The sequence below is a fragment of the Trematomus bernacchii genome, unplaced genomic scaffold (assembly GCF_902827165.1).
Source record: "Trematomus bernacchii unplaced genomic scaffold, fTreBer1.1, whole genome shotgun sequence".
Classification (NCBI taxonomy): domain Eukaryota; kingdom Metazoa; phylum Chordata; class Actinopteri; order Perciformes; family Nototheniidae; genus Trematomus; species Trematomus bernacchii.
In genome coordinates this window covers 19,179,148-19,467,505 of record NW_022987720.1, presented here as the reverse complement: position 1 = coordinate 19,467,505, position 288,358 = coordinate 19,179,148, and the positions used below count along the sequence as shown (strand labels likewise).

At 41.0% G+C, this 288,358-nt stretch overlaps 14 protein-coding genes and 3 pseudogenes across 20 annotated transcripts; 14 read left to right on the top strand and 3 right to left on the bottom strand.

The window, feature by feature from the left end:
- Window positions 1-3,025: 3,025 nt before the first annotated feature.
- On the top strand, window positions 3,026-6,194 carry LOC117492767 (zinc finger MYM-type protein 1-like). The gene is made up of 3 exons (XM_034143156.1): window positions 3,026-4,365; window positions 4,618-4,717; window positions 5,270-6,194. Exons 1-3 carry the CDS (start codon window positions 3,125-3,127, stop codon window positions 5,795-5,797), a joined length of 1,869 nt encoding a protein of 622 aa, XP_033999047.1. The 5' UTR covers window positions 3,026-3,124; the 3' UTR covers window positions 5,798-6,194.
- A 1,865-nt stretch (window positions 6,195-8,059) lies between these two features.
- LOC117492768 (cytochrome P450 2K1-like) lies at window positions 8,060-17,413 on the top strand. Its single transcript, XM_034143157.1, has 10 exons — window positions 8,060-8,464; window positions 12,412-12,574; window positions 12,750-12,899; window positions 13,060-13,220; window positions 13,661-13,840; window positions 13,921-14,062; window positions 14,729-14,913; window positions 15,021-15,162; window positions 15,246-15,544; window positions 16,795-17,413. Exons 1-9 carry the CDS (start codon window positions 8,255-8,257, stop codon window positions 15,431-15,433), a joined length of 1,521 nt encoding a protein of 506 aa, XP_033999048.1. The 5' UTR covers window positions 8,060-8,254; the 3' UTR covers window positions 15,434-15,544; window positions 16,795-17,413.
- Window positions 17,414-23,005: 5,592 nt separating this feature from the next.
- LOC117493347 lies at window positions 23,006-24,923 on the bottom strand. The gene is made up of 3 exons (XM_034143857.1): window positions 24,778-24,923; window positions 24,525-24,657; window positions 23,006-24,303 (listed from the first exon to the last, which is right to left on the bottom strand). Exons 1-3 carry the CDS (start codon window positions 24,921-24,923, stop codon window positions 23,776-23,778), a joined length of 807 nt encoding a protein of 268 aa, XP_033999748.1. The 3' UTR covers window positions 23,006-23,775.
- A 5,257-nt stretch (window positions 24,924-30,180) lies between these two features.
- On the top strand, window positions 30,181-47,083 carry LOC117493345 (annotated as a pseudogene).
- A 1,016-nt stretch (window positions 47,084-48,099) lies between these two features.
- Window positions 48,100-60,005, top strand: LOC117492307 (cytochrome P450 2K1-like). Of its 2 annotated transcripts, XM_034142481.1 has the most exons (10): window positions 48,100-48,432; window positions 48,606-48,785; window positions 55,683-55,794; window positions 56,729-56,878; window positions 57,039-57,199; window positions 57,643-57,822; window positions 57,903-58,044; window positions 58,706-58,890; window positions 58,998-59,139; window positions 59,223-60,005. In XM_034142481.1, the coding sequence occupies exons 4-10, from the start codon at window positions 56,803-56,805 to the stop codon at window positions 59,408-59,410; spliced, it is 1,074 nt and encodes a 357-aa protein (XP_033998372.1). In that variant the 5' UTR covers window positions 48,100-48,432; window positions 48,606-48,785; window positions 55,683-55,794; window positions 56,729-56,802; the 3' UTR covers window positions 59,411-60,005. The 2 variants fall into 2 exon arrangements, with proteins under 2 accessions (XP_033998372.1, XP_033998371.1); XM_034142480.1 differs by lacking the exons at window positions 48,100-48,432; window positions 48,606-48,785 and adding an exon at window positions 56,387-56,549 and having other exon boundaries at window positions 55,501-55,794.
- LOC117492312 (ATP-binding cassette sub-family A member 3-like) lies at window positions 54,536-55,012 on the top strand. Its single transcript, XM_034142485.1, has 2 exons — window positions 54,536-54,614; window positions 54,720-55,012. The coding sequence occupies exons 1-2, from the start codon at window positions 54,567-54,569 to the stop codon at window positions 54,939-54,941; spliced, it is 270 nt and encodes an 89-aa protein (XP_033998376.1). The 5' UTR covers window positions 54,536-54,566; the 3' UTR covers window positions 54,942-55,012.
- A 7,454-nt stretch (window positions 60,006-67,459) lies between the features above and the next one.
- On the top strand, window positions 67,460-67,880 carry LOC117492311 (ATP-binding cassette sub-family A member 3-like). Its single transcript, XM_034142484.1, has 2 exons — window positions 67,460-67,538; window positions 67,644-67,880. The coding sequence occupies exons 1-2, from the start codon at window positions 67,491-67,493 to the stop codon at window positions 67,863-67,865; spliced, it is 270 nt and encodes an 89-aa protein (XP_033998375.1). The 5' UTR covers window positions 67,460-67,490; the 3' UTR covers window positions 67,866-67,880.
- A 641-nt stretch (window positions 67,881-68,521) lies between these two features.
- On the top strand, window positions 68,522-86,757 carry LOC117492309 (cytochrome P450 2K1-like). The gene is made up of 10 exons (XM_034142483.1): window positions 68,522-68,812; window positions 69,407-69,569; window positions 69,749-69,898; window positions 70,059-70,219; window positions 70,666-70,845; window positions 70,926-71,067; window positions 74,439-74,623; window positions 74,731-74,872; window positions 74,956-75,247; window positions 86,256-86,757. The coding sequence occupies exons 1-9, from the start codon at window positions 68,603-68,605 to the stop codon at window positions 75,141-75,143; spliced, it is 1,521 nt and encodes a 506-aa protein (XP_033998374.1). The 5' UTR covers window positions 68,522-68,602; the 3' UTR covers window positions 75,144-75,247; window positions 86,256-86,757.
- On the top strand, window positions 78,173-80,931 carry LOC117492310 (annotated as a pseudogene).
- LOC117492308 (cytochrome P450 2K1-like) lies at window positions 82,175-86,755 on the top strand. The gene is made up of 9 exons (XM_034142482.1): window positions 82,175-82,544; window positions 83,129-83,291; window positions 83,470-83,619; window positions 83,781-83,941; window positions 84,385-84,564; window positions 84,645-84,786; window positions 85,450-85,634; window positions 85,742-85,883; window positions 85,967-86,755. The coding sequence occupies exons 1-9, from the start codon at window positions 82,335-82,337 to the stop codon at window positions 86,152-86,154; spliced, it is 1,521 nt and encodes a 506-aa protein (XP_033998373.1). The 5' UTR covers window positions 82,175-82,334; the 3' UTR covers window positions 86,155-86,755.
- Window positions 86,758-92,675: 5,918 nt separating the features above from the next.
- Window positions 92,676-98,976, top strand: LOC117493340 (annotated as a pseudogene).
- A 2,482-nt stretch (window positions 98,977-101,458) lies between these two features.
- On the top strand, window positions 101,459-110,970 carry LOC117492552 (cytochrome P450 2K1-like). Its single transcript, XM_034142856.1, has 9 exons — window positions 101,459-102,277; window positions 102,433-102,595; window positions 102,679-102,828; window positions 102,913-103,073; window positions 103,239-103,418; window positions 109,272-109,413; window positions 109,525-109,709; window positions 109,806-109,947; window positions 110,057-110,970. The coding sequence occupies exons 1-9, from the start codon at window positions 102,080-102,082 to the stop codon at window positions 110,242-110,244; spliced, it is 1,509 nt and encodes a 502-aa protein (XP_033998747.1). The 5' UTR covers window positions 101,459-102,079; the 3' UTR covers window positions 110,245-110,970.
- On the bottom strand, window positions 110,698-113,689 carry LOC117492551. Of its 3 annotated transcripts, none has more exons than XM_034142853.1 (4): window positions 113,554-113,689; window positions 112,394-113,062; window positions 112,215-112,316; window positions 110,698-112,021 (listed from the first exon to the last, which is right to left on the bottom strand). In XM_034142853.1, the coding sequence occupies exons 2-4, from the start codon at window positions 113,030-113,032 to the stop codon at window positions 111,074-111,076; spliced, it is 1,689 nt and encodes a 562-aa protein (XP_033998744.1). In that variant the 5' UTR covers window positions 113,033-113,062; window positions 113,554-113,689; the 3' UTR covers window positions 110,698-111,073. The 3 variants fall into 3 exon arrangements, with proteins under 3 accessions (XP_033998744.1, XP_033998746.1, XP_033998743.1); XM_034142855.1 differs by having other exon boundaries at window positions 112,400-113,062; XM_034142852.1 differs by having other exon boundaries at window positions 112,215-112,328; window positions 113,554-113,688.
- A 3-nt stretch (window positions 113,690-113,692) lies between these two features.
- Window positions 113,693-117,437, top strand: LOC117492553 (RNA-binding protein with serine-rich domain 1-like). The gene is made up of 7 exons (XM_034142857.1): window positions 113,693-113,790; window positions 114,822-114,965; window positions 115,064-115,249; window positions 115,370-115,475; window positions 115,794-115,947; window positions 116,042-116,183; window positions 116,992-117,437. Coding segments are annotated over exons 1-7 (840 nt in total). The 5' UTR covers window positions 113,693-113,788; the 3' UTR covers window positions 117,098-117,437.
- A 666-nt stretch (window positions 117,438-118,103) lies between these two features.
- On the top strand, window positions 118,104-132,344 carry LOC117492336 (arf-GAP with dual PH domain-containing protein 1-like). The gene is made up of 11 exons (XM_034142522.1): window positions 118,104-118,445; window positions 121,992-122,122; window positions 122,944-123,035; window positions 123,861-123,943; window positions 128,345-128,457; window positions 128,626-128,772; window positions 129,187-129,270; window positions 129,637-129,699; window positions 129,841-129,912; window positions 130,164-130,392; window positions 130,487-132,344. Exons 1-11 carry the CDS (start codon window positions 118,355-118,357, stop codon window positions 130,513-130,515), a joined length of 1,134 nt encoding a protein of 377 aa, XP_033998413.1. The 5' UTR covers window positions 118,104-118,354; the 3' UTR covers window positions 130,516-132,344.
- LOC117492337 (ras-related protein Rab-26-like) lies at window positions 131,581-230,922 on the bottom strand. Of its 4 annotated transcripts, XM_034142525.1 has the most exons (10): window positions 184,840-185,001; window positions 184,531-184,701; window positions 182,398-182,508; window positions 162,216-162,257; window positions 160,584-160,650; window positions 154,134-154,186; window positions 138,769-138,834; window positions 138,023-138,079; window positions 133,700-133,776; window positions 131,581-133,166 (listed from the first exon to the last, which is right to left on the bottom strand). In XM_034142525.1, the coding sequence occupies exons 2-10, from the start codon at window positions 184,600-184,602 to the stop codon at window positions 133,067-133,069; spliced, it is 645 nt and encodes a 214-aa protein (XP_033998416.1). In that variant the 5' UTR covers window positions 184,603-184,701; window positions 184,840-185,001; the 3' UTR covers window positions 131,581-133,066. The 4 variants fall into 4 exon arrangements, with proteins under 4 accessions (XP_033998416.1, XP_033998417.1, XP_033998414.1 ...); XM_034142526.1 differs by lacking the exons at window positions 184,531-184,701; window positions 184,840-185,001 and adding an exon at window positions 230,863-230,922; XM_034142523.1 differs by having other exon boundaries at window positions 184,531-185,001.
- A 1,094-nt stretch (window positions 230,923-232,016) lies between these two features.
- On the top strand, window positions 232,017-235,778 carry LOC117492335 (transcription factor Sox-8). The gene is made up of 3 exons (XM_034142521.1): window positions 232,017-232,675; window positions 233,066-233,298; window positions 233,468-235,778. Exons 1-3 carry the CDS (start codon window positions 232,260-232,262, stop codon window positions 234,211-234,213), a joined length of 1,395 nt encoding a protein of 464 aa, XP_033998412.1. The 5' UTR covers window positions 232,017-232,259; the 3' UTR covers window positions 234,214-235,778.
- The last annotated feature ends 52,580 nt before the right edge of the window (window positions 235,779-288,358 follow it).

The following is a 288,358-nucleotide window of genomic DNA, read 5'->3' as shown; positions in this document are numbered from 1 at the left end:
ATAACAGTGGATGAATAGCGCATTGGGGCAGTGTGCTTTCACTAAAGCCTGAACGCCACCGTGCTGTCCACTCATGCAGCTTGCTCCGTCATAAGTCTGACAAATCAGTTTGTTTGTTGGACTGTAGTTCCCGATGGCTCTCATGACAACTGATGTTATAGCTTTTGCGTCTCTTTCTAAGCTGACATCAAAAAACCCGAGAAAACGTTCACACACACTGCCTTTTTCATTCACATATCTGATGATGACAGTGAGTTGGCACTTATTGGAAATGTCTGATGTGTCATCCACTTGTACAGCAATGAAAGGAGAAATGTGTATTTCTTTATCTGTCTCTTCCTGGATAGAACGAGCTATGCTTTCAATGATGTCATTTTGTATGGTGTTTGACATACCGCTGAAGACTGTTGACGATCCCAAGTGCTCCGCAAGTGCAGTGTCAAACTCTGCAAATGCACGTACCAGCTCCACGAAATTGCCCCTGTTAGAGCTGCCAGCGGCCTCATTGTGTCCCCTGAATGCTTGTTCTTGACGCGCAAGATACAGGGCAGCAATGATGAGTTTCCTCAGAATATCCCGGTTCTTTTTTACTTGTTCATTGTGCTTCTTTGTGCTAATGGTTCTTGCTATATCCAGAGCCTCGTCAATCCTGACGCGTCCAAAAAGCTTTAATTTCACAGCACAATCTATGTGATTTTTGGATTTACCGTGCCTCTCAATTGCCCGTGACAGGTTGGCAAGGTCGATGAATCCTGAAGTTGCCCAAGGATTGTTCAGGGAGCACGAATCCTTGTCAAAAAGAAGACATGGCCAGCAAAATAGACGCTGAAGTTGAGCGCTTCCAGTTAGCCACTCCGTGCGGACATAATTGTCCTCATTGAACGTCCGATTCGCTCCCTTTTTCCTCTGTGTACACAGCTCGAGTGTGGGCATTGGCCTGTCATCTGATTTAATTTTTAGTTGCTGCTGTAGCGGAAGTTTAGAAAAGTTATGTTTGATTAAGTACGCCAAATCTCCACCCTCCATAACGGACCGTCCACACAGCAGCGTTAAAAAATCTTGGAACGCTTCTGCCCATTCACTTTGAATGGGGTGAAGTCACTTTGCCTCACTTTTATCCGAACTGCAGTGCATTGTGGATTTTCATTGTGATTTTCAGGATTTACAGGATTTGATTCAAAGTTTAAAACCTGTTTGGGGAGTTTATATCAGTTTACTTAACTTCGGGCCTCTGAAGGGAAGCTAGAGACGGCTGGCTTCCCTTGGCATGGCCCTGACCAATCACAGGTTGGCAGGGGCATCACGTGGGCCTCATCTGATTGGTCAATCCCTCACCAAGGGAAGCCAGATTCCGCTAGCCTCCTCTCGCAACAGTGAATGCAATCTACTGTTTCACCATAACATCTAGAGAGGGGCGCTGTTTGTTTCACTCTTTCTTTGTAAAATACTCAATGAGAGTGGGGGAGAGACGGGCCGGCAGCAACAGCAAAGGAGAATTATCGAAACAAAACAAAGTGTTTTTATTTATTTATTTAAATTATAACTACAATCCGAAAAAACAGGGGAAGCCTGGCTTCCCTTGGCCTCCGGGAGAAAACGCCACTGGCTTCAGGTAGATCTCAAGAGACTCGACCACTCTCTTGTTGATGTGAGAACTGTTTTGTTTGTCTTAAGCTATAAGGTATTTTCATTGCTTTAATATGAGACAAATAAAACTGTATTTTAACATTGTTAATTCAATTAGAATTCCTACAGAGGAGAGTCTGTAGACAGTCAGTCTCACTATTTATTGCTCCATCTTTTTAGCTGTCCAAAAAATATGGACCAGTGTTCACAGTCTACTTAGGAATGCAGAAGGTGGTGGTCCTGGCAGGATACAAGACAGTCAAACAGGCTCTGGTCAACCATGCTGAGGAGTTTGGAGAACGAGAAGTCACTCCAATATTCGATGATTTCAACAAAGGACACGGTAAAGAAATGTTTCTTTGCTTTGTTTTACTAGCCTGATTTTTTCCTTGTCTAAACATGTAAAAAAACTCTTCTATCAAGGCATACAGCTGGGGCTTGAGATCTCATGGCTGTCATAATTGTTACATTAAGTCCTAAAACAATGAATGTGTTTGGTATTCTGCTGTATTACAGATATACAACGCGTTTCCTTGGCTGGGACCTTGTATTAAAAACTGGAGGGATTTGATGAAACTGGTGGAGGACAGCATCAAGGAAACAAAGAGCATGATAGCTGACCTGAAGGAGACTCTGAACCCTGACATGTGCCGATGCTTTGTGGATGCATTCCAGACCCGTAAACTGAGTCTTGAGCAGTGGCGGCCGGTCCATAGGGGCGCTAGGGGCGCCGCCCCACCTCTTCCCATATTGAAAAAAAAAAAAAATAATAATAATTAAAATTAAAATTAAAAAAAAAATATATGTTTAAAAAAATATATGTTTTTATTTTTATTTTTAATGAACAAGGTAAATATTATATAATTGGTATCAGTAAAATGTATAATCTACAATAAAATCTCGTTTAAAATTGTGTTACGATGTCTAAAGTTACTGATAAGTCACATGTTTCCTGCCTGGCCTTGCCCATGCACCTTCTCTCGTCTGGGCGCTAAGAGAGGAGCCTTCAACCAGTGCAGCAGCAGCCACCAGCAGCTGACTGTTGCTATCTGTAACGTGTAAACTATGCCGCGAAAATATAATTTCAGCCAATCAGCGTCGTCAAAGATGACGGTCACCGGGCGCCAATGTCAGCGCCCAGTGCAGTCTGGGAGTAGTTTGGACAGTGACTCGTATCCGGTTGACGCAGTAGTTGATGAGGATGGCTTCGTGTGCAGGTGGAGTCTCCGGACCTCGGTCCTCGCCTAATTCTGTTCAAGAGCTAATCTCCAATCCTTTCGAAAGGAGAAGTTTGGCAGATAAATTGTTGCTTAAAGACCTTGGACCGGATCAACCCGATTTGAATATATCGCAGCAATCTCGTGAAAAAGACAAAATTTATACACGAGGCTTCACAAGTAGCTGGTACACAAGAAAGGCTTGGCTAGCTGGATGCAAACAGGTAAATGCTGTCTTTTGTTTCCCATGCTTGCTCTTCAAACAGCCGGGGACAGATACAATGTGCCCGTGGACTGTGATAGGAGTAAACGATATGAAGCATTTGTCCAACAAAATTAAAAAGCACGAGTGCACTAAGGCACACATGACAAACACCTTTAAGCTAGCCATGCTAGGCAAAGCTAACATAGCCGCACAGCTAGATCAAGGGTACAAGATCTCGGTGAAAAAGCACAATGAAGAAGTGGACAAGAATAGGCACGTCTTGTCTAAAATAATTGATTGTGTGAAATTTTGTGGGGGCTTTGACCTGGCTTTGCGTGGCCACGACGAGGCTGACACATCCGACAACCCCGGCGTTTTTCTGGGTTTAGTTAATCTACTGGCCTCGTTAGATAGCGTGTTGGAGGATCACCTTAAAACGGCTACGGTTTTCAAAGGCACCTCAAAGACGGTGCAAAATGAACTTTTGGACTGCATGTTATCAGTTTGTAAAGACTACATTCTGGAGGAAGTAAAAAATGCCAGTTATTTAGCTATTCAGGCGGATGAGACAACTGACATTTCCACCCACTGCCAGTTAGTGCTTGTGCTACGCTACATCGACCCGCATAACAACGTCCAGGAGCGTTTTTTTGAGTTCATTCCTCTTCAGAATGCGAATGCTGACACAGTTGCCACCGCGCTGATGGAGAGGCTGGGCACTATCCTCCCCGATGGACAACAGGGCAAACTAATCGCCCAAGCCTATGACGGTGCAGCGGTGATGAGGGGAGCTAAAGGTGGAGTTCAGCGGAAAGTGAAGGATGTGTACAGTAGTGCGCACTACATCCACTGCTATGCGCATCAGCTGAACCTAATTATGCAGCAGGCAACATCCCACATCCCCAAGATAAGAACATTTTTTTCAGACCTTGGTGGATTTGCTGCATTTTTCTCCAGGTCATTCAAGCGAACTGCGATCCTGGATCAAGTGGTGGCACACAGACTTCCTGGCACTTCCACAACAAGATGGAACTTTCACAGTCGTGCTGTTAACACTGTATATGAGCACAAGGAGAACATCCTGAGGTGTTTCCAGACGATCAGAGACTCAGGTGACTTTGATCCCATAACAGTGAGAGAAGCCGGGGGCTTTGTGCGAATGATGGAAGATGAAGTTTTTTGCTTTTTCCTGACATTGTTCCACAAGATCATGCCACATGTAGACATGCTGTTTAGCCAACTGCAGAAGAGGAACATCGACTCTGTCTACATCACAGGACTCATCAAGAGGTTCACCAGCAGCATACAAACAATCAGGTAAATCATTATTTACAATGGCTGAGATGTGCTTATTATAGGAAATCTGTGAAACCTAAATGTGATTTAGCTGAACACAATAGACCAACTCACACATACTTGTTTAAATATCTTAAACAGGCTTACTGGAAATGTATATATTATATAACGTTTATAAGGTGTATCTCTGACTACTATTTCAAATAGTCAAGTTAATTTGTCAATTCTTGCCACAATGAGTAATTGTACATGGTTACTTGTGGTTTGGATCAGGGACTCCATTCCTTCTGGTGAAAGCAGTGGATCTCAGCAGCTGCCCACAAAGAAACGGAGGGGACTTGGACATGAAGAGCAACAGCTGTTGGCTAGAGAGGTAAGCAGTAATAGGAACGTGTTCTATGACTAAAAGCTCCTTTCATAATATAGGTCATTTCATATCACAATAATGATACATTTCACAAGAAAGCCCATTTTCTGTAAATTAAATAAATAGGTAGGCTAGTTAAAATATCTACATGGAAAGGCCTATTGCTTATTACATTCTGAATTGTATACACTTAACAAGGCCTAAACTGCAAAAAGTGTCCCACAGTCTCTACATTTCAAAGGGGATCAAGACAGATCAGAAAAGGTTTAGGCTTCCAGAAGCAACCACAGTGGACAGAAAGGGCCCAACAATAAATGAATGAAGTGTAAACATAGTCATTAAATGTATATATTGTAGTGACTTAATTTTAAACAGTAATATTGTTCTGTTGATGCTCAGATAGATGTCCTGTTATTCTGATAGGTTCCATTCACAAGAAAGCTCTTTGTTTGTTACACATCTTATAGGGGACACTAATGACATTATGACTGATAGATGTGAAAAGGTGATTCTGTTATTTATTATGTCTTGATTTTTTCATTGTGCATTATTTCATAGGTATGTGATACCATACTGAGTCACGCAAAGGAGAGATTTTCCTTCACCAAACACCTCATCAGCTCCACCCTCCTGCAAGGAGACCTGTTCCAGCAGCACAGCCGAACATTCCCTGAAGCAGCGCTGGAAACAACTGTGGAGGCCTACCCTCTACTGGACAAGGCAAAGCTCAAGACGGAACTGTCCCTCGTCTATGACAATGACCAGTTCAGGGCTTGCAGTGGTGCTGTTACTCTGCTCCAGTTCTTCCTTGACAATAATCTGCAGGAGACATTTACAGAGACTGTCAGTCTTCTGAAGGTTCTTGTAACCACACCCATGGCTACGGCTGAGGCAGAGAGGTGCTTTTCCACTCTGAAAAGGATAAAGACTTTCTTGAGGAACAGCATGACACAGGATCGCCTGAATGCTCTGGCTATGCTGTCAATTGAGAAAAAACTCATTAGGAGCATTCCTGACTTCAACACCAGAGTCATTGAGAGGTTTGCCACTCAGAAGGAGAGAAGGGCAAAATTCCTCTACAAATAGACACACACACACACACACACACACACACACACACAAGCTCTCGCAGCAAACACAGATGGCCGACCCTTAAAAAAATGCGTTTCATTAGAGAGACAATTAATGTTAATGCATAATTAATGCAGAATGTTGTGAAGTTACTTTTGGATACCTAAGATGTTTTGTTCAACCACAAAGTCCAGGAACATGAGTACTGTTTGGAAACCTGTTGCGTTCGACTCATTTTCCCCAGAGGAACAGTTGTTTCTTGTTTCCTTTTGTCTTTTTTCTGCCTGTTGCACATTTTGTTATTCAAAGCAGTAAAAAAGGTGCTATAGGCCAATAAGCTGGATATCACTTTATATGTAGAGAGTAGGTTTCCCATGGTTGTTAGAAGTTTATTAATAAGTGGGCATTTATCACAGAAGTGATTGTTCTGTCTCCACGTTTGTTGCATTGTCTGTGATGTATTTTCCAACGGTTATAGCTCCTGTCCCAGCAACACTACACGGTTTGCAGCTCCACCACATCTTTGGTTTATCTTCGGTGTCGCTTAAAATCTGCTTCCCATCGGACTAAAACCTCCACGTAATCTGAAGACAGATACTTGAAGTTATTTAAACCTTTTGCAAACTTTATGTTCTTTCTTGCTCTAGCCTTGCCAGTTACATTGTACATAACACATATATTATCATTATGCTAACTGGTTGTTCGTGTTAGACGATGTAGCTTTTTCATTTCTGAGTTATTGCTATATGTAAATAAACCTGTTTGTAAATAATCCTCAGAGAAACAAAGAAAAAACACAATTTATGACATTTTGTGCTGTGGTTATTTTTTTTAAATTGCATTTATTCACAGTTCAGTTTGAAATGCTGTAGTGACTTGTATTGAACCACTTAAATATTTATAATTAATGCTACTGAAAATATGCTATTAATTTTATATCCCACATGCAGTTCACTGTAAAGCCACTTGGTGGAGGTGTTGGTTCATAAAACATGAACAGTTTTAAGAAAGAAAAATGCGGACCAGTTCTGAGAATACAAATTCCTGGTAAAGTATTAGATGTTCAGGTTGATAAATAATATTTTCCACACTGAAGATTATGGAGGTATTGATCAGTCTTCTCATATTTTTAAGCCTCGATTTCTCCTTTCCCCCCCCCCTCTAACATCACCAGAAGTCATAATTTAAGGGGTCATTTCTCGAATTTTTTTTTCGGGGGGGTAAACCCCCCGGACCCCCCCGGTAGGTCACTTCCGGCAGGTCACTTCCGGTACGTCAAGAGCCCCACCAAAATAAAAGACCACCAGCCGCCACTGGTCTTGAGGTAATATGTCTAACTCCAGTGAAACCACCCCGGTTGATGATACTGATCACTGATTAATTTGCCTGTGGCCCTGAGAGATCCTCACACTGCAAATTAAGGAAACACATGCAAAAAGACACAACAGGGTAAAGAGGTTAACCTATTGCAAGATATCCTCACTCTACCCTGCCATGCATTGGTAAACAGACCTATGTTTATATGACTTTTTACAGACCAGTCAAACCGCTCCTTAAGTCTTCAGCCTCCAAAACATTAATCTCCAAACCCTCCTGTTATATTCGTTTTTTGTAACAGCAATAATATTCGTGGGTCAATTTGACCCAGTGCATGTTTAATTATCCAAAAATGGTCAGAAGCCCCAAAATCCAGATATTTTTTTGTACATAGTTTGTACCTTTTATTACTATCAATGAAATCAATATTTAGTGCAATTGTGTTATTCACCTCTCACAGATCATGGTTCCATTAGAATAAGTCACTTGTTTTTCACAAAACATATACATTCAAACACATTTTTCTATTTTCTTTTTTACATTGGAAAAACCTTGATATAAAATACATTAGTTTTGCATAACATAACATTTTTAAAATTACTTTTAAAATGTTCCAACTTGTTTTCCAATTGGTTGATGTTGATACATAGAGACGAGACACCTCTTCTGTTCAGGGTCAAATTGACCCGTTCACTTAGAATCAAGCCAAATGAATCATAAGGATTTGTATTGAAAGTATTTTATATAACAGCAATTAAGTGTGTGTGTGTGTGTGTGTGGTGTGTGTGTGTGTGTGTGTGTGTGTGTGTGTGTGGTGTGTGTGTGTGTGTGTGTGGTGTGTGTGTGTGTGTGTGTGTGTGTGTGTGTGTGTGTGTGTGTGTGTGTGTGTGTGTGTGTGTGTGTGTTTTCGTAGATTTTCAAACTTTCCAACGGGTCAATTTGACCCTGAATGTAACAGGAGGGTTAAAGTCCTTCTGCTTTGACTGCCAGGATTGGATCTGTGTCACAAACACCGTCCTCGTGGGCGGGGACCAGCCCATAATGCTCCTTTACCTAAAGCTCAGTCAACAACATTCCATATTATTTGTGCTTGCATGAGGAGCGTGAACACCACGGTGTTATCTGCAGGGCTAAGCACTGTCAACAGCAGAACAAATGTCTCTTTGGCACGATTTTGTTCTCATCTTTTTCTCTAATCCCACCACTTTGTTGGGGTTGGTGGCTCTCCTGCTCATCCTCTATCTTGTATCCAGTAGTTTAATCACCAAGGAAATAGGGAAGGGGCCCCCAGGACCGAGGCCTCTTCCCCTGCTTGGTAACCTGTTGCAGCTTGATCTCAAGAGACCCTACAAAACCCTCTATGAGGTGAGCTATCCTAAAGCAAATCCATTTTGATACAGTTGTTGTTGTTGGAGCTATATATCTCTTTATATTATGTAATACTTAAACATTTATGTTCTTGCTGTTTATAGTGTTTATTGTAAATGTAGCCTATTCCTAGTTATTGTCGTAAGTTAAAGTAGTTTCTATGCTTTTATTTTGAAGGCATGTTTGGGCACTGGGTGATTAGAGCACCTGGTGTAATTGTATATATTGGAGACAGGTGGTGGTGGGAGCCAGAGCACTAGTAGGCAAACGGTTTTTTTACCAGGGTTTTCCAGCCACAAGAAAGGAAAGCCATAGGAAAGGCTTAAGGAACAAACCATAGGAAACCTGTTGAATGATATTGGATCATAATAAAATGCACAAACGGATACTCTTGTCTAGACCTGGATCATTGCCCTCCGTAAGTTCCGCTAACTAGTGCCTCAGCGGCAGTGTTATTTTAAAGGGGACCTATCATGCAAAATGCACTTTTGTACGTCTTTTATACATGAATATGTGTCCCCGGTGTTCCAGGGAATGCACGTGTCAGAAAACACAACCCTCTCTATTTTCCTCCATACCCAAATCTCTAAAAAAGGGGCTGCAACGGATCTGATAAAAACTGATCCACATTTGAACACTTTACTGACGTCAGGAAAGTGGCGCTACGGCTATTGGGCCAACTCTCCACCTATCAGGGGAATGTGGGGTTGGGCCACGGCCGGCCATTACCGCTCAAAAGCGCTGGAGACGCTGTAGTACATATGCCAGGCCTGTAAGTGGCGCTGTAGTCTGCCACAAAAGCAACGAAGAAGACTTCCCGTGCATGGTTACCATGGTTACCCTTCTGTTTATTCTCCGCTGTGGCTTTTTTTCTTCCTCCCCGAGGCAAGCGTTTGCTCCTTCTGCTGCTTTAATTCAATGCAATCCCTCCCCGTCGAGGCAAGCACTGTAATTCTCTCCGGTTAGTCCACCAGCAGATGATAAACACCCACCTCTCCGCCTCTTCCAAGGAACAAGGGGACCGTGCGGCAGAGTTTCAGTTTCTTTCGCCGGTCAAGATGTCCGTTAAAGTTTAAATCTTCCGGACAAAATTAGAAAAGTGCCGGTCAAAGGTCTTCTTTGTTATTTATTGAGCTTTAAAGCTCCCATGTCATGCTTTTCCGGTTATTACCCGTCCCCTTGTGTGTTATGAAGGTTTTTATGCATGTAAACGGTGTGCAGAGTCAAAACCCTCAAAGTACACCCTGTAGCGAGTAAAACTCTAACACAGAAAATACCTCCCCAAAACGCCTCGTTGGAGATACGTCACTGCCCATTTGATTCTTCCGGGTACCGCCTGATGTCATGCGGTACCCGGAACGAAATGGACCAATCCCGAAGAGCTATGGCCACACCAGCAGCGTCGTGTTCCTCCTCCAGAGGTTCGAAGAACCGGCATTTCACAGACGAAAGCTTCCAAAACATTGCCCAGTTTGAGGCCGGATATGCACAGCTTGTTTGGACCGTTTGGAGCAGGGGAAGATCTGGGTATACAACCTGTAAGTTTGCATTGTTATTTGTGTATTTATCAAACAAGACTGTTTAAATGTGTAAACTGTGTTGGACTGCTAAGCCATTGACACAGTGCTAACTAAGTTGCTAGAGTTTCCATATATCAACTCTAATATCAGCAGATGGCCTTGCATACATGTATCTCATAGCAGGAGAATGTCTGCATTCACACACAAAATACCTATTGACAGTATACTCCGGGTGATTTGCCGGTCAGTCGCGAAACGTAATTACATTATAGCTGGCGTAGCGATCTAACACACGGAGCTAGAGCTAGTTTCGGTCAGAAAAACATTTTTGTGATGCTACGTTGCTAGCGTTTAAATATATCAACTACAATGTCAGCAGATGGCCTTACATGTTTGTCATGGCAGGAGAATGTCTGCATTCACACACAAAATACCTATTGACAGTATACTCCGGGTGATTTGCCGGTCAGTCGCGAAACGTAATTACATTATAGCTGGCGTAGCGATCTAACACACGGAGCTAGAGCTAGTTTCGGTCAGAAAAACATTTTTGTGATGCTACGTTGCTAGCGTTTAAATATATCAACTACAATGTCAGCAGATGGCCTTACATGTTTGTCATGGCAGGAGAATGTCTGCAGTCACACACACGGAATACTCATACAGTATACTGTACTGTGATTTACCGTACATTGTGACCGTACATATACTGCATGTAGCTAACGAGGCTAGCTGTATGCTAGCGCAAAACAATGTATTCATGCAAGTTACATTGTATGACCGAACGTAGCAGAATACCCGTATACGATTGCAATTATAAACACGTTATTGCTAGCCTAATATGAACCACTAGCTTTTGTTCATAGTAGTTTTATTACACTGCATTATAGTTGCCTTTCCTCCAAGCTAACGTTCATATCGTGTTAGCTACCAAGGTAAACAAAGCTAGGTTAGCATATTAGCAGGCAAGCTGTTCATTACACAACTACTACTAACGAATCTAAAACAACTAAGTTTCTCTAATATTTTATGATTTGCATTTGATTTCGTCCAGCCAGATCCTGGCGGACAATCCATGACGGGGAAGGGATTCTACTACTACTGAGGGTGCTAAAAGGCACCGCACCGACTGTGCGCAGGCAAGATGCGAGGAGGAGGAATGAATGATATACCGTGTGTATATATGTATATTTATGTTCATTTTGTACATTTCTAAAAATAAAGTTTAATGGAAATACTTAGTAGGCCTATCCTTTCTTCCCTGAATTCATATATAGCAAACCATGATTTGATTTCTCATCAAACAGTAGTAGTTTATAACGGGTAAAAATAACTTACTCTTTGTTATGAGAGTAGCTCGTAGGCCACAACGGAAAGACAAGGAGACATACACGAGTTTACAAAACCACGGCACATTTATTGTAGTAAATGCAGAGACAGGTGGTCGAGGGGAGAGGGTCGCTCAGTTCGTCCTTCTGCAGCCGCTTTGGAGAGAGACTCCGGGCCGCTGGGATTAATAGCACCGGCTACGGAGGTGTCCGTGATCGCGCTGATTACCCTCTTCAGCTCCACCCCACCGTAAGACAAAGGCCCTGAGGCCGTCACACTCTTCTATAACAACAGTTAAAAATATATATGTATATAAAATATACCGCTGTACCGACGCCATGATAAGACTGATGTTACGCTGAGAGCAGCCGGGAAAAGCACTGACATGGGCGCAGCCTCTCTGGTGGTTGACTAATCAGAACGAGTGGCCGAGCTGACCAATCGGAGCACACTAGGCTCACAGGGAGGGGGGGGCAAGAGCTCCAACGAGTCGTTTAGTGGAGAAAGTGAATACTGCTGAATACACATGCTTGACAGAGATGCTGTATGCGAAACCAATGTGAGTTTGGAAAATTGCACAGTATAAATCTATTTTAGTATACCTCAACAATGTAATTATGATCAGTGGAAATGGCCATGACATGGGCCCTTTAAAACAAATGAATAACGACTCTATATAATAATAGGCTATAATAAAACACGGAAGACAGAGATCTATTTTTCTCCCCCTCTTCTGACAGCCCAGCAGCTGTTCAGAGCGCGCTCCCCTCTCCTGTAGGGGGGCGTGGTCAGCTGCAGCTCACAGAATCAGCCCCGTGCAAAAACAGTGCTGGAGAACAGCAAATAGAGCGAAATGAGGCATGGCTTAAAATCATGATCTGTTTGGTATTTTGAAAACAGAAACGTATAAATATACCTTATATAGGTATGGCCCTACAATATATCATTTAAATATAGCATGATAGGTCCACTTTAAGTTAATTATCAGTTTTATTTCTATATGATTTTGGCCGCTACAGTTGTAGTGATTCAATTGCAGGTCATGCAAAAAAATGTTTACTTACGCCATCTCTAATTTTTTACATCTTTTAACAGCTTTCAAAGACATATGGGTCTGTGTTTACGGTATACTTTGGAACCAATAAAGTGGTGGTGCTGGCTGGATACAAGTCAGTAAAGGATGCTCTGGTCAGCAATGCAGAAGCGTTTGGAGAAAGAGAAATCTCCCCTATTTTTTATGACATGAATGAAGGTCACGGTAGGATTTACCTTTTCATAATCTTTAATATACAGTATCTTTCAAATAGAAAAAACATTGTAGTGATAATACCTACCATTTATTTGTGTGAGTCAAATTACACTTGAATATTGTGTTGAATAATACAGACATGACTACTACAGATTATATTTAACATGCATGTCATGTTTAAAAGGAATCCTGTTTGCAAATGGAGAATCATGGAAAGAGCTGAGACGTTTTGCCCTCAGCACCCTGAGAGACTTTGGCATGGGCAAAAGAATAGCGGAGCAAAAAATCCTAGAGGAATGCCACCATCTGACCCAAATGTTTGAAGATCACAAAGGTATGGAGTAAAAAGCATTTTTTTATTCATCACCCATGTTTTACAGTTTTGTTGTAGCAAAGGTAAATCATGGTGAGGTTCATTTTAATATTAAAAGGCTGCCCTCTTTGTTTTCTTCTGAAATCCTAATAATATCAGTATTCTCAATGCCATTTTACAGGGAAACCATTTGATACAGCGCGCCTGTTGAATTATGCAGCATCCAATATCATCTCCTCTATCGTGTATGGCAGCAGATTCGAATACAATGACCCCAGATTCAAGGAAATGGTCAGAAGAGCCAACCAGTCCATATGCATTGTTGGATCTGCACAAATCCAGGTAGGCCTCATACTGCTTCGGTTGAAAAATACATGATTTAGGGACAACATGAAAGCTTTTGTTCAATATTTTTGCAAATGGTCAACACCATAAGCTTTTAGCAGAAAGTCCAATGGAAGGTTTAGTACTGTCTTCAGGTCTTTTATACAGATTTGGGCTGGTTGGTGTAAGAAATGTGTGTGTTGTTGTATGTTTGGGTAAACATCCATTATCTCTTTAAAGGTGCTGGTGGAGCATCATTCTAGTATCAGCTTAAATAGTTGCTTTAGGGTAACATTTAACTGACAAAACAATAAAAGAATGATTGAAACTAAAGTATGGAGATGGGAAACGTTTATTTTACTGTATCAAATTACTGATCAGGTGTGTCTTAACATTGAATACACTGTACAGTATATATGTTGGGTGTGCATTTTCTTCATTAATCTTTGTTTTCACAGCTCTACAACATGTTTCCCAGGCTGGTCAGTTGGATAAATAACCGTCAGCTGATTTTACGAAATGTTGAGATGACCATAAGAGATGTCAAGGCTTTAGTCAAGAATCTGAAAGAGACTCTGAACCCTAGCGTCTGCAGAGGGCTTGTCGACCGTTTTCTGATTCGGAAGGAGAAAGAAGAAGTAAGACAACCTCACTGCATATGCATCAAACAAAGAGAACATTGTATTTTATAACAATATGTGGGTGCTCTTTCTCTCAGGACTCTTGTGTGAAGGACACTCACTACAACGAGAAGAATTTGATATTTACAATAACCAACCTGTTTTCTGCTGGTACCGACACTACAGCAACTACACTGAGATGGGGTTTGCTGCTTATGGCTAAATATCCGCATGTACAAGGTAAAAGAAAGATGAGGCTTGTAGGCGTGCATTTATATTTGCACCTGTGGATGCCCATCAAATAAATCAAGTTTCGATAGATTAAAATGTGGTTGTTTTTATATAAGTTCAAATATATATATATATTACGATAAACCATATATGCTGGAAACCACTTAAAGGGAAAGTAGCAGGCATTGAAATAAAGCTAAGTAAGTAACCTTCGGGAGATAACAAGAGTACAGTAGTTTTAGTCCTCCCTCTTAAGTCACTACCCTTTTGAAACCTTTTTTTTGCTTTTACCTTTTTTTCTATTTTTTACAGATTGTGTTTTTATGCAGGCTTTATTTTCAAGCTAATTTCAGGGAATACCAGTCTTACTTAAACTATATTACAGAAACATTTTCTTCTGTAGATTTCGAAGGCAGAGGAAATGTAACGCAAATTACATTCCCATCAGCCTCAGCTGCACTTTGCGTTTAGTGATTATAAACCATTATGGTAAACATGGTAAACGATACATCTGATATCATCGTCATTTTGAACAGGTTAGCATACTGACTTTAGCATTTTACCCCCAAAAGTACAGCTTCGCAAAGCCATTGGCAGGGATGTGAACTCTTAGTCAAGATACAAATAACTTATGAATATACATATTTTTAACAGTTATTGATTTTGTGTGTTCAGACCAGGTCCAGGAGGAGATGAGCAGAGTGATAGGAAGCCGTCAGGCAGGGGTCGAAGACCGGAAGAACCTGCCGTACACTGATGCTGTCATCCATGAGATACAGAGACTGGCCAACATTCTCCCCATGGCCATTCCTCATAAAACCAGCCGAGATGTCACCTTCCAAGGATACTTCATCAAAGAGGTCAGGTGTTAAGGTGTTTCAATACTTAGCCACAACAAAATATGCCGGAGATTCTCATTCTCTCCATACTTGTTATGATACACCTTGCTCTCCGCTTTTTCCTACAGGGGACTACTGTGCTTCCTCTTCTTACTTCTGTCCTGTATGATGAGAGTGAATGGGAAACACCACACACTTTCAACCCTTCCCACTTCCTGGATAAGGAGGGTAACTTTTTCAGGAGAGATGCCTTCATGCCATTTTCTGCAGGTACAAACTTTGTATTTAAATATATTACCATTCTAAAGATGCGATCCAGTTTAACTACATGCAAATCAATTTTTCTCTCAAAGGTCGCAGGGTGTGTCTGGGGGAGAGTCTGGCCAAGATGGAGCTGTTCCTCTTCTTCACCTTCCTCCTCCAGCGCTTTCGTTACACTCCTCCACCTGGAGTTACAGAGGATGAACTGGATCTCACTCCAGCTGTGGGCTTCACCCTCAGCCCGTCACCTCATGAGCTGTGTGCCGTTAGACGCCAATGAGTAATGGAGCTAGGGCACTGCATTATAACTGCTTGTAAAAATGAATTGTGTTTAACTGTTATTAATCAGCTAGCATTTGTCCTATTCTCATGAAGTTGTCTGAAATTGTATTTTAGTGGGAATGCTGACACAGCATTCCAACTATCTGTTATGCTACGCACAAAATTCTTTATTATTCCGCCGGGTTATTTTGCGCCATTTCTCCTCCCACATTGAACATCGCAGAAACTCCGTTCAAACATCAAAACGTTCAGCTCGGTCGGGAATCAATAGCTATTACTTTTATCATTCATAACTTTCATAATTCCAGAGATACATCCCATAATACATCCCATTTTTAACATGGAAGTCAATGGAGAAACTCTTCAGACTTCAACAATCTTCATGCAAATTCAACTGCTAACTGCTCCTTCAACTGCTAACTGCTCCTTCATAATGAATGTTACACATCTTTCTGACATTATTCGTGTAACACAACTTTTAAATCTGATTCTTACTTTTAGAGATATTAAACATTGTTCAGACCTTGGTAAAGAGGCCTTCTTCAGATTTTAGAGTGTGTGATGTCACAGCTAGAGTGGAGGACAGATTTAATTTTGCCTTCATATTTTCTTTTAAACCTGCCATAATTTCCAAACCCTACATTCCTGAGACATAATTTTTCATGACAAACGTAGGAAAACATCTCGTAGCTTGAAAGATAAAAAAAATTAAGCAAAATAATTAAAGAAAATGCCTCTTGAGGGCATGAAGTGACAAAAACGTTCAACATGTCTCCATTAAAACCCATTGTAAGTTCAGCCTCACCTTTCCCCACCACAGCAGCCGCACACCTTTTAGTTAATCTGCCAAAAAGGCCACATTATTAATCCGAAAGTACACAAAAAGTACACTTCAGATGCTCAAGTTCCTTGACATGCTTCACGCTTTGAAATTTCGTCAAATCTGACATCTTCTTACCATATGCCGTTTCCATGGAAACGCATCCCTCGCCATAAAACGGTGGCGGTTTTCTCATAACTTCAGTGAAAATGCTCCAAACGGACCAAAACTTCACAGGTTTGGTAACGATGCAGCCATCAACGCATCTAAGCGTATTATGGGATGTCATCAAATGCTGTTGGCATGGCGACAGATCATTCGCCATCAAGTTAGTTCAAAAGTTTGCAGTTCAAATATTCTGCTGCTTTTCCAAGCCTTTTTACTTTCTTTTCTTCTCTCATCACACATTCAAGCCCCCAGTGTTCATGTATAATTTCAATTTAAATTCTTCACTTTACATTTCAGCACAGCAGTTTAGCGTCAGCTTTTCAGCTTAAAGCATTCCCACTAGCAATTTCTTCAGGAATTGCATTCTCTAGTTTAGAAATAATGTTATGTTACTATAACATTTTTAGAACTGCCTCTTCATACAGCTGATACCTCATGTTTATCTTCAATGTACAATCAAGTGCATTTATTTACCAATCTTATATTTTTGTCACCATTTTTTACCTTGAAAATAAATACTTGGGTGGGGTAGGTAAGTTTGAGAAACCTGATTGAGATACTGAGCCGGTTAAGAGCATTCCATGGAATATAACAAAAAGTGTATCTCGAGCCGGTTTCTCAAACTTACCTACCCCACCTTTAATAATTAAAAGAAAATTCTGGATTCAAGCGTTGTGCTTCTGCTTGCTAACTTGCTAAAAAGTACACACAGGTCCTTGATCAGTTGATCATTCATTGCTGCCCATTGTAGGCCTACTTCTCTAGAAATAAAAGGACTATTTTGTTTGCATACAGTAAGCACAGTGTAGGTTGATTTAAATAGGTTTATTTTGTGCCGTTGAGATGGTGGTGAAGAACTTAAGATAGCTCTCAGCCTAAAAGCATCCAAGAACTTTGAGTGAATTGAGAAATGCTGTTTGTTTGTTTGTAACAAATGCTTAACTAGCCAAATAGTCCCACCAAATAAACACTAAGATTTTTGTGACCAGCTTTTGTTTATTTCAGTTTTTTATCTTCATATTTGTTTTTCCTTTTTGCCGTGGGGGGACAAAAATCCTCCTTGGGTTTCTTGAAATGCGCTATATAAATCCAAATTATTTGTATTATTATTTAGGCTTCTTCTAAAGTTATGAGTCATTGAACTCATAAAATGCTCACTTTGTGTTAACAAACCTTAACTGTGTCTTACTTTCCACACGCATATGTGCAGCTTTGTGTTTTTTATTTAAGTTGTGAAATGTGGTTTCAGGTTCTTGTCAAGGTTGGGGAAAATCAGGACCCAAATGCAGGATGAGTAGAAGCGGGTTTTAAACAAAAAGTGAGCTTTATTTAACAAAAAAACTGTTGACCATGAAGAAACAAGAATAAATCCAAAAACTGGTAGCATCTAGACAAAAACTGACAGGAACAAACAGAGGTGCAAGGAGGACATGAAAGAAGAAGATCAGACAAGGGCAACGGGTGAACACAAATGAGGCACAATCAGACACAGGAGGGCAAACACAGGAAGACCAGACACAGGGAGAACAGGATTTCAAAATAAACCCATTACTAAACACACAAAACTAAAATCATGACAGTTCTAGGCTTTTACATATACTGGTTCTATCCATGGCTCAAAACAATTTAGCATATTCTTGTTTTTCTCAATCTACTCTTTGAATATCCTGCCTGTATTCACCAGATCTTGCATTTGAATTGCTTAATCATGCCTGGCAGATTGATTAGATCTGTGATGGGCTTACTGACCTGCTCATTCACACCTAAACAAGTAGCCTTTGCAAAAGGAGGTGAGGACTTTGTGGTCCAAAGCCCCATAAGAGAGGAAGAGAAAGGCTACATCTTGACAGAAACTTGAGGAAAAACTAGAAGACCTGTATGGGACAATCAAGCATTTATTTCTTCCCTGAACACTGAAAACAGCTGTTCGACGACAATATTTTCTAAAGGAAGTCAAGTCCCGGTGACAACAGGATCATGTTCTTAAAGTCCTAATTATTATACAAACATGTTCAAAGGAGTACACGTTACAAGGCCGTGCGGGGGGAGCTGCCAGACCCAGATGTCCTCAAAGTCAGCGAGGTATACAAGGATCTCAGCAGACATCGCACCTCTGATCACCACCATGGCTATAAGTGTGGACGTGCCACTGGTTAGCTCCACCTTTGGAAAAGTTCAGGAAGGTAGCCCTATCTCATACCAGCATCCACTACCCCTTAGCCGGGTTATAGTGCGTCACCCAGATGCCCCTCCACCACCACCTCTACCTGTGGATGGCTATAGGCTGGAGCCTACCACCTGTGAGTTTGTGTGCAGTCACCAACAGCACCTCCATCTACTTGCGACAACATTGCTCATGGCAAGGAAAATCGAGGTGGCCACAAGGGAGCAGAGCGACAGTGTGGAATGGCACCGTGTTAGGAGGCCAAGAATAACTTCTTCCCGTTTCAGGGAAGTATGCCATGTTCGAGGTCAGAGTTCGGCTGAAAACTTGGCACAACGGATTCGGAAGGGAGTGGCGCAAACGGCGTCAATGAAGAGGGGACTGGCACTGGAACCGGTTGCCATCCAGGATTACTGCCGGATTAAAAACACCAATTATTGGCCGTGTGGGTTTGTCATTCACCCAGATGCCCCCTGGTTAGGGTCATCTCCTGACGGTCTGGTGTTTGACCCAACTGAGAGCCCACCTTTTGGACTTGTTGAAATAAAATGCCCAAATGCAAAAAGTTATGTGGACTGTAGCTACTTAAAAATGCAAAGTGGCACATTAAAACTGAAGCAGTCTCATAGCTACTATTGGCAGGTGCAAGGCCAGCTCCTACTCCCAGGGATGGAGTGGTGCGATTTCGTAGTTTTTGCAGAGGAGGATATCCTTATACAGCGTATCTGCAGAGACTGCGAGGTGGCTACAACCATTAGGGAGAAGGGAGATTATTTTTATTTTTATTTTTACATGGACTGATATGCACTACACCAGGGGTTCCCAACCCCCGGTCCGCGGACCGGTACCGGGCCGCGGAGGTGTTACTGCCGGGCCGCGAAATAGCTGTGAGTTTATCGTAATATTTGCAGAATTATAAATATATAAAATATTTTTTTCAAAAAGTGTTTAATTTTCGCACCTATGCCACCGGTCATATTATTTCATCCAGTAGCTAGTTAATCTTTCACCAGAAAACGGTTGAAAATGGCTTTTATGATGTTCCGAGGGATTCGGCGACTCAGCCTAAGGTCTCAGCCTCTTGTGCGCACAAGAATGTTACCGGTGCGCCAAGTAGGAAGAGGAGCGCACAGGAGACAACCGTTTGATTGCAGACTGTTATGTTTATGTGGGGAAATGGTGGTGCATACATTATTTGAGATATATTTCAAACTCTGACTTCATTTTAAGGACATGTCGGCCAGGGGTGTAAAGCTATTTGTTTAAGCACCGGATTGGCAAAACAGGAGAGTAAACCAGTCTGCCTTGATCTATGAATTAATGTCCGAGACTCTCACGATCTGCTGCCCGCAGCTGTTTTATAGAAGGAAACCCTCCTTCATGAAATGGCTGCAGCATCAGGAGGCAGCGGGACGTATACTCGGTAAACAGTGGCGTTTTTATATGTACAAAAGTGGTGGGGCACAAAAAACTTAGATGTCTAGCTTCTGCAGTGACGTGCAGTGAGGTTCATGGCTGGTGAGGCACTGGCACTGACTCTTCAGGTTTACAAATATTATATTTTGACCTAAACCAAAATATAATATTATTTTCAAAAGCTTTTTTTGTCTGATGCTTCGATTAATTTTAAACAGACAGTTCAACAAAAGGATACCCAAAAAATTTAATTTTATCATTTAAATATTGAATTGTTCTCTCTTAGTAAGATCCCATTTTCAATAAAATTGCGGTCTTACCTTGACTTGAAGATGAAGTCCATTTGCCTATCCTTCTGGACAAAAATTTCTATAACTTTTTTGTAAAAGTCCTCCTTATCTTCTTGTAGTTTCAAACGTCTATCATAAATCTAATCGATAGATTTATGATAAAAAAATTATAAAAGTAGGGTAGACATGTGGATGTTATCCGGCTGAACAAAACGTGCATTTTTGTTCAGCCGGTACGTTTCCCACAGATCTTATTTCGAGCTATTTTCTAAAATCCTATGGAGAAACCTCATTGCTTTTTTGCAGCTTACTTCCTGGTTTTAGGACGCGTCACTGCAGCTCTCTCATCTCCTCTTCACACAGCACACTTTTCGCGGTACACGTACTTACAGCCAATCAGCTCTGAATGATGTGAGATGACGTATGGTGGGGATGGCAGCTCTGTGCCCCTAAGGACTTTTTTTTTTTGCCACACACATTACATTGAAAAATACTCTGAGCATGCGCAGTATAGTTTTTACAGTCACCGTTCACTTTGACAGTGAGAGGGTGGGGCATGGTCAGGTTTTGTCCCACATGGCTCAAAACGGCACTGTAGACACTAATTAGAACACAGACTAAAACAGCAATGTACAGACGAATCAGATGATTAAACATGACCTTAAAATATATTTTATATATTTTTTTATTTCTTTTTTTGCATCTCTTTGCATTTTTTGTAATCATTATGTGTAATACTTTCTGATGACACTAGGTGGGGCTGTGCCCCACCTGCCCCTAATGACCAGTCGCCACTGTCGGTAAAGAGCTGTGCCTTTTTACGCACCGCCTTCGCTGTGTTTAACTTAATCAGAACAGCTTAAGAGTGACTGCAGGCTGCTACGTGTTAACCACACACACCTCTACCATGGATGTATAATAAGAACTGGATACAGCGTGGGAGGCGGGGCCTCATTAATTCCTATGAGAGTTGCTCATTCGCGCATGATGATAAAATGGCCCAACTTTTGAGAGAGCGAAACGTCACAGATTACCCGGCATGCCTGAGAAGTACCCGTATGTGCGCTCATAGCGCATGCGCAACTTTAACCATGCCCCCCAAAATGCTCGTTCACATCAAGCACGTCAATTTGCGTACACGTAACAGCACCGCACGTTCATGACAGCATGGTAATGTTTGTTATGATAGATTTGATATTAACGAGGCGGCAGTTAGCAGCTAGCGGTTAGCTAGTAATTATGCTAATTTACACATCAATCGTTATGTACTTTTATATTACGCTGTAACAGGATCTAGTGATATCCAAGCAACAGAGCTTCATTTAGCAGGAAAGAATTATTGCTGTGTATATATATATATATATACACAGTGCAATAAGCTTCTTAGTGCAATAAGAAGCTACAGGGACGTTAATCTACGTCGGTAATATTAACTTTATTTAATACAACATTTACGGTACAAGATTTAATCATACAGCCCATGTAGTATAATATTTTACAAATGATGAATTACAGCAAACATGTGCAATATATCCATTATTACAGCTCTGTGGGCTGGCAGTAAGGCGATATGGGTCCGTTCTTATTGTGCATCCATGGGTAAAGATAAACGCATGTAGTGCTGAACACGTAACATGAACGTGCCGGGCGGCGCGGTCCCGTGGGTTAGATGCGCGTTCATAATGCAGAGGGAAATAACTCTCAGAATAACGTTATTAGCACATTTTACAACTTGAGGAACGAATGTTTTTAATAAGGGCTATACAAGTGTTCATACTGGGTAGTTTATTTAGTTTAAAAAAAATTATCCAACGATTTACAGACCACTCTTTCCCCATGTAAGTCAATGGGAAAAAGTGTTTCCGGGCCTGGCAACCAAAAGGAAGTGTAGTACCGCCGTTTGGCCAGCACGAATATTTTCATCAGAGTCCGGCGCACTTCCTGGGGGCTTGACCTCTACACACATCTCTACACACATTGAACTGCCCGATTACTCCCCCTTTTATTAGTTTTATGAAGGAGATGTCCAGTCAGTCACCAAGGCGCATGATGTGTGTGTGTATGTGCTCTGCTCAGCTCAGCTCTGTGTGTTCGGTGTGTTTGTGTCTGTCCGACACCGGCATATATGCGGCTGTTCCCAAAATAAATTAGTTTAATCTTAATCTCGATGTAGTGCTAAATGCTGTCGGGAGTGCACCGGAACGAACGACACTATCATAATATCTTCTGAAAACAAATGCCAGTGTCACACACACACACACACACACACACACACACACACACACACACACACACACACACACACACACACACACACACACACACACCCTGGCGACCGGACATCTCCTTCATAATGCGCCTTCTCCTCGTTTTCCCAGCATTCACTGGATTATCCGTAAATCATACAAACAAAACCAAAACGTTGATTTATCTGTTTTCCCGTTTTGGTTTAAAAACTGAATAACGTCGGTTTTTTGGTTTTCCGAAAAACCAAAAAACAACACCGGTTCTTTTTTAAACTTTGTTAATATGTTTTGGATGCATATTGTTCTAGTATTTGTTCAGGCTGTTACATACAATTAGCCTCTGTTGCTACCTGCTGGTGGTGAGTAAATATTAAAATCAGTTAAAATTGACAACCGGTCCGCGATTTTTTTTTAATGTATCTACCGGTCCTTGGCACAATAAAGGTTGGGAACCCCTGCACTACACTACATTAGTGTACCACACTACATCACACTACATTACTGATCTAACATGAATATTTTCCTGTATATAGTTCTTTCAATTGCTAAAACCAGAACCAAGTGTGTTCTATAAGTCAAAAAGATCCTTTAGTCAAAGGACCTATGTGAGGAAGAAAGGGGTGTTTATTGGCAGACATTTAATGTCATATGACGTTATTCATTAACAAAAGTTGTGGATGCTAACTAACTTATCTTGCATTGATCTGTTCATCTGTTACATAAACTAGCATTACTTAAATATGCAGAGACTAATTGAAATGTTTAAATATGTATTTTTTTCCCCCCGATATAACATCAACCTATGTTTTGTAAAAGTGTATTAAATGAATCTGTAAAATGTTATCATATTGTGGATTTATTATATTATGTATTGTCCTATGTTATTTTTGTGTGCATTTGTTTTGAGGTTATAATTCATTAGTACCTAAACATAGTATGGTATGACTGCTTTTTGTAATGACCACAATGAAATACACAATTGGTTTGGGAGCAAGAAATCTTTTAATCATTGCTGCCCAGGCTTGCCCATGCTTTCACCAGTGGTCCGTTCTGGTAGTTGACCAGGAAGCAAGCCACATTGAAAAGCTCCTCAATGCTTCCACACACAGACAGTGGTATGGCTTTGTCAAAGAGTTTGTTCTCTTTGACCCTTCTGATGCACCTCTCCACATGGACCCTCAGACGTGCAATGGATTGAGTCTGCCTGACATCCTCCCTGCTCATTTGGGGTTTTTTTTACAGAAAGGCAGGCCGGTAAACTTTGCACTCAACCAGATTGTCCACAAGGAACCCTTTGTCGACCATTATTGCCATGTCTGGTGTGAGCAGGCTCACGATGCCAGACAGCTTGAAAATCTCCCGGTCACTCATAGATCCTGCATACAGGCCAGACACAAATGTAATGGCACCATGTGGTGCCATGCCGATCATGGCCTTGAATGTAGCATGCGACTTGTATGTTGAAAACACCTCACTCTGCAGCAGGAGAGATGATGGAGTCTGGCAGAATACTTCAGTGCAGTCAAGCACCACTTGTGTGTCAGGGAAAGCTGAAAACTCTGGTGGAAGGTGAGCTCTGACAACTTCGCGTGGGATCCACAGACGTTGGCTTCCAAGCAGTTGGTATAGGAAGTGTGTCCAGGTGGAAATAATTCTGCTGACTGTGGTGCGGTGAATGCCAAACCGTTCTGCTAGATCCCTCAGATGTAGGCCCACTGACAGGTGCATGAGGAACAGCAGCAGCTCATCTATGGGTGGAAGTTTCTGTGAAAACAAATAAGTGTTAGGCATACTGTAGATACTGTTATAGGGAGACCGGGTACAGTTGTAACACATTTTCCGTGTGTGTGGCATGTGTGTGTGTGTGGCATGTGTGTGTGGCATGTGTGTGTGTTGTGTGAGTGATGTGATGCACTTGTTAAACGGTGGTATAGTGCGCAGCGTGCATAATTATTAATATACATCCATGCTTGTATGCTGCATACCGTTGTTGTTGGTTGAGAGGAATCCGAGCTGCTGGCAGAGGATGCCTTGGCGTTGGTGATCCGCACCATCTTGGTGTTGGCTGCTGGCTCCACCAATTTCCAAAAGGCAAGGAAATGCTTGTATGTGGCAAATCTAAGAATGTAATATTGTTCATGTTAGACATTGTTTTGTTTCTTAAATTAGCTTCCCCAAATGAAAGGTATTTTTCAAACTAGTGGCCATAACAACATCCTGATAGCCTTATAAACAAACCTGGTGTAGAAACGAATGTCCTCGTCCGACCCTGCCAGGCGTTGTATCCCGAAACGAGATCGCAGTTGTAACACTTCCAGCTGGTGTTGGAGCTCCCTAATCTGACTTTTCAAGGCTTCGTTCTCGTCGGCCACCTCATTTGCCATCACTGCCGTCGCTGGATTTAAACAGTACTCATGATCAGGCAGCGCAACTGTTTCCACCTCGTACTCAGCTGTCAAGTCCGGGGTGGGGCTCTCTGCCCTCGGCCGACGCTCCCAAACATTTCGCCTTGGTGTAGGTAGCTCGTAATTATTCCATGAAAAGAGAACCGGTGTAGCTCCTTTCTGTACTCTGTGCAGTCCTCCAGCTGTGACCAATAAGTCTCCTGGTCGAAAATGCCTACTGCACACACGGGTATTTTTTGTGGGGCTGAAATTGTCCCTACGGACCTTGATCAGCCACTGAGCCTTTACCTCAGCATCAATGGGAAATGCATGGAAACTTATCTCCCAATTATAACGGGCCGAATTCGTACACAGTGGCACACAGCAATGTAGTGCCGACTTTCTTACCCGCTGGAAGGCCAATCGCTTTTCTTTACCCCGAAATCCGCTCATTCTTGCTCTTGGTGTGTCATAACAAACTGTCAAACTGTCAAACTGTCAAGCTGTAAAAACTCTGTACTCAAACCGGAAGTACTCGCCCCACACCCACCCGCCGGAAGTTGATAGACGCCATCTTGTGCACAGAGCCTATAGAGTGGCGAAGTCCCTCCCCTTCCGGTGGACCTCCATGGGACCTTATTTCGGAAAAATTATGTATTGAAGTCAATGGAGAGAGAAAGATTATCTTTCGATCCCGTTTGAATTGTGCCACGAATTACACATATGTTGTTTGTCAATTTAAAAGATAATTTTGCAAGTCAAAAAAAAAAAAAATGTGTCGTAAAACTGTGAAGTAACACATTTGTTTGTGTGAAACGCTCAATGAACTACATCTCTGGTCAACAACACACGTCACCAAGATGGCCGTCACCACTGTCTTGTCAACACAACGATTGACTACCCTCACTATCACCACAATGAAACACGTCCTGAAGAATGTCATGCAAAGCTGCCTGCCTGCCTTCCTTTGATTCTCTCTGAACTGCCTGGTCGTTTTAATGTTTAATGTCAACCATTTGTGCAGATAGCATGAAGTAGAGAAGATCGCTAGCGTTAGCGTTAGCATTTCTCCCCCGGGCTTAAATTGTGTATTATAGAATGATCACACCGGTGACAGTACTCTTCAAAGGGTTCACGAAATATGACTACTACTCTTACTGTTTAACATTGTGGGTTACTTAATGTTACTTCATGTTAAGGCTAATAAAAATGACAAGGCTGTAATGCTAACTAACGTGCTAGCTACTAGCTAGCTTGATCCAGAGTACTCCTGGTCCTTTCATCAGACGGGAAGCGAAAGAATGAGCAAGACCCATTGCTCAGTGGCGAGCCGTCAGGGCCCTCTAGGCCCTCTGTGAGGGCCTAAGATATTCCAAAAAATAATATTTAAAAACATTAAAAAAAATATATATTTTTTTAATATTATTTTTGTTATATTTTTCATTAGTTTTACCGAAAAAAAACTTGATTTAATAAAATAACATTTCCAAATAAATAAATCCTTCGAATCTGCCTGTTCAGTCTCTGTTTGAATGTGGGTTACATGAAAGAAGCTCACCTGGCCCTCTCTGCGATTCACAGAGGGCCCGCTATAGTAACTGAACGAGAGAGTAATGTCAAATGACAGTACAATTGACCAATCATATCTTCCCTCTAAATGGGTGGGTTTTATTATCGCGGACTAGATGACAAGTTCCGCCCGCTGTGAAATTTTTCTTGTTTCCATAGCAACAACAACTTCCTGTCAACAGCGTGAACTCGCCTTCAAAATAAAAGCATGCCAAATTACACTTAAGACATACAACTGCAACGAAAGTAACAAACACAATGCAATATCATTTTCAATGTCAAAGAACACAAATTGGGTTCACAGGTGTTGTTTTGTGTGGTAGAGGGTCGCTGTCATTGATGCGTTTTGCACCCTGGGCCGTTGTTTTGATATTCCGCTGAAGTATACGCTGTGACGTAATAACTATTTTTTTTTTTTTTTTCGAGGGAAGGGGTGGGGGTCAGAGGGCCTAGGTATAAAGCTCACGGCTCGCCACTGCCATTGCTGGTATAATAACAACCTGGTACTAAGCACACAGGCATCTTGTTAAAGTTATCTTATCTTAGCCAGCGCCGTATAGATAGATTATATCTATATGGCGCTGATCTTAGATCTTAGTGGAGGAAAACAATTGTGACATCACTTACGCGACTCTGGGATTTGTAGTCTTTCTAGTTACGTATTTTTCATAATCTTATATTTCAACAGTTTTACGACAAACTGTGACTTTTTTGACATGGAAATTATTTTTTAAGATTGACAAACATCATATGTGTAATTCATGGCACAATTCAAACGGGATCGAAAGATAAGTTTTCTCTCCCCATTGACTTCAATGCATAATTTTTCCGAAATAAGGTCCCATTACCCGGAAGTAAGTGGGCGTGACTTCGCCACTCTATAGTATGAAGCTGCAGCGTCGGAGGCTGCACTCTCAGGACAGCACTCTCAGGACCGCACTCCCAGGACCCTAGTGGTTTTGCAACATCGCCACCTAGCGGATTGGATGACCGCAAAAGTAGACATTGTAATGCTTGTTATTAACCATCTAAAAATGCATGAAAATCGCAAAAGTAGACATTTACAAGCATGAAAATATGTTTTTATTATTATTATTATATTTATTATTGTTTATTTAATAAAAAATGTACAACAACAATTTGTTGTTAATATCAAATGTATTTTGTATGTCAGATGTAAAAAGATAGTCTTTTATATTTGTCTTATCAAATTTGACATACAACGTAAATATATATATATTGTAGTAATAATGATATCATCTATTTATAATTGTAAATGTATATTGTATGTAGACATACATTTATTATATATATTTTTTTATTGTATTACACGTTCAAAATAAATCAAATCAAATGTGTCTTTGAAGAGGTGCTAGATTACTGAAAAACAACTGTTAGTGTGTTTATGCACCAGGCTGCAAAAGATAAACATGCAATTTGACCGAGAGGCATTTCAGTGCAGAATACATTTATTGGGCACAATTTCCACACTGGATTCTTCAATCTGCTGTTGGTCTGCTGTTGACCACCTTCTCCTGGGAGATATCCATTCTGGCACTCTGTCGTGGCACTCTGAACACTGGCTGAAGGGTTCCCTCGAGCAAGCTTCTGGCCTCCAGAGTCCAGAAGGCAAACCTTTGGCCATGCCTTTGAAACAATAAGAACAAGATGTAATCTAAAGTATTGCATAGGGAAAGGCTAAGGCATTGGTGCACAATTGATATGCATTAATAATCTCAACAGATATTGCCATCCAGAGTCTTACAGCTCTTGTTACTGATGGTCTACTGATCTGTAGATGGTTAACCTAATATAACTAACAGATGTTCTATTGACATGCTACTGAGTTTGTTGAGAGATTGTAGATAATCTACAAGTGACCCTTAAAATAAAGTGTTACTGAAATTAAAACACACATATTGTTAAGGGCTTTCATACCCTTGTATTTGAAAACGCTCCATGAGAATAATAATAACTGACTAAAACACCTCATGCAATATTGCAAAACATGTCAAAATGATGAGACTGTCTGATAAACAGTAAACAGGCACAGTTAAGATTATTTACAATGAATTCAAATAGTAATACAATGACTATTAAAGAAGCATTTACACTGAAGACAGAAGGCTTAGGCTACTGCTGATTTAATGTAGCGGACAGACAGATCATATTGACATGCTTTTGTTATCCTTTGAAGTTTAATTAATTAGCTGACTATAATTAATGATCAGAGTTGGGAAGTTTACTTTTTTTAAATGTAGTAGGTTACAGATGACTAATTACCCTGTTAAAAATGTAATAAGTAATGTAACTGACTATGTAACTATTTGAATTGATATTCTAATGTTAATTATGGTTATTTTATGTTTTTTGTGAGTCACTTTGGATAAAAGCCTCTGCTAAATAACATAACCATAACATACGGTTTCATTAAACAAATAAACAAAAAGGCTAACAGTTGGTTTTGCAGCGAGTCATCATAGGCTAAGAGATGACATTTAGCACGTGTTGCTTGTATTGCTGTCCAATTGAATACACCAGAATAGTTGTTAACTTTAAACAAACAACATGATTCACATTACTCACACTCTTACTGTAATTAGTGATTAAATCAACAATTAATGTAGGACACCTAGTTGGGCTTGCCAAAATCATGCTACAGTTTCATTAAACAAATAATCAAATATGCTAACGAAACTAATGCTTTTGCTAATAATGCTTTTACCGAAAGCTATAGCTAACGAATAATTGTTTTTAGTGCCTTTAATACTGTTAGAAGCTATCATAAGCTAACAGATGTTTGTTTGTATTGCCTTAAGACTATCATAGTTAATGTTAGCTAATCACAATTAATTTCAAGACACCGGAATTGTTATTAATGTTAAACAAATAAAACTTTAAAAGCACTTCACATTACTCACACTCTCTGCGTTGTCATTCATATTCAGGTCTCCTGCTCGCTAGGTGGCAGTGTCACGAAAAACGAGGGTCCTGGGAGTGCGTGTGTGTGTGTGTGTGTGTGTGTGTGTGTGTGTGTGTGTGTGTGTGTGTGTGTGTGTGTGTCCTTGAAAGTATTTTTTTCGTAGATTTTCAAACTTTCAAACGGGTCAATTTGACCCTGAATGTAACAGGAGGGTTAAAGTCCTTCTGCTTTGACTGCCAGGATTGGATCTGTGTCACAAACACCGTCCTCGTGGGCGGGGACCAGCCCATAATGCTCCTTTACCTAAAGCTCAGTCAACAACATTCCATATTATTTGTGCTTGCATGAGGAGCGTGAACACCACGGTGTTATCTGCAGGGCTAAGCACTGTCAACAGCAGAACAAATGTCTCTTTGGCACGATTTTGTTATATAAAAAAGCTATATATCTCTTTATATTATGTAATACTTAAACATTTATGTTCTTGCTGTTTATAGTGTTTATTGTAAATGTAGCCTATTCCTAGTTATTGTCGTAAGTTAAAGTAGTTTCTATGCTTTTATTTTGAAGGCATGTTTGGGCACTGGGTGATTAGAGCACCTGGTGTAATTGTATATATTGGAGACAGGTGGTGGTGGGAGCCAGAGCACTAGTAGGCAAACAGTTTTTTACCAGGGTTTTCCTGCCACAAGAAAGGAAAGCCATAGGAAAGGCTTAAGGAACAAACCATAGGAAACCTGTTGAATGATATTGGATCATAATAAAATGCACAAACGGATACTCTTGTCTAGACGTGGATCATTGCCCTCCGTAAGTTCCGCTAACTAGTGCCTCAGCGGCAGTGTTATTTTAAAGGGGACCTATCATGCAAAATGCACTTTTGTACGTATTTTATACATGAATATGTGTCCCCGGTGTTCCAGGGAATGCACATGTCAGAAAACACAACCCTCTCTATTTTCCTCCATACCCAAATCTCTAAAAAAGGGGCTGCAACGGATCTGATAAAAACTGATCCACATTTGAACACTTTACTGACGTAAGGAAAGTAGCGCTACGGCTATTGGGCCAACTCTCCACCTATCAGGGGAATGTGGGGTTGGGCCACGGCCGGCCATTGCCGCTCAAAAGCGCTGGAGACGCTGTAGTACATATGCCAGGCCTGTAAGTGGCGCTGTAGTCTGCCACAAAAGCAACGAAGAAGACTTCCCGCGCATGGTTACTGTTAAGGAATAATTCTTCTAGATATCTAACCTTTTGCTCTGTGACCGGTCAACTTGACTGGCACGAAGGGTAATTGTTGTGGGAACACTGAGGCACTTCTTTATCGGTGTTTGTGGGCTCTAGGATGTGAAATCCTTGAGGCCATGAGCGTCGGACGCAGGTGGCTCAGTGTTTAGTCTACTCCTTCAGAGATGTGGATTTCTCTCTGTGAACCAGTTAAAAGGTCTAGCATAGAGAGAGGTTCTTCAGAATTGACGTGGCAACTCTACCGTGTAGTCAGACCCTCTGACTCTTTGATTTGTGATGTGAATCCTCCGGCCGAATACTCTGAATAAACCCATCAGTGTTTGACATCAAAGCTCCAACTCTCACCGTGTCTCCTTCCTGAGTCGGTGACTCCATGCATTGCTACACAGAAGTTTCCTCCACAAATTGGCGTTGTCGGCAGGATACCAACAGATCTTCAGAGACTGGTAAGTGTGATTTCAAATCTACATTTGGACATTGCCTTACCAGAATCTGTGATTGACGGTATCCTAAAATTATCTGTGAAGCTGAGCGGCTGTGTTTCATTTTGGTTAATGAACATTTGGGGCTATTAACCCCAGGGGATCATCCAGGGACGCTGACCTGGCTGATTTCCTCTGTGTGTGCTGCTCGGGGCATGTGTGCCGCACAGGCAGTCGCAGAGATGTTTAAAAGTACCTTAATGAGGGCATCTGTAAAGTGGAACTTCTGTGTGAAAGCAAAATAGAGATTTGTAGTGAACAAATCGCCGAAATTCTGGGGGTTTCAGCGGCCAATACTAGCAGTTAACATAAGCAGCCAGAGATATTACCCCTATCGCCTCTAAAAAAAACACGGCTCCAGCTGCGGCTCCGGGTGTGTGTGTCCTCTGTGTGTGCTGCTCGGGACATGTGTGCCGCATAGGCAGCCGTTTTGCTGCTCGGGGCATGTGTGCCGCATAGGCAGTCGCAGGGATGCAAAATACCTCCCCGTATCTGCATGGGCTGGTGAAGTGAACTCAGAGGGAGAAAATCACAGCTTTTGTCTATAGCTTTAACTCACACCACCGCCGTCTCTATTAAAAACGAGACGGTTTAAAAGCACTCTCGTGGCTTGTGGCCGTTTACGACGTGCGGGCAAGTGCGAGGTGCGTGCATTACCTGATGCACCACAGCTCCCTACATTGCTGGAGGAGCTGGTGCCGGTCCGGGGTGCATACATAAAATGATAGGCTAATTGATCACGGGTGGGCAGTGGCATGCAAGTGTAGAACAAAACTGTGTTTCATCGTTGGGATGAACACGATAGCCTGTGTATAGGCTGGTCGAGTAGGACTACAGTTAACTGTGCAGTTTTGGATAGAAAGGGTAGCGGGAAAAAAAGTCTATGCGCTCCTGATCGGGGGGGCATAGCACCACTAGAGCAGAGTAGTGGGGTCGCAAGAGGATAAGCTAGTTATTGTTCTTGGACAGCTGCCAGGCACCGATCTAAGACTTGTATACAAGGGTGGGAGCGCGAGTCAAGGCGCCCCACTGAGAGATAATTCCCTACCCCCTCTGAGACCTCTTGAATTCGGACTAAATTGAGCTGGATGAGCTGTTGCTGACGCACTGGTGTTTATTATGAGTTCATGTTTGTTCGTCTAATTGCAGTGTGGTTTTTCTTGTACTAACTGCCGTCTTGTGCATGTTTTGTAACAACTAATAATGAATCAGTCCATAGCCAGGGTAAAATAAACTAAGCTTTAGTTAACTCACCAAAAGTAAATGATTTGAGAAAAATAAATAATATATAGTGTTTTGCAAAATTCTGGTAGTATAGATGTGCTGCAAAATGAAAATAAATAGCAAAAGAGTGTTTTTATGTCCTGCATCTGAGTGTACAGAGGAAATGTAAACAAGAAGCACACTGTTCAGGGTGTGCGCTGTAGGTGTAAGAAGAAAATAAGATTATATTATTTTAAGAATACATTTTAAATTGTATTGCTGTTATGTTAAGATATGTTTGTGACCTTTTATAAACCCTATGCCTCGTCCTGCACCCCGAGACCCTCAGAGGCATCACTGCTGGTCGTAAAAAACCTGCCTGAGGAGGTCAGGGTTGCAAAATCTGTCTGCTGTTTTAGGTCAATGTTGTATTATTTGTTTCATTTATTCTTAAATCTATGTATTGTATGGTAATAATGAAAAAAAACGTAATGTATTGAACACATTCCGAAACAAAGCTGATAAGACAGAACTAGACTCAGACATAATACAAATTATTGTTGAAACCTTTTGCGCTGTTGCTGCAAAATGGAAACTTTGTTGATTATCTATTCCAACTGGCCACTGGAATCAGATAATTAATATAAGTTGAAGTTTTAATTACAGTTTTAAATATAGTTTAACATTCTTTATTAAACTGCTTCAAATGATTTCTCGTATCAACCAATTGGTCTCCATAGACATTACTACAATTCTAATAGTTGTTAAACTACTGACAAGTTTTCTGAAACCGAGCTTATGAACAAAAGAGTAAAGGTCGCTGGTTAACCTGTTTCACGCCTTCCCCCCGGTACCGGGCGGATAAACGCGTCATTTGCAGGAAACAACGTCTAAGGAATCTTAATATTGAATAAAACTATGAATGTGTTATATCCATGTAACGGGAAGAAACTCAGCTAACTGATCTTTTTAATTTTTTTTTTCAAAAAAAACCCACAATGCTAGCACTCAGCCTCTGAATTAGCCTCGATCGAAAAAACGGGACCGACAAAGACACATAAACTCACTCAGAACTCCCTTATTACTTATCCTAGATGCACAACCAAACACTATTTTTTGGTGTCCTGGAGACACTGAATCTAACGGTGCCCACCTCAACACTCAGTGATAAACATTCGCGACGCTATCAACGAAAGCGTACATCATCACATGTGGAGCTAAGAAGCTAAACACGTAAATATATCTTACCTTGGTCAAAAGTGGTCTTCAATGGCATTAAAACGATAAAAAAACGATGCTGCAGTTAATCCATAGGTTCATCCTATGTGTCTGTGCCTTCTTTGAAATTATTTCTGATAATCCATAAGCAATACAACTGCGTTTTAGTTTCCAAACTCCAGAAGGAGACATTTCTCCAGTTTAGTTTCGCTTTCCACACGCGAAGCGGCAACATTTTTTCTTTACAATGTGTGTCTATGTAAGTATCCTCCTTCGATTCTATTGGCTCTAACGGTCACAAGGGTATGTCAACCAACCAGATCGAGCAAGGGGGGCCAGAGATAGGTCAAATCCACCCAAATGACCCCAGATGGCCCAGTTTTTGGCTAAATCTCTCTAAAAAGGTCAAATTTCACTTGTTTTGCATCAATCTTGATACAGGGTACTTATTATATGTTGTACTTTGGATTCCTAAAGCTTTTAGTCTACTAACCCATCATCCAAGGGTAGTTTTCACTATCTGTAAAAAATAATTTTTGGACGGACACTATAATTTACAGTTTTTTACTATGTAAAATCTGAATTTTCTTTAAAATAAAAAACATTTATATTGATTCTGACACTTCTACATCCAAGTCACAGGTTTATCATTACTTTGAGAAAAGATTATTAATTTAACCCTTTTAGAAGGGAAGATATGGTCATTTGTTCTGGGAATGTCATTTTCGAGCCTGAGACCTGAAAAACAGGCTCAGAGTGGAACAGGTTAAGCCAGGATTAATATATTTGTTGACGTTTTCATTACAGTGTGCATAATAAATGTGTTAAATGAATTGAGCAATTCTTTAAAAAGTATAATGTTGCAATCTCTTTACAATAAGTAATTACAGTTAAAAAAAGTAGATGTTGTTTTCCAAGGGCCTCTCCTTCATAGCCCTACACTTTAAATCATGAGACTTTCAAATCATAACAGACAGAGATCGGTATCACTTTGTGTTGCAAGCCAAATCCATGTAAAGGTTCTACTTGAGCCCAATTTAAATACCATAAAGAAAGTATTGAACCCAGCTCAAGCTAAATGTCAAATGTATTTAATTAAGGTGCAAGTGTTTTGATTTATTTAAAATGTTCTAATCTCAGCTTCTTTCGAGTTCTGTTACGGTTTTGTATTTATGTTTTCATTTTCCACCTTTTGTTTTGAAATGTTTTCCTCCTTGTGTCTTCTCTGTTCCTTCTTCCTGTGTTTGCCTTCCTGTCATTAGTTCCCCTGGTGTGTCTGATTGTGTTCACCTGTTGCCCTTGTGTTTCTGCCTCTCTTACCCCAGCTGTGTCTTGTCTTGTCTTGTGATTACCCCTCCCTGTATTTAGTCTTGTCTCTTCCTGTGTTCCCCTGTCGGTTCATTGTTGGTTTTTCCTGTCTTCCTCCATGTCAGTCACGGTTGTCTCTCCTGTCTCCCTCCATGTGGGTCACGGTCAGTTTTTTGTACAACCCATTTGTTTCATGCCTTGTTTTGATCAGCTTTTAAAATAAAGCTCGCTTTTTGTTACGAGACCTGTTACCTTTTTGATAGTCTGCATTTGGGTCCTACCCTTCCACGCCATCCTAACAGAATGAACCGACCAGCTTTGGACTCAGCAGACTCGGATCGTTTTGCTCTACAGGCAGAATGTCTTGGGTACTCTCTGGAGTACATTTTTTATACCTGGAATGGCGCCTCTTCTAGACGTGGTAGAGAGGCTGCGTTGAAGGAGGCACGTCAGGAGGTTGCTCGCCAGCCCTGGCTTAGGAGCATGTTGCCTGAGTGGCTACAACTTTTCACAAGTAGTCCTGAGGACTTGTCCGAAGCCTCTAACCCTTTCCTGGGGTATGACCAGGCCTGGGGAGGCCCACAGATCCTCCAAAGAATCTCTAGGAGACGCAAGACCAAGATTCCAGCCCGTGCTCCAGTGGTTCCAGCTCCATTCTCTGGCCCTTTTTTGGGATCCCGCCTGGCGTTTGGAGGTCCACGGAGCCTCCAGGGGGCCTCGGAGAAACGCAAGGTCGGGAGGCCGGCTCGTGGTCCAGTACCGGCCCACACAGCCATGGATCTGTGCACCAGTACCGGCCCACACAGCCATGCTTCCGTGCTCCATTACCTGGCTCACACAGCCAGGGTCCAGGCTTCTGTTCCGTGCCCAGCAGCCATAGTCACTGCTCCAGAACCGGACCTTACAGTCATGTTTCCGTGTTCCAGTGCCGGTCCACACAGTCATGGTACCGTGCTCCAGTACCATCCCACACAGCCATGGTTCCGTGTTCCGGTTCCGTGCCCAGCAGCCATGGTGCCTGCTCTAGTACCGGCCCACATAGCCATGGTTCCGGCTCCAGAACCGGCCCATACAGCCATGGTTCCAGCCCCAGTTCTGGCCCCAGCAGCCATGGTTCCGGCCCCAGTTCTGGCCCCAGCAGCCATGGTTCCGGCCCCTGTTCCGGCCCCAGCAGCCATGGTTCCGGCCCCTGTTCCGGTCCCAGCAGCCATGGTCCCGACTTCAGTTTCGGCTCCAGTATTGGCTCCCCGGCCGACGCCAGCCCCCCGTGTCCTGTCGGTGGTCCGGCCGACTCCAGCACCTCGTGTCCTGTCGGTGGTCCGGCCGACTCCAGCACCTCGTGTCCTGTCGGTGGTCCGGCCGACTCCAGCACCCCGTGTCCTGTCGGTGGTCCGGCCGACTCCAGCACCTCGTGTCCTGTCGGTGGTCCGGCCGACTCCAGCACCTCGTGTCCTGTCGGTGGTCCGGCCGACTCCAGCACCTCGTGTCCTGTCGGTGGTCCGGCCGACTCCGGCCCCCCGTGTTTTGTCAGTGGTTCGGCCCACTCCAGCCCCTCGTGTTCTGTCGGTGGTCCGGCCGACTCCAGCACCCCGTGTCCTGTTGGCTCTATGGCCGACGCCTACCCCATGTCCTGTGATGTTGGAGGTCCCGCCGACTACTCTTCTGCCGGGGGTCCTGCCAACCCTATGTCCTGTGCCGTTGGAGGTCCCGCCGACTACTCTTCTGCCGGGGGTCTTGCCAATCCTATGTCCTGTCCCGTTGGGGGTCCCGCCGACTACTCTTCTGCCGGGGGTCCTGCCAACCCTATGTCCTGTGCTGTTGGAGGTCCCACCGACTACTCTCCTGCCGGGAGTCTTGCCAACTCCATGTCCTGTCCCATTGGGGGTCCCGCCGACTACTCTTCTGCCGGGGGTCTTGCCAATCCTATGTCCTGTCCCGTTGGGGGTCCCGCCGACTACTCTTCTGCCGGGGGTCCTGCCAACCCTATGTCCTGTGCCGTTGGAGGTCCCGCCGACTACTCTTCTGCCGGGGGTCTTGCCAATCCTATGTCCTGTCCCGTTGGGGGTCCCGCCGACTACTCTTCTGCCGGGGGTCCTGCCAACCCTATGTCCTGTCCCATTGGGGGTCCCGCCGACTACTCTTCTGCCGGGGGTCTTGCCAACCCTGTGTCATGTGCCGTTGGGGGTTCAGCTGTGGGTCCTGCCAACCCCATGTCCTGTCCCGTTGGGGGTCCCGCCGACTACTGCTCCGCCAGGTTTCCTGCCAACACCAGATCCTGTCCTGTTGGGGGTCCCGCCGACACCTGCTCCACCAGATTTCTTGCCTACACCATGTCCTGTCCTGTTGGGGGTCCCGCCGACACCTGTCCCGCCGGGGGTCCTGCCAGCTCCATGTTCTGTTCTGTTGGGGGTCCCGCCGACACCTGTCCCGCCGGGGGTCCTGCCAACTCTGTGTCCTGTCCTGTTGGAGGTCCCGCCGACACCTGTTCCACCGGGGGTCCTGCCAACTCTGTGTCCTGTTCCGTTGGAGGTCCACTCGACACCAGCCCTTGCTCCATCCGGGGTCCCATTGACACCAGTCCATGTCATGTCCAGGATCCCGTCTACGCCTGTTCCGTCGGCTCCGGTTCCTGTCTGGCCGACAACGGGTCCTGCCCGGCCTCCGGAGCTGTCCCGTCAGCGCCTTCCTGCCCGTCCTCCGGAGTTGTCCCGTCAGCACCTTCCTGCCCGGCCTCCGGAGCTGTCCCGTCGACGCCTTCTTGTTCGCCCTCGAGCCCGGCCCCCTGAGTGCCGGGGCCTTCGCCCTCGAGCTCGGCCCCCTGATTTCCCCAGCCGTGGCCTTCGCCCTCGAGCCCGGCCTCCTGACGCTTTCAGCCGCTGCCTTTGCTCTCATGCCCGGCCCCCCTGAGTTCGCCCGCTGTGGTCTTCGCCCTTTTTTGAACTCTGCCTTGCCCCCGGGCCGTCCGCCCGAGACCCCCTCCTTGATCTCTGCCTTGCCCCCGGGCCGTCCGCCCGAGACCCCTTCCGGGTCCTCCGCTGTGCCCCTGTGCTGTCAGCCCAAACCCGTCCTCCAGACCCCCTCCACCCACCCTGCTGGAATTTTTTGGACTTTTGGGGGTTTTCTTGGGACGTCTGGAATCCGTCCCTTGAGGGGGGGGTTCTGTTACGGTTTTGTATTTATGTTTTCATTTTCCACCTTTTGTTTTGAAATGTTTTCCTCCTTGTGTCTTCTCTGTTCCTTCTTCCTGTGTTTGCCTTCCTGTCATTAGTTCCCCTGGTGTGTCTGATTGTGTTCACCTGTTGCCCTTGTGTTTCTGCCTCTCTTACCCCAGCTGTGTCTTGTCTTGTCTTGTGATTACCCCTCCCTGTATTTAGTCTTGTCTCTTCCTGTGTTCCCCTGTCGGTTCATTGTTGGTTTTTCCTGTCTTCCTCCATGTCAGTCACGGTTGTCTCTCCTGTCTCCCTCCATGTGGGTCACGGTCAGTTTTTTGTACAACCCATTTGTTTCATGCCTTGTTTTGATCAGCTTTTAAAATAAAGCTCGCTTTTTGTTACGAGACCTGTTACCTTTTTGATAGTCTGCATTTGGGTCCTACCCTTCCACGCCATTCTAACAAGTTCAGTCTAAGCAACAAATTGTTTCTCATAACATTCTCACTGCTGTCCCAAATGTTTTAACCTTGGGCAGACAAGCTGTTCACACACACACACACACCCACACACACCCACACACACACACACACACTTTGGATAAGTATTCACCTTATCCACAGTGTAAATTGTTGCCTTCTTTAAAGTTATTAGTAATTTAAGATTAATTATTAAATTAAATGTGGTACATAAGATAAAATAAATAAAATAACTTTGACTTGATCATTTTGTTCACAACATTAGACCTCTCCTCTAATCTCTACTAGAATAAGATAAGTGTGCATGTTTGGATGTTTTAACACTCCTGTAATGTACCTAATCTTGATATCCTTTTCATTACAGAGCTGGGAAAATGGTGTATTGATTAGATGCTGATCCGTGCACGTCCAACTTTGACTGACTTTAGTTCTAATGTTAATGTTAATTTGACTTCAACTCATAAGTAATTATTTAAATGAACTCTAAATTTCACATGATGATGGATTAGTGTTCCACATTTCTTCCACTAATTTGTTTTACAATCAGGCCAAAGGTAAAGAGAGACATTGATGACCTTGTCTCCCTTTTGTTAGTACGTGGTTCCATTTTGTCTGTGGCCTTGGACGGCTTCACTAAAAGTCACCCAGTTCTGCCCTGCTGCAGTCTGGCTGAGTGCAGTCACAGAGATGCTATGGCTGCTCTACATGACATTAATGGTCTGATCCGAGAATGGACACCATTTCCTGCTCCCAGAGAGAATGACACTCCTCAAACTGAACATTACAGCCGTTGATACTGTCTCACATGGGTCTGCTCCCCCCACCGAGCCATGAACTGAAAGCATGACATCTGCTATGAACACTTGGAAGCCTCCCTGTCACACCAGCACCAACCCTTGGGTCAGTCAGATGAGACTAACGGCTTCACTTAGGGCATTTGGTTCGGATACATGACTCTCGTTACCGCAGAGTGGGTTGTTTTTAAGGCTATTCATACTGCTATGCAGAGGATGCCTGTAAGTTGGCGAGCTGGTAAAAGCCCCTACTATTGTTCAAATAGGCCTAATGTCAGGGGTCTCTTAATGTCTATTTCTACATGTATTCACATTATAGAGACAATGTTTCCACCTGGTAAAACTAAAGGCTGCACAAAACTCAGGCTACAATACAACCATTCTGTTCCGCTCTAACAATTCAATATATAGATTCTACATCAAAACAATTAGCTTTTATTGTTTCCAATGTTAACGTCACCTTAAGTGGAGGAATGCAAACCTGTTTTCAAATGTAAGGTTTTGATTTTGTTTGACATTTCTCAGTAATGACACCCTCAGACACCCAATATCATTCCTGCTATGCCTTCAGTAATAACTCAGATGTTAAAGGGATGAAACTTTTCCTCCCAAATCAGATATGCTTTGTTTTTCAACAAATGTATCAATTTCCTGCATAATATATGTTTATCACAATGTTTTTTTGTAAGCTGCACACAGGTGATACTGAGTCTTCTCGATTAATAGATTATAAACTATACCATGCTTAAATAGACTCCTAAGTTATTATTTCATATGTACCATATGTAAGAAAAGGGAGGGAAGAGTCAATTATATTGAGTAATTTATTATATTTCTGATAAACTAATATGTTATCAAAAGGTAAATGGTGAATTAATATACATTTAGAATCATTGAGAAGGGGTTATATCCACAGGGACAAGCTCACCTTTAACTTACAATAACATGTCTCTGCTATGGACTGATGAGTATATGATTCTTGCATGTTAAATGACTAACACAAACCTTCAAAATGATAATGTGCATGTGTCAGGAAGGCTCCCAAATAATTCTGAGGGGCCTATTTTTGTAATTAAATGATAATGTGCTAATCCATTACTTTGAGTTGTCTTCACTCAGAAAAACATCCCTATCAGGTGTTAACCCAATAACTAGGACAGCTCTCAAGGCCAAGGGTCAGAGAGAGAGGGTCACACTCTCCGGGTGCAGAGAGCACCCCCAGCCACGTACAAGGAAGCACGAGGTCGTTCGAGATGGGATGCCTCTCTTCACCTTTCTGATAAGAGGGGGTTCTTCTCTTCATCTTTCTGCTCGGTGGGCTCTAGCAGACAACCCTGCAGGACGAGTGAGGGCTTCAGAGGTTTCTATAATACAAGGTTCCATGTTTCTTGGAGGAGTTTGATGTCTTCCTAACCTCTCCCATCACGGGGGGGACACCTGGATGCATCAGGAATACGCAGTTGCTCTCAAGCAGATAGCAGAAGGAATACAGGCAGATGAGCCTTCGTTTCACTGGGGGATCAACTACAGGGCTCACTGAATGAGCCACACAAAAGCAGAGCAATTGGGGGGTTGAAATATGGCGCTCTGATGAAGAAGAGTTTGAGCCAATCAGCACCTCAGTGCTAATCTACAGTATCAGGATGCCTTTACACACCAGACACTCGGTGTCATAAAGGGAGTAGGAGAACGAGTCAGGAAGCCTGACGGACATGTTCTCCCAGCTCTCGTACAAAGATGAACTTTGAATTGAATGTCCAGATGTTTAAAGATGTACAATTAATGATTGTTTTTTATATTTCCAATGACCAGACATGTGTTAAATAGTGGTGATAAATATATTTAGTCAGATCAGATTACACTTTCACACTAAACAAAATTAATAAATAAATATTTTCAGATTATAAGGTATTGAATAATAAGATATTTCTAATATTATCACAGATAATGTTAATATCCTTAATCATCCAGCAATCAGGTTTAACAACACTACTCTTTAATGTATTATCCATGCACAGACAGACCTACAATGATGTTTCAAGTACTGGATTAATTTCAGTTTTGGCCCAAAACAAATATTTATAATAATTCATATAACAATTATGTAGCATATTTGATCCTCAAATTAGAGAAGCATAATTTAAAGAAATTGATATTCTATATTCAACATTAGATAAACACAGAAGAACCCTTTCCAAGTACCATAAGTAGATGTTCAGGTAAATATGGCTAATAAGAATAATTGATAGACTTAATTTGGTACAGATCAGTTGTAGCATTTACAAATGTATGAATTAAAGTTTTAAGAATGTTTAATCTTTCCTTTCCAGGTTTTTACAAAAGTCTTTGAATATTTGCCTAACTTTTCCTTTTCAGATTTTGAACAATGTACTTGACTAAAATGAATGTATTGATTTTTCTAAGACTAAGTGCCTTACTCTTGGCTAAAGCGTAATGAAGTAAACGTAAAGTAATCCTAAAATTGAGGACACTGCAACTTTGTGGATTACAGATTGATCAAATCACCACTGTGAATTTTATGCCTTAGCTGGATATCTTATGATCCTAAGTTTTAAATGCTTTTGACTAGTGATTGCCTTAAAGCAAATCTTTAAGCTGTTTCTGGTTTTGATTTTATAGTTTGATAAATGACATTAACTAATGTTTTAAATGATAAAAGATATTAGTTTAAAACAAATATTTTTGCTATTATGTATCTGTGTTTTATGTGTGTTCATTATTGTGCTTATTGACAAAAGATGCTCCAAACACTGATGAGAGATAATTTTTCCTATTATGATTGCCTGTATCAATCATTGTGATTGAATGTTTCAATCTTATTCTACTTTGTGATGTAATTGAATGTAAGGTGAGACCACACTCGAATCTGAAGACGCCTATTGATTTAAGTATTGACCAGAATTATTATTAGACTAATGTTTTAAGGTTATCAAAAATGATAAAAAGAGAGGAACTGTTAAGGAATAATTCTTCTAGATATCTAACCTTTTGCTCTGTGACCGGTCAACTTGACTGGCACGAAGGGTAATTGTTGTGGGAACACTGAGGCACTTCTTTATCGGTGTTTGTGGGCTCTAGGATGTGAAATCCTTGAGGCCATGAGCGTCGGACGCAGGTGGCTCAGTGTTTAGTCTACTCCTTCAGAGATGTGGATTTCTCTCTGTGAAACAGTTAAAAGGTCTAGCATAGAGAGAGGTTCTTCAGAATTGACGTGGCAACTCTACCGTGTAGTCAGACCCTCTGACTCTTTGATTTGTGATGTGAATCCTCCGGCCGAATACTCTGAATAAACCCATCAGTGTTTGACATCAAAGCTCCAACTCTCACCGTGTCTCCTTCCTGAGTCGGTGACTCCATGCATTGCTACACAGAAGTTTCCTCCACAGTTACCCTTCTGTTTATTCTCCGCTGTGGCTTTTTTTCTCCCTCCCCGAGGCAAGCGTTTGCTCCTTCTGCTGCTTTAATTCAATGCAATCCCTCCCCGTCGAGGCAAGCACTGTAATTCTCTCCGGTTAGTCCACCAGCAGATGACAAACACCCACCTCTCCGCCTCTTCCAAGGAACGAGGGGACCGTGCGGCAGAGTTTCAGTTTCAGTTTCTTTCGCCAGTCAAGATGTCCGTTAAAGTTGAAATCTTCCGGACAAAATTAGAAAAGTGCCGGTCAAAGGTCTTCTTTGTTATTTATTGAGCTTTAAAACAAATGAATAACGACTCTATATAATAATAGGCTATAATAAAACACGGAAGACGGAGATCTATTTTTCTCCCCCTCTTCTGACAGCCCAGCAGCTGTTCAGAGCGCGCTCCCCTCTCCTGCAGGGGGGCGTGGTCAGCTGCAGCTCACAGAATCAGCCCCGTGCAAAAACAGTGCTGGAGAACAGCAAATAGAGCGAAATGAGGCATGGCTTAAAATCATGATCTGTTTGGTATTTTGAAAACAGAAACGTATAAATATACCTTATATAGGTATGGCCCTACAATATATCATTTAAATATAGCATGATAGGTCCACTTTAAGTTAATTATCAGTTTTATTTCTATATGATTTTGGCCGCTACAGTTGTAGTGATTCACTTGCAGGTCATGCAAAAAAATGTTTACTTACGCCATCTCTAATTTTTTACATCTTTTAACAGCTTTCAAAGACATATGGGTCTGTGTTTACGGTATACTTTGGAACCAATAAAGTGGTGGTGCTGGCTGGATACAAGTCAGTAAAGGATGCTCTGGTCAGCAATGCAGAAGCGTTTGGAGAAAGAGAAATCTCCCCTATTTTTTATGACATGAATGAAGGTCACGGTAGGGTTTACCTTTACATAATCTTTAATATACAGTATCTTTCAAATAGAAAAAACATTGTAGTGATAATACCTACCATTTATTTGTGTGAGTCAAATTACACTTGAATATTGTGTTGAATAATACAGACATGACTACTACAGATTATATTTAACATGCATGTCATGTTTAAAAGGAATCCTGTTTGCAAATGGAGAATCATGGAAAGAGCTGAGACGTTTTGCCCTCAGCACCCTGAGAGACTTTGGCATGGGCAAAAGAATAGCGGAGCAACAAATCCTAGAGGAATGCCACCATCTGACCCAAATGTTTGAAGATCACAAAGGTATGGAGTAAAAAGCATTTTTTTATTCATCACCCATGTTTTACAGTTTTGTTGTAGCAAAGGTAAATCATGGTGAGGTTCATTTTAATATTAAAAGGCTGCCCTCTTTGTTTTGTTCTGAAATCCTAATAATATCAGTATTCTCAATGCCATTTTACAGGGAAACCATTTGATACAGCGCGCCTGTTGAATTATGCAGCATCCAATATCATCTCCTCTATCGTGTATGGCAGCAGATTCGAATACAATGACCCCAGATTCAAGGAAATGGTCAGAAGAGCCAACCAGTCCATATGCATTGTTGGATCTGCACAAATCCAGGTAGGCCTCATACTGCTTCGGTTGAAAAATACATGATTTAGGGACAACATGAAAGCTTTTGTTGAATATTTTTGCAAATGGTCAACACCATAAGCTTTTAGCAGAAAGTCCAATGGAAGGTTTAGTACTGTCTTCAGGTCTTTTATACAGATTTGGGCTGGTTGGTGTAAGAAATGTGTGTGTTGTTGTATGTTTGGGTAAACATCCATTATCTCTTTAAAGGTGCTGGTGGAGCATCATTCTAGTATCAGCTTAAATAGTTGCTTTAGGGTAACATTTAACTGACAAAACAATAAAAGAATGATTGAAACTAAAGTATGGAGATGGGAAACGTTTATTTTACTGTATCAAATTACTGATCAGGTGTGTCTTAACATTGAATACACTGTACAGTATATATATGTTGGGTGTGGATTTTCTTCATTAATCTTTGTTTTCACAGCTCTACAACATGTTTCCCAGGCTGGCCAGTTGGATAAATAACCGTCAGCTGCTTTTACGAAATGTTGAGATGACCATAAGAGATGTCAAGGCTTTAGTCAAGAATCTGAAAGAGACTCTGAACCCTAGCGTCTGCAGAGGGCTTGTCGACTGTTTTCTGATTCGGAAGGAGAAAGAAGAAGTAAGACAACCTCACTGCATATGCATCAAACAAAGAGAACATTGTATTTTATAACAATATGTGGGTGCTCTTTCTCTCAGGACTCTTGTGTGAAGGACACTCACTACAACGAGAAGAATTTGATATTTACAATAACCAACCTGTTTTCTGCTGGTACCGACACCACAGCAACTACACTGAGATGGGGTTTGCTGCTTATGGCTAAATATCCGCATGTACAAGGTAAAAGAAAGATGAGGCTTGTAGGCGTGCATTTATATTTGCACCTGTGGATGCCCATCAAATAAATCAAGTTTAGATAGATTAAAATGTGGTTGTTATTATATAAGTTCAAATATATATATTACGATAAACCATATATGCTGGAAACCACTTAAAGGGAAAGTAGCAGGCATTGAAATAAAGCTAAGTAAGTAACCTTCGGGAGATAACAAGAGTACAGTAGTTTTAGTCCTCCCTCTTAAGTCACTACCCTTTTGAAACCTTTTTTTTTGCTTTTACCTTTTTTTCTATTTTTTACAGATTGTGTTTTTATGCAGGCTTTATTTTCAAGCTAATTTCAGGGAACACCAGTCTTACTTAAACTATATTACAGAAACATTTTCTTCTGTAGATTTCGAAGGCAGAGGAAATGTAACGCAAATTACATTCCCATCAGCCTCAGCTGCACTTTGCGTTTAGTGATTATAAACCATTATGGTAAACATGGTAAACGATACATCTGATAGCATCGTCATTTTGAACAGGTTAGCATACTGACTTTAGCATTTTACCCCCAAAAGTACAGCTTCACAAAGCCATTGGCAGGGATGTGAACTCTTAGTCAAGATACAAATAACTTATGAATATACATATTTTTAACAGTTATTGATTTTGTGTTTTCAGACCAGGTCCAGGAGGAGATGAGCAGAGTGATAGGAAGCCGTCAGGCAGGGGTCGATGACCGGAAGAACCTGGCGTACACTGATGCTGTCATCCATGAGATACAGAGACTGGCCAACATTGTCCCCATGGCCATTCCTCATAAAACCAGCCGAGATGTCACCTTCCAACATCTTCCTTGTCTACTTCATCAAAGAGGTCAGGTGTTAAGGTGTTTCAATACTTAGCCACAACAAAATATGCCGGAGATTCTCATTCTCTCCATACTTGTTATGATACACCTTGCCCTCCGCTTTTTCCTACAGGGGACTACTGTGCTTCCTCTTCTTACTTCTGTCCTGTATGATGAGAGTGAATGGGAAACACCACACACTTTCAACCCTTCCCACTTCCTGGATAAGGAGGGTGCATTTTTCAGGAGGGACGCCTTCATGCCATTTTCTGCAGGTACCAACTTTGTATTTAAATATATTACCATTCTAAAGATGCGATCCAGTTTACCAACATGCAAATCAATTTTTCTCTCAAAGGTCGCAGGGTGTGTCTGGGGGAGAGTCTGGCCAAGATGGGGCTGTTCCTCTTCTTCACCTTCCTCCTCCAGCGCTTTCGTTACACTCCTCCACCTGGAGTTACAGAGGATGAACTGGATCTCACTCCAGCTGTGGGCTTCACCCTCAGCCCGTCACCTCATGAGCTGTGTGCCGTTAGACGCCAATGAGTAATGGAGCTAGGGCACTGCATTATAACTGCTTGTAAAAATGAATTGTGTTTAACTCTTAATCAGCTAGCATTTGTCCTATTCTCATGAAGTTGTCTGAAATTGTATTTTAGAAATAATGTTATATTACTATAACATTTTTAGAACTGCCTCTTCATACAGCTGATACCTCATGTTTATCTTCAATGTACAATCAATTGCATTTATTTACCAATCTTATATTTTTGTCACCATTTTTTACCTTGAAAATAAATACTTAATAATTCAAAGAAAATTCTGGATTCAAGCGTTGTGCTTCTGCTTGCTAACTTGCTAAAAAGTACACACAGGTCCTTGATCATTCATTGCTGCCCATTGTAGGCCTACTTCTCTAGAAATAAAAGGACTATTTTGTTTGCATACAGTAAGCACAGTGTAGGTCGATTTAAATAGGTTTCTTTTGTGCCGTTGAGATGGTGGTGAAGAACTTAAGATAGCTCTCAGCCTAAAAGCATTCAAGAACTTTGAGTGAATTGAGAAATGCTGTTTGTTTGTAACAAATGCTTAACTAGCCAAATAGTCCCACCAAATAAACACTAAGATTTTTGTGACCAGCTTTTGTTTATTTCAGTTTTTTATCTTCATATTTGTTTTTCCTTTTTGCCGTGGGGGGACAAAAATCCTCCTTGGGTTTCTTGAAATGCGCTATATAAATCCAAATGATTTGTATTATTATTTAGGCTTCTTCTAAAGTTATAAGTCATTGAACTCATAAAATGCTCACTTTGTGTTAACAAACCTTAACTGTGTCTTACTTTCCACACGCATATGTGCAGCTTTGTGTTTTTTATTTAAGTTGTAAAATGTGGTTTCAGGTTCTTGTCAAGGTTGGGGAAAATCAGGACCCAAATGCAGGATGAGTAGAAGCGGGTTTTAAACAAAAAGCGAGCTTTATTTAACAAAAAAGCTGTTGACCATGAAACAAGAATAAATCCCAAAACTGGTAGCATCTAGACAAAAACTGACAGGAACAAACAGAGGTGCAAGGAGGACAGGCTTTTACATATACTGGTTCTATCCATGGCTCAAACAATTTAGCATATTCTTGTTTTTCTCAATCTACTCTTTGAATATCCTGCCTGTATTCACCAGATCTTGCATTTGAATTGCTTAATCATGCCTGGCAGATTGATTAGATCTGTGATGGGCTGGCTGACCTGCTCATTCACACCTAAACAAGTAGCCTTTACAAAAGGAGGTGAGGACTTTGTGGTCCAAAGCCCCATTAAGAGAGGAATAGAAAGGCTACATCTTGACAGAAACTTGAGGAAAAACTAGAAGACCTGTATGGGACAATCAAGCATTTATTTCTTCCTTGAACACTGAAAACAGCTGTTCGACGACAATATTTTCTAAAGGAAGTCAAGTCCCGGTGACAGCAGGATCATGTTAGAGGATCTTTTCCAGTCTAGCACTTCAGTCTTTTTGTCTGTGGCCATTGTGGGTCTGCTTGTCCTCCATCTTGTTTACTCAAGCTTCAGCTCCAAAAGCAGGAAGAGGGAGCCACCGGGGCCTAGACCATTTCCCCTGCTTGAAAACTTGCTTCAGGTAGATCTCAAGAGACTCGACCACTCTCTTGTTGATGTGAGAACTGTTTTGTTTGTCTTAAGCTATAAGGTATTTTCATTGCTTTAATATGAGACAAATAAAACTGTATTTTAACATTGTTAATTCAATTAGAATTCCTACAGAGGAGAGTCTGTAGACAGTCAGTCTCACTATTTATTGCTCCATCTTTTTAGCTGTCCAAAAAATATGGACCAGTGTTCACAGTCTACTTAGGAATGCAGAAGGTGGTGGTCCTGGCAGGATACAAGACAGTCAAACAGGCTCTGGTCAACCATGCTGAGGAGTTTGGAGAACGAGAAGTCACTCCAATATTCGATGATTTCAACAAAGGACACGGTAAAGAAATGTTTCTTTGCTTTGTTTTACTAGCCTGATTTTGTCCTTGTCTAAACATGTAAAAAAACTCTTCTATCAAGGCATACAGCTGGGGCTTGAGATCTCATGGCTGTCATAATTGTTACATTAAGTCCTAAAACAATGAATGTGTTTGGTATTCTGCTGTATTACAGATATACAACGCGTTTCCTTGGCTGGGACCTTGTATTAAAAACTGGAGGGATTTGATGAAACTGGTGGAGGACAGCATAAAGGAAACAAAGAGCATGATAGCTGACCTGAAGGAGACTCTGAACCCTGACATGTGCCGATGCTTTGTGGATGCATTCCAGACCCGTAAACTGAGTCTTGAGGTAATATGTCTAACTCCAGTGAAACCACCCCGGTTGATGATACTGATCACTGATTAATTTGCCTGTGGCCCTGAGAGATCCTCACACTGCAAATTAAGGAAACACATGCAAAAAGACACAACAGGGTAAGGCAAGGCAAGGCAAGGCAAGTTTATTTATATAGCACCTTTCAACACAAGGTAATTCAAAGTGCTTTACAAAAATGGAAGACATTTTAAAAATGGCATTTAAAATCAGTCATTAAAAAGGAAAGATAATAAAATAAACATTAAAAGAAAAAATACATGGATAAAAGTTAAAAGTTACAGTGCAGTTTAAGATGTGAATAGTTCAATTAAAAGCAGCGGCAAAAAGAAAAGTCTTCAGCCTGGATTTAAAAGTAGTAAGAGTTGCAGCGGACCTGCAGGTTTCTGGGAGTTTGTTCCAGATATTCGGAGCATAATAACTGAATGCTGCTTTACCATGTTTAGTTCTGACTCTGGGGACCGAAAGCTGACCAGTCCCTGAAGACCTGAGGGTTCTGGATGGTTCATAATTTAGCAGTAGGTCAGACATGTATTTTGGGCCTAAACCATTCAAAGCTTTATAAACCAGCAACAATATTTTGAAATCTATTCTTTGACACACAGGAAGCCAGTGTAAAGACTTCAGAACAGGAGTGATGTGATCCACTTTCTTAGTGTTAGTGAGGACTCGAGCAGCGGCGTTCTGAATTAGCTGCAGCTTTCTAATAGATTTTTTAGTGAGGCCTGTAAAGACACCATTGCAGTAGTCGAGTCTACTGAAGAGAAAAGCATGGACAAGTTTTTCCAAATCCTGCTGTGACATTAGTCCTTTAATCCTAGATATGTTCTTTAGGTGATAGTAGGCTGATTTAGTAACTGTTTTAATGTGACTGTTGAAACTCAGGTCAGAGTCCATGACTACACCTAGATTTCTGGCTTTATCTGTTGTTTTGAACATTGCAGACTGAAGCTCAGCGCTAACTTTTATACGTTCTGCCTTGGCTCCAAAAACCATTACCTCAGTTTTATCTTTGTTTAATTGGAGAAAGTTCTGACACATCCAGTCATTGATTTGTTCAATGCACTTACTCAGTGTTTGAATTGGAGCATAATCTCCTGGTGAAATTGTTACGTAAATTTGTGTGTCATCCGCATAGCTATGGTAACTTATTTTGTTGTTTTTCATTATCTGAGCCAGTGGTAGCATGTAGATGTTAAAGAGAAGAGGCCCCAAGATGGAGCCTTGAGGTACCCCACATGTCATATTTGTCAACTCAGATGTGTATTTACCTATAGAAACAAAGTTTTTTCTGTCCTTTAAGTAGGACTCAAACCAATTTAGAACTGTTGCCGAAAGTCCCACCCAGTTTTCTAGTCGGTCTAGTAATATGTTGTGGTCAACAGTGTCAAATGCAGCACTGAGATCTAATAATACTAACACTGAAGTTCTGCCACTGTCTGTGTTTAAGTGGATGTCATTGAAGACCTTTACAAGAGCAGTCTCAGTGCTGTGGTTTGGACGAAATCCTGACTGGAACACATCCAAACAGTTATTTAAATGCAAGAAGTTACTCAACTGTTGAAATACTACTTTTTCAATGATTTTACCTAGAAATGGCAGGTTTGATATTGGCCTGTAATTGTTCATTACTGAGGCATCTAGATTATTCTTTTTTAAGAGCGGTTTAATGACTGCAGTTTTCAGGGCCTCTGGAAAAATACCTGAGTGAAGAGATGTGTTTACTATATGAAGTAGATCTGAGGCCATGCAAGGAAAAACATCTTTGAAAAATCCTGTTGGAATAATATCAAGGCAGCAGGAGGAGGATTTCAGAAGTTGAATAATGTCCTCTAAGTTTTTACCATTAATCTGATGGAATTGTGTCATGGTGTTTGAATTGATATTAGGTGGACATAGGGACAAAACATTTGCTGTACCTGATGTAGAGGCACTGACTGCTTGTCTAATTTTCTGAATTTTGTCAGTGAAGAAGGAGGCAAAATCATTGCACGCCCTGGTGGATAGAAATTCAGAGGCTACTGACACTGGGGGGTTAGTTAGTCTGTCGACGGTAGCAAACAAGGCACGTGCGTTGTTTTTGTTTTTGGTAATGATGTCAGAGAAGAAAGACTGTCGTGCGTTTTTCAATTCCAAATTATAAAGGCCAAGTCTCTCTTTATAGATTTCAAAGTGAACCTGGAGATTTGTTTTTCGCCACCTACGTTCAGCTTTTCGACACTCTCTTTTTTCTGTTCTCACGGTCATGGCCTTTCTCCATGGAGATATTTTCTTGCTAATCACTTCCTTTACCTTAGTTGGAGCAATGGTATCTATAACATTTTTAATTTTTGAATTAAAATGATCTACTAGCTCATTTACTGAGATGTTAGCAGGGGCAAGTGTGGATGAGAAATTATGAGTAAACATTTCCCTAGTATTTTCAGTTAAATATCGCTTTGTGGTTACCTCTTTCTGAACATTTTTGTGAACAGAAATAGAGCTCTCAAAGAAAACACAGGAATGATCAGAGAGTGCAACATCAGTCACCACAACCTTTGAGATATTCAGACCCTTTGAGATAATTAAGTCCAGAGTGTGCCCCTTATTGTGCGTGGGCTCCGCCACATGCTGAGTCAGTCCATAGTTATCAAGAACACAAAACAGTTCTTTAGCCCCTCTGTCCTGGGGGTTGTCAACATGGATGTTAAAATCACCAACAATGACTAAACGGTCAAAGTCAATACACACTATAGACAGCAGTTCAGTAAAATCATCAAAAAAGCTTGCACAGTATTTGGGTGGTCTATAGATATTTAGGAACAGAGCTCGAGAGGAGCATTTCAGCTGAAGGGCCACATATTCAAAAGAAGCAAAGTCCCCATAAGATGTCTTCCTGCATTGAATGGAATCATTGAACAAAATAGCAACTCCACCCCCTTTCTTATGCATTCTTTCCTGACTCATAAAACTAAAGTTGGGAGGGGTTGATTCGATAAGAACAGCTGCACTGTTATTTTGTTCAATCCAAGTTTCCGTTAAAAACATAAAATCGAGATTGTGCTCAGTGATAAAATCATTGATTAAAAATGTTTTTCCTGCCAAAGACCTGACATTTAATAAAGCTAGTTTAAGTTTGTTAAATACACTATCAGTAAAACATTTTGTGGCAAGCTGTGGCTGACATGGAATCACTGCTAAATTTGATAACCTCACACAAACGTTTGAGCACTTCCTGTTTCTAAGCTGATTTACCGCTCTTAATCTATTACCTATCAACACAGATATCGGCAAAGCTACTGGCAGGCAGGGCCCCGGCATGTGCTGGAAAGAGTTGAGAGTGCCATATGCCCTTGAGCCTGGACCCAGCACATATCAGTAAAAGTTTGTTGCGTTTTGTACACACACATCCTTATCAGGCTTCGGAGACTGCAGATGCTTTCTTGAAGGGATGGGAGGTGGTTGACATAGGCACAGTGATGAAGACGGGGGAGATGGTGCGCGTCTCTGCTTCGGTGATTTTGGTGGGCGTCGTTGAGGGGCGGGGGTAAAGGACATGCTGCCAACCCTGCATCTCGCCTTCATGCGGTCATCGAACTCCAGGGGGGAGGGCGAGGGTGAAAGGGTGAGCGGAGAGTAGAGAGAGCTGGGAGATGAATGAAGAGTATCCTCCAAGGCGTTGACAGGGGGGGTGACGGGCAGTGGAGACTCCTCCATTTGTGTCATAGGTCTCCCATAATCAGAACATTCCTCAGGCGGGTGCAGTGATACTTCTTCAGGGTTTTCTGCACAATGTGTTGTGTCTTTCTCCTGTTTTGATTCCTCTTGCCGCTTGTCCTTGGCAGAGGGAACAGATTGCTGACGCAGGCAGTTGAATATGTTAGAGATAAACAATTTCACTCCTGACTTGTTCAGGCAAACTCCATCTGCCTTAAAAAGATGTCTGCGATCCCAGAAAAAGTTAAAATTGTCAATAAAATGGACAGAATGGTCAGTGCAGGCAGCTGAAAGCCACATGTTCAATGCAAACAGTCTGCTGAATCTCTCCACTCCTCTTCTGACTGGCGGTAGAGGGCCACTGATGAACACCTCCGCATTTAGAGAGCTGACAGTTTCCAACAGACATTTAAAGTCTTCTTTCAGCGCTTCTGACTGTTGTTTCACAACATCATTTAAAGAGGGTAAAGAGGTTAACCTATTGCAAGATATCCTCACTCTACCCTGCCATGCATTGGTAAACAGACCTATGTTTATATGACTTTTTACAGACCAGTCAAACCGCTCCTTAAGTCTTCAGCCTCCAAAACATTAATCTCCAAATCCTCCTGTTATATTCGTTTTTTGTAACAGCAATAATATTCGTGGGTCAATTTGACCCAGTGCATGTTTAATTATCCAAAAATGGTCAGAAGCCCCAAAATCCAGATATTTTTTTGTACATAGTTTGTACCTTTTATTACTATCAATGAAATCAATATTTAGTGCAATTGTGTTATTCACCTCTCACAGATCATGGTTCCATTAGAATAAGTCACTCGTTTTTCACAAAACATATACATTCAAACACATTTTTCTATTTTCTTTTTTACATTGGAAAAACCTTGATATAAAATACATTAGTTTTGCATAACATAACATTTTTAAAATTACTTTTAAAATGTTCCAACTTGTTTTCCAATTGGTTGATGTTGATACATAGAGACGAGACACCTCTTCTGTTCAGGGTCAAATTGACCCGTTCACTTAGAATCAAGCCAAATGAGTCATAAGGATTTGTATTGAAAGTATTTTATATAACAGCAATTAAGAATGTGTGTGTGTGTGTGTGTGTGTGTGTGTGTATGTGTGTGTGTGTGTGTGTGTGTGTGTGTGTGTGTGTGTGTGTGTGTGTGTGTGTGTGTGTGTGTGTGTGTGTGTATGTGTGTATGTGTGTGTGTGTGTGTGTGTGTGTGCGCAGGACTGTATCCTCCCACCAGCGGCAGAGCCTATATCAACGGCTACGACATCTGCCAGGACATGGCTCTGATCCGCCGCAGCCTCGGACTCTGTCCCCAGCATGACGTCCTGTTTGATAACCTCACCGTCAGTGAGCACCTGCTCTTCTACGCACAGGTACTCACACAATCATGTACTAGTACACACTTAACCCAGCAGTGGCTCAGTCGGTAGGGGCTTGGACTGTGAGCCGTAAGGTTGTCGGTTCAAGTCCACGAACATACCTAAATATGGAGTATGGACTGCTACTTGGAGAGGTACCAGTTCACCTCCTGGGCCCTGCCGTGGTGCCCTTGAGCAAGGCACCGGACAACCCCCTTCCCCCCCACTCCCATTGCTACCCGGGCGCTGTGCAGAGAACACATTTCACTGTGTGTGCTGTGTGCTCTGCATTTGTGACCATTACAGAGGGTTTCATCCTCCAATGCTATCTTCTATCTATTATACAAAAAGAAAACTGCAAATACACATTAGTTTATTGTTATCCTGCTCGTTCATTGTTGGTAGAGAAACTTATTGTGCTGTGTTCTCTTTATGTCTTTAGGTACACCTGTACAAACGTATACATTAGCTCATCCATAAAAGCAACTTTCACAAAGTTTACAATTGCTTGTTTTTGTTTTCTAGAGGTCAACTTTATTTTATAATTGGTGTTTTAATCTTCTCAATATCCAGCTGAAAGGCTTCTCCAGAGACAAGATTCCAGACGAGGTAGACCGCACCATCCGTATCCTGAACCTCGAAGATAAGTGCCACGCTCGCTCAAAGACCCTCTCCGGTGGCATGAAGAGAAAGCTCTCCATTGGTATTGCCCTCATTGGAGACTCCAAGGTGAAGAATGTCATGAGCATTATTCACATTCCTTCCTATTTATCCAATCCTTCCTTCATATTGAACATGTCTCATCCCTTTATTTTCAATCTTATCTATCTTCAGGTGGTCATGTTGGATGAGCCCACATCAGGTATGGATCCGTCAGCTCGACGTGCCACCTGGGACCTCCTGCAGGGGGAGAAGAGGGGTCGCACCATCCTGCTCACCACACCCTTCATGGACGAGGCTGACCTGCTCGGCGACCGCATCGCCATCATGGCAGGAGGAGAGCTGCAGTGCTGCGGGTCACCACTATTCCTTAAGAACAAATATGGTAAGAGTTGAGTGGAAATACTGTTGCAGCAGGAAGTCACTGGCAGTAAGTAACCCAATGGATTGTAGGATTGTTCAAATACATCCATCCTTTTTTATTTAACTGTTATTATTTCTGTTTCAGCAACTTATATAATCATGCTTACAATAGTGTTTGTTTTTCTCCTTTTTTTTGCTCTTTTATTTACAGTTTATAGATTATTAAACCAACAATAAAATATCACCTTCACTTTAAGCATTAATTGTGATAGTTATGGTAAGATGCAAATGAGAATAAAAAGTAATAATTGTAACACAATGGGAAAGGAATAGAGTTCACTAAAGGGAATTGTGTATGTGTGTGTGTGTGTGTGTGTGTGTGTGTGTGTGTGTGTGTGTGTGTGTGTGTGTGTGTGTGTGTGTGTGTGTGTGTGTGTCCTTGAAAGTATTTTTCGTAGATTTGACCCTGAATGTAACAGGAGGGTTAATGTCCTTCTGCTTTGACTGCCAGGATTGGATCTGTGTCACAAACACCGTCCTCGTGGGCGGGGACCAGCCCATAATGCTCCTTTACCTAAAGCTCAGTCAACAACATTCCATATTATTTGGGCTTGCATGAGGAGCGTGAACACCACGGTGTTATCTGCAGGGCTAAGCACTGTCAACAGCAGAACAAATGTCTCTTTGGCACGATTTTGTTCTCATCTTTTTCTCTAATCCCACCACTTTGTTGGGGTTGGTGGCTCTCCTGCTCATTCTCTATCTTGTATCCAGTAGTTTAATCACCAAGGAAATAGGGAAGGGGCCCCCAGGACCGAGGCCTCTTCCCCTGCTTGGTAACCTGTTGCAGCTTGATCTCAAGAGACCCTACAAAACCCTCTATGAGGTGAGCTATCCTAAAGCAAATCCATTTTGATACAGTTGTTGTTGTTGGAGCTATATATCTCTTTATATTATGTAATACTTAAACATTTATGTTCTTGCTGTTTATAGTGTTTATTGTAAATGTAGCCTATTCCTAGTTATTGTCGTAAGTTAAAGTAGTTTCTATGCTTTTATTTTGAAGGCATGTTTGGGCACTGGGTGATTAGAGCACCTGGTGTAATTGTATATATTGGAGACAGGTGGTGGTGGGAGCCAGAGCACTAGTAGGCAAACGGTTTTTTACCAGGGTTTTCCAGGCACAAGAAAGGAAAGCCATAGGAAAGGCTTAAGGAACAAACCATAGGAAACCTGTTGAATGATATTGGATCATAATAAAATGCACAAACGGATACTCTTGTCTAGACCTGTCTAGACCTGGATCATTGCCCTCCGTAAGTTCCGCTAACTAGTGCCTCAGCGGCAGTGTTATTTTAAGTTAATTATCAGTCTTATTTCTATATGATTTTGGCCGCTACAGTTGTAGTGATTCACTTGCAGGTCATGCAAAAAAATGTTTACTTACGCCATCTCTAATTTTTTACATCTTTTAACAGCTTTCAAAGACATATGGGTCTGTGTTTACGGTATACTTTGGAACCAAAAAAGTGGTGGTGCTGGCTGGATACAAGTCAGTAAAGGATGCTCTGGTCAGCAATGCAGAAGAGTTTGGAGAAAGAGAAATCTCCCCTATTTTTTATGACATGCATGAAGGTCACGGTAGGATTTACCTTTACATAATCTTTAATATACAGTATCTTTCAAACAATAGAAAAAACATTGTAGTGATAATACCTACCATTTATTTGTTGTGAGTCAAATTACACTTGAATATTGTGTTGAATAATACAGACATGACTACTACAGATTATATTTAACATGCATGTCATGTTTAAAAGGAATCCTGTTTGCAAATGGAGAATCATGGAAAGAGCTGAGACGTTTTGCCCTCAGCACCCTGAGAGACTTTGGCATGGGCAAAAGAATAGCGGAGCAAAAAATCCTAGAGGAATGCCACCATCTGACCCAAATGTTTGAAGATCACAAAGGTATGGAGTAAAAAGCATTTTTTTATTCATCACCCATGTTTTACAGTTTTGTTGTAGCAAAGGCAAATCATGGTGAGGTTCATTTTAATATTAAAAGGCTGCCCTCTTTGTTTTCTTCTGAAATCCTAATAATATCAGTATTCTCAATGCCATTTTACAGGGAAACCATTTGATACAGCGCGTCCGTTGAATTATGCAACATCCAATATCATCTCCTCTATCGTGTATGGCAGCAGATTCGAATACAATGACCCCAGATTCAAGGAAATGGTCAGAAGAGCCAACCAGGCCATATGCATTGTTGGATCTGCACAAATCCAGGTAGGCCTCATACTGCTTCGGTTGAAAAATACATGATTTAGGGACAACATGAAAGCTTTTGTTGAATATTTTTGCAAATGGTCAACACTATAAGCTTTTAGCAGAAAGTCCAATGGAAGGTTTAGTACTGTCTTCAGGTCTTTTATACAGATTTGGGCTGGTTGGTGTAAGAAATGTGTGTGTTGTTGTATGTTTGGGTAAACATCCATTATCTCTTTACACAAGGTGCTGGTGGAGCATCATTCTAGTATCAGCTTAAATAGTTGCTTTAGGGTAACATTTAACTGACAAAACAATAAAAGAATGATTGAAACTAAAGTATGGAGATGGGAAACGTTTATTTTACTGTATCAAATTACTGATCAGGTGTGTCTTAACATTGAATACACTGTACAGTATATATGTTGGGTGTGCATTTTCTTCATTAATCTTTGTTTTCACAGCTCTACAACATGTTTCCCAGGCTGGCCAGTTGGATAAAGAACCGTCAGCTGCTTTTACGAAATGTTGAGATGACCATAAGAGATGTCAAGGCTTTAGTCAAGAATCTGAAAGAGACTCTGAACCCTAGCGTCTGCAGAGGGCTTGTCGACTGTTTTCTGATTCGGAAGGAGAAAGAAGAAGTAAGACAACCTCACTGCATATGCATCAAACAAAGAGAACATTGTATTTTATAACAATATGTGGGTGCTCTTTCTCTCAGGACTCTTGTGTGAAGGACACTCACTACAACGAGAAGAATTTGATATTTACAATAACCAACCTGTTTTCTGCTGGTACCGACACCACAGCAGCTACACTGAGATGGGGTTTGCTGCTTATGGCTAAATATCCGCATGTACAAGGTAAAAGAAAGATGAGGCTTGTAGGCGTGCATTTATATTTGCACCTGTGGATGCCCATCAAATAAATCAAGTTTAGATAGATTAAAATGTGGTTGTTATTATATAAGTTCAAATATATATATATTACGATAAACCATTATGCTGGAAACCACTTAAAGGGAAAGTAGCAGGCATTGAAATAAAGCTAAGTAAGTAACCTTCGGGAGATAACAAGTACAGTAGTTTTAGTCCTCCCTCTTAAGTCACTACCCTTTTGAAACCTTTTTTTTGCTTTTACCTTTTTTTCTATTTTTTACAGATTGTGTTTTTATGCAGGCTTTATTTTCAAGCTCATTTCAGGGAATACCAGTCTTACTTAAACTATATTACAGAAACATTTTCTTCTGTAGATTTCGAAGGCAGAGGAAATGTAACGCAAATTACATTCCCATCAGCCTCAGCTGCACTTTGCTTTTAGTGATTATAAACCATTATGGTAAACATGGTAAACGATACATCTGATAGCATCGTCATTTTGAACAGGTTAGCATACTGACTTTAGCATTTTACCCCCAAAAGTACAGCTTCACAAAGCCACTGGCAGGGATGTGAACTCTTAGTCAAGATACAAATAACTTATTAATATACATATTATTAACAGTTATTGATTTTCTGTGTTCAGACCAGGTCCAGGAGGAGATGAGCAGAGTGATAGGAAGCCGTCAGGCAGGGGTCGATGACCGGAAGAACCTGCCGTACACTGATGCTGTCATCCATGAGATACAGAGACTGGCCAACATTGTCCCCATGGCCATTCCTCATAAAACCAGCCGAGATGTCACCTTCCAAGGATACTTCATCAAAGAGGTCAGGTGTTAAGGTGTTTCAATACTTAGCCACAACAAAATATGCCGGAGATTCTCATTCTCTCCATACTTGTTATGATACACCTTGCCCTCCGCTTTTTCCTACAGGGGACTACTGTGCTTCCTCTTCTTACTTCTGTCCTGTATGATGAGAGTGAATGGGAAACACCACACACTTTCAACCCTTCCCACTTCCTGGATAAGGAGGGTACATTTTTCAGGAGGGACGCCTTCATGCCATTTTCTGCAGGTACCAACTTTGTATTTAAATATATTACCATTCTAAAGATGCGATCCAGTTTACCAACATGCAAATCAATTTTTCTCTCAAAGGTCGCAGGGTGTGTCTGGGGGAGAGTCTGGCCAAGATGGAGCTGTTCCTCTTCTTCACCTTCCTCCTCCAGCGCTTTCGTTACACTCCTCAACCTGGAGTTACAGAGGATGAACTGGATCTCACTCCAGCTGTGGGCTTCACCCTCAGCCCGTCACCTCATGAGCTGTGTGCCGTTAGACGCCAATGAGTAATGGAGCTAGGGCACTGCATTATAACTGCTTGTAAAAATGAATTGTGTTTAACTCTTAATCAGCTAGCATTTGTCCTATTCTCATGAAGTTGTCTGAAATTGTATTTTAGAAATAATGTTATATTACTATAACATTTTTAGAACTGCCTCTTCATACAGCTGATACCTCATGTTTATCTTCAATGTACAATCAATTGCATTTATTTACCAATCTTATATTTTTGTCACCATTTTTTACCTTGAAAATAAATACTTAATAATTCAAAGAAAATTCTGGATTCAAGCGTTGTGCTTCTGCTTGCTAACATGCTAAAAAGTACACACAGGTCCTTGATCATTCATTGCTGCCCATTGTAGGCCTACTTCTCTAGAAATAAAAGGACTATTTTGTTTGCATACAGTAAGCACAGTGTAGGTCGATTTAAATAGGTTTCTTTTGTGCCGTTGAGATGGTGGTGAAGAACTTAAGATAGCTCTCAGCCTAAAAGCATTCAAGAACTTTGAGTGAATTGAGAAATGCTGTTTGTTTGTAACAAATGCTTAACTAGCCAAATAGTCCCACCAAATAAACACTAAGATTTTTGTGACCAGCTTTTGTTTATTTCAGTTTTTTATCTTCATATTTGTTTTTCCTTTTTGCCGTGGGGGGACAAAAATCCTCCTTGGGTTTCTTGAAATGCGCTATATAAATCCAAATGATTTGTATTATTATTTAGGCTTCTTCTAAAGTTATAAGTCATTGAACTCATAAAATGCTCACTTTGTGTTAACAAACCTTAACTGTGTCTTACTTTCCACACGCATATGTGCAGCTTTGTGTTTTTTATTTAAGTTGTAAAATGTGGTTTCAGGTTCTTGTCAAGGTTGGGGAAAATCAGGACCCAAATGCAGGATGAGTAGAAGCGGGTTTTAAACAAAAAGCTAGCTTTATTTAACAAAAAAGCTGTTGACCATGAAACAAGAATAAATCCCAAAACTGGTAGCATCTAGACAAAAACTGACAGGAACAAACAGAGGTGCAAGGAGGACAGGCTTTTACATATACTGGTTCTATCCATGGCTCAAAACAATTTAGCATATTCTTGTTTTTCTCAATCTACTCTTTGAATATCCTGCCTGTATTCACCAGATCTTGCATTTGAATTGCTTAATCATGCCTGGCAGATTGATTAGATCTGTGATGGGCTGGCTGACCTGCTCATTCACACCTAAACAAGTAGCCTTTACAAAAGGAGGTGAGGACTTTGTGGTCCAAAGCCCCATTAAGAGAGGAATAGAAAGGCTACATCTTGACAGAAACTTGAGGAAAAACTAGAAGACCTGTATGGGACAATCAAGCATTTATTTCTTCCTTGAACACTGAAAACAGCTGTTCGACGACAATATTTTCTAAAGGAAGTCAAGTCCCGGTGACAGCAGGATCATGTTAGAGGATCTTTTCCAGTCTAGCACTTCAGTCTTTTTGTCTGTGGCCATTGTGGGTCTGCTTGTCCTCCATCTTGTTTACTCAAGCTTCAGCTCCAAAAGCAGGAAGAGGGAGCCACCGGGGCCTAGACCATTTCCCCTGCTTGAAAACTTGCTTCAGGTAGATCTCAAGAGACTCGACCACTCTCTTGTTGATGTGAGAACTGTTTTGTTTGTCTTAAGCTATAAGGTATTTTCATTGCTTTAATATGAGACAAATAAAACTGTATTTTAACATTGTTAATTCAATTAGAATTCCTACAGAGGAGAGTCTGTAGACAGTCAGTCTCACTATTTATTGCTCCATCTTTTTAGCTGTCCAAAAAATATGGACCAGTGTTCACAGTCTACTTAGGAATGCAGAAGGTGGTGGTCCTGGCAGGATACAAGACAGTCAAACAGGCTCTGGTCAACCATGCTGAGGAGTTTGGAGAACGAGAAGTCACTCCAATATTCGATGATTTCAACAAAGGACACGGTAAAGAAATGTTTCTTTGCTTTGTTTTACTAGCCTGATTTTGTCCTTGTCTAAACATGTAAAAAAACTCTTCTATCAAGGCATACAGCTGGGGCTTGAGATCTCATGGCTGTCATAATTGTTACATTAAGTCCTAAAACAATGAATGTGTTTGGTATTCTGCTGTATTACAGATATACAACGCGTTTCCTTGGCTGGGACCTTGTATTAAAAACTGGAGGGATTTGATGAAACTGGTGGAGGACAGCATAAAGGAAACAAAGAGCATGATAGCTGACCTGAAGGAGACTCTGAACCCTGACATGTGCCGATGCTTTGTGGATGCATTCCAGACCCGTAAACTGAGTCTTGAGGTAATATGTCTAACTCCAGTGAAACCACCCCGGTTGATGATACTGATCACTGATTAATTTGCCTGTGGCCCTGAGAGATCCTCACACTGCAAATTAAGGAAACACATGCAAAAAGACACAACAGGGTAAGGCAAGGCAAGGCAAGGCAAGTTTATTTATATAGCACCTTTCAACACAAGGTAATTCAAAGTGCTTTACAAAAATGGAAGACATTTTAAAAATGGCATTTAAAATCAGTCATTAAAAAGGAAAGATAATAAAATAAACATTAAAAGAAAAAATACATGGATAAAAGTTAAAAGTTACAGTGCAGTTTAAGATGTGAATAGTTCAATTAAAAGCAGCGGCAAAAAGAAAAGTCTTCAGCCTGGATTTAAAAGTAGTAAGAGTTGCAGCGGACCTGCAGGTTTCTGGGAGTTTGTTCCAGATATTCGGAGCATAATAACTGAATGCTGCTTTACCATGTTTAGTTCTGACTCTGGGGACCGAAAGCTGACCAGTCCCTGAAGACCTGAGGGTTCTGGATGGTTCATAATTTAGCAGTAGGTCAGACATGTATTTTGGGCCTAAACCATTCAAAGCTTTATAAACCAGCAACAATATTTTGAAATCTATTCTTTGACACACAGGAAGCCAGTGTAAAGACTTCAGAACAGGAGTGATGTGATCCACTTTCTTAGTGTTAGTGAGGACTCGAGCAGCGGCGTTCTGAATTAGCTGCAGCTTTCTAATAGATTTGTTAGTGAGGCCTGTAAAGACACCATTGCAGTAGTCGAGTCTACTGAAGAGAAAAGCATGGACAAGTTTTTCCAAATCCTGCTGTGACATTAGTCCTTTAATCCTAGATATGTTCTTTAGGTGATAGTAGGCTGATTTAGTAACTGTTTTAATGTGACTGTTGAAACTCAGGTCAGAGTCCATGACTACACCTAGATTTCTGGTTTTATCTGTTGTTTTGAACATTGCAGACTGAAGCTCAGCGCTAACTTTTATACGTTCTGCCTTGGCTCCAAAAACCATTACCTCAGTTTTATCTTTGTTTAATTGGAGAAAGTTCTGACACATCCAGTCATTGATTTGTTCAATGCACTTACTCAGTGTTTGAATTGGAGCATAATCTCCTGGTGAAATTGTTACGTAAATTTGTGTGTCATCCGCATAGCTATGGTAACTTATTTTGTTGTTTTTCATTATCTGAGCCAGTGGTAGCATGTAGATGTTAAAGAGAAGAGGCCCCAAGATGGAGCCTTGAGGTACCCCACATGTCATATTTGTCAACTCAGATGTGTATTTACCTATAGAAACAAAGTTTTTTCTGTCCTTTAAGTAGGACTCAAACCAATTTAGAACTGTTGCCGAAAGTCCCACCCAGTTTTCTAGTCGGTCTAGTAATATGTTGTGGTCAACAGTGTCAAATGCAGCACTGAGATCTAATAATACTAACACTGAAGTTCTGCCACTGTCTGTGTTTAAGTGGATGTCATTGAAGACCTTTACAAGAGCAGTCTCAGTGCTGTGGTTTGGACGAAATCCTGACTGGAACACATCCAAACAGTTATTTAAATGCAAGAAGTTACTCAACTGTTGAAATACTACTTTTTCAATGATTTTACCTAGAAATGGCAGGTTTGATATTGGCCTGTAATTGTTCATTACTGAGGCATCTAGATTATTCTTTTTTAAGAGCGGTTTAATGACTGCAGTTTTCAGGGCCTCTGGAAAAATACCTGAGTGAAGAGATGTGTTTACTATATGAAGTAGATCTGAGGCCATGCAAGGAAAAACATCTTTGAAAAATCCTGTTGGAATAATATCAAGGCAGCAGGAGGAGGATTTCAGAAGTTGAATAATGTCCTCTAAGTTTTTACCATTAATCTGATGGAATTGTGTCATGGTGTTTGAATTGATATTAGGTGGACATAGGGACAAAACATTTGCTGTACCTGATGTAGAGGCACTGACTGCTTGTCTAATTTTCTGAATTTTGTCAGTGAAGAAGGAGGCAAAATCATTGCACGCCCTGGTGGATAGAAATTCAGAGGCTACTGACACTGGGGGGTTAGTTAGTCTGTCGACGGTAGCAAACAAGGCACGTGCGTTGTTTTTGTTTTTGGTAATGATGTCAGAGAAGAAAGACTGTCGTGCGTTTTTCAATTCCAAATTATAAAGGCCAAGTCTCTCTTTATAGATTTCAAAGTGAACCTGGAGATTTGTTTTTCGCCACCTACGTTCAGCTTTTCGACACTCTCTTTTTTCTGTTCTCACGGTCATGGCCTTTCTCCATGGAGATATTTTCTTGCTAATCACTTCCTTTACCTTAGTTGGAGCAATGGTATCTATAACATTTTTAATTTTTGAATTAAAATGATCTACTAGCTCATTTACTGAGATGTTAGCAGGGGCAAGTGTGGATGAGAAATTATGAGTAAACATTTCCCTAGTATTTTCAGTTAAATATCGCTTTGTGGTTACCTCTTTCTGAACATTTTTGTGAACAGAAATAGAGCTCTCAAAGAAAACACAGGAATGATCAGAGAGTGCAACATCAGTCACCACAACCTTTGAGATATTCAGACCCTTTGAGATAATTAAGTCCAGAGTGTGCCCCTTATTGTGCGTGGGCTCCGCCACATGCTGAGTCAGTCCATAGTTATCAAGAACACAAAACAGTTCTTTAGCCCCTCTGTCCTGGGGGTTGTCAACATGGATGTTAAAATCACCAACAATGACTAAACGGTCAAAGTCAATACACACTATAGACAGCAGTTCAGTAAAATCATCAAAAAAGCTTGCACAGTATTTGGGTGGTCTATAGATATTTAGGAACAGAGCTCGAGAGGAGCATTTCAGCTGAAGGGCCACATATTCAAAAGAAGCAAAGTCCCCATAAGATGTCTTCCTGCATTGAATGGAATCATTGAACAAAATAGCAACTCCACCCCCTTTCTTATGCATTCTTTCCTGACTCATAAAACTAAAGTTGGGAGGGGTTGATTCGATAAGAACAGCTGCACTGTTATTTTGTTCAATCCAAGTTTCCGTTAAAAACATAAAATCGAGATTGTGCTCAGTGATAAAATCATTGATTAAAAATGTTTTTCCTGCCAAAGACCTGACATTTAATAAAGCTAGTTTAAGTTTGTTAAATACACTATCAGTAAAACATTTTGTGGCAAGCTGTGGCTGACATGGAATCACTGCTAAATTTGATAACCTCACACAAACGTTTGAGCACTTCCTGTTTCTAAGCTGATTTACCGCTCTTAATCTATTACCTATCAACACAGATATCGGCAAAGCTACTGGCAGGCAGGGCCCCGGCATGTGCTGGAAAGAGTTGAGAGTGCCATATGCCCTTGAGCCTGGACCCAGCACATATCAGTAAAAGTTTGTTGCGTTTTGTACACACACATCCTTATCAGGCTTCGGAGACTGCAGATGCTTTCTTGAAGGGATGGGAGGTGGTTGACATAGGCACAGTGATGAAGACGGGGGAGATGGTGCGCGTCTCTGCTTCAGTGATTTTGGTGGGCGTCGTTGAGGGGCGGGGGTAAAGGACATGCTGCCAACCCTGCATCTCGCCTTCATGCGGTCATCGAACTCCAGGGGGGAGGGCGAGGGTGAAAGGGTGAGCGGAGAGTAGAGAGAGCTGGGAGATGAATGAAGAGTATCCTCCAAGGCGTTGACAGGGGGGGTGACGGGCAGTGGAGACTCCTCCATTTGTGTCATAGGTCTCCCATAATCAGAACATTCCTCAGGCGGGTGCAGTGATACTTCTTCAGGGTTTTCTGCACAATGTGTTGTGTCTTTCTCCTGTTTTGATTCCTCTTGCCGCTTGTCCTTGGCAGAGGGAACAGATTGCTGACGCAGGCAGTTGAATATGTTAGAGATAAACAATTTCACTCCTGACTTGTTCAGGCAAACTCCATCTGCCTTAAAAAGATGTCTGCGATCCCAGAAAAAGTTAAAATTGTCAATAAAATGGACAGAATGGTCAGTGCAGGCAGCTGAAAGCCACATGTTCAATGCAAACAGTCTGCTGAATCTCTCCACTCCTCTTCTGACTGGCGGTAGAGGGCCACTGATGAACACCTCCGCATTTAGAGAGCTGACAGTTTCCAACAGACATTTAAAGTCTTCTTTCAGCGCTTCTGACTGTTGTTTCACAACATCATTTAAAGAGGGTAAAGAGGTTAACCTATTGCAAGATATCCTCACTCTACCCTGCCATGCATTGGTAAACAGACCTATGTTTATATGACTTTTTACAGACCAGTCAAACCGCTCCTTAAGTCTTCAGCCTCCAAAACATTAATCTCCAAATCCTCCTGTTATATTCGTTTTTTGTAACAGCAATAATATTCGTGGGTCAATTTGACCCAGTGCATGTTTAATTATCCAAAAATGGTCAGAAGCCCCAAAATCCAGATATTTTTTTGTACATAGTTTGTACCTTTTATTACTATCAATGAAATCAATATTTAGTGCAATTGTGTTATTCACCTCTCACAGATCATGGTTCCATTAGAATAAGTCACTCGTTTTTCACAAAACATATACATTCAAACACATTTTTCTATTTTCTTTTTTACATTGGAAAAACCTTGATATAAAATACATTAGTTTTGCATAACATAACATTTTTAAAATTACTTTTAAAATGTTCCAACTTGTTTTCCAATTGGTTGATGTTGATACATAGAGACGAGACACCTCTTCTGTTCAGGGTCAAATTGACCCGTTCACTTAGAATCAAGCCAAATGAGTCATAAGGATTTGTATTGAAAGTATTTTATATAACAGCAATTAAGAATGTGTGTGTGTGTGTGTGTGTGTGTGTGTGTGTGTGTGTGTGTGTGTGTGGTGTGTGTGTGTGTGTGTGTGTGTGTGTGTGTGTGTGTGTGTGTGTGTGTGTGTGTGTGTATGTGTGTATGTGTGTGTGTGTGTGTGTGTGTGCGCAGGACTGTATCCTCCCACCAGCGGCAGAGCCTATATCAACGGCTACGACATCTGCCAGGACATGGCTCTGATCCGCCGCAGCCTCGGACTCTGTCCCCAGCATGACGTCCTGTTTGATAACCTCACCGTCAGTGAGCACCTGCTCTTCTACGCACAGGTACTCACACAATCATGTACTAGTACACACTTAACCCAGCAGTGGCTCAGTCGGTAGGGGCTTGGACTGTGAGCCGTAAGGTTGTCGGTTCAAGTCCACGAACATACCTAAATATGGAGTATGGACTGCTACTTGGAGAGGTACCAGTTCACCTCCTGGGCCCTGCCGTGGTGCCCTTGAGCAAGGCACCGGACAACCCCCTTCCCCCCCACTCCCATTGCTACCCGGGCGCTGTGCAGAGAACACATTTCACTGTGTGTGCTGTGTGCTCTGCATTTGTTACCATTACAGAGGGTTTCATCCTCCAATGCTATCTTCTATCTATTATACAAAAAGAAAACTGCAAATACACATTAGTTTATTGTTATCCTGCTCGTTCATTGTTGGTAGAGAAACTTATTGTGCTGTGTTCTCTTTATGTCTTTAGGTACACCTGTACAAACGTATACATTAGCTCATCCATAAAAGCAACTTTCACAAAGTTTACAATTGCTTGTTTTTGTTTTCTAGAGGTCAACTTTATTTTATAATTGGTGTTTTAATCTTCTCAATATCCAGCTGAAAGGCTTCTCCAGAGACAAGATTCCAGACGAGGTAGACCGCACCATCCGTATCCTGAACCTCGAAGATAAGTGCCACGCTCGCTCAAAGACCCTCTCCGGTGGCATGAAGAGAAAGCTCTCCATTGGTATTGCCCTCATTGGAGACTCCAAGGTGAAGAATGTCATGAGCATTATTCACATTCCTTCCTATTTATCCAATCCTTCCTTCATATTGAACATGTCTCATCCCTTTATTTTCAATCTTATCTATCTTCAGGTGGTCATGTTGGATGAGCCCACATCAGGTATGGATCCGTCAGCTCGACGTGCCACCTGGGACCTCCTGCAGGGGGAGAAGAGGGGTCGCACCATCCTGCTCACCACACACTTCATGGACGAGGCTGACCTGCTCGGCGACCGCATCGCCATCATGGCAGGAGGAGAGCTGCAGTGCTGCGGGTCACCACTATTCCTTAAGAACAAATATGGTAAGAGTTGAGTGGAAATACTGTTGCAGCAGGAAGTCACTGGCAGTAAGTAACCCAATGGATTGTAGGATTGTTCAAATACATCCATCCTTTTTTATTTAACTGTTATTATTTCTGTTTCAGCAACTTATATAATCATGCTTACAATAGTGTTTGTTTTTCTCCTTTTTTTTGCTCTTTTATTTACAGTTTATAGATTATTAAACCAAAAATAAAATATCACCTTCACTTTAAGCATTAATTGTGATAGTTATGGTAAGATGCAAATGAGAATAAAAAGTAATAATTGTAACACAATGGGAAAGGAATAGAGTTCACTAAAGGGAATTGTGTATGTGTGTGTGTGTGTGTGTGTGTGTGTGTGTGTGTGTGTGTGTGTGTGTGTGTGTGTGTGTGTGTGTGTGTGTGTGTGTGTGTGTGTGTGTGTGTGTGTGTGTGTGTGTGTGTGTGTGTGTGTGTGTGTGTGTGTGTGTGTGTGTGTGTGTGTGTGTGTGTGTGTGTGTGTGTGTCCTTGAAAGTATTTTTCGTAGATTTGACCCTGAATGTAACAGGAGGGTTAATGTCCTTCTGCTTTGACTGCCAGGATTGGATCTGTGTCACAAACACCATCCTCGTGGGCGGGGACCAGCCCATAATGCTCCTTTACCTAAAGCTCAGTCAACAACATTCCATATTATTTGGGCTTGCATGAGGAGCGTGAACACCACGGTGTTATCTGCAGGGCTAAGCACTGTCAACAGCAGAACAAATGTCTCTTTGGCACGATTTTGTTCTCATCTTTTTCTCTAATCCCACCACTTTGTTGGGGTTGGTGGCTCTCCTGCTCATTCTCTATCTTGTATCCAGTAGTTTAATCACCAAGGAAATAGGGAAGGGGCCCCCAGGACCGAGGCCTCTTCCCCTGCTTGGTAACCTGTTGCAGCTTGATCTCAAGAGACCCTACAAAACCCTCTATGAGGTGAGCTATCCTAAAGCAAATCCATTTTGATACAGTTGTTGTTGTTGGAGCTATATATCTCTTTATATTATGTAATACTTAAACATTTATGTTCTTGCTGTTTATAGTGTTTATTGTAAATGTAGCCTATTCCTAGTTATTGTCGTAAGTTAAAGTAGTTTCTATGCTTTTATTTTGAAGGCATGTTTGGGCACTGGGTGATTAGAGCACCTGGTGTAATTGTATATATTGGAGACAGGTGGTGGTGGGAGCCAGAGCACTAGTAGGCAAACGGTTTTTTTACCAGGGTTTTCCAGCCACAAGAAAGGAAAGCCATAGGAAAGGCTTAAGGAACAAACCATAGGAAACCTGTTGAATGATATTGGATCATAATAAAATGCACAAACGGATACTCTTGTCTAGACCTGTCTAGACCTGGATCATTGCCCTCCGTAAGTTCCGCTAACTAGTGCCTCAGCGGCAGTGTTATTTTAAGTTAATTATCAGTCTTATTTCTATATGATTTTGGCCGCTACAGTTGTAGTGATTCACTTGCAGGTCATGCAAAAAAATGTTTACTTACGCCATCTCTAATTTTTTTACATCTTTTAACAGCTTTCAAAGACATATGGGTCTGTGTTTACGGTATACTTTGGAACCAAAAAAGTGGTGGTGCTGGCTGGATACAAGTCAGTAAAGGATGCTCTGGTCAGCAATGCAGAAGAGTTTGGAGAAAGAGAAATCTCCCCTATTTTTTATGACATGCATGAAGGTCACGGTAGGATTTACCTTTACATAATCTTTAATATACAGTATCTTTCAAACAATAGAAAAAACATTGTAGTGATAATACCTACCATTTATTTGTTGTGAGTCAAATTACACTTGAATATTGTGTTGAATAATACAGACATGACTAATACAGATTATATTTAACATGCATGTCATGTTTAAAAGGAATCCTGTTTGCAAATGGAGAATCATGGAAAGAGCTGAGACGTTTTGCCCTCAGCACCCTGAGAGACTTTGGCATGGGCAAAAGAATAGCGGAGCAAAAAATCCTAGAGGAATGCCACCATCTGACCCAAATGTTTGAAGATCACAAAGGTATGGAGTAAAAAGCATTTTTTTATTCATCACCCATGTTTTACAGTTTTGTTGTAGCAAAGGCAAATCATGGTGAGGTTCATTTTAATATTAAAAGGCTGCCCTCTTTGTTTTGTTCTGAAATCCTAATAATATCAGTATTCTCAATGCCATTTTACAGGGAAACCATTTGATACAGCGCGTCCGTTGAATTATGCAACATCCAATATCATCTCCTCTATCGTGTATGGCAGCAGATTCGAATACAATGACCCCAGATTCAAGGAAATGGTCAGAAGAGCCAACCAGGCCATATGCATTGTTGGATCTGCACAAATCCAGGTAGGCCTCATACTGCTTCGGTTGAAAAATACATGATTTAGGGACAACATGAAAGCTTTTGTTGAATATTTTTGCAAATGGTCAACACCTATAAGCTTTTAGCAGAAAGTCCAATAGGAAGGTTTAGTACTGTCTTCAGGTCTTTTATACAGATTTGGGCTGGTTGGTGTAAGAAATGTGTGTGTTGTTGTATGTTTGGGTAAACATCCATTATCTCTTTACACAAGGTGCTGGTGGAGCATCATTCTAGTATCAGCTTAAATAGTTGCTTTAGGGTAACATTTAACTGACAAAACAATAAAAGAATGATTGAAACTAAAGGTATGGAGATGGGAAACGTTTATTTTACTGTATCAAATTACTGATCAGGTGTGTCTTAACATTGAATACACTGTACAGTATATATGTTGGGTGTGCATTTTCTTCATTAATCTTTGTTTTCACAGCTCTACAACATGTTTCCCAGGCTGGCCAGTTGGATAAAGAACCGTCAGCTGCTTTTACGAAATGTTGAGATGACCATAAGAGATGTCAAGGCTTTAGTCAAGAATCTGAAAGAGACTCTGAACCCTAGCGTCTGCAGAGGGCTTGTCGACTGTTTTCTGATTCGGAAGGAGAAAGAAGAAGTAAGACAACCTCACTGCATATGCATCAAACAAAGAGAACATTGTATTTTATAACAATATGTGGGTGCTCTTTCTCTCAGGACTCTTGTGTGAAGGACACTCACTACAACGAGAAGAATTTGATATTTACAATAACCAACCTGTTTGCTGCTGGTACCGACACCACAGCAGCTACACTGAGATGGGGTTTGCTGCTTATGGCTAAATATCCGCATGTACAAGGTAAAAGAAAGATGAGGCTTGTAGGCGTGCATTTATATTTGCACCTGTGGATGCCCATCAAATAAATCAAGTTTAGATAGATTAAAATGTGGCTGTTATTATATAAGTTCAAATATATATATTACGATAAACCATTATGCTGGAAACCACTTAAAGGGATAGTAGCAGGCATTGAAATAAAGCTAAGTAATGCGGCTTTCACACCAGCGCTTTTCCCTTTCTAGCTCCTAGCGAGAGCTTTTCTGGTTCAGCTCCGGTTTCCCTTTTCAGCTCCCGCTCTGTTCACACCGCCCAGCTGCCGCTGCTGCGTCATGACGTCACCGTTTACATAGCTGATTTTCTCCCCAACGGAGCTCAGAACAACAACAACAACGGGGGGGGGGGGGACTGGGGACTGCGTCGGGTCGATGATCGTGTTGCTTTTAATCATACGAAGCTAGATTAAATTAAATAACGACTTCTCCAACCTTATAGTGAATGTGTGTCAGTCTGAATTGACGCTGTTTGGCATCACAACGCTGTTATGAAAGTTTCTCTGGTATAACATGGGTGATGTTAGCATAGCAACCGAAGCTAAACTGACTACTTGCTAAGCCGTTTTCTACAGGCACATTTTACCGGCGTATTTTTCATTATGAAAAATACTTGTGATAGTCGGACATGACAACCTGTGCAGCCCATGTATTGATTCCATCCGATAGCTGCTATAATAACAAACAAAACGTCTGCCTGCTCTCCACAATAATCAATAACAGCGAACGGATGGTCAAAGTAAGGTACAAATAAACAGAATCACACGAAGCCTGGTTAGTGTTGCCTGACTTTATAAAGTGTTTTTTTTTTTATAAGTGTGTGGTTGCCTTCTAGTCACTTTGCTCAGCGCTACTGCTTGTAGGCAGGCATGACGAGACTCTTCAGTCGACCCATGTTCAGGGGAGGTGGGTTTAGTTTCCTGCACGCCTCGACGTAAGAGAGACGTAAGCGACGCCGCGTCATAGCTCCGAAGCTCTTGCCTCTAGACCAAGCCCCCAGGAAGTGCGCCGGACTCAGATGAAAATATTCGTGCTGGCCAAACGGCGGTACTACACTTCCTTTTGGTTGCCAGGCCCGGAAACACTTTTTCCCATTGACTTACATGGGGAAAGAGTGGTCTGTAAATCGTTGGATATTTTTTTTTTTAAACTAAACTACCCAGTATGAACACTTGTATAGCCCTTATTAAAAACATTCGTTCCTCAAGTTGTAAAAATGTGCTAATAACGTTATTCTGCAAGTTATTTCCCTCTGCATTATGAATGCGCATCTAACCCACGGGACCGCGCCGCCCGGCACGTTCATGTTACGTGTTCAGCACTACATGCGTTTATCTTTACCCATGGATGCACAATAAGACCCATATCGCCTTACTGCCAGCCCACGGAGCTGTAATAATGGATATATTGCACATGTTTGCTGTAATTCATCATTTGTAAAATATTATACTACATGGGCTGTATGATTACATCTTGTACCGTAAATGTTGTATTAAATAAAGTTAATATTACCGACGTAGATTAACGTCCCTGTAGCTTCTTATTGCACTAAGAAGCTTATTGCACTGTGTGTATATATATATATATATATATATATATATATATATATATATATATATATATATATATACATACAGTGCAATAATTCTTTCATGCTAAATGAAGCTCTGTTGCTTGGATATCACTAGATCCTGTTACAGCGTAATATAAAAGTACATAACGATTGATGTGTAAATTAGCATAATTACTAGCTAACCGCTAGCTGCTAACTGCCGCCTCGTTAATATCAAATCTATCATAACAAACCATTACCATGCTGTCATGAACGTGCGGTGCTGTTACGTGTACGCAAATTCACGTGCTTGATGTGAACGAGCATTTTGGGGGGCATGGTTAAAGTTGCGCATGCGCTATGAGCGCACATACGGGTACTTCTCAGGCATGCCGGGTAATCTGTGACGTTTCGCTCTCTCAAAAGTTGGGCCATTTTATCATCATGCGCAAATGAGCAACTCTCATAGGAATGAATGAGGCCCCGCCTCCAACGCTGTATCCAGTTCTTATTATACATCCATGCTCTAGACCAGGGGTCGGCAACCTTTTTGATATGAAGTGCCATTTCAAAAAAGAATTGTGATCAGTATGCCGACTATCGTGAACTGTCAACAGGGGGGGGGGGAGCCTCGCTGTGGACCTTTTTCACCTGTCAGCGCAACTTACATGATGCGGTTTAAACAAATTTAAATAATTGGTTTAAACGGCATAATAATAATGATGACCGTCCGTTCTGTGATTCTCCAGAACACACAGATGGCCAGTCCGCCCCTGTGTAGCATATTATTTTCGATGAGAGATGAGCAGATCGCCACTGGGCTTTCAACTAAAGACACAGCCACGCAAAAACTGTGGCATTTGTACAGCTCCTTATGGGTAGCCTACTGCAATTTGTGAAGTGCGGGCGCTCTCCGGCAGCACTTCACCCCTGATCGTTTCACCACGGAGGAAAGCAGCAGAAAGTCGCCTGGAGTTAAAGAGAGCGGGGCTGCGTTGCGTGCATGGCTTCCTTCTGCAGGTAACAGGGAGACGCGCTCTGGCGGCGGTCTCGTTCAGGATCCGAAAATAAAATGTAAATATTTTTGCACACTTATTCCTAGTGTGCCACTAGTTATGGTGCCGCGTGCCAATGGTGGCACGCGTGCCAGGGGTTGCCGACCCCTGCTCTAGACCGACAATTTTTTGGAGCTGGAAGTGAACCGCATTCCGGAGCTATGACGCGGCGCTGCTGCGGTGTGAACAGGAAAAACCGGCGCTTTTCCAGCTCCAGCTCCGAGCCGGAGCTGGAAAAGCGCCGGTGTGAAAGGGGCATAAGTAACCTTCGGGAGATAACAAGAGTACAGTAGTTTTAGTCCTCCCTCTTAAGTCACTACCCTTTTGAAACCTTTTTTTTGCTTTTACCTTTTTTTCTATTTTTTACAGATTGTGTTTTTATGCAGGCTTTATTTTCAAGCTAATTTCAGGGAATACCAGTCTTACTTAAACTATATTACAGACATTTTTTCTTCTGTAGATTTCGAAGGCAGAGGAAATGTAACGCAAATTACATTCCCATCAGCCTCAGCTGCACTTTGCGTTTAGTGATTATAAACCATTATGGTAAACATGGTAAACGATACATCTGATAGCATTGTCCTTTTGAACAGGTTAGCATACTGACTTTAGCATTTTCCCCCCAAAAGTACAGCTTCACAAAGCCATTGGCAGGGATGTGAACTCTTAGTCAAGATACAAATAACTTATGAATATACATATTTTTAACAGTTATTCATTTTGTGTGTTCAGACCAGGTCCAGGAGGAGATGAGCAGAGTGATAGGAAGCCGTCAGGCAGGGGTCGAAGACCGGAAGAACCTGCCGTACACTGATGCTGTCATCCATGAGATACAGAGACTGGCCAACATTGTCCCCATGGCCATTCCTCATAAAACCAGCCGAGATGTCACCTTCCAAGGATACTTCATCAAAGAGGTCAGGTGTTAAGGTGTTTCAATACTTAGCCACAACAAAATATGCTGGAGATTCTCATTCTCTCCATACTTGTTATGATACACCTTGCTCTCTGCTTTTTCCTACAGGGGACTACTGTGCTTCCTCTTCTTACTTCTGTCCTGTATGATGAGAGTGAATGGGAAACACCACACACTTTCAACCCTTCCCACTTCCTGGATAAGGAGGGTCACTTTTTCAGGAGAGAGGCCTTCATGCCATTTTCTGCAGGTACCAACTTTGTATTTAAATATATTACCATTCTAAAGATGCGATCCAGTTTAACTACATGCAAATCTATTTTTCTCTCAAAGGTCGCAGGGTGTGTCTGGGGGAGAGTCTGGCCAAGATGGAGCTGTTCCTCTTCTTCACCTTCCTCCTCCAGCGCTTTCGTTACACTCCTCCACCTGGAGTTACAGAGGATGAACTGGATCTCACTCCAGCTGTGGGCTTCACCCTCAGCCCGTCACCTCATGAGCTGTGTGCCGTTAGACGCCAATGAGTAATGGAGCTAGGGCACTGCATTATAACTGCTTGTAAAAATGAATTGTGTTTAACTGTTATTAATCAGCTAGCATTTGTCCTATTCTCATGAAGTTGTCTGAAATTGTATTTTAGTGGGAATGCTGACACAGCATTCCCACTGAAATTGTATTTTAGTGGGAATGCTGACACAGCATTCCAACTATCTGTTATGCTACGCACAAAATTCTTTATTATTCCGCCGGGTTATTTTGCGCCATTTCTCCTCCCACATTGAACATCGCAGAAACTCCGTTCAAACATCAAAACGTTCAGCTCGGTCGGGAATCAATAGCTATTACTTTTATCATTCATAACTTTCATAATTCCAGAGATACATCCCATAATACATCCCATTTTTAACATGGAAGTCAATGGAGAAACTCTTCAGACTTCAACAATCTTCATGCAACTTCAACTGCTAACTGCTCCTTCTTCAACTGCTAACTGCTCCTTCATAATGAATGTTACACATCTTTCTGACATTATTCGTGTAACACAACTTTTAAATCTGATTCTTACTTTTAGAGATATTAAACATTGTTCAGACCTTGGTAAAGAGGCCTTCTTCAGATTTTAGAGTGTGTGTGATGTCACAGCTAGAGTGGAGGACAGATTTCATTTTGCCTTCATATTTTCTTTTAAACCTGCCATAATTCCCAAACCCTACATTCCTGAGACATAATTTTTCATGACAAACGTAGGAAAACATCTCGTAGCTTGAAAGATAAAAAAAAAATTAAGCAAAATAATTAAAGAAAATGCCTCTTGGGGGCATGAAGTGACAAAAACGTTCAACATGTCTCCATTAAAACCCATTGTAAGTTCAGCCTCACCTTTCCCCACCACAGCAGCCGCACACCTTTTAGTTAATCTGCCAAAAAGGCCACATTATTAATCCGAAAGTACACAAAAAGTACACTTCAGATGCTCAAGTTCCTTGACATGCTTCACGCTTTGAAATTTCGTCAAATCTGACATCTTCTTACCATATGCCGTTTCCATGGAAACGCATCCCTCGCCATAAAACGGTGGCGGTTTTCTCATAACTTCAGTGAAAATGCTCCAAACGGACCAAAACTTCACAGGTTTGGTAACGATGCAGCCATCAACGCATCTAAGCGTATTATGGGATGTCATCAAATGCCGTTGGCATGGCGACAGATCATTCGCCATCAAGTTAGTTCAAAAGTTTGCAGTTCAAATATTCTGCTGCTTTTCCAAGCCTTTTTACTTTCTTTTCTTCTCTCATCACACATTAAAGCCCCCAGTGTTCATGTATCATTTCAATTTAAATTCTTCACTTTCTTCTTACACATTACATTTCAGCACAGCAGTTTAGCGTCAGCTTTTCAGCTTAAAGCATTCCCACTAGCAATTTCTTCAGGAATTGCATTCTCTAGTTTAGAAATAATGTTATGTTACTATAACATTTTTAGAACTGCCTCTTCATACAGCTGATACCTCATGTTTATCTTCAATGTACAATCAAGTGCATTTATTTACCAATCTTATATTTTTGTCACCATTTTTTACCTTGAAAATAAATACTTGGGTGGGGTAGGTAAGTTTGAGAAACCTGATTGAGATACTGAGCCGGTTAAGAGCATTCCATGGAATATAACAAAAAGTGTATCTCGAGCCGGTTTCTCAAACTTACCTACCCCACCTTTAATAATTAAAAGAAAATTCTGGATTCAAGCGTTGTGCTTCTGCTTGCTAACTTGCTAAAAAGTACACACAGGTCCTTGATCAGTTGATCATTCATTGCTGCCCATTGTAGGCCTACTTCTCTAGAAATAAAAGGACTATTTTGTTTGCATACAGTAAGCACAGTATAGGTCGATTTAAATAGGTTTCTTTTGTGCCGTTGAGATGGTGGTGAAGAACTTAAGATAGCTCTCAGCCTAAAAGCATCCAAGAACTTTGAGTGAATTGAGAAATGCTGTTTGTTTGTTTGTAACAAATGCTTATAGCCAAATAGTCCCACCAAATAAACACTAAGATTTTTGTGACCAGCTTTTGTTTATTTCAGTTTTTTATCTTCATATTTGTTTTTCCTTTTTGCCGTGGGGGGACAAAAATCCTCCTTGGGTTTCTTGAAATGCGCTATATAAATCCAAATTATTTTTATTATTATTTAGGCTCCTTCTAAAGTTATAAGTCATTGAACTCATAAAATGCTCACTTTGTGTTAACAAACCTTAACTGTGTCTTACTTTCCACACGCATATGTGCAGCTTAGTGTTTTTTATTTAAGTTGTAAAATGTGGTTTCAGGTTCTTGTCAAGGTTGGGGAAAATCAGGACCCAAATGCAGGATGAGTAGAAGCGGGTTTTAAACAAAAAGCTAGCTTTATTTAACAAAAAAGCTGTTGACCATGAAGAAACAAGAATACATCCAAAAACTGGTAGCATCTAGACAAAAACTGACAGGAACAAACAGAGGTGCAAGGAGGACATGAAAGAAGAAGATCAGACAAGGGCAACGGGTGAACACAAATGAGGCACAATCAGACACAGGAGGGCAAACACAGAAAGACCAGACACAGGGAGAACAGAATTTCAAAAATAAACCCATAACTAAACACACAAAACTAAAATCATGACAGTTCTAGGCTTTTACATATACTGGTTCTATCCATGGCTCAAAACAATTTAGCATATTCTTGTTTTTCTCAATCTACTCTTTGAATATCCTGCCTGTATTCACCAGATCTTGCATTTGAATTGCTTAATCATGCCTGGCAGATTGATTAGATCTGTGATGGGCTGGCTGACCTGCTCATTCACACCTAAACAAGTAGCCTTTACAAAAGGAGGTGAGGACTTTGTGGTCCAAAGCCCCATTAAGAGAGGAATAGAAAGGCTACATCTTGACAGAAACTTGAGGAAAAACTAGAAGACCTGTATGGGACAATCAAGCATTTATTTCTTCCTTGAACACTGAAAACAGCTGTTCGACGACAATATTTTCTAAAGGAAGTCAAGTCCCGGTGACAGCAGGATCATGTTAGAGGATCTTTTCCAGTCTAGCACTTCAGTCTTTTTGTCTGTGGCCATTGTGGGTCTGCTTGTCCTCCATCTTGTTTACTCAAGCTTCAGCTCCAAAAGCAGGAAGAGGGAGCCACCGGGGCCTAGACCATTTCCCCTGCTTGAAAACTTGCTTCAGGTGGATCTCAAGAGACTCGACCACTCTCTTGTTGATGTGACAACTGTTTTGTTTGTCTTAAGCTATAAGGTATTTTCATTGCTTTAATATGAGACAAATAAAACTGTATTTTAACATTGTTAATTCAATTAGAATTCCTACAGAGGAGAGTCTGTGGACAGTCAGTCTCACTATTTATTGCTCCATCTTTTTAGCTGTCCAAAAAATATGGACCAGTGTTCACAGTCTACTTAGGAATGCAGAAGGTGGTGGTCCTGGCAGGATACAAGACAGTCAAACAGGCTCTGGTCAACCATGCTGAGGAGTTTGGAGAACGAGAAGTCACTCCAATATTCGATGATTTCAACAAAGGACACGGTAAAGAAATGTTTCTTTGTTTTGTTTTACTAGCCTGATTTTGTCCTTGTCTAAACATGTAAAAAAAACTCTTCTATCAAGGCATACTGTTTTCCAATGGCGAAGTGTGGAAAGAAACGCTGAAAGATTTTGGGATGGGCAAAAGGATAACTGAAGGGAAAATAATTGAAGAATGTGGCTACCTGATTGAAGAATTTCAACAGCATGAAGGTAACATTATCTCCACTTAAACACAACATGGGTTTATACAGCAACATTGAATAAATTACTCGCGTGCTCTATTTTTCTTAGGTAAAACCTTCGATAACACCAAGACAATTAATTACGCAGCTTCCAATATTATATCCTCTCTCGTGTTTGGAAAGAGATTTGAATAGGATAGGACCCTGACATCCAAGCTATGTTGGAAAGAGACCATGAAACCATCCGTCTTAGGGGAACAGCATCCATTCTGGTACTACAGACTGATTTCAGATTGACTAACTTGTGATGAAGAAAAACCTAACACTTAAGAGCTACTAATTAAAATGGCTAAGTTGTAAATGTTTAATCAAACAAAAACATTATTCTAATATTACTAGCTGGGGCTTGAGATCTCATGGCTGTCATAATTGTTACATTAAGTCCTAAAACAATGAATGTGTTTGGTATTCTGCTGTATTACAGATATACAACGCGTTTCCTTGGCTGGGACCTTGTATTAAAAACTGGAGGGATTTGATGAAACTGGTGGAGGACAGCATAAAGGAAACAAAGAGCATGATAGCGGAGAAGGGGACTCTGAACCCTGACATGTGCCGATGCTTTGTGGATGCATTCCTGACCCGTAAACTGAGTCTTGAGGTAATATGTCTAACTCCAGTGAAACCACCCCGGTTGATGATACTGATCACTGATTAATTTGCCTGTGGCCCTGAGAGATCCTCACACTGCACATTGACACAACAGGGTAAAATCTTTACCACACAACGGAAACTGTTTCTGGATGACACATAAAGTGATCCACGCGCAATAATCATGTTGTCATGGATTCAGGACTATAATGTTTTGAATCTCATTTGGTTACATGTTGCGGCAGTTGTAATGCCATAATAAAATGGTCTGTAGATATTATATCTGAATCATGTGATCACAATAATAGAGAGCCGATTTCATAAGCAATAACTTCTTCAGCCATAAAAACAGCAAGCTGTTACAGCCATGTGCTTCACTTTTAAGTTTCCCCTGGAAACAGTTTCCATTGTGTTGTGAGCTTTTTGCTGTGCTTGTCTAATGGTGAAGATATTCCTTCATTTGCATGTGTTATCCTTCATGGTCACTATAGTCTTTTATTTATGTTTTTATTAGGAGACCAATATCAAAGATTCACACTACAATGATGAGAACCTGGTCTACAGTGTGATAAACCTGTTTGCTGCTGGGACTGATACTACATCAAATACACTTCGGTGGAGTTTTTCAAGGTGAAATATTCAGTTTACAGTGTTTCCTCTTGAAGACCATTTATTTGTATTTCGATATTGATCCAACTTAATCTTGATGTTATCTGAGTCCAGACAAGGTCCAGGAGGAGCTGAGCAGGGTGTTAGGAGGCCGTCAGGCCAGAGTTGAGGACCGGAAGAACCTGCCGTACACTGATGCTGTCATCCATGAGACACAGAGACTGGCCAACATTGTCCCCATGGCCGTTCCCCACAGAACTAGCCAATACATTACCTTCCAGGGATACTTCATCAAAGAGGTCAATTACCTAAATACATTTGCTTTTAGTTAGATATTGTGTGCTTTGGTTCCAACATTTTTAAATTAAACCACCTTGCTCTCTGCTTTTTCCTACAGGGGACTTGTGTGCTTCCTCTTCTTACTTCTGTCCTGTATGATGAGAGTGAATGGGGAAACCCCACACACTTTCAACCCTTCCCACTTCCTGGATAAGGAGGGTACATTTATCAGGAGAGATGCCTTCATGCCATTTTCTGCAGGTATAAAAACCTTTTATAGATATAATACATACATACTTGTAGAAATGTCATCCAGTTAACTTGCTGAAACTCTTGGTTCTCAAAGGTCGCAGGATGTGTCCTGGAGAGAGTCTGGCCAGAATGGAGCTGTTCCTCTTCTTCACCTTTTGTTTCACTCCTCCACCTGGAGTTACAGAGGATGAACTGGATCTCACTCCAGTTGTGGACTTCACCCTGACCCCTTCCCCTCATGAGCTGTGTGCTGTCAGTCGCTACTGAGGACGGGAGCCGGTGACTTGTCACTTGTGGTCACTCAGTGGGCCACGATGTGGGAGGGGATGTTGCGTGAGAATGCTGCATTGACATTTTACCGGTTGGCTAAAAATCTAAGGAACCCTGATGGTATACAACCGGAGCAATTATTTTAATCGATTATATTGAAGGGTGACAAAAAAGTAGAAAATAATAGGGGGAAACAAATCATGTTCATACTTGGATTTAAATTGCAACAGGTATCACTGCCTTTGTCTGTCACCCCAAACCAACAGGAGGAGGTGTGCTTGCTGTACATTCCACACTATTCATTCCTTTAAACTACTACCAGGCCACTCAAAAGGGACCTCATTAAGCATACATGTTTTCATCCTTTTTAGATGTTTTCTTCCCTGTTGGCAGACGACTGTCATCTCCAATTAATCAATCTTCTTATCACTCGGTAGCCAGCCGTCTCTCACTGCTCCAGTATGAGCTGCTCCGTTTAAATACATCTTTATTTGATAATGCAGCAGAAATGACACATATAAATAATTAAAATGTTTTTACTAACCTCCCCTCCCCCCTTCATTACTATTCCCTCCCCCATCTTATGCTTAGTTATTTATATTAGTATTTTGGTTTTGGTAAAATATGCTAACATACATTTTAAATGTTGCCATACCTTTTCTTGTTCAGTTTAATTGTGGTAGTTCTGGTTAAAGATTAAAATACTGCTCTTGCATGCCAATCCTCCAGTGCAGGTCATTAGATGAATTGCACCTTTTAGAAATGCAAGTGTATTCATAAAAACAAGTAAACCGTGCAGTATACTTAGAATATGTTTGCTTCTCATACATGTAAACGGGAAAGTGATTTGTTTTATAATACTCTTTATCAGTTAGCAAAGAGATATGAAAACTAACAGGGCATGATTCTAGTTGTTGTGATACAAAATAAGGAAGATTTTATATATTTTTTAATCTGCCTACTATGGTCAAGATGGCACATAAACATATTTTTCCTAAAGCCTTGCATTCTATTGCTGTTTTTGTTCTCTTTAAATGTACGTTTGGTAATAAAATAAATCAAAATAGGAAATGCTACAGCATATGTTTACATGAAGGCTACTAAGGTCCTTCCACTTTTAAAATATTGACTTGCTGATTGTATAAAACTCCCCCATTACTTGGACTATTCCTCGCACCCCCTAACATAGGCCCGAATGGTTTCATTAAAACAAGTCCTTCTGCTTTGACTGCCAGGATTGGATCTGTGTCACAAACACCGTCCTCGTGGGCGGGGACCAGCCCATAATGCTCCTTTACCTAAAGCTCAGTCAACAACATTCCATATTATTTGTGCTTGCATGAGGAGCGTGAACACCACGGTGTTATCTGCAGGGCTAAGCACTGTCAACAGCAGAACAAATGTCTCTTTGGCACGATTTTGTTCTCATCTTTTTCTCTAATCCCACCACTTTGTTGGGGTTGGTGGCTCTCCTGCTCATTCTCTATCTTGTATCCAGTAGTTTAATCACCAAGGAAATAGGGAAGGGGCCCCCAGGACCGAGGCCTCTTCCCCTGCTTGGTAACCTGTTGCAGCTTGATCTCAAGAGACCCTACAAAACCCTCTATGAGGTGAGCTATCCTAAAGCAAATCCATTTTGATACAGTTGTTGTTGTTGGAGCTATATATCTCTTTATATTATGTAATACTTAAACATTTATGTTCTTGCTGTTTATAGTGTTTATTGTAAATGTAGCCTATTCCTAGTTATTGTCGTAAGTTAAAGTAGTTTCTATGCTTTTATTTTTAAGGCATGTTTGGGCACTGGGTGATTAGAGCACCTGGTGTAATTGTATATATTGGAGACAGGTGGTGGTGGGAGCCAGAGCACTAGTAGGCAAACGGTTTTTTTTACCAGGGTTTTCCAGCCACAAGAAAGGAAAGCCATAGGAAAGGCTTAAGGAACAAACCATAGGAAACCTGTTGAATGATATTGGATCATAATAAAATGCACAAACGGATACTCTTGTCTAGACCTGGATCATTGCCCTCCGTAAGTTCCGCTAACTAGTGCCTCAGCGGCAGTGTTATTTTAAGTTAATTATCAGTTTTATTTCTATATGATTTTGGCCGCTACAGTTGTAGTGATTCACTTGCAGGTCATGCAAAAACATGTTTACTTACGCCATCTCTAATTTTTTACATTTTTTAACAGCTTTCAAAGAAATATGGGTCTGTGTTTACGGTATACTTTGGAACCAATAAAGTGGTGGTGCTGGCTGGATACAAGTCGGTAAAGGATGCTCTGGTCAGCAATGCAGAAGCGTTTGGAGAAAGAGAAATCTCCCCTATTTTTTATGACATGAATGAAGGTCACGGTAGGATTTACCTTTACATAATCTTTAATATACAGTATCTTTCAAACAATAGAAAAAACATTGTAGTGATAATACCTACCATTTATTTGTGTGAGTCAAATTACACTTGAATATTGTGTTGAATAATACAGACATGACTACTACAGATTATATTTAACATGCATGTCATGTTTAAAAGGAATCCTGTTTGCAAATGGAGAATCATGGAAAGAGCTGAGACGTTTTGCCCTCAGCACCCTGAGAGACTTTGGCATGGGCAAAAGAATAGCGGAGCAAAAAATCCTAGAGGAATGCCACCATCTGACCCAAATGTTTGAAGATCACAAAGGTATGGAGTAAAAAGCATTTTTTTATTCATCACCCATGTTTTACAGTTTTGTTGTAGCAAAGGCAAATCATGGTGAGGTTCATTTTAATATTAAAAGGCTTGCCCTCTTTGTTTTCTTCTGAAATCCTAATAATATCAGTATTCTCAATGCCATTTTACAGGGAAACCATTTGATACAGCGCGTCCGTTGAATTATGCAACATCCAATATCATCTCCTCTATCGTGTATGGCAGCAGATTCGAATACAATGACCCCAGATTCAAGGAAATGGTCAGAAGAGCCAACCAGTCCATATGCATTGTTGGATCTGCACAAATCCAGGTAGGCCTCATACTGCTTCGGTTGAAAAATACATGATTTAGGGACAACATGAAAGCTTTTGTTGAATATTTTTGCAAATGGTCAACACCATAAGCTTTTAGCAGAAAGTCCAATGGAAGGTTTAGTACTGTCTTCAGGTCTTTTATACAGATTTGGGCTGGTTGGTGTAAGAAATGTGTGTGTTGTTGTATGTTTGGGTAAACATCCATTATCTCTTTAAAGGTGCTGGTGGAGCATCATTCTAGTATCAGCTTAAATAGTTGCTTTAGGGTAACATTTAACTGACAAAACAATAAAAGAATGATTGAAACTAAAGGTATGGAGATGGGAAACGTTTATTTTACTGTATCAAATTACTGATCAGGTGTGTCTTAACATTGAATACACTGTACAGTATATATATGTTGGGTGTGGATTTTCTTCATTAATCTTTGTTTTCACAGCTCTACAACATTTTTCCCAGGCTGGTCAGTTGGATAAATAACCGTCAGCTGCTTTTACGAAATGTTGAGATGACCATAAGAGATGTCAAGGCTTTAGTCAAGAATCTGAAAGAGACTCTGAACCCTAGCGTCTGCAGAGGGCTTGTCGACTGTTTTCTGATTCGGAAGGAGAAAGAAGAAGTAAGACAACCTCACTGCATATGCATCAAACAAAGAGAACATTGTATTTTATAACAATATGTGGGTGCTCTTTCTCTCAGGACTCTTGTGTGAAGGACACTCACTACAACGAGAAGAATTTGATATTTACAATAACCAACCTGTTTTCTGCTGGTACCGACACCACAGCAACTACACTGAGATGGGGTTTGCTGCTTATGGCTAAATATCCGCATGTACAAGGTAAAAGAAAGATGAGGCTTGTAGGCGTGCATTTATATTTGCACCTGTGGATGCCCATCAAATAAATCAAGTTTAGATAGATTAAAATGTGGTTGTTATTATATAAGTTCAAATATATATATATTACGATAAACCATTATGCTGGAAACCACTTAAAGGGAAAGTAGCAGGCATTGAAATAAAGCTAAGTAAGTAACCTTCGGGAGATAACAAGAGTACAGTAGTTTTAGTCCTCCCTCTTAAGTCACTACCCTTTTGAAACCTTTTTTTTGCTTTTACCTTTTTTTCTATTTTTTACAGATTGTGTTTTTATGCAGGCTTTATTTTCAAGCTAATTTCAGGGAATACCAGTCTTACTTAAACTATATTACAGAAACATTTTCTTCTGTAGATTTCGAAGGCAGAGGAAATGTAACGCAAATTACATTCCCATCAGCCTCAGCTGCACTTTGCGTTTAGTGATTATAAACCATTATGGTAAACATGGTAAACGATACATCTGATAGCATCGTCATTTTGAACAGGTTAGCATACTGACTTTAGCATTTTACCCCCAAAAGTACAGCTTCACAAAGCCACTGGCAGGGATGTGAACTCTTAGTCAAGATACAAATAACTTATTAATATACATATTATTAACAGTTATTGATTTTCTGTGTTCAGACCAGGTCCAGGAGGAGATGAGCAGAGTGATAGGAAGCCGTCAGGCAGGGGTCGATGACCGGAAGAACCTGCCGTACACTGATGCTGTCATCCATGAGATACAGAGACTGGCCAACATTGTCCCCATGGCCATTCCTCATAAAACCAGCCGAGATGTCACCTTCCAAGGATACTTCATCAAAGAGGTCAGGTGTTAAGGTGTTTCAATACTTAGCCACAACAAAATATGCCGGAGATTCTCATTCTCTCCATACTTGTTATGATACACCTTGCCCTCCGCTTTTTCCTACAGGGGACTACTGTGCTTCCTCTTCTTACTTCTGTCCTGTATGATGAGAGTGAATGGGAAACACCACACACTTTCAACCCTTCCCACTTCCTGGATAAGGAGGGTAACTTTTTCAGGAGAGATGCCTTCATGCCATTTTCTGCAGGTACCAACTTTGTATTTAAATATATTACCATTCTAAAGATGCGATCCAGTTTACCAACATGCAAATCTATTTTTCTCTCAAAGGTCGCAGGGTGTGTCTGGGAGAGAGTCTGGCCAAGATGGAGCTGTTCCTCTTCTTCACCTTCCTCCTCCAGCGCTTTCGTTACACTCCTCCACCTGGAGTTACAGAGGATGAACTGGATCTCACTCCAGCTGTGGGCTTCACCCTCAGCCCGTCACCTCATGAGCTGTGTGCCGTTAGACACCAATGAGTAATGGAGCTAGGGCACTGCATTATAACTGCTTGTAAAAATGAATTGTGTTTAACTCTTAATCAGCTAGCATTTGTCCTATTCTCATGAAGTTGTCTGAAATTGTATTTTAGAAATAATGTTATATTACTATAACATTTTTAGAACTGCCTCTTCATACAGCTGATACCTCATGTTTATCTTCAATGTACAATCAATTGCATTTATTTACCAATCTTATATTTTTGTCACCATTTTTTACCTTGAAAATAAATACTTAATAATTCACAGAAAATTCTGGATTCAAGCGTTGTGCTTCTGCTTGCTAACTTGCTAAAAAGTACACACAGGTCCTTGATCAGTTGATCATTCATTGCTGCCCATTGTAGGCCTACTTCTCTAGAAATAAAAGGACTATTTTGTTTGCATACAGTAAGCACAGTGTAGGTCGATTTAAATAGGTTTCTTTTGTGCCGTTGAGATGGTGGTGAAGAACTTAAGATAGCTCTCAGCCTAAAAGCATTCAAGAACTTTGAGTGAATTGAGAAATGCTGTTTGTTTGTAACAAATGCTTAACTAGCCAAATAGTCCCACCAAATAAACACTAAGATTTTTGTGACCAGCTTTTGTTTATTTCAGTTTTTTATCTTCATATTTGTTTTTCCTTTTTGCCGTGGGGGGACAAAAATCCTCCTTGGGTTTCTTGAAATGCGCTATATAAATCCAAATGATTTGTATTATTTAGGCTTCTTCTAAAGTTATAAGTCATTGAACTCATAAAATGCTCACTTTGTGTTAACAAACCTTAACTGTGTCTTACTTTCCACACGCATATGTGCAGCTTTGTGTTTTTTATTTAAGTTGTAAAATGTGGTTTCAGGTTCTTGTCAAGGTTGGGGAAAATCAGGACCCAAATGCAGGATGAGTAGAAGCGGGTTTTAAACAAAAAGCGAGCTTTATTTAACAAAAAAGCTGTTGACCATGAAACAAGAATAAATCCAAAAACTGGTAGCATCTAGACAAAAACTGACAGGAACAAACAGAGGTGCAAGGAGGACATGAAAGAAGAAGATCAGACAAGGGCAACGGGTGAACACAAATGAGGCACAATCAGACACAGGAGGGCAAACACAGGAGGGCAAACACAGGGAGAACAGAATTTCAAAATAAACCCATAACTAAACACACAAAACTAAAATCATGACAGTTCTAGGCTTTTACATATACTGGTTCTATCCATGGCTCAAAACAATTTAGCATATTCTTGTTTTTCTCAATCTACTCTTTGAATATCCTGCCTGTATTCCCCAGATCTTGCATTTGAATTGCTGAATCATGCCTGGCAGATTGATTAGATCTGTGATGGGCTGGCTGACCTGCTCATTCACACCTAAACAAGTAGCCTTTACAAAAGGAGGTGAGGACTTTGTGGTCCAAAGCCCCATTAATGCGGCGCTTTTCCAGCTCCGGCTCGGAAGTGAACCGCATTCCGGAGCTATGACGCGGCGCCGCTTACGTCTCTCTTACGTCGAGGCGTGCAGGAAATTTGTACCTTACTTTGACCATCCGTTCGCTGTTATTGATCATTGTGGATGTTAAGGAATAATTCTTCTAGATATCTAACCTTTTGCTCTGTGACGTGTTATCTCCTTTAAGGAAAGGCCTTGGTGCCATATGTGTTGTCACCAGTGTGTGACCGGTCAACTTGACTGGCACGAAGGGTAATTGTTGTGGGAACACTGAGGCACTTCTTTATCGGTGTTTGTGGGCTCTAGGATGTGAAATCCTTGAGGCCATGAGCGTCGGACGCAGGTGATTCAGTGTTTAGTCTACTCCTTCAGAGATGTTGATTTCTCTCTGTGAACCTGTTAAAAGGTCTAGTATAGAGAGAGGTTCTTCAGAATTGACGTGGCAACTCTACCGTGTGGTCAGAACCTCTGACTCTTTGATTTGTGATGTGAATCCTCCGGCCGAATACTCTGAATAAACCCATCAGTGTTTGACATCAAAGCTCCAACTCTCACCGTGTCTCCTTCCTGAGTCGGTGACTCCATGCATTGCTACACAGAAGTTTCCTCCACAGTGGAGAGCAGGCAGTTTTGTTTGTTATTATAGCAGCTATCGGATGGAATCAATACATGGGCTGCACAGGTTGTCATGTCCGACTATCACAAGTAGAATCATAATGAAAAATACGCCGGTAAAATGTGCCTGTAGAAAACGGCATAGCAAGTAGTCAGTTTAGCTTCGGTTGCTATGCTAACATCACCCATGTTATACCAGAGAAACTTTCATAACAGCGTTGTGATGCCAAACAGCGTCAATTCAGACTGACACACATTCACTTAAGGGGAACTGGGGATATGTATCAGCTGCTTGTGTGACAGTCAGACAGTGAATACTTTAGAGCCGTGTGAGCTAACCCGGAGCTAACGGGAGAATAAACTCCAGTGGAAGAGCAGCCAGCACTGCAGCGGTCGGTAAATGCCGCTGAAACACATTAATAAACAATGAACCACGGCACTCTGGAGAAAAGTATAAGGTTGGAGAAGTCGTTATTTAATTTAATCTGGCTTCGTATGATTAAAAGCAACACGATCATCCAACCCAGTCTCACGGCATTTCGTGTTATTAGTCACGAAATTAATTTAATCTATTGATTCGTGTTCACCAACACGATTTTCACATTTTTTTCGTGTCACACAGAACGATTTTAAATGCAATGTATTTCTATTGGTAGTATGTTTCGTGCCTGCAACACGTCTTTTTGTCCGGTCAGGTCTTGGAAGACCAGAAGCTGTGTGGTTCATAAAAACATGTTCTTACCCTAAGCCTAACCCTATCCCTTTTATTTGAAATTGTATAATGTCTGAGTTTTTTTGCCGTCAGTGAGGAAAAGAAATGGCTCAGAGCCTCAGAATACTGAAATCTGTATTTTATGTCATCTTTTTTTCCTTCTAATTTGTTATTATTTGGTGCAGGCACGAAACATACTACCAATAGAAATACATTGAATACTTAAATCTGTATTTTTTTAAATGTGTTTTTCCTTCTAATTTGTTATTATTTACATTGCTTTTAAAATCGTTCTGTGTGACACGAAAAAAATGGCGAAATCGTGTTGGTGAACACGAATCAATAGATTAATTTCGTGACTATAACACGAAATGCCGTGAGACTGTGTTGCATCATCGACCCGACGCAGTCCCCCCCCCCCCCCCCCCGTTGTTGTTGTTGTGAGCTCCGTTGGGGAGAAAATCAGCGATGTAAGGCAAGGCAAGGCAAGGCAAGGCAAGTTTATTTATATAGCACCTTTCAACACAAGGTAATTCAAAGTGCTTTACAAAAATGGAAGACATTTTAAAAATGGCATTTAAAATCAGTCATTAAAAAGGAAAGATAATAAAATAAACATTAAAAGAAAAGGTAAACGCATACATGCCAACCTTTCCAAATCCAAAAGAGGTAGGTTTGCGCGTGGCAAATGTGCACGCTCAAATTAGGTAATCAGAACCCCAGTAATTACATGTATAAACCATGTATTTAACATATATTGCATCATTTTATGCATTTTTCAGAAAAAGTGGTAGTTTGGTAAACACTAAACAGTGACATCAACGACATGTTTGGTCTGTAAAATGCCCGAAAAGTAAAAGAATGGGAGATAAATATCCCAAAGTCTCCACATTTTATTATATTTTTAATGTGTTTCTGGTCCTCTTTCAGTTGCATTGTTGGAGAAGCCTGTGACATAAGATTTTCAACGACATAATTACTCTGTAGCTATGTTAGTTTGACAATAAAGAACCTTGAACCTTGACAGTGTAGATCAGGGGTGCCCAACCTTTTTTGAACCGAGAGCTACTTTTAAAGTGGCCAGTCTGCCGAGATCTACCAGTCCAAATAGAGAGGTGTAGCCATTACTGACAGCCGACTACCAGGTAAATACACACTTCTACTTGTATAAAACTGACCTTTGTACGATTAATACTTCATAAAATACTGCAGATCCTTTATCTTACCTCTTTCTAATCTACACACACACAAGTATTTAACTGAAGTTACACAACAGTGTTGTTGATACAGAGTAGGAGTTTATTCACACGTCACATACTACAGTGGGTAATGTTTTCAAGAAACATTGAACAGTGCTGCCACATATGACACAGGAAAAAAAGAAAAGACTCTGAACCCTTTCTTTGCCATTATATAAAAATAGTGTTGCTACAAAAGTATAAATTAGTTTTACTAATAAGACAACTCAGATCTGAAGCTACACAGGAATCTGCTGCCAGAGTGCAATAAAAAAGACTAAATTAATAGAATCAAACCCTTTTCTTTTTTTTGCATTTTAGTAGAGTATAAAAAGAAATGCCTTTAAAATAGGATGCAAGCAACACTAGTTTCTTAACCTGAATTGATAATAGACTATACTCAATTTAAACAGAACAGATCTTAAAGTTTGCATTCTTATACCATTTTGTACAATAATTATAATGAATAAGTTCAAACAAACTAAAACTTACAGCTGATTAATAACGGTATCTAACTTGAGTTTTTATTATATCAAAAACCTGTTGAAATGCTACTGTTATTTTTACTGTCCCCAAAAAGCGTGTCCGCAGCCTCCAGGAATGCTTCTTTCACAACCTCGCCGTCTTTGAAAGACTACATGTGTTTCGCAAGAACGTGACTGACACGATAAGATGCTATGGTAGCAGCCTTGCTCTTGTTGTTGGGCCTGGTGAAAATGGACTGCTGTGCATTTAGCTGTCCTTTCAGGTCCCTCACCTTTTGGGAGCGTAGGGCAGAATTAGGAGGGAATTCCGTCTCGTAACGTTTGTGCACTGTTTTGAAATGCCGCTCCTAAATTACCCTTCTTCGATAAAGCCACGCTCGCATTGCAGATGAGACAGATAGACTTTGAATTGGAATAGATACAGAGTGAAAATTATATATTTTGGGCTCTTTTGCTTCTGCCATAATTGTGGTCTTGTGTGTGCGGACTGCACAGCAAACTAGTGCCCACTGCCCACTGCCTACAGCCACGCCCCGATACATGGGGTCACGCCAATCACAAAGCTTTGATGCGTTCATGTGCATTATTCTGGCACAGGAAGATTATGTTATAGGACATTAACGATAAAACAGAATATTGTTGTTCTATTTTTAGACACATCTCGCGATCGACTGAAACACAGAGGACTGTTTGTATGATGGGATCACAGACACGCTGCAAACGGTGTCCGCCAAAAGTCGAGTCCAGTGTCTATGTAGTGTCATTTTTATTTGTTATAGTTTGGGAAGATTGAAAATCGGTAGGGAGAGTCAGCTAAGTCGGTAGGCGGTAGAAACATGTCAAAAGCGGTAGACTACCGCCCAAATCGGTAGGGTTGGCAGGTATGTAAACGGTGACGTCATGATGCAGCAGCGGCAGCTGGGCGGTGTGAACCAGGGCTGCCAACACTCACGCATTGAGCGTGAGAGTCACGCAATTAACACATATCTCACGCACTCACGCCACACATGCCTTTCCTCACGCTAAGTTTTCGTTCACAACAAATGTATATAAATATAAAAATAAAGTGAAGGAACAGCAAACCGAGCGGTCTACGAAATGAGACGGTCAGGCTTACGGAGGACTTCCTGTTTGCGTCACCTGACACCCGCGGTCCGTAGCACTGCCGCCTAGCAACCTGGACAGCGTCACGCATTGTGATTGGCTGTACGGTATTTGCACACTGATTGGATGTAACGAGGGTATACCGGGGGGTCTGAGCAAAGACGAAGGAGAAGGAGGATGAGAAGAATAAGAGAAGGTAAGGAGAATATATTATAAGATATTTTCGCGCCACAGGTAAAGTAAAAATATTTTCTTTTGTTCTTTTTTAATGAATTAAAGTTAATGCTAACAAGTGCTAGTATAGCCCTAATAATTACATAAAGAAAAAGAAAATCTGTTTAAAGTTGTGTTTCATATGGGTGTTGAGAGATGTATCCTTAAATTCATTTTGCTCTCAAAGTGCACCAGATTGATGCATTTAACTTCAATATTTAAAAAAAAAATCTTCCCGGGGGAGCATGCCCCCGGACCCCCCTAGAGGAGGTGAGGACCACCCCCACTTATAAAATAGCACTTTACCCCTGCTTACACCTATATGCCATTTTATATGCTGTGAGCTGATTATCGAGCCTTCATTGTAAGAGTCGCGGGTACACTGTGTATGTGCGTACTCCACTGTAGCGCCCGGTACATTAATGGGAAGCCCTAGTTTGTACTTGTTCAATACATTTGTAACACTGTACACATGGACGTTTCTTTTTTCGGTTCACCAAAAAAAAAAAATCTCACTCCAAGCTGAACTCAAATGTTGGCAGCCCTGTGTGAACAGAGCGGGAGCTGAAAAGGGAAACCGGAACTGAACCAGAAAAGCTCTAGCTAGGAGCTAGAAAGGGAAAAGCGCTGGTGTGAAAGCCGCATAAGAGAGGAATAGAAAGGCTACATCTTGACAGAAACTTGAGGAAAAACTAGAAGACCTGTATGGGACAATCAAGCATTTATTTCTTCCTTGAACACTGAAAACAGCTGTTCGACGACAATATTTTCTAAAGGAAGTCAAGTCCCGGTGACAGCAGGATCATGTTGGAGGATCTTTTCCAGTCTAGCACTTCAGTCTTTTTGTCTGTGGCCATTGTGGGTCTGCTTGTCCTCCATCTTGTTTACTCAAGCTTCAGCTCCAAAAGCAGGAAGAGGGAGCCACCGGGGCCTAGACCATTTCCCCTGCTTGAAAACTTGCTTCAGGTGGATCTCAAGAGACTCGACCACTCTCTTGTTGATGTGACAACTGTTTTGTTTGTCTTAAGCTATAAGGTATTTTCATTGCTTTAATATGAGACAAATAAAACTGTATTTTAACATTGTTAATTAAATTAGAATTCCTACAGAGGAGAGTCTGTGGACAGTCAGTCTCACTATTTATTGCTCCATCTTTTTAGCTGTCCAAAAAATATGGACCAGTGTTCACAGTCTACTTAGGAATGCAGAAGGTGGTGGTCCTGGCAGGATACAAGACAGTCAAACAGGCTCTGGTCAACCACGCTGAGGAGTTTGGAGAACGAGAAGTCACTCCAATATTCGATGATTTCAACAAAGGACACGATAAAGAAATGTTTCTTTGTTTTGTTTTACTAGCCTGATTTTGTCCTTGTCTAAACATGTAAAAAAACTCTTCTATCAAGGCATACTGTTTTCCAATGGCGAAGTCCCAAGATTTTGGGATGGGCAAAAGGATAACTGAAGGGAAAATAATTGAAGAATGTGGCTACCTGATTGAAGAATTTCAACAGCATGAAGGTAACATTATCTCCACTTAAACACAACATGGGTTTAAACAGCAACATTGAATAAATTACTCGCGTGCTCTATTTTTCTTAGGTAAAACCTTCGATAACACCAAGACAATTAATTACGCAGCTTCCAATATTATATCCTCTCTCGTGTTTGGAAAGAGATTTGAATAGGATAGGACCCTGACATCCAAGCTATGTTGGAAAGAGACCATGAAACCATCCGTCTTAGGGGAACAGCATCCATTCTGGTACTACAGACTGATTTCAGATTGACTAACTTGTGATGAAGAAAAACCTAACACTTAAGAGCTACTAATTAAAATGGCTAAGTTGTAAATGTTTAATCAAACAAAAACATTATTCTAATATTACTAGCTGGGGCTTGATGTCTCATGGGGCTCATGGCTGTCATAATTGTTACATTAAGTCCTAAAACAATGAATGTGTTTGGTATTCTGCTGTATTACAGATATACAACGCGTTTCCTTGGCTGGGACCTTGTATTAAAAACTGGAGGGATTTGATGAAACTGGTGGAGGACAGCATAAAGGAAACAAAGAGCATGATAGCGGAGAAGGGGACTCTGAACCCTGACATGTGCCGATGCTTTGTGGATGCATTCCTGACCCGTAAACTGAGTCTTGAGGTAATATGTCTAACTCCAGTGAAACCACCCCGGTTGATGATACTGATCACTGATTAATTTGCCTGTGGCCCTGAGAGATCCTCACACTGCACATTGACACAACAGGGTAAAATCTTTACCACACAACGGAAACTGTTTCTGGATGACACATAAAGTGATCCACGCGCAATAATCATGTTGTCATGGATTCAGGACTATAATGTTTTGAATCTCATTTGGTTACATGTTGCGGCAGTTGTAATGCCATAATAAAATGGTCTGTAGATATTATATCTGAATCATGTGATCACAATAATAGAGAGCCGACTTCATAAGCAATAACTTCTTCAGCCATAAAAACAGCAAGCTGTTACAGCCATGTGCTTCACTTTTAAGTTTCCCCTGGAAACAGTTTCCATTGTGTTGTGAGCTTTTTGCTGTGCTTGTCTAATGGTGAAGATATTCCTTCATTTGCATGTGTTATCCTTCATGGTCACTATAGTCTTTTATTTATGTTTTTATTAGGAGACCAATATCAAAGATTCACACTACAATGATGAGAACCTGGTCTACAGTGTGATAAACCTGTTTGCTGCTGGGACTGATACTACATCAAATACACTTCGGTGGAGTTTTTCAAGGTGAAATATTCAGTTTACAGTGTTTCCTCTTGAAGACCATTTATTTGTATTTCGATATTGATCCAACTTAATCTTGATGTTATCTGAGTCCAGACAAGGTCCAGGAGGAGCTGAGCAGGGTGTTAGGAGGCCGTCAGGCCAGAGCTGAGGACCGGAAGAACCTGCCGTACACTGATGCTGTCATCCAGCCGCGTTCACACCGGAGTACTTTTCACCGTACTTTTCGCGTTTAGTTCCGTTAGTACCCCTTATGTCGCGTTCACACCAAAAAGCGTACTTAATCTCGGGAACCTTTACCCCCATTTTTAGTGCCCGCTGAGCAGCGATGTGCAGTCAGTGGAGGCAGGGGAGGCAGAGCCTCACCTGTCATACTCCAATGTAACGGAAAAACAATTAAAGAAAAACTAAATAATAATAATAATAAAATGTCTCCACTGATCTTGTGTAAATGTGATTTCTGTATGATTCCAATCGCATTTTATAGTCAAAATCAGCAAATTTGCCGAGCTCCGCTACGGGAGCGATGAGAAGTGAGGCAAGCACGAGCACTGCCTCACGTAAACCCACAGTAACTTGCTGGAGCGCGGGCACTAATTTAGCGCGGCCACTTATTTTGTGAGCGCGCTCAAGCCATTTACTGTGGGGTGACGCATTCTGAGGTGAGGCACAGATGAGCCCTGCCTCAATTCAGAATGCGTCACCCCACAGAAACTGGCTGGAAAGCGGGCCCTAAGCGCATGCCTGTTACCATCTCACTGTATGTCACCAATGTAATGTTTGTAGATCCCTTTATTACATTTATCCTCGCCATCCATAGTCTCTAAATAACTTATTTCACATATATATGATATTTAGGTTCGCTGGTCTCTCGAACAACGGCAATGAAAAAATCACCAGGGGAGGCAGCCATAACCTCTGCCGCACTGAAGGGGGCGCACGTGAGCCCACAGGTTCTTGTTGCTACTGTTATTCTACCGCAAACAACAAAGAAACTAGACTTTTGAAACTAGAGGAAGATAAGGAGGACTTTTACAAAACAGTAATAGAGATTGTTGTCCAGAAGGATAGCATGCAAGTCAAGGTAAGACCACAACTGTAATGAAAATGGGATCTTACTTAGAAAGAACAATCCAATATTTAGATTTTGGGTATCCTTTTGTTGATCGGTCTGTTTAAAATTAATCATAGCATCAGACTAAAAAAGCTTTTGAAAATAACAGAATATTTCGATTAAGGTCAAAATAGGCTATAATATTTGTAAATCTGACTCTGAAAGAGTCAGTGCCTCACCAGCCATGAACCTCACCGCACGTCACTGCCGCTGAGAGATCGTACTTTCCTGTGGGAAAAAAGTGCCCCAGTGCTGATTGGCTGGGCGAATTGCAAACCACGCCCCGTACAACTGTGAAAATGTTGTGTAGAGCCGCCATTGTTTTTCCTCGCTACAAAAACCCAGCGCACCGACGGAGAGTAGTTTGTTTTTGAAAGCAGTTATGGCAAGCATCAAGAAATCATCGGAGCGGTGGAGTGATGAGGAGGTCTCTGCGCTTCTGGAGATCTACGCCGAGGACGCGACCCAGGGAATGCTACTGAAGCCAGTTCAGTAGCTTTCACTCGACCTGGGAATCGTGCACAGCCCCACGGCATACCGGCTAAAAATAAAGAAACTCAGGCAGGACTACAAACGGCGGATTCAGTAGCCAACGATGACGACCACGACGAAGGTAAAATCAACTACATGCACTGGGGTTTTAATCTGCACAATAATGGTCTCAGATGTACTTTTATTTGCTCAGTAGATCAAGCTAGCCATGCTAGGCTGAATAGGCTAACACCGGCCCCGAGCTAGCTACATCTAGCTAGCTAGATATTCTCGGCCGCTATGAAAACGTTTTGACTTGTGAATAACTGTGCAGTGTTTCTGTAATTTGCTTCACTAACTCATGGCACTAATCGTCTGTTTCAGGCGAGGATGGACAATTCTCGGGATTGGAAACAAGCGAGCTTTGCATTCTAGATCACAGCGCTTGGTCGTCCCCCTTACCAGCAACCAAGCGCAAAGGTACACACACTGTAACTTTGTCTTGAAAGAACGTTACGCATCGAACTGATGTTCACAATCATGTTTATTTCCTTCTTGGTACAATTATGAAACAGCGTGAAAACGTATTCGCCTAGACCGGCATTTACAAATGTTCGCGCCTTTTTACTCTCTCACAAACATTGTAAACATCCGGGCTAGAGGTCACATGACTTCCGGTAAGAAAACTTGCCTCAACAACATTAAACAAAGTTCAAGCATACATGAAGCACTCTTCAAAAATACAAAACAATAAAGAAGGGCACTTTGAGCGGCAGCTACACACACACACACACACACACACACACACACTAGTATGTTGCAAAACTACATGGCGACTAAACAGATCTTGTATCTTGCTTATTTTCCCCTCTTAGGAAAGCGGACACGGGATGCGAATTTCTTTGACACCGTCCAGGCGTTGGAGGACCGGCGTGCCGTGGTGAAAGAGTCGATGCACGGGGATCAGATGGTGCTGTTCACCAAGGCCCAGGAAACGGAGGACAAGATGCTCACCAGTTCATTTTATATTATTGTTATTACTGTTATTATATAGTCTTGATACAACGGACACTTTATTTTATATTGATAATGTTAATTTACATGTACAACTTCTATTTTATTTACATTAAAAATGTGAACTTCTATTTACTGTTAAACAGATCCTGTATCTTGCTTATTTCTCCTGACACTTTATCTTTAGTGACCTGTGTAGCATCCTATACATCACATGTAAGTTATTATTCTGATACCATCATGTTTCATCGGTTATAAACTGGCAAAGCTTTATTTGTCATTTATTTATCATCAATGTTGCAACCTTGTGGAGGAATGGCAGGGGCACATACACAAATATGATAATTTATATAATTTTAAATATTATTTTACCTAAAACTAAATGTTTTTATGATTGTCCTCTGAGGAGGACCTGGGGATTTGCAAACTTTTAATTCCCCCCCCCCATTTTACACAACACAAAATGGAGTCCACTATGGGCCGAAACTAACATGTAGGTTTCCATAGTGTTTATGGCAGACGGATGCAGTGGGTCTCAGGAAGATATATATATAATAAAGGTGGGTTTGCTGCTGAGCCTATTTACTGTGCATACAGCACACCTGGCACAGTTTATTGTTATTATATTGCCACACTGTACACTATTGTAATGTTGCCTGTCTTGACTGGAAAATAAGAGAGAAACAAAAGCACTGTACAAAAGATCAGCTTTATTGTCAAAATGTTTACAATGTACAATTTACACGCTGTTCAGATGCCTCATAAGGGCTGTGGCGTGTCTTGCCCCCCAGCCTCGGCAATGGCTGGCCCATCAAGCTGGGTCGCCGGTAAGGCAGTCCATTCGTCCCTGTACTCATCATTACTTTCACAAAGGTTATGTAATATGCAACATGCTGCCACCTGGATTTTGATCTTGTCCATCTTGCAGTCGTTTCTTTTCATCAAGCACCGCCACCTGCCCTTCAGTCTGACAAAAGCGTTCTCCACCACCACTCGTGCTCGGCTTGTTTTGTTATTGTACGCAAGTTGCTCAGGCTGCATTAACTCAGTTACAAAGCGGTATAACATGAGCACAAACAGCACAACTTCAGTCGACTCCATCTCCATCATGTCTGAGGTCGGAAGGTAAACAACAGACGCCTAATGTACAGCGAGTGGGTGGGCGTCGCAGGATACGCGGGAAGTTTTTCTTCTTCTTCTTCTCTTGTTTTGTAGCGGATTGCAAACAACTTTAAGGTGCATACCGCCACCTACTGTACTCGCCGTGAAGTGGTTTGTGGCCTGCCAGTAAAGCCAAAGCAGAAGAAGAAGAAGTGACGTCAGCGGCTCATTTGCGTAATCTTCCCTCAGGGAAAAGTACTCCGGTGTGAACGCGATCTGTACTAAGTGCCCTGGGGTAAAAAGCGTCGGGGCTCTGAGTGCCGGAACTAAGTACAGGAAAGTACTTGGTGTGAACGCGGCTTGAAGCCGCGTTCACACCAAGTACTGGCCAACAGAGACTGGCCAACATTGTCCCCATGGCCGTTCCCCACAGAACTAGAGTTACAGAGGATGAACTGGATCTCACTCCAGTTGTGGACTTCACCCTGACCCCTTCCCCTCATGAGCTGTGTGCTGTCAGTCGCTACTGAGGACGGGAGCCGGTCACTTGTCACTTGTGGTCACTCAGTGGGCCACGATGTGGGAGGGGATGTTGCGTGAGAATGCTGCATTGACATTTTACCGGTTGGCTAAAAATCTAAGGAACCCTGATGGTATACAACCGGAGCAATTATTTTAATCGATTATATTGAAGGGTGACAAAAAAGTAAAAAATAATAGGGGGAAACAAATCATGGTCATACTTGGATTTAAATTGCAACAGGTATCACTGCCTTTGTCTGTCACCCCAAACCAACAGGAGGAGGTGTGCCTGCTTTCCACACTATTCCTTCCTTTAAACTACTACCAGGCCACTCAAAAGGGACCTCATTAAGCATACATGTTTTCATCCTTTTTAGATGTTTTCTTCCCTGTTGGCAGACCGAATCATTACTATTCCCTCCCCCATCTTATGCTTAGTTATTTATATTAGTATTTTGGTTTTGGTAAAATATGCTAACATACATTTAAAATGTTGCCATACTTTTTCTTGTTCAGTTTAATTGTGGTAGTTCTGGTTAAAGATTAAAATACTGCTCTTGCATGCCAATCCTCCAGTGCAGGTCATTAGATGAATTGCACCTTTTAGAAATGCAAGTGTATTCATAAAAACAAGTAAACCGTGCAGTATACTTAGAATATGTTTGCTTCTCACACACTGCCTCATACATGTAAACGGGAAAGTGATTTGTTTTATAATACTCTTTATCAGTTAGCAAAGAGATATGAAAACTAACAGGGCATGATTCTAGTTGTTGTGATACAAAATAAGGAAGATTTTATATATTTTTGAATCTGCCTACTATGGTCAAGATGACACATAAACATATTTTTCCTAAAGCCTTGCATTCTATTGCTGTTTTTGTTCTCTTTAAATGTACTTTTGGTAATAAAATAAATCAAAATAGGAAATGCTACAGCATAGCCTATGTTTACATGAAGGCTACTAAGGTCCTTCCACTTTTAAAATATTGACTTGCTGATCCTGCGAAGAATGGTTGGAGTTTATCACTCGCTAAATGGAAACAATGCAGTCCTGGAGAGCTGAACAGCTGTTTGGAAATCAACTGTTTTATGTAATGCTTCACTGAAAGTCTGAGAATGTGGCCGTTTCTCAGGGTGTTTCTCAATCTCGAGTAAAGCTGCTCCAGAGCCACTATTTCAAGCATACTACGTCATCGAGTGCCGCCGAAGTACTGTTCCAATGTCCAGCATACTTGGAATTCTACCGAGCCCGGCGTACTTCGTTTGGAGAAATTGCGAGGCTGCACATGTGTAGACTCCGCGGTCTTAAAATCCACACAATGCTTTGCTCACGGACCAATTTCCACAAATCTGTGGCGGAAAATGTAAGGCGGGGCCTCTCATATGACGCACACCTGCACACTTGCTAGCCTGTTCCACTCTTTAGCCTCATCCCAATACCCCTCCTCGACTCCTCTCTTCCCCTCCTCCGGGACTTGACCCGGAAATCGATCAAGACACACCATTTTGAAGGACGTCCCAATAGCTGAAATGCACACGGAGGAGTCGAGGAGGGGTGAGGGAGGAGGGGTGCGGGAGGAGACGAAAGGGAGGATACACGAGAGCAGACTACGCGGAAGTGTTTTCACTACTCGCGTATAAAAGCCCCGCCCCCACCTTCACAGCTGGTCGATTTCAACACAGGAAAACGGAGAACTGGAAGAATGAGTGGAAAAGCGTCACATAAATGTATAAGTGCTCACAGCTCCGTGGGAATTATTATGTGCAATTCATTTCTTAAGGTTATACTAACAATTTAAGTCATGTTTAATGATCTTGAACGTCACTAAAACATAGCTATTAAGAAAGCTATTTCATAAATGGCTAGATCTTAATAAATAAAAATTATTTGTTTTGTTTTGTGTTCAAATATTGAGTAGTTAAATTATTTAAAATTCACAGTCCTGAATGTGGGTTTGTGGTAAATGTGGGGATCTACAGGACACACATGTTCAGAGTAAAGGCTTTCACATTATTATAATTATAATTTTATTGAAATGTACATTTTACACCAAAACGGAACACAAAAGCAGGACCAACCATCATACATTGAATTCCTTGACTAAAAAGAGACAGATTCATCATTTAAATACATATTTAACAATAAATGGGCCGGTTCTAAGGGGTTATTCAGTTAAACCCAATGAGAGGGGATACAGCTGTGCACATGTCATCATTAACAGACGTCGTTTAAGAGTGACGTTTGAGTGAACGAGGACATCCCAATTAATACCTGAGGACTCCTCTGTCCTCGCGTCTCCTCCTCGTGTCTCTCGCTCGCATCTTACGGAGGCGGAGCTAAGACGCAAGGAAGGGACGCGAGTGAGGGAAAGGAGGAGTCGAGGAGGGGTATTGAGACGAGGCTTTTGTTTTCCGAATGCCAGGAAGTATTCTTGCCTCGCTTCTGAAGCAAGACGCTCGGAAGACATGTGTTACCAAGCAAACGTACTCGAGATTGAGAAACACCCAGTGGCTCTGCAGCAGGTTTACTCGACATTGAGAAACTGTGACTGGCTACATGTAGAGACATATGACTGTGTTTACAGGGGGCATGAGTATTTGACTGGGTGGGTAAGAAGCTGCAAACACCTGTATATGGGGTAAGAGGAGTAAGTGGGAGGTTCTCAGCATTAATACATGGTATACACCTATTCATGCCTGTTATACCGTATACTCTATCGCAGCAACTATACATCGCTCAAAACCATTTAGCATTTTCTTGTTTTTCTCACTATTCTTTAAAAGTCCTGGCTGTAATTTCCACATCTTGTATTTTAATGACTTAATTATGACAAATTACAGTTTGATTAGATCTGTGATCAGCTGGCTGACCTGAATAAATTAGATGGGTGTGATTGGTGCAGCATTTACAAAAGGAGGTGGGGACTCTTGGTCTACAGTACCGCCCATAGAGGGGTGAAATAAGGTTATATGTGAGCAGAATCTTTCAGCAGATGGAAAGAAAGGGAGCCCTGTTTCTGACGAGACATTTATCCCTTCATTGAACTTTAAAAAATAGCTTTAAAAAAGTTTTTCTAAAGTAAGTCAGGTACTGTAGACAGCAGGATCATGTTGGAGGATCTTTTCCAGTCTTCAACTTCAGTCTTTTTGTCTGTGGCCATTGTGGTTCTGCTTGGCCTACAGTTTATTTACTCAAGCTTCAGCTCCAACAGCAGGAAGAGGGAGCCACCCGGGCCTAGACCTTTTCCCCTGCTGGGAAATCTACTTCAAGTGGATCTCAAGAGACTCGACCGCTCTCTTGTTGATGTGAGAAATGTGTTGTTTGTCTTAAGCTATGTGGTACTTTTATTTGCTTTAATACAAGACAAGAAAGTTGTATTTACAAAATGCACAATTGTTAAGTAAATTACTTTTCTTATAGAGGACAGTCAGTCTCACTATTACTTGCTTCTTTCTTTTAGCTGTCCAAAAAACATGGACCAGTGTTTACATTTTACTTAGGAATGCAGAAGGTGGTGGTCCTGGCAGGATACAAGACAGTCAAACAGGCTCTGGTCAACCATGCTGAGGAGTTTGGAGAACGAGAGATCAGTCCGTTAGCCTATGATTTCAACCAAGGACACGGTAAATAAATGTTTCTTTGTTTGTTGTGTTTTACTAGACTGTTTTTGTCCTGGTCTGAACATGTCAACCACTCCTCTTTCCAGGAATAATCTTTTCTAACGGTGATGTGTGGAAAGAAATGAGGCGTTTTGCTCTAAGCACACTAAAAGATTTTGGGATGGGCAAAAGGATTACTGAAGGGAAAATCATTGAAGAATGTGGCTACCTGATTGAAGAATTTCAACAGCATGAAGGTAACATTATCCTTACTAACAATGCATAGTTGTATACAGCAACAGAACCTTGAATAAGTTACACAATTACTCTTCTTTTCTTAGGTGAAGCCTTTGATAACGCCCATACGATGAATTACGCAGCTTCAAATATTATATCCGCTCTCATGTTTGGAAAGAGATTTGAATACAAGGACCCTGAAATCAAAGATATGTTGGAAAGAAACCATGAAGTCACCCGTCTTACAGGAACAGCATCCGTTCTGGTACTACAGACCGATTTCAGATTGACTAACTTGTGATGTAAATGTTTAATCAAACAAAAACATTATTCTAATATTACCAGCTGGGGCTTGAGATCTCATGGCTGTCATAATTGTTACATTAAGTCCTAAAACAATGAATGTGTTTGGTATTCTGCTGTATTACAGATATACAACGCGTTTCCTTGGCTGGGACCTTGTATTAAAAACTGGAGGGATTTGATGAAACTGGTGGAGGACAGCATGAAGGAAACAAGGAGCATGATAGCTGACCTGAAGGAGACTCTGAACCCTGACATGTGCCGATGCTTTGTGGATGCATTCCTGACCCGTAAACTGAGTCTTGAGGTAATATGTCTAACTCCAGTGAAACCATGGCAGGCTGATAATACTGATCAACAATTCATTTACATTTAAACCTTCTTTCACTGGCCATCGATAGCTCAACACACTTCAGATTAAGAAAACACATGCAAATAGAAACACAAGTAAATAAATAAAGTCTTCACCCAGTTTAATCCAGTATGGTCGTTGCCAGGAAGTGCGCTGGATTTAGAAGCAAATAATCATAGTGGCCAAATGGTGGTACTACATCTTTGGTGTCAGATTAGGCACATGGGTGAAGAGACGTTTGTGTATCCTTTATTGGAGGCGGAGCTTCTACAAAACACAAGTGTACATTCTCTATTTGCCCAGATATGGGCTGCTTCTCACTTCTGTTAAATGGATTCCTTGCGTCCCTCACTTGCGTCGTTTCCCTGCGACTAGTCCCTCCCACCAGGGAAGCATGAGCCGCTTTCACACCAAGTACTTTGCCGTACTTAGTTCCCAGCACTTAGTTCCCAGCACTTAGTACCCCCATGGAACTAAGAGCCAATCGCGTTCACACCGGAATAAGTCCCTGAGGGAAGATTATGCAAATGAAGCCGCTGACGTCACTTCTTCTTCTTCTGCTTTGGGTTTACTGGCAGGCCGCAAACAACTTCACGGCGTATACTGCCACCCGAAGTCCCCGGAGTTGGGGACTGGCTTCTACTGAAGCCTTCCGAGTAAATCGCCAGAACGCCGACACCTCCTCATCACTCAAAGTCAAAGTCAAAGTCAAAGTCAGCTTTATTGTCAATAATTCTACATGTTGTACATCCAAAAATATCGAAATATCGTTTCCCGCAGTCCTACAGTGTGACATATATACATAAAACAAAAAGGGCCTAGATAAACATGGTATACATTAAACAAAACAAAGGGCCTAGATAACCGGGGTATACAGTTTAAAATGTCAATAATATAATTTAAGTGTTTAAAGTACAGTTTCAGTGCAGTAGCATGGGAGATGGGCAGAAAAGTGAGTTAGGGGGTTAGAGTCCAGGACCATTTGGGGCAGGGGAGAAAGGTCGGAGGCAGGGTGGAGAGTTCAGGGGAGAGATGTCAGAGGGCGGAAGAGATGGAGGGAGGGGAGAGAGTTCAGCAGCCTGACCGCCTGGTGGAGGAAGCTGTTGCCCAGCCTGGAGGTGCGTGAGCTGAGGCTGAGGAACCTTCTTCCTGAAGGCAGGAGGCTGAAGAGGCTGTTGGAGGGGTGGGTGGAGTCACCCACAATGCTGAGTGCTTTGCGGGTGAGGCGGGTGTTGTATATGTCCTGTAGTGAGGGGAGTGAGGCACCGATGATCCTCTGGGCAGAGTTCACTATGCGCTGCAGGCTCTTGCGGTCGGCGGCGGTGCAGCTTCCGAACCACAGCGTGATGCAGCTGCTGAGGATGCTCTCGGTGGCGCCTCGGTAGAAGGACAGCATGATGGGGGGTGATGCTCCGGCTCGCTTGAGCTTCCGGATGAAGTACAGGCGCTGCTGGGCTTTCCTCGCTAGAGCGGTGGTGTTGTTTTTCCAGGGGAGGTCCTCAGTGATGGTCACACCAAGGAATTTGGTGCTGGTCACCTGCGTCACAGCAGCGCCGTTGATGGTCAGGGGGAGTGGGGGTCGACGGTGGGTTCTCCTGAAGTCAACAACTATCTCCTTTGTTTTCTCCAGGTTAAGGAAGAGGTTGTTGTTTTGGCACCACAGGGCCAGCTGGTTCACTTCCTTCCTGTAGTTAGTCTCATCGTTGTTGCTGATGAGACCCACCACAGTAGTGTCGTCTGCAAACTTCACAATGTGGTTGGTGCTGAAGGTGGGTTTGCAGTCGTGGGTCAGCAGAGTGAAGAGAAGGGCTGAGCACACATCCTTGGAGGGCCCCCGTGCTCAGTATGAGGGTGTCTGAGGTGTTATTGTTGACCCGTACAGCTTGTGGTCTCTCTGTGAGGAAGTCCAGCAACCAGTTGCACCGCTCCCATGTTTTTTTTTGTGTTGCCATAAGTTATTCTCTCTCCGTTGGTGCGCGGGGCTAATGCTAATGCTAATAATGCTAATGCCAGCAAATACAATGGCGGCTTCACAAAACTTTTCAGAGTTTTACGGGGCGTGGTTTGCAATTCGCCCAGCCAATCAGAAATGTGTACTTTTTCTCCCCAGGATAGTCCCACCTCTCTAGCAGGCACTACAAATGGGGGTAAAAGTTCTCTGAACTAAGTTCTCTTTTTGGTGTGAACGCAAAATTCCAGGCACTAATGGAACTAAACGGGAAAAGTTTGGGTAAAAGTACTCCGGTGTGAAAGCGTCTATAGAGAGACGCAAGGAAACCACGAGAAGCAGGGAAATGAGTTTTAAGAGCAATGGGACGTTGTTTCCTCCGGAGCGTCACGTGAATCGACGTCCGTTTGTGATGACGTAGCACAGCTGATCGTCTGACAGCAGCCAGCTCTCTCCCTGTTATTTTCACAAACACCCCCGCCTCTGTTACACAAACATTTGGATCATCTGTTGTAGACCCAAGTAAATAAAATCAAATAAGAACTCATTCTCAAAAAAGATAAACGCCATTCTTAAAATGTATAAACGAAAAAAGCGATCATGAAAATGTTTCCAATAAATTAATAAAATTATTTTTGATCACTTTGTTGTTCAGATATATCACATATTTGTAACTAAATGATACATTAAAGGTGGGGTATGTAATTTATTTCAGAAACACTTGTTATATTCCATGGAATGCTCTTAACATCCCGATAGCAATGAATATATTAAATGCTTTGACAATAACTACATTAAAAAAATGTCATCTGTGGAAGCCGTGGCGCTGTAAAAAGTACGACCAATCATTTTAGCCGGCCCGGCTAAAATAACTGGATGGCCTACCTGCCTGTCAGCCTTCCATCTGTGCACAAACTTATCTCGTGCCCTCATTGGTCATGTGCACGTTCGTGTGTGTTGGAGGAGGGGCTCTGTAAGGAAGTGGCAGATTTTTTCCGGTTGTGTATTTTCAAATTCTAGCACACTCGAGCCGGTTTCTCCAAAATTACCTATCCCACCTTTAATTGAAACAAAACACAGTATAAACTGAGGAGTGACTCCTGTGAGGTTCATGTGTTTTCTTCACTCCACTGGGAAACTGCTCTCATGTCAAGAAGCAACAGATCAGTGCATGCGCTGCATCGTCCAATCAGTGAGCGATACACAGTAAGGGGGCGGGGCGAGTGTCTGAGGATTTCACCGGAGGATGGTCTGGTAGTTCCTCGATTATCGCTCCTCCGTTATCACTCCTCGATCCTCGATCCTCGATCCTCCGGCAAAAATAAGGCCACTGGGACGGTACTCAAGATGGCGTAGACCAGGGGTCGGCAACAGGCGGACCGCGGTCCGGATCCGGACCCAGACGCCGACATATACGGACCCGGACCTATAATCAATACATTAATAGGGGATTTCAATTTTGACGGGGCGATTCTATTTTAACCGCCGCCGACAGGGGGCGAAAGAGACGAGTGAGCGATACAGGGAGAGAAACATAGAAGAAGAGACGAGAGAGCGGCAGACTAGAGAGAAGCGGAGAGGAAAGTGAGTAAAGAGAATAATTAGCGATACAGGCAGAGAAGACGGAGAGGAGAGTGAACAGGCGTGTTAGCGGCAGACAGGGAGAGACAAATAATGACACATGGCGCTCTCCAAGAAGAGGAAAGTGGACAGTGAGAACAGAGCTTTTAACCCTGAGTGGACGGACTCATTCATGTTCATCCTGCCCACTGGGAGCACAGAGCCAGTGTGTCTCATTTGTTCATTGACCGTGGCGCTCAAGCAGAATACAAAAATCAAGTCACTGTATTCAGCTCGCGTTATATTTGAAAAACGAGTAATCTGATTACAGTTACTTTCGTAAACCTGAAGTGAATACATTTTGGAATACTTATGGGAATTATTGGTGGAAAAGTTTCCTCATAAAATGTAATAGTCATTACCAGCAGAACTGTGTGCACACTGCACAGCGCTGCAGCGTGTCTGTGAGCGAGAGAGAGATGCAGCGTGTCTGTGAGGCCCCGCCCCCGCACGCAGATCAGAGAGAGAGATCTCTTTTAAAATATATTGAAAGTTAGAAACGGAGATGGTTCGATAAAATGTGCAAGATAACGTTTATGTAGCATTTCTTTATTGTCGAAATGATGACATTTCATAACGGGATCAAATCAAAGTGAATGGCCTGCTGCTGCTGAATGCATGGGGCAAGTGACTGGAAACAGTTTTAAAAGTTATTACGTCGTTTCAGATAATAAATAATAATGATAATTCATTCTATTTAGGGGCGCCTTTCAAAGCACCGAAGGACACCTGACAATTCATAACATATTCTAAGGAAAGGTTTAAGAGAGTACAAAGAATGCAGTCCGGGTGATGTTTTTTATGTGGGGTGCAGATGAGAGGGAGCTGACCAGAATGACACCAAGATGTTGTGTTTGAGTTGTGCTCTTGATAAGCCATTAAAACAGTAAAATAAGTGTCTCCTGTTCACCAAAACATACCCATCTGTTATGGAAAAATAAAGTATTCCAAAAGTATTCTAAAAGTAATCTGAATACATTACTTTTTTAAGACACGTAACTGTAACTGTATTCGGATTACTTTCAGAGCCATGTATTCAGTAACCGATTACATTTACAAAGTAACCCTCCCAACCCTGATTAAAAGTGCCAAAACGCCACTATGAGACAAAACACAAAGTGTTTGACCAAACATTCCCTCTCAAGTCAGAACTGAGGTCACAAAAAATAAGCAGTCTGAGCCCAATATGATCAGTCCACCAGGATCAAAATTAAAACTAAATATCGTTCCAGGGCAGGCTAACCGAGGCTAACCAATGAGCACCTGCATGTGTGTATGAGAATGGCCCTGACACCATTTCAGCCCAGATTTAAACTCCGGGCAGGACAAGCTCAAGCTCAATTCTCGCACTGAATTAAAACAAAGTGAGTGAGGGACTGCAATATAAGAGGGAAAGAAAGAGAAACTTTAAAACTGTTCAATTGTTATGATGTGTAAAGACTGATATTGTTCTATAATCGTCTGAAACTGTTAAGTCATGATGTGAAATGGTTAACAAAGCTATTTTATTTATTTCTCTATTTTATTTTTAAATGCAGCCCGAGGGGAACATTACATATATCCACAGTATTTACTGTATATCTGTATCGTTCAATGTTCATTGACAATAAATATTGTTGTTTTTGAATTGTACTTTCTTTATTTGATTGGCAGTCGGTTGTTGATGACATGCAGACGTTGATAAAGCTACAGGCTACTTCAATATATATCACACTAATTCATAAAGCAAGTTAGACATTTTGATGTTCCGGACCTTTGCATGGGGACATTTTCTCTAACTGGACCTCGTTGAATTTTAGTTGAATACCCCTGGCGTAGACAAATCAACTTCTGGTGATACAGAGACCGAGGAGATAAAAAATAAGAGAAGTGAGACGCAGCCATGGTAATTTTTAAACTCAATATTTAGGCCATTTCACCTTCATGCGCCACTGAGCAACTTTCATAGGAATCAATGGGATCCTTTATTGCTGTATCCAGTTCTCTTTTTACACCCATGGTCGTTGCGATGTATCATGTCCTCCCCATAACGTGCTATGTGCATTAAAGTCCCTGCATCCCAATACCCTCTCCTTCACTTATCCATGTCTCTACAGCTACATACAGTATGACTGATGGTTTCCTATAGGCTATACTCACCTCTCTAAATGAAATATCTTCTCTTGTAAATGTTGCACAATTTATAATGTATTGAGCACAAAGGTCAGGCCACTATTTACTTTTCTGTGTGTCTTTATTAGGAGGCTGGTGACAAAGATTCACACTACAATGATGAGAACCTGGCCCACAGTGTGATAAACCTGTTTGCTGCTGGGACTGATACAACGGCAAATACACTTCAGTGGTCTTTACTTTTCATGGCCAAGTACCCTCAGTTTCAAGGTGCATAATATGTCCGTCTGGTGAAATTCAGTTTACAGTGTTTCGACTTGAACACCATTTATTTGTATTTCTATATTGATCCAACTTAATCTCAATGTTATCTGAGTCCAGACAAGGTCCAGGAGGAGCTGAGCAGGGTGATAGGAAGCCGTCAGGCCAGAGCTGAGGACCGGAAGAACCTGCCGTACACTGATGCTGTCATCCATGAGACACAGAGACTGGCCAACATTGCCCCCATGGCCATTCTTCACAGAACTAGCCAAGACGTCACCTTCCAGGGATACTTCATCAAAGAGGTCAATTACCTAAATACATTTGCTTTTAGTTAGATATTGTGTGCTTTGGTTCCACAATTTAAATAAAACCACCTTGCTCTCTGTTTTTTCCTACAGGGGACTTGTGTGCTTCCTCTTCTTACTTCTGTCCTGCAGGATGAGAGTGAATGGGAAACCCCACACACTTTCAATCCTTCCCACTTCCTGGATAAGGAGGGTAAATTTATCAGGAGAGACGCCTCCATGCCATTTTCTGCAGGTATAAAAACCTTTTATAGATATAATACATACATACATACATACATACATACATACATACTCATAGAAATGTCATCCAGTTAACTTGCTGAAACTCTTGGTTCTCAAAGGTCGCAGGATGTGTCCTGGAGAGAGTCTGGCTAGAATGGAGCTGTTCCTCTTCTTCACCTCCCTCCTCCTGCGCTTTCGTTTCACTCCACCACCTGGAGTTACAGAGGATGAACTGGATCTCACTCCAGTTGTGGGCTTCATTCTGACCCCTTCCCCACATGAGCTGTGTGCTGTCAGTCGTCAATGAGGAAGAGAGCTAGAGCATTGCAGCCTCCATGTCACCCTACTGCCCAGAAGGCACTGCAGGTTCTGGTCCAGATTATTCTCACCGTACGCATAGAGTTCTGCAACTCCCTCCCTCCATCTCATTCAGAATGCAGCAGCCTGACTGGTCTTTAAACTCCAAGTTCTCCCACACTTCACCACTCCTTATGCTATTTTTACTTTATACCAATACTGTTCTACACTGCTGTGAATGGATCAGGCCCTTCTTTCATCCATGACATGGTTAAACCGTACACTCCAGCATGTGCACTTTGCTAAAAAACTAAAAGCTAATGTACTTGCATCTTTTGTAGGTCGCTTTGGATAAAAGTGTCAGCTAAATGATATGTAATACGATTGCCTTGCTTTCTGCTGTACACATTTGTATGTACAATATATTCAGACACTGCCTGACACATTTAAATGGGAAAGTGGTTTGTATTTTAATCATGACTTTATTTTATTTTTTTTTCATTAATCATACAGTAGAGGTATGAAAATTAACAGTCAGTAATGCTAGTCGAGATTATACAAAAATAATAGATAGAAAAAAGGAGTGACAAAGGTAGTGCCTGCACATAATCATTCCATTAATCATTGCCTATTGTAAGGACACATCATTATTATCAACACATTATAACTAAAGCACTGCATTCTATTGCTGTTGTATTCTCTTAAAATGTTAAAAATAAATACATTTTAGAATTGCTACAGCTTCTGTTCATTGTAAAAAAACATGTGTATATTAAATGTCTATGTAGAAGCACATCCAAGCCCCTATGGTCCCAAAACATTATGGCATCTGAAAGCTACTAAGGTCCTTCGACCTTGATAATATTGATCTGATCCTGCGACGAGAGGTCAGAGTTCATCACCGGCTGTGTGGACACACTGCAGTCCTGGAGATTCCTTGCCGAACAGCTGTTTTGGAAATCAGCTGTTTTATTTACTGCTCCACCGAAAGTCTGAGAATGTGACTGGCTGTATGTAGAGACATAGGACTGTGTGTAAGGAGGCATAAGGGTTTGACTAGGTGGGTATGAAGCTACATAAGCTTGTGTATGAGGGGGAGTGTGGGTAAGTGGGAGGTTCTCAGCATTGCTACATGGTGGAAAGCCATTCATGCTTGAAGGATTCAGTCCAGGCAGTTTAAAGGCCTCTACATTTTCTAAACTCTCTATAGAGTTGTAGTTTGGCTGGGTTTGGTTGCACTGAGTGTATGTGCCTGGACTGAAGTTGAAGGTGTCTTGGCTGAAGGAGGTAGATGCAGAAGCTGCTGGCAAACCAGAGGGTGAGGGAGTTTTGTTGTGCTGCTGCTGAACAACGCTACAACGTCCCAGATTGGTGGCCATGCACTGTAGTGTGCTGAGGATCTGCTTCTGAATGTGTGTCTGCTGCCCCTGCTCCCTCTCAAGGCGGCACTGCTGCTCCACCAGCATCTTCACTGCCAGACCCAAGCTGCGCACCTCTGAGCCCAGGGTCTGGACCTGATCCTGAAGACCACCTCTCCCTCCAGTGTCCTGGACTGCTTGCTGGGGGCTCGGGTTCCCCTCACTACGAGTTCCGCCCTGGCCTCCTGGGGTTTGTAGACGAATGAGGGCAACCCCAGGAGCTAAGGATGTTGAAGGTGCTGTTGGGCGGTTAGGAAGACGAATGCCAACCCGAGGGACAGGGTGAAGGGAACGCACAGACGGACCTGGTCTTTGTGTGAGAAAACGCCTGGTGGTGCTACCTCCATCGGACTGCCCTTCCATAAGAGTCTGTGTACATGACAAACAAACAAAAAACATTACAAAAGTTAACATCTAGTTAAAATAAAACATAAGGGCACTTCCACAAACCATAGTCTGTTTGGCTAGTCCAAATTAGAGTGAAGTTGAGACTTTTTTTTCTTTCTATAAATCCTTTTACGGTTTAACACTGCACAAATGTAAGTACTTCTTAACTTCTCACCTTTTCAGTGGTCAGATCACACGTTTCGGACAGTTGTGGTATTGAACTTCTCATATTGGCAGCTTGGACACTGGAGGGATCTCTCCTCAACAACGATGCTACCTGAGGGAAAGACTGTTGAAAACTGTTTATGCAGGTTATGACTAACAGATATTGAGAAATTATTTATAAGTAGGTACCTTCACCCTGTGTGCCAGCGCTTTATCCAAAAGCCTTCTTCGAGCTGCCAGTATTGAATTTGTGGCTGGAGAAGCTGTTACTCTCCTCCTCATCAACGCTGCAGCAGCTGTTAGTGTGGAAGACACAGCAGTCTCTGCTCTTGTTACAGTGGACTGAGGAACTGTTTGATGGCAGCTCTGTGCAAGGGAGGTGACACTTACAATCTGGATGTCATTTTCTTCCTTATCTCCCTCCTGTTGCATTTCTGGCCTGCTGCCTCCACTTGTCACCCCAGAGCCAGATGGCTTTGCACCAAAATCTGGATTTGTGGAAGTCTGTTTGACAAAATTTGAAGCAGCTGCAAAGCCAGCATGGTGAGATGCATCCCGCAGAACATTTTGAATTTGAATGTTACTCCAGCCCTCTTGTATTGCTCCGGTTCGATGCTGTATCTGTGCGATTGATGTGCTTCCTCCAGTCTCCATAGGTTTAACCCTCCCTGGCGGCCTCCCTTGGAACTCCCTTAGGAACAAGTAGATTGCCTGGGCAGAAACCTTGATGTTCTCCAGCTCCAACACAGCTTTGATCTTGCGTAAACTCAGACCAGCCTTCCGCAGCTCCACCACTTTGTGTTTCGCGGCATCATCCAACCGGCCCATGGTCTCTCACTCCAGGAAGGCTCTTAAGCTCTGAAATATTTATATCATATATTAGAAAAATACCGTAACTAACATTTGTTGTATGGTTTATGCTGAGAAATGAATGAACGAAATGAGAAGAATGTGTGACAATAGGTGCTGCATCTTTGGACATGTTCTACTCTGTAAAATACCAGTTACTTAATGCAGTATAGTGTGTAGCTGCCTCAATTACATAACATTTGTTCTCACGCCATCCCTAATTTTATAACAATAAATAAATAATTGTATCATGTTTTTGTTTTTTTACCTAATACCACGTTTGGAACAATACAATGTTTCTTGTTATAACACAGTAAAATCAACGTATCCCAGCCAGGCAAGCAACCTTATAAAATACTGAATACTCATGCAAGATTATCATACATATATACTTTTGTCAATATTTGTTTTTTTCCCTCTAACATCTGTACAAACCAGATGTTAGGTGAGCTAGCTCCTAGCTATTTTAGCACAGTACCGCTATAAAACAAAACGCTCACCTTGCAAACAAGAGGGCAGATGAATTGGTGTTTAAATAATTTCACGTACTATGATGAAATATTGAATCTTATCATAGCCACGATGTAGTCACACAAAGGTTTTATCGACAACATAAATAAACAAATGTACGTGGCGCTCGGCTAACTACGTCACTTCCGCTTTTTCGTCATCACTGAGCGACTCCTTTCTCAGGCCGCGGCAAGTGGTTGAAGCTAACCACGTCGTTTGAAAAAGATGTAAGTTAAGCCTTTTTTTAAATTACAACACCGCTTATTTAATTTCCATTACATTTTTTATTGTATAAAGTAAATTGTGTCGTGTTTTTTAACCGCTTGTGCACTAACGAACAGCCTATACATCGATAAATCAACAGTGGCTAGGTCCACCTTGTTTTGAGCAGTCAGTTGAATTAGTTTCAATGGCGGCGGGTTTTCCGTTGTCGGCGGTAAGACTTAATAGTCTCACATTTCATTGATGAATTCATAATTAATAATACTAATAATGTTGTATACGCAATCCACATATAACAACATTTAAACTGCTAAACATCTTAAAATGCAAATAATGTAGTTGTGTAATTCTTTCAACAGTACAGGCCAGGGGTTAAGCTCCGATTTGCTTAGTGACGGTCTAGTTGGATAGATAATAAGTCTGTATAACAACTCACTCAATGCTCCATAGTTTCTCTTTTGAACTGGACTTATAACTTCTCACTGTACACACATTTACCATTTAAATTTAATATGCCATTCTTGCACTCTAAATGTTTAATAATATCCCATTTGTATATTGTCTTAGCTGTAATTAAGCCCTTCAATATTGTTTTATTTTTCAGATAGTTTACATATTGTTTTTTCACGGTCAACTTTTATATTTTCACTCTTAAGTCTTTTTTATCTTCCATTTTGAGATGTTTATATTGTATAATTGTTTATTTTCTGTATGTGCAATACTTGTTTTACATGCTGCTGCAACGATAACATTTCCCAATTTTATTAACTTTATCGATCCCACATTTTGAAATTGTTACAGCAGCAATGTGTTCAGGCATCAAAGTCTAAACAACTTTAAAGTTGGAAACAAATTATAAATCAAATAAAAACAATAAACAGCATTAACTCTAATTAACTTGGTCTCTAGAGAATCGTGATCTGCATATTTCACTACTTACGGACATTTTACGTCTACATGTTAGACAAATTGTTGGTTTTTGTAGCTCCATAAAGTTTCTAATCTCAAAGTAACAGCCGCTTGCCTCTTGTTTTAGGGCACCATCACCTACAAAGCGGAAGGAAGAGGAAAAAACTAAAGACAGAGGCAAAGAAAAGACTAGTACCAAGGAAGGAGACAAAGAAAGAGGACGGGACAAGGCAAGGAAGCACCGCAGTGCTTCCACTGGCAGCAGCAGCAGGTTAGTTTTATTATTTATATCATAATTAAGGTTTATTTGAAAATTAAGTGATACATTTTGTACCTAACCTGTTTTTTCTTTTCTTTGACGCTGAACAGGTCCAGATCTAGTTCTACTTCAAGCAGCAGCTCTGGTTCCAGCTCGGGTTCCTCCAGTGGATCCAGCTCCTCTGGCTCCAGCCGCTCTGGCTCTTCCAGCTCTCGCTCCTCCTCCTCCTCCAGCTCCTCAGGCTCCCCGAGCCCCAGCCGTAGGCGCCATGACAACCGCCGCCGCTCCCGATCAGCGTGAGTTACTTCTTCGATTTCAGCTACACAATAATTATACTCTGTGATGTCTTGTATTCACACTTGTTTTAAGTCGTGATAAAATCAATCAATGATTTTGTATCGTTTGTGATTCTGCAGGTCAAAAACACAGAAAAGGGGAGATGATAAGGAGCGGAGGAAGAGAAGCCCAAGCCCCAAACCAACTAAAGTTCACTTAGGCCGGCTGACCAGAAATGTCACCAAGGTAAGCTGAGGATTTAAAAATAAGTGTTTAAATGGCAGAACGTATGATATAACCTGATTTAAGATGATAGCACTACTTCAGTAACATCATGGCAGGTAGATAAGTACATAATCATCATCTCCTGAAACAGAATTGAACTGCAGTAAAGTAAAAAATTAAGCATTGAATTAATTGTTTATTATCCGTTAAGCTAGCTCTTTGTTTTTCTTGTTTTGGGCAGTCTATTTTATGAATTAAGATAATAACAGCATTCCTTCACAGATAATCAAAGTTGTCTGTTACATGGTTCTGATAATCATGCTGTCTTTTTTTGCACAGGAACACATCCAGGAGATCTTTGCTACTTATGGAAAAATCAAAATGGTTGAAATGCCATTAGACAGGGTCCACCCGAACCTGTCCAGAGGCTACGCCTATGTGGAGTTTGAGACTCCCGAGGAGGCCCAGAAGGCCCTGAAACACATGGATGGAGGTAGGCCAGCATGTTTCCTTTAGTGCCTCTGCCTCACACCTTTACACCCTGCATGTGTGTTTAATAACCTTCTGTGATGACTTTGCTCTGATAGGTCAGATTGATGGACAAGAAATCAGTGCGTCTGCTGTTCTGGCCCAACGAATCCGCCCTCCACCGCGTCGCCCTTCTCCCCCTCGCAGAATGCCCCCCCCACCACCTATGTGGCGTCGCAGTCCACCACGCATGAGGAGAAGGTACATTCAAGGATTTAAATTCAGTAGTCATGTCAATCGGTAGCTGTGCCAATCAGTAACAATTGAGCTTTTATGAATATAAAAAAGACATGTTGCTGTTCTTTGGGTGAGACCATTAAGTCTGCTAATTCTTCCATCGTAGGTTTTTGTAGTCAGCTGTGGCCAGGGCCAAAATGTTTTTGGATTTTCTGTCTCTGTCTGTCCCGTTGTTGTGACCGCGATATGTTTGGCCTGCCTTTAGAGAATTCTTCAAACTTTGCACAAATGTCCTCTTGTTAAAAGAGTTTCTTGCCATTATGCTGTACCATAACCCAGGCCATATTTCATATTTAGTTGGAAACTGAATTGACTTTGCTGATTGTATAGATCATTTCTGCTGCCGGGTTAATGTATGTGATGCATCCTTGTTTTAGAATTTGTATTTTCTTTCTAGCAACATATATTTGACCCATTGTTTACGGTCATGGCTGCAACTTTCTTTTTATCGGCCAAGTATGTGTACACATAAAAGGACTTCTCCAAGTGAACTTGGTATGATAGACATTCTGCAGAACGACAACAACAAAGCTTAACAAAGTCAAGTCAAATAGCTTTGATGTATTTATCCCTAAATCACCATTTAAGAAGAAGCCCTTTGGGGTTTCTGTACAGAAAACGACATACTGTATCCTTAGACCCTCAACTTTGATCTGCTACTCATTTTTATTCCTAATCTTACTACTGCCGGCCAATGCAGTCACACTGTCCAGATCCTTTCTGGAGAGGGTGTCCGTGTCCAAATTTTCATTTAATCTTGTTATCCTTGCAGGTCCCGCTCCCCACGGAGGCGCTCCCCAGTACGGCGCCGCTCTCGCTCCAGGTCTCCCGGTCGCAGACGCCACCGCTCTCGCTCCAGCTCTAACTCCTCTAGATAGACGCTTTCCTGCCTCCTGACACCAAGTGATCTCTTAGAATCTGGGACACCAGATCAGCTGGAGTTCTTCCTTTCCAAGATCCCATGGACTCATGAGAAATGAAACTGTCTTCATTGTAGCCAACATAAACATCTAGTTGCATGTAGAAGTGGAAACGTTTTTTTATTTTTTTGTGAAAATGTGAGTTTCTTTTCATATTTTTTGTTGACCCTGAAAGGCTGTCTCGGCTGTTGAGTTTGTGCTCCACTACCAAATCTACCAATATTCTTTTTAAAGTGAGACTTCTTTTTACCATGTACTAAATTTTAGATGTTTTGAAAAATAAAATTGCTGAAACGTACTGTTATTTGATTTCTGTGTCTCAGTTGGGTAAAGATTCACACAGGGAATTTTAAACATTTCAGTTGTTGCTAATAAAGGTCTGTTTGGGCCTGTGCACACGCATTTCTCTCAATCTCATGAGTTTTGTTGCGCCGGTGAGGCCTCTATTCATCCTTGGGTGGTACACATGTCACGCTAACTCAAATACATCTATGAAAAGAATGCAGTTTATTTTTTTAATGAAAGCTTACATTTCTCAATATTTTCCAAGTCGTGCCCCACTGACTCCAAATCCATACAATATGTATTACTACACTGGATAAATAAGAAAAACCTAATGTTATTACATGTTAGGGCCTCTACTATTTTCTACAAATAGTCTAATTAAACTTTATTTGTGGCCTTATTTTTTTTTAAATCGCTTCTTCGTCATGTGAGACTGACTCTAAATCAATGCAGCATTGTATAACTACAGTGAGCAAGGACGACTGCTTTTTTTGGGGGGGGGATTTAATTTAGTCTATCTTTTATTTCTATGTGAGCAGCTAACCGTCCTTTCGCTGCCAGATATCCAACATAAAACTAACTTCACTGTGATTGAAGGAGGAGGTAAACAGGCCATCACTGTCTGAGAGGCATATCGTGAGACCGTCTCATACAATAACAATGACCGCTGGAGGTCTCACTCCGTAGAAAGAAACATACAACCTAAATGCATTTATTGTTGCGTCTATCTGGGCTTGGTTTCATAGCGTCAACACTGAACAGCCCCATTATTCTTTCACCCTCCGCCTAAAAATGACAGCCTTGTTGTAAGTTATTTAAGCGCGTTACTTCTACCTCCATCGCTACCACGGGCGGAAATTGTACTTTCGATGCAAGACAGTTTGAGGTTTTCAGCCGCTGTGCAGGCGTCTCGGCAGAATCGTGAACAGCATGGCTTCGGATCAACACGAGATCAGGGAGCGTGTGAAGCAGCTTTTGGAAAAACCTGGGAATGGAAACTGTGCCGACTGTGGAGCTGCAGGTAGGCTGGAGGACAGTCACTGACAGATGATGACAAACTGATGTGAAAACACATATTTTTATATTATATATGGTCAGAGGTGAGTAAAAGTAGTAGGCTACCAGAGTGTAGGAATACTCTGTTACAATAAAAGTCCTGCATTAACAGGATACTCTATTAAAAGTACAAAGGTATTAGTATCAAAAATATACTTAAAGTACCAAAAGTAAAAGTACTTATTATGCAGATTGGTCCATTTCAGAGTAATATATGATATGTTTTGATTATAATTACTGATGCATTAAAGCGTTATTAAAGCTGGTAAAGGTGCAGCTAGTTTGAATGACTTTGTATACTGCTGGGTAGCTTGTGATTTTACTTCAGGTGTAACTAAAGTCTTATTTAAGTGTTGATTATATTTCACATTATTAATCCAAATCTGCAAAGTAACTAAAGGTATAACATAAATGTAGTGGAGTTAAAGTACAAGATTGACCTCTGAATTGTAGTGGAGTAGAAGTACAAAGTAGCATAAAATGGAAATACTTAAGTAAAGCACAAGTATCTCAAAATTGTACTTAACTACAGCACTTGAGTAAATGTATTTAGTTACTTCCCACCTGTATAGTAGCCTTTATGAATCTCCTACTTCATTGTTATTCCTGTGGGGTTTTACAAGCTACAAATAGTTAACTTTAAACCAGCATTTCTTACGGTGTATCTTGTACTTTCTCACAAGGTCCTTAAGTTTCTCTTCTCTGACCTGAAGCCTAGGAAAGGCATGGTTATGAAATACATGACAGTTGACATAACGAATGTCCTCATATGTGAGCAACGAATTTGGAAAGGTTCTTATGGAGGAAGCGACTAAATATTGTATTGTATTTAGTGTATAGATGTTAATATAAAAGACTTGTAGATCTATAGTATGTGTGTTCAAATGGTAGTGGATTTTCTATTGCATGTGCACTTGTAGTCTCACACCCTGATTGTCACACCTTGGTTTCACTTATCACATCTGCAGTTAAGTACATGGGCATACAAGAAAAACAGAGGCAAACGGGCGTGGTTTCTGACACATCTATAGCCTGAGAGAGTCACAAAAGTCTAGTTTGTTTAATTATTAATCTTCACTTGGTGTTGCTTCGGGTTAAAAAGGTGTCAGATTAACTCCATTGAATAAAGCATTTATATTATCCATTAAACGACTATTACTTTTCCAACTATTCGTATAGAAAACGTAATTTTGTGAATGCAGCAAGCTCATTTTTGTAAATTCTTCATTTTATTTTTCTTGAAAAAACACTACCATTACATATATTTTTCTCAAAATAGTAGCAGAATGATTGATTTATTGAGTGATTTCCAGGTTCTTCATGCACTTTGTGGACTTGACATATCTCTTCCATTCCTTGGCTAGTTTGTGCATCCTGTTTTCTTGGAGAGTGACTTCACAGCAGGCCCACATAATGCAGAGAAGATGGGAGGGGCTAGCTACACATCAGCCTCTTGTCTCTTGTGTGCAGAGGCACAGTTTACATGTGTGCAGCTTTGTGATTATGCACAAGGAAGTAACAGTTTTTTTGCTCTTGTGCTATTTTTGAAGTGTGTGTTCACCTCTTTAGAAGGTTAAAGAGCTGCGGCACACTGATACAAACACATTGACCCTGCCCTTGCTCTCTGGCTGAGTTTCAAAATAACCATTACGGAAACTGTAATCTCACCTTGCATCATGTGACTAATGATTCGGAAAATATACAGAGGTGCTGTGCACACACACATTTGCTTTCAATGAAACATCTTGAGAATATGGCAAAAATATCATGAGTGCTGAAACAAAAGACTTCTGAAATTAATTAAATAAACCGTTTATATGAAACAGTGTATTTCATTTCAGAAGTCTTCATCACAGGTTTTTTTTAGGTATAGGTGTTGAAGGTGGCAGTGACTCATACACTGTAAGCAAAAACGTGTGAATGTAACTTGTGAACATTTTGTAAGTGCAAATGGCACGTTGCACATGCTAGTCACTTTATTTGATTTACAGAATTTTTGCCTGTGAATTTTTAATATTCAAAATAAAGTAGCTGTAGTGTAAATGCATGCATGTCATGCTATTGTTTTTTTTTTTTACGATTGCTTGAGCAGTATTTGCAAAAAGGGACTCCTTTTGACAAAACACTATTATGCAATTTACAGAAAAACCTAGACAAGTAGCAGAACACCCCCAGATATATTTAGCAAAATGAAACAGTTGGTTCAAATCTATACAATCATTTAAAGAAAACATATTTGGAACTTTATGGTAAGAGCAAGGATCATAAAATCAGATTCTCTTATATTCTCTAAGTATATTTAATAAAGATAATTAAAAAAAGACAGGCACCCTCATCTTTTGCATTTTTAAAGTGCATAAATCCGAAAGCACCAAAGTAATATTTCAAAAGTCATGCCATTTTAATTTACAAAGTGCTAAATCACAACATAAGTTATTTCAAGACACATAAAGAGCAATATTTCTGTGTTAAATAGAGAAGTGTGTGTGTGTATGTTTGTGTATAATGTTTTTTAAAGTGTGAGGCTAACAACGTGCTCATAGTTGTGAAGACCTGGGCCAAGGTTTTGCTACTTGAGTGTCAGTTTCAATAATTGTGCTTTGTAGGAAATGTTAGTGTTATGTATTGAAAAATCAGTTTTTCCTCAACGGCAACAATGTAGTTTAACAACGGCGATACACACATGCATATAAATATGTGATCTACTCTCTGTATTCATAGTATAGATATGTAAATGTGTCTTACTCACAAGGTTTTTGAAGATAGTTCATCAACGCTCTAAGCAGATGTAGTAAATGTGAACTGCTGTGTAAATACAGTATAAAGGGAGACATGGGGTGCAGAAGAAACATGAAACAGTACCTCTCTCACTACTGCCCCCACTCTGTAAAATGGAAAGGAAAAAACTGCCTGCTCTCACACAAACCTAAATACAAGTTCTGATCATCAAACTGAACTCCACCACGGTTTTGCTTGTGTTTTCTTTACTTTGGTCGATATGCTTGAGATATAGTGAATCCATCAGTGTCGGTTAGAAGCAGTTCATGACTCAGCATGTTACGTTTACACATACAAGGAATTTGCTTTGGTATCTGGTGGTGCGAACATAAACAATCTAAGAAAAATAAGTTTTAATAGTAACCAAAAAAACTAATATATAAGGATAATGAAAAATAAGTATTTTTAAGAAACTGTTTAGCATTAAAAGAAAGAATACTAAAGAAAAGTATTTACACCAAATTTAAATGTAACTATACAAAGAACCATAAAAGCTAAAAAAAACTAAACATTTAGGACAATACAAATATGACAATATATGGCAAACTACAGTTAATTATATTTTAAAGTGGAGGGCTTTGCAGACGTGTGCAAAAATGTACAAAATGCAGTCAGAGTTGAGCATGAACAGTATTATGGGAAAAATAACAAGATGTTGTTCACAAACATCGTTATTGAGCTATAGCTGTTTTTTTGTGTGTGAATCTACTTATGTCTTTATGATGTTTTTCAGATCCGGAGTGGGCGTCCTACACCCTGGGAGTGTTTATGTGTCTCAGCTGCTCCGGCCTTCATAAAAACATTGCTCAGATCAGCAAGGTGAAATCTGTTCTTCTGGATCCCTGGAGCTCCTCTGAGGCGGAGGTAAGGACCTGTGTGTGCTGTGAAGGTGAAGTTATTTAAGAAGCCCTGAACAAAGTAAAAGCTCTGTGTTCTACAAGAGAAGACCTGCCTTGGTTAGCTCGGCTTGAGCGAACATCTGTAGCCTCTGGCCTCTATGCCTGCCTCGCAGAGAGCCCCTGCATCCCTGCTTAGAAGAGTAAGACAAGTCATCAGACTCAATTCAGCCCGGCTGAAAGGCATGAGCCAGCAGCTGGCAGGAACAACCAATATCTTTGTGTGTGTGTGTGTGTTCTGAATCCTAGGACTCTCAGACTTTAAGAACACATAAGTACTTTAAATTAATCAAGAAAAAGGTGAAAATAATGTTTTTAGTTTTTAAACTTCATACATCCTATCCAGATTAATTGTGGTATGCTGCTTTCCAGCGCGGTATGCATCAACATGTTTGTGGCGCGTTTTATCATTGGCTCTTTCTCTCTGTGTGCTCCTTTCTTCGTCTTTCTCCCCTGATCTGTGTGTTTGTGTGATCGTTAGTTTCCTAGCTGCATGCTTATGCATGCTGAGCAGTGTTCTCTGTGATGAATACAGAGACACAAAAGAAGAAGCAGCCATGGCAGCAGCTCCGTCTCCCTCTGGGCATGAAGCAGCCACACAAACACTGAGCTGCAATCACCTCATTATGTGTGTGTTTTTGTGTGTGTGTGTGTGTTTTGTGTGTGCGACCGCTCCACATCAGCTAAATACACATACACACTCTCATGGCCATTAAGGCACAGACAATGCACGATTACACACAGATATCTCTTACAAACATCAGATGTTTCTCTTCCTTGCCTCTGCAGTTTATGGAGTCTGTGGGTAACAATGCAGCCAAGGCCAAGTATGAAAAGATAGTCCCTGCCTTCTACTACACCCCTACACACAAAGACTGCACGTGAGTGATGTGTCTTCCTCCACCCTTTTCTTAACGTCTGATTCAGGTCACCTCTTATCCTTTGTCCGGAATTTGAGCAGCTATAGGAGCGTGTGTTAACAGCGATTAACAGCATTGCAAACCTTGGCTGATTATATATTGTGGTTTTTGTTGCGAAGACACAGTCAAATGTTACTGATAACATCTAAAAGCCTGCAGCTATTGTTCTGCAGAAAGATGCATTCACTAAAAGTAGGGCAACAAGTGGTTATCGTTGCCAGGCTAACATGCAAAAACTACTCGGTGATAAGAATAGTTTTACCAGGAAGTACAATTCGGTCAAGGTTTTTTTTCAACTGTCCTATAAATATTAATATGCAACAACTTAAAACTAGAAGAGACCCGACCTGCAAACGGGTGATTGGATAAAGACGAGAGCAAAATGTAGATCAATTTTCTGCAAAGAGCTTTGAGCATTTTGGGAAACCATCTATTACATTAAATATCATGATGCATGATGATTAAGTATGGTGAAATGATGTGGTGTCTTGTTCAGAAGAATAATGAAGCTGCATTCCCATCCAAGGTGTTGCATGCTTTATAAATGTGAAGGATTATTATTAAGGGAACATGAACAGTTAAGATTCATTTATCATGATAGATGGCATGAGGCCCAAGTGATGATTACAAGGTGATGAGCCATGTATTGACACTGATTCTGATCAAAGCATGCATGAAATTGCTCAAAGCCTTCCATGGAAGTTAATGAGACGTTTCCAACAGATTAGCTTTAGCATGGAGTAAACATCAAACGTAGCTGAGTGTCTAACTCCAACTGTTGTGCAGGCTCCTGCGGGAACAATGGATCCGAGCCAAGTACGAGAGGAAGGAGTTCCAGTGTGTGAAGAGGCAGGAGCCCTACTCAGCAGGTAGGAATACATCTTTGCTGTTATGAGCACAGGCCGGCCCTGAGCTTATGGGCGCTGTACGCAATGTAGGCGTAGTTCTGTTAAGATAAGATGATAAGATGTACTTTATTGATCCCAAATTGGGAAATTGTTTTATTATTAAATATCATTACTTTTTTGTTTTCTTCCTCCCAATTTTCGGCGCCCCCCATGGATGGATGCGCCCTTAGCATTCGCCTATACTGCCTATGCCAAGGGCCGGCCCTGCACATTATACTTATGCTTACTCAGGAAAACAAGTAATTGTTTGTGTCTCACACCCAACCACTTATTCAGCATGGAATGAATCCTCAGCAGGGAAAACTGCATCATACATTTCTTACTAACTGACAATTACACAATTAGAGTTAGTCAATAAGGGAAGAACACTGCTGTCCAACATCAGCTCCTCACGTCCTCCTTTTTATTCTGCTTTACATGTGATTTGTTCTTATCCACACCAACCTCTATGAATGCCTACTTGAATATGTGTCACCCTTTTCTCACTGTTAACTGTGTGAAATGATTTTTTCATTGACTTCCTCACTAAATGTGTATTATTTAACCCGTATCTTGATCTTTTGTGCTGAATCATGTGTCTGTGCGACTGCTGTGTCACAAATGACAAAATGTCTCTTGGTTAATCGCACATTGCAGCCTCATAAAAGAGACACAGTGGCCCCAACCTGTCTGCGTTTCAGACTCAGCTAATCAATAATGGATGCCCCCGCAAACTGACTGGCAAAGATTATGCCGTCACTATCTCCTGAGTTTCTGGAATCTTGTAGCTGTGTCCATGGTCAAGACCTTTGACTACATCCATGTTAAGTTAGTTAAAGTAGTGGAAATATTACTCAGCTAAAAGTAACAAATACTCATCAGTTGTTTTTCCAGTGTTTGACCGCAAGTTTAAAACAGATGTCGACCACCAACCATTTTGAACAATTGGTAATGACACATTATAATGCAGTTGTAAGGGGATGGTTATCTGTTTCAACTAAACTTAACACAAAAGGTAAGGCAATGTGTGATTGGTAGATGATTTCTGTGTTGTAACAATGCTTTTTTTGGCATTGGCAAAAGAGATTTGTCACATTTTTCATGGGCGCACCCCACAGCTCTGCTGCTCATCCCACAAATGGTTGTTCCTCACAAATGTGGTACCATTGGAAAGGTAGGAAAACAGGCTTTCCAACGGTATAAGATGCATTGCCAATAAGCATTTTTACAACATAGAAATCATCTACCAAACACAAATTGCCTTACTTTTTGTGTTAAGTGTATGAAGACACTGAGCAGATGTATGGAAACCACAAAGATCAATACATTTATAAACACCTACATCTGCTTGCAAAATAAAACATTAATTACATGTTTATATTAGGGGGATTTAAAGTTAAATTCTAGCACTGAATGAAAAAAGAACACACAGTTCTTGAATGCAACTTCCGATATATTTAGTTAGAAGTAAACTAGGGTTCAAAAGTGTAGGAACTGTGTGCTGTCATTACAGTGAGACATGTCTGGAATGTGTCATATGTTTTTCCTGATAAAGATAGTCACCAAATACGCCTTCTATCAGGTTTTATTGGGTGTTTCCCTTTGTTCCTTTTGTGCCGGAAACAGGAAGTTGTGCAACATAGAGTCAGTTAACCTTATTGAAGACATGGTTTGTGGCCATTCTTCGGTTGAACATGTGGAGGACATTTTTTAATTAATTAATTAATTTGACAGGGACAGTGCACATTGATTAACATTTCTGTAAATGCGCCAGAGTTGAAAGTCATCCTAAAAAAGAATGTCACTTCAAATGACAGGTAAATACAATCAGTAAAACAACATTCAACATAGATGCTTATATTATGATAAAAGCATATATAAAAACATAAAAACAAAACAAAAATACATATTCACAAAGCAGACAGATAGCTACAGGTTTGCACATGTGTACAAACAGAGCGTTGTAAAGTGCAGATTGTGTCAGTGTTCACAGAGCTGATTTTCCACTAACCATGTTTTTAAATTAGATTTGAATAAACTGCAGGTGTTTTGTTCTCTAATCGTTACTGGGATTGAGTTCCACTGTTGTGCAGCTTTAAAAGAAAATGAAGATTGGCTGAATGAACTCTTCCTTAATGGAACAACGCAATCTCCTCTTGTTGCAGCTCTTGTTGACCTAGTTACAGGTGTGCGTATGGTGATAAAATGTCTGAGCGGAGGTGAGATAAGGCCGTGTATTATTTTGTACATGAGGCAAGCATTTGCATATCTCATTACATTTTCCCAGCTCAACAAGTTGTATTTTGTGACTATTGAGCAATGATGAGAATGAACTGATTTCTTATCTACTATTTTAAGTGTTTGTATAATGATTCCAGGGGTTTAAGAGTGGTTGTACAGGCATGTGCCCAGGTTGTTAAGCAGTAGGTAATGTGAGATAGAACCATAGAGTTATGTACATGCACTCTGTGGTTCTATCTCACATCACCTACTGCTTAACAACATGTTTCTCCACACCCGCCCCGAAAGGGTTTGGTCCTTTTTAGAGCCACAGTGTTAGTGTCACACAAATGTTGTAACACGGTTACAATTGGGCAACCTTCTGCTTCTTAAATGACCTAATGATGTATGCATCATTAGGTCATTTCAGTTATGCCTTCACTGTGAGCTGAACGGGGAAAACGAGGAAAGTCAAAACCTGACTTTAAGGTCATAAAAGATCATATCTGAGTCTCATGACTGTCAAACTCTCCCACTGTGTCTCTGCCTCTTTGTCAATGGCTTCCTGTGTTGTGCTGTGCAGAGGCTGAGGAGCATGTGGCTCTGTGTCTCTGCCACGAAGGGAGAATGGCCTCTTTTGTGTACAAATGTTCTATATATCATTACTTCTAGATGTTATGCCAGGGAAGAAGAGCCCTGATATGTATAAACCTGAAGAAAGACATACACTCTGGTCCAAAACGTGCCATACTCTCCCAAGTGTCTACAAATATCTAACACCCTGTTGTAACAGTGAATGAATTCTCTTGTTCTCCTCTCCACATTCTGACCCTCCTCCTCTCAGCGGAGGAGCACAACTTCTAGATTAATAAATAATTGATGAAGCCATTTATCAACCAGAAGTTTAGTGCTGTGTGCTTCCCACATCATGACTACTTTATTACTGTACAAGAAGCAATGAAGGGCCAAAGGGATCGGAAGTGATCAGTTTTATTTCACAAAGGAGAGTGGCAATGTACTGGCAAGTCTCTCTAAAGAAATCTCTGTTCTTTGCTTGTCATTGCATTGCACTTTTTTAGCACAAATACTTCTCTTGTTCAGCTCCGGGGAAATACTTGTATAGGTTGTTTCTACTGTATCACAGGGGGTTATTTTTATATTTCTGATTATAGACTCAGTCAAGTTGGAACTGAAACTTATGGGCTCTCAAATTAAACCAAATGAAAATGATAATAGAATATGCTAAAAAGTGGTAAAAGTATCTTGCTACAAATAAAATAATAAAAATAACAATACAAATATTTAAGTAGTTTGCAATATTCTTTTTTAGATAACACCAGCTAATGAGCAATGTCTACGTCTCTAGGTTCCTTAGCTGTGCAAACACGTCTTGTTTATTTCATCTGGAAACCCTAAATAAAGAGTCACTTTATTATAGTAATTCAAATCCATTTCTCAGATATTTAGAGTCAAAATGATTCTGTTGAATATTGCCATGCAGTTGATTTGTGCAAGTAAGTTTGTGGGTCTATATTGGCCGTTGAACATAGAGCAATGACGATGCATTTCTTTCTGTTGGCTTATGCTGGATATTGGGCACAGAGAGGCCACTGTCAAGAACAGAGCCAACAAGATGTGTGTGTGTGTGTGTGTGTGTGTGTGTGTGTGTGTGTGTGTGTGTGTGTGTGTGTGTGTGTGTGTGTGTGTGTGTGTGTGTGTGTGTGTGTTCACCACTGCCGAGCTGCTGAGAATGTTGACCACAAAAGCTAAAAGTGCACAAACAATATGACAGGTCTTTGTAACGTAGAAGCTTTCAGCGGTCTCTATTGTTTCCGGATCAGGGTCATGTATATAATGACATACTTAAAGATCTCTTACACTCTCAAATGGCAACTGCTGCGTAATGAAACATTACATACAGTTTTAAGGCACGTTTTTTTATAACGACCAACATGTAAGCATTCATTTGACTTAATTTACCGCAGAGTCTGTCAGAGCTTCATTTCCCACTTATATTAATCCATTTTGGATTTTCTCTCGTGTGAATTCTTATCTTAGATTTGTGGAATGGTAATTATTGTTTTGTCTAAAATGTGTGTGTTTTCCCTCTGTGCTGTCTCTGTATTCATCCTCTCTGTCACTGTAACGGGACCCTTGTGGCAGGCTACAGAGAGGGGTTTCTATGGAAACGAGGCAGAGACAACGGACAGTTCCTCAGCCGGAAATTTATTCTGTCAGAACGGGAAGGTGTTTTGAAGTATTTCAACAAGCATGATGTGAGTGTTTTATAACACTGTCTATTTTTACTAAATTTGTATTGATTTGACGAGGAATGTTGAAATCTGCCGTTGTTCAAAATAAGTCACTCTCTGAAGATATGCAGTGATCTCCATTCTTTTCTATTCTATTCATATAATTCTAACAATGTTTTTTCCTCTCTGTAGGCCAGAGAGCCCAAAGCGATATTGAAGATCAACACTGTGAATGCCACTTTCCAGCCAACAAAAATCGGCGTTAACAACGGCCTGCAGATAACATATTTGAAGGACAACAGCACTAGGAATATCTTCATTTACCAGGAGGATGGAAAGGTGAGGGGCAGTGATGCTGTTTGGGGTTTTTTGGTGGGGGAAGAAAAGAGCAGGAGTGTTTGTAGGAAAAGGTATAAGAGTCCCTCTAGTGGAAATGGTTTGTCATTACAAGGCTGTGTATTAGAAGTTTATTTAAATAATAACTATTAATCCTTCATTTCTAAAGGCATCCAAAAACTCATAAAGCATAATAAATACAATTGTGACAATATGCTGGTCTCTTTCAAATGGAGCACATTTCCCTTGGCTTTAGAGCTTTTAAAAATGCCATTTAGAAAAAGCTATTTTGTCTTGTAATGTGTGCCTAATGTATTGCTGGGGTATTTATGGATTCTCAGTGCAGACTTTGTGACTGAGGAGAATATTCTTCAGTAAATAGTCTGTCACTAAAAGTCCTGATGTCCTTTCTTGAAGGAAATGGTGGACTGGTTCAACGCCATTAGAGCTGCCAGGTATCACTACCTGGAGGTGGCTTTTCCAGGAGCTTCCAAATCTGAGGTGAGTACAGTACATCTACACATACATACAGTTCAGGCTGAGAATACCTTTTTTGCATTACTTTCTCCAATTTAAAAATGACAAGTAATGCTAATTTGATTGCCAGACTGGGAGAAATAAATAAAATAAATACTTAGTAAAAATTATAAAATTATAAATTATAAAATTATAAATTATAAAAAAATATATTATAAAAAAATAAAAATTATAAAAATTATAATTATAATTAAATTATTATTATAATTAAATTATAAAAAAATAGTTAAATAAAAACGTTTTGTCACACTATTTCTGGGAATCTGGCTTAGGCCCTGCACACATACACTCACACTCATTGATTACTTATTCACTTTTTTGTTTGTCTAGTTGTTGCAAAAGCTAACAAGGAACTACATAAAGGAAGGTTACATGGAGAAGACCGGTCCAAAGGTAATGCAGTTTTCTGTTAATGGAATACTCTTTTTACAAATGATGGAAATATGCAAAACCTATAACAGTGTCTTGCAAAGTATAAAAGCAAAGTTATACATTTGCTGAATGAATTGAGCTAATGCCATGTTTGTCCCACAGCACACAGAGGGCTTCAAGAAGAGATGGTTCACGATGGACGACAGGAGGCTCATGTACTTCAAAGACCCACTGGTATCAAAACTGTTTGCATTAATAAACCCCTTTATGTGTATGTGACCAGCAGATAGTCCTTTTTCCTACTGTGCATTAGTCTGTTTAAAGGGAAAATGTCTTCAAAATCGTATTAGATATTCATTTTCCTATTAGATCTATCTAAGATAAATCTAGCTTTTGGCTTTAGCGCCCCATAGTGAAAACTACAAATCAGTTTTATTTGCTTAATTCAAGATGATTAAACCCTGTGTTCCTCACTGCTCTGCCAGGATGCCTATGCGCGAGGCGAGGTGTTCATTGGCAGTAGGGAAAACAGCTACATCGTGCTCCCGGGCCTCCCCCCGAATATCCAGGGCTACCATTGGCAGTTTGGAATCACCATAGTAACCCCAGACAGGAAGTTTCTCTGTGCGTGTGAGACTGAAAAGGATCAGAAAGACTGGATCGCTGCATTTCAGACGGTTATCAACAGACCAATGCAGCCTCAGGAGTATGCAGGTGAGTTTAACAGCCAACTAAGTCAAATTGTTACTTAGCTCTTTTCCCCTCATTGTTGGAGTCTGATATATATTTGTTTATATTCTCTCTGCAGTGGAGGCCTACTTTAAGCACAAACCATGACTGTCGTAGTGTTTGAAGACCTGTTGGTGCAGGGAGTGGATCTGGCGGAAGAGAAGGGCCTGACATATGTTTGTAGTCTCATTATTGAAGTCTTCATAAAGACTTAAGGGTGACAAAGAAAAAGACATGAAGGTGAGCCCGTAAGCATTCCCACAGTGACTCCTTCACTGTACCATCCTGCTCAGAATCACTCCTAACTCCCTCATCTGTTATGTGACTTACAGTATATACGTGAAAGAGGTCAGTCATCTTGACCTTAATGTGCAAAAGATTGCTTGAAGGAATCAGAATTGTTGCTGCTCAGATGTCAAAATAAGTTTTTTTATGTTCCAAGTATGAATACTTAAAATACTTTGATGTTTAATACAACTGAAGAAGCCTTGCATTTCAACCAAATGTACAAACAGAACCCTTCTGGCCAGTTATATGCAAACTAAGAGATTATCTGACAAACTGCAAAGATTCTGTAAATAAGGAACAATACAAACATGGTCTGTATATACTCATTTGTTTTCATGTAGGGTACAATATTTAATTCTCAATGTATTTATTTTTTTAATTGTCTGATTTGCTATGTGCAGCTTTTAATATATATCTGCTATATATTAATAAGTGCCAAGCATTGCAGGTTTGCTTTATTTTTGCTTTTTTTAATATATATTCATGCAGCTAAATATTAACTGCATTGATTTTTTTTCCAATCACATTTAAGAATTGAATATCTTTTGTAAACCAGTACATTGTGATCCTTTTCAAGTATTGACTTAAGTGATATGATTATTTATCCAGCAGAGGGAGACAAAGGACAAGCTTTACACTTACTATGACCCCCCCCCCCACCCACCCAAAACTTGAGGGACTTGTACTAGCCCAGGACTAAATGCATAAAAGAGAGGTGTGCAGATGCTTTTGCGCAGTATTGCGATGGGGCAGTATCACCTTTATATCAAACGAGTGCCCTGCTTAAGCGTCACCAACACTTTATTCTCCACCACACAGCGTTTTATAACTCATGTTCTGAACTCACTGCGAAGTTGTCCGAGTAAAACTGAAATGGGGTCAATATTAAGGATAAAAGCCACATTCCCTGTGTTTTATTGTAGTTAACTTTCAGTTACAAGAAAGAAGTTGCACATTAAAAAGTAGTGGAACCAATAATACATTACTCTGAACATCAAGATTCAAGAAATATGAAAAAGTGCAGTACATACTGTACAGAGATAACCAGTTTCTAGACATAAAGTGAAACCTACCAAAGCAAGCTGTACAAAAAGAGGCCTATGCTTCTTTTACAAAGAACAGTTTAATCCTGTTAACAGATTATAAGAAAATGTACTCGTCGGACATTTCAGAAAGCATGGCACTATCTACCCATTTATATATTCATGATGAATGGAAAAAAAAACTGTCTACTAATGTTTGCACACTGACTACTAATAAAACAAGAGAAATATACACAATACTGTAGGTCTTCATTTCCCCAATATACCCCCAACAATTGCACACATACTCTTATCTACGATCTAAAGTGCTATTTTCCACAGTTATGTTTTTTTTACAAGCAAAAAAAACGTTTCACATCGTGTTTGTAAGATCCTGATTTAAACAATTTAATAACTAAAGCATAAATATTCATTTAGAAGAAAGGTTGCATTAGAGCTTTTCAAGACTCAACATTGATCCTCTAATATTGAAAATATACCAAACATGTTTAAGGTTCTTTGACCCATGCACTGCCTTGTTTCTGAATGCTTGTTTAAACTACTGTATATTTCATTTTTGCATCTAGCATGAATTCAAATCTAATAAAATACTTTAATGTGGCTCACGATGCTCTTCTGTACATCATATCTTTGTATACAGAATAGCAATATACATGATTACAAGTAAGACATGTTTCCCTATATCCACAGCTGAATCATGGAAATGCTTAGATTGAGTTTATGCTGGTGAGCTAAACTGACTCCAAGGAACCTGTTTATTTACTGAAATTAACACTAGACCATGGACCAAACACACATCAAAATACATCTTTTATATTAACATTCATCCACACGCTCTTCAAGAAGAGAACATTCAACCAGAAATACCATTGTAACATTTTAAATGGATGTGAGAAATAAATAGCATTACAAAACAAGGTATATTGTAAAGGGTTTTAAATCCCTTTACAATTAAACCCAATTGATTCTGGGTTAAAAATGTCATGCAGCTACAGTTACGGCAGGAAATGTCCATTAATATGTTAATAATGGAGTTGTGCAGGGTTATCCTTTGCACACCACACTACGGGGCTACTTTCACAGCTGCAGGATGGAGATGATTGAGGAAAAGCAGGACAGACAAAACAGAATAGGGCAGTGAGAGGAGTGCAGAACAACAGATGGAGGGCGATTTGAGAGTGGAGAAAAATGAAGGGCAACAAGATGTATCCCTCGCTGGAGCCGACTCTTATCTCAGATCAGGCCAGATAGGAAAACAGAGTACGAACACGAGTGATCCTCACACACAAACACACACTCTCAGATCCAGAGGATGATGAGGGCAGGCTTTAAGACCTGCAGCATCCGGTGGTCTTCATCTCCTTGTTTACATACTCCTGGAGCTTAAACTTCTCAATGGGATCCTTTATAGAGCGGTGCTTCAGCTCCCTGAGACAAAAAGAGATTATAAGGTGAGTTTAAACAAAATGCAGCCAACGTAAACACTGCAAAGTATCATTTTGTGTCTTACGTTTCTCAAAAAACGAATGTAGGAAAGTGTTATGTAAGCACAACGTTTCTATCATGTATTGTTTTTTAGATAAAGTACTGTATATAAAATGCATGGCATATACATGAGAATTAGAGTGAAGTAGATAACATGTGTCAAGCAGTTAAACTAAACATAACCATTTTAATATTCATACATTCTGGATTTTTGACATTTTAAAGGGTTTAACAGATATATATTGTTTTCTCGGTGAGTCAATAACTCAAGTCTGGAGTAGAAAAGTTAGCAAGTTTTGAATTAAAACATTTTTTACGTTCACATCAATCACATTTTTATATTCCTTAATGACAGTATTGTGCAGTTAGATCTTTTCATCTTCGTAGATTTATAAGCAAATATTAAGTAGATTAAAATGAAGAAACGTGTCTTAATCAGACCGATCCACAACACTCGTACAGAGAACGATACTCACTTCGCCACACCGTTGAAGGCCAGCTCTACATTGAGACCTGACCTGGCGCTGGTCTCCATGAAGGGAACTCCAAACTCCTGCAGAGTGAAAGCACAGACAGTTATTGGTGAATCTAGTTTAGAAGACCCAAAAGATGTAAGATTATTAAACACTTTTAAAGGCTCCTGCTTCACTGATACTCCATTTTATTTGTCTTTGAAATGAAGACTGTTAAAAAAAGTTTACAACAGAACTTTTGCAGCACAACAGTGAACTAGTTTACTTTGGGTAAATCCAGCATAGATGTGATAAATATGTCTCCGTGCTTTCCCACTGCAGGGGAATTTGTCTCAGCCCACAGCGATAACTGATGTTCCTCCTTACCTTCCAGTCTGAGTCTGAAGTTACTTTGTGGCACTTGATGCTCCCACTTCTTGGGGGAATCTCTTGGCTGTCGGCCATTTGTTCTGTGTGCATGCAGTGAAGCAATAGTCATGAGATGGATGAAAGGAAATATTTGCTTCTGGTTTTAGTGCTTTGTGCTTGTATTTGTAGCCACCAGAGGCCTGTACTACGAAGCTGGTTCAACATAACCTGGATATGTTTGAGTTAGCCGGTTGGCCTAAGCCAAAACATACACGCTCTCGCTAAACTGTACTACGACGCTGGTTATCAAGTGGATCGCTCAAGCCAGCCGTGTCCTATCTAGTTAGGTGCACGTTCACATGAAAGGGGTGGTATTTGGAGCATTCGACCAATCTCAAACACGGACAAGCGTACTGGCAGCGCAGCGTCATACTTCCTGAATGAAAAGTGAACTTTAATATTAGTCAAATATGAAGAAGTTAAACTTTAAACATCCATGACTTAAACACTTTATCCAGGATAAAAGCCACATAGCTGCACCTGCAAGGTGAATACAGCTGGTAAAAGAAAAAGCGTTTGAATGCGTACATTAACAGGTTTATGATATCACTGCCCCGTCCAAGACACGAGTGGATCTGACTTTAATTAGGAGAATTTGACTCGAGTGTTTCGTCAACTTAATGTGTTGCTTAAAATAATACTTCTGCATACAGTATGTGACACTGTGAGTGTTGCACGGCCAGATACGGCTCAAGAAGCTGACTCAAATAAGGAAATGATACATTATGATGTGATATGATATGAATGATAAGACACATCGACGTCTGCACTCAGTGCCGCAGACTGTACTTAATGTTACTCTGATCCGGTTACTTATGTCGTGGCAGATATTTAAGTAAGCTTTCTTAACGCTAATATTATAATAGTCAGATTGCTCTGAAGATGGGAGGTGATATTCTATTAATTTTCACGTTCACACAGTCAGTTGATTTTGGCCGGCCGTCTTTCCTGCAACGGCAGTTTTTCTGTATTTCCTCTATCCTGTAATATGAATTGATCGCTTTAAACTCCGCACACGGAGCTCTGATTGGTCAGCAGGCGGTGCTTTCACTGAGTTGATCTCTTAGCCTGCCACCTAACCTGCTCCGGAGCAGGTTTGCCGCTCAGCATAAGTTACCATGGAAATCTAGCCTGCTAAAAAGAGAACCAGCGTCGTAGGACCGGAAAGCCAGAGATTTCCCTGAAGTTAGCCGGCTAAGCGAAAATCCAGCTTCGTAGTACAGGCCTCAGGACTATGAAACTGTGTATGATCGGCATGATGAATACATATTCTGCAGAAGGTCTTACAACTTTGATAGAAAATGACACAAGGCAGAATAATGATAATAATCTAGATCCGAGGTGTCTTTCTTTGATGTATAATAATAATAATAATAATAATAATAATAATAATAAATTCGATTTGTAAAGCACCTTTCATTGCTAACAGCAATCCCAAGGTGCTACAGGAGGCATAATAAAAACAACCAAAATAAACAAAAGTTTAATCAAAAGCTTTTTTTAAAAGAAAGGTTTTTAGGCCTTTCTTGAAGGCGTCAGTGGTCTGTGGAGTCCTCAGGTGGTCTGGGAGGGAATTCCACAGGTGAGGAGCAGCTGCACAGAAAGCCCCATCCCCCATTGTGCAGAGTTTGGTCCTCGGGGGGCGAAGCCGATGGTTGGTTGTGGAGCGGAGGTTGCGTGTGGAGGTTTGAGATGTGAGAAGTTCCTTCAGGTATGGAGGAGCGTTCCCGTGGATGCATTGATGGGTCAGTAGTGCGATCTTGTATTCGATCCTGAATGAGACAGGAAGCCAGTGGAGGGAATGAAGAACGGGTGTGATGTGGTTGTATTTTCTCACCCTCATCAGGATCCTAGCGGCACTGTTCTGTACGTATTGGAGCTTCTGAAGCCTCCCGCTAGGAGTCCCGATGAGGAGAGTGTTGCAGTAATCGAGCCTTGAGGAGACGAAGGCATGGACCAGTTGTTCAGCATCTGACGGGGAGAGTGGGACGGAGTTTTGCAATGTTCCTGAGGTGGGAGAAGGAGGTTTTGCACAGGTGTTTGATGTGGGTGTCAAAGGTCAGATGTCTGTCAAATCTTACACCCAGGTTGGTAACTGCTGTGGAGAGGGGTATGTTTTGGGCAGAAAAGGTAATGTGGGTTATGGGGGATGACTGGACCTGGTTTGGTGTGCCCACTAAAATAGCTTCTGTTTTGGAGCTATTAAGCTGCAAGAAGTTTTGTTGCATCCAAGCTTTTATCTCCTCAATGCAGGTGTTAAGGGATATTGATGGGAACGGTGATGATGATGGTGACAGTGAGGAAGCATGTGGGATAGGGTCTGTCTTTATATATAGCTGCGAGTCATCAGCGTAGCAATGGAATGATATTCCATGCTTGCTGATGACACGTCCAAGGGGCAGAGTGTACAGCAGGGGTGGGGAACCTCCGGCCCCCGGGCCGTATACGGCCTGCGAGACAATTTGATACGGCCCTCAAGGTAATTTATAAACACACGCAAAAAAGAAAATAATTTAAGTAATCTAGACCGCAAAATAATTAAACAAGCTTGTGCCTGTTTTTCCTGGCCAAGGTCAGGGTCCTTGAACACAACACGAGCCTAACCTGTCATCACGTGGTATATGTCTCGTCTGACAGGGGTGCAGTTCTGACTGAGAGCACCAGAACACGGCTCCGGCACTTCAGATAAGGAGCCGTACACATGCCGCTGTTTTTGCGTGTCTGTGTCTTTAGTTGTAAGCCCAGTGGCGATCTGTTCATCTGTCATACTGATCATACAGTCAATAACTTTGTTGTTATTAGCATCTGGTTAGCTAGCTATGCTAACGAATATAAGAAGCTTTTTCTACAACCAGTGAGGTAGAGGCACATCTTTATATGATCATTATAGTTATAAAAAAATAAGAGAATAAAGTAAACGGGTATAAAATATATGACAGTAAAAAAAAGTTGTTAATAAACAAGAATACAGTTTGAAAGGAGTGATTTGTAAAATATCCATAAAGAAAAAGAAATCTGCTTACAGTTCTGTTTCATATGGATGTTGAGAGATGTATCCATAGAGCTCCTAATTTTGCTCTCAAAGTGCACCAGATTGATGCTTTTAACTTCAACATTTAAAAAAAAAATCTTCCCGGGGGCATGATGTGGTTAGGTCCCCCCCCACTTAAATCATGTTCACATGGAAAGGAAACTAAATTGCACACATCTTGTGTCCATATCTTTCTGTATTGGTGGTCATGCCACAACCGTGCACGTGCATGCATACGCAAGTCATGGTAAGATATCTGGATTAAGAGGTTGCTTTTTCTTTGCACAGCATGAAAGAAAGGCGAAATGAATGGGCTGTGATTTTTGTATTTTTAAGCAGAGGTCAATCATTTGTACGGCCCTCGGAGGATGTTGAAAAAATTGAAATGGCCCTTGAGGAAAAAGGTTCCCCACCCCTGGTGTACAGGGTGAACAGAGTGGGCCCGAGGACCGACCCTTGAGGGACACCACAGGTGACAGGGTGTATCTGGGACCTCGCACCTCCCAAGGAGACGTACTCTGTTCTTCCAGACAGGTAGGACTGGAACCAGCTCAGGGCGGAGTCAGAGAGTCCGATGGTGTGTTCGAGGCGCTGAAGGAGGATGTTATGGTCGACAGTGTCGAATGCTGCAGTCAGATCCAGGAGGATGAGGAGCGATAGGGATCCAGTGTCAGCCGCCATCAACAGGTCGTTTGTGACCCTGACCAGAGCTTGTATCTATCCTATTGGTTTGCAGGCGGTTCCTTTTCCTCACAGAGCAGAAAGAAATGATCTCTGGATAATCCCAGCTTTCTTTAACATTCCTAATCTTATCATATGCCATAGAAATTAAATCATCCATTCAAATGCAGTTGGAAAATAACATCAAAGGATTCACTATAATTCACCTTTGCCAGCCTCTCACCATCTTCTCTCTTCACCACCCTCTCATGAGTGGCATCAGCCTGGTGAGACAGAAACACAGAGTCACACGAGGCGTCGTGCATCAACATCAGTGCGAAAAACCACAACATCCACCCCCTCACACACTGATCTGCTCGCTATTTGTCCACAGTTTACATACAAGCCTGTCCTGGTGTTCAGGTCTGATGGCAGCTAATGAGTCATGATTGACTCTCAGGATGCTAATTAGGCGCTGATATGGAGTGTTGTGGACTAAGAGACGACAGAGCTCCAAGGCAGAGACATCTGTTCTCTGCTCAGATGGAGGGACGTGAATGGCAATTATGAAAAAAAAAAGAAAGTGTAGCTGATATTTGCAAATTAGCTGGCTGAGATAATGTCAGATGTTGGTGTGCTTTGAAAGAATAAGACAAATTGTAATTGGAGAGATAATAGCCTTTCGACAACATTGCATCTCTACAGCACATTGGGATAAGTTATATCAGACAACAGGCTACTTATTTGCGAGTTAAATAATACTTTTTGAAAAAGATAGACTATTGCCAGACTTATCCCAGATATGTATGACAAAAGAACTTTAGGCAGAACAATTGGCAGCATTGTCATTTAAGTCAATAACTATTTTATCAAAGAAAAGGTAAATAATGAATGATATAGTATTGAATTGAAACACAGCATATAGTGTTCATGTGTATAGAATATTTCTTCTATCTTTCCCACAATGCCTTGCCTTGTTTCCAAGCAGCATGAGCACCACATCCTGTTGAGCGTATTCATGGATTTCAGTCAGCCATGCCTGTAAAAAGATACAGGACAAAGAGACAAGAGAGAGAGAAGACAGAGGAGACATGAGTGCAAAAAACCCTGAGATAAGAGACAAGAAGGAAGACATATGTAATACAAATAAAAATGGTTCCGGGAAGGAAAACCTTGTCTGGGACTTGTCAAGGACAAGCCTGAGCACTTAATTTATTAATCCGAAAAAAGAGGAAGAGGAAAGTGGGAGCGACTACGACATGAAAATGGAGGAAGGAAGACATTTTTTTTTGAACAGACAAAAAAAACGTAGGCAAGGACAAAGAGATAAAAAGACAAAAGCAATAACTAGCATCTGAGAAAGATAAACACTGTGAGAGGGAGGGTGTCTGTAACACTCATCAGTTTAATCAACACCGTCTGATCGATCCATCCGTCCTGCCTTAACTACAGTTTGTACACAGGGGAAAGCTTTACAGGCGAACAAAATGCACTTCTGACTGGATGAGGCCAACAGCACTTAAAGCATCCAGTCATAGTGAGCTTTTAATCAGCTCAGACGACACCTGCAGACCCATCCTGCTGAAATAATATCCCTCATCTCAGCACAAATCCTAATTGTACCACAGTGAATTACTCCACACTGGATTTCTGACTGTGAGGTGATTAATTGTCCTTTCCTCCGTTAGTCCTTCTCCAGAGCAGTTTCAAGTCCTCTGTAATGAATCAGTGATGACTGTATTCGCAAAGGGATTTCACCGGGGTCCCCTCCAGCCAAAGGTGATGTGAAATAACAGGATGAGATAAGAAATGTGTGGACTGAATGCCTGAATATCAGAGAGGTTAAGAGACTATGCACGAGTCAATTGGAATATTTAATATAAACAGTAGGTGATTCATCAAAATGTATAAAACATGCGCAATTATGAACTTTTTTCCATCTTTCAGTGTCCCATTTGCTGTCCGTAGCATTTTTAAACCTTCTCCCAGTATATTAGTATTCAGACGTAGTCAAACCCCCACACATCCTGACAGTGGAGCCTCGAGCCTTCCCCCAGACAATGACACACATCCAACAGAGTGATGCATCACCCTCTACAGGCTCACATGGTTAGCATTGAATGACAAATGCTCACACCCACAGGTGCTAATAAATAAAATATCTGCATTTTAGTCATCACCCCATACTACAAACTGAGAAAGTGAGTGACTTACTGCCTGAGTCCAAACGCTTAGTACTCACAAGGGAGAAGATGACATTTAAAAAAAGAAAGTGTTTATCCGTTTAAAACAAATAAAATCAAGAAATCAATGCTGAATCAGGTTTGCAATGTGATGTGCTTAATGAGGTCAGAGAGGTCAGTTGGTTTGAGAGATGGTTGCCCCGAGTTTCATTAATAAGACAGTCAGCTCCACCTGTGGGGAGTGGAGGGCAGATCAAGAGGGATATTTAAAGCGACAAGAAATAAGGTCTGTGTGAGCACTCTGATTTTCTGAGATGGCTGAGAAAAGATTGCGTTTGGTCATCTGAATTTGGCTTTCATCCTGTGCTGAAGGAGTGGAATGTCACCGAGAAGCATTTTCCATGTGGATAATTACCTGCTCCGTGCATAATTACATTACTTGTCAAGGATTTGTCAACTGTTTGCCATAATTGCTTTTTGAAAATGGCTCGTCTCTGAAGTCTGCTCATGCTTTTAAATAACTTGTTTGTATGAGGAAACTTGTATCATTCAAATTAACATACTGCTGTGAACGTTTGGCCTTTGTTTTAAAAAGGTTGTTCATCTACCCCCCCCCCCTTTGCACATTTCCCTCTCCCACGTGAATTTGACAGCTTGCCTCTGTGACTCTCTCCATATGCTGTGATTACTGATGAAGTGTTTATAAACGTTAGCTCGTAATGAGATCAGTCAGGTGGTTATTATAGCGCACTCCCACACGGGTCATTTCATAGATTCATCATTTATTCCAGAAGATGTCACTTGTCACCCCCATCCAGGAAAATGTAAGTCTCCTATTATCATTCATTGCGAATGACAAGTGGACAAACTGAACAGCAACAACAGATCAATTCAGTGTGATTTAGATATCATTTGAATATAAGGGAGATTAGATATGTTAGTGCATTTATATGCTCCGATAGTTGATGCTCAAAAAAACAACACAACTGCATTAAGAGACCAGACTCCAGCAAGTGATAATTGAAGAGTAAACAAGCTTACATAGATAATGACACTGTGATGAACAGCCATCTGAGAGCCATTACATCCCGGTGAGAAGCTGAACAAACAGTGACATCCTGTCAGGTCTCTCCTCCAAACAATGTAAGCCTGAAACATGAGGCTCTGGAGCGACAGTATTTTACAGTAAAAATAAAAAGCCAGTTGCCATGGCTGAAGGAAGGAAGGAAGGTTCATTTGAATTCAAGACTAATATCAGGATCTCTTGCCAAATGTCAGAGTACAACGTGGCCCGGTGGCAGAAGAGGTAATAAATGTCTCCGTGAGGCAGCTGGGAGTTTGTTTTGCTTGCAAGGGCAAAAACACTTTTCACCACCTTTGGATTTCTCAGTAGTCAGGGCTCTGATGAATTAAAATGTCGGTTAGAAATGTTGTAGAAAGTAACATGTTGATGCAATATTTGAATTTGACAAAATGAGAATTAGTTGGCATTTGCTCTAAAATATCACATTTCTTAAAGCTAGAACACTTAATACATCATTGAAACTCACACTGCTCAACTGTAGAAGTAAGAGACGATAACAAAAGGCAGAGAGGACGATGTGACCGAGGGAGAGAACGAGTGAACGAGCCAGAGATGTGACAGAGACAGAGAGGGTGCCAAAAGGAAGCAAGATGGAGAGACAGACAGTGACAGTGAAAGACAAGACAAAAAGATCTTTCTTAGAGGGGGGAAGATAAAAGCAAGGCAGATGGCTGCTGCGGCGTGACATTGGTGTGACAAGTTGTCACTGGTGGAGGTTTGTGAGGGTACTTCTGATGTTGCCTGATTCCCGTTTGTTGTCAATGAGATGAAAAAGCAGAGCTGTGTCCTACATTGGGAAGACTAGTCAGATCTGCTGGTAAAGGAATACTTCATTTTTCTTCCAGAGACAGAGAGAGTTGTTTACCTACCAGAACCCAACAGCAGGTCTAATCTTTACGTACAGTTTCATCAGATAGTTTAAATCTCAGTTTCACATTCACCATATAGGATATTTGACTTTGAGGTCTGTATTCAAATATATTGCCATTTCTCAAATTAAGGGATCAGTACCTAAACACGGGTTATGTATAGGCGCTTAAATATTGTTGAAATAATAGCTAGCTTGTGTGCTATCAAGACCACTAGTTGTACAGTATTGCTTAATTATAAGATGAAAACTGATAACACGACGTGTTGCCATATTAAACTCCTTTCATTAAAAAAAACATAACATCTGAATGATGTGTCCTTGAATTCCCCAATGTGCTTTGATCACTGACAGAAAATAATGCTTTCCTTATACTGTATAATCTCTTTGCATCCTATTAAAACACATGTCACACTTTGCCGAGTACAATAACACATGCGACTAAACTTCATCAGGGAGCCTCAGAAAGTCTTTCCACATGACCCAAGTTTCCCTCGGTTGCACTTTTGTCTAAGCAGATTTGCTATGGGTGACAATGCTATTCTTGCCAAGCTTTGATCAGAGTATTTCCGAAGCAGACAGACGGCAGGAGTCTGCTCCCAACAACCGGCAGAGTCGCACTGAGCCATAGAGGAGTGCAAGGAGAAAGTAGGACTTCTCCCCTGAGAGCAGGTTTAAGCTCCGAGAGGCAGCTCAGTTACATGATGTCACAATCTGACACGCAAGGAGGAGAAATCCTGTCACACATTCATGCAGGTACACAACCAACATCAATATTTGATTCATGCCAAACCAGGGTTCATAATTCTGGCATTGGCATTTTCAGATCAGCTTGTTGACATTTGTGGAATCACTTGTTTTCTTCCACAGATTTTATTGGCACATCAAATATCTTCATGTGATCAAGTCTCTTTTGTATAATAACACTGCACATCATAAGAAAGAAACACCGAATACAACAGATTGTAAGCTGTTTTCTGTGGCCTGAAAGAGAAGTTTTTTTTTTTTAATGTTTATATAAGAGCAGCTGAACCGTCTGTCTGCTAGCAAACATGGGTGTGAGACATGTCTGGATGACTGATGTGCTTCGAAAAGCTGCAATGAGTGAGACTGGTATAAAAGGAACTATCCTCACCTCTCTCCATGCTCTCAAATTAGTTTATGTGCTGTAGAAGCTGAACATATGCACTGACCCTAAACCTGTGTCTTTCAGTCAGTGATAATAAATAAATAAAACCTAATAAAAAGCTATTCATTTTGGAGTGGAAGCTTTGATTTATATTTAACCAACCCTGTGGTTGAAAATACCAAATGGATGTTAAAATTAATAAAATTATTGCTTTGCTGCAAGGAAAACTTCTTCTTGTTATTCATCAGTTTACTTTTTTATGGATATTAATACGATTCAGCTTGGCCCTCTGAGCAGACGGCACAAAGACAAAACAAATTGCCAAAGGGAGAAAAATGACTGTTATAGCAAAGTATAAAACAAGGTCAACACAACATTTGCAGATTCAGGTTGTTTCTTGGAGAAAGAACAAGCCAAAAGAAAATACTGGCAACCATGCCATGGTCGCTAACTTGCTCTGAAACTGCAGCATGTGAACATATGTAAATATTCAGTTTCAGGTTAAAGTGTTAGATAAAAGGCAAGGGAAAAAGTCCTGACCAAACTATAACAACCACTAACTCCCCCAATTGGTTGCCTGCATTTGCGCATACATATATTTGACTTCTTTGATGTGCCTCATGTCTGTGTCATATTAAAGATTGTGCCATATTCTTTACTTTAATGTACTTCATTTAATATGTACATTTAGAAGTGTTTTTCAGCAGATCTTTCCCTACTTTGACAACATCTATCTGACTTGCATTAGAGGGAGAAAAGCAGAGGTGAAAGTCTAATTATGCGTTTCATTTGCGGCAAGTCAAGAGGTAAACGAAATCAGTTCAGACACTGCCAGTGCAAGGCAGCAAGGCAGGATTTATATTTCCTCAAATTATGATTCTATGAATATAAAAAAGGGAATTCATAATATTAAAAAAATGGGAATAGAAAGGGGTACGTCCAATCTCAAGTGCAGTCAAAATGGAGATTCAGAGCAAGTAGGCTGAAAGCTCCTAACACTGCAGTAAACTAACTTGCAAGTGTGCAACTTTGCCACTTTTTCCTTAAAATAAACAAATATATATGCACCATGCACCTAACCGAGTTGCTGGCAGTTTTTGAGATTGTGTCCTCATTATCCTGATGCCCTGTGTGCCATCTGCACCAATTTGTTTCCAGAGACATGTAATGTGTGTCACAGGAGTATGTTGGGCTCAGCGCCTTCCTGTCAATCACACTGACATCTTGTCAGTCCTTGTAAACACATTTCGTCTCTTTCAAATCTTTTTTTGTTGTCTAAAAGGAGCTTCTATTCTAGGCAGAAAAACACTTCAAGACTTTGAAACAGTCAGCCGTGTGGGAGGAGGGTGGCCACTGCTGAGAGATTTTAACATCCTACCATAATATTGTTTGTTTCTCTTACTTAAAGAACCCAACAACACTTTAGATCCCGTGCTAATGTCTTGCCATGTTGTAAGCTTGTTTGACCAGCTATTGACACCAAGTGGATTCTGGTACAACAGTCTAAACACAAAACAGCAGTGGCATTAAGCACCAAACATTAACAGCAACTTAAATGCTCCATTTCCCTCCTCTGGCCACCGGCACATTTTACAGTATGACCATTTACTCAATGAGGTCCAAAAAACTATGCAGGGGATAGCTAAAATCAGAATGCTAATAGATACAACACTTAAATGTTGATGCTAGTCTACGGTTTTTCCATGAGGACCTTTCTAGTTAAGTATGTCACAATCTGTTAACATTTGCTACTTACAAAACACAACACCCTTATTCTCAAACAATGGCTAATGCCCCTTTCACACCAACGCAACTCCGGTTCAAGCTCCGTGCTAGAGCTTTTCTGGTTCAGAACCGGTTCTTCGGTTTAGCGCCGGCTCTTTTCACACCGCTCAGAGCCCGACTGGTGCTGCCGCTGCTGCGTCATGACGTCACAGTTTACGTCGCTGAGTTTCTCCCCAACGCCGGAGCTCACCTCACAACAACGGGCCGGGGACTGCGTTGCTTTTAATCATACGAAGCCAGATTAAATTAAATAACGACTTCTCCAACCTTGTACTTTTCTCCAGAGTGCCGTGGTTCATTGTTTATTAATGTGTTTCAGCGGCATTTACCGACCGCTGCAGTGCTGGCCGGCTGCTCTTCAACGGGAGTGTATTCTCCCGTTAGCTCCGGGTTAGCTCACACGGCTCTAAAGTATTCACTGTCTGTCACACAAGCAGCTGATACATATCCCCAGTTCCCCTTAAGTGAATGTGTGTCAGTCTGAATTGACGCTGTTTGGTGTCAGTCTGAATTGACGCTGTTTGGCATCACAACGCTGTTATGAAAGTTTCTCTGGTATAACATGGGTGATGTTAGCATAGCAACCGAAGCTAAACTGACTACTTGCTAAGCAGTTTTCTACAGGCACTTTTTACCGACGTATTTTTCATTATGATTCTACTTGTGATAGTCGGACATGACAACCTGTGCAGCCCATGTATTGATTCCATCCGATAGCTGCTATAATAACAAACAAAACGTCTGCCTGCTCTCCACAATGATCAATAACAGCGAACGGATGGTCAAAGTAAACAGAATCACACGAAGCCTGGTTAGTGTTGCCTGACTTTATAAAGTGTGTTTTTTTTAACAAGTGTGTGGTTGCGTTCTAGTCACTTTGCTCAGCACTACTGCTTGTTACAACTTGTATTTTGCCGTACTCGCCTTAAGTGTTAGCTCAGGTTAATCTCGCCCCCCTCCGACGTAAGCGTGACGTATGCGGTTCTTGCTTCTAGACGGACAACTTTTTGGTGCTCGAAACGAACCGGATTCCGGAGCTATGACGCTACTCCGCTGCGGTGTGAACAGGAAAACCCGGTGCTTTTCAAGCACCAGCACCGAACCGGCCCTGAAACACCGTTGGTGTGAAAGGGGTAATAGTAAAACTGGATAATCTACAGAACTTGTAATAAAAGTTGAAGGTTGCTGTTTACAAATTAAATCAGTCTTCTTCAAAAACGAATGAATATAATCAGTGTTGATACACTCGTATAAGGCAACTACATTTTTTAAAAGGCCACTTGCTATTCTGAACATATAATTGAAATCAACTCTGTCGAACAAGAGCTATAAAGTCCTTGTGTATGCAAGATAAAGAACTGCATGGATTAAAGGTCAGAGATAACACAACAAACATTGACAACGTTTCTGCACTTTTCATGCCAGTTAGAGATAAAACCCTCAGAAAAGACAGAAGAGATGGACCGTGACAGAATCAAGAGAGCTTTATATGCTGGACTTTGTCAACATGAACATTAAGAATATTTTTCTGAGACCAACTGTTTACTTGTGCCAAAGAGCGGAAACATATCTCAGTAAACAAAAGCACCAACTGTCAATAGTTGTGACAAACGGGAAAGATGATGCAGAAACAGACACAAAAGGTAGACAATGATTTTAATTTCAAACCTTTATTTAACCAGGTGAATCTCTCTCTTTTCTTCCCTCTTTTTTTGTGTAACCTAATTGCTCCGGTGTCTTTTTGGCTTTCGAAAATAGCATTACCTTAGTTTTATCAACATTTAAAATAAGCTTAAGCTCAGAGAGCCGAGTCTGAATAATATTAAAAACAGCCTCCAATTTAACAAAAGCCTCCTTAATGGAGGGACCTGCACAATACATCACGGTATCGTCCACATAAAAATGTAAAACCGCTCCATCCACATTTTGACCTAAACTGTTGATATACTGTAGATCAGGGGTCGGCAACCTTTTTGATATGAAGTGCCATTAAAAAAAAAAATTGTTATCAGCGTGCCAACGATCGAGAATTATCAATGGGGGGGTTGAGGAGCTTGATGCTCGTGAACTATCAACAGGAGGGCACATTTAAATAATTGGTTTAAACGGCATAATAATAAGGACGATCGTCCGTTCTGTGATTCTCCAGAACACACGTTATGATATTAGGGTCATGCAGAGTGAGATGAGATCGCTGTCCCTTTAAGAGAGAGAGAGAGAGTGAGCGAGCTTGTGTATGTTTCTGGAAGTGAAACGAGGCAGCAGAAAAACAGAGGTCTGTGATGTATTTTGTGAAACAGAAGAACAGCTAAATAAATGCAACGGCCTCCCAAGAAGAGCTCGCCTCTCTCCAGTCATTTAAGCTAAAGTGGGTTATTGAACCTGAAGCTTGTTGCTTCTGCCCTCCTCGACTACGGTCTGGGAGCCGACAGGAAAGTTCAACACACAGATGGCCAGTCCGCCCCTTTGTAGCATATTATTTCATTGAGAGATGAGCAGATCGCCACTGGGCTTTCAACTAAAGACACAGCCACGCAAAAACTGCGGCATTTGTACAGCTCCTTATGGGTACTGCAATTTGTGAAGTGCTTTCCTCTGTGGTGAAACGATCAGCCCTGCACCACAGAGGAAAGCGGCAGAAAGTCACCTGGAGTTAAACAGAGCGGGGCTGCGCTGCGTGCATGGCTTCCTTCTGCAGGTAACGGGGAGACGCGCTCTGGCGGCGGTCTCGTTCAGGATCCAAAAATACAATTTAAATATTTTGCACACTTATTCCACTTATTCCTAGTGTGCCAATGCTGGCACGCGTGCCAGGGGTTGCCGACCCCCGATATAGATGGAGAATAATAGTGGACCTAAAACAGAACCTTGTGGTACACCATTTGTAATGTTTAACCACTCAGAAGTGAGCCCATCAAACTGAACACATTGGGACCTTTCAGAGAGGTAGTTCACAAACCACCCCACTGTAGCCTCTGCTTCAGGATATGATGATCGACGGTATTGAACGTTTTGGAAAGATCAATAAACAGAGCTGCACAACTCTGAAACCTGACTGATGTTTACATAGGATGTCATTTTTACTTAAAAACACCTTTACTGGTTCACTCACTAGGCTTTCAAGAACCTTGGCCAGAACTGACAATTTAGAGATGGGTCTATAATTAATTGGAAGAAGGCACAGTGCAGGACTCCTGGCTCCAATTTATCGGACAAATCTGTTTCACATAAAGGTGTTCAGGGAAAAATGCCAACATAAACTGACTTGGTGTAAAGTAAAAAACAAAAACAACTTTGTATCTCAGATTGCTCATTGCAAGCAGCAAATACTCTGTATGCAGCATATTTCTGTATCAATCTAAAAGCTCTGTACCCAAGGCTACAGCTAAACAACATTTTTTAAACGTGCATAAACACTCCTAAATGGGTTCCAAGCTGCTGCTTTTAAAGCTGAAAAACAGATAGAAAGACCGCTGGCAAATCATATTTTCGTTCAGAGCGTTTGAATGACTTTGCCCTTTGTCAGCCCCCTCACAGGTAAAGAGCTTCCTTCTGCAGAGTTGCAACAAACTCACAGAAACATAAAAGCCTTTTCCCCCCCTGGTGAGCAGGCAGAAACGAGCTGTTATGTAACAAAGAGCAGCAAAGTGATGGCCATCCTTATTTCCATACCCTCCCCCAAAAAAAAAAAAAAATGCAGCAACAAGGACGAAGAAAGAGAATAAACTTTTTTTCCATGGAAAGTCATATTTCACTCATCTGATTCCTTCAGGGAAATCAAATTGCTCCAACAACAACAAAAAGTAGACAGCTGACAGGACATCATCATCTTGCTGTGTTTGAATGGGTTATTCAGTGTCGCATGTTTTTCCACTTTCTATCTGACATCAAAGCAAATGGAAATGTAATCATAAAGCAGTTCAACATCAACAGTTTGCCTTTGCAGGACTACTCTCCACTGGCGGCTCCATCTTTGACTCAATAGGTGGTTATTTACCAACAGACTATTAATTAGCAATTGCAGGTGCTGTGTGAGTGGGAAGATGATGAATGAGGATTACTGCGTGTCACGACCTCACTAACACGTAGTAAACCTGATGGTGCAGAATAATCCACAATGTTTCACTTGCGTGAAATGATTTACTACATAAATGCGCCACTGATTATAAATGAATGGTATTTAAATTCATATCACTGCATTATTTACTGACCCTTTCTCATCCCCATCTGGTGTGGTGGTGCCATGACATTTAACGGCTCTGAGGTAAGCAGGCGGCCATTTCATTTGAAGCCGGTCCATGCCCCGGGGACAGAGAGAGAGAGATGAATGAAGGCACGAAGATGAAGGTTTCATCTCTCTCATTGCTTTTATTGGGTTTCTACAACACACACACGTAAGCATGATCAAGCATTAGGGCATCAGCACACACAGATGTAAGAGCAATCGCAGCTGCAAAGCAATAAAACATTTAAAAATAAGCATCAAAGGCTGTTCGATAAGAATCTTTTAATTATATTTATAGAGCATGTGTTCTAATCCAGGTCACATCTATTGATCTGCACAGTCAATATAAAACAGAGTTTGTTTCTTATGAGACTGCTTTACTTGGATCCCTGCCTGGGTGCTGATCAATTCTAATGTTATGAGAACGCTGTGGGGATTTCAAAAGGTTCAGCTTCAAAACATCACGACTGGAATTACTGTCACGTCAGCAGAACAGCGAGTCCTACAAAATGAATGGCAAAGAATGTTTGTCATTGCCTTAAAGTCAATACAAAAAGTTATGTGCTTTTTTTCTGATCTGCCAGAGATCACATTCTTTCTTTGCCATTGAATGAAACCATGTAATTTGAAGCGGATTGTTTATAGTGACGAATACAAAAAAGTAATCCCTTGACCGTAACTTTCCCATAGCTCAATGAAGCCATTGAGCATCCTTTCAGCTAGTTGTTCTGTTTTTTTATGCAACTTTAATCTTTACATTTAAATCTGGTAAATCTACGGTTTGCCCACAGCTCAATACCAAACAGCTGACTTGTTACGAGACCTTGCCAGTATTTAGGCATAGCCACAAATTGAAAAGCTGATGATAATCACCAGAGCAGTCTGTTGCTCTTTCTAATTGTTGGGTCTTATGTGACAGACGGAGAGCAATGAATTATTCCGTTTTGAATCTTTCTGATTGCCGTCAACAGTAAATGAATCTAGCTTTGAATGATAGCACAACAGAAGCCAGGCTGCATTTTAACAGGAGGAACCCAGATAAATGATTTGCAGGACAGACGCAACAGACTCTTATAGTCTTCCTGAAGCACTTCTTCTGACAAGACAACATTCATCACGTTACTAAATTGCTAAAGTGTTTTTGCTTCAATGGCTAACACCATCAACCACTGTACTTGTGTATATCAAACAATACAATAGATAGAAGACTATAACTGACTACAGGAAGTTACTCTGACAGCCTCTGCTGTAATATGCAGTTTAAAATACACAAACTAGAAAAAAACTCAAACAAATCTTTAGATTAAAGAAACACCACTAGCATCTTCAAACCACTCCAATCACAATTTCACTATCTAATGACAGCAGCTATTTTAGATGCAGTTTAGCATGTCAGAACATAAGATAAATTGCTTTGACTAAGTGTCTCCCACCTCAAGTTTTAAGTCTTTCTCTCTGAGATGAATGACAACTCCTATGACGCAAATGCTTTGCCTGCCTTAATGTCTTCTAAATAATAGAAAATAATACACCACAGAGAGGTCTGAGAGCAGAGGAAGAGGGGAACGTTTTTCCTCTCGTTTCTCCTTCAGAGTGGCATTCATCACCATTAGCGTCCATTAACATGAGTTAGTGCTCGTTTGGCAGCGGTGTGCCAGCAGGCATCTGTAGTTTGCCACCAGCGTATATACTTGCTGTAACAGACTAAATGTGGATTTTGGGTTAGGAACGGAAGAAAGGTAGGAAGGCAAGAAAGGACTTGTCAAACTGTGGTTGTGGTCGATTTGTCAATTCTGCTTAGGAAGGTTCCTAACTGAGGAAAATGACCTGGAAGTAGCCATGATGAGAGCTGTTCAAATTATCTTAAGCGCCTTAAGGCCCGGACACACCAAGCCGATTTTGGCCGTCGGTGGGCGTCAGGCCGACGATGAGCGTCGACACGCCCTACTCAGATTGGTGTGTCCCTCACAGTAGTGTCTTTTCAGCCGTGCCGACGCCTTTTTGGCCGAAAACCGTCGGCCAAAGGCAATGTTTGTTTATATCACGCAGTCTTTTCTTCTTCTCTGTCTTCCGGTTGTTGCCTCTTTTGAATGACGAATACACACTACCGCCGCCTGCTGGTAAGGAGAGTTATTGCCACTCACGCATGCGCAGTTCGTACGTGCTACTTAGCAGACTTGAAGTCTTTGCGGTGTGTTCCAGTGCGACATATGGCCAAGACGCAGGAAATGTGAGTCGACGCAACGTCGGGACGTGTTCTTTGGTGTCAGTTTGGTGTGTAAGAGGCTTTAAAGGTCACCGATTATGCAAAATCCACTTTGTCATGTCTTTTATAGATAAACATGTGTCCACTATTCTGAAAGTTTCAGGAAAAAAGATTCGCTCACTTTTTGTCCTGATCCATTGATTTAAAAATCCGTCTGAAAATGAGCTGATCAGATTTTGGCCACTTTATGATGTCATAAAGGTTTTTTGTCTTATGTAACCATTAGCCAATCACCAACCAAGGTAACCCCCCCCGCCCCCCACCTTATCACCTGAATCTCCTCCTAGAGCACCATTGTGTTCTTTTTAACCAAATATCTCTCAAAGGGGCGTTGGGAGTGGCTCCTTATTTCCATCTAAAGTAACAGACAGAGAATCAGCACTTTTGAAACAGAGGGGTTTATGGGATGCTACAATGATCTGTTTAGTATTTCGAGCCAAACACTTCAGAGACATGTTTTGTATATATCTGAGACCTATAATATATAGATGAAAAACAGTATAATAGGGGACCTTTAATGATAAGGAAATGAGCTTCAGTTCTCCTTGTGGTTAGGTAAAAACCAGACTGTATATATAAGGTAAAAACTAAAAGTCTGATAGGTGCAGCAATGAAAAGCAAGGTACAGTGAACAATAAGAATCATCCAAGATTTTAAGTCTTCAAAGTTGGCTAAGGTGAAGGCTTAAAAACAACTGAAGCTTGAAGCACGATGTGTTGGACAATGAAGAGAAAAGACTAAAGCTGAATGTCTTCTGTTTCACCGGCCCTGAAGACTTTTTATTTTAAATTGTTGACATTTACTCATCCGGTAACTGCCTGCCCAACCTATCGGTGTCCTACCTGTCCAGCTTCTACACCCACACACAAACTCGCCCCCCACCTATTTTTGAGCTGCTGCTCATATCTGTAGCTAAAGGACGAACCTCTTTCTTTTTTAACAATGTCTCAGAGCGGATAGGCACATCATAATTCTCTGGCAGAGACTTAAAAACACATTATTTTCATTAAAGAAAATATTTATCTGAATCAATATTTTCTTTAACGATTTGAAGTAATTAGTTTGCAATTCTGTATCCTTTCAAATCCTTTTTCCTATGGCAAATTAAATCCAAATAACCTTTTAGGTCAGGTTGGCCGTCTTCTTCCTCTTGTATTGGATTTTCATGTTATTTAGATTTGCCAAATCAATAGGTGTACGTGTAGCCAAGACTATATTAACTTTTAAATTGCTGTGAACTAAACGACAGACTGCACCAACCACCTTTTTTCTTTATAATAAGGTTATATGTATATAAATGTTCATGGAACAGTTTCTATACACGCATGGTAACTTTATAAAGCTGTGTATCCATCAGATAACGTAGGAAATAAAATGATATCCTGGGTACTAATGAATGGTTTCCTTTGCATGAGTGCTCAGGTGATAAGAATCAGTTTCATCCTTTATTACGTTATCTGTTTACAGCCTTCCTGTTGCCAGGGAGCAAACAGCCACAGTATTTCAGTCAGTGCCAATGAGCAGGTCCGGCGCCACAGTGGTCTGAATGGAGTCGGACCGCACCAGCCCGGCTGGGTCCGTTCTGTTACCTTTCAATCAATGTTGGTTATCTCTTACACTCAAAAGACATCATCTTACTGCTATTGACCAAGACCCCGCTCTGTAATATTGGGGCTGGGCTAAATGCAGAAGATGGACGACCCAGCAAGGACTAATCAAATATAACTTAACTCGGCTAAATTGCTTCATACAAACCATTATTTTTCAATTGAATAAACTTGGAGATAATGTGCACTGTAAAGAACAAGAGCAGAGGAGGCACCGCTTCAGAAAGGGCGGACATAACAGAGCGGTGACCTTCAGATCTTCATAACTAGTTTAAAGTCTTCTTCCAAACAGCATGATTCTCATTTCATAAATGATGGTTCCAACTCAGTAAAAGACAATAAAGAGGGGTATGTTTTATGATGGGCTACCTTGTGTTCGACAGTTCATGAAAATGTTAATTGTATTGTTCAGCTAACTATTTATTTTTCCAGCGTTCAGATTCATTCTCTGGTCTCAAATCACAGTGGTCGAAACGACAAACTCAGGAGGAGGGGAAATCCCAGAAATGAGATACGGCCATTGCTTCTCTATGGTTACCATCTATAATGTATAACTTTAAAACTAAAACTGACATCTATGATCCAGACAATAATTAATACATAGAGGGATAGCAGCCACGCCGGGTGAAATTCAATATCTTTATACTTCCCCTTATCGTAGGCAGAAGAGTAGGGATGAGACAGATCTGAGGACAGCTGATTGGTCCCTAAGGTCCAAAGAAAGGACACAGTTTTGACTAAAAGCTGACCTTGCCATCGCGCATCACAATCAATGTCTCTCATTCCTCTTTTTCCTTCTGCAGTTTTTCCCCGCCCTCTTTTTCACAGATTACTCTCTGCTTGTTCAACCAACTGTCACACTGGCTTTGATAAAAACATGGCCTAATGATGTTGGCAAAAAACCACTGACAATGAAACTCAGCATTTTGGAACAACAAATTCATATCGTCCAGATGTTACTCAGCCTTCTGTGACAACACAGCCTTTCAATTCATAAAATCAATCTGATAGAAAAGTATATTCATTTAATTGCAAGTTACCAAGTCAGGTGTGCCATTTGCATTGTTGCACATGTTTACGAAAAAGAACATGTGCTCATGTAATGTATGATAAAGTGAGAATGAAATGATTAATGTTACAGTATCTTACACAATTAATAATTAGAACAAAGAGAAACCAAATGTAACCTACCTTTATGTTGTCAAAGGATGATTTGTTGGTGACGTCATACAGCAGAAGCAAAGCTAAAAGAAACAGAAAGGTTTATAGTTTAAGAAATACTTTGACTGCAAATAATGTATATTGGAAGGGTTAATCCAATCTTTAACCTTGATGTCTCAACCTTCAAAATTAAAATCATGAAAGATTTAGATTATTTTCACTCTGCGCCCGAGGCTGAGCCAATTGGTCTCTGTCTCTTGGCTCTGTCAAAGTCCTGCATCACAATCAGCTAAAGTTGATCCAGAAATAGAAGTTAAAGTAGGAAATGTACTACACATTGTTAAAGGAAAGTCGCTGCAAAACATGGAGCATCCAAATGGCCGAGCTGGAGTCACTGTGTACATTTGACAAACCTCAACCTTCAAATGGAGCATTGTTAGATTTGCCCTAATCAATAACAGTGCTGTCCACATTTGACACACTGGATTATCCTGAGTGGAAGCTGTGACCTGAAATAACACAGCAGCAGCGTGGTGACATGTTGAGAGTTTGTCCTTCATTTGTCCAACTTGTTTAAAGCCCTGTTGAACTGATCTTGAGCAAGCCGACTCATTACCATCCATTCTTTAAGTTTCCCTGATCCAGCTACATTTGTGTTGACAAATCAGTACTTTCACGTGGACACACAAAAACGAAAGTGAATACCAAGATTATGATAATAAATTAAGGCATGTGGTCAGTCTAAAGTAAAACAATCACATGTTGTAGAGCTAATGGCAGGCACAATGTTTTATTGAATATGATAGGATTGTCAAACTTCACTGATTTATCGTAAAAACTCTTCACAGTATTTTTCAAAACGTTCTGCAAGTACAGGTTTGTTTTTCCTTCAGTATCTGACAAGCCTTGGTTTTTATCAGTTTAGGATATACAGTCTATGGTTTTTATCCATTATGTTACTCTGATGTTTGTTAAAATGGAAGTGTGCAGCTGAGAAAGGGGGTGGCCCAGCAGAAAGGAGCCTGATGCACACTGACAGCTATGTAATAAAGCTGAGCTCTGCTAAACTTGTCCTGGAGGTCTTTCTCACTCTTTAGTTATCATTCAGTAGTAAACTGCAACAACCCTGAGAGTGTATGTTTGTTTTCTATAGGTAATGCTTCAGTATCTGCACTGCAAATGTCAGCCCCAATTGTAATTAATGAAAAAAAACAACAACCAAGAGTTTACCAAATCCCTCTGTATCCGTCCTTTCTGTAACTATTGCACAATATACAGAAGCTCAATTTTCTTTTGAGCACTGGAAACAATATTATAAGTGAGATTTAGTTGCAAATATAAAATAGAAATGTAGTTTTGAGTGACGTGATTAACAGATTGTGAGCACAAAATAGAGAAAGACTTGAGGAGGAGAGAAAGGTCTGAAGCTGGAATAAAAAGCAATACGACAACAAATTAGATTGGCCTTCATTTGTAAGACACTTTTTAAAATGGAAAAACAACACCACCAAGGATGACGGGCTGAAAACAAAGATGAAGCGGAGCAAGGGAATTGGAGAAGATGTATGTATCTCCATACAGTCACACACTCATTCTCATAACTGGGATTTCATTTACTAGTTTTTAAAAGCTTACATTTTTCCTTATTTTTAAATGTTGCGTCAATGCTTTTCATTAAATATACAGTGCATTGTGAAGCACCACATAATTACAGGTCTAGAACATTATCAAACATCATGAAATTAAATTGTCTTTGAATTTTTAGTTTTGAATTTAGGATTCCTTCAGAGACGCAAACAATGAAAAAAAGTTTTTCTAAATCGGCCTCATAACACACACACATGCAGTTTGTTAAATAGAGGCAGGTCATCTTTCTTTTTAAACATGTTGACTGGAATTTTCTATACCTCAAGTTTACAGATGATTTTTACAGTCTGAATAGTTTCTTTCATGTTGGGTGAGGCACCTTACAAATTTCACAATAGGCAAAAAAACAAATCAAAGACAAGGAGAAAGAAATAAGATTGCACTGTTGGTATCTGAATTACATTTAATTGAAGCTGAGATGAAGGGATCAAAAGAATAACAAAACCCTTCTGTGCCCGAGCAGAAAGTCCTCCATCAATCTGGGATGGGACAATTGTTGTGCAAAATTACTATGTGAAAGGAGAGGCATATGATGGGACTACAAAACCGTCTACCATCGTGTTCTTTCCCATTTAAAAAAAAACTAGATTGTCTCGGTGAAAAGTTTTGCAGACTTTAATTCCCATCCAACAACATCTCCAGGCAAACCTGTAATTTACATTTCTTCTTTGTGATTTTTCTCAGTTTTATATCCATCTGGGTTGCTGCTTCATCACAGGGCACACAAACAAGCTAGACCAAAATGAGCATTTAAACTGTATAAAAAAAACAAAAAACATCCTGAAGCCACAAACATCCTGAAGCCACAAACATCCTGAAGCCACAAACATCCTGAAGCTACACACTTTTCACACAGAAATGAGCTGAATAATACCTAATGGCCGTCTACACCTTTTCTCCCACACAGCGCACATTCACCACTTATAACCTTCTCTCTCCGTCCTTTTCCAGAGCCTCTACTAACAGTCGCTCACCCTCCCACACTCATCCTCTCTTTAGATTCACCAACACTTTTATAAACCATTAAAATAGTTAGAGCTGACCAAGCAAGCCGAGGTCTTTTTAGGACCCTAAGTCACAACATATGTGACCTGCTCTATCGAAATCAGTCGCATTGACCCGAAGACACATTTTGAGTTGTATACACTGTTGGAAAGAGGAGATTCCTAGCTTTCTAATAATATCAGGATTGTTGTTGTACTCCAAATATTAAGCAAAATATGTCACATTATATAATGACTGTCACCGAGTCATCATTTTGAGAAAAAGGCCTTCAAAGTTTCCTCTTCTCTGGAATCCATCGATCTGATTGATTATTAGCGGAGCAAATGATCAAAATAGTCCGGAGGGGAAATATTTCCGTTTGGATTACTGGTCTGGGGGAAGCTCGCGAGTGTGTGTGTGTATGTGTGTGTGTGTGTTTGTGTATTTTTGCGTTTGTGTATATTGTGTTTGTTTCCCGGGGAAAACACTCACGAGAAACACCGGCTGTTGTTATGCTTGCTGTGACGTTAAGTTACTCCGTTCTCCGCTTGTAATTATGCCGTTACAAGCTTCATAGTTGTATTTATCATCTAAATTTGCCGAAACAAGTTTAATATTCTGAAAGCCAAGACTTTGTTTAATTGAAATCAGATGAAAACAAACTGTAACGGACCCCGCCGTGTTATCTAGATAACTATATGCCTTACATTCATAATTTCAGCCGGAGGGAGGGGAAGCCGCGCTACGGAAGAGCAGATTGCGATTGAGAGGTGCCTGTCATCTTCCCTTCACAAGCTTCACAAATGTATTTATCGTGTGATTTTGGAAATAAAAGTTTCATATTCTGAAAGCCAAGACTTTGTTTATTTAAAATCAAACAAAACACCCGAACCCCGAAAAAATAGTTTTTTACGCAAATCCACGTTTATTTTGAAATGAGCCGTTGCGACATCCGACTGATTTCGATAGAGCGGGTCACATATGCTCTATTTATTTTTACCAAAACAAGCCTCTTCTTGTGAGATGTAAAACCAGCCCATCATTGATCCCTCCAGTAAAACACAAGAGGATAAAAGAAGATAGAAGATAATCCACTACATTAACCTAACATTACTAATTGTGTGACATAAGTGCTATAACTAACAAGTTAAACAAATCTAAGACAAAAATGTAAAAAATATTGCTCATCACTTTAATCTTCCTGCATATAACTTGGGTGTATCATTTTCTGATTCTACAGCAATATATTTCACTATCTACTTGTAGAAGTACCTCTGCCACACAGCACTTACAGATTGTTATAATAGTCGAGGCGTAGCTTGGCCCAAGGTCTGCTGGCGTTTCACAGAGATACTTTGATGTAGACAGATGTACAGTCTAGCTTTAAAGAGACAGAAGTCACCGGGGGCTAACCATAAGAACTACTTGTGTTGTATGATCCGTTCACTGTGGTGATACGAGGATGGACTAAAGTACACTCTGCAGATAAAAACTCGAGTTCAGAGTTTATAGGGATCACAAAGGGAATGACAGTATTCTGTATTATTATGTTGCATTGTTGGAGAAGCCTGTGACCTAAGATTTTCAACGACATAATTACTCTGTAGCTATGTTAGTTTGACAATAAAGAACCTTGAACCTTGACAGTGTAGAGTGTATCTACATTGTGTAGAGCAGAGTAGACAGAACAAAACGTTTTTGATTTTGTTTGAAATATTTAAAGCTGGGGAAACAAAAGTAGCAGAGCCTTTTGTACAACACTTCAGAAACTTTAAAAGCTTACTGACAGGAGTTTGTTCACGTTAGACGAAGTTGCAGTGAATCACAGTCACTATCTACATTGCCAAAGGCACAGAAGACATTCATTTACATAAGGCTGTCAAGCTCTCATCAATTCTACCATCACCACCAATAAAGTTTGACGGTCTGAATTTAACCTTGAAATACCAGAGGCTATCTCCAATTATTTTCTCACTTCAGCTCCAGAACAGCCAGGTGAGGAGGGGATGTGTTTAAAAGAGGTCACATCTCTTGGGATGTTTTGAGATGCTTGATGTTTTCTGTTCAGTGGTACAGATAGTGCAGCTGCCTGAACTTATCCTGTGATATGCTTCATGGTGGTAATGGAAAAGCAATTTTAAATCCTGACACTGAAATGTCTAAGGCTGCACTTCAAAGATGTGGGATGTGTTTTTCAGATGAAGGAAAGTTCCCGGGCGTCGTGCCTGAAACTGGACCTGCTAAAAGTCTTCCAGGGTCTCCTTCCTCCAGCAGACGTATAAATAAAGCAAGATCTATTTGTCCAAGGTAAGGCCAATACGGGACATGCATGAGAACAACACACCGACACAGATCAGTTTATACTTACAAAATCATGTTCTAACAACCTGTCCCTGTTGCATACACTTAAACAGATCGTGCAGACATAGAAACCTCCCTTTGATCACACAGAGATCAATGACTGCCTGGAGATTAAAAGACAGAACCAAGCCATGCATTCTCAATATGATGGAGACACAAAGACAAACTGCAAAATTGTGTCAGCATAACCTCCATTTCCAGCTTCAATACTTTCAACTGGCTGCTATATTTTCAAAACTGCAGTACTGGATGTGTAGTTATAAATTGTGTAATTTCTACTTTAATATTGAATATTTGAATGCATGCTTTTTAATTAATACTAAGCTATCTTTGACTCTTTACTTGCTGTAACAAATGTAAATGTCCCCTCTGTGGGACGAATTCTTGTCGGCATGTTCTCATCTCTTATGGAGCCATTTTCACTGAAACACTTTTTATGTATACTCTTCAGCAGGAGTGTGAGTGATATGGGAAAAACCTCCACAGAAAATGTAGTTTAGACTCTGGGGGGTGAAACCGATCCTGTATAATAGCTTAATAGGCCTTTAAGTGCTTTTATATACAAATATTCACTGATAGTTTGAATAATGACTCCCAGACTGTGGCCGTCTTCTGCACATATTGGTTGAATGGTAGACTTATCCATGTGGTACCCTTTGATGTAGCCTATGTAGGTATTATGTATTTTATTTACACGTATATCTTGCTTTAAAACCATGTGCAAATAGAAATTCAAGTAACAGGCTTTGTATGCGACTTACTTTGTTTTCTCCTGACATAAATGAAACTAGATGGTTAAGGAAAGATATAACATGACTAATCAGACCTTATTGTTTTTTCATACTGTTCAGGGTTTGGGTTTTAGTTCCTCATACAAAAGCTTATGTGGATTTTATTGAAGCAATTCACTATGAGCAGCCCTCCCTTAGTTAGAAGCTTTGTGAGAAAAACCATGTAGTCGGGCTCACAGAGATTTGACTGATTACAAATCATCAAAGAGAACATGAATCCTCAATGTGTTGTATTTCCATCCCAGGAAAGTTAAAAATAACCCTCAGCTCTTAAGAGTACTGCACAATGGAAGAAAAACAATCTCATCTACACCACCACTGCTGTGAATTATAACACTGGCATACACATATTAATTTTCATGTCAATAGAGCAGGACTTTTCTAGAATTCTCCAAAACTAATTATCCTTGTATCTTAATGGCAAAGAACAATTGTTTAAAATATAAAAAGGTATGTTAGAGCTTCCTCTGTTATGAACACTTATGTACATATTGTAGCAGCACCTGACTTTATTAGATATCATGTGGTAAAAAAACAAACACCAAAATGTTAAAACAGCACTGTTAAGGCCATAATCTGCATATTAGGCTGCATGTTAAGTATCTAAAGTGTAAAACAAACCAAGATTGTTTCCCAACTCAGAAGTTAATCATCTATAATTTAAAAACGTATAGATGTGTATATTAATGTGTCTTACCGTGGGCGTCACGGTAGTAGGCATGAGTGACACTGCGGAACCGCTCCTGTCCAGCTGTGTCCCAGATCTGCAGAGAATGAGAGAGGAAGGTTATCACCGAATAGAAAATGAAGTTCCTATCTTTTTAATAAGTCCTCTGTTTGCTCATCCATCCCACTAGAGCTCATTATGAAGCCCTCCATTCAATTTACTCCTGTGATCCTGGCTAAGTCTAGAATATGGAAATGAGATATGCAGGACAATTGAAAAGGCAATTTTCTTGTCAATTCAGCACTGAAATAGATCAGTACTTTAAAGCTGTACTAATTTAATTCTTTTGGCGACAGGGGGGCAGCACAGCAAACTGAAAACCCAACAGTGATATATTATCAGCATAAAGCTTGTGTCTTAGCAAACGGTTACCCATGTACGAATCAGCAGACCCGTAGTAACATCATTAGTACTTATTAAGAGTCATGTTTACTAGCATCTGATTAATGAAATTGCAATATTTTACTGTATTTTGGTGCAGACCCCTTTAGCTACTGGAAACAGGGTTAACTAAAAGGGACGAAAGGAACTCAGAACACTAAGGTTTAAGGCTGTAAATAAAAGCAATGAGTTAACAGTTGCTAAAATCACTGTGACAATACACAGTGATTTGATCCATTGTTGATATAATAAATACTGGTTCTTAAATAAGTGCAGACTTAAGGTCACAGCACATCCATCATTTTTTATCTGGAGCTCAGTCTGGGTCATGATATTGAATATTAATCGTCTGTGCTCTTTGTCCCCTCAACCAACCTCAGTGGAATAAGGCTAATTAAGTGTCTTTTTCGCCATCAGGCAGCAATGACAAGTACAATTTCGGCTCAAATGGCAATTACTTTTATACTCTTCTTAAAGCAGACCTGTGCAGGTTTACTACATCTCACTTTCTTGCTGTAGATTTTAATCAGACATTTTTCTGGACCCTCCCTCTTCTCCCTTCTCTCACTGAGACGCGTCAGCTTCATTACTGGTTCTGTTTTACGACCCCACCCCCCCAGGGCCAAGAGGCCATCATGAAGAACGGCAATTACTGGAGGAAAAATAACTCTCCTTCTCTCCGTTTCGGCTACAGGGGGCTCAGCAGACTGACTGAGCCAATTTACCTCAACTAAATACATTACAGAGCAAAGGCCCACTTCACCAGCCTCCGTTGACTCCTAACTGATCATTAGGGATGATTCACATATTTACTTTGTGAGAAATATCAAAAACACAACAATGTATTCCAAACAAGAAGGAAGTGTGGATTAGGGAAGAAAAACTCAAAGCCTCATGGAAAGTATTCATGGAGATGGATAAACCCTAATAAGGGCTTTTTGTATCAGGATCATTGATTTCCTCACAAACCAAGGCCACAGACACTGTCATTTATATTGTGTGATTAGACACATGCATCACAAAGCTAAAGTGAATAACAGGCACTGCTAAAGCTAAAATGGTGGGGGTTAAGAATAGGATAGGAAGGTTTTCAGTGTACAATGCCATAGGGGGTTAGACACTGATTGTTGTTTGGTTGACGCCTTTCTTTTAGCAACAACATTTACCATATACAAATTGTGTAGAAAAAGTAGTTTGTTCAAGATTAAATTAAGTTCTTACCTGGAGCTTCACCTTGACTCCATCAATGTTCAGGACTTTATTCTGGAAATGAAAGCAAGAAATCATAAGTGACAGTGCCTACATTTAAACCCTTTTTCCAACTAGCATCAACATCTTCAGTGAGTTGAGGAAACAACCTGAGGTTTGCATAAGTGGCAGACACCTGGCTGAGCTGTCTCTTCCTCTCATCTACCAGCCCCACTCTCCTCTATCAATATTGCATGTCTGCTCCTCACTTTGGCCTCTCCTCCTCCAGAGGATTACCCCTCTGCTCCTTCGCCTCCCTCCGTCTTGCCTTCTTAGCGAGACATTCCTCTGGTCGCCACTTCGACCGGCTTCACCACACAGCAGTGAGGCTCAGCCAAATGGATGTGAGGTTTCCCCATGTCAGAGGGTGACTCTAGAGAACTAGATGCACTAAGGTTAAACTACCTGCCATCAAATTGAATTAAGTCGAAATTAAGGCAGGGTTTGGTTTATTTAAACATAACTGCTGTGCTGCTGTTATTGCACACATTTTTTTTATACCATTGCTATTTACTACACATTATAGTGTTTATTGGGCCAATTTGTCCCTGTAGCCCAATTGCACACCTGGCCTATGAAAGGAAGTGACCTAAATAGATAAATTATCTCAGAGGCGTGAATCTGCCGCCTGCCCTGTGCCCTCCACCTCATTGATCACTCCTGATGCAACAACTGGAGGAGCACTACATATTTTTGACCTACACTGTCAGACCAATGATACACTACACATCTTGCCCTGTTTAAGGAGGAAATTAGGGATGCAACTAAGGATTCTTTTTAAGGATGGGTATCGTTAAGGTTTTAACGGTACTACTACTTTTATCGATACCTCTTATCGATCCGGTCCTTTAACGGTACTCTTATCGGTTCTTTTGAAGAAAAAAAAAAAAGGTAAATTAACTAAACAAATTGTAAATAATGTGAACTTACAGAACTGTAAAATACAAACAAAAAACAAGTATTTACTGCAAAAATACAGTGGTACAGAGCAACACAGGTGGGGCAGACGGGTATGCTGCAAAAGGCCTAATGGTTCTACTGGAGGAAAATTAAGGTATACACAACATACCCGACGTGGAAACGTTACTCGTGGATGGGGCAACAGAGCTACAAGAAAGACAGTCGAAAACGGTGCACTTTTGCTAAATGTTTGGACAAATTGCTCGTGTTACCGCCCTTAAATGCTAAACTCTTATTGCACTTTTGGCAACGAGCATTGTCCACATCGACACGGGTAAAGTTGAACCACACCTTTTAGCGCTTAGTTCTCTCCGCCATCTCCGCTGTGTGTTGCATGCATGTAGCAGCCACGTGTGTGTGTGTGTGTGTTGCATGCATGTAGCAGAGCGTGTGTGTAAACTCCGCCCCCTCACACACAGACAGGAGAGAGAGATTTTTCGTCTGGATTGGAAAGATCGAAAATACATCACAGACACATTTTTTTGTCTTATTGCATATAAGAAACGGAGTTGGCTAAACTAAAACTGCAATATAATGTTTATGTAGCAATAATACATATGACATATGTTTTGAATGTCTCCAGTACCGATAAAAAGACCGATAACGTCGGAGCTTAACGGTCCCTAATTATTTTCCTTATCAATTAATTTGCAGATTTTCTCAATTAATCATTTCGGTATAGAACATCAACAAGTTAAAATTAAGTTCCCTGTGCCTAATGTGGTGTCAATCTCTTGGTATACCCAAACAACATCTATTTACTAACAAATATAAGAAAGAAAAGGCGCAACATGTCACCTCTGAGAAGCGGTTATCAGAATGATTAGTCTTTTTTGATTGGAAAAGATTAAAAGTAAATGTGTATGCCAATAGTTTGCGGCAGGTCGTAAACCAAAGTATTGGATAACGCATTTGAATCAGTAGAGTACCATCCTGAGGGAGAACACAAATGTCTGTACCAAATCTCATAGCAATCAATGTTATTTATATCATTTTGGCATCTGCTTACTAGGTTAAAGAGATATATTATCCTCCTCATCCTCGGATGCATGTAACAAACTGAATTCAAGTCCATTCAGAAGTTGAACTATGTTACTAAAAAACACAGATGTTTGTGTTGTGGTGTGGTGGTGCTGGAGGAAAAGGGATCATCACAGTCTGTGGGATTCATCCTCTGGGAACCATGAATATAACATATTGATTATACAATCATGGGCCAACTCTAGAGTGGCTGAACATGACTGTACATTTGCCTATGTTTTGTCTTCAACGTCTCTAGAGGACATGATTCTAAAGTAAATGACAGTCCTGGACATATATCACCACATGAATCCACCACATGCATTTCCTATGTTCATTGAGCTGGTGATGTCTGAAGAAGTTAGGAGGTCATGATGTTTTATTAACCACATTAGGCCTCGCACTATGCATGTGGGGAATACATCACCTGGTGCCACAGCAATGCTCTGAAGCACCCCCCCACCTCCCATCACCATCCTTCCTAAGTTGTTCCTGCGAGCCGCTGCTGCCCTTTTAATTCCTCGATCCCCGAGGAGGAACAGAAGATATTCAACCCCGACGAGTTGCTGCTAATCTCCCAGCCGAGCACTTGGAAAGAGATACGGCCTTAGTTGACGTGTTCGGTTGATTTACCTCCCCGAGAGTCCTGAAGGGGAATCTCATACATATTCACAGACAAATCGAGCTGTAGTTCGTATGCCCCGATAGGGATCAGAGTCTCAAAAGATGGTCTCTCTGTTGTTGTTGTTGTTGTTGTCACTAAAAACAACCTACAATGTGATCGGAGGCTTCATAAATATTTAGTGACCTCGAAAAAGATGCTCATGATAGCACCGTGAGGATTGGGGGGGGGGGGGGGGGGGTAAGTCTGGCTTGATTGCATTGATAATTATGTTGGATTTGTTAAGAGGAATTACTTTAAATCAACCAGAACAGGATATAATGAGAGATTTAGTGAGAACAGAGGCTGGACTGAGCAGGATAAAAAAAGTATCCGGAGCAGCTTGTATGACTAAGCCTACTGTGGTAAGATTAACAGGTAGGCTTAGAGGAATTAAGTTATAGTAGATTAAAGACCGTCAATCAAACATTTAGCAACACTGTCTCCACTTTAAACACTTCTTCAAGCTTTAATATCTTACAAGCAGACACAGCTCAGCCATGTGTAGTTACAATTTACAAAAGGGACACCAGAGAAGCTTGCACCACCTTCTCTTCAAATTGTATTTCCTCCAAACATAACAAATGTTTCAAATTCACACGCCAGACACTGGATGTGAACCAGTTAATCTTTCCACTCCAAAAGTTACATGAGTGAAAAGGCAGTAAGTACAGAATTACTGTAACAGCACTTCACAGGTATAATCAATCACAAATGCACAAGGAGCTTTAAGAAGGGCCTGCAAAGTGTGAGCCAATAACACATTAATAGAAACAGCTTGAGGCAAAGAACAGGAGCATGATGGCCACAAAAAGATTGCATAAGAGACAAATATACTGTACCGATTAAAAATAATGAGAAATAATCTACAGTTTATAAGCAGCTGTACCTCGATATCTCTTCTTTTTTCTCTGAGAGCTCAATGGTGCATAAGGCAGCCGGGCCACAACACACACGTCAGAAATCAAAGTAATGGGGGAAATAAGTTAAGAAGTGAGGGCGAGGGTGAGGTACAGCTCTGCTCTGCATTCAACCCAACTCCCAGCTGTCAAGGTTTCTAAGTCATGCTGACACAGACAAACGCATACTGGAGCATACTGTACCCACAACAACATCTTCACCCTCCCTGTCTACAGACCAGAGTTTTATCAGCCCGTTTTGATGGTTATCACAGAAGAGTGCATTCATTTCTGTCATTTGATATAACAATATTAATTTCATTTGACCTGTTGTAGATTTTATTTGTACATTTTCTTTAGATAAAAGTACCAAGATAGTACCGCTCAATCCTATTTTACACCAAATAAAAAGCATCTCCAATCCTCTTCATCCCTTCTCTCCACCTTCCTTTTTATAGCACGCTTTTTGTTTTAGCTATTTCTAATTTCAAAGTCTATCCTGCCATTATAGAGATTGGCTTTGCTCCAGTCATTTTCAGCCCATATTCAGATCATAATCAGCAAACCAGTGCTAGTTATACATCCTGTAATAACGTAGATACAAAATGGTCTAAAAATGGCCTCATCTTCTCTTCTCAAGATCCTGAATACATTGTCATCAGCATTTTAAAACCACAAGACACTCTTAAGTACTTTCATTAAAATGCACTGAGTATTCTCCTGGAGACAGAGAGGCAGCGTAATAAATCACATTAAACAAGACCCATAAATATTGCAACCTACATGTATAGACCTCATGGGATTCATTAATGTGTTACACTTAAGGAGCTCAGATCATAGGGTAGGAAAATGACCAGGATAAGAAGAAATGTTTTGTGTTCATCCGTCTGCTCTCGCAAAACACTTTCCAGATTTTTACTCCAACGAGCATAAAGCACGCTGTCCTTTTTTACATCCCTCCATGTTTCAGATTAAAGCTGCTCCTTGGAAAAGCCGATGGTTTGGATTTCATTTGTTTACTCTAATCTGTAGAAACACTTGGTGTGATCAAAACTCAGCCATTTTGTGTTGCTGTATTATCGATGTTTTACAAGACTGCCATGAGGAGGTCCTAACAAGAGAATCCATCCCTGAATAGACTTCACTTTAGTGCCTCTACATTAACATTACAACCAGATAACAGTTTGTTGGTATACGTTGTGTTGGTATACGATGTGATGGTATACGATGTGATGGTATACGTTGTGTTGGTATACGATGTGATGGTATACGATGTGATGGTATACGATGTGATGGTATACGTTGTGTTGGTATACGATGTGATGGTATACGTACTGACTGTTAATGTGGAGTTTTTGATCACTAGTAATGCTACAGTGTTCATCTAGGAACAGTGTTCATCTCTGATGTTGTGCAACCTTTGATGGATGAAGGAATTTGAATGTGTTATACTGTATGTGTACATTGTTTTTTTACGTTTGCTTTATAAATAGTTTGCGTTTGTATGTTTATTAAAATCTATAAATTATATTTGTTCTACTTTATTATTTACTTTTATTTATTTTGTTTACCATTTAGTTATCACCATGTGTACTTGCATCTGTTTGAGAGAAGCCTAATCACGTTGAAATAAATGAAATTCAAAACGGCAAATTGTAAAATGGCATTTATTTTCTGCTATTAAGCTTGAAATGAGCCTTAAATATCTTTAATGGATGAAAAAAAGTGTCAAAATCTATATATAGTGTGTCCTCGTAAAATGTGATTTTTATGTTCTGGCATCTTTGTTGAACAACATCCATCTCATCTTCCTTAATGTTTCATACCATTTCTGTCTTTCACTCCAGCGATGCTCCCATATTAAAACAAGTATCTTCACATCTCTTTCATGCCCTGGTTAAATATTCATGGTGCTCCTCAGGGCTCGCTCTCTGCGTCTCAGTGACATTAGGGCAGCAGGTGGCAAAGCTGCTTTTCATTAATTACAAACATCTCTCAAGGCAGAAATAAACCCCTACCCAATACACATACTCACAAGGTAACACATGCACTCCGTTGAACACAGTCAAGTTAAGCGGAATACACTTGTATTGAGGTGTGAGGCTCGTTACACACCAAAGTAGAAAGAACATCTCACAGCAAATCATAGAATGAGAAATAGAAACAATTACTGACATTGCAACAACAACAAAAATGTAAGTTACCTGTACTCACACAATCACTGCCTGTTTTTGTCTGTGCAACTGTGCCTCTGGCTCTTACTGTAGCTCCAATGTCATCCTAATTTAATTCATTTTTCATACAGTTAAAAAAAACATGACTGCCACTTGATGGCATGATGAAGCTTGGCACTGTAATTTCACCCACTCAGAGGAGGTAGGCGTGCAGACAGGCGGGTGAAAGTGGATAATGGAGAAATCAGTCAGCCACATCAACTATATAAACTATAAATACAAAATGTATAAGGCTGGAAACAAGTGAAAGACAGATGCATAAATACAGCCATGTGTGTGGCAGACTGTCGAAGATATGCACAATGACAGAGGAAGTATCACAGAGGAGCGGAAGCCTCCAGAAGAAGATGTAATCATCGAGTCAAAGCTTGATTTTTATGATGGGTCCGCTATCTTCCTCTCACATGCCAGCGCTGCCTCTCTCCCTGCGGTCTTATTTCCCATCTATTTATATATTTTTTCCATCTATTATCTAGTGCTTGCTCTCTAAAATGTGCATGACAGACACACATGATGGTATCTGAAACCTTTCTCTGTCATAACATTCAAAGGCTCATCATCCAGAGGTTTATAGCGGTGAGACAAAGATTACTTATGGTATCAAAGCTCATTAAAGCCCCAACATCTACAAGGACTACAAGCTCAATATTTAAAAAAGGCAAACACAGAAACCTTAAGTCTCACCTCCTCCATGTCCTCAGGATCAGAAACTCATTGGACCAGCCTTTGGTCAATAGTAGTAGGGAGACTCAAACACAGAACTCCATTAGCATCCTTCAGTTTGTCAAGACATCGACCTTTCTGCTTCCCTCATTAGTTCAATTCTATTTTGACTCTGCTCATCTACAACATCAATACAAAAAAAGATGATTAACTTAATTTTGGAACAAAACTAAAAACACTGGGTGATTAAAATCAAACTTTAGCAAAGGGCATGTAGTTCTCCAAACTGAGTCCCAGCTATGACTAACCTTCACTTGTTGCATGAGTCACTCTCAAAAACATGACGTCTGAAGACTTTCAGCCACTTGAAAATGAACATCACACGTCAGCTCGGGTGCAAAAAGCAAACTACAGAGGGTTTTGGTTTTTTAAATGTCACAAACGCATTGAATCTTTTCAATTTGTCCTAAATAAATCTATTTTTAGAGTGCCATCACTAAGGATGGACAGCCTTGAGTCAATGTTGCAAACACAAGATTGCTCACTCAGCCTGCCTCAAGTGTGTGCTTGTATTCATGTGACGCGTGTGCGTTTGGTTTGAGTCAGTTTTGTTCAGTTAAACACTAGGACTGTAACTACCAAACATTTGTATTCATAATTTAAATGACAATAATTTTCTCAGTCAAAAATGCACAGGACCTTTTATCCTACAACACATGCTGACATCATCAAAATGTAGTTTATTTTGTGTAAAGACCAAAAGATTTTCCATTTACCAGTGGTCGAAAGAGTGCTTTCTAAAAGTGCTTTTTGGGCAGAATGGCCACAGTCTGTTTTATTATAATATTAGATTTGATACTGTTGAATGGTTTTATTGGTTACAATCAAAATATAATGTTGTTCTTATAAAGTCTAAATCTGTAGCTAATAACTATACAGTCAAATGTGGTGGTGTATAGAACAATATTTCATCATAAAATGTATTAAAGTTTGAAAAAATAGTCACATTTTAGAACCTGCAACCATAAATCGCAGCATTATAAGTTAAAATATAAATGAATAATCTTTAAAAAAAAATTAAAAAAAACAGCTCTAATCCACACAAACGCACTTTGGTTAACGGTGCCAACTCATTCATCAGTCCGTTCCTCCTTTGCAGCTTATATTTCAAGTATTGTTCTCACTGTGGGGCAAATGACCCCAGAGCTTTACAGAGAAGCTGCCTGCACTGAAACAGATTGCCTGCATCCTAAAACATGGGGGCATCAGACGGTGCCAGATTTCACGACCAATATTTGCCGACAGTGATGTAAAAGAGGCAGCTAACAGTGTCTGTCTGCGGGCAGAGGAGAGAGCCAGATGCATAACAAGAGCCGCCTGCCTGGATCTCCCCGGCTTCATTAACAGTTCCACATCTGTTGAGCATTGTCATCGTGTGAGTTTGCATATTGTGTGCGCAAACACGTGTGTATCATTGACAGCCACTGCATGTGCTACTGGATGTGTTACTAAATGGAATTGAACAGAAACGACACCAGCATCTCACTTCATGATTTCACACGATTCAGACAGACAGCTTTTCAAAATCAATCATTTATTGTTGGAGAGATGAAAATGTAACAGACTTTCAAGTTTAAAGTTTTCACATCGCACACACACTATTTGCAGCAGATGCATTCTTTTACAAATCTTTCAGTTTTTTTCCCTTCCCATCGTATCTTTAGAAAGGTAAAAAAAAAAAAAAGCAGATATGTCTCTTATTCCAGCTCAGCGGAGGTTGGTGAAATCGACTATCTAACACTTTTTCAACCCATTAACCTTCCAAGCTGTTATCAATGCTATTGATAACACAAGGGCTCAGTCTTTCAGTGTAACCATGAAACACTGTTCACCAGAGGTCAACCGGTCTACAGGTAATACAGCCGTTGTGACGATTAACGTTTCTAGTTTGGATGATTGGCTCCACAACACGAGTCATAGGTCAGGCAAAATCATTGATGTTTACAGCTTAAAGTGCCTCACATCTAAATCAAAGTCTAACCTGAATCAGAAGAGAGGCCTGCAACATGTTCTATGTATACCATATATCCTTTGAGGTAACCGAGTGCATCATTAGAGCACGATATGGGCAAGAACATATTCAGCTGCTCAATATATTTCCAAAGACATGTAGCATGTGAGGTAAGCATGTAATGTGTCCTTTTTTGGTCATTAGACTATAAGATTTAGAGCTGATTCTGCCCCTGTTACTTCATTAACCCTTTCTGCCTGCTCTCTGACGTATCTCCTCTCCCTCTGGCAGGTGAACACACCAATGGCGGCGCTAGGGGATGGCTACTTGGGCTCAAGCCCCGGAAGTTTTCTGAAAAGCCCAGAATGTTTCACTTAAAGCATTTTTTTTTTTTTTAAACTTTCTGCTTCATCTACAGTATGCAAAATAAATACCAAAGTGAATTCAGAACAGGTGCACCTTCCCTAAAAAAGGAAGCCATCCCATCAGCATTATTTGGTTTTGATTCTGGTTAATTAGGCTGAGTTAGCATCTTAACCCTCCGAGACCCACGGGGCCGTATACGATCCCAAATATCACGTTGTGTTCAAAGCGTCATAACTTGTCAGCTGTTTCAGCCAGAGACATGCCGGGTTTTTCCTCTTAAACTACAGAAACGGCAATAAACAACTACTAATATTTTCATTGAGAGGCGTTTACTTATTTCGGTGAAACGAATGTGCGTAAAGTTTTAAAAGTTGCAGATAGTCTTACCTTGATTCTGGCGCATTGCTTATCGTTTTCTGTTTGTTTTATAGATCTATTCTCATCCACCATCTTTGTTTGTGACGTAAAGAGTGTAAGGCCCAATCCCAAACCACTCCCTCGACCCTACCTGACGGAGTGAACTCCGTCTGTAGCCACACTCGCAGCTGAATGAGGCTCCCTCCTGTCAGATGGAGGGAGTAAATACAGCGGCAAGCTTTGGGACAAACTCCCCTCTCTCCGGCAGAAACAGGAAATGCCGTAACTGTATGTAACAACGGTTTCAAATCAGCTTCTCTTAGACAAAAAAAATGTAAATTAATAACTCAAATAAAACTCCAAACATCTTTCATTGTGTTACTTATTTGTAAAGCTCTTTTAGTTTTAAACCTGATGTTTATAAGCTTCTTAGTTTTTGCAACAGTCTGTAAATATACACAACTTTATAATAAAATGCACACATTTACCTTTTTCTAGACTAAACACAGGCATGATCCTAAGTTAAAAAAATATGAGGTTATCATGAGGTTGTTAACATCGCAATTTATCAGTGGATGTTTGCTGGAACTACTTGTAAACAGCGTGTTTCCTGACGGACACACACAGCGTTGAGACCGGTCAGGTAGGGCAGCAGGTGAAGTCAGCACCGATGCAGACTCGCTGTTTGAGGGCTTGATAGCCCACTCCCCCTCCACCCCGCTCCACACTCGTTGGTTTGGAACAGCACTTAATGTGGCGGACCCTCCGCGCGAACGCGCAAACGGAGGGGTAGTGTGTAGGGGTAGGGTGTAGGGGGCGGTTTGGGATTGGGCCTTAGAGTCACGTTTCTGAATCGGACACTGAGTGGATGCAGTCACAGCCAATCGGAGTCTGATTCAGAGGGTTGCCTGTCAGTTCCGTTGTTATGTGTACTGAAACGAGAGCCGGTATAATTCCACGCTCGAAAACAAAATAAAAAAGTTGGAATACATTATTTTAGTGTCTTAAAAGTAGACTGAGGTATGGCAAGGAAGTTTACTACAGCTGAGGCTTTGGAGCTGATTTTTCAAGGGGACGATGTCGATGAAAATTCAGACGAATCTGCTCAGCATGCCATGTGTGATTGTGGACAGGAACTGCCGAGAGAGAGAGAGAGAGAGATATAGATATAGATATAGATATAGATATAGATATAGATATAGATATAGATATAGATATAGATATAGATATAGATATAGATATAGATATTAGTGCATTTTACAACTTTAAGGACTTAATGATTATAATAAGGGCTATAAAATAGTTCATACTGGGTGGTTTATTTAGTTTTTAAAAAATTGTCCACTGATTTACAGACGTCTCTTTCCCCATGTTAGTCAACGGGAAAAAGTTGTTTTGGGCCGAGTGACGTCACAGACTGATACGGAAGGTGCAGTACCGCCGTTTGGACACAGAGTCCGGCACTATTCCTGGGGGCTTGATCCAGGGGCGCCGTGCCGTTCCGCTCCGCTCCGGAGGGGGTGTCGATAAAGCTGGATGTGCCCCCAGAGTGTCTTGCATCGCGACTGTATATATATCATGTGTCGTCTTCAAAATTGGCTGGACAAAAAAAAAATGACAATTCCTGGCAAAAAAACGCCCATGGACACTGCCCAAAAGAATGGGCATAACTAATGAACAGAATAAGTTAGAATCTTCTTATCAGTTCTGATACAATGATAATAAATGTGCAATTTTCTCTGTTGAATGTTTCTTTCAATGTTATGGTTAGTTATTTTTAATGAAAGTAAAAAATTCAAGCTCCGTTTTTTATTTATGGGCAAATATCCCCTATTATAGTGATACATCTCTAATGAGTGATATATATAATTAGCTGAGGTTGTGCTGATTTTTGGGATGTGTAAAACTTGATTATACTGTAAAGAAATGACAATTTATAAAGGCAAAACACAAAGATATACAAAAACGGAAATGTCCTATGTGGGTCTCAGAGGGTTTTAACATGAAGGATTTTTATTCTTTGGAGCTGTAATGTTCTTATATGTAGGACTGCAGTGCCAACAAGCATCACCACCTAAAGTTAACTTTAAATCACACATCTGAAATATTAAGCGAAGATTTGGCATTTTCATGATTCATTTCCCCCACCTCCACATACATACTAATAACACCCAGAAATAACATCAGACGAAAGTGTTGATCAATGGGGGCTGTCGGTTATATGTGAAACTCCTGCTGCTTTGCTTGTAAAGAGAAACTTGATTTATGCTTTACCTACGAGGGGTGAAATCTGTGGTCTAACTTGTTACACACAGGCTTCATAGTGTCTAACTGGCCATATCATTGGATCAAAATATCTAGAAAAAAAGTCAAATCTGATATTTTCCTTTAGCCTAAACCATTTGCCTATAGGCGTTGTGTTGGAACATTAATTTGTGTATAATTTAATGACAAACCCTACATTACATTTACATTGCCGTTCCTTGAGCCCCCTTGCTAACATGGTTTAAAAGCAACAGTCCTGAATAGAGACTGCATCTGATATGTGAAGCACAGTGGCTCTCAGATGTTGCTCCTGCCACCCATTACTCAGTGATGAACTGAGACCCATCCACTGTAGCTGATGTAGTGCTACAAGGGGAAATCATGAGATAAAGGACTTGTGTATAAGACAACCTACAAACCTACAAACATGGTGGGATGATTTAGTATGCCAGCTGGGAACTGTGTCCCTTAAGCCCGCCAGGGACATTTTATGGACCAGCACTAGATTGTGTTTCAGGTAAATCATTGGAGAAGGAGGCAGTGCCGTTTCAAAAGGTGCTGGGCTGCAGAGTGGGGTCTGTGATAACTGACTTCATCCCCAGAATGTAAAAAATAATCTGTTCATCCTCTGGAGAGTTTAAATGGTCTGTGACTAACTCGTTGGGCAAAATGTAATAATGTGGTGCACACCGTATGCCAATAGCAGTTGATGTATTGCACATTTTGTTCAAACATCAAGCAGGAGCAGGGGAGGGGATGTCAGAGGTCAAGGGTGGTCATTCATCTTAATCAAAGAGGGTGATGCAATTGACACAAGGAAAGCCTAGGTTTGTGCTTGATCTGACGATTATAAGAAGACCAAGTAATAAACATGATCTGATTCACCATAAAAATACTTTGAGAGAACATTGGGTAACATTCAAGAAGATAAACCATCACGGTGTAACACAAATAAACAAACAGTGTCTGAAGATAAATGAGAGTTTTAATGATACACTTATCAGGATCACCAAAGTCATTACCGTCTGCAACTATAAATGTTTTCATAGCAATCCATCCAGCAGTTATTATTATTATAGTTCATTTAGTTAAGATATTTATTCTAAAACATAAAGGGTTGAACCATGGGGCTTTCCAACCAACAAACTGAAATGGCTAACCCTAAAACAAGGTTTTTTTTATTTTTTTAAACTCCATCTTCCCAAGTCAAAAAATACATTTTTCATGTACAGATACATGAATTCTGTGGTTGTATAATGGCGCATTTCCACTACACGGCCTCGCTCGGTATGGCTAGGCCTCGTTAGGACTGGCTCACTTTATGGCGCATTTCCATTACAGTTTAGGAACTGGGGTAGTATCTATAGTAACGCAGTGTAGGCGGAGCCGTGACGTCATCTTCAATGAGAACCCCAGGAAAACAACACAGCCGTTAGCTGTTAGCACTCAGAGCTCACAGCTCCTTATATATGTTCAGAAACTAGACAAAAGTTAAACAAGTACAAACCACAGACTGCCTGTGTCATGGTGAATACAGTCGCTTCTCACCTCTACTGATACCCCTTTCACACCAACGGTGTTTCAGGGCCGGTTCGGTGCTGGTGCTTGAAAAGCACCGGGTTTTCCCCCCCACCCCCCATCATCACTGAATACACTTCAGCTGAGGGATGGGAGAATTGCTCCTCTCCAGTGTCATGAGGTGAGGTAGATTGTGAAGAGGGAAAGAGAAAGAAAGGTTGTTTTTCTGCCACACTGGAAATGAGCTAAGGCCTGTATGAGTAAGATTATTGTTGGCTTTCCTCTGAGCAATTCTACTTTTCCCCGGGATAATTTCCTCTTCTTTCTCCCGTTAATACTCATATATTCGAATTTCAAAGACAATTACTGTCTAAGCTTTGTTGAAGCAAAAAAGAAGACAATTTAACTGCAGTAATGGAGAAATAATACTCTGAAGCTGCCATTATTGTTTTTCAGTAAATAACATTTGGGACTCATTATGTTTACAGCAAAGACAAACTCATCTACTTCCCTACCTTTTTCTTTTAACTGTGGGATTTATTTTAAAGTGAGAAAAATATGTTTTCCTACAGGCTACAACAATTAAAATAACTAACAATAAATCACATATTTTTTGTTAAAGGGCCCATGTCATGCTTTTCCGGTTATTACCCGTCCCCTTGTGTGTTATGAAGGTTTTTATGTATGTAAACGGTCTGCAGAGTCAAAAACCCTCAAAGTACACCCTGTAGCGAGTAAAACTCTAACACAGAAAAGACCTGTCTATGCTGCCCCAAAACGCCTCGTTGGAGATTTCTAATTTTCCATTGTTTGCTTCCTGGGTTCTGTGATGTGTGAACACCCAAATCAACAACAAATGACCGGATTGGCCCAAATGGACCAATCCGTGGAGCACCTCACACACCAGGATCCCTTGGCTAACTAACAGGGAGTCCCCATTGACTTGCATAGAGCTCCCTGAACGCTGGTAATAGACGAGTTGGGATCGCGGAGAAATGCTCTCCGCAGACCCATTCTCACAGCGTTATAAACCTTTTTCTTACTCAATATCAAGCCACACTTATTGTTTTTACTTCGGCTGTGAGTGTTTGTGTGTGCTCAGGATGAGTTTCGCTTGTACTCGCTGTATCGCCGACCCGGAAACCTGTCCGCTCCTCGCAGCAGTGGCGAGCAGCAACGAGCCTCGCAACGTCCCGACCAATCAGAGCACACTGGGCTCACAGGGAGGGGGGGGGGGCAGGAGCTCCAACAAGCCGTTTAGGACAGAGAGTGAATACACATACTACTGTATACAGAGATGCTGTATGAGAAACCAATGTGATTTTGGAAAATTGCACAATTGAAATCTATTCTAGTAGACCTCAACAATGGAAATATGATCAGTAGAAATGGCCATGACATGGGACCTTTAAAGCCCAAACAGAATGCGGGGGAGGAAAGTGTTAGAAAAATGAATGAATGAGTGATATTGGCCCCTCATTTTGTTCAAATCTGATTAAAACAGCTGGCTGACATGTCAAATATATGAAGTGTTTGGTGACACATGGAAGACTTAAGTAGTTATATGTGGATTTGGTTTAACCCGTCTGTATTAGTTCAGCACCAAGGATAGCTCCCATCATAAACTTCAGCTCTACTGTAGACTGTATGAATAAAGAGCTCTACCCAGTAGTACCACAGTGATAACCCACAGGGGGAAATAGTTCCCAACAGAACAAATGAAGAGGTTTGACACAGATGTTGAGTGAATGACTCATGCATTGTTGGTTTTTGTGGGATTTGTTGACTGAAGGAATAATATTGAATACAAATGCGTCTTACTAGCTTTTATAGACACACAAAGCATGTCAACTCTCAGCAAAAAAAAAAACGCTTGGCAATTCCCATCCTCCTGTCAGACTAACGGCTCTAAAATGACTAACAACTACATCATTCAGATTCAAAAGCTTTCACTTCAATTATTTGTGATGGCTATATTCTTCACACTGTCTAATTTAGTTCCAAATCACATTGCATATTCTAATACGTGTGATGTCTCTGATGTTGAATGAACTAAGTCATTGAGTAGATTTGCATTTTGTTTCTATGATGTCTGTCTTTTAATCAATGATTGAGAAATTATTCTGTTGATCATGCGGATAGTTTTAGTACGTACATGCCGTTTAAACCATGGAAAGTCCTGAAGAGCTACGGATTAATAAAAGATAAAAAAGGAATTAAAGTTGCCTTCCACTGACAGGAAGAACCTACATTTTACACAAGATAATTAAATGTGACAGTGCAGACAGAAATGTAGAAACTACAGAAGAACATGTCAGTAGTCTATTGAAGTCATGACATCTTTATGCTTTTGTTTCAAAATCCATGCTTAACCTAAGAATTAGACAGCAAGCTGAAGCCTGAGGAACACATCAGATGTCCTTTTTACCCAGAGAGCAGACAAACAAACACATTTGGGTTCTTTGCACCCACATGAAGCTTTCCACATGCTGCCTATGGTCTCCTGATTGTAGCAAAAGGAAAAGAAAATCATCAGCACTCTGACTCTCTTAAGCCAAGGAGTGAAGGAGGCGCACAATCAGGGCTCTGCCCTCTGGTCAATCCCAGGCCCTTCTCCCATCAGCAAGCATCTATATTACCATGGCAACTGATGACCTTGACATCATGCTGCATTGTAGTTTGCAAGCGTGCAAAATGCTGTGCTTCTCTCTGCCCGACCAAAAGCTTGCTTATTTAGATAATGTAAGTGAATAACTGCTCTTTTTCATCAAGTCTGGTTCTCTCTGGCAAAATGTTGTAGGTGCAAAAACCTGGCCGTGATGACCGTTAGCACTCTTATGCAAATGGGGCATTTCCTTGATATGAAGCAGTTTTTAAGAAAAATATAAAAAGTGTTATGCTGTATCAAGTTAACTAAACTAAAAAAGCCAATTTTTATCTGCAAGTTCCAATCCTTTATGTATGTAATGGCGCTTTTCCACTGCAGGACCTATCACGGCTTAGTACGGTATGGTTAGGCCTTGGTAGGCCAGGCTCACTTTATGCTGCGTTTCCATTACAGTTTACCAACTGGGGTAGCAACTATAGTAACGCAGTGTAGGCGGGGCGATCAGCTGTTCGGCGGGCGGAGCGACGCTGCTTAAAACTGCTGTGACGTCATCTTCAATGTGAAACACAAAACATCAGCCGTTAGCTGTTAGCACTCAGAGCTCACAGCTCCTCATATCTGTTCAGAAACTAGACAAAAGTTAAACAAGTACAAACCACAGACTGTCTGTGTCATGGCGAATACAGTCGCTGGTTTATTTATGTCTGTATGCCGTTGTTGTGAGTGTGGACGGAGCATACAACGTTAGCTTAGCCTGATCGATCCGATCTCCATTCAGAAAACACGCATTTTAAAAAGGTTTTTCGCCTGCCGTCTTGTCTGCAGACCGGTATCAGTATGTTGTTACTTCGGCATCATTTTGAAACGTGTATTACAATTAAATCACGGTAAAATATGTTCATTTTGTTGTAGTTGTAGCCCCCTTGCCAGCGATTCTCTCTGACCATTCAGCAGTCGAGAGTGATTACGTCACTAGTTTAGCATATTCAGCCCGGTTGTTGGCCCGGTAAGAACCTCGATTTTGGAGGGCCAGAAAAAAGGTGAAAAAGTAGCCCTGAGCCGGAACTACCTAGTGGAAAAGCAAAAAAACACTTAAACTGTGCTACGTGCTGCAGTGGAAAAGCGCCATAACAGAATTACCCAACATTCACTGGTAGGTGAGCCTTTTCTTTTGATTAATTAGCACTCTTAAAGGAGGTGAAATAACATTCAATTAGCCCCATTATGTCTATGTTTCGTTGCCGTCAATGTGCCACAGGGCCATATAGAATGTTTTTTTTCCCCTGATTAGTGTTGAGCAGTTATTATAAACCTAAAATTAGCTTTGAAATAGACTAGAACAAGATGAGATCTACATGGAGTTAATACGATTAGGTGCAGTCTTGTCTTTCAATCTTTTCAATGAATTTAAGGCCCGTAACTATACTAAAATAGTGAAATGGGTAAAATAAATGAATATGAGTGGAGTTGGAGTATATTATATATTCTGACTGCATGTACTTTAAGCCTAACAAGGCAACAGTGCAGCTCTGTAATCCTGAGAACATGCTGAGGCTTAAACAAGATGAGACCACAATAAACAAAGGGGGAAGACAACCAGCATCTCCCAGCAGCTTTGAAGTGGGAACCGAATCAAATCCCCATACGAAGCCAATTGTCTTTCCCACCAACTAAAAGGGGTTAAAACAGTCTTAAGCTAAAAATAACATACATTCCCCGTCTTAATGTGAATCCTCCATGGGAAAACAAACACAACAATAACTGTTTTCCTACTCAAAGTCTTCTGTCAAACTATTCTTTGGTTAAGTCTGCACTTGTGAGCATTGGGAATATACTGTACAGTATGTTAAATACAAATATGAAACTAACTCAACAGTTTGACTCAGGAAGGATATTTGTGATTCGAGGGGGACTATTTCAAATCACACCTTAAAACTGAACCATTCAACAAGAAACCATGCAGAAGAGAATGGGATGATAATGACATTACTCATGTTACACGGCTCTGTGCGGCACTGCAATTAAATAATAAGTCAAGAAAAAGCAGAGTAAGCACCGAGCATTATGAGTTTTGTACTTATTCTTCCATTAGAAGTAAATGGTGCAGGCAAATATAGCTGATGAAGGTCTCCGTTTTTGCTTAGATAGGCCCAAATGCACATCGGGACCGCAGACAGTGTTATACTGTAAGAGACGTTGCATAAGCACATAAATCGACTGCTCATCCACCCACAAACTTCTCTAACCCACTCACAGTACATACACAGTGGCAGACTATGAGAGTATCTCCCAAGAGTATAAAAGATCAAATATTGCACTTACACCTTTTTTTTTTATGTGATACCTTGAAACTTTAAAAAGCCTTTCAAAATAAGTTTATCTTTTCATCACAGGTGAAGTTGATGGAAACAGTCACTAATTGATGGGCTTCAATTAAAGGTGATGAGGGATCAAGCAGTAACATGCTAAAAAAATGCCGAGATAGGTAGGGGAACTGTATTTCTGTTACACAAGCACAATACACAAGAGGAATTTCAAAGGGTTTCTTTGACTTCAAAATGATGCTTATTACGCTGCTATGGACAGTCTTGCACTAATGTACATTCACAAAGATATTGAAGTGACTGTTATTTTGTATATTAATTGTTGTGTTTTTATCTCAATGTGTGCACATGTATAAATGTCTCTGTTGATTGTGTATATGTGTATATATATATATATGTGTGATTGTGTATATATATATATATATATATATGTGTGATTGTGTATATGTGTATATATATATATATGTGTGATTGTGTATATATATATATATATGTGTGATTGTGTATATATATATGTGTATATGTGTATATATATATATGTGTATATGTATATATATATATATATATATATATATATATATATATATATATATATATATATATATATATATATATATATATATATATATATATATATATACACATATTTGTATTTTTATATTCGGGATTGTTGGAAACGGTATTTCGATCTCTCGAACTGAAAGATTGACAATAAAGTTGACTTTGATATATAAAATGATATCTTGTAAGACAGTAAATTCCCCATTCATGTTAAGTGCATTTAACTTAAATAATAATCCGTTATAGAATCAATGACAGAGACACAAATTGGCTATGAGTTCTACATCAAATTGCCAAAAAGAAGCGATAGTGATTAAAGCAGTAGTTGAGCAAACACTAGGGATGGGTATCGTTAAGGTTTTAACGGTACTACTACTTTTATCGATACCGCTTATCGATCCGGTCCTTTTGGAGAAAGAAATAAGGTAAACTAACTAAACAAATTGTGAACAAAACTAACATTGCTTTTTATTTAAATTAAATAAATAATATTTCACATCAAAAGAAACAATAATGTTTTAACAAATCGTATTAAATAATCTGATGACAGAACTGTAAACAGAATAGCTGAAACTTTAACAAAATAAATAACTCAGTTACCTAATCACTAACCCATGTTTGTATAATTGAGTTAACTCCGTGTGTTGCTGCGAGCATACATAATACCTGACGTGGAAACGTTACTCGTGGATGGGGCTACTAGAAAGACAGTCGAACCCGGTGCATTTCTCCGTCTGAATGTGGTGCACTTTTGCTAAATGTTTCGACAAATTGCTCGTGTTACCGCCCTTACTGTACATGCTAAACTCTTATTGCACTTTTGGCAACGAGCATTGTCCACATCGAGACGGGTCAAGTTTAACCACACCTTGGAGCGCGTTCTCTCCGCCATCTCCTCCGTGTGTGTGTTGCTGCATGTAGCAGCTGCGCGTGTGTAAACTGCCCCGCCCCCTCGCACACAGACAGGAGAGGGAGAGATCTCTCGTCTGGATTGGAAAGATCGAAAATAATCATAGACGCATTTTGCTGTCTTTTTGCATATTAGAAACGGAGTTGGCGACACTAAAACTGCAATATAATGTTTGTGTAGCAATAATACATGACATGTATTTTTTACATGTCTCCAGTACCGATAAAAAGACCGATAACGTTGGAGCTCAACGGTAACACGGTCTTTAATAATTCAGCCCCGGGCCCGTTTAATACCGGGGCTCGGTACCCATCCCTAGCAAACACCCAGAGATGTTACTGTGGCTGACGTGACCCTGTGCATGAGGTCACTGTAGAGCAGCAGGGAAGAAACTGTCTCTTTTTTTCCTCAACCCTGAGTCAGAGTGTTGCTCTGAGTGGTCGTCTGAGTGTCGGACACCCGAGTGTGATCATTAGAGAAGATGGATAAGTTATTTCCTGGCTGCCCATGTGGGACTACTAAACTGGCACACGAGAGACACGGTTATCAACCAGGGAGACTAAAAAACTAAAGCGTGTCAAACTAATTTAAGAAATCAATATCCTATCTTGTGAGACTTCTAACATGAGAAAGACTCATAGCTCTGGGGCATGTAAAGACACTGAATCGGAAAAAAATCCCATCAGTATAAATGGCCCCGTTTTACCAAAGGTACTAAACCTGACAGTGTGTTCTCATGCATGTGGGTGATTTGCAGGTTTCTGCTTGTTGTTTTGAGTTGCATTGATTGAAACTCACCCTAAAGTCAATGCCCACAGTGGAGATGAAGCTGCCAGCCAGGAAAGCTCCGTCCTTAAAACGAACTAGAAGACATGTTTTCCCCACACCGGAGTCTCCAACCAGCATCACCTGGACAGGAATACAAGAGGGAACAACTCAGACAGGTTTCACTGGAGGGCTAAACTAAGAAGCACAACAAAAGTAAAACTAGGGAGTGTGAGGGATAGAACTACGAGGTAAATCAGCCAAAACACTGTGTAGGAGCCTTAACAGCAGGGAGACGTTGCTTATGTTTAATTTGATATCAGTGTCTGGTTGTTTGTCCTCAGAAAAAAAACAGGACATTTGAATCATTCAGCTAAATTAGTCCTGGTATTCTGGTGCCTATCCAGTGAAGAGGGTGTATGTGAATGCATGTGTGACTGCTTATATTGGCTACCAGTGGATAATAATACATTTATTTTATATAGGCACCTTTCAAGGCTCTCAAGGTCGCCGTACAAACACAAAAAAAAAAAAAAAATAAATAAAACAGAGGATGTGTGATGGATAATGATCAGGGTGGATATGCGAGTGTGAAGAGATATGTTTTGAGACGTGATTTGAAAATGGGGAGAGAGTCAGTATTGCGGATGTCAGGTGGGAGGGAGTTCCAGAGGCGGGGTGCAGAGCGGCTGAAGGCTCTAGACCCCATGGTGGTTAAACGGAAGGGGGGTGCAGTGAGGTTGAGGGAAGCAGAAGACCCGAGTGTGCGGATGGGTGTGTTGATGTGCAGGAGGTCGGTGAGGTACAGAGGAGTGAGGTTATGGATGGCCTTAAAGGTGAGGAGCAGAATCTTAAAAACTATACAGGATTTGACGGGGAGCCAGTGAAGTTGCTGAAGAACAGGAGTGATGTGGTTAATGGAGGGGGTTCTGGTGATGATGCGGGCGGCAGGGTTCTGAACCAGTTGATGTCCTTTCTGTCAGTGTGTTAATGTATACAGCCATCATAAGTATCTTATCGTGTGTGCGCACATAAAAAAACGACTTGAGCCTCATTCCTTCTCTTTTTATTCGGAGCTGTGATGAAGTTAACGGTTTGATGTGATTACGGTTATCAGGTTAGCTGAGGGACTGTGATGCCCTAGACCCTGCAAATCAAAAAGCGCCTCCTGGGTGCACAGAGGAAGGATAGAGGAGATGAAAGACAAGGAAAGGGAATGACAGGATGTAACTGGGCCAGATACTTTCAGTGTGGATCACATGTTTGAAGATGCATCCCTACAATAATTGGATTTCGAGATGCTACAGATCACAGAACTAAATCAAGTTATAGTTTGTGTGTAGCAGTACATCTTGTTTCAGCCCAGGTAAACACTGGAGAAAGCTGCTTTTCCTTCAATTGTTATTTTCTAGCTGCAATGGTGTTGAATGGAGACGTGGTAGTCCCCACACCAAACAATATAGCTAATTAAATATGAATATATACAGTTCCGAGTGGCTTGGATTGAACAATCAATCCAATTGTTCTGTGAAAAAGAGCAACACAAAGGCATCATGTACTAACATCAAACAGCTGCTTCAAAACACAGAGTAGGTGGCACAGGTCCCTTGAAGTGATGCCGAGAGTACACTGAGAATCTGTGTGTGAATCTGTGCTTGTGTTACAACGAGGTGAGGTGACAGTTGTCTCACAATATGGTTAGGTAAAGCACACAACTCGCTCACTGTAAACGCAATCCCAGAGGGTGCTGCTGACAGAAACAAACATGCATTCAACCAGTTGATTTGTTTGTAGGCTTGTGCACGGATCTGTGCACCTTTCCAGGTTATCGATCGACTATTGACACAGCTGGTGTCAGGAGCACGCTGCAGTTTAATGAATGAAGAGGTTGTAAAACGAGAAACAATGAAAGCTTAACAAGAAAACGACACTGGCAATGAATAAAGTAGACCACAAATCCACTTAGTAATTGCCACTTCCTTCACTACATATTCTCGCCCTAAAAAGGGAAACAAAAGCCTAAAAGTGTCGATATGATTTGTAATATCAACGACTTCTATGGCCTGTTCTTGGTATCAAGTTGTTTTGGTCATTAATGATAGAAATTAAAGCCCACTTTTGTGAGTTGTATTTGTTCGTGCATTTACTGAACAGCAGGCATCCTACCTTGAAAGCGATGTCGTAGAACTCGCTGCTGTTGCTGATGGACGGTCTACTGGGATGGACCACGCCGTTCATCTGAACAATTCCCGGGCTGCTCCTCGCGGTCTTCCCGGCCCCTTTCCCGGCGGGGCTGTCCGCAGACGGGCTGCTTGTCACGGCTTTACCTTTGGCGGACTTCTTGCGAGACATTTATCAAGATTTTAAAACTATCTCTGTGAATCTTAACCAAAGAAAACTAAACAAATCCTCACGAGGACTTGAAAGTAGTAGCAGCGAAGAACTTGTAGAGTGCAATTAGCAGATGGGTTTCACCTGCGCGTTGACAGCATGTTCCTAGACACCTCCTCTACTCAGAGCAGCAGTGAAATTATTCCGAAATGCAAAAACGCTTCCGTTGTTCAGCTGCTTCCTGTTGCTGACAGCCTCCTCTCTTCAGGACAACAGCTTCCTGCGCCTTGTAGATGTGATGGAGCAGAAAACTCCACCTTGTGCGCACAACTATCAGGACATAGGGGCTCTGCACTTTGCACTGATTAAGGCTCCAATGCGCCTGTTCAGAAAAGCCACAACTCTTCAACCACCAGAGATCACATTGATTCAAGTACTGTACTTGAGTACAATTTTGAGATAATTGTACTTTACTTGAGTATTTCCATTTTGTGCTACTTTGTACTTTTACTCCACTACATTTATTTTGTACCTTTAGTTACTTTACAGACTTGGATTAATAATGTGAAATATAATCAACACTTAAATAAGACTTTAGTTACACCTAGTAAATTAAACAGCTCCCCTGCAGTATACAAAGTGATTAAAACTAGCTGTACCTTTACCAGCTTTGATAAACACATTAATGCATCAATAATTATAAGAAAAACATATTATGTATTATTCTGAAATGGGCCAATCTGCATAATAAGTACTTTTACTTATGATACTTTAAGTATATTTTGATGCCAATACTTTTGTACTTTCACTTGAGTAGCTTTTTGAATCCTTGTAACAGAGTATTCCTACACTCCTATACTTCTACTTTAACTCAAGTACAATATCTGAGTACTTCTCCCACCTCTTTCACCCACTCACTATAGTCCTCAAAAATAAATATTATGGGGCTATTGTAGAAACTTTCAACACATATTATCTGTTAGCAAGGTATCAGTATGACTTGTTTGGGTCAAAACTATTTTTCTTCCTCATGACATATTTTACATTATTTTCATTGATATTGTCTTGCAAGAATCAGTTGAATACAAATCAAGCCAGTGTATTCTCTTCACAATAAGGTACATATGTTATATTCAGAGTGACCTCATAGTTATCCTTCCTCTAATTGATTAAAGGCTTTGTTTCATTAGTATGAACATTATTTACGTACTGTAGAGAGAGAAACAACCTGCTGCCACCTGTCGAAGATGCTTGGGATGTGATTTCAGTCATGCACCACAAGAGGGAGACTTAAGAATACGAGATAGAAAACAGATAAAACAAGGCAGTACGGCAGAGAGAAAGTTCAAGTTAGTTTCGGTTGTCCCCTGAACTACAAAATACTGATATTATAAATATTAAAAGGGCTAAATCAAAACACGCCCGAAATTATCTCTATTAGATGCATAGGCCTATTGGACTATTTTTGATTGAGTTAATATACACTCTGTCTTTATCATTAGTGGTAGGCCTCTGTTTAGGCAACTTCCTCCAGCCTCCACCAACCGATTGATCAGAGCAGAACAGTCACCAGCCTCTCAGACACTCTTACCAAGTCCAACACCCATTATAAATCCTAACGTAATACAAACGTATGACATGGAGTATGCCAATCTTTAGCATGGTACACATATTTTTTACATTTGCAACAAAGAGCGACTGCCGCTTATTCTGTTGGATCCTGATCTTCTGAGGACAGTAACACAAGGCTGATTTCCTCCTTGCTCTTTGATCTAGTTTGTTATGAAAGAGATATTTGTGTATAGTATATTTGCCTTTCTGATCAAGGACCAGGCTTTCCAGACTCAGTAGATGCTCTTATAGGATTTGGCAACTAATCCTTATGTGGTAAACATTTATGGTAGTAAACTTTTGATAAACGTTATTTCTCTTTCATTCTCCAGCTGCCAAACATTGTAATTTGCAGTTCTCCAGACATTTTGGGGACATCACTTATATGACCCCAGATGTCAATTTCAGTGTTTCCTAGCAGTTCTGGTTGTAAACACATAGACAGCTGTAGCCTCTGGTTTCTGTCCCTAAATCTGCTATCTGTCAGCATTTTCCACACTCCGCCCAACTCAGTGCATGTATGTGAAGTGTCATTGGTTTCAGGGAATACAAACCCCCAAATCCACCAACCCCCCCCTTGTACAACTCCCCTCAACAGCTGAGATTCGTTCTACCCCTAAAGCAGCTGTCTACTGTGGCAACAGCTGGGCATTTTGGAGGGAAGAGTGGACGTGGATAGAGAGAGCCGTTGGAATCCATCCCTGGTTTCAGAGAGAAATTAACAGCCTTGTCAAAATGAGTTAAATATGGCTGATGCGTTTAGTGTACATTGCGAGGCTATAATCTGTGCTTATGTACCATATGCTTGTGTGTGTCGGTGCCAACAAGCATATACGGCAGCAGCGCTCGCAAATATTACAGCCTATGAATATTAACTACAGGGGCAGTTGAGCAAGTTTAGCAGTTGAGCTAATTAAGGAAATGCGTGATCAAATAAATAAAACATTTCCAGTGTCATGCAATGCAAATCTAATCATTGTTGACATATTGAACATGTTAATCAGGAGTAAATTAAAGCACTCATTCCTGGGTGCAATGTTCTTCCTCAGGTGCTTAGAAAAAACGTTGTGAGTGGGAACATGGCTAGAAGTGTGTGCCTAATTCAGTGGGGTCATAACACCCTCAGGGTCACATCAATCTGCGGGTGCTCCCAAAGGCCAGGCATTTGTCAGTTTACCCAGGGTCAGGTGCCCTGAATTTGGGCTGGGTGGCGTGCAGCAGCCCGGCCAGTCGCTCAACCAAAGTCTCAGCAACTGTTGGTGTATTGGCCCCTCTTTCTCTCAGCTGCCTGCGACCGAGCGCCGTGAGGAGGGGCCGGGGGCATCCTGCCAGCCGGCGCCCTGTTTGTCAGGCCTTGGCGATAGAGGAACCAGTGGACTGGTACTGCCTGGCACTTCCCGAGGCATCTTAAATGAGAGTATGTGTGTGTGAGTGTGTTAGTGTGTGAGATGGAGAGGAAAATGGGTGGCATGCATGCTGCTTGTTTAGAGTGGGCTGGTAAGAAATGGTAAGAGTGTATTATTATAGTTACAATATACAAAATACTTTGCTTTTGTTATTTAAGGTATTTGTTGTATCCATATCTTCATATATATTATATGCAAGAAAAAGTTACAAAAAACATAATTGGACCGATAATTACCCTAACCACTGAATTAATTTTGATGCAGTAAAGTGGGATTTGCAACCTTTATTCAAACAATATGACCCCTTCAAGCATAGCTTAAAGATATTTTAGGGGTTAGCATTTGCAAACTTCCAAAAAATATACAATTATTCCATATTTCACTTTAAACTTAGGTTTGAATTTGTATTTAATATAATGATTTTTGAACATTTCTGTGCTTCCAAACTTCCATCCTTTGAGACGTCAATGCATTGATTTAAATGTTGTCCTCGTTCTGCAACAGTTGATACCTCTTGATACCTTAGCTATTACATGTACAAGGAGAAAACAGAGAGAAATGAGCCATTGCAAAAATAAATGTGTTTTGATGGCTCAAAATTAACTTGGCATGGTAATTTCACCCAATCTTGCCATATTTCTATGTGCTAAACCATTGAAGCCAGTCCCTGACTTTAAATCCGTCATCATACAATTTTCAAAAATTCTCTTTCCTCTATGTTGTAAAAAAGGTGACGCTGTTAATTATTACCTTTCCAGAGACGTCATCACAGCATCTCAGTGTCACACATACAGTTTCCACCTCAGCTTTAACAGTGTTTTCACAGTCACAGGTTTTTATTTTCATTTTTAATTTCACTGTAACCCAGCAGGGGGTCTGTATTAGTAAGGCCTCAGAGAGTCGTAGCAGGTTTTAATCTGAAGTGTTGAAAATAATACGTGCCCAACCCTCCTTGGACCCTTTAAAATATCCAGACATAAGAGTCTGAGCCAGGGTACCAGGATGGAAAAACTCTATGAGTGTGATAATCACTACCAGGGGCCCAATTTCCCCCAATATCTGCTCCTTATTTCAGTCTCCTTATTTATTTGGATATAGGCCCTTTAAGTTAAACTTAATTTGAATCTGTTCTGCATCTCTACGGATTGATTTAGGGCGCACAGCACTTTTGTTTCCACTTGCAAAAATGGCAGTTTGTCATTCAAAGGGGAAAAAAGCATACTGGGTGCATTCGCAAGTGATGGGTGTGTTATCCAAGGCATAACCATAAATCTTCGCTAATCCAGGGTGCTTCCTGCAAGCGTGAGTGCCACAGTATTCTGTGTCTGTGGTGATCAGATTTATGACCTCACACATGGTGTAGCTGTCAAACAGGAAGCATTTGGCGTACACTGACACACCAAAAGATGCAGAGTAAGCACAGGAGAGATTTGACACACTGGTCATGACATTCAATAGCCCAACATTAAGTTGGAACGAGTTGGAGCAAAAAGTAAAGAGGCATAAAGCAGAGAAAAAGCAGAGATTCACAACTAGGCGTGACCAAATTACCCACTGCCATTTCAATGCTCTCCCTGCTCTCAGACGCAGAACAGATTGAGTTTTAGGTGGCTGTAATTGTTCACAGTTTAGAGGAGGCCTTAATAAAACATGACTCACTGTTCATTTTTTTTCTCATGCAGCAGGACCAGAGGTGAGGCCATACATGTTGGAGCTCAGCTAGAACCATGTCAATAAAAGGCGATGACACACGCATACACACATAAACACACACACATTACATACAAGCTGTGGCAGAGAGTGGGCACATAAGCACCAACTGGAGAGAGCCATGGTGAGCGGGAAAAGGTGTGAGCAGGAAAAGTGGTGTGTGTGGGTGAGTGTGAATATGCGAGAGTGTGCGTGTGTATTTGTAGAGCTTTTGCAGTTGTGACAGCTGGGATGAAGGAGTGGAGGCGGCGTGTGTGATTGGAGGAGGTGCCAACAGAGCAAGTGTCTCTTTTTATTTTCATCACGCACAAGTGTGTCCGTGTGTGGATGTATGTTGATGAACACTATGTACATCTGTGTTTGTGCTCGTTCATATAGTTTGTATGTATAGACCAGTTTGATCTTGTTTGAGATCAAACTGGTCTACATAGAGCACTATGGAGCTGTCGTCCAATCTATGTAGTGTGCAAATTAGCCTTGTGTTTACATGATAGAGCCATGTTTCGTTGTACTGTGTAAGCACTTCAAGGGTTAATGCAAACAAATCACAAAAAACACAGTATGCAGTGAGTGACTGTCAACATTAGACAATTCTTAAAAATGGCAGATTACGACCAACACAACATTTTTAAATGACATCTATGAAATTATGAAAAAAACATACATTTTAGTATGTAATGTGTCTCCGGTTTTATGCTGCTATGTTGAAGACATGATGTGAATTTCAGTTGTCTAAAAAATAATCAGACGCTCATAAATGCCCATGCAGCACCACAACCTTCACAGCACATCGAGCACAGTTCTTCCTGCGTTAGGACAGTTCGTTGGCTTTGTAAGTCAAGATGAGCGGAATCCTCACCTGCTCAGAATGAATTATTGGAATTGTATAGAATTTGCATAATATATAATTCACTGCTTTTGGTATTGAGATACTTCTGCAACATCTTTGCAACCCAATACAATGGAGGTAAATGTTATTTGATCATGGAAGCAATAAAGAATTCAATGGAAATGTGTTTCCCAGAAACAAAGCCATGGTTACTCTCAAGACAATCCACAGACCTCCCTGCACAGTGATCACTAGAGCAATTTCTCTTTCTAAAGTTTTTCCAAACTAAAGAAATCCTTTATATTTTCAGAGTAAGTGGGACTGGAAAGATTGCTTTTCAATTTATTTTAAATACTTTGAGAGGCACAATAAAATACCTTTGAATCGTTGTGGTGGCAGAAATCGCATGAGAGGAAACTAAAACTAAAGTTGAGATGCCGCTTTTTGGACAATGTCTAATTGATCTTTTAAGGTTTTGCATGTTTTTCAGCCAATGCACCAGTGTGTCTGCCTACTTTGCATGTGATTGTGTGTGTGTGTGTGTGTGTGTGTGTGTGTGTGTGTGTGTGTGTGTGTGTGTGTGTGTGTGGTGTGTGTGTGTGTGTGTGTGTGTGTGTGTCTGTGTGTGTGTGTGTGTGTGTGTGTGTGTGTGTGTGTGTGTGTGTGTGTGTGTGTGTGTGTGTGTGTGTAGGTGAGGTCACTCCGGTGGTGCTGCTGCAGTAACGAGCCATGGCAGCAGCTGCATGGAGGCAGGCAGCAATGATGAGGTCATTCAGCAGGCGGGATTAAGGCCGTGACAACTGGCTGTGCGGCCAGTGCCAGTGTGGACTGGGGCAGTTGTGCAGTGGACATGGTGCTAGCTCCCCGCTCCACACCAGCATTACCCCACTGTTGTTTTTTCATTATCTTGGTTCTGGCCCAAGGCACTGTGCAGCTCGCCAGGCCCACAGTTGTTGCAGGGATTTAGGGCCCTCTCACCCTGTCCCGCTTTCTCCTCGCCTCTTTCTGTGGTCACACACTGTGACTGCAGCCCTCACAGGGAATAAAGGATCAGGTTACGTCCCAAACACGCTCGTTAACTCAATTATGCAAGCTCTTAACGCTTTGATGTGTAGCGATAACGCCGGGATTATCGAAGGGACAGATGCCATCTGACCACAGCAGAGCTTTGTTGCCACATGCCTCAGCTCCAGTCGATGAAAGACGCACAAAATAGACTGGTGAGGGTCAGGAGAAGAACCACTTATAACCTTATCATGTTGAAAGACAGGGACAGACACGGAAGATACCAAAGTGGATAAAACCTTTTTCATGATCTTCCAATATAAGCTCGATGTTTGGGGTGTGAAAACTGAAAATAGCTTGTAATGGCTGAAACACTCCCAAATTCACTTTACCTAACATCTGTTTAAAACATGAAGGAGAAACAGGATGTGCTACGTGTGGCTCTAAATTAGGTGATTTCAGACTACATTTTTAGATTTTCTGCCCTTTACATTTTCCTCCATCGCTTGCAAAATGATGAAAATGCATAAAATACGGCAGCTAGCTCTTCATTGGTTCCTACTTATTTTTCAGTGGAGCTTGGACATAAACCTAAAACCATTAGCTGCACCACTGAGACCAATTAGTCAAACGTGGCCAAACAAACGTTCCCTTGCTTTTACAACATGTTCCTCTTATTTCCCTCCCTCCTTCCAGTCCTTCCATTTCCCTCTCCCCCTTTTGTTGCTAACTGAAACACAGTTTTTAAAGTGTCTCTGGCCTCTGCTGATAAGTGATTTATTACGAGCGATCTTGATGCTTTGCGACTGCAGGGATGCTCTCTTAAAGCATGACATATCGATGTCTATCTCCCACATAAGCTCCAGATGTGAACTCAATGGCTTAATGTTTTTAGGTGGAAAAAATAGATTAGTTAAACTGGACGACTTCAGTCATGGATTAACAGTTTGACCTGAAATAGAAAAAGAACAAGAGTTGATAGTGGCAGACACCCTGTACTTATTTATTCATTAACCTCAGATATGCAGCACATTAGGCCACTTCCTTTTACAGAAGTAGAATATAGACTAAACTCATTTCATCCACACCAGTCTGAGGATAGTAAACCTCCTTTCCCACTAGGTGGCAATGCAGTTGCAGACTCACATCATAGAGGAGAGAAAAACACCTGTGGGATCACAACATCTCACTTCACACTTTCTCCCTGCTGTCCTCATGTGTGTCATCTAGAACGTGTTATATCGCCATTTAATAAACAATGGATAGGATTAACTTTTAATAAGAGGAAACAGTTTGATTTCAGTGATAAAGACAACAAAGCAGACGATAAAGAAAACCTTTAAATACAATTGTATTGATTTAATTTGTAAAATGTATGCAAGTTAAAGTTTCAAATGATTTGAAACACATTGTTCCACTGATTTACAGATCACACTATTGTCATTATGTTAAATGTTGATGAATTGCCAGGACTAGTATAGTTAAAGTTAAAGCCTTGTATTGTCATTGTACAGAGTATAACGAGATTCAGAGTGCAACTCTGTCCCGGTGTGCAAAAAATACAAACACATACAGAACACTAAAAAACACGGCAATAGGACAGACAACATAAACAATCGGGGGAATAAATAGTTAAAAATATTGATATAAAAATAGTATATAAAGTGCATTAAAAGTGTGTGTATGTGTGAGAATGGTTATGGTTATTGCATTATGTGTGGTGGTTAAGCAGCCTGACGGCCCAGGGGTAGAAACTGTTTTTGAGTCTGTTTGTCCGTGACTTGAAGCTCCTGTATCTTCTCCCAGAAGGCAGGAGAGAGAACAGTCTGTGACCTGGGTGAGAGCTGTCCTTAATTATTTTGTTAGATCTGTTGCGGCAGCGGGAGGTGGAGATGTGTTCCAGAGAGGGCAGGGGGCAGCTGGTTTTCTCTGCCATCCTGATCACTCTCTGCAGAACTGCTTTTCTAGAAGCTGCAGTTTTAAGTCATTCTTAAATAGAGGGTCACTCAGACAACTGACATTTTAATCCTAATATCTTTAATTGAAATTAAAAATACAAATATATACAGTTAAGCCTAGTTGGCTTTTTTCTTTTCAATACTGTCATCAAGTGAAATAATGTAATTGTTATATGACAGTGTCATATAACAATTACATTATTTCACTATATTCACTATATATATATATATATATATATAGTGAAATAATGTAATTGTTATATGACAGTGTCATATAAAAATTACATTATTTCACTATATTCACTATATATATATATATATATATATATATATATATATATATATATATATATATATATATATATATATATATATATATATTACCGGCAGTGGCTCAGTCAGTAGGGGCTTGGACTGTGAGCCGTAGGGTCGCCGGTTCAAGTCCCCGAACAGACCTTAATATGGAGTGTGGACTGCTACTTGAAGAAGTCCCAGTTCACCTCCTGCCCTGCCGTGGTGCCCTTGAGCAAGGCACTGGAAATCCCTCACTCCCATTGTTCCCCGGGCGCTGTACAATAGCTGCCCACTGCTCCTAGTACTAGACTCCTAGTACTAAGATGGGTTAAAAGCAGAGGCCAAATTTCACTGTGTGTGCTGTGTGCTCTGCATGTGTGATCATTAAAAAGAGGGTTTCATCCCTCCCAATTCAATTCAATATATATACTTAACTGATTTAGATTTTAAACTTCAATAGCATGTTTCTAAAAAAGCAGGAATATGAAGAATCATTTGAGTCATATTAACAAAGGTGCATTATGTTTAGCACCTACAGCCGAGTGAGACTTTTACACTACAGAGAGAAAGACCAACATGTGGACAATAATGTCATTATAGGTGCCTGACCAAGTGTGTGATGTTGTATGCTAAAGTACAAAGACATAAATCATGAATAAGCACTGAGGGAGGTCAAGTTGTATCTCTGGTGTACATTGCTGCTATCTGTGTCGCTGAGCAGTGTGCAGAGGTTCTCCGTGAACTTCTCACCATTTCATGGTTTGAGTTCCGTCTCTTAAACTACAGCCAGAAGTACATAAAAAAACAGCGTTTGATGTTGTTAGCGAGGTCTCTGTCTCTGTCTGCCTGGAAGTCCCCTTCTCTCTCTTCCTAACTACCACCAAATGGAGTCCTGTAATTCACAATATGTATGCACATCATTTGAGAGCAGACTAAACCCAGAAGCCTGACTTTGGGATTCTCCACCACATAAAATAACTGCCATATTTAATGTAAACAAATGGCCAATAAAATAACAATAACACAAATAAACAAGTTAGTGTCAGATATTAATCAAATGAAGTCGTAAATCGAGAGTGTTGTCCCCTTGAGTGTAATTGACGAAATTGTGGTTTGCTAATGTCCGCAGTGTTTACTCACATCTCACAGGGGCACAGGGAAAATGACAAAAGAAGAAAGGAATGATGTCAGTATAGGATAAAGTGGGTGCTGAGGGGAAGATGGGAAATGTAAGGGACTAAAAAAAAGTGAGCACAAGGAGAGACGAGCCTGGAATCAATAATCTGTTTTTTGTAGTCTGAGGAGAGGAGTGCGAGTGAGCGGCGCCTGAGGACAACAGACCGCATCCTTCCTTCCTGCGAGGCAACATGGGGACAGGAAGGGCCACCAGGGGAGGTCAGTTGGCCCGCAATTCACTTCCTATGAGGGTCGCTGGGGATCAGAGGATAAGTACATCCGGGTCACAAGAAGAGCCACCTGTCTGTGATCTGCCTCTGTGTTCAACCCCCGCCCCCCCCCCGATGTTAACCTCAATGGCAGCCAGGTGGGGAAGAAATGCAGGGAGAGGGGGATGGGTTCAGGAGCAGGGGGGACTCAAGCCTGAGGGCTGAGGTGGCATCATTCTGCGTCCTTCCTTCACCAGCTGGGAGTCCTGAATCTGAAGTAGACATACGAGTCTGGGGGTAGAAAGACTGGTCTAACTGACAAAAAGGAACAACAATTGCATCTTAACTAATCATCCTGCTCATTTAAACATGACTAATCAGTAATTCTGCAATGTGTGAGTGTGGTATTATAGAATATGTTATAGAGCTTTCCATCTTATCATGTGACTTGCTTTATTAAATGGTCACCTTGTTTATGAAAGTTGAAGTTTTGAAAGTTGACAGAGCTTTTTATGGGTTGACTCCTCGAGGGCATTTCTTCTTAACAAGTTAAGGCCTGCTCGGTAACAAAATTATCATTTAAATATGCCGTAGGATGCTCATAGGGGGTTTCCAGTGTGGGAGTGCATTGTTGATGTTGAGACAAAGGGACTATACATTGAAATGATGTTCAACACCAAAGCTCCAAAGGATTGTGGAACTGAGGGCTAGATAAGTGGACAAACTTTGCCACTGTGACAGGGAGAAGGGGACCTAAGCCAGCTGAGCAGATTGTGTGTGTGTGTGTGTGTGTGTGCGTGTGCGTGTGCGTGTGCGTGTGCGTGTGCGTGTGTGTTTGTGTGTTTGAGAGTGTGCCAAGCCGACCAGAGAGCGCTGGCAATTTCCTTGAGATGCAGAGCTTCACCGCGCTCCCCAGGGGAAAGCCAAATAAACCTCAGATGTGCAGCAGGATCTGTCCCCCCCCTCATTGTCTCCCCCCTCCACCTCTAAGGACTACAGAAACACATGGGAGTGAAGAAGAAGAGAGGGATAAGAGGACAGGGAAGGGTTGAGGGAGGTAGGGGAGAAGGGGAGAATTCTGATGTTTCATTTCTTTTTTATTTCTTCGCTGTGAGTTGTCAGCGCAGTCAGCTCTGGGGAGGTTTGCAGATGTTTATCATGTACAAGATGGGAGAAAAAAGAAATCATAAATTGTTCCACGATGCTTCCAAGGTCACAAGTTCAGACTCATAAAGTACAAGAATAACCTACAGAGCGTAATTATGGAGGTAAACCTCCATGTCCTAGGCCACAAGATTTAACCTCACAAACCTGTTGAAATCATTTTGGAACAGAGGCCTAAATATGGAGTGTGGACTGCTACTTGGAGAGGTCCCAGTTCACCTCCTGCCCTGCCGTGGTGCCCTTGAGCAAGGCACCGGACATCCCCCTTCCCCCCTCACTCCCATTGCTCCCCGGGCGCTGTACAATAGCTGCCCACTGCTCCTAGTACTAGACTCCTGGCACTAAGATGGGTTAAAAGCAGAGAACACATTTCACTGTGTGCTGTGTGCTCTGCATGTGTGACCATTAAAGAGGGTTTCATCCCTCCCAATTCTATTCCATACACACACACACACACACACACACACACACACCACACACACACACACACACACACACACACACACACACACACACACACACACACACACACACACACACACACACACACACACGAGTGTGAGAAGAACACATTCTATTGCTCCTGTGGGGATTGCCCACAGTATTGAGTATGTAAGTTGCTTTGGATAAAAGCGTCTAACAAGTAACATGTAATGTAATGTAATTTGTGAATATCATCTGAGTAACACAACAATTGTAATTTATCTGATTTAGAAATAATATTTTGAGCAGGTGATCTGATCTCCTCAATTACCTGTTTTTTTTTGGAGCATTTATGGGTCACTTTCTTATTAAGGGGCCTCTGTCACACCCAGTGACTAACCACAATGGGTGCACTTTAAGGAGCCTGGAAAGCCGACGCACCCCACATATAGACGCACACACACCTCTACCAACCCCCCCTGTATCTATGCGTCAACACACTGGTGGGTAAACAAATCAGGCACCACCAGGGCGTTACCCTGTTTACCCACTGCCTGTTACTCTACGCCCGCCCCAAGAGAGCTATCTTACAGTATAAAGAGGACCCTATACTAACATTATTTTACAGCTGCAGTGATTATTCGACTTATGGATTTGTTGGGCGACAGAGAAATAATCATCTACTTTTTTGATAATCAATTATTTGCAAATAAAAATACTCCTCTTAAATACAGTATGGACATTTCCGGCTTCTTTTTTGTTTTATTTCACAGTGAATGTAATACTTTGGGGTTTTGTGCTGACATTACTAAACATTTGAAGAAACACCTTTGACTTTTACAGAGAAACCATGATGTGAACTGATGAAGAAAATGAAAAACCTAATAATGTATATAAAATAGTAAACCAAATAAAAGCAAGTGGACCATCATTGAATGTCATTAATCTGGACTATTACAATAAAGGAGATACCTCATGGGCAACTATAGAAGCATATACAGTATGTGGTACTATAAATGCTCATTGTATTTACACCAAAGAGTCTGCCTTACACAGCACTGCATATTGACATAAGTGTTGTGACAACAGACCAAAGCTATAAATACTCCTCCAAGATGGAAATCATTCCAAGAAAGACAATACACAGTATGTACAGGGAAAATGGCAGTATGGAATATACATATGGGTTATCAGCTGCTCATAATGTTGCTACTTTATTTGAACATGCAACAGATTATGTGTCATGTGTTCTGTCATATGTCCAGAGAGTGAACAGAGTTATGCAAAGCAGTCTCCTCCTACATATTATCCACCATGATTGGATTGAATGTGTCAGAAACAAATGGTGGTGTGAGCAGATTGGAGGTCTGGATTCAGTTTTGAAAGTCCTCCAACTGTGTCTTCATGTATTTTTACCTTTAAAGTTGTTGGAATACAAAGTTAGCTAAGACACATAACATAGGAAGTACTTCATTGAGATGTTCTGTTGCTGAGGAGCATCTAGCTGCCATTTCTACCTTCCTTTCATGCTTTCATGGCCATAAAAGCTTCATCAATGTCCATCAGTTTGTAGTGCAGGCTCATGCTACTACCTACAAGACTTCCAATATCAATCAATTAATCAATCAATCAATCAATCAAAGTACATTTATATCGCCCAACATCACACATTTTACATTTGTCTCAGGGGACTTTACAGTTTAGAATATAAATATGACACCCTCTGTCCTTGGACCTTCACATCGGAGAAGGAAACACTTCCAAAGAAACCCCACAGTTAATGGGGGAACAATTGAAGAAACCTCTGGGAGGGATCCCTCTCCCAGGATGGACAGACGATAGATGTCATGTGTAAATTAAAAAGATAATACATCCAAATTCTTGAAAATGCATGTGTCTATAAATAAGAAGATAAAGAAGGATTCTGGTGAATGTCAACAATATCCACCCTCCTGCCAATACTGCCAACCCCTTTGCGACAATGTAATCAACCGTCTGCATTTCCTAACACCGGTTGACATACTGTAAAACTTGAGCTTCCCTGCATCCATATAAGTCAAAAAGGTCCATTTGTTATTGAGGTGGTTATTTAATGCCACTCCTGTAAACACGTATCGCCTGAGCTTCAGGAGACGAAAGGCTTCCCACAGATCCAAAAACCAACTTACAAAGCCACAGCAACATTGGCTCTACCTTTAATTTCCTTTCCAAGTTTTCCTGTTTTCGCAATCATCATTTAACAAGTCTGTAAGCTGCAGCAACAGCCAGGCTTGAGGTTAGATACGAGCTTGTGATGGACGTGGGGTTACTCTTGCTAAACCCAGACTACTGGGCTCACAGTGGGGAAGTATCCGTTTACCCCAGGTCTCCCCCCCCCACTCACACTGACTCTGGAAGGATGCCTGTAAAGCTAAAGGGAGGGGCGGGGGGGGGGGGGGATGGAGTGTATATGTTTCCATTACAACCATCGCGAAACCCTGAAACACTAGAAGTCTCATTTAGGGGATCCAATTTTATTAAATCAACTGTGTGACAATGCTGGGCTGTTTCCACAACATGAGCAGGTACGGTGGGTGTGAGGTGCGCAGACAAAGTGCTCTTTGAGTGCTGCGGTCAGGCGCTTTGCCAGACACCCTTCCACACCTAGCACTCGGGAAGCCTAATTGAGAGTATGGGCTGAGCCTGTCATAGCCGTTACCATTATTGCACTCAACACATGGCCAAGAGGCTCTGATAGCTTTAACACCGTCGCTACCAAGGACTTATTTCGAGTATGTGTGTTTACAGCCTGGCTAAATGTTTTTGCTTCTGTCTGTGCTGGTGAGCAGGAATGGCAAACCCTGCGCCTGCATACATATTCAGATTTAACATTATCTAAGCCCTGCTGCAATCACTTCATGATGAATTATGCAGACTGGAATCTAAAATAAAAAAACAGGTGACAGGTTTGTGTCTGAAAATCAGCAGTGACATTTGGGTACGTGTCAGGGTAACGTGTGACAAGAGAGCAAGCAAATCCTTTAACCCCGATAGAATAATTGACAGGCCACAAATCATGATGAGAGCTTAATTAAATAAATAAGGGAGAGATTATTTATTTGATTTCGGGGAAGTCAGAGCTATAACTCATGTCTCATTGGAGTTGGCGCCGGTGGTGCTGTGGTTTCCAAACTCCTCCTTTCCAAGCTCTGCTCAGACTCAAGACTCAGCTTACAACCAAACATACAACCGCTAACACCCTGTAAAGCACAGCAAGGAAAGGGCAGGCTGACAGGGAGAGAGGTCTGGGTCACAGTGTTAATGTAGCCACTTGCAGTCTGGGGTCGTAGGAGTTACTCAACTAAATGTGCCACCATTTTTGACATAGTGAAAAGGAGATACAGTAAAGACGACGTGTACAGATGGCTTCGTTCCAATATAAATGCAGAGAAATCATATATTTTCATTATGAATTACAATGCATTAGAGGATGAGAAGGAATGTGATGGTTCAGCTAAGCCTATTCACACTTCTCTCCTCACGTTCAGACATGCTGTCTCTGCAACAGGAGGTCTGGGAGAAAATCACTCTTACTTTTGCTCGGATTCCAATCCCAGCCCTCCTTCTCTGGCTGTTGGATTGCCAGCTGAACAGTACACAGGCGGCTGCCATTTTGGCAATGTGAGTCTGTTCCCTTACATTATTATAGACTGATTTTCCCCTTGGCCCAGGTCTTCTGTCACAAGGTGTGCTTACTCACCGAATGGGCCTTGAACAATCTGGGCCCAATTTAAAGGGGAGTCGAAGAGTAATGTGTTTGCTGAGATGTATGAAAGAGATCTGGCTGGAAATCAATGTCATGTCACAGCCAGATATGATTATGGTAATCTGTATTAATTTGACCACAAGTACATAAATACAGATTAGGACAAGCCGTCTCTGGTCTCTCCCCCTACCCACACATGTATGCTGCACATACTCTATGCTAAACAGAGAGGCTAACACATGGGGAAATACCTTTAATAAAAGGAACAGTGATGATATGTGAAAGAAGTTTACAAATTCGCTTGTGACAAGTTTCACAAGCTCATGTGGTGGTGTCAGGCTGCGTGATGGAAATGAACAACCAAAAAGAGCAGTTGCCGTGGTGATTTGTCTGTGAAAACACACACTTACACATATATGCACTTGCAGACCAACACACACATGAGCAAGTCACAGAAAGATAGACTAACATACACTCGGACACCCAAGAAAACACGCTTGGCTGCAGGGATAGTCCAAATGGCGTTACTTCCTGGGTGAGACAGCACCCTCTGGCCTGTGGGGCTAACAATAGGATCCATTCTGCACCGCTAACAATCCTCCCTCCATGCTTATGACTAACGACCTCGGGGCAGGGGTAAGTTAGGGGTGAACGTTGGGGGGGGGGGGGGGGGGGGGGGTTGGGTTATGCTGTCATTAAAGAGGCCAGGAAAACAACATCATCACAGGATCTGAACTCTGCAAAACCCACAACAACATCGTACAAAGGCGCAACACCACCACACAAAATAAAAATAAAGAGAAATAGGAGTTAAGTCACTTGGCACATGTTGTGTCAGTCACTGTCTGCTAGTAATGCTTTCATCTGCCAGCATCAATGATGTCCCCTTTCAACTGATGTCTATCCTTAAAATAGTTCCAAAAAATATATCCCGTCATAGACAGATGAAACAAAGTTTGCCGGGCCGCATTTGCTGCTTCAGTGAGCATGCAGGAAAAGCTTTGAACATGTGTCACCGTGAAAAGACATTCCACATTACGGCCGTTAAAAGTGCTGTTAGGCAGTTGCCACATCTCCCTCTCAATCAAAAAAAGACATTTCAAATAAAATCCCGCCGTATCACATTCCCTTTAGGAATACTTTAAATAGGCAACAGGACTGTATAGCTGTCTGAGGTTAGCACATGTATCACTCAGCTGGAGGACTAAGGGAGGGTGGCACGAGGCCAAGCCCGGTTGAGGGGAACGTGTGTGGGGTGTGGGGGCCGGAGCAAAAGGCTGAGCTGGAGCACACAGATGTGGAGTCACTGACGGATGTTTCTGGGACAGATGCTAGCTTTGCTCAGCAATGTGCAGCTGCGTGGACGTGCACACGTGTGTTTTTGGCTTTTGCGTACAGTAATAGTGTGTCGTCCTCTTTCCAGTATATAAGAAAGTGTGTGCAGAGATATTATATTGTGTATCTTTACGTATCTAGCTCAACACAACAGAGTGGAGAAAGACATTTCCCTATGAGGGATTAATAAAGTATGTCTTCTTCTTCTTCTTCATTTGGATTTTTGGTTTCTCAGTTACAATAAAAGGCAATCAAGACAATATTAAATGTTTCCTGACTATTCGTACATCATTCAAACAGTAACAGATGACACAGTAAAGTGGCAGCAGAGTAACAAAACGGAACTAAGCCAAAACATTCACAGGTATCACTGCTTCGACAGCTCATTGCCTCGTTGCTGCCAGTGAAAAGCTTCACATGGCACAGAAGGACAACAAAGAGTGAATCAGAGTGTGAGCAGTATCTGCGCCCCGCTGAGTATGCGTGCGCATGTGTGATTGTTGAAACTGTAATCACAGTGTTGTGTGGGTTACTGTGCACATATCTGACTGTTTGGCACATACTTGTGTCGGAAGAGCGCATCCATGTGTGGTTGGAGATGACGCAAGGCCTTGCTGGTACAAGCTGGTGCAGCGCTCAGCTCGGCCCTAATTGAAGTGCCTGCTCCAGCTGCATGATTGCAAACAGACCCAGGTGAGTGTGTGACAGCACCCTCCTCCGCCTCTTTTACTTCTCTCCCCAGCTAACTCCCTCTAATGAGTTTCCAGACCCATGTCATGCACGCTGCTCACTACAGTGCTAATGATTTCAATTTGTCCAGCCGTCTGATTAAGGAAGTGGCTATTAGAGCGCCGGGCCACACTTAAAATCCTCCCCCATTGCTCGGCACTGGGAGTTTTATGGGCGCAGTCGATGGAGTGTCACTGAGGAATAGCTCTGCACCATCAAAGCTCTAATGATCCTTAATAGCATATGCATGTATTTTACAACTGCGCTGCTCACAGAAAAAACATAATTATATGTAATATCATTCACAAGGTGTAGTAAAACATATATATTTTTGGAAGGAGGAGCTTAGATTGTGGTGTTAGGCACCCAGACAGGAAACAAAACTTATTTTTACAGGGCTAGGGCACCCGAAAGTAATTACTTATAATATAGGTTGAGGCTTTTAATAAACAATTACTTGGATTAAACCAGCGTATAGCCTCGTAAACACTGTGGTTCTGAACAACACCTGAGTTTTCAGCCCGTCTGCTGGATGGGCCAACGCACTACCTCATAGGAGAACCATGTCTGACAGCTTGGCAGTTCAGTAAGTACAGGTTTTTACAAATGCTCTCATCATGTTATACTTCATTAAGATTATCCGAACTGTAATAAGGAGGTAATGTCAGTAAAGAATGGTCTCGAGACAGCAGTATAAACTTTTCCTGAGAGTAAAGAGAAGCGACAGGTTTGGGAAAAACAAATGCGGCCGTAAACTGGTGTAACACTAAGAGACAGAGATCTGTAACTCATGATCTCTCAAAGAGTTGAGGATCATCCACAAATACACTACAGACCATGTGGCCCCCCCTATCCAGCATAAATGTTCTCTTCCTTTTCCCCCAAAGGCCAATATAACAAACAGCATGGACTCCACAACACACTAACCCCCCCCCCCTGAGGAGATCACGCTGAAGTAGATCACTCTTTTTCTCCTTGTCACATTTAACTCCTGGACTCCTCTCTGCTCTGCACTAGTCTATTCTCATAGAACTTTGTAAACAGTAGATTAATGAGTAGATGAAGTAAGGAAGAAAATAAATGGTGGACTGTTTTTCATTCTGCCCTTTCTTTCTGTCCTCTATCCTTCCCTCTTTCCTTCACTGGCCTTCTTCCCGGCCAGTAGGCGTAATGCTGGAACTCTCTGTATGCATGTTAGTCCTGAGCCTAGCCTGGCAGCTAAACAGCCCAGCACCCCGAGACGGAGCCAGGAGGAGTGAGATTAACATGAGCCTGGAGTCATTACACTGTTCATGAGCCGTGTCCAAAGCAACAACTTTTACAGCACCTGTAACACACCAGCTAATCTGTCCGACACCCCTGGCCAAATAAACACAGCCAATACCCCAGCCAACAAACACACACACACACCACACTAAAGCTGGCTTTGCCCATACGCAGCACTGATTTAGGCATAAATATACAAGTTGCCTCGAGTGTTTGTTGTGATTTTAAAATGCAGTAGCTAAAGGTGGAGTGAGGTTTATTGACCTTTGACTTCTGGGATGGTTTCTTATGGGCAAAAAGCAGGAACAGGATAGCATGCTCACACATTATGCCAGACCCTTCTCTGTCTCCACCAACACACCACTGCCTCTGTCTTACCCATCAGTCAATGCCAGGGCTAATCAGTCAAAAATAAATCCAATAAACCAAAACGCAGACCCCTGCATTTAATTGCAGGAATTGTTGGAGGAGGGAGGACTCAGCAAACACACATACTGGCCCCTTTATCGACAAGCATACTGGACTAATTGCAGCCACTGTGATTATATAATTTAACTGTATTTAACAACATTACTAGAATAGTGTGCACTACGGGCAGTGGACATAATCCTCAGGAAGAGGAGATATATATATAATTGAATAATTTCCGATTCACGGGCTGATAAGGAGCAGAGTAAAGAAAAGCAAACCTCTCCATGTTGGTTACAATACCCTACCATAGTCTTCTCATTAGGCATAGTCAAAGAAAGCCTTGTGGTTGTTTTGCCCTGGGACTATAGCTCTGTGAGTGAGAGAAAAGGAATAATGGTGTTCCCAGGGAAGAGGGGGTTCAAAGGTCACCAGTGATCAAGATAGTAATGGTGGATGGTACATTCTCATACTTAAACATATTTGGGATATTTCAAAAATGCTACATATAAATAAGGACCCCAAACGTTTTTCTTTCTTAAAGGTCCCCTATTATACTGTTTTTCATCAATGTATTATAGGTCTCAGATATATACAAAACATGTCTCTGAAGTGTTTGGCACAAAATACCAAACAGATCATTGTAGCATCCCATAATCCCCTCTGTTTCAGCCCTGTTTCAAAAGTGCTGATTCTCTGTCTGTTACTTTAGATGTAAATAAGGAGCCACTCCCCACGCCCCTCTGAGAGATATTTGGTTAAAAAGAACACAAATGGTGCTCTAGGAGGAGATTCAGGTGATAAGGTGGGCGGGGGTTACCTTGGTTGGTGATTGGCTAATGGTTACACAAGCCAAAAAATCGTTATGACATCATAAAGGGCCAAAATCTGATCAGCTCATTTTCAGACAGGTTTTTACATAAATGGATCAGGACAAAAAGTGAGCAAATCTTTATTCCTGAAACGTTTGGAATCTCTTTACACAGAGGGGACACATGTTTATGTATACAAGACATGAAAAAGTGGATTTTGCATCATAGGGGACCTTTAAGTTAAAGTTAAATACATTTTACAAATGTTCTTTCTTTGCCTACACAGGCTACTCCTTTTCATAAGTCAAATCAAAGTATGTGACAACATGTGACAAGACCTTATCATTCCACTGATGTGGTGCAGACACAGTCAGGCACAAATATTTTCTGGAATTCTCCTGAACTTTAAAAAAGTAAATCTATATATAAACTATGATGATGACGACGATGAAGATGTTGTTGCAACATGACAGCGCTGATGAGCCGGGAGATTTCTCTGGCCTAGAGAGGAGCAGAGAGGCCCCTTCAGGCGGAAGTGTGGGTGATCAGCCGACGGACCGGGACATGTGGCCGGGGTCGAGGGTCATCTCACCCCCACCCCCGCTCCCCCGGACCACTGCACACAGGAAGTCTGAATCATCGCACACACAAACACACAGAAGTGAGTGTGAACATACGTTTGAAGACAAGCATATTCACACACAGCAAGGAAAAAAAGATTCCTGGTCGTTGCTCCGGGGCTGACCCAGAAACAGTTCCCCTGCAGCCGCCGTGCTCTCAGCGCAGTGATGACCTGCTCCTGGAGCTCGTAAACACAGGCCACCCAGAGAGAGAGAGAGAGAGAGAGAGAGAGAGAGAGAGAGAGAGAGAGAGAGAGAGAGAGAGAGAGAGAGAGAGAGAGAGAGACTCGCTCTCTCTCTCTCGCTATCTCTCCTCTCGCTCTCTTTCTCTCTCGCGCGCTCGCTCTCTTCTCTCTCTCTGCCCGCGCTCGTGGTTTGAGGGAACATTACATTAGCCTAGAGCTGCTCTGCACTGGCCAACTGTCATGGTCCTTTGACCTGACTCTGTACCTCTACTGTTAATAACACGCCATAAACTGCAATCACCATCTGGAAGAACACCAGCCCTGTGAGAAGACATTTCCGCTTCTAACGAAAATGTTGTTTGGCTAAAGGTGTTTTTTTAAAGGGAGGAATCTTAGAAACAAGACACCAAGAGTTTCTTCAGGGGAAGTTATTTTAAAAAAAAAAAGCACACATTAAAGTCCAATTTGTAGACTTGAATGAGGAAGAGGTGTACCTTTAAATATGCCACAGACTTTGCTGACGGATCAGTATTACAGGTGGAACAGACATGCTTCCTCCTTAGGTGCTCATGCAAATATCCCGTCAGGTGAAGGAGGAAGTGAAACCTGTTTTAATGGGTTAACCCCTGGCCGGCATTTGCACATTTTGCTTGCCAGTAGGCCAAACCAAGCCTGATGATCTCACTGTTGGTTTCTCTGCCAGAACGCCGACACTAACTTACATGATTTATTTGCATGGCTTAGTGCATTTTTCTCCTTGTTCTCAGTAAATGTCTTATATCCCACTTTGCTGCTAAACTGGGTTCAATATCAAGCTCCAGTCTGAAGCAGAAATGAACAACTGCAACTGCACGGTGGCAGTGTGTTTCAGAAGTTACCAAATGAACTATAAATGTTCTTTTAGCTTCCAAAAACGTCTATAAATGGCTCCTTTCAACCAAACTTTTTTTTGCTTGTCCAGAGTTAGTAAACAGAGGTTCCTGTGGGACAGAGCATTGATTATGTGCAGGATGTGTTTGGTACTGAAAGATGTTGGGGGGGGGGGGGTGTTCCATGAAAAAACAGTGTGATGACTGTTCAGAATCCCGTCACAGACACAGACTTTCATTAATGACTAGGGGTCTGGTCGTGAACTTGTGGCCTGGTCAAATAATGAGCGCGTTTGTGGCCCGCGAAGAAAATAACTTCTCTCACTTCTGAAAAGTAGCAACTGAAGGCAATGTGTTATGTTCCTGCTGATGTTGTTAGTATGCTCCTTTGAGACCTCTCCTAATTCACTTTATCAGCAGATGTGTGTATTTGTGTGTGTTGTGTTGTACGAAGTGCCAGATGTGTCGGGCACCTGTAGTGTGCTGTCAACGCTGAAGAGAGGAACCAGCGGCAAGCAGGACAGTCGAGCTTGTCAGCGCAGACACAGATGCACAGGGTCACACAGGGCGGCCATTGTGCTGACACCATTCATGCACAGACACACACACACACACACACAAACACACACATTTACACACACACACCTGGGATGGGAGGCAGCAGCAAAGTGCCACTGTGTTCAACTGAATCAGAAAGACAGCTGCTGTCTTGCTGTTACTGGGATCCACCAGTATGCAGTCTGCATCGTTCAAGTTCATTGCAGTTGTGGAACTACAAGTTATGTTACTTCATGTGGACACTTAAATTAACAAATACATTTATAAATCAGTTTTAAGAGATAGGTACGTGCCAACATGGACACTTTTATTCTATAAAAGGAACGCTGCCATGGTTATCCGGTGATGATTTGAAAGGAAAGTCCCATATATTATATTTTGGCAGTTGATGCCAGTATATTAGCCGGATTTACAAAGAATGAACCCATGTGTTGTCAGTTTATCCGATCAAAAGACAATTTATTTGAGTTTGAACACTAATATATAAACCAGATTTACTGCATATATCCCAAGTACACCAAATTCTGAAACATCAATAACAAGAGCTGTGTGATGGAGGACATTTGAAAGCATTTCCCTGAATCAAATGAAGCAAAACTGGAGACGTGTTTGCATCACTATAACGGCCTGATATGGAAGCAAAAATAGCTGCAAAACAGGGTGACTCATAATTGATCATCACATACTGTACTGATAGATATCAAATAAACACTATTTGTTAACAGTTTAATGCCAGCCAGGTTTCCCCTAACAAACCTTGTATTTATTACATTATTATGACCTATCATGTTGATTGCATGACCGAAAGAAGCAATGCTATGGTACAAATGTGATGATAAATGGATCAGCAATGATATTTAAGTACGAGAGGGTGTATATCTGATAAGAGGTCAGATCATATTGTAATTAAATGCAAAACTCTTCACCATTGCGGGTTGATGATAACAACATTCTTCCAGTGTTCAATGTGCAGTTTAAAAATGCAGATGTCAGATAGTCCCCCGCCCTTTCCCTGCATCCCCTCTTCTCCTCCACTCTTGATCTCTCCTCTTTGATTTATTCCATTTCTATGTTGGCGAGCCAGACAGTACAATGGCTTCTTTCATAACTGAGGCTGTGTTCCCACTACCAGCACCGAGCGGTCCCCTAAAGTCCCTCATCCACCATGCCAGTGATGTGACCTGGTCACGGAGGACTGCTTCAACATGGGAAGGACACAGAAACTAAATTCTATTGAGTCATATATGTGTGGCGGATACTATCACACTGTAGAACTGTTGTTGGTATTGTTGCTTTTGGTTTGGCTTGTACGATATAGTATGGGACTGCTTCATCACAAGTTGAAATATTACATTGGAAATCACATACAAACAGAAGCCAGAAAATGTTTGCGCCTAAAAGAAAAAGATGAAAAGCCTAAATGGATTCTATAAATCACCGGAAGTTTCATTTCTCAACAGATGAATCCATTGGTGTGGGAGGAAAATATGTAATGAGAAAAGAGGGGTCAAAAGCTGGAGGGAACGAAGGAGAAGAGAGGAGTGTAGTCAAATGAGGAGGGAGGCTGAGTAGGGGTCATGTTGCCTCCCCCTGTACTTGCTCTCTGAGGTGAAGAGAGGCTGACTGCATAGCCAAGGCTCCTGCTTAGAAAGAGAGCCTTTCTTTCCTCCAGGCCCTCTCTAATGCAATTGAGAGAAATTAGTATAATTATGCTCCATATTGCAGATTGAGGAGGCAATGTGGCCCGTGGGATGAGAATTGGGAGGGCAAGCTAACGTGGGTATTTGCTGAGGGGAATAACTAATTCATCAGCTACTTTTGCCATTTATCAGAGTACATTCTTGCATTTATAACATTACAGCTAATCAAATAAAGAGCTCTTGGAATGCGGCATCTATCTCAAAATGTGATTCTGCTAATGCGAAAATGACTCCTCCTCCCACTGGCCATGTGACCCTCTTATCGACCACGTTCCAGCTGCTTTGCCAAGTTGGTCGCAACCACGTTGGGTAGAAGATTCTGTCCAAGCACCATTGTCCCTTAAAGTGATTGCCAAAACTCCAGTGCCATTGTCTTCCATTCAATAACAGATGCACATACGGTGAAACACATGTGAGTGCACTGCAAATGGAAGGTCCATCTGATGAATCCAAAGACAGATGTCCCCGACTCCGACGCGTTTATGGAAGAAAAAGTTTACAAAAGAAGCGGTGCAAAACAAATCCATGTCAATAATGTATTACCATACTTGACGTTGGCTCTGGACTTCTGAGGAAAGGCACAGGAGGGGTTCTTCCAAGGCTGAACCAGAAGTATGCATTTCTTACCGCAGTTTGGCTGAACATGGTTTTAAAGCCTTGATCCATTATTTTATATGGAACTGTGACAGTAATTAAAGAGTGCTGTATCCAGGGGTCAAAATGAGGCGCATAATGATGAAGAAAGATTGATTTAAGTACAAGAGAGCTTAAAAACAACACCAGGATAAAGAAAATGTAGATTCTACTTAATTATCAGCAACATATAAATGATGTGGAGAAGTATTAAAGGTCACCTATTATGCAAAATCCACTTTTTCATGTATTTTATACATAAACATGTGTCCCCTCTGTGTAAAGAGATTCTGAAAGTTTCAGTAAAAAAGATTCGCTCACTTTTTATCCTGATCCATTTGTATAAAACAGCCTGTCCTCCTACAAAAAACGACTAAATAGGTCGATTGTTCAGCAGCTTAATACGATCCAGAGTCAAGTGTAGCACCTCTAGTGGTCGTGTAAGAAACAACATGCTCCCGTTGATTGCAAATGCTCCGGAGGGTCGTTATTCACAAATAACCCTCTCTGGATAATCCTAAATTGTGGAATAGTTTGGCCATTAAAATGGCTTTTTTATTAGATTTCTAGCGAGAAGTGTATATTGTACTTTTATAATCTACGTCCAGTGGATGGATCTGTAGTTTGATAGATATTACGAAGATTATTTGAGGTCTCGCCAGGAGAACGTGTATATGCGGCAGCTTCCATGTAAAGTTAGCGTCAACCCTCACGGGGTGAAAACTGTTTTTCCGGTCTCGAAGTTTTCATAATAAAACCGGAAGTAATCCCCTCATTGTCAAATGATTACACAGTGATATCTGCATTACTCATCCACTGAAAAACATCATTGTATCCTTGTTAATTACACAATATTGATTGGTTTAAATTGTGTACAATGCTTTTGTGTTTTTAACCTTCGATTCGGAGAAACAAATTGTTTTTTCGGAGTTTAGACACTACAGAGTTTCCGAAGACACTACACTACCCAGAATCCCCAGCTATCGTTTGGGACTACAACATCGGCCTTGCTTTACAAACCCCGTGATTAGTCCTCAAGCTCTGCGATTGGATGTTGGAGTGGCAGTGCGACAAGGTTACGCCAAGCATCAAACAGCTCTTTGAAATGGAATGGAACTACGACAGACTATCCAAAACTGGACTTTTGGATATCCCCCCCCCCCTGAACTACACATGCTGGCAATTGTGTGTTTCGCAACATGTTCTATGGCACGTCTCTACTGGGAATTGTAGTTTTAAAAGACGTTTTTGTATTTCCCACAATTAGAAGTTGCCAGTATTAAACTGTTTAGACCCCTGGAGGTTTAGGGGATACGAAACACATTGGTGTTATCACATTTAAAACATATAATTAATAAATGGGTGAAAATTGCTTGTGTCCATAATGGGCAGCATTAATATACCCACATGACAGCTAAGGTCAGAATAGATTTATTTAACAGCTGGTCTTATGTCTGTGACCCCTCCTGTTGTTAATTGATAAGCCTGAAACATGCACTTGTATAGGTTCAGAGGAACATTTTGCAAATATGGCAGTAGCCATCGATCATCTGAAGATAAGATAATATATACTTTATTGATCCCAAGTTGGGAAATGTTTTTGTTACAGCAGCATGTACTACTTTGTTCTACTCCACTACATTTATTTTTTGTTACTTTGCAGATTCTGATTAATGATGTGAAATATAAACAACCCTTAAATCAGACTTTAGTTACACCTGAGTCAAATTCAGGGAAGGTGATTGTCAAGTGCCAAAATAAACTATGCAATATATTAGATGTTAAGTACTTTGTCAGACTTAATATTTATCTGTTGATACCCCCAACGTTTTTTTTCTTATTCAAAAGAAGACCTTAACTTAAAGTATTCTTTAATGTTTAAATAAAGCCTTATTAGTTTGTCTGTTTTGCACATCCTCCTATTAATATCTTTGGACGTCCTGCACTAAACTGTTTTATTGTAGAGATCACTACAGTATCTTCTTGATATTTTCTATTCTATATTTCTATCATTGACCTTCTACTTTCCCCCTATTTTGTATGTAGGCTACTCTTAATATTTAAACGTTTTCATCAAATATAACTTATTCAACAACTAAATTCAATAACGTGCTTTAACCACTAGGCGGTGCGGGTTGAAAAACCAGTGGTCTAGTTATTAAAACATAATAATATCAAACATAATATTACTATTAACTTTATTGTGAAATTAAAACAGGACGGTAAAGAAAAATACAGTTTCAGTCTCTCGATTTGAAGCTTATGCATTGTACCATGAACCTGTATAGACCTGTAACAGTCAACTGCATGAGGACTTGGAAAAGTAGTTCAGTAAATCAGTAATATCTTTAAAAACTACAAGTTCCTTTCTATCAGCTGTGCACCGTTATGGTGTAAATACAGCCTATCTACTAATTGGATCAAATATAAAAGTCAGCCGAATTAGTGTTGATACTGCAAGGAGACGTATTGTGTGAAAAGAAATGTAAGATGTTGTTTAATTGCTGATATATTTATGATCCACGTCACGTATTCAGTTTCGGCGGCATTTCTTCCAGTTTGTCCAGAAGTCTTCTCATCAGGGCTCTATAAATAAAGAACTACGGCAGATGTGTAATATTTAATGCAGCCGAACCGTGTATTACAATGCCGTTATGTGATGACTTCCAAAGAGAAAAGCAAGAACACTCGGAATAAAGTATTATTTTACTTTTTTTTAAATGTTTTCCGATTTCATATCGCATAAATAGATCCTACATATCGACTGGACGTGGATTCTAAAAGTACAATATACACTTCTCGCTAGAAATCTTATCAAAAAGCGTTTTAATGGCCAAACTATCCTACAATTTAGGATTTTACAGAGAGGGTTATTTGTGAATAAACGACCCTCTGTAACGTTTGCAATCAACGGGAGCACTAGAGGTCAAAAAATGTAAAACGTGATTATAGGTCGTATTAAGCGCTTGAACAAACGACCTATTTGGTCGTAATAAGGCTTGAACAATCGACCTATTTGGTCGTATGAGTTGGAGGACTTGTTGATATAAAAACCTGTCTGAAAATGAGCTGATCCGATTTTGGCCACTTTATGATGTCATAACGATTTTTTGGCTTGTGTAACCATTAGCCAATCACCAACCAAGGTAACCACCCCCCCCACCTTATCACCTGAATCTCCTCCTAGAGCACCATTGTGTTATTTTTAACCAAATATCTCTCAGAGGGGCGTGGCTCCTTATTTTCATCTAAAGTAACAGACAGAGAATCAGCACTATTGAAACAGGGCTGAAACAGAGGGGTTTATGGGATGCTACAATGCATGATCTGTTATTTCAGCCAAACACTTCGGAGACATGTTTTTTATATATCTGAGACCTATAATATATTGATGAAAAAGAGTATAATAGGGGACCTTTAATATCGAGATGATTCACAGGAAGTGATGAGGATGCAGCCTGTGTGACAATGAGACTACGAAACACTCTTGAGGACGACCTCCTCTTCTTTAAGCCGTGCGTCCGGACCCCACCCTGCAGAGAGGTGGGGAGCAGTGGGGGGGGAAAGAACACCATTTGATCCCTGCTCCAGAGAGCACCAGGCCTACACACCATCTATATCCTGTTTTGGGGAAAGCAGTCTTTTGAAACGCATCTGCTCATCGCTCCCAATGGCATCATCAAAGTACATGCTTGAGACAAAGCCTGCAAAATGGAAGAATCCGGAACCCAAAAACTGCTTAACTTGATCAAAAAAAAAATCAGGATTTTTAAGAGTATTAAAAGCTGCTTCACATATATATCTTCAAAAAAATGGAAAGTAAATACATGAAGGGAGATTCAGCCACAGAGCTGATGTCCACCCACTCAGATGTCCACTGATAATATATTAGATTTTCTTTCCTTTTAGGAGTTCGTAGGTCGAAAACCAGATGATGCCTGGTTTTAGTCCCTTATATTATATGCTTACATCATGTGCGTTGCAAGTATGAAACAAGAGTCCTCCCAAGTATGAATACACATAAGGAGAAGAAGAAGACACAAAATGTCTTGAAACTAATAGGTTTGAACAGGTTTTAAAGCTAAAATAATTAAATTCAAAAAAGCAAGATAGAAGGCCCTGTGAGAGAAATAAGCCACAAATCTGATTAAACCAGAAAACAACTTATATTGAATCTGAATGACCTAGATTTGTTTGCGAAACAAGAAAAACTCTCAGTGGGGTTCACTAACATTCATGGGGAATGTGAAACAAAGCAATAAAGACAAAGAAAATTAAGATCAGATTTAATTTTCTAAGTTTCAATGAAGATTACAAGATGTAAGGAAAATGTCCTTTCCACATGGGACATTTGTCTTGGCTTGATGCAGTGTGTAATATGTCATCTATAATTGAAAATGTTGTTTTGTGTAAAAAAAAATTGTGTTGATGACAATGACAAAATGTACAAGAGTCATCATCTCCACTGTGGAACTTTTTAAAATAAATGATCTGAAAAGATGTAACAGATGCTGCAAAGCTAAAACATATGACTGACACAATAATGTAACAACCCATACCAGTAGGCGACCATTAAAAACACAACATTAAGAAAAAATCATTAAATGATATTAATAAATATTAATTACAGAAAAAAAGGATCAAAACTGTTTAACTGCTCATCGAAAAAAATGGTTTGAGAGGAGATTTGCACTGGAGATTTGTAGCAGTGCAGAGTAATAAAAGATTTTGTGACCAAAAAAAAAGACTGTCAAGGTTGTCGAGACACATAATGTGAACCGTTAATCAGTCACGGAGCGAAGGGAGGCAGCTCCCTCAGGAAGCAATTAGCTGTGTTGGACCAGTTGCTAATAAAACACTTGGGTTACAAGCTAGCCACAGCTCAGCCAGGCCAGGGGACCCACAGTACTTGGTGTGTGTGTGTGTGTGTGTGTGTGTGATTGTGTGTGTGTGTGTGTGTGTGTGTGTGTGTGTGTGTGTGTGTGTGTGTGTGTGTGTGTGTGTGTGTGTGTGTGTGTGTGTGTGTGTGTGTGTGTGTGTGTGTGTGTGTGTGTGTGTGTGTGTGTGTGTGTGTGTGTGTGTGTTACGAGGCCTAATAGGTAGACACAGAAAGCTACAGTAGCAGCAACTGGTTTGTCGTTTTCAGTCGTTGTTTATCCTAAAAGGCTCAAAAAAAGTTTGTCATATGGCCAGCCAACTGTGTCTCACAATGATCCATTCCCAAACAACTGAACTGCATTATGTTTTAAAAAAAACAACATATTTTCTCCAGGATTACAGTAAACATTTTCAACGGTTAATGTTGTAATTTGAAACATTGCAAAAACGCTCAAAAGTGGCTCGATTACGTTTAGGCAACACAACTACTTGGTTAGGTTTAGTAAAACATTGTGGTTTGGCAAAGAAGAAAGTTTGTTACATCATTAAGATTGCAAAATTGTTCTGAATTAAATGAATGTTGACTCTTGGTTTCACATCTGTCTCCTGGAAGTCTAATGTTTGTTTGATCCATTCATCAACACGCCCACTTCAACTTCCCTCCTACTGTACGAAGACTTTGCAGAGTAGGACAAAAAAAGTATTTGTGATATGTAAAAAACGGTTTGCACCGAAATGTAATTGACAATGCAAATCATTGTATGTGATTGGATTAAAGGTCACTAGAATGTGTCAGTTTAAATGACAGAGTGAAAAACTAAACGTCAACAGAAATATCTCCTCATTCATCTACTGTAGGCCAGAAACAATACAGCCTTCATTGAACCATATCTGCCTTACGCTGTACATGTAGATGTATTTTGAAATTATGAATTTGGTGGCACTTGGGTGCCATTAAAACATTGGCAAATAACAAGAGTATAGACTATAGTTAAACCAGGTAATGGCTTCCATTGAACTTTGAATTTCTGTGAGTAATCTGAGCACAATACAATTTTTTAACTACAGGTGGATAACACTCTAATTTAAATGACCAAATTAGTAGCCTTTGAATAAATATCGATGATAAATGATTTTAAACTAAATATATTTATGGCTCAACACGCAGCATCAACAATAATTAAAGTGCTTGTTGAATCTCAATAATAATCTAAAATATGTGACATCAACTTTTCCAACTGGGCCCTGCACACTTTTAATGATAATGATGGTATGAATTCAGACAGAAATAGACCTTTCTCTCAGGTGAAATCACAATAAAAACCTGTTTTAATTTTGTAAGAAAAAGCTGTGTCTTGACAGTATCTAGGACCCAATCATTCACAGTAAAAAAAACGAGGCCTTTAAAGCCTGCAGGGAATTTGTTTTGAGTATAACATTAGAGTAAGCTATACTGAAAAACAGTTAGACCAGCGGGGGTAGTGGAAGGCGCAAACCATTATCTTATGATGGAAAGCCATTGCCCTCAGTAGGGAGCCTGTGAAGTCCAGAATAAAGCGGCCAGCAGCCACTAAGAGGATCCCAAAAAACACTTCTTGCGGTGTGGCGGCCGCCGATTAGGTTTCAGCTCAGCATCCATGAGGCCCTGCTGAAGCCCAGACACTAGACACAACAAAACCAGCCCGTTTAGGAAACAAAGCCAAAGAAATGGTACTTCAAACTCTTCCCCGGGGGGAGAGACAGGGTGAGAAGAGATAGAGGCAGAGGAGAGAAAGACAAGAGAGAGAGGAGGAGGTGGTGGGGATAAGTGGAAGCACATTGACAAGCTGTGGACAGCAGGCACTTCTCTGCATGTTTAATGTCCCATCCAGACTCCAATGTTTAGGAGGGATCTGTTGAAAAGATTGGTTACTGACTATACACTTGGGACCCAGAACTTCACTTGATGGCTTTTTTTTAAAGGATTAGTATCCACAAAAGCTCCCATTTTTCAGATTTTGAGGAAGGTGTTAACTTGTAAGCCCATTTGGCTGGCAAATAATAAAACACTGCTTCTCTCAAACATCCATCTTGAATAATAACACAGGAACTAAAGGGTGTAAGTTGAATACATCATTTCAATTATTATTTGTTGACATATCTAATGCTCATTATCACCATTTATCATTTTACCAGCTCCATTCAACTTCTTGTGTAGCCTGCATGTTTGAAGTGAAAGTGAAGCAAAGACTTATCACTCTTAGATTGTGTCATGGGGAACTCATTTAAACAAGGATGTTTTCTGCAGCCTTGTTATGAAGTTGGCTTGCCAGTTTCTTAAATACTGTAGTATTTAAAAAAAGTGACAATTCATTCATTATTATTTGACATCCTATTTTTATTATGTATCTTTATTCCATTAGTTCAAGTTTAATTGTTTGCCATGTACTGAAGCAGAATTAACAAAGTGGAAAATGTAGCGGTTAGTGAAAAAAACAAGGATTTGACTCGAGGAATGCCACAGTGGTTGTTTTTAAATGATGACCAACAAACTTGAAATGTTTAAAAGAGCTTGCCAAATGCAATTAGTCATAGCAGACACACACAAAGGCAGAGTTTATTCAATCTAATTAGAACCGTACAGGTCAATGTAATAAATATTTGGAGTCTTTCAGGAACGCTAATTAACAAAGAAATTGAATTAAACCAGCATTTTAACTCACAATTTGGCCATCTGCATTTAACAATAACTAAATACATTCCTTCTTCTTGGCAGACGGAGCAAACAACATACTAATTCAACTGAAATCCAGACAAATCCTCTGTTTGCTTTCAGGTATTTAGACTGCACCACATGGCAATATAAAATATCACCCACTTTAAGCGACTAAACACAACTAATCCTGAGTTATTGCTTCATAAAAAAGAGCAGGATTGTGCATCTGTCAACTGGGGTGTGAAGTCATTTGTTGTGGGAAAACATTTATGTATGTTTCATTGCAAAAGGAAAACCGAGGTGTGTCTTCGGGGCCAGATTTTCACACGCTGTGTGGTCCTGCCTCCAGAGGTGAGGAGAAGAAGAACCTCACCCTTTGTCAACAGAACCTGAGAGTGTGTTCTCTAGAATCTCTGTGGAGTGCTGATTTGGTTTTTCCCAGAGAATGACTCAACAGAGAGGGAGAAAGAGAGAGAGACATTATTAGACCTGGGGGAGCCAATGGCAGGCCAGATATTCCCAAGAAGGCGGGTTTCACAGAAGAGATGAGTCAGCATATACAAGCAAGTACGAAATCCATCAGTCAAAAGCCGGATGATTTAACAACGAAAACAGAGAACATTTTTCTGATATCCGAAGATGAAGAGGAGTGTGAGGGAACGGGGAAGAACCAAGGTGGGGGAATGCTCCGGGGAATACTCCATCCACATCCTTCTTTTTTTATTGAAACAATTTGGGTCAGGCGTGCCCTCCTCCCCCTCCTAGCCTGAGGGTCTCCCCAGCACACATGTTCACTCTGCGGCCAGCTTACAGTGATTAGCCAGGCCTTCCTCTCTGACAGGTGCACCGTCACGCTCTCACAACCCGGGTGAAGACCCCCCCCCCCTAGCCCTGCTCCGCCGTAAATGATACAGGATACACTTGGGGCATCCCTCATCCAAGTTCATCTCTCTGTGTAGAAACACCAGCAGCTAGAAGTTCATTCAAACAGGAAAATAGACAGTCAATCACATGACGCTAGCACTTCAGGTGGAATTATATTCAGGCAATACTTAGATGTTGGAGAGTAGATATTACTGTCTATTTTATTCCAGATGATGCTTTTCTGTATTATTACCGATATTCAATTCAAAGATATCTTCCACAATTTATGATCTATGGGTAACAGCCACTGGCATTTCCTCTGGATAAATCACATAAGCCAACATACATTTCCAAGTTGAAACATTTAATGAAACAGATTCTAGTCAGAACACTTTATGTTTCTCGAGTTCTGCGAAAACTAAAAAAGCTTGCTGCTTCACCTTTTTCTTCAATTTAAATGGCCAGTAATTACTTTCAGTTCATGGAATCAACTTTGGTTTTTACAGTTGTAAGCACTTAAGGAAAATTATTTTCTTGGCAACTGAATTCCACTGTGGCACAGCTCTGCTTCCCAGGTCCACACCAGTCTGATCGAAAAAACACCGGCAGCAGCGCTGTGGCAGCCTCAGTGTTTGGCAGGCAACACAATGCAGCAAACGCAGAGAAGAATCGTTAAAAAAAAGAAGGAAAAAATCCAGACACGCCGTCTGTCTGCTTTCCTATTTGCATTCTAGATGTACGGTAAAGTGTGACACTGCTTACTAGGGTGGTGGGTGTACGTTTTACAGTTAGGAAATGTAAGGACAAACAATAATAGTGATTGTAACCAGAAGAGTGCTGCAGGCAAAAAAAAGAAACCAAAAGCCCACTCGCTTAGTGAGCATGCGTTACACTTTTCAAATAAACAGCATTATTTATGGAGATTCAGTTATACAAGATAAGACAGGCTTCTATATCGCAGAATTAAAATTTAAAAGTGCACAATATCATGTAAGTCTAATGTCTTGTTACACGATGTTAATGTTCTTCATGAACACCACTAAATAAAACACATCTTTTCTCAGTCATTATTGTCCACATGTTGTTCTGCCTATTTTCATGGCTTACATTTCAAAAGTGATCATGCTCACAGCAGGACTTTAATCTGGATATACCTAAAGAGAATATATTTGCTTGAGTTCTTTAGATACATGTTCCTCTTTCACTTAGACTGAGGACTCAATGAGTGAGGACATGCTTCTGTGAGTAAGTTAGAAATGAAGCACTTTACATGGCTAAAACGCTCCACGTTAACGAGTGTCCAAGTGAGTTTTGATGCCTCTGCTGACCTCATTTGAAAACTGTCCTGCAGATGCAAATGTTCACTTTTGCATATTGTTTTGCATTCAAAACTTTCCAGTTAGCTGTGGCCTGCTGTATGTGTATGGAGGCGCAGGCCAGAAAAGAGAGAGTGGTGGCTTTGAATAACCAAATAAGTTCGGGCTAAGCTCTATACATTTTTCATATGGCCAAGGCCTTTTTTTAAATGCAAAGTGGCCCACTTGGAGCGATGCCTATCTTTACACATGTTGCTGTGGCTGCTGAAAAATAGGGAAATTAAAAAGGTGACAGATATGACAGTTAGCTGGCGCTGGCATGTCTTGCTTACTTCCCTGTTCTGCTGGAGTTCAGTTTGGCTGTTTGCATGTTTCATCCTCACACGAAACTTAAGTATACAAGGTAAAAAAAAAAATGAACAAGAGTTATGTTAACAATTCCTGTAAGTATGACAGTAACTTCTCATTAGGTGCAAGGTTGAACATCTCTCTCCCTCACACACACACAAACACGCATAGATAGAACATAATTGTATTGTTGACTAAACACATAATAACACACAATCCTTGCAGACCCCCTCCCTGGGCTCCTAACTTCTGCCCCCCCCCCAGCCGTGTCCCGGGGAGGTGAAACCCAAACCAGAGCGCAGAGAGCTCTCTCAACTCCTCAACCTCTCAACACATCCTCAGCACTACCCTTTGAAAATAAACCACGCCGGCAAGCCCCCGTCTCAAACTCGCGCCTCATATGTGAGCACACATGCCCCTCTCTCCGCTGGGAGCTCTTTGGAGACTTCCCCGACGCTGTTTCATGAAGCAGATGTGAGAATGGCGGCGATCAGACCTGACGCTTCGCAAGGCAATGTGGAGACCATTACTCTCACAGTGAAAGATAAGCAGGAGAGGTGTAGCGCGTCCTCTGCAGAGTTGGTTTAGATGACACAGTGTAGAAGCAAGCATGTGATCAGCGCCTATCACCAGCATTTGGATTTATATCGCCAAACTTCTGACCTGGAGTTTGACACAGAATGCAGGGCTTAACAAATGTGAAATGACAAATGAAGTGATGTAAATGAATGTGATGGGAGTGTGTAATTGGCCAAAAAAAAAAAAATGAAAACGGCACAAACAATAACTTCCACACACCCACGAGTGAGCACAGAGTTGATGAAATATTTAGTGATTTTAGACCAATGACACTGCAGCTTCCCACACTCTAAAACATGTGGAGAGATGGAGCTCCAGATGGCTGGAAGCCTGCGTTTTCCGAGATCCACCTTCTAATGATGATCTCTCTCACACTTCCACACAAACTGTAATCTGAGCAAGTGCGGAGCAAAGAATGTGTTTCTGCGATATCAGATGAACCTGGGTGACTGATAAGAAATGGAACAATAACCTGGAAGAATGCATGAGGAGTGCGTGAGGGTGTCATGGTTGCTCAACTATCTGAGAGAAACTGATAGTATTAAGATATTGAGTCAGTGACTGCAGCGTCTCAACATGGCTAATGCCACATGATTGACGGAAGACCACCGACCCATGAAAGGAATGGAAGTCAATCAGAAATGATGAAAGAAATGACAACTACATGATATATTGCCAGTGGAAGTACTTACTTTTTTTACTCTAAGATAGATAGATAGATAGATAGATCGTACTTTATTGATCCCAAATTGGGAAATTGTTTTTGTTACAGCAGCATAAAAGGCATTTTACAATAAAACAAAATATACAAGAATAGAAATAAAATAAAATAAAATATAAAATAAAATATAAAATATACATGTCAAAATGTCAAAATGTCAAAAGAGACAGGGAAGAATCAGCTCGATGGAAAAGTACCAAAGAGAATATTAGCATTATGTCATTTCATCGAGGGGCGGCAGAGTCAATATAGCATTTTTAAAAGGATTGCCTTCAGAGAGAATGAAAACACTTCAAACACACAGAGACAAACTCACAGACAAGGACATATCATAGGAATTAAAGAGTGAATATTCCTGGTAAAACATTGATGTAGTTGCTGGTTTGACAAAAAGAGAAAATATACTGTACGCCTCAGTGATTGTTGTTCAGTGTGCTTGCTTGCAACTGGTGATAGGGATGTCTGCAAGTATCTCAAGGCCAGAATACTAAGTGTGAGGGACAGAGGGCTCTTTCAGGGTACAGCCCAGCGGCGCATAGTGTGTATGAAATGACATTCACGCATTTCCAGGGTAGGACAGAAGGACTTATTATCAATGTGGCTAAATTATTGCTCACGCGAAGGGGGACGGGTACCCTTAGGAGTGGGGGAGGGAGTGATGTGCGTCAAATCTGTCATCAAGGATACAGAGAGGCTTCAGTTTAAGACACATATTTTCTAAAGCCGGGGAAAAAAGTTCACAAAGCCCACAGCGTTTCAAACTGTCCAACTCGTTTGTATCTCATTAGCATATTGCTTTTATGATTATCAAAAAAGCTTGTTTATGGGACATGACGGCAGAGAGAAAACATACGCAAATAATTCATCCATATTTTGGTTGGGCCTTTCCCTCAGAATGCATGTGTACAAAAAAAAAAGAAAGCTTGTCTGGAGCTGGAGCTGATTAAGGCGGAAGATATTTTCAATACCACCAGTGTGTCTACAGTTCTAAAGCACATCCACGTTTTTATGGATTGAAAAATCTAATAACAAAGCAAATCTGTGCATGTTATGTCACCTTGGTGCAGCATGGTGTCCCCCTGCAGAAGGGATGGTGTGATATTTGATCTGCCTCAACAAGAACAGGAACACTCGCCTGCAGGACTTCATCTCCTTTCTTTCATTCCTTTCCTCTCTCCATCTCCTACCACCTCTGTTTGAGCTGCGCAAAGCCGGATGAGGGTCATCTTACCAATGTCCCTGTTGCGATGCAGAAATCCAACATTTTGGCAGCACCCCGACCGGTTAACATCTAAACTTCACAAAGCTGACAGGATCTTCCTCTGCTTTCTGCAGCACGATCACTGTCCTTGTTTCGACTGCTGTTAATGAAATCATAAAAAGACACAACTTTGCACAAGGAGTTTAAGTGAGGCAGCACTTATGGCAATGTTAGTGTGTTGTTGTAATTATTTGTGTTGCTTTTCTAACTTTCTGCCAACATTCTCCCACAGTATGAATGATTCCAGTGATGCACACTCGTTTGAGTGGGCCGTATTTCCACTGAGGCAGTCCTTTGACATGTGCATATTGCTGTATTGCTGTCTTGTGGGTGTTTCTGTGTTTGTATTTTGACATGGTATAATGTTTGTTTGTGTGTGCATGCTGGGGTGGAGTAGGGGTGCTATGAGGATGTGTGTGCATGTGTGTGTGGGTGGGGGAGGGAGGCACAGCTCTGCAGCCTGATATTCTGGGAACGCCAGGGTGGCGTTGTTGACCCACCTGCTCCCTTCTCTCTTCAGCTGGATCTAGTCGAATTTCAGCAGCTGCATCCCTTCACAAAGCACCTCTTTGTAATCTTCCCAAGGCGCACAAATACAACTGCAACCAGGAGAGGAGAGAGGAAAGAGGAGGGAAGATGGACAGTGGAGACGGAAAGAGGAAAAAGGGCGGTAACTGTTCTGTCACTGGCAGATCATACTGTATCTTTCAAAAGTTATATAAAGTAGCAAGTGCATTTTTAATGGAGTCATACCTTGTTGGAATGAAACAAATTCTACATGCACACACACACACACTTAAATAATCGGTTTAAGAAGGTAAATGCAAAGCATTTTTGCAAATGAACGCCCTTAAAAGGGAAGAAAAATATAATGCAGCAAGCATGATGGAAGGTGACAAGAGCTGCGAAGTGTGGCCCATTTGTTTCCCATTAGTCAAATGTATCCCTGACATTCTCACTTGCAATGGATCTCAGGCCTCCTTCATAAGCCATGCCACATCCATGTCATTTTGCACTTCACACAACATAGAAAAAGCAAGACCCTGCCTTTTCTCTTACCACCTTCACAGCCACAGACACAGTTTAGTTTAAGCCCTGCTCCCCAGAATCTGCACCCCTAAAACAAGGCCCCGTTCCCCCCCATCCTGTCTGCAGCACCCGGTCCCTGTGGCCCAAACCCAGACTCACTGGTGGCAGAGGGAAGGAGACGTCATTAGGAGATTAACTACAGCAGCCTACTTTACTGCCATCATAAATACATGTACCTGAGCTTAAGGCCATAAACACACCCATGAAGCCAAAATTGGGCTTTTGGGTTGGGGGCCAAGGTCATTGGTTCTGATTAAATTTGGTACCAATTAATCCAGCGCACATGTGGATAACTCATGGTGGGCTAGTGAAATAGTCTATGCTCATACATCCCAACACAAACATGTATGCACATATAAAAACGCAAAACAAAAACAATTTTCCAATTTATCCAATTAAGGGGATTCTGCAGTTTTATCTTCAAATGCTTAGCCTGGCTTTAGAGAGTCATATCAATGTCAAAATGTCAAATTAAAGATGATGAATTAATCCCCAAAACCAAACAGGGGAGCTCAGAGCTTTAAAATACGATGCAATAATCAATCAAATTAACCAGCAACGACATATTCTTCATATAATCCATAAAAGTAGGCCGAGTTTTGCACAGAACCATAAAGCAGCATCTTGTTAAATGAGAGACCCTATAGCTCAGTGGATTTATATTCTATGTTAAATGTAGCCAAAGCTGTCCCAGGGGCTGCCGTTAGCAGACACAAGAGGTAGGTGGTGCAGGGGAGGGGGGGCTGAATTTGTCCCAAAAAAAGTAGTAGAGTAGTGGAAATGAAATGTTTGGTAAAATTGAAAACAACCAAAAAACACGCTAAAGAGACTAGAGAGAGAGAGAACACGCACGTACACACACGCACTCACGCGCACTCACACGCACACAGACGCACACACAGTCCAAGGTGAGTGGAATCAAGTTTTGTTGATTTGATCTAGTACATATGTAATTTCATCTAAGCACTGATATTTGCCGGAGCTGAACAGAGTCACCAGTCAGTAGAGGTTAAATGCTCTGAACTTCACAAAAGGTGATCCTGTCACCCATACTGATCTGTTTCCCTAAATACAACACTGGGTTCTCGATTAAAGTGTCAGTCATTCAACAGAAACAACTTTAATAACTGGTCAGGGTTAGTATGAATACACAGCAGAAGGCAAGCTACTTCTAGGGAAGGTTAAATTCCTCTGTGAATGAGAAGTTCATACTCGGTGGTCGACTGAAAAGACTCTTTATATCCTTCTTGTAACAGAAGGACTTCCGTGGTCTCTTTTGTCCCCAGCTACACTCTGCACCTCTTTAAAGGGAACAGGAAGTGACCTTTGTGACCTTGGACTCCCACACCATGTGACATGTAGCTGTGCACCAACATGGCCAAAACTTCCCACAACCAAAAAAACTCAACACAATTAACCTGCTTTGATGACAGCCATGTTCAAGTGTGATTTTACTCTTGAGTGCTGTAAGAGATTTTAAATACATTTTTATAAAGAACCTGAAAACTAAAAAATGAGACTCTTTTTACTCTGTTGCTTTGCATGTCTGCAACAGTTGGAAATAGTGAAGTGATTACCAGGAAATACACTGTACCTAAAGCCAGTGGAAACAGTTAACAAGTGCTTCCTTCTTTCCCTGCCTAAGGCAAGTGATGTCTATTTGACAGTTGGTATAGAACCGATACAGCATTTTATGGATTACAAGTGTCAACTCAAAGAGGAGAATGACATATCCAGTTAATGCAGGTTGAAAAGCAAGGAAACTATAGCAGGAATACTTTAGGATAGAAAGATAACTCAATAGTCAATTGCTTTAGAAATGTAATCACGGGATTGTTTTAAGGTACACTGACTTGTTGAAGCCTCTGGCTGTTTTAATGACAATGCTAGTGTTGGCTTAACATGTTACATTGAAAAATGTCTTTGACTTATTAAATATTAAAAACTTTAAATGTAGTTATGTTACTCTACTAATTACTCAAAATTATTTGGTTACATGGCTCCACTCCTTTAAAACCTTTACACACAGCACATATCCTATATTGAACACATGGTAAACAAATAAAGAAAACATGAAAGTCTGGTTTACATTTGGGATGTGTTTACAGACCATCAACAGCTAGCTTAACGTTAGCACTGGAGAGGTCCAGCCCTTGTTGTGAGGCTGAGTTCATACATCCTCCACCTCTGAACAAAACTAGCTGATTCCTGAACGTACCAGTGGCTTCTTCTTCTTCTTCTTACAATGTTTTAGCCTTGGAGAATTCCAACAACAAACCACAACTTTTTACCACCAGAGGCCTGTACTACGAAGCTGGATTTTCGCTTAGCCGGCTAAATTCAGGGAAATCTCGGGCTTTCCGGTCCTACGACGCTGGTTCTCTTTTTAGCAGGCTAGATTTCCATGGTAACTTATGCTGAGCGGCAAACCTGCTCCGAAGCAGGTTAGGTGGCAGGCTAAGAGATCAACTCAGTGAAAGCACCGCCTGCTGACCAATCAGAGCTCCGTGTGCGGAGTTTAAAGCTATCAAGTCATATTACAGGATAGAGGAAATACAGAAAAACTGCCGTTGCAGGAAAGACAGCCGGCAAAAATCAACTGACTGTGTGAACGTGAAAATTAATAGAATATCCCCTCCCATCTTCAGAGCAATCTGACTATTATAATATTAGCGTTAAGAAAGCTTACTTAAATATCTGCCACGACATAAGTAACCGGATCAGAGTAACATTAGTACAGTCCGCGGCACTGTGAGTGCAGACGTCGATGTGTGCCATTATCATTCATATCATATCACATCATAATGTATCATATATTTCCTTATTTGAGTCAGCTTCTTGAGCCGTATCTGGCCGTGCAACACTCACAGTGTCACATACTGTATGCAGAAGTATTATTTTAAGCAACACATTAAGTTGACGAAACACTCGAGTCAAATGTAATTAAAGTCAGATCCACTCGTGTCTTAGACGGGGCAGTGATTTCATAAACCTGTTAATGTACGCATTCAAACACTTTTTCTTTTACCAGCTGTATTCACCTTGCAGGTGCAGCTATGTGGCTTTTATCCTGGATAAAGTGTTTAAGACATGGATGTTTAAAGTTTAACTTCTTCATATTTGACTAATATTAAAGTTCACTTTTCATTCAGGAAGTATGACGCGCTGCGCTGTCAGTACGCTTGTCCGTGTTTGAGATTGGTCGAATGCTCCAAATACCACCCCTTTCATGTGAACGTGCACCTAACTAGATAGGACACGGCTGGCTTGAGCGATCCACTTGATAACCGGCGTCGTAGTACAGTTTAGCGCCAGCGCGTATGTTTTGGCTTAGGCCAACCGGCTAACTCCAACATATCCAGGTTAAGTTGAACCAGCTTCGCAGTACAGGCCTCTGATAGATCACATAGCTCCTGAAAATGAAGATTAAAAAAAGATGCAGTTTTTACCATTTCATAGAGGATTTAGGGAATGCTACCCTGGCCCAGTTGATAAAGTGCAAGGCTAAGCAGAATTCCCATGGTGATGACATGTCAGGCAGCATGATTTCATTTGAGCCTTTTTGACAGAGATCTGAAGCAATGTGCTGAATATGTCTGTGCATGGTGCTAATCTCTGGATAATGTTGCGATGCTGGTTCCTCTAGTCCGTATCACAGACCCAGATGGGTGTTTATGGCATTACATGGATACGCTTTGACAAAAGACAGCATGTCATGAAGGAGCAAATGTTTTTTCTGCAACTTTGAACATTCCTAGTTCGCCTATGCATACATATATTGATGTATATAAATATATAACTATGTAAGCCCCATGTATAAAAAGTAAAGCTATATTTTTACTATACAGTAGGGGACATTCTCAAGCACTAACCAGTTTTTAAGTGTGCAGTAAAATAACCCCCATCAACCCATTTTTCCAGAGCTAAAGCATCATATAATATAATGCAACACAGATAATCAATCAAAACTTTATTACAGACTCAGGGTCCAGATAAAGATGATAATAACCCACTTGGACTCTTCATATGTTTGTCAGCAGGTGTGTTATGTATTTTACACTGCATTATCTGAATCAGATGTTACAGACAGGCTGGAGAGACAGACAGCTAACTGCTGCTCATAAACATTGAACGTTTTGGCTGGTACATTAAAAGCCTAATTGAAGAATTTGATCTACTTCACCAATTGTCTTTTTCATGGCTTATAAATGATCCTGTAAAATATGAATTGTACACAAGAGATTACTGTGCTGCTCTGTAAGCACTGCGCGCTCACTTGCTACACATTCCTTTTGTGTAAACATGTGTATGCACGTGCACATTCTGCTCATAAAATGGTACATAAAAATAAGCAGTGCAAATGGCTTTTTATTCTTGTTTTAATTATCTGCAAATAAAAACAATCCACCACAGTTATCTTAGCGCTGTGAGGCAACGCCAGACAAGTCTCTAAATAGTCTCTCTTGTGTGAAGCTGCCTCCCATTTCCCGTAAAGTCAAGGGGTGGGCTCTCTGTTCTCTCGCCGCCCCGTCCTAAATGTCTACATGTCCCGCACCATCTAATTCACAGGCAAATTAGGGAGATGATTTATGAGAATCAAGGATCAAAAAAGTAGACAATGTGGAAGACTGAGCACACCGCAAGTTTTATTCAGAACATATGCCGTGAAGATGAGAGGGAAGAGACACAGACAGAGGGAGTTGTAGATCAGAAAGTGTAAAACAAAAAGAGAACCCACATACACCCACGCTTCTCTTGGGACAACTTTGGGACAAGATACACCATGGGAAGTGTCATCCCTGCTGAACATCTTAGCATTTATGCTCTCGTACCAGGAGAAAAATAACCAAGAATAAACAAATAAATATGTCCCCTGCACATTGAATATGTAATGGAGGTCTGTTCTCCTCAATCAACCTTGAGCTCAACCTGCAGGCAACGTTCAAGCAGAACCTCTGTGTTAACAGCTGAAACTATTATGCATGTCAGAAATGTACGAACAATGTCATGGGAGTCACTACACAACTAAGATCAGTTTGCGGATCAAAGATTTACAGGAAAGCCTTGAGGAAACCAGAGAAAGATTTAACATGCCCCCCCCCCCCCCCCCCGACCTGCTACCACAACAGCTTCCAAAACCTCTCTGTCCATAATCTCTAGTTCACATGAACATACAGAACTATCACAAGCAAAACCGCTGCCTCAAAAAACAGTTTATATGTCAGGGAGAAAACACAGCAAATAATCTGGAAACACTTGAGCTCTTTTTATACCCTTGACGTTAAAAACGAGTGTGGCCGAAGGCCAAACACACCCTGAGACGTTTTGGACTAATTGTTTCCTTCAGTTTCTAACACTCCCCCTTCAATCTCTCAAAACTCCCTTCCTTCCCTCCTCACACTGCAAACCCTACCCTCCACCTCTCTGCTTCTACTAATAGGTTTAAATAAAACCTGCAATTGGTCCAGTAAACCCCTCATTATGGTGTTTTAATAGAATGAATTTAGGATGGTGCAGGGTCAGGGGTCAATGGGAGGTCCTAACAGACAGCAGCTGTCATGGGGGTTGGACTGTGATTAGAACCAGTGGAGTCAAACATCCCCGGGTCCTCGACCTCACTAAGTAGAAAACCTGGAAAATAGATCTGGCAGGGGACCAAAATGGAAAACATCCACCGTGCAACCTCCAGAGGGGAGGGTTGAGATGGGACAGAGAGGAGGAGCAGATACATCCATCACCGAGAGTCCGCTTTAATGTTTGAACCTGGCTGGAAAATCTTTCCAACTAAAGATGCAACACATCTCAGCCTATAAGTTCACCAAAGCTGTAGGAAAATAAGAGTTCTGTCAGTGCCTGGATCCTTGCCTTTCAGTTCAGTTTGCTGCTATGTACATTTTGCACTAATTACCTTCTTTCTGAGTGTGTGAAACCAAAGATGGACGTGGTCTGGTTGATGTGGTGCTGGGGTGAAATATGGCTTGTTAGCAGCCCAAGAGCTTGTTCCACATGTGGTCAGGCAGTGGTTGCGATGGTCTGGGTGAGAGGGAGGGCATGCCAGTCCTCCTGGTTCAGAACGTTTACACTGACTCAGTGAGCAATCAGGGAGATTAGAGACACTGGATTCCACAGTCGTTACTCATGTGGAAATTAGAAAATAAATCTATTGGATTCTGCTAAATGTATACATCATGCACCACCACATGAATATAAATATAGAATATATTTTTGTTGGATGCATAGCAGCAAATATTATTATTTTGTCATGGCCTTTATGCACTCCTCAATCAGTTCACATCTTGCCATAATATCTCAAACTTTTCTATACTGCGCAATGCTATGATCATTTAAGTTTCACTTTTTGACATACTTTGTCCGATAACTTGGCTCGAGTGAAGAAATGTGCCTAAATGTATTGAAACACAGAAGCAGAGACCAAAGGGGGAAAGATTCCTGTGTAATTGAATTGTGTATGCACATTAGAAGCCAGAGAGTATAATATACATGTGGTAGAGAAGTGACTAGGGCCCGGGAGAAATGGGCTAACATGCTACGGCCTGAGAAGAAAGGAAATCTGAAAAACTTTACCCTTGTTTTTTCTTTGAGTTCCATCTTACAAAAATATGAAAATTAGAACCTTCCTTCATTCTTTGGGAAACTTTAGGTTCATACGCGGTTACCTCCCCTCTGTTGCTCCTTCCTTTTCTAATCAAGCGCCCACAAGCTCTGGTCAGAGTTTCTCCCCACAATACAGGGAGGCATGAAGGGGGGAGGCTGGAGTCTGTTGAGTCTGTCTCCTTCTCTCAAACCAAGACTGTGTCCTAGTTACTTATTGACGGCAGCTGTCAATCACATTGGGCTCAACCTGATTTATCTCCAGCGTTATCGAAGTTTTAGGTTTGGTCCTTCTCTTAACAGTAGAATAAAACCCCAAATGGCTCAATAACACTTAACTTAATATTGAAATAATGTTTACAGATAATGCTTTATTTTGTCCAATAATTACAAAACAATAGAAGCACTATTTGTTGACACACTGGTTGGATTAATGTTGTTTTATCTGTTGATCTGGCTGTCGGCAGGAGACATGAACCCTGACGAAAGGTTTTCATGACATTTGGTGGGGAGACAGGACGTGAGGCAGGAACAGTTGATTGAGTTTAAATGGTGATTGAGAACAGGGATTACATGTGACACAAATAATTAGTTGCAAATCCAAAAGGAAAATTGTAAAAGGATCATTCAATTTGATTTATGATTAAGTGACAGGAATAATGTGTTAAAACAAATTGATAATTAGTGGTATGTTTATTCTCACAAGTTAATTGGGCGTATGATAATAAAATATATGCTCACATAACACATGCTTGAGTCTACATATTTGTCCTCTCTGACACATGCATGCACACACACAGTAAATACTTTTCCATGTGTTGGGACGAGAGGGAAGCCAGAGTCATTCATGTTTGACAACTAGCCGCTGTCCTGTCTGTCTGTTCACATACACACACTCTCACACAGACACACACATACTCTCACACACACACACACACCCACGTGCACTGAACTTGACCCAACCACGCTTTGACAGCAGCTGTTAGAAAGGCAGGCTGCTCCAGACTAGCCAAAGGATAATCTTTTTTTTGTGATAGAAATGTTATTTTGTATTACATACCCCTCTACAGACATGAAATACAATACATTCAAGTTGAAAGCTTTTTGCCTCCTACATTAAGCTTATTGTTAGAAAAAGCCAAACAAGGAAACGTCCTACCTTACTTTGGAAGCTGTTAGCTTTCTGTGCTGCATGTTAAAGCCACATTGTCATTATTTCCACACTCTCTTCTTCTCTCAGCCACCTGCAGTGTGCATGGAGCGGAGCAAACTGCCGTCCAGCACACACACACCTTGTCTTTTAACGGAGAGGCCAGTGATATAAATCATCCCACAATACATGAACACAAAGACACCTTTAACAAAGGCAGTGATTCCATCTACCCTCTTATCTCCGCCGCTCTATATATCTTTAGAGTCACAAAAAAAGCCTGTTTCAATAGTGAGACATTTACTTCCTCATGTGAACTTGGCATATTTATTAAAGCTATGAATGATTTGTCTCCTTGTTTTGTTATTGACACAAACATATCTTTTAGTTAAAAGTTGATTCAGTAATTAGAGTTTTTGTTTGGAGTCATGTTTGGATTGGACATAATATCAAACAATTAAATTGCCTAAAAATGTTGACATTACTAATTAATTAATTGATCAAACAGTGATTAATTCATTATTAAATATGGTATTGTAAGCAAAGAAAGAAATGCAGCCGTCAGTTTAACTAAAGAGAGGGGCGGATCATCCTGCCTCTTTGAGATAAAACTTACGTTAACTATTTATTTACTTTAATTTGCAACCCTGCTGCAAATTAGTTTATTATACATTTAGTTTGAACAACTAAAATGCATACAGATAACAAAAACCTGAATATCAATCTTTACTTTAGTCTTTTTTTGTGGTTGATTTTTGGTTTGCATTGGATGTTAAAGCTTAACATTCCTCTATACAAAACTAGTTGTGATTGAGTTATTGAATTTAACAAACTTATATATGTTGTCTTCTGCATATAAGATATAATATGTTTGCTTTTGTTGTATTAATTATATAACAAATAATTAACATTCAGAGGGTTTGTTCTTATAGCATTATATAATTGTTTGTCATACATGTAACATGTGCAACTTTAGTCAAATCAGAACAATGTCACAAATGTAAAAAAAGAAAAGAAAATAATTATTATAATGAAGCCCACATTAAAGATTGAACCAATGGGGGAAAGTGATGATTTGGTCCAGCCAATCCTAGGAGATGGGTGGAGTGACGATTTTATAACTCCAACTCAAGTTGCTGTAGCGTGCTGCTCCTCAGCTCATATTGTGGACCACAACTTTCACGACAGCACCTCCCATGACAGCATAGGAAAACAAGGCTGACGAAGACAAACAAACAGGGAAGCAGAAGCAAAACAACGGACTCTTATTCAGTGAAATTGTTTAAAGGAATTTACTGTGGCGCACCGTGCGTAAAAGGCGCACTGGCCACTCTGCTGCGCGCTTCCCTACAGTGGTAACATTTGATTTTTGTGTTCACTGAAGATTGTCGGATTTGTAACAGATAATGTTAAAAATGACCGAGGAGCATGAGAAGTGTGGAAGCGACCAGCCGTGTAGTCCATCGGGCACAAACAGCTCCATGTCCCAGGACGACTCCGACTCCGATGCTCCGTCCTCACCGACGGGCTCTGACGGCCGAGGGTCCCTGATCGCCGGTTTGGGCAAGAAACTGGACCCGGAGGAGGACGACCGGTTCCCAGCCTGCATACGGGACGCCGTGTCTCAGGTCCTCAAAGGATACGACTGGTCCCTGGTGCCCATGCCTGCGAGGGGGAACGGATCTCTGAAGAATAAACCTCACGTCAAGAGACCCATGAATGCCTTCATGGTCTGGGCGCAAGCGGCCCGCAGAAAGCTGGCGGATCAGTATCCTCACCTGCACAACGCCGAACTGAGCAAAACTCTGGGGAAACTGTGGCGGTAAGGACACGTTTTTATTTAATTAAAAGAGAAATGCAGGGTTATATAGCGTGTACAATACAATTATTAAAAGTACAAATATCAGTACACTTAAAGTGTATGGCTGCTGAATGGGACATGGAGACAGTCATTTCATGATAATTGTATTCATTTACAGCTTTGGCAATTATATACAAATATAGTTTCAAATAACTAAAAAGAAAGCTTTGATTTTTAATGTAATTATTTTTGAAGAAATAATGAAAGCAACATTGGCATTTTCTTATAGCTTCTTTACAAAAAAAATAAAAGCTTTTGAAATAATTTGGGCCCTCTCTCAATTTTATCTTTTTATTTCTGATTTGTTTGACTGCAGACATTTTAATGTTTTATGATTTTCTTCCACTATAGTTTGCTCTCAGAAGGGGAGAAGAGGCCATTTGTAGATGAAGCCGAGAGGCTCCGAGTTCAGCACAAGAAAGATCATCCAGACTACAAGTACCAGCCACGGCGACGGAAGAATATGAAACCAGGCCAGAGCGACTCAGACTCAGGAGCTGATCTGGCTCATCACATGTATAAAGCTGAGCCGGGGCTGGGACTGGGAGGGATGACTGATGGACACCACCACCCTGAACATGCAGGTATATTGTCAAATTGAATAGATGAGAAAATAAGAAAATATATACAACTAGTTTGTGATGTTTATTTAAGAAAGTCATTAAATTAGGCTGCTGAAATCTTTTTGAAAAATGTAGTTTTTGCAGTGATGAATCCTTAATTTTAAAAAGGTACATTCTTTTTTTCCCCCAGGTCAGCCTCATGGTCCCCCTACTCCACCCACTACTCCCAAAACAGAGCTGCACCATGGGTTGAAGCAGGATCTGAAACATGAAGGCCGTCGTCTAGTTGACAGCAACAGGCAAAACATCGACTTCAGCAACGTAGACATCTCTGAGCTCAGCACCGATGTCATCAGCAACATGGAGACCTTCGACGTGCACGAGTTTGACCAGTACCTCCCCCTCAACGGCCACGCCTCAGGCCCCTCCACCCTGCCTTCAGACCACAGCCACGGGCAGGCTCCAGCACCTGGGGGCTCTTACACTTCCTCATACAGTCACGCAGGCATCAACGGGTCAGTGTGGAGCCGCAAGAGCACCATGTCCTCCTCCAATGCGTCCGCCAGCGACGCGGGCCAGCACCGGCTCCATATTAAAACAGAGCAACTGAGCCCCAGTCACTACAGCGAGCACTCTCACGGGTCACCCTCTCACTCCGAGTACGGCTCCTACAGCAGCCAGGCCTGTGTCACCTCGGCCACATCAGCTGCAGCCTCTTTCCCCAGCTCCCAGTGTGACTATACTGACCTCCAGAGCTCCAACTATTACAACCCTTACTCTGGCTACCCCTCTAGCCTCTACCAGTACCCCTACTTCCACTCATCCAGGCGGCCCTATGGTAGCCCCATCCTCAACAGCCTGTCCATGGCTCCGGCCCACAGCCCCTCTGCCCCCAGCTGGGACCAGCCCGTCTACACCACGCTGTCTCGACCTTGAGGTGCCAAGAAACAGTCGGTTCCACCACAGACTCATTCAGATTGATGCACTACTAATGAAGGAAGTAAGGAGCAGGTGGCAAGTTTGTGTAGTAGGCTACCTGTGACCATTTAAACGTGAAACAAGAAAAAAAAAAAAGTGCCTGCTGATTTTATACAAAGTTTTATCGCTGCAATTAAAACACAGACTTTTTACACAAAGACAATTGTGTTGATGGCGAGCCAAAATTCCTCCATGAGGACATGTCGCCTACGCCTACATCCTGTACATCCCCCATCTTTTCAAGTTTAAGATTGCACGCGTGTGCACTCTTGAGGTAAAGCAAAGGCCTGCCACTGAGTTGTGTAGGAGAGAAACCGTTTGGCTCGATTCCGTTGTGAAGCAGATGGAGAAGCAGATACATAGGAGAACGTACATGGGAAACGTTATGTGAATTTGCAGTCAGATTTACAATAATGGCCAGAGATATATATCACAGCCATTCGCATCAGTCTTAACTAAATGGCTCATATGAATCTATAAGTGTCATTTTGGCATAAAAGTCTTATATGTATTTATGTTTATGCATTATTGTTTTTTTCCGTTTTTAGGTAGATAAACACATGTAATGTGGGTTTGGTTATTTACAGTACAGTTTGGCTTTTAATGAAATCAAGGTATATGAAGTAAAGGACGATACAAGTACAATACTTATTTTCAATATCATTCCATTAAAGACCAATTTACATTAACATCTCATTCCAAGTTACAAGAAAACAGATCTGGACCAACAGTCTTACGCGGGACACAACAGGTGTCTGAACGCTACGCTTGGCAAATTGCGATTAGTCATGATCTAGGGTTAAAGGAAATGGGGTAAAATAACACCACACACTCTGAGTGACATGTCAGCTGGACCTCCTGTATACACGGATGGACAGCACACGGATATGTGTACTTAAATGCATCTGTGTGTGTGTGTGCGTGTGCGGGCGCGCGTTTGTGTGTGAGGGTGCATCGTGGGATAAATTACTTTTGTACGTGTGAGCCATTTTCTTGGGAAAAATAAACATATCCCACGACTTAAACAATTTGTTACTGAATCGTTGAATTGATCCGTTCCTCAAAGAAGTCTTTAGGTAAATTAGGTGTGTGAGTATTTGACCATATTTATCTAATCAACCATCAAGTGCCAACTTACTGCTGCAGTCTCGCGCAAAACGTTGTTGTGCCTTCTAATGCTTATTGTCAGTATTTCAATATGAAATTGAATTATTAACAAACTTCAGGCAGCACACAATCAGTAATCGCCACCAGGGATTCCGACAGTTAACCTGCTCCTGATTATATCCTTAATTTGATATCATTCCTTACAGCCTTGGTTTGTAATGTTCTGTGAGAAATATATGGAGCATCGGGCTCCAGGTTTATCCACAGAACTGTGTTTTGTATATTATTCTGGTGTATAATTTTGAGAAAGGCTTTGAAAATTATTGTTGTTCTATTAACTAGTTTCATTCACACATGCACAGCTAACCCCTTTGCTGGCCTTTTTCTTTTTTAAATAAAAAGATTTGTTTTCTTGATATTTGTCTTTGTCATTCTTATTGCATCCATATTCAAGTTACCTTGTATATTTATATATTGAGGAACAATTTGTGAAAAATATTGAACTAAATAAATGGGGTAATATTTATGCATCGTTTTCCTTTGCGCTGGATACCAGCTTGTCTGACATCTGTACTGTAAGCTACAGCTGTGAGGGTTAGTGACAATCATTCTCAGTTTTCCAAAGTGACAGAAATTAAATCTTCTAAGTAAATTCAATTGTAGGCTGCTCAAATTAGATAGACATTGAAATCTATCAAGTACTTTTGCAAAATATGCTTAAGTATTCTGCTGCTGTAGAGCTCATACACTTATCAAGGAATAGTTTTTTCATAAATGTACAGGCGTTGAAATAAAACGGACACATGTTGCACCTTCTGACCAGAGTAGACACTTTATATCTGGCTATATAAATATATAAATATATATAAACCAGAATATTAAGTTCAGATTTTTTCGTTAAAACACTGACAAGAGAGGAATGAGGAGAGATCCCATCTCCTCCGGTCAGGCGGGTAGAATGCTCAAGTTGGCCCTGGCATGCATGCCAAGCAGCCGTCCTTAACCAGCCCAGGGAGAAGCCAAGTGCCAGGGCCTCGCTGCTGAATTTTAATGATTCATTATGCTGTGGAGGGGCCCCATTGTGTCCCTTTATCCGGAGAGCTAGAAAGGAATTAATTGGACAGAAAATGGAAGGGCAAGGGGAACTGACAAGCCATTAAGAGGGTGCTGAATGGACGATTAGATGCACATGGGGGAGGATTTCCCCCCCCCCTCGCTCTCTGATATCACAGCGCTTCACAAACAAAAAAATCAACAAGAACAACCACAATGACCACCAAACTGTAGAAATCATATCAGCGCACATAATCTGTAGATAATAAAAGAAGATAATACCACAGCAGATGGGGTGTGGGTGGCTCAAGAACGACTTGTTGTTTTCTTCCCTCAAAGTCTTTTTTTCTTCCCCAGTGTTTGCCAAATACTTTCAGGAGGAACTCTTGAGAAAGAACAGGAGTGAATAAAAGTGAGGCAAAAAGGCTCTTCAGGGTGCTTGGATCCTGTTTCCCTGGAACTTGTCCACAGTTTCTGATTGGGCCTCTTGAAAGCCCTACTGTAAATAGCCAAGAAGAAAAAAGGAACTAGAATGGAGGTACTTCACTGAGTTACATCAGCACAGTATACTGAATGAATGAAGGAATGAATGAACATTTTTACACGGCAGTTTCCAACTTTTCCTGAGAGGGCTGAGCATTTGAAGACAGAAAGTCACATTGGGTACAACCATGAAGCACCATACAGAAGATGCTTCCGTCTCCCTCCCCCACTCGCATATATGTAGAAATTGGAAATGAAATGTAATTTACAGTCATTGTAACAATGCAGCACTGAGGCTGTGCTACATTCCAGCTGTCACAGTTATTGTTTATGGAGGAAGGGCGTTATTGGCCAAAGTGCGAGTCGTGGTCTCGGACCCAGAGGACATGGGGGGGGGGGGGGGGGGGGGGGGGGGGGGGTGACCGAGACGAGATGAACCCAGGGAAACTGGTGCTTAGACCACCTGACCACATCCCATTGTTAGGAGCAGGATAACTCGCCTGGTAATAGTCTCATCCTGTTTAATGAGCCTGGCTGACTCAGGGCTCGTTTCGGGGAAAAAGAGGGTGCTGGGAACTGTGAAAACTCTGAGAACGCAAGGCTGATTTGCAAGTGAAATGAAGTGAACATAAAACATGGTTATTGCTTGCCACTGAATCTGCTCTCTCTTTTAAGTTTTCCAAGACATTACAGCCGATATCCCATAACTGATGGAATGTGTGTGTATCTGAAGAAGTAGAAAATATGTAAGTAAATGAGGAAATAAGTTCGATAACAGATGTAGTAATGATGGTGTGAATGTTTTAATCAGTAAGTACTATATCACACTTCCAGACACATGCCTTTGGCACTAGAGATGTTCTCCTAGTTTATTTTACTGTGAAATGTCACCAATTTGCAAGTAATATTGTGATTAAAATGTTTGCATTTGGAACCTTAACAACGTATAATAAAATGCCAAGTTATATTCTTTTTTTTTTTTTAAATCTGCTCCTTCCAAAGCAAACACGTTCAACTGGAAACCGCTCCGCCCAACTAAATGACTTCCTGAGCCTTATTTTGCCTCGTTTCCATGTTCCTGTTACCAAATAAAGTAGTCATTTATATTATTGGTGTCTCCTGTACATTTGCTGGTATGACCAGGCCAAGCAAAATAAAGAAGCAGACAGGACCGACATTGCCTTCCCCGAATTCCTCACGGATGGGCCGTCACAGAAAAGAAGGAAAGGAAACAGCTAGCTCCTCCAAGGTAACCTAAGATTACCTACATCTACCGGTTCCTGGGAAGACCTAATGCTAATTTAAATCAGTTTAGCTACTGAAACAGAAAAGTGTATAAGAAGAAACATTGAAGTGTTGAGAAGTCCAAACAATAACGGTTTAGTTAATGACTATAAAGTTACAGTTTGTTTGTACTTTAAGGATTGAAATAGTTCTTGGTAAATCAAGGGGGATCAATAAATAAAGCTCTTTGAAACTTTGTAATCAGAAAAACTAAAATCTGGTGCTTCAATCAGGCATGGAAAACAAATACCATTTTCAAGTAAATCTGTCCCAATGGAGCCCCTGATTATTGTTGTTTACTGAAAAGATAATCAGACCTGGGTCTAAAACTTTTGCAAATGATTCTCAGTGTCTCTTTAAACCTGCTCAGCATGCCAGATGGGGGGGGGGGATTACTGCACCACGGAGAGTCAGAGTGTCAGTTTACTTTAACTAATATTTTGATTAATGAAATGTTCTGGCCCTTGTCAGAAAATTCGTATTTGATAAAAAAATGTAACAAAAATCACTCACTCACTCACACTTTACTCAAATAAAAATGTGGATATTGTTTGAAAATAAATGAATATTTTACCAAGTGGGGTTTATCGTGACTGTACATTTGTGATGGTGGGGAAACAAAATGCCACCACAGGTGCAGTGTTGCAAAAAAATGTTTTTAAGGAGAAAAGCAATTTGAAAAATACATCAAATATTTGACATCTGGTCATGTTCTGTTCTCTGAACAGTTGTCCACAGTCTTTCACTATCTTTTTTCATTTGTTCTCTCCTTTTCACTTTTTCTTGGCACATCTCAATTGTGAATGGGGTGGCAACATAGCTGCTCATCTTCTTTCCACAGCTTTAAGACTTGTTGATTAGTAACTAGGGCTGTGTTTTCATTGTCACAGCTTTCTGCTTTTGTTGAACTGTGGCACGGTTCCATAGTCATGTACTTTCTCCATCTTAACTTGAAGTTGTCTCATCTCAACCTTATTCTCTTCACACTTCCTTTCTCTCTACTAATCACACCTTGACTTTACTGTCCTTTTTTTGTCACACTGAGACATTGAATGATTGACAGTTAACATAACATTTCTTTGTCCCCTTTTAAATTCAAAATACAAAAGGAGTAGATTTTAGTCAAATGAAAAAATATCCAGATCCGCATGTATTTGAAAATGTGCAAGTTGGTGAGGTGGTAAGAGAATAGAAGAATAGAATATATATTTATTTGTCATCATACAAAGTAGTGAGAGGCCACCATTTATCTTAATATGACAATTTGTTTTTACAATGACTGTAATTTAAGGTTCCCAAATCATTATTTCAAAATAAGGTAATCCAGCATATGACCCCCCCTTTACACACACACACACTCACATTGTTACCCTGCCCCACAGCCACCAGCACCCACACAAGTTGCACTCCTACATCACCGATGACACAAGGGAGAGAGAGAGAGAGGAACTGTGAGAATGTGGAGTGTGGGAGGAACATTAAACTCTTCTTCTGATGCACAGAGGTAGTAGAGGAAGAGACTACAAGATAATATATCATAAAAGGGAAGAGAAGTCAACAGAATATGATGAAGAAAAGACATCTCTCCTTTAATTCTCTTGTGTGCGGAGCTTCTTGGCAGAATGTGCGGCAGGGACAGCAGGACCAGAGTTTTAAACGTAGCTCAGTGTTGGCAGAGCCGTGTGTGAGCGCTCTCTGTGGGAGCACCAAATCTTGTCGCCCAGCGAAACATGGCATTTTAGACAAAACAGCAGAATCCATGAAAACCCATTTACCCTGCTATTGTGTAAATACCCCACCGGCCTGCGGTTGGATTCTCTCTGCTTACTAGATTCATTCTCACAAGCCTGTATACTGTAGTGCCATGAGGAATGCATTTTAAAACCTTGTCTAGGATGCCACACTTTCTCTGGTTTCTGGGTAGTACTAAAACGGACAGTACACCGCAACATATTAGGTGACCAATGCAATATTTGTTTAATACGCATATGATCAGCAACACATGTATATCCTCTCACACTTGATATCTTTTGTGGTATGACAAAGAGCAGGGGATAGGGGGAGAGGGGGAAAGGGAGAAAATAGGGAAGAGTTTATTCTCCCATGTGGTTTTGGCCCGTTCTGATGGGCCTGGAGCAACGCCAGTCTATCCCTGGTCCAGCCTTTGATATGGATGGAGTTCATTATGTAACTGAATCTATTGTCAAAGAATAAAACAATATGGGGCCAGCAGCGGAGGTGTGTGTGTGTTTTTAGGCCAGAGAGGACCTAAAAAGCAATCGGCTAAGGGGCATTTTCACAACCCGTCCTCATCAAAGAGAAGACGCTGTCAAACTCTCCTGAACCATACTTTGGCATCTCCTAAAAGGTTTCTTACATCCTAGTTGTAGCGTAATGTGTTACAGCATTTTCTAAATCTTTCAAGAACTAATTCACAGTTTTTTCCTCCTGTTTTCACTCCTTTTTCTTTTTGCATTCACACATCAGTAAAGAAAGCCTAATCGTAATTTCAGCAGTTGTTGCCACCTTCCAAATGTGTAGCAGCAAACGGATATGACCCTGCTCACCTCCTCCCTGCTGTTTACTTATTACAGAACACAAAACTATCAACATTTTAGACTCAACACCAAACCCAAGAACTTGATCAGGCTGCATTCAGTCAAAAAGACAATCACAACAGTACCACAACAAACACAAATAGAGAAAAGCAACCATGACACTTGCTTTCCCCCACGTTCTCTGCCTTCTCCTTCTCCTGCTACAGTGAGACCCCCATTTTTCTGTGGCCTCGGCTAGGCTGGGGAGCTGGGGTCTGTGCCTGGTTGTGAGAGGAAGCCTAAACCTTTTAGTGGTCTGCTGAGTTCATTACAGCTGAGCTATGGTGAGAGCAACAAACCTCAGTGTGGTTTCAAAGGTCACCCACTGCACAATGCTCTGGCGCCTTCAACCCGCCACTGGGTCCCTGACCGTCGCATGCTCTCGAGGAGACAGGGGGGGACATATAGACCCTGAACGTGTGGCTTTAGGACATTGAAACAGTGTTTGATGTCACCGCTGTGCTGGAGATCAGCAGTTTGATTTGACTTGCAGCAGCTAAATGCTGCTCAATGCAAATGGGTGCACCAAGTTATATTTGGACCAGCAGAAGCTGATGATAGTTTGAATAAATGGAAATTAGAGCAGCGTATTTGCTGTTTGAAGGCAAGATATTAGAGTGTAAAAGATAAAGCATGCACAAACTTTACAGCCCTTTTAACTTGTTGCCAACCACCACACCAAATTTGGTATTTGCAAAGTGCATGACGTGAGAGGGAAGCGATGACTCAGTGAAGATGAATGGTCAAAGGTGGAGTTTGTGTCTGGAAGGGTCAACCTTGACCACAAACAGCCAGTAATACAATACATGGAATAAGACTGAAGTCTGTGGTTTCAAATCCTGCTTTCTCTACTCCATATTCTTAAAGGTAATGTTTTGCTTGGTCCTGCGCCATCATTTTTTCCCACGTCAAGAATCAACCTGACAACAGTCCGTGCTCAGGGACAATTATGTTCATGATATTTCATAGAGAAGCAACAACGATGTTTGACAGCACTATGTTGACTTTTCAGGAAGTCCAGGAATAAGCATAATGCTCAGCATTCAGTAAGGACACCCACAGTCAAAACGCCAAAAAGTAAAACGGCCTGGTTTGGGTTCAAAATCAACAAAGCCTATGATCCAATATGTGTGCTTACTGTAAATAGCCTTTAACCAGCTTACTGGATGCGTAATCATAAATAAAAACTCTCAATAAAAAGATTAAATAAAACAATTTAAATTGTGCATGCCTGGTTCATGCTGGATGCTTAAATGTCCTCATAAAAAGTCCCTCTTACAAGTCTCTCCCCAGTTCTCAGCCAAGAGTCAAAAGAAAAGTCCAACTAACTTCCAGTCACTTGTGTCAAACCAGCAAGCTGCATCACACAAAAAGAAACAACTGTAGACAAAATAAATCAACAGTTATCGCAACTATGATGTCATATTGTTATGAAGTAATGGCAGTGTCAAGTTTTAAAATCTGAGACAAACACATGAGAGGACAGAGGGAAGACGGAGCTGCATGGCTGCAGGAAGGCTGACGTATAGAACCTCACCGGGTCCAGAATAACAGACTAACTGTTCACTGTAGCAGCTAATGAGCTTGAACTCTGACTCGTGGCTAGGTAGGCGGCCTGGTGCCCCTGTACTGCCTGACTGTTTTTATGGTTTAGGCTGAAGGGAACATATTTCGACTTTCCAGAGAACAAGAGAGAATATATGTTGCTACAGAGTTTACTATTACTCCTATTTCAGACATGTAGCCTGAAGTACGTAACAACAGAAGTCCATGATTTTAAATGATCTGAAAGAACGCTTGTTCTTTTCTCCGTCCCTGTTCAACTTTGTTCTAATTCAATCCGGATCTCTTTGTATTGAGTTAGAAATGCTATCATTATCTCGTCTCTGTCTCTGCCAAATAACAAAATACATGCAAATATACATGCACAGCCAGACAGGTCGCTAGCATTTCACTTCCTGGCCGTGTTCAAGTGGGGTAGAATGGTGTGCAGGGATTAAATGATCAAACGGGAGAACTGATCCGTGGTAAGGGAGGACTGCTTTTTTTTAATAAAACAGATCTTTCACTGCTTCACGGTGTGATATCCCTGAGAAGAGGTGCTCTCCCTGCTGCAGGGGAGAGAGACGGCACAGGGCAAACAGATGGGCCGGCTAACTGGTGAGGGTTACTGGAGGTCAGAAATCCACTAAGTAAGAGGTTCTCTCACACAGGTTATCTGTATTGCAGTTTAGGCAGAAGAAATAAAGGCGTTTATAACAACATCTCAACTACAGCACACGTGTTGCCTGTATTGTGCTTAATGGCATGAGTAAATAGAACAGAAATACATAATGTATTAGATACATCTTGCTCTGACAGTCCCCCCCTAAAATAAAGGTCTGAAAATCCTACATCTAATTCTTGTCATTGTTTTGTTTAGCTTTTTTGATTAGCCTTCATAATCGCACTTGGGATGTTATTCTCACCAACACAATGCTTTTTTACGAAAAAGTAACTTATAACTGAATCTTAGCTCTGTAAACTACATTTCACTTTGGTGAAGCTGACTTTATTTATGCTGCTGGTTGTGGTTACTCAGGAATTCTTTCTTTTCTTATTTCTCATTTTCCCATCAGTCTTGACACTTTCCTCTCTTTCTCAGCTTTGCTTTCCTTCCTCTGCAATTAGAGGGTGCATATGCATGGTAGTGTGTGTGTCTGCGTGCGTGTGTGTAAGCCTGCCTGCACACATGTAAATGTAGCCGCTCTCCCAGGATAGGACTAATCCCGGGGTGGCAGGAGAGCAGGGGGAGCCAGCACATGTGCAAATCTTTCAACTGCGGTTTGCGATGTTTAGTCTTGCTTCGTCAGCACTTCTTGAATCACGTCCAGAAAAGCTTTCAATCGCCCATAATTCTAGACTCCCTCTGCATCCTAAAGCCCAATCAAACTCTCTGCCCAGAGGACTTCCCCATCACAAGATGAAAAAAATAACTAAATGAATATAACAAAATCATCATCAAAATGTGATCAGGAGGGAATGAAGGAGCGCTTTTGGTCTTTCAGGTTTTTGCCCTGCAGGGACTTTCCAAATACCACTCATGATCTTTCATCACAAGACAGGTTGGCACCACCATACTAGACTAGGGTATAACTTGCTTTTCATCCCCAATTCTCTTCCGCTTCGCTCTATCATGCAGCTGATTTTACTGGCAAAAGAACTCGCCTTCTGGCAGTAGGGTTGAAGGGGGTTTCCCTACAGTTCACTCCTTGCATGCTTATCAAAATACAACCCAGGCATGTAATAACATCAACAAACATCTGAGAGGAAGGTCCACGCTTGTCACATGTCGGTTTAATTAAATATCTTAAGGACATTCATTTAGCTTAGCAATACAATCTGATTTAAGTGTACCTGCGTCATTCTTTCGTTCTTGTCTTTTGCATGTACACTTTAGACACACAAAGTAATAAAACAATTAATTTGCCGTTTACTTATAAATGCACATATTAAAAAAAGGACATCTTCTCTGCCCTCACTTTCATTGTGGGCTCTGCACCTACAGCTATCATAACACTCAGTTGCAAAACACATGACCAACTGCTCAGCACAGTAATAACTTTGCATCTGTCGACCAACAGATGCAAAGCTGTCCGGTCACCCAGGTCTTCAGTTCATAACAACAGCTGAGGCCAAACCACTTTCCTTGCAGCTCCCTCCCGTGTCATGAGCGGCAACATAATATCATTCCCTCCAAGGCTCTGCTCAAACATGTCTGTTGATCATTTTAACTTTTTATGATCCTAAACAATTCCTGTAAGTAATTTACAAATCCTCTCAATAATGATCTAAAACATAATAAAAGCTTTGTCTCAATTCAAAGGATTTTGCACACACACATTACTTTTAGCTGACGCTTTTATCCAAAGCGACTTACAATTACCAATTACAGGGGCATTCTCCCTGGAGTAACTAAGGACTAAGTGCCTTACTCAAGGGCACACTAGTGGTGGTGTTCCTGGCAGGATTTGAACTCACAACCTTCCGATCTTCAGCCCACCTCACTATCCATTAGCACACACACACACACACACACACACACACACACACACACACACACACACACACACACACACACACACACACACACACACACACACACACACACACACACACACACACACACACACACACACACACACACACACACACACACACACACACACACACACACACACACACACACACACACACACACACACGTCCTCTTTCTGACCAGGGGGGAAGGGGCAGCATTAAGAAGAAACTAAAAATGTACAAGTCAAAGTGGGGCATGTGTGTGTCATCTTGACTTTTCCCTGGAAAATAAAAGCGCCACAGGTGGTTAGAGCAGCTAGAGAGATTTCTCCCAAAGAAGAGGCCGAGTTCCACCTGTTGTCCCGGTTACCACAGAAACCAGCCACAGCTGAGTAACATGAAACTCAAAAACATATGAAGCAAAGTTGTACATCGTTTCGGATTAAATGTGTGGCTTATCACTAATTACAACAAAAAATGTGTACTTATGGATATGGTATGTTGTTTAATATGGATGACTTATGTATTTCCATAAAGAGTAGTTCTGTCATTCACAAGCCCTGCACTGACTGTGGAGACACATTGAGAAGTTCCACCACAAGATGGCACTGCAGCACTAAAAATCACTTCATTTTTCATCCTGGCATCTATTGCTCCACCGAGTGTTCAGAAGAAAATATTACACACAACTTCACTTATTTCCTTCCAACAACTCAGATGAAAAAATAACCGAACGGCCTTTATCCCTTCATAATATACTACTTTCACTTAAAAGCAATCTGCTGACACTTGAAAGGTGTGCACAAATCCAAAGGAATGATAAAGCACGACATCCACAACACCTGTCTAATGCTCATATGAATATTCAAATAGTGTGACCCAATTACTAACCAGTCACAGTAGAAATATGCATATTTCTATACCTCATGAATGAACCAATGAATGAACATTACTGTTGTTTTTGATAGAATGAAGTAGCCTGCCAAATTAGGATTCATTCGTGTCTAAAATGACTAATTTCCACTGCATAATTCGCAAAAATGGGGTTCTAGACATCAAATGAAGATGTGAACTATGCCATTCTGTCGGCACATTGCAACAGAGAAATCACAAACAGCACAATTTAGCTCTTTATTATCCCGTTTCACTTGCCAAACTAAATTGGTCTGTCTGTCTGTAACTTTGTGTGGTAGTGTTACCACTGACAGGTCTCTCTTGGAAATGAGACCTTGTGTCTCAATGAGATTTTACACCTGTATAAATAAAGGCTAAATAAAAAAATAAAAAATTAATTTCCTGGGCTCGGTAAATGATTTCAGCAATGATAGATGACGCCTCATTAAACTCTTATCCACTGTGGAACCTAGCAACCCATCTCCATTGCACATGTATATGTACCTTAGCAACATGTGGAAAGTTTGATTCATAAACGCAATCCAAGTTAACTGCAATTAAGTTGAAGGCATGGTGGGTAAATTCCTGGTAAGGGAAAAAAAAAACACGAAAGCCCTTAACTAAGTAGGCTACAATGTGACAACTGATCCCATTGCAACATTGATGGTGTATTAAAGTTGTTTGCATTCAATCAACAATAGTTTTCCAGTTAAAGGGAGGGACATTGGCTTTTAACAAAGTGACATCATTGTCAATCCGATGGCCAATGACACAGCTGTTTTGAACAAAAATCTCCGATTGAGTGAGCAGCACCAAACAGAAAGTTTGCTAGTAGCTAAACATGGGAAAGCATCTTACTGCTAAAGAGCACGATTTGTTTACTCAGGAGAAGCGAAAAGCAGAGCTAAAGAAAAGTAAATATTGGATTTACATAATCAGGTGACCGGAAACAGGATTTTCCTCCATTTCTGCTGGATATATTATGTAGCTAAATAAAGTAACTGTTTGCTAACACTTATCATACCTGCTCTAAAGATGTGTGCTGACCCAAGAGGCCAAAAACACAGCAAAACAATGAATGTAGTTTTAAATAAAAATATATACACATCAGAGAAGTGTTCTTCTATCACTTGTTGAAACGTGTGTTGTTGGATCATTTGACCATACCAAAGAACTCTGGGAACTGTAGTCTGTCTCAAACTCAACATTATTGATTTTCTGGGAACGAGAAGCCACAGTGACATTTGGCGAACATTGTTTTTACTTAAAACCCGTTGTATGGGTTTAATGTAATTCTCATGTTGTGGAGAGACTACCTCCTGGCTTACAATTTATCGAATGAGTTAGTTTTGAGTTCTAATTTTTGCAAAACACCCCAAAAAATTGAAATCTGTTTGACCATATTGACAACATTGCTGTTTTTTATTATCACTTTTATAATCCTGTCACTTCACCCACCACTGTGGTTAGATTAAGACAAATGAAAATGATAAATTGACAAGCTAAGTAAGCCACTCTCATAACTATTCAACGATTCTGTTATTGAGCCCTGGCGTTAGGCTGTTAGCCCAGCATTTACATGTGCGGAGGCTCTGTTCTTATGAGGTAGGCCTAACGCAGCGAGATCATAATGAAAATCCATTTTCTAAACATACAATGCTGCTGGGTGATGGCTCATTGATTTGATTTACTGTGTCACTGTGCCTCTGGAAAAGTGGGTTTATTTTATATAAGTAGGATTGAGGAAGGGCATTTTGTGGAGATAATAAAATCACTAGTCAATGGGCCTTTTACAGAATACCATTCTTCTTGAATAAGAAACATTATCCAAAACAAAAATCTAATTTAAGCAGATACTGTATGAAAAGAAAACATTTTCCATCTTTAATGAATATTTGATCAAGAAGGATTGCTTGTAATTCACATTGCATATCAATGTAATTAGGATTGAATTTGCCCCGACTGATTGATTTACTTTTGTAGTCAGCATTCAGTTCTGAAGCATGCATACATATTGATGTGTGCTAAATATAGATACAACTTATTAAAATAAAACAAATGAAACAATTAGACATGCCCATTACCCTCATAGGTAAACAGAGATTTCATTTCCGAACTCATATTGACATATTTTATTAATGCCATTTCGGGGCGGGGAAATGAATGAAGCCAGATTAGTTTGCAACAGAGAGCGAGGCTTGTGAGCTGAGTCACAAGTGCAGACGTTAATGTGGCTGCTCCATAATAATGGGCTGGCTGCACACAGCAGATGTCTGTTATTACAGTAGGCTGTGGGCAGAGATGTGTTCAAATTAACTGAGAATGAACACGTTTGTGTATGCATATACCCACGTGTAACACATTCTAAAGGTGCTATGATTTACAGTCAACAATTATTAATCAAAAGTCAATAAGCAAAATAAATCATCATACAAAATAACTCTTAAATGAATTACTTTATAAAATAAAAACAGTTAGGGTAATTTGAAAACATGATTACATTTATCTCAAAACCGCTCTGTACTGTCCATGTTCTGCCCACAAACGCAAACATGAAGCTAGTGTTATGAATATCGCATCACTGAGCTTAATGTGTGCTCAGCCTGTACTGTACATGTGTTCTGGGTTTGTCAGAGAAAAGAAGAGGAGGTGGGAGGAAAAAGAGAGAAGGTTTCATGCAGCAATAAGGCCAATGTGGCAACACCTTCCATCTGAGTCCCTGTTGTCATGGAGACAAGCAAAGCATGCATAAATGTGTATTTCAAAAGCAGACCCAAATCACAGTTGTAAAGTTTGTAAAAACCATACTATATTCAACATGTTCTTATGATTTAATGTTGATTGAGCATACCACACAACGTTCAATTACCATGGATTGATTAATTAATTTGAGTTAAATTGTATTGTATTGTATGGTTTCGCTGGAAAATGAAACACTTGCACACACATACACAGCCTATGGGTGGTGAGAGAGGGGGACATGAGCCCAAAAATGTTTTGCATTTAATAGATTAATAATAATAATAGATTAATTTTGTTAGCGCTTTTACAGGTGCTCAAAGTCGCTTTACAGAGATAGTGAAAAGAAAAGAAGGTAACACTTTATTTTGATAGTCCATAGTTAACACTCTATAAGTCATCAGTTGACATTTAGTAGCATGTCAACAGTGCATCAGTTGACATGTATCAGTTGACATTCAACAGCACCGTTCAAACCAACAAGTAACTAAGCATTAGTTGACGATCAACAAATAAGCAACTAAAGTTTAGTTGACTATTACATTACGCATTAGTTGATGATCAACAGATAAGCAACTTTAGAGTTTAGTTGACTATCTGTTGATCGTCAACTAATCTAGAGTTGACTATCAGTATACTTTTAGTAGGCATTCTCCACTAGCGTTTGTAGGCATGTGTTAGGACTATCCAATTAAAGTGAAAAACAGTTGAGAACAGTAGAAAGTCTATAACCTATCAACAGAACACATACATTCATCCACTAATTCCAAGGGTCCTCCCCCTGGTTCATGGACGACCTCCGCCGCATGAAAACCTGCGGTTGACAGCTGGAGAGACTATGGAGGAAGCAGGCTCTCGCCGTCCACCTACTGGCCTTCAGAGAATGCTACTGCTCTAAAAAACGCCCGCTCTTCATACTACTCGTCAATAATAGACAACGGCAAAAGCAATCCTAGAACCTTATTCTCCACTATCAACCGCCTTCTCAACTCCTCCAACACAGGCCCCCCAGCTGCCTCTCCAGAACTCTGTAATAACTTCTCTGCTTTCTTTAAGACCAAGATCGCAGATATCAGAGCAACCATTACAGCCTCAACAGTAGCTCGGACCCCACCCACCTGCTCTCCCTTCATCAACGGCATCACCCTCTGCAGCTTCAACGAGGTGACGTCATCTGCACTGCTAGCCATCATAGGCAAATCGAAGCCTACCAGCTGCTCCCTCGACCCCATACCCACCCCGCTGCTAAAAACCTGTTTGCCAACCTTGGTTAATTTCCTGACAACACTCATCAACAAGTCACTACAGACTGGTGAGGTGCCTGTCCATTTCAAAACAGCAGTTGTCACCCCACTTTTGAAAAAAACAAATATCGACCGAGAACTCCTCTCCAACTACAGACCTATCTCCAACCTCCCGTTCCTTGCCAAAGTACTTGAGAAGGTCGTGGCCGCACAGCTCCAGTCTCATCTGTCTGACAATAAAATGTATGAGACCTTCCAATCAGGTTTCCACCCTGCACACAGCACAGAAACAGCCCTAATAAAAGTAGCCAACGACCTGCTGATGGCAGCCGACTCTGGGTCACCCAGCATCCTGGTCCTACTTGACCTGAGTGCAGCTTTCGACACAGTGGACCATACCATCCTCCTCCACCGCCTCGAGACCTACACCAGGGTGACGGACACGGCTCTGAAGTGGTTCTCCTGCTACCTCACCAACCTGAAGTACCATGTGGCTCTGGGGGGGTTCCAGGTCTGATGACACCGCAGTGACATGCGGGGTCCCACAGGGCTCAGTGCTGGGGCCGATCCTGTTTTTAATCTATCTATTACCTCTGGGTCATATCATCAGACAACATAACATCAACTTCCACTGCTATGCTGACGACACCCAGGTCTATATCAAAACACAACCCAATACCACCAATACTATCCAAACACTAAACACCTGCCTGGAAGACATCCGCTCCTGGATGACCATCAACCACCTCCAGCTCAACAGCAGCAAGACTGAGGCAATCCTGATAGGCACCACCGACCAGCTTGCCAAGGCCGCCAACATCAGCCCCTCCCTTGATGGTCAGCTAATTTCTCTCTCCTCCGTTGTCACCAACCTCGGTCTAAGGTTTGACCCCACTCTGTCTTTCCAAGCCCACATCAAACATATCACCAAGACCTCCTTCTTTCACCTGAAAAACATTTCCTGACTGAAGCCCTCACTCTCAACTGATGACACCAAAAAACTGGTTCATGCACTCGTCTTCTCAAGACTAGATTATTGCCATGCAATCCTCTCCGGTCTCCCAGCCAAATCCATCAACCGCCTGCAACTTGTCCAGAACAGTACAGCCAGAGTTCTCACCGGTACAAAAAGGTCCGCACACATAACCCCCATACTTGCACAACTACACTGGCTCCCAGTCCACTACAGGATCCAGTTTAAGGTTCTGCTCCTCACTTACAAAGCCCTGAATGGACAAAGCCCAAAATACCTCTGTGACCTCATCCGTACCCAGACATCTACCCGCTATACGCTCCAGCCACGCTCCTCTTCTTTACATCCCCCGCACACGTCTCCGAACAATGGGAGACTGAGCCTTCTGCTCATTCGCCCCGCGCCTCTGGAACTCCCTCCCAGATCAGCTGAGATCTGCCCCTTCCACCGAGGTCTTAAAAACCGGCCTTAAGACCCTCTTCTTTCGGCAGGCCTTCCAATAAACTTTAAGCATGGTACACCTGGAGTATTGCCATTTTTATTGCTATCTCCGACTTTTATTTTATTTATTTATTTTTATTTTATTTTATATTTTATATTTTATTTTTAATTTGTATTTAATTTTGTTTTAATAATTTGTATTATTATTATTTGTTTAATCTCTCAAATTGTATCAGTGTCCTTTGCTGTGAAGCGCTTCAAGATTTGTCTTGGCAGATGAGAAGCGCTATATAAATTCAATTTATTATTATTATTATTATTAATTATATGCAACAGACATGGGAATAAAGCTAAATGTTTTGCACAACTGATCACGAACACTGGATAACTGAAGTCAATACCAGGCTATAAAGCACAGTAGAACAAACACTATATGCAGCATATCAGAGAAAGAAAGCTTTTTTATTTTAAGAATATACTATAAATATAGTAAAAACACTGAACAGTTGTGAAATGGTCAAAAATAAAGTTTGAAACACATTATCTACCAGCTGGTAGTCAATACCAGGCAAACGGAAATAAATCACTGCACTGCAGATTTGAACAGTTTAATAACTATCAGAGATGGGGTCGTTACTAAAAAAAAGCAATATATTACATATTACATATTACTTTAAAAAAAAGTAATATATTACACTACTTCGTTACTCTCTACATAAAGTAACTCGTTACGTTACTTTACTCGTTACTTTACTCGCAGGGCCGGCCCGCCCCTCCCTACAGGCAGATCACGCAGACTGCTAAAGTTTCAAATGTTCTCTTTAGTTCAGTTTCCATTGTCGCATAAGACTGATCCAGATAGCTCTGACCATGGCTGTCCTCTGTCTCCTGCTATCTGTATTTTGCGCAGTATATCTCTGAACGATGCGATGGTGATTCCACTGTGCAAATGGGCAACATTTTCTCTACTATGAAGGATGCTACAAGCCTGTCCATCTCTGCTTTGGTTACCGGTCTTCCAAATTCTAATTTGTGCCGCTTCGGAGTCGGCAGCGGCGACTCACAACATCCTCACTCTGGGTTCGGGGGTCCGGTCCTTAGCTATTAGCTTCACCTTAGCATGTGTTCTTTGCAGGTGTTTGTTGAGGTTTGACGTGGTGTTTGCAGCAGTGTATAACAGCTTCTGGCCTGGACACAGTTTGCACCTCACCGTCACATTCCTGTCTATTCTTCGGACGAACTCAAAATAATGGGCATACCTCCACCCCTCGAAAGTTATCGCTGACTCAGCCATGTTTATGCAGCACTGCACGTGGAGATGTGGACGCGCAAGTCGCGCAGATTACGTACATATAAACCTGCGGCGGAAACCCCTCATGTCTGTCAGTGTGATTATGACTGATTTTATAAAAGTAACGAAGTAACGCGTGTCGGGGCAATGTTAGTAACTGTAGTGTGATTACTGAATTATAAAAGTAACGCGTTACACTACTCCGTTACCGACAAAAGTAATATTATTACAGTAACGCGTTACAAAGTAACGCGTGACACCCAACTCTGATAACTATAAATAAAATAAACAACGACACCTGACCAACAGAAGAACATTAAATGATTGATCTACCCTGAGGCCAAGGTCAACCGTTAAAGGTATAATATGTAGGAATTTCCTAAAAAACAATGTATAGATAGAAGTGTGTGATGGTGTCTGTATCTACAGAGACCTTGCCCTCTGCCTGTATTTTCTCTTCTCCTTTTATTTTGCTGTGTTCAGGACGTTTATGGGCGTCAGCAAAGAGCCTTTGGCTCCAATGTGTGTGTCTAACCCCCAGCCAATTACCAGGGTGTGCAGCTCCATCAGTAAACAACAGCAATTAGGCTACAGAAAGGTCCTAAACTGATCTGTGGTTACCATCCCGTATGTCCTTGATAAGTCTTACAAGTACACCATGTGTATATGTTCTTGCTAACCAGTAGGTCCACTCATAAGGAAAGCTGTTTTTTTAAGGTTTTCTCAGAACGATTCCTCCTCATACGCCAAACTTCCCTCTTGTATGTCTGCCATGCTCTCTCAATATTTTGAGTATGTAGTCCTGTTTGTGGATCAACATAATTCTGGCTGTGGTTGACCCTGACATGCCTGTAGCCCTCTTGGGAAAGACTGGCATATGCTCTCCACTCATCACTCACAACAAGACTTTGAGGCTTGATATGCTTCTTGATGATGGGAACAAGGGTCTCCTTGTTTCTTCTCTTTACAAGGCGAAGAATGGGACGTCTGCTTGCAGCTTTGATCTCGAGTATACCAAACACCCAAGATCTCTTTCTTTTCCAGGTGTTACCAAAGCGTCCTCTTCCATACTACCAAAAAACAGTGTGAACATTATTACAAAATAATCTCTTGACTTTATGTTTAATCAATCTATTGTTAGTCAGGTGTAATTACCTTTTCATTGAAATCTGTTTTAAATTCCTTTTAACACAGTAAACATGCTTACAAAATGATTTGCTGGAAATGGATAATCTTCTCAAGGTCTAACCCGAAGGTTATCTTTTTTCTCCTCGACAGTTCATGAATTTGTGCTTTTATTTTTGTCACTATGACCACATTAGGAACCACAAAATCTTGACTGAAATTGATTGAAAACAAATCTTGTGACACTGCAATGCAATTCAATTTAGTCTTGACTCTGGCTTTGTGTGAATATTTTGTTATTTATTCATAATGTATGTAATTTTTTAGTTAGGAACACCTGTTCCTGTTTTATTTGACTAATATATAAGATAAATACAGAAGCCTAATGCATTCACTTGAGGAAAAAAGGTTTTTCACAAGAACTTTTCCTGGAATTCTGAGATAATAATCTTGTTAATTAAGAAAAACATTATTTATGTAATTGACTTGCCCTAAATTACTTTTTTTTCAATATGCGTTTAAATAAGTAACACTTAAGCAACAATGAGAACATGTTTTAAGAACTCATTAATTTGTAAATTAATATCACATTTTCCTGAACTTTCTTATAAATACGTTTTGGAAAACTTCATGAAAATGCTTTTGTCAACGCCACGGTCATGCCACGCCCTCAAACGAGAATACCGCGGTGTGAGACTTCCTGTTCCTCTTTACAGCAATTCTTCGACAGTTGGACACGTGTTTGCGTTGGATTCTCTTCAAATCATCTAAAACAAGTAAGCATACCACCTGAGTTATTAATTACTGCTTTTTAACTAGCAAGTGTTATTTACTTTTCTTGTATTCACTGTTTTGAACGGAACATCGACATGCCAGCGCCATTACTGCTGTTAAAGTTAGACTCAGCCCTGTTGTGCTCATGTAGTCTATTTTTTCGCGCAAATGGTGTTGGGCAAAGTTTGCATCAAGTGCTTACCGACACAATTATGTGGTTAACCCTTGTGCCCTCCTCGAATTTTCAACCTTTCGACCCCTTCGTGGCAAAAATGTACACGCCCATAATAACTGCTACTAAATCATCATACATCAACATTTCTTTCTACTTTTTTTTTCATGAATCACTTAAACAACTTATAACGTACTCAAAACTACCAAACATTCAATAATTTTCTGGATTTTAACCCTTTAAATGCCTGTTTAATTATTTGAATTATTTCATTATTTATGACAAAAAACACAAAAAATGAATTTTTTTCAATATAATAATTAGTAGAGGGATGGAACTTTGGTGGTTATTAGAGTCTTGGATGTGTCAAAGATTAGCAACAAAATTGATTTGACTGCATTATTATTTTTTACGTAGTATCAGATACTACCTCTGGACACCTTCGTGGCAAAAATGTACACGCCCATAATAACTGCTATTAAATCATCATACATCAATATCTTTTTCTACTTTTTTTTTCATGAATCACATATACAACTTCTAACGTATTCAAAACTACCAAACATTCAATCATTGGCAGGATTTTAACCCTTTAAATGCCTGTTTAATTATTTGAATTATTTCATTTTTTCTTACGAAAAAACACAAAACATAATTATTTTTCAATATAATAATTAGTAGAGGGATGGAACTTTGGTGGTTACTAGAGTCTTGGATGTGTCAAAGATTAGCAACAAAATTGATTTCACTGCATTATTATTTTATACGTAGTGTCAGATACTACCTTTGGACCCCTTCGTGGCAAAAATGTACACGCCCATAATAACTGCTATTAAATCATCATACATCAATATTTCTTTCTACTTTTTGTTTCATGAATCACATAAACAACTTATAACATACTCAGAACTAGCAAACATTCAATACTTTTCTGGATTTTAACCCTTTAAATGCCTGTTTAATTATTTGAATTATTTCATTATTTATTACAAAAAAACACAAAAAATGAATTTCTTTCAATATAATAATTAGTAGAGGGATGGAACTTTGGTGGTTATTAGAGTCTGGGATGTGTCAAAGATTAGCAACAAAATTGATTTGACTGCATTATTATTTTTTACGTAGTATCAGATACTACCTCTGGACACCTTCGTGGCAAAAATGTACACGCCCATAATAACTTCTATTAAATCATCATACATCAATATCTTTTTCTACTTTTTTTTCATGAATCACATAAATAACTTCTAACGTACTCAAAACTACCATTTTCAGTTTCGATTTTAACCCTTTAAACGCCTGTTTCATTATTTTCATTATTTCATTTATCTCAAAAATGCCTCATTGACTTCCATTCAGACCACATTTGTTGATCTCATTGCCATTGCAGTATAAAACCATGCATTTTGTAATGTCAGCATTTCATTTAGAAGAAAAGTAGTGATATTTGATATTTCTACTCTATTCCAACAGATTAAACCATTTTCCCACTGTAGGCCGATGCATTAAATTCTTACATTTTTGCCAGTTATATTATGGAGCCGTGTGACTACCAGGGGGCCCCGAGAGTGGTGTGTGTGTATGTATATGTATGCGTGTGCGTGTGCGTGTGCGTGTGCGTGTGTATATGTGCGTGTGTGTGTGTGTGTGTGTCATTTCCAGCAGCAGACTAGCAGGTCCTGCAGCATGTGACCTGGTGCTCTCAGGTGATAGAACAACATTTTTTTAGGCCTGTGCACAACCAGCACACACCTCTCCTCCCTCTCCGTGTGTGTGTGAGAATCTGTAAGCATGCACAGATCATTTCATGGGAACAAAAGGCCATCTTTTGAGGGATGTGTTTGATGTGTCTTTGAAGAGCTGCTTGATTACTCAAAAACAAAAAACAAATGTTAGTCTGTTTATGCACCTGGCTGCCAAAGATAAACATGCAGTTTGACCAAGGGCTTATTTCATTAGTGAGCAGAGAAGGAGAAAGACCTGGAGCAAAGAGAAGGAACTCAAATGAAGAAGCTTTTCAGTGCAGAAGAGACTTCAGAAATAATCTTGCAGCCTTCTTCTGCCATCGAGCTGCAGGACTCATCTGAAGAAGACACAAGGTTCGAGCTGGGGTCTGACACTGAATGCTCTCTGGAGTCCAGCATTTCTTTGAGTTCCTCTGACCCTTCATCTGAAAGTGGAGAGGACACTGAGGGTCCGGCCCACAGTGAGGGGACAGAGAAGAACGGAGGTCGTTCTCCCAGGAGCTGGGGAAAACCAGGGTGTCCTCACAGATTGTGAGAAGAAAGCCCCCCGTGGTGGTGGATGGTGGGCCGGACCCTCAGTGTCCTCTCCACTTTCAGATGAAGGGTCAGAGGAACTCAAAGAAATGCTGGACTCCAGAGAGCATTCAGTGTCAGACCCCAGCTCGAACCTTGTGTCTTCTTCAGATGAGTCCTGCAGCTCGCTGGCAGAAGAAGGCTGCAAGATTATTTCTGAAGTCTCTTCTGCACTGAAAAGCTTCTTCATTTGAGTTCCTTCTCTTTGCTCCAGGTCTTTCTCCTTCTCTGCTCACTAATGAAATAAGCCCTTGGTCAAACTGCATTTTTATCTTTGGCAGCCAGGTGCATAAACACACTAACAGTTGTTTTTTGTTTTTGAGTAATCAAGCAGCTCTTCAAAGACACATCAAACACATCCCTCAAAAGATGGCCTTTTTTTCCCATGAAATGATCTGTGCATGCTTACGATTCTCACACACACACACACACACACACGGAGAGGGAGGAGACGTGTGTGCTGGTTGTGCACAGGCCTAAAAAATTGTTGTTCTATCACCTGAGAGCACCAGGTCACATGCTGCAGGACCTGCTAGTCTGCTGCTGGAAATGACACACACACACACACACACACACAAACACACGCACATGTACACACACACACACGCACATACATATACACACACACACGCACACACACACATACATATACATACATACACACACACACACACACACCACTCTCGGGGCCCCCTGGTAGTCACACGGCTCCATAATATAACTGGCAAAAATGTAAGAATGTAATGCATCGGCCTACACGGAAACTTGTGTAATCTGTTGGAATAGAGTAGAAATATCAAATATCACTACTTTTCTTCTAAATGAAATGCTGACATTACAAAATGCATGGTTTTATACTGCAATGGCAGTGAGATCAACAAATGTGGTCTGAATGGAAGTCAATGAGGCATTTTTGAGAGAAATGAAATAATTAAAATAATTAAACAGGCATTTAAAGGGTTAAAATCCTGCCAATGATTGAATGTTTGGTAGTTTGGAGTACGTGAGAAGTTGTATATGTGATTCATGAAAAAAAAGTAGAAAAAGATATTGATGTATGATGATTTAATAGCAGTTGTTTTGGGCGTGTATATTTTTGCCACGAAGGTGTCCAGAGGTAGTATCTGACACTACGTAAAAATTAATAATGCAGTCAAATCAATTTTGTTGCTAATCTTTGACACATCCCAGACTCTAATAACCACCAAAGTTCCGTCCCTCTACTAATTATTATATTGAAAGAAATTCATTTTTTGTGTTTTTTTTTAAGAGAAATTAAATAATTCAAATAATGAAACAGGCATTTAAAGGGTTAAAATCCAGAATATTATTGGATGTTTGGTAGTTTTGAGCACGTTAGAAGTTGTTCAAGTTATTCATGGAAAAAAAAGTTTAATAAAATATTGATGTATGATGATTTAATAGCAGTTTCTATGAACGTGTACATTTTTGCCACGAAGGGGTCCAGAGGGGGCAAAATGCATCACGAGAGTATACAAAACATGTAAGAGTAAACAACATTGGATTTCAAAAATTTGACTCAAAAGAAGACTTCTTGCAAAAATCCATGCCAAAAGCTGTAACACAGCTGAAATGAACACCAAATCAAAAAAAAAAGTCAGGAAAAATGTACAAAAATGCCCGAGGAGGGCACAAGGGTTAAGTTAAGAGCACGTATTACGAATCAACTCCGCAAACTGTTCCCCTGTGCCGCTCTAAGCGTTTGCCGATACAGCCGCGGGGCTCAGAGGCTCTGCTGCATGTTGTGCGGTAAAATACCTCCGCTAAAGCTATTCCCTACTACTTTATAACCCAGCGGTTATGTAAGAGTAAGTCACTAATGCGCCGATTTGATATTTATTCCTTTGTATGTATTTCACCGTTTGTTTTACTGTGAGCAATTCATTATCTTTCTACAATCTTGTGTGTACCCAATTTAAACTCAGTCTGCAGTTACAGCATCGGGTTGTTATTATACAATATGAAGTGCAACTAAAACTACATTTTTCATGCTTATGCAACGCTATAGATGCAAATCCATGTTTGAATCTGAGAACGTTAGCTCTCTTCAGTTAAGGTGCATTCAGGCGCAATTCAGTAAAATTGTGAATTGGGCGAAGATGGATTTATAACGTCAGCAAGATGTGTTCAATGTAGTCCAGTAAAATGCAGTCTTTAGCGAGAAATATCAATAAATACAGTTTTATTAAGGAGATGTTTTACTACAACGTAAAATAGATATTAGACAGTATGCAAACGAGATAAAGGAGTGTATATTGAAGTAATTAGGATTTGCTGTGTAGAGAATCATCGAATTGTACTGGTATCTACCAATACTATCCTTAATAAATGCCATCCTTATAAATGTATATAAATACAATACCGTTTTAAATGATAGTTATATTTTAATTATGTTTGATTCAATTAATTGAATTAAATATGTTTTAATGAATTCTACTGAAATGATTGTTACATTTTCATTATGTAACTATTTTGTTCTTTTATTTGCCTCCCCAGAAAACAGTCCCACCTCCTCTTGAAGACATTTAGCCTCCTGCTATCGACTTCAGGTTCACATTAGGTAAGCCCTTGAGTGTGTCAGACTAAAGTTGTTGTTTCAGAGGTTAATTCATGACGTGTTATGTTTACATACTAATATAATGAGCATCAGGTAAACGTACCCATTTCTATTTTTTGAATCACAGATGGGATGGAGTTGTAAACTATGCAGCACTAGTGTCACCACTCAAAGTGATATTTTAAAACATTATCGACTCCATCATGGAACCTTTGGACAGAAACGTGCCTTGCCCTGCATTCATGTAGACTGGCCTGCGCTCTCACTTATCAAGATAAAAGTTGAAATAATCGTCTGTTCTTTTTATTCTAGGACCCATGTGCCACTTTATATACATCTCTGAGCATGAGGTGGGGTTAAAAATATGTAGTTGGACATTTTATGAACTATATAAATATCATGACTATTTGGTTCATTTTCTTGCAAACCAGCCTTTTTTTTGATGGCTTAAACCCCTTTTAATGCATGTGAATAGCACCTCTGTTACCGTCTGTTAACAGCTAATGTAAACTGTCTCGTTATGATTTCAAGACGGATGTGATTTTTGTTGTTGAGGAAAACACATGGTGTGTCCTGATTTGTACTGAATTTAGTGTTTTATTTGTATTTACAGGGAACAGCAGAGGTCGAAGTGCAACAGGCTCGTGATGCACAGCATGAAGTTATACGTTGCCCACGAGCCAGATGCAGTTGGAATAACCATCAAGTAATAACCATGTGTCTCCATGTATGTTAATGTGTTGTGCTTTTAAACAAACTGGAAATAATAACATTTTAATAAAAATGTATTAACATATTCTTAAAATAAAAAAAGCTTTTTTTCTCTGATATCCTGCCTATAGTGTTTGTTTTACTGTGCTTTATAGCCTGGTATTGACTTCAGTTATCCAGTGTTTCTGATCAGTTGTGCATTCAATTAGTGGATGAATGTATGTGTTCTGTTGATAGGTTATAGACTTTCTACTGTTCTCAACTGTTTTTCACTTTAATTGGATAGTCCTAACACATGCCTACAAACGCTCAGTGGAGAACCTGCTAAAAGTATACTGATAGTCAACTCTAGATTAGTTGACAATCAACAGATAGTCAACTAAACTCTAAAGTTGCTTATCTGTTGATCATCAACTAATGGTTAATGTAATAGTCAACTAAACTCTAAAGTTGCTTATCTGTTGATCATCAACTAATGGTTAATGTAATAGTCAACTAAACTCTAAAGTTGCTTATCTGTTGATCATCAACTAATGGTTAATGTAATAGTCAACTAAACTTTAGTTGCTTATCTGTTGATCATCAACTAATCAACCCCTACCTCACCGACCTGATCCACCACTACACCCCTTCCCGCAGCCTTCGCTCATCAAAAGCGAACCTCCTCTCTATCCCCACACGAACCAAGCTCCGAACCTGGGGGGACAGAGCCTTCTTCATCGCTGCCCCCACCCTCTGGGGGGACAGAGCCTTCTCCATCGCTGCCCCCTCCGTCTGGAACTCCCTTCCATAACACATCAGAGACTGCACCGACCCCCCCCACTTTCAAAACACTGACCAAAACACCTCTTCAGATTGGCTTTTAATTTGTGAATTATGTTGTGTTGCTGTTTTAATGTTTTATTCTATTTTATCTTGTTTTATCACCACTGTAAAGCGTCTTTGAGCACCTGAAAAAGCGCTTTGAAATTAAATGTATTACTATTATTAATGCTTACTGTAATAATCAACTAAACTCTAAAGTTGCTTATCTGTTGATCATCAACTAATGGTTAATGTCATCTTTAGTTGACATCTTGACTCTCAACAGATAGTCGACATGACCCTGTTGACTTTCAACTGACAGATTGATTTTGAGTAGTTGATTGTCAATTTTGAAGATGTTGACACAATCTACAGATATTAAGGTTGAATATCGGTTAAAAACATGTTGACAGTCAACAGAGACTTTTTGTAAAATCTATAGATCAACACTTGAGATGTACCTTATATTCTACTGGCAGTTAGTTGAATGCATGTAACTTGTCTGTTGAAACAGTGTTGTTGAATGTCAACTGATGACTTATAGAGTGTTAACTATGGACTATCAAAATAAAGTGTTACCGAAAAGAACAACAAATAAATATAGTTAAAGTCAAATTAAAATCAAGCAATACAAAAGCAATCACACATTAAAAACCAGATTGAAAAGGTGAGTTTTTGAAGTTTTTTGAAGGTGGTGAGGTCAGTGCAGTCTCTGATGGGTTGTGGGAGTGAGTTCCAGAGGGAGGGGGCAGCGACGGAGAAGGCTCTGTCCCCCCAGGTCCAGTGCTTGATGCGGGTGGAGATGGATAAGAGGTTGGCTTCTGATGAGCGGGTCTGTGAGGTAGGGGGGGGGGTCTGATTGTTGAGGGCTTTGTGCGTTACATTTGTCCTACATTTGCATATTTCTTGTGAATGTCAACAGAAAAAGTAAAGATTATAATCTGTAATCACTCACATTTGGTGAGGAATTATACCAGGAAGAGAGAGTATTGAGAAAAGTAACATGGACCATATCTTTTATCTTTTTTTAATGTGAAAAAGACAAACCAAGACTTAATTCCATATAGTTTTCTTCCAAATTATGTGTTAAAAATGCTGTTTTCACAATGGAAATGGATCTATCTCCTGTAGAAGCCTATCTTACATTGGTACAAATACTGTGCTGTGTACACATAGACTACTGTGATGCTCAACATCCTGCACATACCAAAAGTAAGATAATCACATATCACTGTCACTTACTTGTGGAAGTTGCGAAATAACAAATATGCAAACACATAAATACAATACCCCTACTGGTAAAGCCCATGAAAACATTACAAAAACATGATGTCAACTATCAACTAGCTCAAAATAATAGTTTTAGGAAAGGGTTTTGGTTTTAGAGCTGCTGCAGAAGTCACCTGAAGTAGGTCCTGTGTGATGACACAAACATGTTATATATGAATTGAACTCGAATCTTTTGTAATGATGTCAGCCTGCCTTTTTCTAAAAACCCTCTGTCCCTTTTCGCTGTTGCTGCCATCAATTATGCCCAATTTGCTAGCTTTTGCTCATGTCAGAGAGATTTTGAATGAAGCAGACCATGATGAATAGCCTTCACATGAATGTCAAGGATATTCAAGATGCTCAAAAACAGTTGATAAACACGTGACAGCAGCCTCGTGTGGTGTGGACACATGCACACATGCACACACAGAACAACTCACTCCCATTTGAACCCCAGCTGCCCTTGGAGGATACTTTTAGGATTCATAGCTCTGAGAAAGCGATCATACAAATGACTCAAAATCCTATCCTTGACATATTTATAACATATTATTATGCCAATTGATTAAACTTCAACTTCAAAAAGGGTGTACATGTTTTAATAAAAGCATAAATTAGCCTGGTTATAGTCTATTTAAATTAATATGCTTCATCAGTAGGTGATTTGAACTCAATTCTATACAGTCATTTTGGTGAATTGTCTCCGATATCCCACTTTTAAACAGTTGTTTTAGGTTATTGCAAAACATAGTGATTTTGATATATGGAGTATCATTAATCACCATGTATTTTCTGACATTTACCACACAAACCTGCAGCTATGCTCACAAGGCCACTAGATGGCATTTCAATAGAATGCTGAGGAGCAATTCATATGTTTGTTATCTGAAGACTGAGCTTAAATACACAGCTTAATGCAACAACAACAAATCTAGTGGCAATGTATCTTAGAATTTTACAGTAACATTTGATGTATTTTAACTCTCCTGTGGTCCTTTGCTTCATGTTGTTACTGCTCTTTTCCCCCTATCCTATCTTTTACTGTACTATAATAAGGGAAAGGCATACCAAAACATATATTTATAAAAAGTTAAAAGGAATGATTTCATGTGGAGGTGATCTTGACATAAGTGGATGTGCACGGGAAAAAAAAGAAGCACTTAATACATCCTGTGATGAAAAAGAACTGTAATAAAATAGCAACAGATCGTTTAAATAGTAATAATTTGAATGCATTGTATTATTCTCTGAAAAATACCTTTTCAATTCATGGTCCTGAAAGTCAGAAGAATATTTATTAGGGTTGTGATGCAGCACCCTGTGCCCTTTTCAGAGTGAAGGAACCAAAAAAAAACCTGATTTTCGCACATCATTTTATACCTAATTTTAACATTGTGCCCTTGCCCTGAGCCTGTTTTTCAGGTTTCAGGCTCGAAAATGACATGCCCAGAACAAATGACTATAACTTCACTTCTAAAAGGGTTAAATTAATAATCTTTTTTCTCAAAGCAAGGTTACATCTGTGAGTTGGATGTAGAAGTGTCAGAATCAATATAGATGTTTCTGTGTCAGAGTAAATTCAGATGGAACATTGTAAAAAAAGGTAAATTCTTACCTCCGCCTAAAAAAAAAACATTACTTATAGTGAAAACCACCCTTGAATGATGGGATGGTAGACTAAAAGCTTTAGGAATCCAAACTACAACATATAATAAGTACCCTGTATCAAGATTGATGCAACACAAGTGACATTTGACCTCTTTAGAGAGATTTAGAAAAATACAAATAATATGAAATCTCCGTTTTTTACATAAAAATGCAATGATGGATTATCAGTAATCCTTTCAAAGTGACACAGACACATTGGATTAACCTATGGATTAACCTTCAGCGGCGTTTTCATCATTTTAATGCCATTGAACATGACTATTGATCAGAATAACAGCTTTCCCGAGAGACGATTTCCCGTGAATGTTCCGTAATTCACGTGTTGTGACGTCTGTGTTTGCTTCCCCTGTCACGAGTTCTGATCGCTCAGTGATGATACTTATACCTATAGAATCTGTGGAATCTCAGCTTTAATTTGATATCTTGTTTTTGCAGTTATGATAAGTAATAAGGGTATTTTTACCTTGAGTTCTGTGGTAAGTGTGTTAGCATTTTTTCGCTCAGGGCTCATTTAGACGCTTCTTGTGTTTTGTTTCGGTAAAAATGGTTCATATTGTCAGTTAGCTGAGTTTCTTCCCGTTAAATGGGTATGACACATTAATAGGTTTTTAAATATTAAGAAGCCCTGAGACACAGTTTTGTGAAAAAACACCCCACTGCCCCCTGTACAGGGGGCTCTAGGGCTTAACAGGTTAAAGGTGGGGTAGGTAAGTTTGAGAAACCGGCTCGAGATACACTTTTTGTTATATTCCATGGAATGCTCTTAACATCCCGATAGCAATGAATATCTTAAGTGCTTTGACAAAAAATCCATAAAAAAATGTCACCTGTGGAAGCCGTAATACTGTAAAAAGCACGACCAATCATTTTAGCCGGCCCGGCTAAAATAACTGGATGGCCTACCTGCCTGTCAGCCTTCCATCTGTGCACAAACTTATCTCGTGCCCTCATTGGTCATGTGCGCGTTCATGTGTGTTGGAGGAGGGGCTCTATAAGGAAGTGGCAGATTTTCTCCGGTTATGTATTTTCAAATTCTAGCGATCTCGAGCCGGTTTCTCAAACTTACCTACCCTACCTTTAACATCTGCTCAAATCTCTGATGCATCCTTTTTCCTCTTTTGTATTTAAAAGAAAAAGCGTACTTGTTGGAGAGAAATTAGTCAGCTTACACATTAATCATGTTTTACTTCTCCAAAGCACGGGTAGACATCAAGAGTTTGACTTCAGCAGTTTTGTTCGAGCCATTAGTGACTCACAGTGTATGACACACACCTGACGCTCAAAGGACAAACCAGCAAAACAAGAAGCAGCTGAAAAAAGGTTCTACTAAACGACATGATGTACCATAAAGGTATAATTAATAACACACTGGGCTGTTTATTGTCCTTAAACGCATCAGGATGATGTAAATCAGTCTGTTTGACGTGTCTGAGTTGTGCAAATATCAATATTATTTACTTTAATTATTATTAATTCCCTATTCTTGTCTGTAATCTCTACAGAAAGACACTGTACTAATTAAAGACATAATGATATTCATAATAATAATAATATTAATAGCAACTTTAGCCTAAGGTTTAATTTGTAGACTTTAAATGTTACTCTTTTAATATACATTGTTTAATTTATATTACTTTAATGGTATTTAATGCAACCTTTAAAAGGGCTGATTATTCAAGGTTATCATACATTGTTCATAGTTTATAGCCGCAACACATATATTTTAATATAGTCGTGACAATCATTTCTTTGAAACCTTAAAACATTCGCCTCCTTCTGCACATTTTATAAATAAAGTTCCAAGACAGCACTCACATATGTATGACATTTACCTATTATATTTTCAAAGCCATATTTCACGATGCTCGTAAAGTGTTGTCGGATTGTGTTTAAGTCATATTTAATGTTACTGTAGCAACAAACAGAACACACTTAAATTCTAAAAATGTTACTGGGATTATGTACTGCTAACATTGCATGTATCCATACAACAGCATCTAAAAGAATAGTGCAGTGCGCCTTTCCTACTAAATCCCGTCTGAGAGTTTGATGACATTTAAACTTGCAGATCAAATACAAATATTACATCTCTTAATGTAATATGTGTATCTGATTTATACTAAAACCAAAGTTCCTATTTCATAATGGAAGAAGAAGTCTGCTGAGCAGGGCATGGGTGCAGCTTTTTAAAACTGAGGGTTTGTGTTTTTTATCCTTTGTTTCCACAACATTGTTTTTTAATTCAATCACAGTCTCTAATAAAAAAGCTTATAGTGTTACCTGTGACCCCATGCCTGTAGCTACAAATGAAAAACAAGTTGGAGTTTACGGAGAATTATCTGTCACGAAGAAGGGCACAAACACAATCAGAGTATACTTATAGCTCTCTGGAGCTCTATTGCAGTAAATGCTTAACATGTCTAACAGTGTTTGTGGCAACACTGTTCTGTTGACTGACACCAGCAGAGGTTAAGAAGAAGAATATTCCCAAATAGAAATATCCTGTATAATGAGGGAATCGAGATAAATCAGGGTTAAGTGCATTTAAAAAAAATCTGAATTCAAACCCTCAGACAATATGAGAGTAATGTTGTTTTTTTCAAATGGTTTAAGTGCCGCCTAATGGTAGTTTGAAAAGGACTCAGACAGAAGAGATCCCTCTTATAAATGAGGCACAGTCAACAGTTGCGTGCACTTGATTGATTTAAGCCTGAAGGAAAGTTACATGTTTTTCTGTGCTGAAGAGCAGTACATTTCCTTTTAATACTTCAGCAAAACAACCACGATGAGGTGTTTTGAATGAAGGGGTTCTGCCAGACGCAAACAAGTGCCAGTCGAGGACAGTGGGAGTCATTTGTTTGCTCTAATGGGGCAGGAATAAAAGTGAGTAATGGAGGGCAGGGCAAACAGTCTGGCCTGTTAGCATGCACTGTTATGCTCAATGGAAATATAAGACAAGTAACAGAAGCTCACAGGTAAGATTGCAAACTGCTTGACTGGATAAAACAGGAATGGTGACTACTCTGTCCAATCAACTTCAACTTCTTCAAGGTAACCGCATGAATAACGTTTTATGAAAAAAACACAAACCAAAGTTACCATTTAATACAGCAAATCCATATTTGTTTAGGGTGTTGAAAACATTAACTGTAGAGTCACATAATAAATAGAAACCAGGATACTATGGCTTTAATGGGCACATGATGTCGTTTTAAAAGAAAGCTCAACCCATGCAGTCTACTGTCATATAATAAGAAGAAGAAGACATTTTATTTATCAGGCCCTTTTAAAAGTGCTCAAAGACGCTTTTGTATATGGCAACATAAACTATTGCAAAATGACTAATAATTATGTCTCTCTTTCTTTATTCGTCCTTAGGTGTTAAGTCGATCTGATGTACAATTAAAGAGAAAATCGAAGGGCATGTATACAGACAGAGATTTAGTTTGATACATCGTGGGAGTACATTTAAGAAACCTTGACATGTTTTACTAGTTTGCTCATTAACCCAGCAAATAATTGAAATATTGGCTTGTTATTGTTTTTGTGACATGTGGGAATTACATGATCCTGTTTCCTCTTTCTGTGTGCACCACATTTTTTTTGCAATGCTTAATATTTGTGTGATCCGAAAGATAAAGCATTTCATGCTCCAGTGAAACCAGTAGCCTATTAGTAGCCTAAAAAACAGCTACCCAAGGGGAGTAAATCAACCAAACTTCTTTAGAAAAATGTATGCTGCTGGATTTAAAGCCTGCTTGATCCCCATACAAGAGTACAAATAAAGTGGCAGATTTTCTAAGGAGCCAGAGTATTAACAAAATGCTGCTTAAATAGGTCTCAGGTCATGAAACGGGGGGTTACGTATTGTAACCCTAGTTATATAAACACAGGCGGAGCCCTCTACTGGACTCTATGGGTACTACCTTATCCCGCGTGCATTCTCCCACTGAGACTTCTATAGACGTAGCCGGCCCAGGGCGGGCCTACCTGAATGCGCGCGCATCACACCGTATAAAAGGAGGCCTCGCCTCCTGACTGCCATCCTATACCTCTCTTCAGCGAGCGGAACAGGACAGACAGTGCCCTGAGTAGAGGGCTCCGCCTGTGTTTATATAACTAGGGTTACAATACGTAACCCCCCGTTATATCTCTCACAGGCTCCGCCCTCTACTGGACTCTATGGGTACAGTGGGTGGAGCCCTGATGTATACGCGCACTGTCGTCCAACACCAATCCACCCTACTGCCCCTGACCGGCTTTTCTGGTCAGCAGCTGCTGCCCCCCCCTCTCCTTTAACCCGGTTGTGACCGAGGATAAAACATTATAAAGGGGCCTGGCGTCGACCAAGAAGCCGCTGTGCATAAATCCTCCACACTGTTGAATAAGGCTGTTGACACAGCTACAGCCCGTGTGGAGTGCGCACGAATCCCCGTGGGGCAGGCTCTCCCTGCCTGTCCGTAGGCATGTGCAATGCACTCGCAGAGCCAGCCTGCCAGGCGTTTCTTGGACAGAGCTTTCCCGATCACCCCGCCCCCGAAGCACACGAACAGCTGTTCGGTGCGTCTAAGGGCAGCCGTGCGCTCCACATAACATGCTAGCGCACGCACCGGGCAGAGGAGGTGCAGTTTAGCCTCCCTGGCCCCCCATGGGGGGGAGACTAAAACCCCCTAACTGAATAGCCCTCGACCTGAACGCACTCCTTAGGTCTTTAGACACAAAGGAGGGGTTCGGTCTAAGTGTCGCGCCGCTCCGGCCACCCCGAACTAGTAAACAACTCGGGTGCACCGACAGAGCAGTTAACTCGGACACTCTTTTGGCTGACGTTAAGGCAAGAAGCAAAGCTGTTTTCCACGACAATGCTTTCAGAGGGGAGAGCTCCAGAGGCTCAATGGTCCCGAGGCCAGAGCCTCGAGCACTAGGGGCAGGTCCCACTGCGGGGTGGAGACGTGCACTACAGGGCGCAGTCTCCTAACCCCCTGTAAAAACCGCGACATCAGTGGTTGATTAAAGGCTGACCTGCCACCAAAAACCCTCATGGCAGGACGAGATGGCTGCTGCATACACTTTCACTGTGAAATGCGCCAGCCCTCTGTCCACCAGTAAGTGTAAGAAGGATAAAATAGAGCCCAACTCACAAGATAGGGGCTCTATTCCCCGCTCCTCACACCAATGCTGGAATCTCAGCCACTTTGGCCTGTAACAGGCTGTGGTGGATTCTGCTCTAGCTGCCTGGATAGACTGAATAACGCTGTCAGACAATCCACCCTGTCTCAGCCTGTCCCTCTCAGGAGCCAAGCCTGAAGAGGACGGCCCAGAGTGGGTAACGCCCCGATTGCACCTGCCCCTTGAGACATCGCCCCCCAGAACTGGGGGATCGCCCAGGGCTGGCCCACCTTCATCTGTGTCATTTCTGAGTACCACGGAGCCCCGACCCGATTCGGTGCTACCAGAATGACTGCCAGACGTTCTCGCCTCACTCTCCCCAGGAGAGGGAGAATGAGACGCAGCGGTGGAAAGGCGTATAGCAGCTTCCTTGGCCATGGCTCGTGTGCAAACGCGTCCACCAGCAAGGGCGGGTCGTCGCTCAGGGCCATGGAGAACCACAGGGCACAGTGGCTGTTGCGCCGGCTGGCGAACAGGTCCACTTCTGCTCTCCCGAACTGGGCCCAGATCTGCTTCACCACCTCCGGGTGAAGCACTCGCCTGGCAGGGGGCCGCCCCTCGACCTGAGGTCGGCCCCTCTGTTCTCCAGTCCCGGGACATGGAGGGCTCTCAGAGATAACACCACCTCTGAGGCCCATCACCACAGCTCCTCCGCTGTGGTCAACAAGGAGGCGGAGCGGACTCCGCCCTGCCTGTTGATATAAGCCACTGTGGTGCTGTTGTCGCACCTGACCATTACATGTCTCCCCTGAATTAGGGGCATGAAATGCCGGAGGACTAACACTACTGCCCGTAGCTCTAGGAGGTTGCTGTATCGAAACTCTGTCAGAGCCCAGCGCCCACCTATAGCTCTCTTCAGGCAGGTCCCTCCCCATCCTGTTCCGGACGCGTCCGTGAACACTGTGATGTAGGAGGTCACCCGTCCCAGTGGAGACCCCCTCCGGAGGTGGTCCGGAGACCCCCAAAACCGGAGGTTGCCCCCACTGAGGGGGGGGGAGGAATGGTCACCAGCCGTCGTTTGTGCCTCCAAACGCAGGCTGGGGAACCACCTCTGCAGGCGGCGCATATGTAGTAACCGGCGGGACCACCATGTGAGCAGCCGCCATGAGACACAGAGTCTGCGTGACAGTTAAAGCTGTCACTGTTGCCCCCTGTCTCAGCCTGTGCGCCGCCCTGAGAAGGGGCGCACGTCTGCTCTCTGACAGGGTGGCACGCAGCGCGTCTGCATCGAGCACCACACCCAAATACAACGCCTGTTGGCGAGGTATGGGGGTGCTCTTTCTTTCCCATTGATCGCAAAACCTAATTTGGTTAGGTGTGTGATCAATTGTGCTGTGCAAAGAAGCAGCCTGTTGTATTCCTAGGCTATTCCCTGGAAGGCAAAACGCAGATACCTTCTGTGCTCTGGAACAATTTCCACATGAAAGTATGCGTCTTTCAGGTCGATGGTGGTGAACCAATCGCCTGGCTGCACAAGCCCTAGTAACTGTTTCACAGTTAACATGCGGAATGTCCTGCTGGAAATATGACGATTCAGGCCCACGGAGATCTAGAATAGGTCTGAATTCCCCTGTTTTCTTGAGACCCAGGAAATGCATAGAATAATGACCCCTCTCTCTGTGCTGTGGATGCACAACAGACACAGCCTGTTTCTGCACCAGAGCCTGAATCTCTGCTGAGAGGAAACCCATATCCTCCTGGGAAGACAGATTTACCTCTCGCATGCCCATAAAAGGAGGTGGGATGCTGCAAAACTGGAGTGAATAGCCCCGTTTCAGCGTCCTGTCCATCCACCTTGTCCGTACACAGCTGAGTTTCCATTCCCCATAACATTGTGTTAATGGGCAAGCCCTCAGCTGTGGGGCCGCAGCTATGAAGCTGTGGTACGCTGGTGGCCCACTCCGCCGTCAAACCCTCCATAAAAGGAAGTTTGACCCATGGGGGGCTGACACAGAAAGGGACGTTTTTCTATAATGCAGTTTTCACTCAGAGAAAAAAACGGCAGATTTTCCACTGAGGTACCTGAACGCACCACGGCACGCTCCCGTGAGAGCGTGCGCTCCGCCATAATGCTGCTTCCTCTTAAGGCCCTGACACACCAGGCCGATATCGGCCGTCTTCGGTTGTCTGGCGACAACGCGTTCCTTGTCGCCCAAAGTCAATTTGGTGTGTCCCGAACCCTCGGCCGTGACACGCCTTATTTGGCCTTTCACGGTCGGCCGGGTGTCGGACACAAGCTATCGGGCCAAGAAACCACTCTGATCAGCTGTTCAGCTAGCAAATGAGAAGCGAAACGGAAGTGAGGGACGTAAACAAACGATTTAAGGCACAGGACAGCAGCTAAACACCAGCAGGTGATACTTAAAAGACATCAAACATAGCCCTTAAATGTCCTCTCTTACCTCCCACACATAGCAGGGACATCTCTGATATCGGCGGGAGCGTCCCCGGCTGTCCTCTGCTGAGAGCTCCGTGATTTGTTGGTCAAGTCCGGTTTTTCATCTCATCGTAAATTTAGCAAGAAGTGGCCATTATTACATTGCTGACTCAATAAACTACACACCCGCCAGAACACTGCGATCATCAGATGCAGGTCTATTAACTGTGATTTTATAGTATGTCTGCACTTTATGTGCTCATTTCGTCATTCATGTATTTTTATATTCTAAAACATGTTTTCGATGGACGAGAGTGAAAATGGAACGCACACGCTATTTGTTTGTTTATATCAGTCTGTTCTTCTTCTCTGTCTTCCGGTTGTTGCCTATTTTGAATGACGAATACACACTACCGCCGCCTGCTGGTAAGGAGAGTTATTGCCACTCACGCATGCGCAGTTCGTACGTGCTCGGCTGAAGTCTTTGCGGTGATTTCCAGTGCGACACACGGCCAAGACGCAGGAGAACTCGTCGATGGAACTGTCGGTGTCGGGTGTCGGTGAGTTCTCTGGTGACTGCCTGGTGTGTCAGGGCCTTTAGAGAGAAAGAGGCATTAATCGGAGCTTCTTCTGTCCATGAACGCACCGCGGCCCGCTCTCGAGGGGGGGGCATCGTCATAATGCTATTTTCCTCACTATGGAAAACAGCATTAACCGGAGTTCTTACAGGCGTAGTGTGTTTTACTAAGGCCCCTGAACGCACCGCCACGCGCCTCTTTACAAGTGCGGGTGTTGCTATAATGCAGCCCCTATCACTATAGTAAACAGCATTATTTGGAGTCTTAGTTTCAGGCATAGAATGTTTTCTAACAGAAAAACATCGGCCATAATGTCCCTGTACCCGCACCGCACTATAACAGTGCTGCCTGCGGTTTATCACTCTCATCTGCGCACTCCCACTAGCCTCCTCCCTAACGGGAGCTATTAGCTGGGGCAGCGAGTGGGGAATTTGTACAGTCATCAACATGTGCAAGTGTATTGTGGAAACAAAGGACACTCAGACTTGGATACAGATCAACACCATCTTTATTTTAAAAGTTTTGACAGAGATCTGGGCATTAAATAGGCAGATAACTCCGCGAAGATGGAGCTCCCCACCCGGGTGCTCTGCTGTTGCGGAGCCTGCCTCGGTCAGGCAGCCCTTCCCCGTGATTGCCGGTATGCCGGTGCCACGGGGTGGGCCGTAGAGGTGGAGGGCGCTGCAGCTACGGGACCACCGTGCCGGCGCCTCTCCCTCCGCTTCACTGTCGTACTACGCTCCCTCCCCTGCATGGCAACGCGAGGGGGGCACGTAGCGGGGCCTGAGGAGGAGCCAGCGATAGCACGCGGCTAAGCTGGACTCTCTCCTCTAGGCGGCTGAACTGGGTGACCGAGGAGACCGACCCAAAGAGCCCCTCCGTGGACACGGGGGCTCCGAGGAGATTTTCTCAGTCCTTCTTAGATAGGGCCGTGAGCCCTGGCCACACGTGACGAGACGCCACTGTGGCCAGGGAAATCATCCGCCCTGCTGCGGTGGCCACGCCATAAATCAGATTACTCATCTGACTAACAGCGTGGTCCGAATAATCGCTCTCGTCCTGAGACGGGAGGGCGGGGGCGTCTGCCTGAGGGTGATCAGGAAGACGCCAACACGCCAAGATTATCGGGGCCTTCGTTTTAAATGGCTGCTGCCATGTCGCCTCCACACACCGCCATACCTCTGGCAGCTGGGGCGAAACGAAGGTCGGTTGCGCCGGACGCACCGGGCCGTAAATCTCAGGAGGTTTACAGGCCTCGGTGGCAGCGGTGGGGGGAGCGGTAAGCCTACAAGCTTATTACAAGTCATCACCGCCGGGAAATCCATCCGCGCAGACCTGAGAGTTGGACCTCCGGATAGCGAGGCGTCCTCGTCGTCGATCATTGGAACCGGGACCGTCTGGCCCATGTCCACGACGTCGAGATCCAGCTCCTCCGACTCCTCCTGCGGGGCAATCTTCTCCAGGAAGTGCAGCCCACGATGCTCCCTCGTGCGCCGCGGGATCGCCTGGCAGGCCGAGCACGCCGGCATCGAGCCCATACCGTTCATCGCGTGGTCGGGCCCCAAACACGTGAAGCAGAGGGGGTGCGGATCGGCTCCCGAAATCAGGTTCGGACAATTCGGGCAGGTCCTATGGTCCAGCCATACTCTCTCTCTATTACTTTCACTTCAATACGTCTTACGTCTTCTGTGGAATCACTTCCGCTTAGCTGAAGAGAAAAAGGATGCCAGTCAGGAGGCGAGGCCTCCTTTTATACGGTGTGATGCGCGCGCATTCAGGTAGGCCCGCCCTGGGCCGGCTACGTCTATAGAAGTCTCAGTGGGAGAATGCACGCGGGATAAGGTAGTACCCATAGAGTCCAGTAGAGGGCGGAGCCTGTGAGAGATATAACACAAATACCCAATGGGACTTCCAGCTGTAGTTGTTTTTTGTTGGAGACTTGATATTAGGGGAATGAGATGACGTGTGGAAATTGTGTTTTGCTCATTAAAACCTGACTTATAAATAGACCTGGCACTTTCTATCTTTAAATGAGGTGAGAAAAGATTAAATTAGATGTTAAATTCCAAGACAAGACGGAATGGGAAAAAATAACATATAAAGTATTGCTTTATACACATTGCTTGGGCTCAGCCTCACTGCATCACAACACATTCACCTCCAGACATACTCAGCAGGATCCTTAAAATCATTCATATATTAAAATACATTTATTTTAAAAGCAATTATTCATAATAGAACGATAATTATCAACACATTGATACAAACCATAATTTTGTATTGCACATTAGTTGAACACGTTGCTCCAGAACAATGCATTTTCAACTGTTAAACAATATTGAAAGGCCATGTACATTGATTTAAACTAAACAAATATATCATATGCAGTGCATTAAGTCCCTCTATGCTGCATTCACATTTTAGTTCAGCCACCGCTACACGCACCGTACTGTAAAAATAGCCTGAAAGATATTTAATGAGCAAAGGTGAAGGTGCACTGTTAGAGTAAATGTGATTGAGGTCATTTATTCCATAATGGCAGGACATATGTGTCTCCAGGTCCCAAAGGGTCTCCTCTTGTCAAGGTGTCTAATGAGCTCTCCTCAGCAGAGCCCACTCTCTATGGTACTAGGGTCTCTCTGTTCCTCAAGTATGGGTTATTCAGGAAGACTATTGAACCTAATCTTTTATGTGAAAACCCTTCAAATGTAAGATGGCAATAGAAGCGAGGCCAGTTAAGGGACTTTGGCTCCTACTTTTAGTTTTATAATTAACTTAAGAAACAGAACAAAAACAAGAAGAAGAAGTAGAAGTTGGGCTGTTTGTTTTATGCATATAAACCCCCTAGCCGGCGGTGTACTCAGATCAAAATCCAAACTGGCATGGTCTCAATGGCCATATGGCAGAGCAGCGACTAATAGAAAAATAGCCAATGGACTCTGATCACTGCCATGTGTGCATGGTTGCAGGTCCCGATGTCACACGTGCAGTTGTAGTTTTGCCACATGGCCTCGGGGGCCTGTTAGCAAATTATGTATGTTAGTTCCACATTGAGTACATGGACCAACAACTTGATGATTTTACATTCATCCCAATAATCAATAATGAAAAGACCATAGCTCAATATGATGTCTCTTCCTGAAAATAAATCCTAAACTCATGCTTTTAAAACATTAAGCTACTTCATTTTCAGGTTGCTACTGTATCTCAGAGATTTATGATGCCTATGTGTGCCTGATAAACAATAACCAATGAGGGTGTGTCTGTGTGTCAGTGTGTTTTCAAGTGGATGTGAACAGAGCACGTGTCTGGAGAACTGAAGGAGACGTCAGCAGCTCAGCGGGATGGTTTCAACGTTGCTTTCATGTGCTCGACAGTATGTTTATCTTTGAGTATAATCTGGATCACGCAGCCTGTTGCAGGGTCTGTTGTCTGCTTTCATACTCATCCACCTCAGGTGATAAGGATTTACAGGTGCTACTACTATGACTACCTGCTCTAAATGCTACAGAGATACCTTTGAACATTTGGTTGAAAAACACTGTGTTGTCATCCAGCCTCAGTGGCTATACTAGTAGGGGCCACTATTACATTACATTACATTACATTGCATTTAGCTGATGCTTTTATCCAAAGCGACTTACAATAAGTGCATTCGACCAAGAAGATACAAACTTGAAGAAAACAGAATCATATAAGTACATCAGGTTTCATAGAGCCATCATGGATCATTTATAGTTTGAAACACTATGTACAATTGCCAGAACATGCAATTATCTAACATGGCGTATAGTACAAGCTGTCTACAAGCATATTCACACAAACAATTACAGAGATACTCAATTACAAAGTGAAGAAACATTTCCAACAATACTCAAGGTAGTTTTCCCATTTTTGAAGACAGACAGTTTCTCTTTAGTCAGTACCATGATTAGGGTAAATTATGGTAAACTGTGAGCATAATATGAAGGCAGCAGGATCAGCAGCAACACTCTTGGGAACACCAGCACAAGATGTTTCAAGAAGTGTAATACGAGACCTGATCATTGAATCTGCATGATGGCTACACAATATTCATCACACAGCATTGCCATGGAAAGAAGGCAAGGAGGTTAATCAGTTAGCCCTGCTTCATATCATATCAGAATTAATTATTAACAATGGAATGATTAAGAAGTCCTTGGCTGGAAAAAACGACTTAGTCCATTACAGACTGCCCTGGACAAACGCTGTTTCTCAGAAATGATCTGAACTCCAATGAAAATGCACTCATAAGTAAAGCTCTTGTGTTTTAAATTAATGCAATTTATAGAATGTCACATCACTGAGAGTTCTGAAAAATACCAAGATGAAGAAATGAAACGCTGCCCACCACCACCAAAGACTAGTATATGGCTCACTTGGGAATATTTGGACTCCCCTGCAATGAGGATGTCAGTGAGTTAAAGGAAACATCTGTATTCTGCTTGTGTTATATAATATAATGACATTTAACATCTTGTACATTTCCAATATTGTTTAAAATAGCCGTGAATAAATTATCTCTCTAAATAAACTGAAAGAAGAACATGACCCAGTTTCCAGTTTAATTCCTAAATGTTCAGCACATGGTCATTCTATATTTAACATATAACAAAGGCCTCAGCTAAACAAGATGAACATTGACCTGAAAACAACGGATCAAGCTGTGTCTTTATATTTTCTGAATTCCTTATGATACTTTTGGTCTGACTATACTGTTCACTGTGAAGCAATATACATTTCTTGTCAAAAAACATTTTGGTCTTGTTGGGAAAATAATGTATATTACCTTTTTACAGTCATTTTTAACAGTTTGTAGTTTTTGCATATTGCATAAGTCTGTGCACTAGTGTGTGTGTGTGTGTGTGTGTGTGTGTGTGTGTGTGTGTGTGTGTGTGTGTGTGCACTTGTGTGTGTGTGTGTGTGTGTGTGTGTGTGTGTGTGTGTGTGTGTGTGTGTGTGTGTGCACTAGTGTGTTTGTGTTGTGTGTGTGTGTGTGTGTGTGTGTGTGTGTGTGTGTGTGTGTGTGTGTGTGTGTGTGTGTGTGTGTGTGTGTGTGTGAGGATTGGCTGCGCATCACAGCCTTTTCGTGGGAAAGCACATGCAAGTACAGACCATCATGAACATCAATGTACAGCAAACATTGAAATCAGAATACTTCACACACATGTTCAATGTTGTGATGAAGGCAAGAGAGGCCAAAACATTTTGTGTAATAAAATCATGCCCACATGGTCTAATATAAAGAGATATAAGGAGAGAGGAAACGTTTAAAGTAAAAACTTGAGATCTAGTTTTAGATCTTTGTATTTTAAAGGGTAAGATTTTGATCACAGTAGTACATTTATGCATTAAAGAAGGGAAGAAATGACTACAATTTACAGGAGAGAAGCAACACTAACAAGAAGCTATAACAAAAATGGAAAAAAAATGAAGCCCAAGCTGTTAATGGAACACTGAGTGTATCTTTTTAAAATGAGATATTTTTCTATGCCATGCCACCCACCACCAACTCATCTACACTCCAACAGGATTAGATGTTTTGTCCAACGCTGATGCAGATTAGTATCATGTTTTCATGCAAAGATGTGCGGCTTTCTATTCGGTTCAATCAAACTCTTCCTCTCCCTAAAGAGAACGGCAAAAACCACATTGTCCCTTCATATTACTGATAGGTTAAAAGAGATCTGATTGTGCAGTCTGGGGAGGTGGGTGTCCTAAGCAGGAGCTGGTCACAGTTTCCTTTTTTGTCTAAATAATGGAAAAAGGGATCTATCTGTGCTACCTGCAAACACCTGCTGTGTGTGTGGCTCAGCTGTTCGGAGGTACAAAAGGGGAAAAAGTCAGCTGGAAACAGGAGTCAGCAAGGTGTAAAAATGTGCACTTAAACAGTGCATGCACACACACAGGTCAGGAGGGAGAACAGCTTGTCCAGTGTGTGTGTGTGTGTGTGTGTGTGTGTGTGTGTGTGTGTGTGTGTGTGTGTGTGTGTGTGTGTGTGTGTGTGTGTGTGTGTGTGCGTGCGTGCGTGCATGCGTGCGTGCGTGCGTGCGTGTGTGTGTGTGTGTTTAAACAAGCCAGATTTAGCTGTTATCTCAGACTAACCTTTTCCACCACACGTTCTTCTTTCAGTCCAGGCCGTGTTAAGCGCCTAGGCCCTAGGATAATGTTTAGCTTTTACTGCGATGGCCTCTGCACTTAAATCTTATGTTAGTTAGCCTAGTTTATGCAAGACAGCACTTTTCTCTGTGGTTCGTGTTGTGCTTTATTCCACATGCTCTTAAGAGAAGAGAGTGTTAAGGACAAAGGGGATGTCACTTTCTCTTGTATTTTCTTTCTCTCTATTGCAGAAATAATCATTACGAGGGTCTGCATCCTGTCCGAGTTTGATACACAATTATTTGCCGAATAATGAGACAGGGAGTGAGAACAATTTGTCCTGATTGATCTGGATAAACAGTTTATTGTGAAGATGAAGAAAAAGGTTTGTTTATCAGACTTGTCTTTAACCTTGACAGACACATGCAAGCACTCACACAGATACAGTATACAGCACATTTATAATCCTTATGTTCTGATTTTATTGGAATAGAAGGCTCATGTTTAAGGATATAAATCCTTAAGCATGCTGTTGCAGCTTAGATTAACAGCACATTTCAATATTTTGAACATAAAGGGAAAACATGGTGCACGTAACATTTGTAATTAGAAATGTGCATACGACTACTACATGTCCTTTTTCATTAAACAGTTAAATGTGCTATGCAGCTTTTATGGGTCGCTGGGTCCAACAATAACAAAGACACGTATTGGAGGGCAGGTGTGTCCTTGTCACCAGCTGTACCGAGGGACTGCATGTCTTGGATATCCGCCCCCCCCCCCCCCCCCTCCCAGCTGCTGAAACTCTGTGTTCAGGGCAGTCTGCTTCTTGCATGTGTTCCAGCGACTGCACCATCCTACTTAGATCTTGTTAATGTTAATAACGAGACAAAATGTTGTGTTCTTGCTCGTTTCATTTACTTGAACAGAAAGCAAATATTTACAAAGTGTGACAAGTTGAGTACAAAATAGAATCAGTGAAATCTAAAACTTACCCTAGATGACAAGAGCACTGCATTATTTTCTCTTTTTCTGACATATGGTCGGTGCATTACGAAAAAAAATATTCGTAATGTGCTTGTCCAACATAGAAAGTTGTTTCAATCTTAATATTCAAATTTCCCCTCATTATTACTCTGAAGACAGAATCCAAGATTAATCCAATGTCCAAAAAATATCCTAGCAATGACAAATTTGTATGCATTTCTACAAATAGTGCAGGAATATTACCATCTTGTCAGATCCAAATTATTATACAATGATGATTTAAATGCTCATGTAATCTGAAGATTAAAACACATTCTATGGTTGGGAATGACATTGCATGTAATTTGGATACTTAAAACAAGATCTCTTTGCATGTATAGTGCATAATTCAAGATAATTATGTACACAGGTTCTTAATTATTATGGTACATCTTGTATATATACAGAACATTTTTAATTTGTCACACACATTCATTAAGGGATGAAGATGAAAGACTGATTGTGTTTTTTACATGAGTTACATGAACGTGAGTGTACGGGCAAACACAATTCAGATCTAATTAAACAAAGTGTGCTTGTGATTAGCTATAGTGGCACCTTGTATAGCAGTTAGTCATCAGCCGGTCTCTGAAATACTTTACATATCATATTAGATTAATACCAAGTTATAAACACATTTGCAAAGAGCTACTCAATACAACAATTTATTTTTAGAAAAAGGTCTTGTTGATAGAGGCATGAGAAATCAAAATGCTACTATGTGTTTATCTAGAGGTGATGGACAAACTAACTATTTGTATTTGTATTTAAGGGAAAACAGCTACACAAATTCAACTCTGCTGCAGAACTTCTCTAACAATGACAGGACTCTCTTGTTCCAGGTTGTGGAGTTAAAAGCAAGTCACCATGGATGTCCTTTTCTACTAAGCAGCGTACAGACCGTCCCTGGACACTCAGGTCAGAGCAAGAAACTGTTATAACTGTGGGTGCTAAGCTACAGAGATAACTAGAGTAATATGCAGTACAGTGCGTGTTGATATATTCTGCATGGTTGACTTTGAGTAGAGTAGGCACACAAAGTTGCCTGCTATAACCTGTCCAAGATTAATACAAAAATACAAATTGTTTCATCAAGCTTGCAATGAGTTTAATTTATGGATTTTAGTTTAATGAAGCGGTAGTTGGTGTTCTTGTGATTATATATTCTATTTTTCACCACGTCACCAAATAACAAAGTATCAAAGACTCTGCTCTTCTTTGATATTGAAAGGCTCCAAGCTCCAAATTTAATTTAAAATAAAAGCGAGACCCTGCTAGTTTTGATGAAGATAGCCACACTAGGCACATTTAAGTAACATCAACAACAACAAAATCTCAGTCACTGTAACACAGAAAGGCTGAAAGAAACCCCTGCCACCTCCTCTCCACCTTGATTGCATAACAGATGTCATTAAACCATTACATTGATGAGCAGTGTGGAGAGTGACTTTAAGAGGCCAATTATATGCCTTATACTGTATAATTAAACTGCTGTCCATTTATGTTTTAGATACTCTACACTCTTAACCATACGATCCATATAATGATGCATAGTACATGTGAACGTGTCAACAGGGTGGCCACACTTAGCGCAGTCAGGGAACACTGAGTTATTCAACATTTCCCATCTGCCTTTCACCACCTGCCTGCCTGTCGTGGACTGTTTCCATTTTGCTTGCAAAAAAAGAGGCGAGGGTTGTGTTATTTTTCGCTGAACATAGGGTTGGAAAAAGTTTTAAAAGTAGGAAATGGAAATGGAATTGAGGTTCAGTGCAATATTCTCTTTTACTAAAAAAGAAAATACATTATATACACCATACAGTATACATTACAACATATTATAGAGGTTTAGCAAAGAGATGGATATAACTATAGATTACGCAAAGTAATAGTAGCTGATAATTGTTGCTGCCTGCTGTACAGTGCTACTGAGATCGTTCAGCATTCAAGACACTGTATTTTGTACCTGTGCTCCCACAGACTGTTGACTTCAGGAAGTTTGATGAATGAATACAATTGCTATTTCTAAAGTCATTGAACACCTCACATATTTGAACAATTAGGAAAATACAGTGTCCAATACAACCTCAAAGGTATGCACCACCAAGTTCAAACAGTGACTATGTTGTACATGAGGTCAGTACTCCACAAAGCCAAATAAAGTTTGACTTCTCTCCGTAGTCTTTGTCTGTTTGTGCTCTATGTGTCTCTCTTGTCAAGAAACCTTTTCACACAGTACATTCCCACAAAACAGGTTCTGGGTCTTCTCCTGTAATTGCTTTTTTTCTGCATTCTTGCTGCATTTTGTTGTTGTTGCCTGTTCCCTAAGACGTTTAAAATGTGCAGGGGTCATGATGACTTCGGAAACTAAAATAGTTGATCAATTGAACCCTGTAAATGTTCCTTTTTTATTTTCAAAGCTGTTTTATACTCGAAAAACAGAGTGCAGGGAGATACAGTACATTTTGTACTTAGTAAGGCTTAAGAAGACAGGTTCCCTGGGGTCAGAGAAACATTGGGTGCACAAGGTTTTCACTCGGGGCAGTTGATCATTATCAGGCTTCATAAACATGCTTAGCTAAATTAAGATATGATGGATATTCTTAACGCACAAGCTGCCATGACGCAGGGCAGGCTGGGGATGGCTGGTGGGTTCAGGGGGGAGCTCAGGTTGGCGAGTGCATCCAGGTTCAGTATTTGCATGTGCATGAGTTCGTACAGATCCTTATGTGCATCTGTACATGTGCTATGTACATTGTCTGAATATGTTTGCACCACCTGTTCATCTTGGCGTCCATTCTCACATTTCAGAACATCCTCCATAAGGTTCATCACGGGAGGAGTGATGGGTTCAGGCCCTCTAATGAACACAATGCTGCTACGACCATTATACACAATTAGCTTGGTGCAGTCGCTAGGTTGGCCAGTATTGACCCAGTATTGACCCAGTCTGTAATTTAGTCAGCTCTCTGCGTGCTCCTGCTGTTGGTAATGACTGGCCGGAGAGTTCCAAGGAGGTGGTCACACACAGATTGGAGGGCATGGCCTTGTGTCCCCTTGACTTGTCACATGGTGTCTGAGAGCTACACACATTACCGCCTGCCACATTTAGCTACATGAGTGGAAATTCTATTCTGGTCCTTTTCACGTGGAATTTTTAACTTTCCAAACCGCTATTAAGTAATGTATTCATATTGTCACTGCAATCCCTCTCTCTTTAAATATATGTGTGCTGTCCACATCAAGTTGTCCTTTAATTAATCAGCATACTGAACAAAATAGTTTCCAGCAGAAGGGTAGAGAGACAGGCAAGGACGACTTTGTCCTGTTATCTTTAAGCTCATGCCTTAGTCTAACAACGTATTTGGGGTAAATTACCAGTATGAAACTAGCAGCGTTTCACAAGTTTCCCGCACCAAACTAAATGAAATCCTCTCATTACATTCACTTATCTAATCAGCCATTTTTCCTGGAGATATTTTCTCCAGGAAAAATTAAATGTTGAAAGTTCTCTTTTATAATTTGAGTGTTTTTATGTGCAATCAAAACCATTAAGATGTTTTAGCTGAACTCACCCTGACAGACAGACTTTTTCACGGAAACAGCATGTGATTTTTAGACTCCGTGACCTGTTTCTGAAAATGTCTTTTGTACTGAGTCAACTTTGGACAAATTAATAAAGAAAAAATCTGATTATTTTCCACAACAGAAAATTCCGACACATTTTCAAATGAGACACAGGACACAATGTCCTGGCACTCCACCCAGCCCTCTTAGTGATCGATCTCTGCTTGTCTGTCTTAATTCACTGTACATTTTGAAATCAAGGTTGCAACAGCGGAATGACTTCAGTTAACAACAATCATTTTAATTTGGAATAAAAAAACATTATCTGGTGGGTCATAGAGGACAGGGTATAATCACAAACTCTTCCTCCTGATTCGTTCAAAATAAATGCTAGTTTGTTTCCGTATGTTTCAGGGTTACACCTGTACTGTACTTTCTGACATTTCTCACCTGGCGATCATCCATCTCTCTGCACAGCTGTTCTTAGTTAAGTCATGAGCTCCTTACTATAAATAGCAGAATATTCTCTTTCCTCTCAAGACTGTAAACGTAGCCAGAAAAGGCGGGCCCTTTTTGTTCCAGTACAGCATGTCATCTCACCGTCCTTCGCAGTGACATCAAACACTTCCTTATTCTTGTGTTTTTTAATGTGCGTCACATCCTTTGAGAACATTGACATTATCAAAATGTTATACTTACACAGCCCAGCACAGGTAGTAATTAAGGTTTGGCTTTAGGCAAAAATATATTTGCAGTTTGCTGTGTGAACTGTACCTTACCAAAACACAATACATATACTCTGTTGCCCATAAAGTTAATTTGTTTTTGCTTTTTAGAATAGAAGACCGAGGATAAGGCATCTGAAGGTTGCTCCAACTGAAGGAAGCTTTTAGGACCTCTTGCATGAAGCTGAAGTGGAGCACATGGTTTAATGGCAGATTATAAGAATAGGTGATCAGGGGAAACAGAAGATATTTCGGTGCAGCTGGTGACATTCAATCCTAGCCATTATTTACTCTGTGTTCTTAGAATTATGGCAACTACTAAAAATGAGATTTTATTTCCACCAACGGAAATAACTTTGTTCACACAAAACATTTCAACCAGGGGGACGTAGAGTAGGTCACACAAAATGAATGAACATGTAATGATTTATTGAATGACATTTGGCAGAAACCCAGTGCCTGTATGAGACAAAATGTAATAAGAAAGCAATGGTCTTTCACTGTCGGTGGTACAAAGGCAAGTACAAAGCTGAAGAGTCGGGCTGTGAACAGCAGGAGAAGAGCTTCTCTCGCTGTGGACTAATGAGAGCTCAGGGTCTTCCTGTTAGCATCATCACTACCAGCCGCCACTGACAGTCTTTAAGAGTGAAAATGTTATGTGTGATGCTGTATTTCTTGAGAAAATAATATGTTTTGCTCTAAACTTGAGTTTACAGCAGCTCCCTATTCAATAAACAATTATAATTAACTTTCATATTCTGTGTAAAATGATATTACTAATAAATGTAATAATTTTTACCTTTATTTTACCCACTACACAATTAAATGTGCTACTTCTAAGCTAAATGAAAGGTATTAAAATGCTTTAAAATGAAACATTGAAATAAAATATTATTTGGATCAGTAAACATGCTAGATAAAAGGGTTACACATAGAATGATAACGTTCTCTTTTTTATATGATCTTAGATTTTAGAACTCTACCCGTGATCCATATTCCATATCAGCCAATGAAGAAAATATCTTTAAATGAAGAAAGCACAAAAGCATTTGCTACCAGATGCACAGGACTAACGTACTTACTGGTTTATACATTATGATTTTGATATGGATCTTCCATTCCAGTTATCTTGTAAGATGAATTTGTTAACATTTTAACTGTTAAGCTTTCACAATCCATAAGTATTTTATATTTCTGGTGCGGTTTTTCAAGCTGTTTTCATGTTGCAAAACATTAACAGATTGGTAATTTAAATAAAATAAGAATAAAGAGACATTAATCAATTAAGTGTCTACCATAAATTGATGTTTCAATCTATCAAAAGTTCAGATACTTCCTAAATATAATAGTCAATTACATTTTATCTTTAAATCAATGGGGTGTGTTTTTGTGTTCCTAATCATATACAGAATGTCTGTGGTTTCTTATCCATGGGATTTAGCTTCCTGTTTACATGTCTGTTCACTACAAAAGAGGACAACACTTGACGCACGCACACACACACACTTCATTAGGAGGGCTAGGATGTGTCCAACTTGAAGCCCACCAGTGCAGCGAGCATGCCTGTGCATAATGCCTGTGTAATTATTTGAAAAGAACATGTATATGTGCCTTATTAGCTGAACAGTAGGAATGTCTGTGCCGGCCACTGAGCGCAAAACATCCCATCAAGTAGTTGTATTGGCGTCACACTGAGTCAGAACGGGCGCTGTTTACACACCGTAGATGTAAACAAAAACTGAGGAAATGGGCAATACTGTCCATGTGTGTGCATAATGATTTACTGTGGCTCATCTTGTGTTATGAAATCTTGTTTTGCAGCACCCAAAGAGATATTCTGTCATACAGGGATCAAATGTGAATCTCTGAAACTCTTCATATGACTTTAAAATGGATACATTGAGGCGGATTTAAGTGGTTTTAATCACAAAAAGGTGTTCAGTAAACTGTGATGATTTGTGATGCCTCCCTGACGCACAACCAGTGGCGGCTGGTGAAAAATATTTTTGGTGGGGCTATGGAAATGGTGACCAAACCATACTAGGGCGGTCCGGGGGGATCCTCCCCCGGAAGAATTTTTGAGAAATGACCCCTTAATGACCCCCTTTGAGCATCAGATCTGACGACGCTGATTGGCTGAAATTATGTTTCGGCGGCATAGTTTACAGATAGCAACAGTCAGCTTGTTGGCTGCCGCTGCTCTGCCTGAGGGCTCCTTTCTTACCGCCCGGACGAGAGAGGGTAATGATACGCTGCGGCCAGGCAGGAAACATGTGACTTATCAGTAACTTTAGACATCGTAAAACAATTTTAAACAAGATTTTATTGTAGATTATACATTTTACTGATACCAACTATATAATATTTACCTTGTTCATTAAAAATAAAATAATATTTTTTAAATATATTTTTTTATTTATTTTTTATTTTTAATGACAATCAAACATGTGGGAAGAGGGGGGGCGGCGCCCCTAGCGCCCCTATGGGCCGGCCGCCACTGCGCACAACCTTTAGAAAACGGCTGTCAGCTGGTGCAGCCTTAGAGGGAGTGTTTTGTGGGTGTGAATTAGGTGTCATTTCAGTAGGTTCAAACCATGTTGGCTGAAATTTGAATTCCTCCAGAGATTTCTTGAGACTACATTTAACTAAAAAATACTTGAGTCTTCAAACACAGTTTAAGAGCACAGCTCAGGTATATATCCGGAGTTCATGTAATATATATTTAGGGGTTGAGAAGAGGTGTTGGTGGGAGAAAATTCAACTACCTAGAGCAGGGGTGTCAAACTCAAATACACAGTGGGCCAAAATAAAAAAATGGGTACTAGTCGAGGGCCGGACTGGTTCAATGTTTATTGCAAAACTTATTGAAATGAACTTATTGCACATATTAAACCTGGAACTAACAAAGCTTAAATTATTGCCTATAAAAACAACATTAAACATTAAATAATCAGTTGCATTAATTTCTTATGGCTCTATCTGCAGCTTTTCCAGAGTCATTTCTTATGATTACATTTTTTCACAGGCCAACAACAGCTTCAACAAAACAATTTCCCTCAAAGAAAAAAACAAACATGCCCTGTTGTCTCAAGATAAAAAGTGCAGAAGGAAACATCCATTGAAACTCAGTTTGCTGCTCTGTGATGCTAGTTCAAGCCAGATACTTGGCATCGCATCTTGGGTGCAAGTTCATCAATGTTTGGGGTCAGGCTCTGAGCTGAGGAAATCATCAGGGTTGAGTGAAGGTGCAATATACCGGCGGGCCAGATCTAATAGTAATTAAAAATTATCCTGCGGGCCGAAATTAAATCCACCAAGGGCCTGATTTGGCACCCGGGCCTTGAGTTTGACACATGTGACCTAGAGGGTGGTAATTCATATTTGATATTAAATGTTTGTGTATGTGTGAGGTGGAATTAAATATATAAATCCTTGCCAAAGACTAGCTACCTCTCTCACCCCCTCCCTCTCTTTTTATTTTTCTGTGCGAAGCTATTAGTGTTACCTAAACAGTGCTGCAAAGGTCAGCAGCTCACTGACGTCTATGGTTAAGCATTTATAAGATCACTCAGTGGTAGTCACATTTACCAACTACACTGCGCTGTGAAGTATTACAGGTTTGAATAGACCATTACCTCTGATTCAAGTCTGCAGAATGCTTCATGGAAACAGTAAAGCACCTTGGGCCAATTTTCCAAAAAGTGCCCTTCACTAAGCTCCTTTGTCCACAGATTCACAACGAGACAAATTATATTTTGACATGAATAACAGGCTGGAGATATAAAATGAATCTGTGTTTCTGAAGTTGTTCTATTTGATGCTTTGTCAGTTATCTACACCACTTCCACAGATATGGCTAGAAAATGTAGGCCTTAGCTGGTCTGTTTTTAACAAAGAGACAACTTGGTGTACTTGCTGGGAGTAACAATTGAATTCTAATGGTTTCTTGTGTATTTGATAAACTAATATTGCAGACTCCTGGCTGTAGCTTCATATCTATTGTACAGACATGAGAGTGTAATCAAATCTCCATCTAATTGATCTAGCATATTACCTTAAATGTCAAACTTCTCTTTTAAGGTTGACATGCTGTAGCTCAATAGGATTTTTCTCTGTGTTGGATGCTGATGACAGTGTTGGGGAAAAGCCTGTCCTGCTGTTTCTTTCAAGAGGCCAGCATGTATATTGATCTGAATGACCTCCCTCCAACTTCGTGAAGTGAGTTCAGGTCCACCGCTCCGTTTTATCTGACGTGTTTTTCTGTGCATTCACTGCTCTTCAAATCAATTAACAAAATAACCACCTGTTTAGAAGAATCGCAGGTCAGGCAGGTCATACAAAGAGAAGAACCCTCTGAACTACCTTCTGTCCAGTGAATGTGAGGTTATCCATTTATGACAAATCATTTCTGATAACTCAGTGGTTGGAAAATCTGAAAGTACACTGCTGATAGTTCATACAACCTGTTCTGTCCTCAGAGTTTCACCGCCTTCATCTCTCTAAAAGATAATTACATTAACAGTTCAGACATGATCATTTTCTCCGCCTATTTTCCTGAAGATGAAATGAGTGCACAGCGTACAAACAGATCAGGAAAATGAAATACTAAAAAGTGTTGCACTACTTGTGCATGGCTGCCTTACATACAGAGTTACAGTATGTTTTGCTTCACATGTTGTACATGCAGGGAGTACAACATGAGGTTGCATGTCACTGATAATAACACAGATGACAGATTGCTGATTTATCAACATATACAGGTGGTGTGCAAACCAAAGCTAAACTCAGAGCAGAGCTTTGATTGGCTCTGAAACATGAAGCCTTTGTGTTGGAAACCGCCAGCCCATACTTCATTCAACAGTTTCTCTGCACTATGGCCCGGCCTGACACGCAACAGCCCCTAGTCTCACGCCATGAAAACACAGAAAAGACACCTCCCCTCCCCCAAAAACACAAGATC

Coding starts and splice junctions, on each gene's coding strand:
- LOC117493347 (XM_034143857.1), bottom strand. CDS start 24,923: ATGGCAAATGAGGTGGCCGACGAGAACGAAGCCTTGAAAAGTCAGATT. Junction 24,658..24,777: donor GACATTCGTTTCTACACCAG/GTTTGTTTATAA, acceptor TTACATTCTTAG/ATTTGCCACATACAAGCATT. Junction 24,304..24,524: donor CCTCTCAACCAACAACAACG/GTATGCAGCATA, acceptor TTGTTTTCACAG/AAACTTCCACCCATAGATGA.
- LOC117492307 (XM_034142480.1), top strand. CDS start 55,585: ATGTCTCTTTGGCACGATTTTGTTCTCATCTTTTTCTCTAATCCCACC. Junction 57,200..57,642: donor TTGGATCTGCACAAATCCAG/GTAGGCCTCATA, acceptor TTGTTTTCACAG/CTCTACAACATGTTTCCCAG. Junction 57,823..57,902: donor TTCGGAAGGAGAAAGAAGAA/GTAAGACAACCT, acceptor TCTTTCTCTCAG/GACTCTTGTGTGAAGGACAC.
- LOC117492309 (XM_034142483.1), top strand. CDS start 68,603: ATGTCTCTTTGGCACGATTTTGTTCTCATCTTTTTCTCTAATCCCACC. Junction 68,813..69,406: donor CCTACAAAACCCTCTATGAG/GTGAGCTATCCT, acceptor ATCTTTTAACAG/CTTTCAAAGACATATGGGTC. Junction 69,899..70,058: donor AATGTTTGAAGATCACAAAG/GTATGGAGTAAA, acceptor GCCATTTTACAG/GGAAACCATTTGATACAGCG.
- LOC117492335 (XM_034142521.1), top strand. CDS start 232,260: ATGTTAAAAATGACCGAGGAGCATGAGAAGTGTGGAAGCGACCAGCCG. Junction 232,676..233,065: donor ACTCTGGGGAAACTGTGGCG/GTAAGGACACGT, acceptor CTTCCACTATAG/TTTGCTCTCAGAAGGGGAGA. Junction 233,299..233,467: donor CCACCACCCTGAACATGCAG/GTATATTGTCAA, acceptor TTTTTCCCCCAG/GTCAGCCTCATGGTCCCCCT.
- LOC117492553 (XM_034142857.1), top strand. Junction 115,250..115,369: donor CGCCGCCGCTCCCGATCAGC/GTGAGTTACTTC, acceptor GTGATTCTGCAG/GTCAAAAACACAGAAAAGGG. Junction 115,948..116,041: donor CCTGAAACACATGGATGGAG/GTAGGCCAGCAT, acceptor TTGCTCTGATAG/GTCAGATTGATGGACAAGAA.
- LOC117492336 (XM_034142522.1), top strand. CDS start 118,355: ATGGCTTCGGATCAACACGAGATCAGGGAGCGTGTGAAGCAGCTTTTG. Junction 129,700..129,840: donor TGGAGAAGACCGGTCCAAAG/GTAATGCAGTTT, acceptor TTTGTCCCACAG/CACACAGAGGGCTTCAAGAA. Junction 130,393..130,486: donor GCAGCCTCAGGAGTATGCAG/GTGAGTTTAACA, acceptor TTCTCTCTGCAG/TGGAGGCCTACTTTAAGCAC.
- LOC117492308 (XM_034142482.1), top strand. CDS start 82,335: ATGTCTCTTTGGCACGATTTTGTTCTCATCTTTTTCTCTAATCCCACC. Junction 83,942..84,384: donor TTGGATCTGCACAAATCCAG/GTAGGCCTCATA, acceptor TTGTTTTCACAG/CTCTACAACATTTTTCCCAG. Junction 84,787..85,449: donor TAAATATCCGCATGTACAAG/GTAAAAGAAAGA, acceptor TTCTGTGTTCAG/ACCAGGTCCAGGAGGAGATG.
- LOC117492768 (XM_034143157.1), top strand. CDS start 8,255: ATGTCTCTTTGGCACGATTTTGTTCTCATCTTTTTCTCTAATCCCACC. Junction 13,841..13,920: donor TTCGGAAGGAGAAAGAAGAA/GTAAGACAACCT, acceptor TCTTTCTCTCAG/GACTCTTGTGTGAAGGACAC. Junction 14,914..15,020: donor AAGGATACTTCATCAAAGAG/GTCAGGTGTTAA, acceptor TTTTTCCTACAG/GGGACTACTGTGCTTCCTCT.
- LOC117492552 (XM_034142856.1), top strand. CDS start 102,080: ATGTTGGAGGATCTTTTCCAGTCTTCAACTTCAGTCTTTTTGTCTGTG. Junction 102,278..102,432: donor TCGACCGCTCTCTTGTTGAT/GTGAGAAATGTG, acceptor TCTTTCTTTTAG/CTGTCCAAAAAACATGGACC. Junction 109,948..110,056: donor CTCCATGCCATTTTCTGCAG/GTATAAAAACCT, acceptor TGGTTCTCAAAG/GTCGCAGGATGTGTCCTGGA.
- LOC117492767 (XM_034143156.1), top strand. CDS start 3,125: ATGTGCCCGTGGACTGTGATAGGAGTAAACGATATGAAGCATTTGTCC. Junction 4,366..4,617: donor AGCAGCATACAAACAATCAG/GTAAATCATTAT, acceptor GGTTTGGATCAG/GGACTCCATTCCTTCTGGTG. Junction 4,718..5,269: donor AACAGCTGTTGGCTAGAGAG/GTAAGCAGTAAT, acceptor ATTATTTCATAG/GTATGTGATACCATACTGAG.
- LOC117492312 (XM_034142485.1), top strand. CDS start 54,567: ATGAAGAGAAAGCTCTCCATTGGTATTGCCCTCATTGGAGACTCCAAG. Junction 54,615..54,719: donor CCCTCATTGGAGACTCCAAG/GTGAAGAATGTC, acceptor ATCTATCTTCAG/GTGGTCATGTTGGATGAGCC.
- LOC117492337 (XM_034142523.1), bottom strand. CDS start 184,716: ATGTCTCGCAAGAAGTCCGCCAAAGGTAAAGCCGTGACAAGCAGCCCG. Junction 162,258..182,397: donor CTGTGGGCATTGACTTTAGG/GTGAGTTTCAAT, acceptor TTTCATTTCCAG/AATAAAGTCCTGAACATTGA. Junction 133,777..138,022: donor ATGGTGAGAGGCTGGCAAAG/GTGAATTATAGT, acceptor TTCACTCTGCAG/GAGTTTGGAGTTCCCTTCAT.
- LOC117492551 (XM_034142852.1), bottom strand. CDS start 113,032: ATGGGCCGGTTGGATGATGCCGCGAAACACAAAGTGGTGGAGCTGCGG. Junction 112,329..112,393: donor CGCTGGCACACAGGGTGAAG/GTACCTACTTAT, acceptor AGTTTTCAACAG/TCTTTCCCTCAGGTAGCATC. Junction 112,022..112,214: donor GTGATCTGACCACTGAAAAG/GTGAGAAGTTAA, acceptor TCATGTACACAG/ACTCTTATGGAAGGGCAGTC.
- LOC117492311 (XM_034142484.1), top strand. CDS start 67,491: ATGAAGAGAAAGCTCTCCATTGGTATTGCCCTCATTGGAGACTCCAAG. Junction 67,539..67,643: donor CCCTCATTGGAGACTCCAAG/GTGAAGAATGTC, acceptor ATCTATCTTCAG/GTGGTCATGTTGGATGAGCC.